This window comes from Bos grunniens, chromosome 9 (assembly GCF_055505025.1).
Source record: "Bos grunniens cultivar Pamir isolate PY7600 chromosome 9, Bosgru_T2T1.0, whole genome shotgun sequence".
Taxonomy (NCBI): Eukaryota; Metazoa; Chordata; class Mammalia; order Artiodactyla; family Bovidae; genus Bos; species Bos grunniens.
In genome coordinates this window covers 26,232,052-26,520,409 of record NC_141173.1, presented here as the reverse complement: position 1 = coordinate 26,520,409, position 288,358 = coordinate 26,232,052, and the positions used below count along the sequence as shown (strand labels likewise).

General features: G+C 40.9%; 2 protein-coding genes, 2 long non-coding RNA genes and 1 other non-coding gene across 19 annotated transcripts; 3 read left to right on the top strand and 2 right to left on the bottom strand.

The window, feature by feature from the left end:
- The first annotated feature begins 69,154 nt into the window (after positions 1 to 69,154).
- Positions 69,155 to 80,363, top strand: HEY2 (hes related family bHLH transcription factor with YRPW motif 2). Of its 2 annotated transcripts, none has more exons than XM_086316345.1 (5): positions 69,155 to 69,389; positions 71,330 to 71,408; positions 71,543 to 71,626; positions 74,155 to 74,236; positions 78,249 to 80,363. In XM_086316345.1, the coding sequence occupies exons 1-5, from the start codon at positions 69,307 to 69,309 to the stop codon at positions 78,932 to 78,934; spliced, it is 1,014 nt and encodes a 337-aa protein (XP_086172471.1). In that variant the 5' UTR covers positions 69,155 to 69,306; the 3' UTR covers positions 78,935 to 80,363. The 2 variants fall into 2 exon arrangements, with proteins under 2 accessions (XP_086172471.1, XP_086172472.1); XM_086316346.1 differs by lacking the exon at positions 69,155 to 69,389 and adding an exon at positions 69,558 to 69,724.
- A 19,933-nt stretch (positions 80,364 to 100,296) lies between these two features.
- TRNAE-CUC (transfer RNA glutamic acid (anticodon CUC)) lies at positions 100,297 to 100,368 on the bottom strand. Its single transcript has one exon. It is a non-coding gene; the product is annotated as a tRNA-Glu (tRNA).
- Positions 100,369 to 100,452: 84 nt separating this feature from the next.
- On the top strand, positions 100,453 to 103,813 carry LOC147365708 (uncharacterized). Its single transcript, XR_015132318.1, has 3 exons — positions 100,453 to 100,632; positions 102,943 to 103,040; positions 103,562 to 103,813. It is a non-coding gene; the product is annotated as an uncharacterized LOC147365708 (long non-coding RNA).
- Positions 103,814 to 110,018: 6,205 nt separating this feature from the next.
- NCOA7 (nuclear receptor coactivator 7) lies at positions 110,019 to 270,756 on the top strand. 13 transcript variants are annotated; one of them, XM_086316334.1, is made up of 16 exons: positions 110,019 to 110,544; positions 137,018 to 137,128; positions 188,466 to 188,686; positions 212,392 to 212,471; positions 216,396 to 216,503; positions 220,796 to 220,909; positions 221,454 to 221,579; positions 223,610 to 223,794; positions 227,849 to 228,849; positions 230,138 to 230,306; positions 252,882 to 253,029; positions 260,468 to 260,593; positions 262,100 to 262,252; positions 267,671 to 267,766; positions 268,186 to 268,259; positions 268,616 to 270,756. In XM_086316334.1, exons 2-16 carry the CDS (start codon positions 137,079 to 137,081, stop codon positions 268,749 to 268,751), a joined length of 2,787 nt encoding a protein of 928 aa, XP_086172460.1. In that variant the 5' UTR covers positions 110,019 to 110,544; positions 137,018 to 137,078; the 3' UTR covers positions 268,752 to 270,756. The 13 variants fall into 13 exon arrangements, with proteins under 13 accessions (XP_086172460.1, XP_086172457.1, XP_086172467.1 ...); XM_086316331.1 differs by having other exon boundaries at positions 227,816 to 228,849; XM_086316333.1 differs by lacking the exon at positions 110,019 to 110,544 and adding an exon at positions 110,664 to 111,262.
- On the bottom strand, positions 233,097 to 258,845 carry LOC147365707 (uncharacterized). Of its 2 annotated transcripts, none has more exons than XR_015132319.1 (2): positions 258,570 to 258,845; positions 233,097 to 233,595 (listed from the first exon to the last, which is right to left on the bottom strand). It is a non-coding gene; the product is annotated as an uncharacterized LOC147365707 (long non-coding RNA). The 2 variants fall into 2 exon arrangements; XR_015132320.1 differs by lacking the exon at positions 258,570 to 258,845 and adding an exon at positions 234,313 to 235,459.
- Positions 270,757 to 288,358: the final 17,602 nt, after the last annotated feature.

Sequence of the window (288,358 nt, the reverse complement as noted above, 5' to 3'; positions counted from 1 at the left end):
AGAAAAACATCTATTTCTGCTTTATTGACTATGCCAAAGCCTTTGACTGTGTGGACCACAATAAACTGTGGAAAATTCTGAAAGAGATGGGAATACCAGACCACCTGACCTGCCTTTTAAGAAATCTGTATGCAGGTCAGGAAGCAACAGTTAGAACTGGACATGGAACAACAGACTGGTTCCAAATAGGGAAATGAGTATGTCAAGGCTGTATATTGTCACCCTGCTTATTTAACTTATATGCAGAGTACATCATGAGAAACGCTGGGCTGGAGGAAGCACAAGCTGGAATCAAGATTGCCGGGAGAAATATCAATAACCTCAGATATGCAGATGACACCACACTTATGGCAGAAAGTGAAGAGGAACTAAAGAGCCTCTTGATGAAAGTGAAAGAGGAGAGTGAAAAAGTTGACTTAAAGCTCAACATTCAGAAAACTAAGATCATGGCATCTGGTCCCATCACTTCATGGCAAATGGGGAAACAGTGGAAACAGTGGCTGACTTTATTTTTTGGACTCCAAAATCACTGCGGATGGTGACTGCAGCCATGAAATTAAAAGATGCTTACTCCTTGGAAGGAAAGTTATGACCTACCTAGATGGCATATTAAAAAGCACAGAGATTGCTTTGTCAACAAAGGTCTGTCTAATCAAGGCTATGGTTTTTCCAGTAGTCATGTATGGATGTGAAAGTTGGACTATAAAGAAAGCTGAGTGCCAAAAAATTGATGCTTTTGAACTGTGGTGTTGGAAAAGACTCTTAAGAGTCCCTTGGACTGCAAGGAGATCCAACCAGTCCATCCTAAAGGAGATCAGTCCTGAGTGTTTTTTGGAAGGACTGATGTTGAAGCTGAAACTCCAATATTTTGGCCACCAAATGAGAAGAGCTGACTCATTTGATAAGCCCCTGATGCTGGGAAAGATTGAGAGCAGGAGGAGAAGTGGATGACAGAGGATAAGATGGTTGGATGGCATCACTGACTCAATGGACTTGAGTTTGGGTAAACTCTGGGAGTTGGTGATGGACAAGGAGGCCTGGCATGCTGTGGTTCATGGGGTCGCAAAGAGTCAGACACGACTGAGTGATTGAACTGAACTGAACTAATGAAGTACCTTAATTCAAGTGAGAGTATTTAGTGTAAACACTGAGACGATTTTCTGGTCTATTTTTAAGAGAAGATCAACTGACATAAGACCCAAAAGAAGAATCTTATGTGAAGTTACTTTTAAACCATAAGTTATAAAGGAAAACTTTAGTGGCAAAGAAAGTTGTTTTGAAAATTTTATCAATGAAAGATGATTTTTAATAAGTATGTGCTATTACCTATATTATACAAAAAACATGCATATCAGATAACTTTAAAGAAAATCAGAGGCACATTTTACTTCTTTTTTTAATATAAATTTATTTATTTTAATTGTAGGCTAATTACTTTACAATATTGTGTTGGTTTTGCTATACATCAACATGAATCCACCACAGGTGTACACGTGTTCCCCATCCTGAACCCCCCCCACCTCCCTCCCCGTACCATCCCTCTGGGTCATCCCAGTGCACCAGCCCCAAGCATCCTGTATCCTGCATCACACCTGGACTGGTGATTCGTTTCATATATGATATTATACATGTTTCAATGTCATTTTCCCAAATCATTCCACCCTCGCCTTCTCCCACAGAGTCCAAAAGACTGTTCTATACATCTGTGTTTCTTTTTCTGTCTTGCATGCAGGATTATCGTTACCATCTTTCTAAATTCCATATATATGAGTTAGTATACTGTACTGGTGTTTTTCTTTCTGGCTTACTTCACTCTCTATAATAGGCTCCAGTATCATCCACCTCATTAGAACTGATTCAAATGTATTCTTTATAATGGCTGAGTAATATTCCGTTGTGTGTATGTACCACAGCTTTCTTATCCATTCATCTGCTGATGGACATCTAGGTTGCTTCCACGTTCTGGCTATTTTAAACAGTGCTGTGATGAACATTGGGGTACATGTGTCTCTTTCAATTCTGGTTTCCTCGGTGTGTATGCCCAGCAGTGGGATTGCTGGGTCATAGGGCAGTTCTATTTCCAGTTTTTTAAGGAATCTCCACACTGTTCTCCATAGTGGCTGTACTAGTTTGCATTCCCACCAACAGTGTAAGAGGGTTCCCTTTTCTCCACAGCCTCTCCAGCATTTATTGCTTGTAGACTTTTGGATCACAGCCATTCTGACTGGAGTGAAATGGTACCTCAGTGTGGTTTTGATTGCATTTCTCTGATAATGAGTGATGTTGAGCATCTTTTCACGTTTGTTAGCCATCTGCATGTCTTAGGTTGGGCCAATGGGAGACCTTATTCCATCCCCTTCCACCAGGGTTGATTGTATTTCCTGGCTGTGACCATGGGTCTAGAGTTCAGTGGCAGCAGGACCAGACCCCAGCTATTTCACTTAGAAATTGTGTAACTTTCAGCACCTACTTTAACACTCTGTATCTCTTTACCTGCATAATAGGGGTAAAAAGTCCTTTCTTTGTGCATCCTGCAACTAATTTTTATTCAGAACTGACATCTGGGCCCCCATTTGGAATAACTCTCAAGTATTACTCCAGCTACAGAACTCCCAGTAGGAGGAGCCGAGGCCTTTATTGCAAAAGCATTGTAATTCAGCTTCTTCTCTGCCTAAGCCTGCTTTCCTCACCTCTCAAAGGCATTGTTGCCAAGAGCACTTCCCAACACATTTACTGTTTATAAATCTCAGAACTTGTATTAGGAGAACCCAAACTATGACACATCTCTTCCATAAACATGGAGGAAACATCTGTGTCATAGGGATTTGTGATGCTAAGTATACCTTCCAAAATACATCAAAACCAGAATAAACAACAAGAAAACCTTGGTGATCTGGTTTCTAGCTTCTTCAGCAACTTCTGCTATAGGATCTTAACAAACAACAACTTAACGAGATATGAGAGCATCTGCTATCAACTGGAAGTCCCCACTCCCAGAAGCAATTTCAGTGTTACTTGTTTCTCTAGATTTGCTTCCCTTTCCCATATCATTTATTCTTGCTTTATCTTCCAAATATACAGACCATATCTGTGGTGGGATCTTGGTATAGCCTCAAAATCGACTCACTGTCCATCTTCTACAATTACACACCTGGTTCTGGCAACACTTGTTCTGCTTTTATTTCTCCCTCAAAGCTCTGTATGCTGCATTTAATCCAATCTCATCACTGTCTGTATCCTCAACCAAAGATCAGAACCTAACACAGGGGATGGGAAGACTTCAAGGCTGATTTCAACAAGCTCAGGGACCAAGTGCCTCAGAACGCTGAGAATGCCAAAAAACTCCCAAGTGGCATATAAAACCCTCTGTTTAGAAATAGAGCCTTAAGGACTATATTTAGCCCAGGACATTATCTCCTCCCATTTTACTGTTAGTTTTCTTCTGTTCTGTCTGAAATCTGGTTCTATCAGCTATCCAAGAAAATGATGGAACTGTCTCAAAGGTATTGCTGATATCCACCTTCCCCAGTGTTTCCACGTTCCTCAAGTTCCAAGTGCTTCAGTCAATTAGGTGACAACACACGGTGACCATCCAGACACCTTCTGCCCCAGCTGCTGAGCCAGCTGTGCTTTTCCAGATGAAAAGTGTAAAGTTGAAGGAGTGCCCCCTTGACAGCACTCACCTTGGCAGAAAAAGGCCTTTTAGAAGCCCAGGTGTTGCCAACTGAACTCTCAAATTGTGGGGTCCAATAACAGTCCAGACAAACCACTAGTAGATTCAACATGTTTTTAAAAGGGTTTAGAACATACAAACTTGTAAATAAATGCCTCTGTGGTATGATCTTCATTTTTGAAGTGCCTTTTTGAACACTGGCTTCTTTTCCCTTCTGTTCTGGCCACACCAAAAGGGAGGTGTCCTGTGAACTCACTTCAGGACTGAGTCAGATCCATCCCTGAAGCAAAGTTTTGAACAATGTAGTGGTGGTTATAAATGTCTTATTGTGTATTTTTGCTCACAACTTTAAACAAAGAAATTCCAATGTTTCTAGCTTGTTTTTCTTTTTTAAAATTTAAATTAGTGTCTCTCTCAACAAAATTTCTATGAGGTCAAGATTTTTCATTATCTCCAGTAAGTAGCAAAAAAAAAAATAGAAAGAAAAACCCAACAATCTTTAGGTGAATGCAATATTAATTTTTCATGAGATATTAATATTTCATGCAATATTAATTTTCCATGAGAAACACTGGGCTGGACAAAGCACAAGCTGGAATCAAGATTGCCAGGAGAAATATCAATAACCTCAGATATGCAGATGACACCATCTTTATGGCAGAAAGTGAAAAAGAACTAAAGAGCCTCTTGATGAAAGTGAAAGAGGAGAGTGAAAAAGTTGGCTTAAAGCTCAACATTCAGAAAACTAAGATCATGGCATCCAGTCCCATCACTTCATGGCAAACAGATGGGGAACAGTGGCTGACTCTATTTTGGGGGGCTCCAAAATCACTGCAGATGGTGACCGCAGCCATGAAATTAAAAGACCCTTACTCCTTGGAAGGAAAGTTATGACCAACCTAGATAGCATATTCAAAAGCAGAGACATTACTTTGCCAACAAAGGTCCATCTAGTCAAGACTATCGTTTTTCCTGTGGTCATGTATGGATGTGAGAGTTGGACTATAAAGAAAGCTGAGCACCAAAGAATTGATGCTTTTGAACTGTGGTGTTGGAGAAGACTCTTGAGAGTCTCTTAGACTGCAAGGAGATCCAACCAGTCCATCCTAAAGGAAATCAGTCCTGAATATTCATTGGAAGGACTCATGCTGAAGCTGAAACTCTAATATTTTGGCCACCTGATGCGAAGATCTGACTCATTTGAAAAGGCCCTGATGCTGAGAAAGGTTGAAGGTGGGAAGAGAAGGGGACGACAGAGGATGAGATGGTTGGATGGCATCACTGACTCAATGGACATGAGTTTGAGTAAACTCTGGGAATTGGTTATAGACAGGGAGGCCACCATGGGGTCACAAAGAGTCGGACACAACTGAGTGACTGAACTGAACTGAATATTAATTTTTATGATGTGTACAGGTCATGACACTTCTTCAGTTAAATACTTTCTGCATCTTCACATGGATTATTTTCCTAATTTGCCAGTAATATTAAGTCATTAAGCAGAAACAGTTGCTTGAATGTAGCTTGACTAGAACTAAGGAGGCATTACTACCTGTGTTTAAATCACCTCATGGCTAAAAATCAAAACTGGCATAAGATTCATTGAGCTGAAAGAGGTTTAGCAAGATGAATTTTTATCAAGGATGATCCCTGATAAAACTGTAAACTATATCTGGCATGTAAACTATATCTGGCTCTCCTAAATGTAGATGGAACTTAACTGAAAAATGAACATTTCTGAATGTCACAAAACATTTTGCTTCCATTTTGGCCAGAAAGAAGTGTAAAACATTTCCCTGCCTCTTTTCCAAATCCTCTGTATGTAATTTATAAAGTATTAAAAATTAAATAAATAGTGTATAGTCCTGGCTCTGATAAATGTGAATTGATTGCATTTACAAGATTTACATTTCCTATTCCTGCTAATATCTTTTGATGTTACATCAATATTTTTCAATAATAAACACTGCATCATTGAATGGGATTTTGTGCCCTTAAGAAGAAATGAGAGGGAAAAAAGTTTGAAATTATCCTCCCAACCACTCCTATAATTGCATGTTTATAATTATAGGAAAATATTCTTAGAAACCAACTTGGGTAAATCTTGGGGAGTTCTATAAACCTTTCACAACTTTTTGAAATGGAAACAATAATTAATTTACAGTAAATGTTTATTTCTTCAGGCTTGTATTTAAAGTATTTCTCTGAGGGTAGAGCTATAGAAAAAAAGAAATGGGTTAAGAAAGTTTAAAATAGCTCATAGAGGTAATTTTAAAACCTTTTAAAAGTATTACTTGTAGCTAGAATTCAGTGTCATTTAATTCTTCATTTAGGGTGTAAGTTACAATAGTTGTGCCTAAGAGATGCAGTGAGTTATATCACAAAAAACAATAGAACAGGAGTCAGTAATATGTGGGCAGGACAAGGGACCTTACCATGAGCAAGTTAAGAAAGCCAGCTAAGTCCTCGGGGTCTTGATTTTCCATCATTACCAAGGTTTCCTCCTGCTCCAACATTCTGCAATTCCTTATCCACTTGACAAACTTGGCGTGCGTGTGTGCGTGCTCAGTAAACTCAAGACCCAGAGGACTTAGCTGGCTTTCATAACTTGTTCATGGCACTTGTCATGCCCCCATTTCCTGACTCCTGTTCTATTGCTTTTTCTGATATAACTCACTGCATCTCTTGGGCACCAAGAGTTTATTAAATGCCAATTTGCTTTGAAAAGATAATTTGTTACATTGCCCTTGTTTAATATAGAGCCAATACACTAGTGGTAATGAACCTGCCCGCCAAAGCAGGAAACGTCGGAGACTCAGGCTCAATCCCTCGGAGAGAAAGACTCCCTCTTGTGGGAAATGGCAACTCACTCCAGTATTCTTGTCTGGAGAATCCCATGGAAGAGGGGCCTGACAGGCTACAGTCGATGGGGTCCCAAGGAGTCAGACACGACTGAGCACTCATGCATAATGCCAAATATTACATCCTATATAACACTTCTCTTTTCACCTCATCTCCTTAGAACCCTATTCAGATAGATCAAGCATCACCAAGCCCATTTTTGGATGAGTAAATCTGAGCCACACAACAACTAAGTGACTTGTCTAGCACCAGTACAGCTAGCAACAGAATTACTTCAAGAATTCAGGTCTCCAGAGTCCAATAAAATAACCTATTTGAGCACTCTTTGCACAAATTAAAGAGTGTACCTGGCCATATTACTGCTCCTTTGTTTCTTTCCCACAAGGATATCTTGCATCAGCATTTTAGGAAGGAAATGGCAACACCACTCCAATATTCTTGTCTGGAGAATCCCAGGGATGGGGGAGCCTGGTGGGCTGCCGTCTATGGGGTTGCACAGAGTTGGACACGATTGAAGCGACTTAGCGGCAGCAGCAGCAGCAGACATATTTATACAGAATTTGAGATCAGGGCTGTGGCTTGGTCCCAACCTCTCCTCCAACATCCTGGATGACCTTGGGCTAGTGATCCACCCATGGAATAAAGATCTACACCCATAAGGATACTCTTGGCGTTAGGTTATGTTACTGCCTGGGTATGCTGTGGGAGCAAATGTCCATAGAGTCCTTGAATAAAAGCAATAAACTTTATAAATAGACTTCTACCAAAGTTTCTTTCAATAGAAAAACTGAGGTTTCCAATCATTGCTTTCTCAAAGCCATTTTTGACTCACATCTCTTGGTTACCAAGGACACAATAAGGTCATGAAGACTGTTATCATGGTTAGTTCCATGCTCCATTCCCCAAAAGGCAGAGCTGGTGCCAGATTCCTGGAGATGTGGGGAGGGGAAGAACAGGAGATGCACAAATGCTTATGGAGGCACTAAAATATTTTGTGTGCTTTTCATATGTTGAAAAGTTCAAAACAAATCACACTTTTTCTATAGCAAAAGATTTCAACAGAGAAATTCTCTAGACTCTACATTCAAGCTAAGATTTATTCCCCAGAACTTGGCTCATACTTTCAAGCCTATTTTGAGCATATTCTTTTTTGTGCCCCCTTCTTCAGCCCCAAGTGGGGAAACTGATCAAACACATTCTGTACATACCTCTGAGCCCACAGGCTCAGCCTCCCAGCTGCAGCATTAACCTCACAAATTCAGAGACCATCTCCCATTTTCAAAAGTGCAGTGGCTTTCTTGACTTGAGAAACACCCCCCAGACACACCCACTATTCTCAGCTTGCCTGACTTTTGCATCTCTGCCTCATTATCACTGACACCATGTTCCTGTCCAATCAGGCCATTAGATAAAAAACGGATTTCTCTTTAATATTCATAGAAAGAACTTTCCTTCAATACTCTTGATCTCTCTCCCCACGTCACAATTTCATCTTCATATTCAATCCTGCATTATAACAGTTGCCTTATTTCCCTGTCAAGGTCCTGACAGTGATGAGGTGTCAGGACATCATCATGTTTTAAGTTGGAAAAAAAAAATTGGCTTTATGTAGTCTGTATGTGAAGAGTTTGGCAGATGAAAATTCAGAAAAGCTGCCAATGGGGCAAATGTTTAATCTTGGAGAAAGCCCTTCACACGAATGCAGCTGACGTAGAGGAAGGGAAACCACAAAAACAACAGGGTAATAATATTGAAGACTGGTTTCCATACACCAAAAGAAAAGGAGTCTCAGAGCTGACTTCCATATCCCATCTTATAATTCATCACAGCAGGATGAAATATGCAGATGATGTTTCCTCTATGAAACTGGAAAAAGAGCACAAATTTCAAAATCAGATGAGCAAAATATAGCAAAATGTCAAAATGGCAAAATGGCTATTCTTTGCACTTTCATGGTTCTCATCCACTTAAGGTTCTCATAACACTTTGTAATAATGAGTCTACACATATTATAGCTGAGAAAAGTGAGATCCAGGCCAGTAAAGTCATTCCTTCAAACATACAGAAAAGCAAAGCCACAAATTGAGTTGCACCTCCTTTTCTCACACCTGCTATAAAAGTGACCCTTGGTAGAATGCTTTTCTCAAAAAGAAACTGGCTTTCACTCAAAAGCATTTAAAACCATTCTATCAGTCAAACAAATATACTATAAGATCATTGTAACAAGGACTCTGAATATATGTTTTAAACCAAATTTTAATTCATTTGTAATAATTTGAAAATTATTGATAGGTCTTTCCAAACTCATCTTCTAGTTTCAATGATTCAATAAATTTTCATGGCATAATCATGTCTAATTATTCTGAGAAAAAAGTTTTTATACTTCTTAATATTGAGACATAAAAATCATAAAACATAGCCCTAAATCCCTAAAACAGGGAAAGAAATATTTCAGGTAAAATGTATATCAACTTAAACAAGGTTTCGTGTATATATATCAGTTCAGTTCAGTTCAGTTCAGTCACTCGGTTGTGTCCGACTCTTTGCGACCCCATGAATCACAGCACGCCAGGCCTCCCTGTCCATCACCAACTCCCGGAGTTCACTCAAACTCACGTCCATCGAGTCAGTGATGCCATCCAGCCATCTCATCCTCTATCGTCCCCTTCTCCTCCTGCCCCCAATCCCTGCCAGCATCAGAGTCTTTTCCAATGAGTCAACTCTTCGTATGAGGTGGCCAAAGTACTGGAGTTTCAGCTTTAGCATCATTCCTTCCAAAGAAATCCCAGGGCTGATCTCCTTCAGAATGGACTGGTTGGATCTCCTTGCAGTCCAAGGGACTCTCAAGAGTCTTCTCCAACACCACAGTTCAAAAGCATCCATTCTTCGGCGCTCAGCCTTTTTCACAGTCCAACTCTCACATCCATACATGACCACAGGGAAAACCATAGCCTTGACTAGACAGACCTTTGTTGACAAAGTAATGTCTCTGCTTTTGAATATGCTATCTAGGTTGGTCATAACTTTTCTTCCAAGGAGTAAACGTCTTTTAATTTCATGGCTGCAATCACCATCTGCAGTGATTTTTGGAGCCCCAAAGAATAAAGTCTGACACTGTTTCCACTGTTTCCCCATCTATTTCCCATGAAGTGATGGGACCGGATGCCATGATCTTCGTTTTCTGAATGTTGAGCTTTAAGCCAACTTTTTCACTCTCCTCTTTCACTTTCATCAAGAGGCTTTTGAGTTCCTCTTCACTTTCTGCCATAAGGGTGGTGTTATCTGCATATCTGAGGTTATTGATATTTCTCCCAGCAATCTTGATTCCAGCTTGTGTTTCTTCCAGTCCAGCATTTCTCATGATGTACTCTGCATATAAGTTAAATAAGCAGGGTGACAATATACAGCCTTGACATACTCATTTCCCTATTTGGAACCAGTCTGTTGATCCATGTCCAGTTCTAACTGTTGCTTCCTGACCTGCATACAAATTTCTCAAGAGGCAGGTCAGGTGGTCTGGTATTCCCATCTCTTTCAGAATTGTCCACAGTTTATTGTGATCCACACGGTCAAAGGCTTTGGCATAGTCAATAAAGCAGAAATAGATGTTTTTCTGGAACTCTCTTGCTTTTTTGATGATCCGGCGGATGCTGGCAATTTGATCTCTGGTTGCTCTGCCTTTTCTAAAACCAGCTTGAACATCAGGAAGTTCACGGTTCACGTACTGCTGAAATATATATATACATATATATATATATGTTGGGAGTTTCATTTGATTTGTTCTATGTTTAAATTTTTACCTTGATAAATTGTGAGAGAACTTCTCCCATACACCCCAAGTTCCTCTCTGTTCCTTTTTTAATTAAATGTGTCATCAACCAGAATCTGAATGTTTTGAACCAACTTACCAAAAGTCAGCACCAAAGAAATGATGCTTTTGAACTGTGGTGTTGGAGAAGACTCTTGAGAGTCCCTTGGACTGCAAGGAGATCCAACCTGTTCATTCTAAAGGAGATCAGTCCTGAATGTTCATTGGAAGGACTGATGCTGAAGCTAAAACTCCAATCCTTTGGCCACCTGATGCGAAGAACTGACTCATTTGAAAAGACCTTGATGCTGGGAAAGATTGCAGGAGGGAGGAGAAGGGGATGACAGAGGATGCCATGGGTGGATGGCATCACCAACTCAAAGGACATGAGTTTAAGTAAACTCTGGGAGTTGGTAATGGACAGGGGGGCCTGGAGTGCTGCTGTCCATGGGGTCACAAAGGGTCAGATATGACTGAACTGAACTGAACCAAAAAATCATTCCCATAAAAATTGTACTGAGGTCAGAGCTTCCATGATCCAAGCCTAACTTGGAAAGAGATTTCTCCAGAGTGGCTAGATGCAGCAGAGCTGGAAGAGAATTTGGGTGACCGTCAAGCAGGGAGCCAAGAGTGTAGCCAAGAAATTGTGCCAAGCCTGTTCTGAAGAAGCAGAGCAAGATTACTGAAGAAGGGAATGTGAAGCGAGGTCAAAAGTTAAAAGGGAGAGAAGGACATGAAAGTCTAGAAGATCAGTAGGTAGACCCTCTATATGGAACAGGGAAAGTCAGTGAAGAAGAGAGAATGAGGGTAGAAATGATGAAAAGTTGCTGAAGTTCCCATTTCAGGAGAGCCAGGTGGCTCAATGTGGCACAAAAGAGCCAGTCATGTATCGCCAAATAGGTCCAAACAAATAACGCTGAAAAGAAGAAAGCCAGGTGAAGGTCAATAAATGTTCACGTGAAATTTTTTAAAACACACTGCTGATTTTCAATGCAGAATAAAGATAAAGACATTTTTTAAATAGGAAGAACTCCAAAAGAACTCACCACTAGCAGACATGCATCAAAGGAATTCCAAAGGCTGTTCTTCAGACAAGAGGAAAATGGTCCCAGATGGAAAAATAAAGATATAAGAAGGAATAAAGAGCATCCAAAAAATGGTATGTTGGTTAACCTAAATGATTATGAAAGAATATAACAATGGTAGAGTTAAGCTCAAAGCTCACAAAACATAGGATGCAGGGAACAGGATAAAATTGAAGGGATTCCAAGAAGGTGAGTGAAGGGATATCCCAGGATGATAAGCTATACTGGAAGGAGAGGGCAATTAGCTAACACTGGGACAATGTGACTCAAGATCTTCTTTTCTTCACGAGCTGAGAATGTCTGAATGATTCCAACAAAATGATTATCTGTACTTGGCTTCCTCTGACTACATGCTGAGTAAGTTACTGCTGTCCACCCGATGCCTTGCAGCCTATATCAGCTGAAGACACTCAGTTCATTCCAGGGAAGTGTTCTGCTTTGACCTGCTCTCAAGCTGCTGCTGCTGCTAAGTCGCTTCAGTCGTGTCCGACTCTGTGCGATCCCATAGATGGCAGCCCATCAGGCTCCCCTGTCCCTGGGATTCTCCAGGCAAGAACACTGGAGTGGGTTGCCATTTCCTTCTCCAATGCATGAAACTGAAAAGTGAAAGTGAAGTCGCTCAGTCGTGTCTGACTCTTCGCAACCCCATGGACTGCAGCCTACCAGGCTCCTCCATCCATGGGATTTTCCAGGCAAGAGTACTGGAGTGGGGTGCCATTGCCTTCTCCGATGCTCTCAAGAGCTGGAGGTAAACTTAGAAACTGAGCAGCAGTGATTAGCTGAGAAGCAAAAAAATAAAAAGCAACTCCCTTTACTATGATTTTCCTGCTAGACATCTAGAACCCAGCCCCCAACACAGTCCTGGTTGCTGGCCCAACTCCAGTAGGCCAGCCCAGTGTTTCCCAGTAGTCAGGCAAGACCTTCAGGCTGGGAGTTTTTACTATATGCAGCCAAGGCCTGAAATGACCTGGTTATGTTACCTCTCTGCTTTCTGGTTTACCTCTTCTATCTCTAGCTACTTGGGGCTCCTTGTTGCTCCTTGAATTTACCCAGCAAACTCCTACCCCAAAGGTTTGCTTTTTCATCTCAAGATAGTCATATAGCTCACTTTTTACTTTATTCTGATTTCAAATCAATGACTTCTAATCAGAAAGGCCTTCCCTAAATAAACATTCTGTTTAAATATTATTCCCCTGACCTGCTTTATTTTTCTTTTTAGAACTTATTAACACCAGACACATATATTTATTTGCTTATTTCTTTACTTGTATTGCCTTTTTCCCATAACTAGAATGTAAGTTCCATAAGGCCAGGAACTTTGTCAATTTTGTGAACTGTTGAACAGTGCCTGGCAACATAGTAGGAGTTCTTTTAATGTCTGTTAAACAAATGAAGGGTAACCCTTTTTTAATCACCTTCAATCTTAGCCAAATTTCCCCCGAAGTCCTAAGCTTACTGGACTTTCATGTTGTATACTCAGGTTCTTATAAATGATAACTGGAGTGGGAATTTGATGTATGATGCAGGGAACCCAAAGCAGGTGCTCTGTGACGACCTGGAGGCATGAGGTGGGGAGGGAGGGGTCACATATATGCCTATGACTAATTCATGTTAATGTACGGCAGAGGCCATCACAATGTTGTAATTATCCTCCAATTAGAATTAATTAATCTTAAAAAATGATAACTGGAAGAATGATAATATGTCAAATAAGTCACGTGGGGGGAAAAATGATAGTTCACAAAAGCAGGGGAATATAAAGATATTGGTGAACTCTGAAAAACTCAAAACTCAAATATTAGCATGAAAATGAATAAAATAGAAAACTGAAAAATCTGAATTATGTGTTTAAGACTAAAAAAAAAAGAGTATAAAATATAATTAAAGAAAATAAAAACAACTACAAGCCATGCATGAAATGTGTGACTGACTTTAGTTTAAGTCCACAGCTCTAGGAAAAGAGGCTGTTTGGCTTACAGAATAGAAAAAGACACAACTTCAGCTATGCCAGGCCAATAACTATGCTTAAGTGACTATGAAAATAAACAGTGAAAAGATATTTGAGATTTAAATCACTCTAGATTTTAATGTATTTAATTGAAATCATAGACTACTAAAAAAAAATAAAGTTAATTTTAAGAGAAAGATTCATAGATATCTTGGGAACACAAACACACACGAAAAAACACAACATATCAAAATGTATGAGATGCGATGAAAGCACTGCCAGGGTAAAATTTATAAGAGAAACTAGAAAAGACCAAATTGAACCCAGGGTGAGAAAAATGAAAGAAACATTAGCATGAAAATGAATACAATAGAGAATTGAAAAATAGAGGAAATCAACAGAACCAAAAGTTATTTGAAAAGATCAACAAGATCGATAAACCTTGAGGTAAAGTGACTGAGAAAAAAGAGAAAAGACTCAAATTACTGAATCAGGAATAAAAAGGGGGTATTATTTAGTCTTATAGAAAAAAAAAACTAAAAGGAAATACCATGAACAATTACATGCTAAAGATTAATAACTAGATGAAATGGACAAAGTCCTAATAAGACACAATCTAACTAAACTGAATCAAGAAGAAATACAAAATGTAAACAGGCCTATAGTAAATAAAGAAATTGAATTAATAGCTAAAAACTTCCCACAAAGAAAAGCCCAGAAACAAATGGCTTCACTGGTGAATTCTACCAAATTTTAAAGAAGAGAATTAACATGAATCCTTCACAAAGTCCTCCAAAAAATATAAGGAAGGAAACACTTTCTAAATTACTCTAAATTTAGACAAAGATATCACAAGAAAGAAAACTATAAAGTAATATCTCATTCACAAATACAGAGACTGGAAATTCTAACCAGGGCAATCAGACAAGAAAAAGAAATATGATGCCTTGAGATTGAAAAGGAAGAAATAAAATTGTGTGTATTTGTAGATTACACGCTCCTGTATATAGAAAATCCTAAGAAATCCACAACCTTGAGTTCAGCAAGGTTTCAAGGTATAAAATCAATACACAAAAAGCAACTGTATTTCTATACACTTTAAATAAGCAATCTAAAAATAAAATTAAGAAAACAATTTTGTTTATAATGGTGTCAAAGAATAAAATACTTAAGGAATGATCTTAACAAAAAAAAGTGTAAGAGGTACACATTGAAAAAATATAAAATATCACTGAAAAAAATTAAAGAATACCTAAATAAATAAAAAGATATTGCATGTTCATGAATTGGAAGACTTGATATTGTTAAGATAGCAATACTTCCCAAATTAATTGAATACTATCCTTATCAAAATCTCAGCTATCTTTTTAAAAATTTTATTTATTTTCATTGGAGGATAATTACTTTACAATATCTTGACATGAATCGGCCATAGGTGTACATGTTGCCCTCCATCTTGAACCCCTCCTCCCACCTCCCTTCCCACTCTGTCCCTCCAGGTTGTCACAGAACACCTCAGCTAGCTTTCTTGCAGAAGCCAACAAGCTGAACCCCAAATCTGTATGGAAATACTCATAATAGCTAAAACAATTTGAAAAAGTGTAACAAAGTTGGAGGACTCATACTTTCCAATTTCAAAGCTACCGTACTTACCACAAAGCTATAGCAATGAAGACTGCATGTTACTGGTATAAGGATAAACAGATCAAAGAAATAGAATAAAGAACCCAGAAATAAACCTAAACAATCATGAATAGTTGATTTTGACAAGAGTGCCAATCATTCATGGGGGAGAGGGGGCGGAGGGAGAAAATAAGCTTTTCAACAAACAGTGCTGAAACAGTTGGATATACGCATTCAAAAGAATGGAGTTGGACCCCTATCCCATACTATATGCAAAAATTAATTTCAAATGAGTCAAAGATCTAAATGTAAGAGCTAAACTATCAAATGCCTAGAAGAAAATATGAGACTAAATCTTCATGATCTTGAAGTAACAGTTTCCTAGATGTGACACCGGAAGTACAAGCAACTAAAGAAAAAATAGATAAATTGGAATTCATCAAAATTAAAATATTTTCATCAAAGGACACTATCAAGAAATGAAAAGGCAAACCACAAGATGGGAGAAAATATTTACAAACTATATATCCACAAAGGATCTAGTTTCCAAAATACATAAAGAACTCTTACAATAGTTAGACAATCTAATTAATAAATGAACAAAGAACATGAATAGACATTTCTTCAAAGAACATATGCAAATGACCAATAAGTTCATGAAACAATGCTCCATATCTTTAGTCATTATAGAGATACAAATCAAAACCACAAGATACCACTTCATAATCACTCAGTTCAGTTCACTCGCTCAGTCATGTCCAACTCTTTGTGACCCCATGAATCACAGCACACCAGGCCTCCCTGTCCATCACCAACTCCTGGAGTTCACTCAGACTCACGTCCATCGAGTTGGTGATGCCATCCAAGCCATCTCATCCTCTGTCGTCCCCTTCTCCTCCTGCCCCCAATCCCTCCCAGCATCAGAGTCTTTTCCAATGAGTCAACTCTTCGCATGAGGTGGCCAAAATATTGGAGTTTCAGCTTCAGCATCAGTCCCTCCAATGAACACCCAGGGCTGATCTCCTTTAGGATGGACTGGTAGGATCTCCTTGCAGTCCAAGGGACTCTCAAGAGTCTTCTCCAGCACCACAGTTCAAAAGCATCAGTTCTTCAGCACTCAGCTTTCTTCACAGTCCAATTCTCACATCCATACATGACCACAGGAAAAACCATAGCCTTGACTAGACGAACCTTTGTTGGCAAAGTAATGTCTCTGCTTTTGAATATGCTATCTAGGTTGGTCATAACTTTCCTTCCAAGGAGTAAGCATCTTTTAATTTCATGGCTGCAATCACCATCTGCAGTGATTTTGGAGCCCCCCAAAATAAAATCTGACACTGTTTCCACTGTTTCCCCATCTATCTGCCATGAAGTGATGGGACCAGATGCCGTGATCTTCATTTTCTGAATGTTGAGCTTTAAGCCAACTTTTTCACTTTCCTCTTTCACTCTCATCAAGAGGCTTTTTAGTTCCTCTTCACTTTCTGCCATAAGGGTGGTGTCATCTGCCTATCTGAGGTTATTGATATTTCTCCTTGCAATCTTGATTCCAGCTTGTGATTCTTCCAGACCAGCCTTTCTCATGATTTACCCTGCATAGAAGTTAAATAAACAGGGTGACAATATACAGCCTTGACGTACTCCTTTTCCTATTTGGAACCAGTCTGTTGATCCATGTCCAGTTCTAACTGTTGCTTCCTGACCTGCATATAGGTTTCTCAAGAGGCAGGTCAGGTGGTCTGGTATTCCCATCTCTTTCAGAATTTTCCACAGTTTATTGTGATCCACACAGTCAAAGGCTTTGGCATAGTCAATAAAGCAGAAATAGATGTTTTTCATAATCACTAGATGGTTATAATTAAAAAGACACACAATAACAAGTGTTGCTGAGGATGTGGAAAAATTGGAACATTCATATTTTGATGCTGGGAGTATAAATGGTACAGCCACTCTAGAAAATAATTCAGCAGTTCCTCAAAAAGTTAAACATAGAGTTACCATATGACCCTGCAATTCCACCCCTAGGCATATATACCCAAGAGAACTGAAAATATATGTTCACACAAAAACCTGTATGTAAACGTTCAGAACAGAATTATTTATAATAACCAAAAAGTAGAAACCACACAGATGTCCACCAACTGATGAAAGGTTAAACAAAATGTGGTCTATAATGGATTATTATTCAATCATAAAAAGGAATGAAGTACTGATACATTTCTACAACATAAATGAAACTTGAAAGAAATCAGTCACAGAAGGTCACAGATTGTATTCCATTTATATGAAATGTCCAGAACAGGCAAATCCAAAGTGACAAAAGGTCAATTAGTGGTTGCTTAGAGGAGGAGAAGTGGTTGCTTGGAGAAGGAAATGGCAACCCACTCCAGCGTTCTTGCCTGGAGAATCCCAGGGACGGGGGAGTCTGGTGGGCTGCCGTCTCTTGGGTCGCACAGAGTCGGACACGACTGAAGTGACTTAGCAGCAGCAGAGGAGAGGAGATCAGAAGTAACTGCTAGAACGGTAGGGGGTTTCTTTTGGGGATAATGAAAAAATCCTGGAATTAGCAATGATGGTTGGATAACCTTCTGAATATATTAGAAGACAATCAATTGTACTGGTTAAATACAATTTAAAAAATGAATTTCATGATATGTGATAAGTGAATTAAACCTCAAATTTAAAAAAAAAATCTGAATCTAGAGTGTAGCAATTTGTATCAAATGGACTGTATATTCTGGAGTATATCTGCTGTATTGCATGCACATAGTGAGGATAAGGTGGAAGAAGACAGAAGTTTATCACTTTAAAAAGGAACAAAATTAATAATTCCGCCCCCCCCACCTCAGGCAGAAAATTTCTTAGGCACCCATGACAAAAAGGTTAGTGACTATTTCCAGACCTGACGTAGATTCTTTGAAAAATGAAATTACCGGTGCTTAGATATGCCACTGGTGGTTTTAAGATTAAAACTGCAAGGTGATTTGATACCTAGATCACACTTTTTTATTAAGCAAGCAAAAGTCAAGGCACAGTTATGTTTAATTTTAAATCTGTACCCCTCCCCAGTCAGGCCCTTTAGCCAAAGAGGTGCTGTGACATTTTCCATTGCCCTAGTTAGCATGGTCTTCAGAGCTGAGAGAAAAAAATCATGTCACAAAAAAAAAAAAAAAAAAAAAGAGAGAGAGAGAGAGAGAAAGTTAAAAAAAGACTTTGTATTTAAAACGTCTCTACTTTTATAAAAAATTTTTTTTAATAGTTTTATGCTTTTACTATAGAGAAAATAGATACCATTTCAGGATAGCAGTTACCTCCAGAGAGGAAGAGAAGGAAAAACAATGAGACCAGAGAAGTAGATGGTGGAGGCTTCTAATTTTAACATTATGTTTTTATAAAGATACAGAGAAAGCTGCAGCATCTCTATTTAGTGACTGATATACATGCATCTGTTATTTTAATTTCTGAATTTTTCAATTCTTGAAATGTTTCAAAATTTAAAAAGTATTTTTAAATGACTTGATATTAAAACATGACATATGTATTACTGTAATATTTTCTCAACCTTAACACATTTTATACTTAATTTTATTTTTAAAAAATTTTCTGGTTGTAGTTAGTAATAGCTAAGTTCTGCTATCAGCTGGCAGAAAGTCGTTAGAAATACATTCGGTCAGTCATGAAATATTTATCCAGGACCCACATGGCACCAGGCGCCAAGTGCTATAGACGTTGCTCACAAGACAAAGTTAATAAGACACAGTCTCTGTTCTGAAAAAGCTCTCATCCTAGTGGATAATTCAGATAGACGAATGCATCATTCCAATACAATTTAGAAAGCGCTACGAGAGATATATGCGTGGGAGGCATGGATTCAGAGAAGGAAGTGGAAAAGCAAAATCCATCATATACACTCCCAATTCTCCCCAGTGAGTTAAGCACCAGATACATCAACCCTGGGTGGGGGAGAGGGTGTAGGGAGACAACAAAAAAGTGTTTATTCTACCTAACATAATTACACAGGTGGCGCAAGCTGCAAAGAATCTGCCTGCCGGTGCAGGAGACGCAAGAGGCGTGGACTCAGTCCCTCAGTTGGGAAGATTCCCCTGGAGAAGAAAGTGGCAACCCACTCAAGTATTTCTTGCCTGGAAAATTCCGTGGGCAGTGGAGCTTGGAGGGCAATAGTCCATGGGGTCACAAAGAGTCAGACACGATTGAGTACACATATGCTACACTACCAACAAAAACACAGCATAAGACACAACCCACTGAATGTGGGCTACAACTATAATTTTCCCCCCTGTAATTTTTTAAAGCTTTAATTTTATATGTTTACTTTAATCAAATGCTATTTAGCCAGCTGTAAAATTTCTGCATACTTATACCAAGGAAATGTTTGCAGCTAACATGTATTTTTCACTACATAGAAAGCATTGTAAATGGATTATTTCATTAAATCATCATAACATATCTGGGAGACAGGTGCTATCAGTATGCCCATTTTACAGATGAGAAGACTGAGCCTCAGGGAAACTAGAAAACATGTCCAAGTTTGCAGTTCCACTTATACAGAGCCCTGAACCATCTGTCCATGCTATATCAATGTTATTCACATAAGGGAGAAATCAAAGCTCTATGGACCCCACTATTACATAGAGAATATTTTCATCATGATGCTTGGAATTCCATCCAAATTTTAAAATGAAAAAAAAAAAAGCCCTTGAAATTTTTTGCCTTCTTATATCTTAGAAATAGAGTGCTTATATATTTAATCTTTAGCTCTGTAAGTGTGCAAAGGGAAACCAATCTAAAAGCATTCATTTTTTGTGATCATTGACTGGATTCGGTTCTGGTCAATTAAAATGGTCTGCCCAGGGGAATTCCCTGGTGGTGCATTGGTCAAGACTTGGGCTTTCACTGCTGTGGACTCAGATTCCACCCTGGTCAGGGAACTAAGATCACATAAGCCATGCAGTGCAGCCAAACACACATACACACACACACACCTCAGGGGTGAGTTGTTGTGATTCAGTCATGTCCAGCTCTTTGAGACACCATGAACTGCAGCCCTCCAGGTTTTCCTGTCCTTCACTATCTCTCTGAGTTTGCTCAAACTCATGTCCACTGAGTCAGTGATGCCATCCAACTATCTCATCCTCTGCTACCCGCTTCTCCTCTTGCCCTCGATGGGGGGGAGGGATGGGATGAATCGGGAAACTGGGATTGACATATATACGCTATTGATACTATGTATAGAGTACTAATAAGAACCTACTGTATAGCTCAGGGAATCCCTACTCAGTGTTCTCTGGTGACCTAAATATGAAGGAAATCCAAAAAAAAAGAAGGGATATATGTATATGTATAGCTTACTCACTGGAAAAGTCCCTTATGCTGGAAAATATTGAGGGCAGAAGAAAAAGAGGGCATCAGAGGAAGAGATGGCTGGATGGCATCACTGATGCAATGGACATGAACTTGGGCAAAACTTGGGAGATGGTGAAGGACAGGGAGACCTGGCGTGCTGCAGTCCATGGGGTCGCAAAGAGTCAGACACAACTGGGCGACTGAACAACAACATAGCTGATTCACCTTGCTGTCCTGCAGAAACTAACACAACCTTGTAAAGAAACTATCCTTCAATAAGAATTAAATTTTAAAAAATTGATCTGCACATGCTTCTCAGCAGGCTGGTAGTTGATGTTAAGAAAGAGTCCTTACTGAGACCTACAGACTGCTTTCTAAAGAAAACTCACAAGGACATCATTCCTCAGTGGTGTTTGGACTAGGGGGACACAGTGCCATTGACAAACAGCAGGGTGCTAGAAACAAACAAAAAGAAAAGGCTGCTGCTGCTGCTAAGTCACTTCAGTCGTGTCTGACTCTTGTGCAACGCCATAGACGGCAGCCCACCAGGCCCCACCGTCCCTGGGATTCTCCAGGCAAGAACACTGGAGTGGGTTGCCATTTCCTCCTCCAATGCATGAAAGTGAAAAGTGAAAGTGAAGTCGCTCAGTCGTGTCTGACTCTTAGCGACCCCATGGACTGCAGCCTACCAGGCTCCTCCCTCCATGGGATTTTCCAGGCAAGAGTACTGGAGTGGGGTGCCACTGCCTTCTCCCCGATGATCCAGCAGATATTGGCAATTTGATCTCTGGTTCCTCTGCCTTTTCTAAAACCAGCTTGAACATCTGGAAGTTCACAGTTCACGACATGGTTGAATAGCATTTTCAAAAAATTACTTACTCCAAAAGTATCTATTTCTTTGTATCCACACAGATTTTGGGCATAATCAAACTTTTTTATCTTCACTAATCTGATAGCAAAAAGAAATCTACCTCCTTGCTTTTCACTAAATAGTTATCATTTTCCTTGCTACCAAACAGAGCACAAGATCATAGGACTGTCTGATAATCCATAGACTTCTGAATGACCATATTTGCCTTCTAGAATTTTTGATGAAGACCTATGTGGGGCTTCTGCAGTAGCTCAGTAGTAAAGAACCCACCTGCCAATGCCGGAGACATTGAAGACGCAGGTTCAATCCCTGGGTCAGGAAGATCCCCTGGAGGAGGAAATGGCAACCCACTCCAGTATTCTTGCATGAAGAATCCCATGGACAGAAGAGTCTGGAGTGGCAAAGAGTCAGACATGGCTAAGCAACTAAGCCACACATGCTTTATGTGCACAGCTGCTGAGAGAAACCACTTGTTTTCAGAAATCCCTCCTCCTTCCCCTTCATGATCATACTGCTGTTATGTCTTCTGTATACCCCTAACACTTTAGATCCTACAGGAGTAGAATATATATCCACGTATCTCTTAGAGTTCATGCTTTTAGCCTCTTCTTTTAAATGTTTTTGCTCTCCCCAGTGTTCCTCTCCCACACGGATATTTAATCATGTATACAACAAACCAGCCTTACATGTGACTCTCCTAGTAATGCCATATGGTTTCTCTGAATGAGGATAGATGGAGGAATTTATGGACTTTGATCACTGCAGTATAACAAATACAATTATGGCATGGGAAATTTCCCACTAGAGTTCAAGAGAAAATGGGGTACGCCCCTCTTCTGGATGATTTGTGTGTCTGAATGAATCAGGAGGTTTCCCCCACATCCCATCCTCTTCCATATGTAATCAGGGAGATGATGTGCCCATATGCATTACTGTTGAAGGATTTCTCTCCATCCCCGTTGTCAATCAAATAATCACTCCTTTAAAACAGAGGGAATGATTTAGCAGTTCAAGTGTTGGCTTTGAAACATTTAGACTTGGTGGCATCTTTCAAAGTTTCATCAGGATTGACTTAGCCCTTCATTCTGGAAATATCACAACCACGTGGACTCCTAAGCCGTTATAGAAGAGCTCTCTCTCTAAGAAACTCCAAACCAGGAGCCCTATTTTCTCTGAGATTGTTCAATACACACAGTATCATTTTCTGAATTGCATCCTTATTGGACAAACAAACTATGATTAGACTCTGATCTTAGTTATCCCTGGTAGGTTTCAGCATTTTAAACAGTGAATGTAACCTAAATATTTAGTTTCATTCTTAACTCCCAATGCTATATGCATTTTCACACAGAGTGCTTTTATGCCATCTAGTCATTTCAACCTCTGACGCCCTCCTCTCCTTCTGCCCTCAATCTTTCCCAGCATCAGGGACTTTTCCAGTGAGTAAGCTATACGTATACATATATCCCTTTTTTGTTTCTTTGTTTGTTTTGGATTTCCTTTTTGTAGTTCCATAGTTGTTCCTGTGAATAAACATGTCACTTTGCTTAGGTAATTCACCTTTGAAGTGTTGCTTTCTGAAACTTTAGCAAAATTTAGCCTTTTTTTGATCTTTTTTTTAATAAAGGGAAGGGAGGGAAGCAAAGTTTTCAAATTCAGGACACCCCCTTAGAATTCCTGCTTTATGCATCATTTCCAATGAAATGGATTGTCAAGAAGTTGGATGCCCCCTCATCTTTGGCCTGGCCTCTTTGAGGACAGTCACTGTCATCATTGTGACCCACAGCCTCGGTCAAAGCTTTCTTTATTAGAGAATGGAAGAAGTCGCGAGAGCCCACAAAGCAATGTTATATGTAGCTGAGTGTCTGAGGGAGGCATGCAGATCAGATCAGATCAGATCAGTTGCTCAGTCGTGTCCGACTCTTTGCGACCCCATGAATCTCAGCACACCAGGCCTCCCTGTCCATCACCAACTCCTGGAGTTCACTGAGACTCACGTCCATCGAGTCAGTGATGCCATCCAGCCATCTCATCCTCTGTCATCCCCTTCTCCTCCTGCCCCCAATCCCCCACAGCATCAGAGTCTTTTCCAATGAGTCAACTCTTCGCATGAGGTGGCCAAAGTACTGGAGTTTCAGCTTTAGCATCATTCCTTCCAAAGAAATCCCAGGGCTGATCTCCTTCAGAATGGACTGGTTGGATGTCCTTGCAGTCCAAGGGACTCTCAAGAGTCTTCTCCAACACCACAGTTCAAAAGCATCCATTCTTCAGCACTCAGCCTTCTTCACAGTCCAACTCTCACATCCATACATGACCACAGGGAAAACCATAGCCTTGACTAGATGAACCTTTGTTGGCAAAGTAATGTCGAACATGACTGAAGAGACTTAGCAGCAGCAGCAGCAGCTGGATCATCGAAAAAGGAAGAGAGTTCCAGAAAAACATCTATTTCTGCTTTATTGACTATGCCAAAGCCTTTGACTGTGTGGATCACAATAAACTGTGGAAAATTCTGAAAGAGATGGGAATACCAGACCACCTGATCTGCCTCTTGAGAAATTTGTCTGCAGGTCAGGAAGCAACAGTTAGAACTGGATATGGAACAACAGACTGGTTCCAAATAGGAAAAGGAGTACATCAAGGCTGTATATTGTCACCCTGCTTATTTAACTTCTTTGCAGAGTACATCATGAGAAACGCTGGTCTGGAAGAATCACAAGCTGGAATCAAGATTGCTGGGAGAAATATCAATAACCTCAGATATGCAGATGACACCACCCTTATGGCAGAAAGTGAAGAGGAACTCAAAAGCTTCTTGATGAGAGTGAAAGAGGAGAGTGAAAAAGTTGGCTTAAAGCTCAACATTCAGAAAACGAAGATCATGGCATCTGGTCCCATCACTTCATGGCAGATACATGGGGAAACAGTGGAAACAGTATCAGACTTTATTTTTTTGGGCTCCAAAATCACTGCAGATGGTGATTTCAGCCATGACATTAAAAGCCACTTACTCCTTGGAAGGAAAGTTATGACCAACCTAGATAGCATATTCAAAAGCAGAGACATTACTTTGCCAACAAAGGTCCGTCTAGGCAAGGCTATGGTTTTTCCAATGATCATGTATGGATGTGAGAGTTGGACTGTGAAGAAAGCTGAGTGCTGAAGGACTGATGCTTTTGAACTGTGGTGTTGGAGAAGACTCTTGAGAGTCCCTTGGACTGCAAGGACATCCAACCAGTCCATCCTAAAGGAGATCAGCCCTGGGATTTCTTTGGAAGGAATGATGCTAAAGCTGAAACTCCAGTATTTTGGCCACCTCACGCAAAGAGTTGACTCATTGGAAAAGACTCTGATGCTGGGAGGGATTGGGGGCAGGAGGAGAAGGGGACGACAGAGGATGAGATGGCTGGATGGCATCACCGAGTTGATGGACATGAGTTTGAGTGAACTCCGGGAGTTAGTGATGGACAGGGAGGCCTGGCGTGTTGCGATTCATGGGGTCACTAAGAGTCAGACACGACTGAGCGACTGAACTGAACTGAACTGATTCAACCATATTCGTGAAATTTTAAAATTTGCATAAACAGTGGCCCCCACATGGTTAGGCACAAGATATAAGAATATATATACACCTATGAGCAGTCATTGTAGCATTTTTTATTCTAGCAAAACATGGAGTAAATCTGAATATGTAATAGAGGAATGACTAAATGTATTAGAATAATCCATTCAATAGAAGTATATGCAGCAAGTAAGAAAAAGGTAAATCTACCTAATTCTGTGTCCAAAAATTTTTGAAGTCATAAAATAAGAGTCATCTTGTGAAAGTGAGGAAGGTAGGAAGGAAGAAGTAAGAGAGGGAAGGTGGGAGGGAGAAAGAAAAGAAAAAATTTAAAGCATAGAGCACCTCTGATAAATGTTTGTTTATAACAAACATAGAAATAATGTAAAAAATTTCTGAAAATTTTTTAAAATTGTTTTTAGCAAAATGCCCAAGAAGTAGTATTTGAAGAGAAAAAGATTTTTGCTTTACATTTTATACCCTTCTATTCCATTTTTTTCTTTTAAATAAACATGTAAAATATAATTTTTAAAAGCTAACTTATAAAAAATCATCTATAGCCTAAATTTTTCTTTCTCCTATGAAATATTTATTGAAGTACAACTTATATACAATAACATCCATTGTTTCTAGATGAAAAATTCAATGATTTATGACAAATGTATACAGTCATAGAACCACCATCATAACTATGATGTAGAATAACTCCATCACCTTTAAATTTTGCTCTTACCGCTTTGCTACCAATCCCATAACTGGATCCCTTTCTCTTAAGGATTACTGTCCTGAGCTGCCTTTGACTGTTGTCCAAAAGCTATTGCTTCATATGTTTTCTCTGGTTCTCTAGTTGTTTAAGGTGGACTGTATATCCAGCCCTCTACTCTATAATGACCTATACAAAGATTTATAATTTTTAAATAAGAGGAATACAGATAACACCAAAACTGTCTGAGTAAATTTTACTTTTTATGAGACCTCAAAATCTTAGGTAGCCTTCTGGTTATATTTCTAACAACCAGTTATCATGCACTGTAATTCCACAGGATCATATTGAATATATATAAAACTCTGAAAGTGAAAGTTGCTCAGTCATGTCCAAGTCCTTGCGACTGCATGGACAATCCATGGAATTCTCCAGGCCAGAATACTGGAGTGGATTGTATTTCCCTTCTCCAGGGGATCCTCCCAACCCAGGGATCGAACCCAGGTCTCCTGCATTGCGAGAAGATTCTTTCGCAGCTGAGCCACAAGCGAAGCCCAAGAATACTGGAGTAGGTAGCCTATCTGTTCTCCAGCGGACCTGCCCAACCCACAAATCAAACTGGGGTCTCCTCTGGGAGAGACTATTACATGCTTCTCCACCATCTCACTGTCATCCTGGGTGAAGCCAATATCTACAACAGTTGCTGAAACTCTGTTTTCACAACACTTTAAAGTGTTGTTTATTTTCTGAGTACCTATCAGATCCATCTTCTGAGCTTCTCTGCTTTCTGCCTCCTGTTCAGATTTAACCAACAGGAGGCCTTGGCAGGATATCCAAGAGTAGAAGAAGACAGTGATCCCATCCTCACACATTCTTTTCTAACCAAGATTTTGCCAATAGTTGCATTCATCTGGTTATGGCCAGAGTTCTTAGGAACAGTACCTCTCTCATGGCTGTACCACCAGCCAAACATCACTCCTCCTAGATTTTCAGGCCTAGGGATGAAAATGGCTTGGTTTTCTGTCTCTTTTGTGTGTGTGTTAGTTGCTCAGTCAGTTCGGACTCTTTGTGACTCCATGGACAATAGCCCGCCAGTCTCCTCTGTCCATGGAATTCTCCAGGCAAGAATACTGGAGTGGGCAGCCATTCCCTTCTCCAAGGGATCTTCCTGACCCAGCAATTGAACCTGGCTCTGCTCATCGCTAAATACATCACCATCCTTTGTTGCTTGTTTTTTGTTTGTTTGTTTGTTTTACCAGCTCACACCTCTGCAAACACTCCTTTTATTAAACTGTCTCTGGTTAATCCTTAGTGGTTTATTCCCTGCTGCAGCTTCCACAACCCCAGGCCACACTATTTATGCTTCACCTTTGCCATCATAGTTTCACTGAGTTAGAAAAGGCTGTGGTCCATGTGATCAGATTGGTTAGTTTTCTGTGACTGTGGTTTTCAGTCTGTCTGCCCTCTGATGGAGAAGGATAAGAGGCTTATGGAAGCTTCCTGATGAGAGAGACTGACTGAGGGGGAAACTGGGTCTTGTTCTGATAGGTGTGGCCATGGTCAGTAAATCTTTAATCCAATTTTCTGCTGAAGGGCAGGGCTGTGTTCCCTCTCTGTTATTTGACCTGAAGCCAAACTATGGTGGAGGTAATGAAGATAATGGCGACCTCCTTCAAAAGGTCCTATGCATGTACTGCTACTCAGTGCCCCCAACCCTGCAGCAGGGCACCGCCGACTCATGCCTCTACCAGACTCCTGGATACTCACAGGCAAGTCTGGTTCAGTCTCTTGTGAGCTGCTCCTTTCTCCTGGGTCCTAGTGCTCACAAGGTTCCATTTGTGCCCTCCAAGAGTCTGTTTCCCTAGTCCTGTGTAAGTTCTGGAGGCTCTATGGTGGGATTAATGGTGACCTCCTAGGCTTATGCCATACCCAGGTCTGCTGCACCCAGAGCCCCTGCCCCCGTGGCAGTCCACTGCCGACCCGTACCTCCACAGGGGACATTCAAAAACAGTTCTGTCTTAGTCTCTGTGGGGTCTCTGGGTCCTGGTGCACACAAGGTTTGTTTGAGCCCTCTGAGCATCTCTGGCAGGAATGGGGTTTGATTGTAAATGTGAATTCTCCCCTCTAACTATCTTGCTGGGGCTTCTCCTTTGCCCTTGGATGTAGGGTGTCTCCTCATAGCTGCTCCAACACCATGCAGCTGCTGCTCCAGGCAAAGGCTAACAGAGTTTTGTCAAGAGAACATACTGGTCATAGGAAACATCTTCTTTCAAGAGAAGACTCTACATATGGACATCACCAGATGGTCAACACCGAAATCAGATTAATTATATTCTTTGCAGCCAAAGATGGAGAAGCTCAATACAGTCAGCAAAAACAAGACCAGGAGCTGACTATGGCTCAGATCATGACTCCTTATTGCCAAATTCAGATTAAAATTGAAGAAAGTAGGGAAAGCCACTAGACCATTCAGGTATGACCTAAATCAAATCCCTTATGATTATACAGTGGAAGTGAGAAATAGATTCAAGGGGTTAAATCTGATAGACAGAGTGCCTGAAGAACTATGGATGAAGGTTTGTGACATTGTACAGGAGAGAGGAATCAAGACCATCCCCAAGAAAAAGAAATGCAAAAAAGCAAAATGGCTGTCTGAGGAAGCCTTACAGATAGCTATGAAAAGAAGAGAACAGAAAGCAAGGGAGAAAAGGAAAGATGTACCCATTTGAATGCAGAGTTTCAATGAATAGCAAGGAGAGATAAGAAATCTTTCCTCAGTGATCAGTGCAAAGAAATAGAGGAAAACAATAGAATGGGAAAGACTAGAGATCTCTTCAAGAAAATTAGAAATACCAAGGGAACATTTCACGCAAAAATGGGCACAATAAAGGACAGAAATGGTATGGATTTAACAGAAGCAGAAAATATTAAGAAGAGGTGGCAAGAATACACAGAAGAAGTGTAAAAAAGATCTTCACAACCAAGATAATCACAATGGTATGATTGATCACTCACCTAGAGCCAGACATCCTGGAATGTGAAGTCAAGTGGGCTTTAAGCTAGTGGAGGTGATGGAATTCCAGTTGAGCTATCTCAAATACTAAAAGATGATGCTGTGAAAGTGCTGCACCCAATATGCCAGCAAATTTGGAAAACTCAGCAGTGGCCATAGGACTGGAAAAGGTGTTTTCATTCTGTTCCTAAAGAAAGACAATGCCAAATAATGTTCAAACTACTGCACAATTGCACTCATCTCACATGCTAGCAAAGTAGTGCTCAAAATTCTCCAAGCCAGGCTTCAGCAGTACATGAACCGTGAACTTCCAGATGTTCAAATTAGATTTAGAAAAGGCAGAGAAACCAAAGATCAAATTGCCAACATCTGCTGGATCATCGAAAAAGCAAGAGAGTTCCAGAAAGATATCTATTTCTGCTTTATTGACTATGCCAAAGCTTTTGACTGTGTGGATCACAACAAACTGTGTAAGAGATGAGAATACCAGACCACTTGACCTGCCTCTTGAGAAATCGGTAAGCAGGTCAGGAAGCAACAGTTAGAACTGGTCATGGAACAATAGACTGGTTCCAAATCGGGAAAGGAGTACATCAAGGCTGTATATTGTCACCCTGCTTATTTAACTTCTATGCAGAGTACATCATGAGAAACGCTGGGCTGGATTAATCACACACTGGAATCAAGATTGCCAGGAGAAATATCAATAACCTCAGATATGCAGATGACACCACCCTTATGGCAGAAAGCAAAGAAGAACTAAAGAGCCTCTTGATGAAAGTGAAAGAGAAGAGTGAAAAAGTTGGCTTAAAACTCAACATTCAGAAAACTAAGATCATGGCATCTGGTCCCATTGCTTCATGCCAAATAGATGGGGAAACAATGGAAACAGTGAGAGACTTTATTTTTTGGACTCCAAAATCATTGCAGATGGTGACTGCAGCCATGAAATGAAAAGACGCTTGCTCCTTGGAAGAAAAGTTATGACAAATATAGACAGGATATTAAAAAGCAGAGACTTTCCTTTGCTGACAAAGGTCCATCTAGTCAAAGCTATGGTTTTTCCAGTAGTCATGTATGGATGTGAGATTTGGACTATAAAGAAAGCTGAGTGCGGAAGAATTGATGCTTTTGAACTGTGATGTTGGAGAAGACTCTTGAGAGTCCCTTGGACTCCAAGGAGATCAAACCAGTCCATCTTAAAGGAGATCAGTCCTGAATATTCATTGAAAGGACTGATGTTGTAGCTGAAACTCCAATACTTTGGCCATTTGATGCGAAGAACTGACTCATTTGTAAAGACCCTGATGCTGGGAAAGATTGAAAGCAGGAGGAGAAGGGGACGACAGAGGATGAGATGGTTGGATGGCCATCACCAGCTCAATGAACATGAGTTTGAGTAAACTCCGGGAGTTGGCGATGGACAGGGAGGCCTGACGTGCTCCCCTCCATAGGGTCACAGAGTCAAACACAACTGAGCGACTGAACTGAACTGACCTGAAATTTGCCATCATAAACTCACTATCTCCGTCTTTGCCCACAACTTCCTGTCCTTTCGGTTCTCTGTTTCCGTGACTATCTGTCTGTTCTTTCTCCATTCCTGCTCCCGATCCCTCCCTCTCCTGCTTTTCCCCATCTTTCAGCCTCTTTCTGGATTTACTTTCTTCCCAATTCAGCCTAGACTCAGTAGTCCTTCATTTCACTCACCCTTATGTTCCCCCTCGTATAATGCCGCTGCTGCTGCTAAGTTGCTTCAGTCGTGTCCGACTCTGTGCGACCCCATAGACAGCAGCCCACCAGGCTCCTCCGTCCCTGGGATTCTCCAGGCAAGAACAGTGGAGTGGGTTGCCATTTCCTTCTCCAATGCATGAAAGCGAAAACTGAAAGTGAAGTCGTTCAGTCTTGTCCGACTCTTAGCAACCCCATGGGCTGCAGCCTACCAGGCTCCTCCACCCATGGGATTTTGCAGGAAAGAGTACTGGAGTGGGGTGCCATTATCAATGGCAACCCTCATATAATAGTTCTCTTCATTTCCAAGACTGCTGACTCCTCAGCTTAATGTTCAAGTTTCTTAAATACCATGGGTCTTTCTTTATCTACAAATCAAGAGTTGGATAACATAATCTCTAAGTAGAATAATCTAAGTAGGGCTTCCCTGGTGGTTCAGATGGTAAAGAATCCACCTGCAATGCAGGAGTCCCAGGTTTGAGCCCTGGGTCGAGAAGATCCCCTGGAGAAGGGAATGGCTACCCACTCCAATATTCTTGCCTGGAGAATGCCATGGACAGAGGAGCCTGCAGGCTACAGTCCATGGGATTACAAAGAATCAGACATGATTGAGCAAATAACAAATAGGATAATCTCTGCCCCCATCCAGGTTGCTTTTGAGGATGAAAAGGGGGAGTTATTCATTATTGCATCAGGCCACAACTGAGCACATGACCATCTATCACTATAGCCTCTTCCTGATCCAGAATATACGATTATATTACATACATTAAAACCAGAATATAGATCTCCATTTCTTCTGAAGTCATGAGCTTGACTTTAGAATACATTCTGTTTAGTGAATACAACAAAACATTTGGAAAAAATAAAGATAAGAAAAAGAAATCAAAGGCCGAGAGGTAAGGGTTGTGAAGTGTGAAGACAGTGCAAGAAGAAAAGACCTACAAAAACATGTCTCCTTTCAGATCTCAGGCTTACCAGACCATTAGCCTCAAGGAAAAGCCCTGCTTTTTTGAATAAGCAAGTGAAAGTGAGCGCACAGAATAACCTATACATTTGGGTAGAAATCGGATGCCTTCTTGCCTACTTGTCTCTTCTCTTCCATTTTCAGTTTTCTGTTTCAAACCACACAGAAGCTGATGCTCTGCCCTGTGGGCTGCCTCCCATCCCACAACACAAAGGCTCTTCCAACTGAATAGCCATGGTCGTCATGGCAGCTGGGGGTCATAAACTCCTGAGCTGTGGGTCTTGGCACAGTTCCATGCATTATCTGCATCCTGGTGCAGATTAGTCTCTTTATCTAATTAGCCTTACAAATAGCCACCTGCCCCAGAGCTTAACCATTAAAGATGCAATGTTGCTGAATAGCTCCAGACAAGGAGTGAGGATAAGAGAAAACTGAAAGCTGATCTTAGCGAGGTCCTTCTCTCCTGGCTACAGACACCTGAAGCCCTGGCCCACCCACATAGCAGAAGTTCAAACACAGGCAGAGAACAAATCTCTCCTGTGTTCTTTTCACTGCTCACCTTGAGCGTCTCTTGATCCACCAGCCTCCCAAAAACTGCCTATAGGACATGCTTGACCATTCCTGCTCAGAGGCCCAGCCGTTCCCTGCCTCAGAGCGTTCTACCTGAAGCATCCAGGCTGGTCACTATTTCTAGAACTTGACCAATTGCCCTGGCCTGATGTATCCAAACCCTGGTCTGGATACTTCAGAACTATCTCCCGATTCATCTGAAAGGCTGTATCCTTTCTCATTTGTTTAAGTGCTAAAACGTCCTTGTGCTAATGAAACATACTTCAGACACATATTATCCAGGTGTTTGTCAGGTTCATCTTTTTCCCACCCAGTAAAAACAAAATTATTTTTTTGTTATTTACTATATAGAAGTAAATATCTATAAAATAATAAATATAGAAGCAAACTTATTTGCTTCTATATTTACTATTAGAAGCAAATATCTTCCTACATTCATTCTATAAATAATAATAAATCTAAACTGCTATAAAAAAAATTGAGACCAATGCATTCTGAAAGTGTATAATGCAGTCAATCTAACATTTGCATCCTGAGCTGAATTTCAGAAATGCTATCAAGTGCTTGGGATGGACAGGGGTAGAGAGATGACAAAGGAGTCCAGCTACTCGTTTATAGTTGATGCTGTGGTGTCACATTTGAGTGTTTCTATCTATTACAAAGGAAAAGAGAATTCTAATCAGTATACTCACCATGAGCTTCTGGAATTAAAACAGACTTAAAGCTCACCCAATAGTTTCCTTTATTCTGGGAAATATTTATTCCAGATGTGCAGAGCAAGAACATGCCTCACTGTACTTTTATTGTCATGTAATGATTTCAAACTTTCTTGCTTTTTATTACTGTGCTATGTGTTTATGAGAATATATATCCAATAAAAATCTATTAAACTAGGGAATGATTATTATGCGAGCAATGGTCAATCAAATATGAAAACTATAGCAGAAGACTTACAGTAGAAAATCTTTACCAAGTCTTTTTATCTATTCTTTTGTTGATGTAAGCTATCGTTTCTTTTGTTTTACTATCAGATAAGTCACTCCAGTTTGAAATGATATCAAGCAACAGGGTTTCTTATACTTCCTGAGACATGCTATTCCAGAGCCTAGCAGATTTGACCGATATCTTGACATTCAGGTACAGACTCCTTTCTTGCAGTTTCCATTGTTGCTATTTATTAATTTATATTTCTAAATAAAATACCTTCAGGCTCTCTGAAAAGAAGTCAGTGTTTTGAATCTGTGCAAGCAAAAATGAAGCCAGGCCCATGCTCCCTTCGTGCCCACTATGACCACCCCCTAGGCCATTCCAGGAACAACCAATTTAAATAGCTATGCCCCGAACCAAAGCCAAAAGGCCATTATTTAGGTTTCTTCTGAGAAAGGGAGAAACTACACACTTAAAAATAAAGCTATCTTTGTAAAAGCTTTTCACTTCTCCAATCTTCTTAAGTAAGGGTTGCCAAGCAATCACCACTGTACTCAATACAGATTGAAATATTCTTATGTGCATTTATCTCTTTGGCCACTTCTAATCATTATCTTATTAAAGAACAGCATTCAGTACTTATGGAGGTGATGTCTTCCTGGTACATAAATGCCTATTCAAGGTCTGATTTCTCTCCAGACTTTAAACTCCATGGGGGCAGAAACAGTTCATTCCTTAATCACCATTCCATCCCTGTGAAAAGATGTTTATAACAAGAGGAAAGTGTGCCATGATCTCTTTATTATTTAGGAACTATGAAGAAGAGTGAGCTAAAATTCTTTGGCTTTTGAGAATTACAAAGTATCATTCATATTCTTAGTAACTTCTTAATAATATAAACCAATTTATCATCAATTAATGAGCAAAAGCAATGTCTAGGTTTCAAACAATGGAAAAGATATGTTTGCAGAACCTGTGACTTCAAAAATTAAAAAAAAAAAAATTCCCAAACAACCATTGTGTTGAAAGGATTCCCCATTTAAAATCTGTTGAGTTACCTGCTCAATGTTATGTGGCAGCCCAGGGGAGTTTGTGGGGAGAATGGATACATGGGGAGAATGGATACAGCAAAGGGGTGAGTCCCTTTGCTGTCCACCTGAAACCATCACAACATTGTTAATCTGTTATATTCCAATTTACAATACAAAGATTAAAAAAAATAAAATCTGTTGAGTTATTCAAAGAAAGCTATGTAAGCCTAAACTACATCTTTCAGAAACACCTGAGATAATCTGTAATTTCTCACATACATGGTTTCTGGGATCTAACTTTTGACTTATACTTCCCAACTTGACAAATTTATAATTATAATTAATGAATACCAAATCTTTTTTTTTTTCTCCAGACCATCTTGTCCTCCTCTACAAAGCCCACAAAGGAAATAGTAGAGAGGGCAGGAATGCAAAAGAGGCCTGTGGTTTGGAACTGGCCCAAGCCAAACTGAATTTTTCCTAATATACATTAAACTGTCAGTAAAGAGCTCCACGACTCAGAACTTGAACCAAGGGGAAACCCCACAGCCCTCTGAAGTCACTAGTTCTGTGAGTTGTTTTAGAGAGAGGGCACACAACCAGGGATTATTCGCATATTTTAAATGTGTCCTTCCAAGTGCCAACGGAACCTCCTCAGGAGAACACTGAAATGAGTTCCCTTTACCTAACCCAGGTTAAGTGGGATTCCTCTGAGCAGCACATCTTTGAGAGCACTTGCTGGGTCTGTGCCTTCCCAGGTGGTACTAGTGGTAAAGAATCCGCCTGCCAATGAAGGAAGACGTAAGAGATGCGGGTTTGATCCCTAGGTCGGGAAGATCCTCTAGAGGAGGAAATGGCAGTCCACTCCCGTATTCTTGCCTGGGAAGCCCCACAGATAGGTGAGCCTGGTGGACTACAGTTCATGGGGTTGCAAGGAGCTGGCACGACTGAAGCGACTTAGCACACACACAGGCATGCTGGGTCTGTAGATTCTCATATCTGCTCTGAGACTTGCAGGATAGGGCCCCACCTTCACTTTAAAAGAAGGTCTCAGGAAATTGATATCTGAGATCTGGAATTGCAGGATGGCACTCCACTCCAGTACTCTTGCCTGGAAAATCCCATGGATGGAGAAGCCTGGTAGGCTGCAGTCCATGGGGTCACTAGGAGTTGGACACGACTGAGCGACTTCACTTTCACTTTTCCCCTTCATGCATTGGAAAAGGAAATGGCAACCCACTCCACTGTTCTTGTCTGGAGAATGCCAGGGACGGGGGAGCCTGGTGGGCTGCCGTCTATGGGGTCACACAGAGTCGGACATGACTGAAGCAACTTAGCTGTAGCAGCAGCAGAACCTGAAGGTAAGCAAAGGACCCCAAGTTTTCCCGAAACATCCCCTCTCAGAGACAGCCTGGCTAGTTGTGGAGGTCCCTGGCAGAGGTGTACAGAGATGAGAGAAAGGAGAATGGAGACAAAAACAGCTTCCAGCTCAAGACTGGCCCATCTCCCCTCATTCTGGGATGACTAATTGGGAAAACAAAGGGCAAGTGAAAACCATCTCCACTCATGTGTTTGTTAAACTCTTAAAGAGTAATTCTCTGTTGACTACATTGGTTTATTTATTTATATCTTATGAATGCAAACTTAAGATGGCATCATTGACACAGATAATAAGGAACAGACAGAAACACAGAGTTAACTTTAATCATCAGAATTCTTCTTTTGCTTAAGTCGCTGTGTGAATATGAGCAACTTAACTTCCCTAGGAACCATTTCTCTGTCTTCTGAATAAGACAGACGAAGCCAAAAGTTTCTGAGATTACTTTCTGCTTTGCCCTGGTAATAAATTTTTATGAATGTTGCTCGTAATCCAAGTAGAAAACATATGCAGTAAGTAATATTGGTAACAGTAGAAGGGGGGATCATGTGGGAGGTGTGTCAGTGAGATTTGCTGCTCTTTTCCCGTCATCCCAGGGAAATCTATGGAAAAAAACAATGTTCTAATGCATAAGAATGTCTGCTGAACTAAAGTGTACAAGCTTCACAGACATGAGTTGTAGCCAAGGGGATAAAACTTAAGGATGGAGTAGAAGTGTTAAGGAATTTTCTTCTAGAAAACAGCCAGGGTAGGGGAAATAGACATTAGTAAACTCACAAGAATCAGAGAGCTAAAGTGCTTTGAAATAGGATGTGAAGGCCCAGACATATTTGAGAAGATATGTTATAATCAAAATGAAGGAAGGGAAAGGTGACTTGAGTTCATCATGATGGATTTATAGAGAAGGCTTATAGTGGTGGCCATGAATCCAATGAGGATGAGGAAGGTAGTAATAACAGCTACCATTTATTGGATCCTTACTAAGTATTAGAACTTTTTGCTAGGAAATCTATAAAGACCTTGTCTAATTTCTAGAACTCTAAAAGGTATTGTGATATTCAACATGCAGATAGATAAATGAAGGCTCAGGAAAAGTGACTTCTCCAAGAGTAAACTCTGGCCTATCCATGCTATTTTCAATACATCATTACTTTTTGCCCATGAATAGGAAAGCCCTTCATCCAGGGCTTTGAGAAATTAAGAATTATTAAGAAAAAAGTTAACCATTGATGGATCAATTGATGGAACTGTTTCTCCTTGAGCAAAGGGACTGTGTCTTCCTCACCCACTTGTTTCCTCCACTTTGCCCAGAGTCTGGCCCAGAGATGCCCTTTCAATGACAGACTTACTGCCCAGCTGCTGGGACTGGGGTCTCCTTCCAACTGTCACCTCCATCCAGAATATTTCCTTAAGATGAAATGAAAATGGCATGTCCACTTTCATATACATTGATTTGCAATCTCAACCTCTCTTTGGTCAACTGAAGGAAAATATCTTCTACAACTGAATAGCTAAACGACGTTAAGTTACTTCAAGATACTTTCCATCATTTCTTATAAAGACCTTGATCTATAGAAGATTGTCACTTACTGTTTCTCCTCTAAGGACAGCCTTAAAATCTGAAATAGTTTTGTAAAATACAATGAATTTGTTTCTATTCAGAAAATGTTACAGGTTTTACCTTAGTTTGTTTTATCCAAAGTAGTTTTTTAAAAAATATATGTATACACAAAGTAGTTGGAATTGGAAGAAGGCAAAATCACTCTAAGGACTTTGTGCACCCTCATATCTGCTTTGTTCTCCCTGTTGAAGCAGTGGCTGGTGATGCTTTTGCCATTTTTTATTTCTTTCAGCATGTGGGATCTTAGTTCTCTGGCCAGGGATCAAACCTGCATTGGAAACACAGAATTTTAACCACTGGACTGCCCGGGAAGTCCTGATGCTTTTGTCATGTTATTTATCCTTAAAATTCTGTCCAACTCTCCCTACCACAACCACACTATCACCCCCTGCCAGCTCTATCTGTTCAATATTCCTTTTCACCAATGGGCGCTTTTGCTCCCGTCTCTGATACCAGGCTTTGAAAGAAGAAAAAAAATATTTATTTCTTTAACTCTCTATTCTCATTTAAAATCTCTCCCCTCTTCCTCTTGTCCTCACCCACTCACCACATCTCCAGCTCACCTCTGACCCCTACACCTCCCCAGCCATTTCATCACTAACTTGGCCTGAGTCAGAGGAATGATTCATGGAATCATAAAACTTAGGGTGGAAGAGACCTTAAAGGTCAGCTAATTCAACCACCCAAGTAAGTGGAAAAACCAGCTCTTATTTTCATTCTTTCTCTCCTGACTTCCCAAACTCAATTGCAAACATCAGAACAATGTCTCTAGTTGTTATGGAACTTCTGCTTTGGATATCCTTTTAATGAAGGATTCCCCTCTCTCTGAGAAAGCTTAGGTAGAGGCTTGTCAGTGGTACACAATGGATTACAGATGTGGAAACCTACAATCCTCTGAATATAGAGTTCGTTACTCTCTCAAAAAAGTGTTCAAAGATGAGCATGTTTATTTCACTTACTTCATTTATTCCATGGGACAACTGCATATCGGCCCCAGAAAATATAAATAGATTACTTGATGAAAGGAGATATACAAATGGCTCATGAAAATATTAAAATATGATCAACCTAATTCATAGTAATAAATAAATAAATGTCAATTAAAATTACAATGAGATTTTATTTCTCATCTATCATATGCAAAGATATAAAACAGGCACAGTCATATATTGCTAATGGATATGTACAAAAGCTGCATGGACAGAGATTTGCAATATCTAACAAAACTATATGTGTCTACCTTATGACCCTGCAATACCACTTCTAGGAATTTACCCTGAAAATACACCTCCAAAAATATAAAAATATATTTGTAAAATATTATTCAGATTATTCATTGAAGTATTGTTTATAATGTTTAAATATTGGAAACAGCTTAAATGCCCATTTATAGGAAAGCAGTTGAATAAACAAAGAGCATCCACACAATGAAGAAGTAGGCAGCTATAAGAAAGAATGGGAGAAGGCAATGGCACCCCACTCCAGTACTGTTGCCTGGAAAATCCCATGGATGGAGGAGCCTGGTGGGCTGCAGTCCATGGGGTCGCACAGAGTCAGACATGACTGAAGCGACTTAGCAGCATAAGGAAGAATGAATAAGATCCTTATGGAAACAATACAGAGTGCCCTCCAAGATACACTGTTAAGTGAAAAAAGAAAAGCATGTCTATAGTAAATTATTTTTCTGTAAGAAAGAAGAGAAACTTAGAAAATATACATATATCTGGCCTACATGGGAAAAGAACCTAAAAAGAGTGGATATATGTATATGTATTAAAGATTCACTCTGCTGTGTATCTACCGACACATCATTGTAAATCAACTATACTCAATAAACTCTTTAGAAAAAGAAAAGATGTATATATATATATATATATATATAGGCTCTTCACAGCTAAGTCAGCATGTATACTCAGACATATAGGAAATAAATAGATCAAATGTAAAAAAAGACAGAGAGAGCTCCTATATTATTTTCATTTTCTCCAACAATGCTTATGAACCACAATTTTAAAATGGTAAACATAAACAGGTAAATATATATGAATTCAGAAAATAAAAAAAAAGAAAATATACATATATCTACTCATCTGTATGGAAACACAGGATAAACTAGAAATCAATAATACTGGTGAAAATAATAAAAGGAATGGTAGGAAATTACACCACTTTTTATATAATCCTGGAGAAAGCAATGGCACCCCACTCCAGTACTCTTGCCTGGAAAATCCCATGGGCGGAGGAGCCTGGTAGGCTGCAGTCCATGGGGTCGCTAAGAGTCGGACACGACTGAGCGACTTCACTTTCACTTTTCACTTTCATGTATTGAAATGGCAACCCATTCCAGTGTTCTTGCCTGGAGAATCCCAGGGACGGGGGAGCCTGGTGGGCTGCTGTCTATGGGGTCACACAGAGTCAGACACGACTGAAGTGACTTAGCATAGCATAGCATTATATAATCCTGACTTTTGGAATCATGTGAATGCTTCACACATTCAAGAAAACAAGATGAAGGAAAAACTAAAATGGAACACAAATAGAAACAAACAGATGAACCAAATTCGGGGACAGGGGAGAACAGTAACTTAAGAAGCTTTTAAGTGGAATAGAAGACAAAAAATGTTAACAATTATTGAAGTCCAATTAGCAAGGGTTTCTTGTTATCACTGAAATATAGGTATGGAACTATTTTCTTTATATATATACATTTTTTAAAAAATATTTAAACATTTATTTATCTGCTTTGGGTCTTAGTTGCAGCATATGGGATCTAGTTCCCTGACCAGGGATCAAACCTTGGCCCCCAGCATTGGGAGCACCAAGTCTTAGCCACTGGACCACCAGGGGAGTCCCTGAAACTGTTTTCTGTGTATTCTAGGATCTTGCAAAAAAGTAAATCTATGGTGGTCAGTGGAAGCCTGATTTCTCACTGATAATGAAAAGTTACATATGTGGAAAGAAGGAAGGTCTAAATGATCCCTGTGGCTTTCTCCAGCTCTGTCTACTGAGAGGGCCAAAAGGCAATACTTACTCTCCACTTGCAAAACAAAACTAGTCTGGGGCAGGGAAAGTACAACTTGAAACTGGAACATCTTTTTGTGGCAGAAAATAAGGAAGTGCTCAAAGAATGGTGGGAGTATACCAGAAGGACAAAGAAGTTAGCTTGAAGAACTTCCAAGGAGTCAAACTCTGAAAATCTGAGCATCAAATAATAACAGCAACTTATTATAACCCATTGAATAAAATAAAAATCCGTGAGTCTATACTGTTATTTACACATATGTACATATAAGGAGAAAGATCTTCTCACAGTAGAAAATCAACTAATAAATTTAGAAGAAATAGTGGACTTGAAAAGTCACTATCAGCAACCATCATTGAAATAATTAATTCAGGCCAGAATCATTAACGGGTGCTAAAGTAGTGTGCGTGAATTTAATGAATAGCAAGAGTGTTTGAAAGAATGTGAAAGTGTTAGTCGTTCAGTCAGATCCAACTCTTTGAGACCCCATGGACTGTAGCTCACCATACTCTTCTGTCCATGGAATTCTCCAGGCAAGAAAGTGGAGTGGGTAGCCATTCCCTTCTCCAGGGTATCTTCCCAACCCAGGGATTGAACCCAGGTCTCAAACCCAGGTCTCCTGCATTGCAGGTAGATTCTTTACTGTCTGTGCCACCAGGGAAGACCAGTAAGAGTGTTTACATGGTCTTAAGTTTCTCCTGTAAGTTTCTTCATTAACTGCAGTGAAAAAAGTAGCAACTTTTTGGTAACAAATCTGGCAGACACCTCTTAACCAAATGATCAGACATTATCATTAATGGGGCATATCCATATCACATGCCTCCTGGTATGATACCCTGGAAAGGAAACAGCATGACTACTGTGGAATGCCTGCTGAAAGTGCATACCCCAAATCTAATCATGAGAAAACATCAGCAAAAAGTGAGGAACATTCTAAAATGTAACTGGCCACACGTTTCAAAAAGGTCAGTGTCATAAAATAAAAAGCAGTATTGAAGAACTATTCCAGGAAAAAGGAGACTAAACTGTATGCAGTGTGAGACTCAGCAGGGTTTTTTGTTTGTTTGTTCTGCTGCTACTGTGTTCTTGCTAGTTTATTTTCTATAAAGGTAATTACTTGGACAATTTGAAAAATCTGTCGGTATCTTAAATAAGAGTTATGTATCAATGTTAACTTCCTGATTTTGATCATTACGCTTAGTTATGTAAAACAATGTCCCTGGGACTTCCCTGGTGGTCAGGAGGCTAAGACTCTGTGCTCCCACCACAGGAGGTGCAGGTTCGATCCCTTGTCAGGGAACTAATATCCTATAAGCCGCAATTAAGCCTCAGCGCAGCCAAATAAATATTTTTTAAAATGTCCTTGATTTTAGGATACACAAATAATTAGAGGTAAGTGACCTCATGTCTGCAACTTTCAGTTTTTATCTTTTTGAGATTCTAAGTGAAGGATATAATTGAATCCTTTGAAATCATCTTGCAACTTTTCTATAAGTTTGAAATTTACGTGAAAATAAAAATATATAAGAAGAAAACAATCATCTTCTTGAGGTTGATCCCCCCATTACTTACAGAGCACTTATCACATGCTCTCTGCTCTACTTCATTTTGTGTTGCATTCTATGGGATCCACCCAGACATCCCAGTAACAAAATTGGGCGGATGGGCAGCCTTTTGATTCTCCTAACTCTCAGATGTAAAAAGCAGACATAGCCCCATTTTTATTTAACATGTACCAAATCCATCCTCCATACACAGCAGTAGTTGTTACGGGTACATATGCTTCTCTCATTATGTCATCTACCAAAGGTGGCTGCAAGAATATGATGTGAGACATTTGGGCCAATTCCAGTCCTTTTCTATAAATCCAGTCTAAAGCAGGAACCCTTAGACACCTATATGGTCGGTCTAAAGACAACTAAGGGAGACTAAAATAGGAACATTTGTACTTTTTTAAAAGTATGTATACACTTGAAGAAGAGCTTGTCCACACTGTATTTAAGGCATTGTGAAAACGTGTATGACTCATTCATTCATTCAGAAGGCCTTCATGGAAAAACTAGTACTCACCAAGTTTTACAGGTAAGTTATACAGGTTTTAAAGCTAAAGGAAATGTTCCTCTTCTGGAACAGTATTTTCTGGAAAGAACAAGATGGTAAGTGCTAAAACTGAATTATATATTAAGAATTATGGAAACACAAAGGAGGGCATGATTAACCTCCCAACAGTTGATATTAAATCACAGAAGCAAGAGTCAAAGAAACCATAAAAGACGCCTAAGCTACCTACCTTTTCCAGATCAATATCCTAAATCTTGTCCATGGTATTCCTGACCCCTGAACATGGAAAGGGATGAGGTATCACGCCCACACCTTGAAAATGACATGGAAAGGGATGAGGTATCATACCTACACCTTGAAACTGACTCAGAGGCAGAGGAAGGGAGAAGATAAGGCACTGAAGTAGAGAGCTGACCAGAGTAGACCATCTCCTAGCCTTCTAGCTCCACCCATGAAGAGGGCCTCCATCTCATAGCTTTAAGATATACACTTGCCACAAAATAATATCCACTTGATAAAAAGATTTTTAAAATTGATCTAAACATGAATTTTAGCACATGATTTCTCACACTGATATGAATGTGTTTGTATGTACACTGCCAGATGGAATGTGCGTGCACGCTTCCAGCTCTCAATATCTGGCATCTAGGTACACAAAAAAATTGGAAGAGGCTGTGATATTAATAACAATAGTTAGTTTAGGTTAAAGGATAAATATTGATGCAATGTTTATAAGAATTAAATGCTGATACCACAACTTAAACATCCAGCAAATGGTTAGATAAATGCTACACTGAGCCATATTTTGAAGGGATATTTCTAAGAAGCTTGACTCTTATGTGTTCATCAAACAGATTGTTCGGAGTATGTTGTGAAATATACATACAATGCTATTATCATTACAATGCTAAAGAAGTATGAATTTCGATTTACAAATTCAGATATGCAGGAAGTGTCATTTTTTAAAAAATAATGAACTTATTTTCTGTTTTAGCCTTATTTTTATGTGGTCATATAAAATTAATTCCTGATATTGCAGTTGTGCTCCAGAAAGGCTTATTTAGGGTCAAAATATGGGTGAAGAGACATCTTGTCCTTGATTTTGTCCTCTATCAAGTACTGGTATCTTGGGGACTTCCCTATAGCTCAGATGGTGAAGAATCTGCCTACAATGCGGGAGACCTGGGTTCAATCCCTGGGTCAGGAAGATCTCCTGAGAGGGAAACGGCAACCCACTGCAGTATTCTTGCCTGGAGAATCCCAGGGACAGAGGAGCGTGAAGGGCTACAGTCCATGGGGTCACAAAGAGTCAGACACACTAAGTGATAACACACACACACTGGTATCCAGGGATCCATTCTTACCCTGTCCAGTCATCCATGTTAGGATCGTGCCAGTCACTTCTGCCTCCTCCCCTTCCAGAGTCTGGCTCTCCCAGCTACTTCCATGCCTTTCCCAAGGATCATTCCATTCATACTACACTGTAGGAAATTCTGAGAGAACGTCTGAGGTCCAGTGGGTCTAGACATATTCCACTGGCGTTTCCTGGGGCCTTGACACCAGCCCTGCCTGAGGGACTACCAGGACAGCAGGCACGGCCTCTCCACCTTCAGATCTGCTGAACCTGCTTGAGCCCTGCCTCTCCACCACCAAGTTCATCTGCCTTGAGAAGTCAGGGCAGAGGACCTTCTTTCCCAGGAACCCCTAAGAAAAGATGCAGCAGTACGGTTGTGTGAGATGAACACCACACAAAAGTACTTGCTTGAGTATGAGTAGGGATGAAATCTACAAAGTCAATGGCATGGGGCCAAGTTTGCTGGAAGAAGGAGGGGCTTGTGTCTTTATATGAAGGTGTTGTCAGCCACCTAAGCCACTGCCCCTGGGAAGGATCTGCTCAACAAGGTACCTTATTATAATTCATTCACCAAAATGTGGTCTTTTTCTAATTTTCAGAATGAAGCTGTATAAGCTGCTAGGGATCCTTTTTTCCTCTCTAAATCGCTCTCTTCTTCCAAGAATTGATAGCTTTTTTATCTAGTCTTGAAAGCTCTAAGGCTTCTTTGGACTTATTACATATTCTCCCAAATCTCTTTTTATTCCTTTCCTTTTTCTATTTCTACAAGGGCTCAAAATGTTGAGATTCAAAAGTTGTTGACTTCCTTTTTAAAATGCATTCAGTTGGGTCATCTTTTCCCTGAAGCAGTGAATACAAAATGTTCTAGTTTATGGAGTAGGTGAAAGGCCAGGACCACCAGGAAATACAGTGGGAAAAAAAATCCTCAGTTAATATCTCAAAATGTCATCTTACCATTGCATACACCAGTTCTGGAAGGCTTCAGTTGTCTAAACTGTGAGCAGTAATTCTCCTCAGGAGTAAAATTTGGGGATGAGAGATTTTTTTTTTTATTTTGCTATATAAATTTCTGCATTTGAATTGTTTTTATAAGAAGTTTGTATGAATTTTGCAGATTTTTTCCAAAGGCCAACTTTTTTAAAACTGGGGGAAAAAATTCCACTGTGCTTTTAGTGACAGTATGCAGAATGATAGCCTGTTTGTTCTCTCTTTTCGTAAGTTCTTTGTGCTATATACCTACTTCTCTATAGTTGAGTTAAACTATTTTCAAGTTCTGGATCATTGCATAAATGGTGACATCAGTGTAAGTTACAGAAATGGTGCTGTTAACTGATAGAAACCATTCAGATTAAAATGTACATAACTGACATAATTTAATATGATATACCTTCCAGGTAGGGCCACAAAGGGTCGCATGACTGGAATTCTGATTTTGCACTTCCTTTTGCAGATGAGAAAGGGCCAACACTTAACAGATAACATGACTAATTACCAAAAGATGGCCCATAGGTACAGAGTTGGGAGAGCCGGGACAAAGCTCCTGGCTCACTTTGGGCTACTTCTTTTCTTTAGTGAATATAGAGAGACTGGTGAGCAGAAGCGAATTTAAGTGAATAAAGTTCAAGCTTCAAATACCTAATTTGCATGGGCCCTTTCTAAGGCCCCAAGAGGGCCAAAGCATTGAGTTCACATGAGTACATGACTTTTTTAAATGTTCAAGGTAATATGTATATATTTTTTAACAGCAAGAGGTTCAGGCCACTGTCTCTTTCCACTCCAACTTTCCCTCCTATTAAGTAACACTGGATGGCCATGTGCCTTTGGAGGATATGATTAAGGGGTGGTTGATTCAGTTAGGGATACATACAGTTTCAGGACATTATCATATGCACATGGTTCACAGATACTTCTATGAAAGTCACCACTGCCGTTCTAAGAATCCTCTTACAACCCATTGTGTCACCTCTCCTGGCCTCCTGACATAGAGATACAGGACCAGAGGTGGATTCCTTCATAGCTCAGGTCTGATGGCATGTGATGGTGGATGATGAGGTTGAAATGTATGGAGCCAGAAGCTAATCTGTAGAAATTTCTTCAAAAATCAAGTGTCTAATATTTTAACAGAGGATTTGGTTCTCATTAAAATCTATTCAAAAAGAGATGTTTTCTCTTATCAGGAATACATTTTAAGAAGCATTTAAATACAATTATTTTATTTTCCTGGCTTCAAATTCACTGTGGATGGTGACTGCAGCCATGAACTTAAATGATGCTTGCTCCTTGGAAGAAAAGTTATGACTAACCTAGACCACGTAGGAAAAAGCAGAGACACCACTCTACTGACAAAGGTCCATATAGTCAAAGCTATGGTTTTTTGCAATAGTCATGAACAGATGTGAAAGTCGGACCATAAAGAAAGCTGAGCACCAAAGAATTGATGCTTTTGAACTGTGGTGCTGGAGAAGACTCTTCAGAGTTCCTTGGATTGCAAGGAGATCAAACCAGTCAAGCCTAAAGGGAAGCAAACCTGAATATTCATTGAAAGGACTGGGGCTAAAACTGAAGCTCCAATACTTTGGCCACCTGATGTGAAAAGCTGACTCATTGGAAAAGACCCTGATGCTGGGAAAGATTGAAGGTAGGAGGAGAAGGGGGCAACAAAGGATAAGATGACTGGATGGCATCACTGAGTCAATGGACATAAGTCTGAGCAAACGCTGGGAGATACTGAAGGACAGGAAAGCTTGGTGTGCTGAAGTTCATGGGATCACAAAGAGTAAGACACGACTTAGAGACTGAAAAACAACACACAATTATAAAAGGTCCATATTTCTCACAGTTTATGATAACAATGTGAGATAGAATTTATCAGAATTCTAGCTTTAAACAAATCCTTAACTATATTAAAAATAGAGAGCGGGTTTGTCAGTTCAACAGTATGACAAAATGTTTTCCCAATTTGATGACAGTTGTAAAAAATTATGACATTGCTAACAATGATGGTGCTAAAATTTTAACTCAGCAATAATTTTTTAAAATATTCAATGAGGACTAAAATATCTTTATTATCTCCCTACAGAACATAAAATTGATACTTAATCAAGAAGCAAAGAGCATGGAGAAGGAAATGGCAACCCACTCCAGTAATCTTGCCTGGGAAATCCCATGGACAGAGGAGCCTGGTGGGCAAAGAGTCAGACACGACTGAGGGAGGGGCAGGCGCTCGCTAGAGGCCCCAGAGCTTTTGATGGCAGAGCCAGCACTGTGGCTGAGGACTCCCGGCTCCCAGGCCTCTCTCACCAGATAGGAGCGTGGAAAACTAGTCTAAAATATGCCTGAGGGCTTTCCTAGCAGCTCAGTGGTAAAGAGTCGCCCCCCTGCCAAAGCAGGGGACGCGAGTTCCACCCCTGGTCTGGGAAGACCACACGTGGCACAGCAGCTGAGCCCATGCATCACAGCCACTGGGCCAGGGCTCTCGAGCCCGGGAGCCGCAGAACTGAGGTCTGTGGGCACCAGAGCCCATGCTCCGCAACAAGAGGAGCCACCGCGGTGAGAAGCCCATGCCCCGCGCCCACTGGAGAGCAGCCCCTGCTCGCCACAGCTAGAGAAAAGCCCACACCCCCCAACTGGAGAGCAGCCCCTGCTCGCCGCAGCTAGAGAAAAGCCCACGCAGCATGAAGAGCCTGCACAGCCATAAATAAAATCATTAAAAAACAAACAAACAAAAAAAAAAGCAAAGAGCATAGAGTCAAAACAGTATTTTTTAAGTGCATACAGTTAATTTAAAAATTGCTCTTTCTATAGCTAAGGAAGCAGTTACAACAGTTCCACATCAAGATGATGGCTATGGGAGGTTTCCATCCCATCCTGACTTAAAACAAGGTCCTTAAAACAAGGACCAATTATATCCTGCCCCTGGGGTCCCTAGATCAGGTATTCAGAGATTTTTTACTCCCTGACAGGCAGGGTCAACATCCCTACTTGGCCTTGAAGCAATTACAGAAGATGGACCATCACCCCTCCGCTTCCCATAAGAATATGGGAGTAAAACTGCTGAGGGGGGAATGAAACAGGAGGGAACGGGGCAGGGCAAAACCTTTGAAAGAATGAGATAAACTGAGGACACAACATGAACTCATTAGAACCAAATAAGTCTAAGATGGCGAGGAGTTGAATTCCACTAGATCTTGAACCTCAGTATAACACATCAGAGAGCTACTTGGCACACCCACAGGCACCATGACAGTTCCAAGGCTACCATCAAAGACTGAAAAAGGGGCAGTGACCCAACTGCTGGAACTCTCCACCCATTCCCCAGAATAGTTGGAATAATCCTTCCACTCATTAGCCTATGAAATTACTTCACATTTCAAGGCCTTCTGAGATGGCCTGTGGAGTGTGTTTCTCTCTACATACATCCACTTATTACTTACAGAAAAACCCAAATTTGCTGTTTCTAGATTTTTTTTTCTTTCCTTTTTGGTATTGGTGGCTTCAGAGGCTTTAATAAGTTTGGAATTTGCATGTGTTTTTAGAGATATTGGGTTGTTTATGCTTTGGAAAGCCATTAAACCCAGCTTTACCCTGACAGGGAACACAATTTTAGATTTACTTTTGATGCTTGCCTCTAGAATTTGTTAATTCCTGCCTTTTCCTGACTTCCCATCCCACTTCCCCCTACTTCTTCAATCCCTCATTCCTCATTCTTAAAGGTAGCAGGCACAGAAGTCTTCCCTAGATACCTAGTCAACATTAATGGTTCTTTTCTGCAGTTTTCACAGCAGCCAATACTTGCCTCTTCCATCATACTTATCAGAATCTGCCCCAGAATACTTTATATGTCACATATATATTGAGGACCAATTGTATACTGAGTTCTGTGCTGGGGCTTAGTACCTCCCTTGGCCTAGGTCTTGCCCAGGGCCCTGAATCTTAGAAGGCCCTCCAGCCACAACCCTCCACATGGGCTGGAGTCTGTGGGCCCAGCTGGGCATGTTCACCACAGCCCCAGTTTACTTTCCTAAACGACATACTTTGAACTCCAGAATTCTTCACTTAAATCTACACTGAATCTGCTTTTGCATGGGCCTCTTACTCATGCAAAAGCATATTCTCTGGTTCTTCCTCCAAAGAGTTGATTCGCCTTTGGTATGCTCACTCCCAACAGCTCCTCTGTTGTAATGGGAAAAGACAGGAAGAAGCTAAGAGCTTCATTTCTATCAAACCTCAGACCCTACAAATGTCAGTTATGGGCCTACTAAGACTGCAGTTGGATGTCCATGTCTTATTTTTATCCAGGAGGTTCCTAGACTTTTCTGCCTCTGTAATCTTTTAGTGTCTTTATAATTTTTTTCATGGCATAACTGGGACAAAAGAAACGTCTAATGGTTCTATTCACTCGAGTAGGAACTTCTTTGGAAAAGATAGTGTTTCATTCATTATGGCAAATTTTATTTTCCAAAAATGACCACAATCCAGTTCACATACCTTTTTAGAAACTTAGCACTCTCAGTGAGATACGAAGTCTAATATCCTTCTCCTTGAATTTGAAGGGACTGATGACACTCTTGCAATCAATGAAATGCAGCAGCAATGATACCGCATGACTTTTAAGGCTAATCATGAAAGGTGATACAGTGTCTACCTTGTTACCTTAAACTCTTGCTCTGAGCTGTCATGCAAGCAATCCAACTGCCTTGATGTGTCCATGCTGTAAGGAAGTCCAACCTATCCCACTCAAAGAGACCACACTGACAGGCCCTAAAGCCCTTTGAAGGAAAACAGAGGCTTTAACTCCTCTAGCTGTCTTTCTCTTCCAACTCCAACCACTATCTGAGTGCAACCATATGAGACACCCAATGCTGAAACAACCCATCTAAGCCCCTTCCTGAATTCCTGCCCAAAGAACCTGTGGTCATAAAAAAATGACTTCTGTTATTTTAAGCCATAAGTTTTGGAGTGATTTATTAGATGACAGTGGTGACTGGAAAACTCTTTTATTTTTAATCACCTTGACAGCATAGTAGTTTGAATATTTTGGAAAGTTAATAAATGTTCATCAAATTGCATGGAAAAATGGAATATCTCAAAGTACTAGTGATTAATCCAAATGTCAATAATGATTGATAAGGACAAAATTACACATATATATGCTGAAAATATAGAACTTAGGTTATATGTATTCTGATTTCATAGCAAATATAAGACACTAGGATTTGATTTTTTTAGACTTTTAATAAATCCCTTAAATGAGTTAATTTCCTTGCCTTTTGTTTTCATGTCCTCACAACAAAAGGTAGGAAAATAATTCTAGATACTCATTAGCAAGTTCACTATATCTTGAGGTCACTGTAGAGGTCATGTATACTGAATTATCAATTCCAGTTAATTGAGGATTTTAATTAGTCAATTCAGATTAAGCAAGGTACTACCATAATTGGTGGGTTCCACAGGCAGCCATCTGTTCCCTTTGTATTAATATTATGTCCTATAGAGTCCATCAAGGAGAAGAATTTGTCAAGTAGAAATCTTCTTAACATGAGCAAAAGGCGAATGCTTAGGAAATGAAAGGGAAGAGCTGGAGAGAAAATAGACTAAAGATAAGACACGAAAGAAAAGAAAAGAAAAAGCCTAGGAATAAAGGAAACAGTCCAATTATTTTCTACGTGAAGAGAATCAAACTGAATTTAACCTTAGACATCTGTTTCTGCCTGATATTTTTTTCCCCCACTGGAGTGGAGGGAGGTAATTAACATGCCATGTAGCTGCTTGCCTTGTATGCATTTCTCAGCATAATTCAGACTCTTATGAATCTGCCCTCTCAAAGAAATAGTTGATTATAGAAACAGAACAAAACCTCTTTGATCCCTCTTGTGATACAACTAGGTCATAAGAAGCAGAATTCCAAATGTATTCTGTTTTGGATGATTCCTCATGAAAAGTCTGGCTTGGGGAAGTTTTGAAATGAACAGTGATGGAAACCAAGGCAGAAAATAAAGCAAAAGACTTGTTGACATGAAAAAAACACCAACTCTGCAAAGGTTACCTAAATGGACTTACTGTTGACATGCCTTTTCTTTTTCTAGCCTCCTTCATAATAGGGTTTTTAACCCCTAACAGACAATGCCTAAAAGGTGCAGTGTAAATATCAGGTGCGTGTAATGATAGATGAATTGTGCCATGCGAAAATCCCATAACATCTCGGGTACTTGTTGGGGGAAAAGGACGACATTTAGGAGTTTCTCATAAACTTCAGCCTGTTTTTCTAGCGGTTTTGTTATCTAAAATACACAAAAGTATCTTTGTCTTCTAGTCAGAGGAAAATTATTGTGCCTCTCTAAAAGCACAAAGTTAAAACTATTTTGCAGAGAAACTAGTATTTTTTAACATTTCCCTGTAAAATAATATAATTAAGATAAGGCTATATATATCAATTAAGGTGGTTTTTCTCCCTTACAAAGAACAGAAAACCTCTAATAAACTAATTTAAAAACCAAAAGGGACTCACATAACAGTAAAGGTCAGAGTTAGGGCTGGCTTCAGGTGTAGCTCTGTCAGGAACATGATTCTTGTTTTTCTACAGTTTTCTTGGTTTTGCCCTTCTCCATAATGTCAAGTTCAGCCTTCCCCCATGACTCCAAAACAAGTCTCCCAGAAAGGTTGTTTCACATGCTCTCACTCACATCTCTCAGTCAGCTTGAGACTGAATTTCTGGTGCACCAATAACAGTGACCTGGGGACTGCTGCACATGCATATATAAGCCTACAGCAAGCAACAGTCAGGGGGTATTCTGATTGGTCTATACCAATTCAGGTCCAACCCCTGTACTGCAGGCAATTCAATCCCATCCAACTAAAGGCTACTACACAGTGAGGAGGGGTGGCTCTTCCAAGGAAAACCTGAGTACTGCAAGGAAGGAGAGAAAGGGGGTGGATAATTGATGTTCATTCACTACAGGTAGTTCGTACGAACTGTCACAGCAGCTCTTACATTTTCTGGGCAAATGTAATTATGGTAAAGTATAAGATTTTCACCAGAAAAAAAAAATGATCCTTCTATTCTAAATTATGTTTTTTTAAATATGCAAAACCAGTGGGTTTATCAGAAATCAAAGAATCAAATTAGCAAGGATTTCAACTATGGAAAATGATTTATGTCAGTAGCTCTGATTCATTTAGCAAATATTAAGTATTCAGGTACTGTGCTAGGTTCTAGACACCAAGGATATCTTCATGATTTTTCTACACTAATTCCACATTGCAAAAAAAATTACCTATCAAATAAACTGCAAAAGCATTAACTTGCTTTCTCATTTCAAAGATTAACCAGACACATCAGTTATAAGAAATCCTAAAAGGTAAAAAAAAATGAAAATGATACAATTTTAGATTTAGAGAATGAAGTTATGGTTACCAGCAGGGAAGGGTGGGGAGTAGGGATAGATTGGGAGTTTATGACTGGCACATACAAACTGCTATATTTAAAACAGATAACCAACAAGGACCTAGTGTAAAAAAAAATTTAAGTCCTAAATGGTAAACAATGACCAATGCTGAAACACTGAAGACAGTTGATATTTTTATCAGTCTATTCTGTATCATTGTGATACAATAGATAATATAATTTCTGTTACCCTAAAAAGCATTATTAAAGTTTAAATAAATAACATATAGGATTTCTCTTAGGCTTTTAGAAATAGTTTCTCCCCCTCCCCCAAAAATATTCATGATTAGGGGCAATAATCAAAATAAAACAAGCAAAAAGGGTAGATACTAATAAATATGCATAAACCATATATATCCTATAGTTGCGATGGTTTAGTTGATAAGTTGTGTCTAACTCTTGCGACCCCATGGACTGTAGCCCACAAGCTCCTCTGTCCATGGGATTTCCCAGGCAAGAATACTGGAGTGGATTGCTTTTCTTCCCCAGAGGATCTTCCTGATCCAGGGATCAAACCGGCATCTCAAACTCACAGCCCCTGCATTGCAAGCAGATTCTTTACCATTGAGCCACCAGGGAAGCCCATAAATCCTATACACTCTTGGTATTAACTTTTAAAGTTCAACCCTTCACTAAATCATTCTCTAGCAGGAAGTTATACTCTGACAAAGGGCTTCCAAATTTCTTATCTACCATTTACTTCCCTACAGGAGTCAGAATGAGCCACCTGGACTCAATCTGAGTTCAATCTGGAGTTGTTTCTTCATGCTATGACATGGGACAACTCAACCCCAGACCTCAGGGTGCCACTGAGTACACAGTATGCAGAATTAACCCTAAGAATTAATATCTTTAATATGTAAGTAGCTCGTGTGCTGTGCTTAGTCACTTCAGTCATGTCCGACTCTTTGCAACCCCATGGACTGTTGCCTGCCAGGCTCCTCTGTTCATTGGGATTCTCCAAGCAAGAATACTGGAGTGAGTAGCCTATCCCTTCTCCAGGGGATCTTCCCAACCCAGGAATCAAACCGGGGTCTCCTGCATGGCAGGCAGATTCTTTACCAGCTGAGCTACCAGGGAAGACCTAAATAGCTCATACCACTCACAAATTTCTCTCTCACAAAGAATAGCCTGAATTTTATGTATTACTCAAAATCCTAGCAGAAGTGTTCACAGCATCAGCCTAGCAGGCAGCTGACTTTGTATTAGCAATGAATGCTCTCTGAGCACTCACATCCCACTTTCCAAATTTCTGTTCCACCCCCACACAGCCAACCTCTGTTCAGATGATCATTTTTACTAAACACTTCACCTCCCACAAAGCAATAGTGTATAAGATTTACATAATTAATGTTTGTAAGGGACTGCTAGAGCCTGGTCTGAAAGATGCCTTTGAAGAGGAAAAGATTGTTGATGCTATGATGTCCTGGGTTTTTTATCTTTATCAAAACTGCTTCTATGAGGAAAAGCTACAGAAATGATAGATGGGACCATTTTTATTTAGCACAGTTACAGGTGGCAAAACAGTACTGTAGGACTCGGGCAAGAAGATGTCCCTAGGCGACAGCAACTGTATAAACATGTATCCTGTCAATCACTAAGAACGCAGGTCCGATACTTTATAGACTAGGGATAATGTTAATTCCATCCTGCTTACAGTATTCTTTGTACTGGAAAAGCTCAAGGCGCTTTGCAAGCACCATAATTTAGCGAAGCATAAAATGAAAGCTACACATAGGAAAGTTGAGGCATTTTGAAAAATTAAGACATTGTCTTTATTCAGCCATTAACCAAGAAGAGTTGAATTCTCAGTGCTACAAATGGTTCCCATATACAGACTATTTTTGCATGCGAAGAGTTGACTCATTGGAAAAGACTCTGATGCTGGGAGGGATTGGGGGCAGGAGGAAAAGGGGAAGACAGAGGATGAAATGGCTGGATGGCATCACCGACACGATAGACGTGAGTTTGAGTGAACTCCAGGAGTTGGTGATGGACAGGGAGGCCCGGCGTGCTGCAATTCATGGGGTCTCAAAGAGTCGGACACGACTGAGCGACTGAACTGAACTGACTAAGGAAAGGAAGGGAGAAGGAAATGGCAACCCACTCCAGTATTCTTGCCTGGAAAATTCCATGGACAGAGGAACCTGGTGGGCTACAGTCTATGCGGTCGCAAAGAGTCGGCCATGACTGAGCACATCATCACAGGGAAGGAAGGGAAAGGAGATGGATCTTCACTGAGTGTTTACAATGGACTACATGTTGCTAGGAGGTCTCACACTATTTATCTTGTTTGAGCTTTAAAACAGCTGAGTGAAGTATATTTTATAGTTGAGGAAACTAAGGCTTAAAGGAAACATTAATTTGACTGAGATAACATAGGCTACCAAGTGACAGAACCAAGAACTTAAGCCATTTATACACAATTCCAAAGCCACTGACCTTTCTACTACACACGCAACAGTGGACTAATAAACATCATCAGTCTAATAGTTTCTTCCTTCTAGAAGTTTGTCCTTACCTTTGCAAAGACCAGAAGAAACGTATCTTTTTCAAATAAATTATTCTTGAAATACCCATGAAGCTGTCCCATAGCATGCCAGCTCTCATTTCTCTTTTCCTTCCCTGAACTACGTACCAGAATACACAGTTTAGTGTTAGATTGTTAACAAGATATCTCTGTTTTAAAATAGTACCTGATTTATACCGACTCACTGCCAACCAGACACACAAACTACATCCAACACATCTACTGTCACTGGAGTCAATAATGGTCCTTACTATAGGAGGAAGGCCAACAGAAAATTGAGTTCACATTTCACACAGACATCAGCTGACAAAACAGGGATGCCTTAACATACTGTGGATGGGCAGGCAGACTTAAGGAGCTGTCAACTCAAAAATAAGCTACCCTCCTGTAGACTAAAATTTTAAAAGATATTTTGCTATGTTATTGGAATTTTTTTTTAAAAAAGCAAATCATTTAAAATCACAAATACCCTTTTCCTAAAATACACATTCCACCAAGAGGCATCTATTTTCCCAATACCTCTCTGAGATTAATTGCAAAAAAGAAATTGTCCATATTTATTGGAGAATGAAGATGTAACTAGTTAACTGTGAAGCATGAGGCAGCTTGAGGGAACTTCAAGGATCAAGGTAGAGTGCTGGCTTGGGCCAGTATGAAGGCATTCTGTACCAGTAAAGTGGGAAGACAGGCTTAATAGAACAAAAGGTAGATAGAAAGGGACATTAAAGAATGTTAAGAAGACACTAGAGGAGTTTGGGAGAGGAGTTTGACAAAATGATTCCAAAGTTCTTCCAGAAGTATAATACAAGGGACACCACCACTGAATGGATATATGCAAAGTGTTATATTACCTACACTGGAATATTATCTAGCTATAGAAAGAAATCAGGCTCTGATATGTGCTACAACACGGATGAACCTTAAAAACATGCTAAGTGAAATAAGCCAGACATAAGAGGACAAATATTTGTATTTCACTTACATAAAATCTCTAGAGAAGGGAATGGTAACCCACTCCAGTATTCTTGCCTGGAGAATTCCATGGATAGAGGAACATGGTGCGCTACAGTTATGGGATCGCAAAGAGTTAAACACGAGTGAGCAACTAACACTTTCACTTCACTTTGATATAAAATATCTAGAATGGCAAATTTATTGAGAAAGAAAGTAGATTAACAGATGATACCACTCTTATGGCAGAAAATGAAGAAGAACTAAAGAGCCTCTTGATGAAGTGAAAGAGGAGAGTGGAAAAAGTTGGCTTAAAGCTCAACATTCAGAAAACTGAGATCATGGCATCTGGTCCCATCACTTCTTGGCAAATACATGGGCAAACAGTGGAAACAGTGGCTGACTTTATTTTGGGGGCTCCAAAATCACTGCAGATGGTCACTGTAGCCATGAAATTAAAAGACACATACTCCTTAGAAGGAAAGTTATGACCAACCTAGACAGCATATTAAAAAGCAGAGACATTACTTTGCCAACAAAGGTCCGTCTAGTCAAAGCTACGGTTTTTCCAGTAGTTATGTATGGATGTGAGAGTTGGACCATAAAGAAAGCTGAGCTCCGAAGAATTGATTCTTTTGAACTGTGGTGTTGGAGAAGACTCTTGAGAGCCCCTTGGACTGCAAGAAGGCCCAACCAGTCCATCCTAAAGGAGATCAGTCTTGGGTGTTCATTGGAGGGACTGATGTTGAAGCTGAAATTCCAATACTTTGGCCACCTGATACGAAGAGCAGACTCATTTGAAAAGACCCTGATGCTGGGAAAGATTGAGGTCAGGAGAAGAAGGGGACAACAGAGGATGAGATGGCTGGATGGCATCACCAACTTGATGGACATGAGTTTGGGTAAACTCCGGGAGCTGGTGACGGACAGGGAGGCCTAGCGTGCTGTGGTCTGTGGGGTCGCAAAGAGTCAGACACAACTAAGCAACTGAACTGAACTGAGAGTCTGGGGAAAGGGGATTATAGGAAATCATTGCTTAATGGACAGAAAATTTCTGTTTGAGGTGATAAAAAGTTTTAGAAAAAGATAATGGTGGTGATATCACAATACAGTGAATATAATTAATGTCACTGAATCATACACTTCAAAATTGTTAAAATGGAAGATTTTATGTTATATATGTTGTGACACAAGAAAAAAATTTAAAAAATAAATAGCAGAGACAAATCAAGAATTAGTTCTTGCCTTGCTATTTATTAAAATGCATTGTTTTAAGATTATGATCATTAAAACAGTGAGATACTGGCACAGAAACACAGAAACAGTATCAAATAGAGAGTGTATAAGCATACCTGACTATACGTATGTATTTGGTGTGTAATGAAGGAGGAATTTAAGTCAGTGAGAGGAAAGTAATGTACAAACATAACTAATGAGCCACTTGAAGGAGGAGCTCCTCCTGTGGGCAGGAATTCTGCCTGCCTTGTACACCAATTATTGCCCAAGCAAAATCATACCTGGTGTACACTGTAGGCATGTATTATTAGTTAATGTTTGTTGAATGAATTAAAATCATTTTTATATAACAAAATATACTAAAATAAATTCTCGATTGAATACAATTTTAACTGAAAATTTTAAATGAAATTTTAATTTCATTTTAAAGACATCAAATTTCATGGAAAAAAATCAAATAGTGACAAACTTGAAAAAGTAAAATCCTCTACACATACATATCAAAAGGTGCATAAATAAGATTGAAGAGAAAATGAGAAATTTAAATAACTATTTATGTACACTTGTAATATATGAGACACACATTGTACCTTGATTTATAATTAGCACTTTTAACTCAATAATGAAAGGACAACTATCTCAAGAGAAAAAGAAAGTGTATCAAGTCATAAAAACTACTAATAGCCAAAAAGACTATGAAAAAATCTTACATCATTGATAACCAAAGAAACTAAAATTAAAATGATAGATACTATTCACCTATCAGGTTGGCAACTATCATACTCTCTAGTGTTGGTGATTCAAAGAAATGAACATTCTCACACATTGCTGGAAAGGATATAAATCGATACAACAGTTATGTAAGGTAATTTGTCAGGAAATACCAAAAGTGTTTAAAATGTGAATACCATTTGGTGACCTGATTCTATTTCTAATGATTAAAGCTAAAAATAATTTAAAACAAATACACATTTTTTACCTACAAGGCTGTTTATTTCAGGATTGTTCATAATAGAAAAAAAGGTTGTAAACATTTAAATGTTCAGAGATAATGGTTAAGTGAAGTTATGCTACATCCATAACAAAGAATTCTATACTATCAGGAAAAAAATGTTATAGACTAATGGAATGAGGGAAATTCTCATTATATTTTTAAGTTTAAAAGCAGATTATTAAATATTATGAGGCAAAATGATTCCATGTTTTGTGAAAAGGAAAAAATGCCAAAACTGAAAGAATAATTATCTAAATATCAATGGTGATTGTCTCTGATTGTCAGTTTAAATGGCAATTTAAATGTAATTATTACTAATAAAATCTACTAATTTTTCTGCAATGAATATATACTGCTACTATAATATAAAAGCAATGAAAGATGTCCTTAATTTTAATAAAGAAATAAAATAACGAAGTTGGTCCCCTGTTCTCAGAACCCATGCTGAGTGAGTGAGTGAAGTTGCTCAGTCGTGTCCGACTCTTTGCGACCCCATGGGCGGTAGCCTACCAGGCTCCGCGATCCATGGGATTTTCCAGGCAAGAATACTGGAGTGGGCTGCCATTTCCTTCTCCACAGAACCCATGCTAATCTGCTTTAAAACTTGTCTCTTTCTCTGTGTCAAGCACATTACTAAGCACTTGGCACTTTTATTTTATTTGATCCTACTCTTTTATTAGGTATCATTAACCCCGTGAATGAGGTCCTGGGTTTAGAAAAAGGAGTGTGTTCAAGGCTATGCAACCAGTGGCAGAGGCTGGAATTCCCCCCTGTTGTCTGATGCCAAGGCTTATGTTCTTAACCACAAACTTTCCTGGGTCTGTTAGGAAGTAGTTAGGCTTTTTGAAAGTAGACTCAAAAAACTAACCACCGGATATCATAGTTTCTGTAAAAAAAAAAAAAAAAGTTTGGCATTCTAAACAACACACTTACAAACTGCCTTTGGGAAACAATTTTTTTAATTTGTTTTATCTTATTTTTTAAATTTTATTGGAGTACAGTTGCTTAACAAATTGTGTCAGTTAACAAATTTTTCTTCAAGTGTGCATCACTTCTACTGAGTTGCACAATCTGTGTCTGTGTCATGTAAATTCTTCTCAGAGGTAATGTCCAGTAACAGGTAAGAACACTGGCCTAAAATAGGCTTTCCTGGGTTAAACCTGGCTTGACCGGTCCCTTAATATCCATAAAATCTTGGGCAGTTATTTAACATCACTGGGTCTGATTCCTCACCAATAAGATAAAGACAATGAAACATCTAGTTACAGGATAAGTACTAGGGATGTGATTGATATATGACATGGTAAATATAACTAATACTACTGTATATTATACATGAAAGTTGTTAAGAGAATAATTTCTAACAATCTCCATCACAAGGAAACAGATCTTTTCCTATTTCTTTAATTGTGTATCTATATGAGATAATAGAAATTCACTTATTGTGGCAATAATTCCAAAATATATGTAAGTTGAATCATTATGCTATGTACCTTAAACTATTACAGTGCTCTATGTCAATTATATCTCAATAAAACTGGAAGAAAAAATATAAATAGATAAATTTAAACCCACAAGCATGCAGGCAAACATACATACATAAAATGATAGTCTTACCTCAAGGAGTTTTGATGAGGATTAAATAAACTAATCCACATAGGACTTTGATAGCTAAATATCTGAAATAAAGCAAGCATTTGATAAATGGCAGTTATTCACATCATTAATGTATTCTCTAGCCAGTAAACTCTCCAAGGGAAAAAAAATCACATGTTAAATTGCTTGTGAATTTCCTAATGAGTACACTAGATGTTTGTTCAGTGGACTGAAGCTGAATGTGAAGTATTATCTGAAGAGAAGTCTCTGCACTTCAAGTTCTCTGCTCTGATTCAATTTCAAAGAGAATCCTACTTTGCTAACCTTTGTCCACTAATAGGAACTTTGTTTTATTCTCATCTGTAATGCAGTGACTAAAAGAAAATCACAACGTTAAGACTCTCTTGCATTTCTTAAACAAACATTATTGCTGTTTACTGATAACATATCCAATATTTAAATACAAGTTACTTTCATTTCAACAAGGCTTCTCAGGGAAGGATGGAATTTTACTAGTCTAAAAAATTGTTAATCAAAACTCAAGTTGTAACATCCTTGAATATTTGTTTCTGACATCCTCTAGAAATGTAACTACAATCGATTTCTGTCCTTCAGCAAGAAAATAGCAGGAAAGAATCTGGCTCAATCTTTCACTGAAAGTATTCAATCTGTATAAATCTAAAATAGCTAGCAACTTTCATGTGATCTGTTGCTTTGAAGTCAATGAAGCTGAAACCTCACTTTAGAAAGTTCTCTTAATCCTTGAGAGTATAACAGTGTGCTATTTTAATTATGACATGACAGACTGTAAAACAAATGTATAAATATTGATGTGCAAGTCCTGGCATAATTCTGTGAATACTCCACAAAACAGGTAGTGAACATGTTCTTTCATCTAAATCAGGACATATTAAATAAACCCAAAGAACCTAATTAAAAGCACTGAGTTTCCCAAGGACTGAGTTAACAGTCCTATCTGACATTGCTCTTTGGTGGCTGAATGACTTGCACTGAGAAACAAAGAGGAAGAATTCCATTTATGAGGACAAACCACCCTGGAGTTTTTCTTCTATTATAATGTTTTCAATTCAAATTAGTGACAACTAAACCAAGGAACAGACTTCACTGGATCAATCTAATGAATTATAGCTCTAAACATGTCACTTCTCTTAAAATCCTCCAGTGCCTCTCAAATGACTTCAGGACACCCATTTGGCATGCAAGCTCCACCATGATTTGGCTACAGCCTAATTCATTTCCCCAAACAACTCTTTCCCTTCCACCCACTTTCCTCCTTATTTCTCAAGTCAGCAGAGAATCATCCATATTCCCCTAAGAATCTAATCGCTTGCATTCTTCAGGTGTCTTGGCGATTCTGATCCCTCTCCATGAGACTGTATTTGTGACTGTAGCTATTCTGCACACCCCTCAAGGCTCTTTTCATTTTCTCACTTAATCTTATGATTGCACCAAAGGATAGATGAGAGCTTAGAAACCTCTGCTTCTCATAATGTTTAACAGCTATACAAAGACATCTCAATAAATACAATATGTAACTAAGAAGAGTGTGATTGTCACATAAATGGAAATTGAACACCAAAGTCCTTGGGCCACTTCCACCCTTCCAATGGGGTTGCTGCCTTTAATCTTATACAAAAAATCTGGCACTGCCACTGATTCGATCTCCCTTTAAAAATGAATCTTCTTTCACTTTGTGCCCATAGCATTTGGTTTTCCTTTTACTTTGGCCTTGACTGCATCCCATCTTGGTAACAGTTGTTTGTGTTTAGACGCCTGTGTTATTTCACTTGCGCTTTCCTGAGAACAGGACTGGAGGCTTATTCACCAGGTATCACCCCCACTGCTTAACAGAGAGCATCACTTGAAGTGGGTGTTCAACATTTAGTGTCCTGGAGATGAGAACAAATTATGAGACCAATTTTGAGAGGCACAGTCTGAAAAATCAGGCCATGATTAATGAGTTAGCCTTATTAGTTTCAAGTACACACACTCATAGTTCCGTCAATGATCTCTGTCTGTAATCTCTTTGGCTTTACTTTCAGATTATTTCCTCCCACACTTCTGTTTATTTAGTCCCCACTGTGATGTTCCTAATGTACTAGTTCTCAGACTACAGTTTTGAATGAAAACAAACAGTTTCTTTGTTAAAATTAAAGTATGGATAAGCTTTTCTCAATTCACATAGATACACACAAATAAGTTTATGGTTAGTATGTTTCCATTTTAAATCTTGCTCAAATCTTTATTCTCTTAACTAGAAGCTATGCATGCAAATATAGTTATTTATCAATATTTCATGGGTTCATGTAAAGAGAACATGGTTCTTCAGTTGTTCATCTGAACACCAGAAAGAATCACTCTCCCAACTGTTTAACATAACAAAACCCTTTAACATAACCTTGCACCAAGAGGCTCAACTACCAGTCTACTTTTCTAAGGATCTACATTTTTTAAATTACATAATGAAGGGCTTCACTGGCGGCTCAGTAGTAAAGAATCTGCCTGCTAATGCAGGAAACACGAGTTTGATCCTTGGCCCAGACTTCCCTGGTGGCTCAGAAGGTAAAGAATCCACCTGCAATGTTGGAGACCTGGGTTCGATCCCTGGGTTGGGGAGATCCCCTGGAGGAGGGCATGGCAACCCACTCCAGTATTCTTGCCTGGAGAATCCCCATGGACAGAGGAGCCTGGTGGGCTGCAGTCCCTGGGGTCACAAAGAGTCGGACACGACTAAGCGACTAAGCACACATGCCAGGAAGACCCCACGTGCCACAGAGCAACTAAACGTGTGTGCCACAACTACTGAGACTGCTCAAGGGCCTGGGAACCACAGCTGCTGAGGCCCTCTCATCCTGGAGCCTCTGCTCTGCAACAAGAGAAGCCACTGCCGTGAGAAGCCCACGCACTGCAACTGGAGAGCGACTCCTGCTCACAACCTAAGAAAAGCCTGTACAGCGATGACGATCCACCCCAGCCAAAAGTAAATAAATTATAAATTACATAAGGAAACACTTGAAATGTAGACAATAAAAAAAATTTAATATCTAAAATATCAACTGGAATACAGCGAATGTAATTTTTTAAAGTGCAGAAAATACACACAAAAATACATAGTTTGTAAATTTCATGTTACAAACAGTGGTTTAATTACAACATGCAACATTTTCCTGTGATGTGAGCTACTGGTCATTGCCAGATTATTACCGTAGACATTTATACATTAACAATGAAATCATGTCAATTAAAAAAAAGTTTATTTTGTGCCTTTTATATCTATATATAGAGAGAGATAATATTTACTGGAGTATAATTGGTCTACAATGTTGTGTTCATTCCTGCTGTACAATGAAATGAATCAGTTATAAGTATACACATATCCCCTCCCTCTTGAAACTTCCTCCTACCCTACCCCTCATCCCGCCCCTCTAGATCACCGCAAAGCACCAAGCTGAGCTCCCTGGTTTATACCACAGTCTCACCAGCTATCTATTTTTACAAATAGAAGACCAACTTATGGATAGAAAACAGAAAATCAATATAAACAAAGTATGTAGGAGTATATGTATCTGTCTATTTATATACAAATGGGTAGATAGAAGAATCTCTGTATAATATAGAGATACTTAGAAGAATGTGTAATATTGAGATACTTAGAAGAATCTCTGTGTAACATAGAGATACTTCTATCTATCCATTTGTATGTAGATAGATAGATAGATACACTCCCAATACATCCTTTGTGCTGGTTTTCTGTTTTCTATCCATAACTTGGTCTACTACTTTCAGACTCTATTTATGTTCCTATCAAGACTGTTATTCTAGTGAAATCCTGATAGCTGGCCTTGACAAGTGTTGCAGTGCTGTGATTCAATAAAGCCCTAGGATTCTCAGATTAAAAGTGCTATGGAAATGTACATTCCGTGCACTTTTCTTACATATTCAAGGAAGAGTACACAGCCCTTCTTTACACTGCAGTTGAGCAAGTTTGCTCTCTACTAAGCACCATGGCCTTTGCTTTCATACAGATTGCATTGTCCTGATGAATACTGCAGTTGCTCACAGAACTGTTATTTTCTTTATTCATTTCCTGGGAATAGAATGAGCTATTACTTAAAACCAAAATCTACCTCTAAAAATTTTTAGTCATATGTTACCAATACATTATAGCATTATTAAATTATTTTAAATGCTAAAGTCAGAAACGGAGAAGGCAATGGCACCCCTCTCCAGTACTCTTGCCTGGAAAATCCCATGGATGGAGGAGGCTGGTAGGCTGCAGTCCATGGGGTCACTAAGAGTCGGACACAACTGAGCGACTTCACTTTCACTTTTCACTTTCATGCACTGCAGAAGGAAATGGCAACCCACTCCACTGTTCTTGCCTGGAGGATCCCAGGGATGGGGGAGCCTGGTGGGCTGCCGTCTATGGGGTCACACAGAGTCGGACACGACTGACGTGACTTAGCAAAGTCAGAAAAAGAAGAAAAAACTTTGGTGCTGTCCCCTCAACCAATAGATGCCAAAACTTGCTATTTTCTATGTTTCTTGTAAAGTACTACTTCAATAGGCTTACAAAGCATGAAGGTCCAAAAATAGCCTGTATTTTTCCATAATAAATCTAAAATTAGCAACTTCTTATTTCAATCTATGAGGGTTTTCCCCCATAAATTCTCTATCAATTTAACAATAAACAGATAAGGGCCTAAATGTGCGCACATCTAATTAAAGTATTCTAATAAAAGCGTGAAGAAAAATATACGTGGTCTGCATTCTAGTGGGAAATGCTTTTAGTCCTAAAAGTTTCCATAGGACTTGCTATTTCAGAAATCTGTAGAATTTTATTAAGTAAAATTTTTTCTTGATTAAAAAAAGTAAAATTTTCTTTCACTTTTATCAAGTAATGCCAACCAACCAGATCCAGGAATCTTTGACATAAATTTTTCTAAAACTGAAAGAAATTTTCCTATGGAGAATCCACATTTTCGTAACTTTGTGAGGCACTGGTCCTATTAATGTCACTTTATTAAACTTGAGAGCATAGATAATGACTTATTCAGCTAGTAGGAGATAAATTATTATCTTCATTTATACATCATATGAATGTTCATGTAATAATTAATGTAGATACTTGGGGAAGAATTTTAGATAAAGAAACTAATTGTTCTCAACAAAATTAAATCTTAAAACCTGAGAACAAGGCAATCATGTAGTTGTTTTAGAATTTAGCAGTTGGATATAGTTTTCTTTGACACATAATATGCTTTCTCTTTTCTGATTATAAGAATTAGAAAACTCACTATGTTTCCCTTTCTGACTTGGCTGCCAGGAAGCTCAGGGGTGAACTAATGGCCCATTATAATAAATGCTTTCCTGCTCATATTTAGATATATTCTCATCATTTTTTTCATGATTTTTCACTTCACAATTGTTTATTTCCATTTTATTATTCTGATGTATCTAATAGACTATATATATATATATATATATATATATATATGGAAAGAAGCAAAGAATTCATTAATTTCAATTAGAAATTAATTCCAAACCATTTATTGTGTGTCCATTAGGTGTCAGGCACTGTTCTAGTCTAGAGGATGGAGATGCAGTTAGTTAAAAAATGATGTCCATGAGAGGAGTGAATATTTTTACTGTATTCATAAGAGAGAGGAAAAATTTATCAGTCAAATCAACTTCAATAAAATGAAAATTTAAAAGAATTTTCTTACAAGAAAAGCCTGCCAACCTCAAGTTAACCCTCACAAAGAGGAAGTTAATATAGTCAGTATCGTTATCTTTTGATTGTTGCTTTCAGGGATATGGAAAACTGATTATTTAATTATACAACCCTCTTTTCAAGGGTCCTAGAATAAAACCAGCCTTTATACTTAGACATGTGCTAAGTACTAATAATATCACTCATGAAATAAAAGTTTTTAAATAAATTGCCCCTTAATAAGAGATCAACTTAAACATTCTAACTCCCAAGAAAGGGGGTTTTGGGTCTTAAGACTCCCTACCTTAAAGCTTCTGATGTAACAAATAAGCAGTACCTACTGGGTCAAACCAAGGAATACAATGCACTTTGTGTGGCTAACCAGGCAAGTGCCATTGTTAACTGGTAAAGCAGTTCCCTTTCAGAGATGACTTCAAGGTTGGTGGGCCTAAATTTGCCTTTGCTTTCAGCTTTGTTTTGCTCTACCGGCTTGCAAATACATACCAGTCGCACACTGACCCTAGGGTGGCCTGCCTGCTGCTGGCCTGCTGTTGGAAAAGCTATTGAAATTTACAAGGATCTTGCCCTTGGCCTTCACTCTCAGGGTGCAGCATTCTCACACACTATAAAGTGTTGCCAGCTCACAATAACCTTGTAGTCAGAGAAGCCAGCCCAGCAAGGCTGCCTGGAGATGTGGGTCACCTGCCCCAACAATTGCAAATACACTAGCAGGCACATCTAGACGACCTGCTTGTCTTCCATTTGCAAGAGAAAGCTGTGTAAATAACTATATTTCCAAAAAGGCAAAATATTAGATTTCTCAATTTGAACTATGTACACTTAGCCTTCTCAGACTAACACAAGGGTCTTTAAACGACAGAGTTGCTTGTATTTCACTAAGAAGTTAAACTAAAACATATTTTAAAGTGTGTCATGCCTTAGTGACTTTCTAGTGAACCCAAACACTGGAGTGGCTGACACTTTTTAAGTAACTGTAAGCAGCATCTCAAAGGATTCAGAGAAGCAACAAATAAGGAAAGTACGATCACTGATCTTGAAAAATCTGAGGGCTCTAAAGAGGAAAAAAGCAGACCAAGAATAAAAAAAGATCCCAGATCTCTTCCAAAAAATGCTGCAAGAAGAATTTAGAATGCTGCAAAGTAATCACTTCATTAATTTATGCAACGACTCAAATTTTGTGGGACAAGAAATAACAGGGTCAAGGTGGCCAGGCGTATATAGGTGCAAAAACTGCAACTTTATATTAAATAGTTGAGGGAAGACTTGGGGAGGATGGGTACCACTGAGTCTGATGTTTCCAGATGTCGGCATTGGACATCTCACTCATGTCATTAAGTGAGCTAAAATCACAGAAAGACAAAAAGAGGCGAGAGGACCAATTTCGAGAAGGCAGCTGTCTCCCCTCCTCCGTTTCGTTCAGATTTGTCTTTCTGGCCTTTCTTTCCTAATGGCATTTCTTTTGTAGGGAAGTTCCTCACATCTTTCGGTCTAATTATCTCATTGTACAAATCTTTGAAAGGGAACGAACTGCGATTTGCTCTGCGCGCGGACATCTTTTTTTCTGCCGGGGTTCTTAACTAAGCCTTCAACCAACTTTCACTGAAAAGGATGTCGCTGAGGAGCGATGAGGCTTGAAATCCCGCGGTTTTCTCATTCTTTTTTCTTTCTCTTGGAAGACACCACCCCTACACCTCGGCCCGCTCCCCACCACCTCCCGACTCGCAACAATTCACCACTGTTTTTAAGTGTGTTTTAAGGCATCTCCTCTGTCTCTTCCTCTGACCCGAGAAGCTCTTTCAGTGTTAGGGCGCCTAACCAGGGGATAGGCAAATAGGATACTTAAGGGGAATAAAAGACCTAATTGAAAAATCTCGTGCTGCCTAATTACGATTAAGTATGTTGCAGATAAGTGAGCATATTATTAATTTGATCATGTGCAAAACGCCGAGGTCTTTTGCCTTAAGTATTCATGTTTATTTAACAGACGTATACAGCGCGTACCATATACCAGACACTACTCCAAATGCTTTTAAAACACGACCCTCTTTGGTTTTAAAAGTATTTCTAAGTGACATTAAATCCGCGTGTGCATTTCGAACGTCCTTGCCATAGTTTTCTTTATAACATGGGTACAGTGGTTAAGTCTTCAAAGACAAATACGGAAAAACTTGAACCAGTTGCAACTTTATTGCAAGCCAGTCATTTCCCTCTTTGCAATTTTTCGCAATTATTATAATTAAATGCAGCCGTATAGTGAGAAAGAACTTTTTTTTTTTCAATGACGATTTTGCACCCCGGGCGTTTGGAAGCGCCCGCTAATTTGATCGCGTGGCCAAGGTTAATGGCACCTGTAGGCATTCACTTTCAGAAAAATGCGCCGCCTTCGCTGAAGGTTGTGAAGGCTGAGATCGCAGGTCAGAGGCGATGTGTCTCCCAGTGGCCTGTACAGACTGGACTTGAGCACACCCGCCGGGGAGGAGCGAGTGGCCACCCGCGCACACCCGCTCATCCTAGAGGGGCTTAGAGGACCGGGAGCCGAGTGGCGTCGGGGGAGGTCGGAGCCGCAGGTACGCGAGTCCGCTCGGCTCCCTGCAGAGGGCTCGGGCAGCCGAGCGGCAGCGAAGCAAAGGCCGAGAGACCCGCACAGAACAGAAGCCTATAGCCGAGCTGGGGGGTCACCGTCCTCCGCGGCCCCGAGCTGACCCGGTCCAGCCCCATCAGGCCCCGCCCGGCCTGCTCCCCCCGCGCAACCGCCCGGAGACTCTGTTCTTTGCCGGGTGTTAAGTTTCAGAAGTCAGGATGGAACGTTTCGGGTTTCTATTCACACGGTTATTGCAGGCGCCGCGCTGGAGACCGCACAAAAGAGACGAGGGCTTGTGGGGAAGGGGTTTTGTGGTTTAACGCGGGCTTAACCTGCGGACTGCAGGTCCTTCTCGCTCCCCGCCTGCCCAGCTCCCGCCAGGGCTCGGCCTTCTCAAGTCGCGTCCCTTCCTTTTCTCCTCCCCGCCCCGCGCCGGTCTTGTGTGAAAAGAATGCAGTGTGAGAGGGACACCCTAAGCAGATCCCCAGAAAAATAAGAATCCGTCCGTGGCGCAGGCTTCTGGCGATTGATTGACGCCTCTTTCTCAGGGGCTTTTCCGCACTTAGCACAGAGCTGCCGGGACGCGATGACTGCAGTCTCGGCTTGACCCGGACCGACCCGGCGCCCGCCTCCCGGTACCGCGGCCCCCGGGCGGGCAAACCGACTCCAGCTGCCCTCGCAGATACATCCGCGTAGCCGCCGGTTCCAAAGATACTACTTCAGATCATGGAGAGAAAGAGCAGCTTGAAAACGTGTTTTGAGGGCACATTTTAAATGGTATACACCCACGCTGTCCAATGCACAAAAAACTGGACACGAATTTCATCTTTTAGAAAACAAGTTTCCAAGCCCGATTTTTGTTCTTTTCTTTCACGTAGGGATTCTAATTAGCTCTACCGCTGTGACTACCCAAACCAGAGACTGTGGAGAATTGCAATTATCTGGATCATCCAAGCCCGAAAAACTCGAACTTGAAAAAACTACTAAACCTGTATCCTAAAATACCCGCACCATTGATTTGTCCTTCCTGTCACTAGAGTAGACACAACTCCGACCCAAGGTCTACTCAGCGGGATCTATTATCTACAGCCTACAGCCCGGGTGGCCAAATGGAAAGAACTGATTCAGAGCAAATCGAAAATCGTTTGGTGGCCTGTCTCTCAGACCCTCCGACCGCCAGCGGTTTTAAGTACCTGGTCGGGGAAACTCGCGTCCTTATCTGTTCTCGGCCCAGAGGCCGCGGAAGCAGCCGTGCGAGTTGCCAGGGAGAAAAGCAACTTTGATTTAGGGTTTCCAAAAACCCCAGAGGGCAAATGTGACCGCCAGGGTCAATCAGTCAGCAGTTTTGGTCCAGACAAGGGACAGTCGAGTGGGGCGGTTCGGTTAAGCCACGGCGCCTCCCGACGTCACACACGTTCGCTCACACTCAGCCACGCGCTTGGGGTTATTCTTTAAACACAGGGCTGAAACTTCACGGGCAGACGGCGGGGTGCGGAGGAGCGCCAAAACCCGAGGTCCAGAGCCCGCCCCTCTCCGGCCCGCCCCCGCCGCGCCCGCGCCGGCGCCCGTGCCCACGTCCGCGCGCCTCCCTATCTAGGGTTAGCAACTTCGCGCTCCCGCTCACCGCGGCGCCTCCCCACCCGCGCTCAGCTCCAGGGCCGCCGAGGCGCGGCAGCGTTCCCACGCCTCAAGCCCGAGCTCCGCGGCCCGCATTGGCCAGCGCGGCCCCGCCCCTCCGCCTCAGCCAATCCCAGACCACGCTAGCCCTCGGAGAGGCGGTGCCCGGCGGAGCGGGCGGGGGCCTGCGCGCGGGTGGCGGGCGAGGGGGCCCCGCCCGCGCGGGAAGGGAGGCGTGGCCGGCGCCGGCTCTTGCGGCCGAGCTGGGCTGCGGCGTGGGAAAGAGCCGCGAGGAGCTGACCGCGCCGCCGCCGGAGCCGCGCCTGCCGGGGCCCAGGGAGGGCAGGCGGGAGGAGGAAGGCAGGGAGGGCGCTGCGTCCCGCTCGGCGTCCGTGGCTCCGGCCCGGCTGCGCCCGCGCGGTCTTCTCCGCGATGAAGCGCCCTTGCGAGGAGACGACCTCTGAGAGCGACATGGACGAGACCATCGACGTGGGGAGCGAGAACAATTACTCGGGGTGAGCGCGGGCTCGGCGGGAGCTGTCCGGAGCCCGAGGCATCGGGGAGCTTTGTGTACCAACGGCTCGTTGGAAATCCCGAGGTTTTTCGCCGCCGCCTTCTAACCTAGCAGGGGAAAGTTTTGCCTGGAATACTTTTGAGTGGTGGGCGCTCGCGGAGCGCGTGTTGGGGTGGGGCGAGGCATGTGGGTTTGCACTCGAGGGGTGGGGCGAGAAGACGGGGGACGCGGCTGGAAGTGTGCAGGGGCTGGCGAAGGAGGGTCCCCTGGCTGTCAGCGTTGGACACGCGGACTGGCATGTCCGGGCGACCCCGCGACGCACCCGCCACCGAAATTGTATTGGGGAGCACTTTCAAAATGGGCCAGGCGAAGAGGGGCGGGGAGATTGTTTTAATTTTTAAAGATGCTAAAAGATGACTTGCTTTTTGGAGAAATTAAAGCAGTTTGCGATGGCAAGGCTAAATAGTTTGAGATTTCCAGGTTGGTCGAGTGTAATTTGGTTGACTGAGGTGTGAGTGACAAGTCTTTCGGGCGTCCTCACTCTTACTGTTTGTTCCTAAGTCTAGAAAAGATCGGGGTCGTGATCACAGAAGCCAGCCCTCCACTCTGCAGTGACAGAGGGAGGTTATGGAGGCGTTTTAGTGCCAAGGCGGGTCAAATGATAATTGCTTCTAATTGGCATCCCCAGAAGCACCTTAATTATTTATCTGCAGCTGTCACTCAAGAGTAAAATTCTTTCTACCTTTAGAAAACTGGTTTTCTTTCAATATTAGTCTAATATGTACAGACCTTAGCTAGCCTGGAATCAGCAGAAGCAAAGATATTTACTTGAAATATTGTTTCCAAAGTATCATAATTATTAAAGTGTTGTGTCATCTTTAAAAAAATGAGATCTGAAAAACAAAAGATGTGTGAAAGGTGAAACCAGTTGAGAAGGGGTGGAAATGAGGGGAACAGTTAATTCAGAAATAAGATCCAGAAGTGAGAAGGTGAGGTAATAAGAACCTGGTGTGCACAACATTTCTAAAATGAAAGAACAAATAACAGGAACCTGGAGAATTTGAGAACATGAAAAAGCAGAGTATCCATGAATTATGAAGAGAAACAGATACCAACTAGAATGTATCATAAAAAATTATGTGACAGTGCGGTGATTTGATTGAACTTTTGATACAAAATATTTTTTTATTAGCAAACTCAAGATGGGTTACAACTCAGAGTTTTAAGCTTAGATTGAAGGCTGAGAGATAGTCACCTAGAGTTTTATTTTCAAAGTAAAATATTTACCTAATAGTTGATCTAATTTTAATTTTTCTGTTAGTGGCATATTTAATTTGGGGTCATTCTTTTGGAAAATTGACACAGAAAACATTGAATTTGTCTTTTTTTTCTTTCTGTATGACTAATTGGAGTTTTGAAATAGATAACTTCTGTTTATCTTAAAGACTGCATCTAGGGACAGCAGTTTGACATACGGTGACTGTATATCTGTTTGATAATACTGCTAAACATGGCCTTTATTTTACAATAGCATTGCTTTGTTTAGTGGGTCTGTCCTCAGGGAGAAGGAGGGATGCTATTAGAGATTAGCTGACTTTTAAGAAACATTTATGAGTGGAACTAGGAAGTACTAATATCTAACTTCTCACCCTGACTGCCCATAAGTATTTCATTGGGAGACCAATAAAAGTTTAGAGATGTTTTCTGCCAGTAGATTTGGCATCTGGATTACTCATTAAAAGAAAAAAATGGCATGATTCTTTTCCTGAAAAGATATGAAAGGGCTGAAAGCAAAGTTTGTTAAGAATAAGAATTAAGAATAAAATAACACTGATCTAAACTATGCTCTCTCTCTGAATTATTTCGTGGGTGCCTTCAAGCACCCAGAAGAAACAACTGTTATGTTCATACAGCACCTGACAAACTCTTCTTATCTCGTAGGCAAAGTACTAGCTCTGTGATTAGGTCGAATTCGCCAACAACAACATCTCAGATTATGGCAAGAAAAAAAAGGAGAGGGGTATGTGATTCTTTTTTTCTTTTTGTTTCCTGTAATCCTGCCTAACGTGTAGCGGTTGTATTTTTCCATTATGAATCATTTTATCATCCGTGTATTCATACATTTTTGTTGTTCTTTTGCTTTTTTGGGGATAGATAATAGAGAAAAGGCGTCGAGATCGGATAAATAACAGTTTATCTGAGTTGAGACGACTGGTGCCAACCGCTTTTGAAAAACAAGTAAGCTGCCCCCACCCCTGACCATCCCACCAAAGAGCTCAAAAAATCTAATTCTCTCATCTGGGAATGTGGGTTCTTGTTAAAGCTCATTAAAATAATGGTGTATGTGCCCTGATCTGGCACACAGCAGCTATTTCAATAAAATGCTTTGTTGTGGCAAAACTATTAAAAACATAATCCATCATGAAGTTGAAAAACATTTCCATTCTCTAGCTTATTTTCCCCTTCAGGGTAACATGTTCATGCTTTCTCTGTTCTTTCTATGAATACCAGTAGTGGTTTAAAACCGAGCTGTATGTAGTAGTCTTAAAAAAAAAAAAAAGATATCTATGTGAAATTTCATTTTTTGTCTCAAACTATTTTTAACTATTCTTTTAAGTAAGCTTTTTTATTTAAAAAAAAAAAAAAAAAACAGCCAAAGCCAAGGAAGTAACATCTCTCATTCTATTTCCTAAATAATAGTACTAACAAAATTTATTTACCAAACCACTTGGTTTCATTTTTAATCCCTGGGTTAATAGAATCATGTTTATTTTGAGGCATATTTGTGAAAGTTTGGTAAAAATCAAACTAGCCATAAATTCCCCTTTTCAGAATTCAAGTGTTTGTTTACAAAAAAGAAAAAGGAAAAAATATTTTGCACACTTGATAAAGTAGGAAGCCAAATGTTTAAATCTTCCTCTGTCATTTTGGAAAAGTTGTGGTTTTCCCTCGGCCTCCATGGTTGACGGTCAGAGTTCTAACAGCATCTTTTAAACATCATGGCATCATACGCTTGTTGAAGATGTTATACTTTCAATTAACTTCAAATAGGATATAAGACATCCATTGTTTGTTTATTCCACTTTGTTGTTTCATGAACCACAAACATTATAAAGCAAGCCCCACAAAGTCCTTGGAAATTATCCAGAAACTGCAGTTTTGTTATTAGTCACTTTCACTGAAACTCCTGTTCATCTTCATGGAAAAATTGAACATGAACAGAAGTACAAGGTGTCATGTGTTATTGATTACACATTTTTAAAAGAAAAAAGACACCCACTCTGTATGCTAAAACTGATAAGCTAAATATAATGGGCAAGTTGTAGTTTTGATTAGTACCATTTCCACAACACGCTGAAATATCAGTAATCAATGACGTTTTTTACTTTCAGTACTGAAATGTCTACAGTTATGAGGTACAGTTCGGTGATTTTTGGGGGAAGAGGGAGGGTTGTTAGATTTTTTTTTTTTTTTCCCCTTAACTGTCGACTTAAAACAAACCTTAAAAGCAGACCTCAGTAGTTTGGCAGTTAGTTACCATAAACACAGGCTTTCCCATTTGCTGAGCTTGGCGACCAACCCTGGTGAGCTGGCTGTGTCACAATATGATTAGAAGAGTGTTCTTTTGAGCAGTTTAAATAACTCTGGCACTCTCACCGTGTACTGGGTGCTGACAATTTTCACAAAACAAGTAAAGCATAGGAACCTGAAATAAACTTCAGTTTCCTTTTCAAGAAAACATACTGATTTAATTATTTCGCTCTTCCAAGAAATTAGAAGCCACCCACAGCCCTCTGAGACAGCTTGAAGTGGCATATTCCAGTTGGTTTCCAGAGGTGCCTTAAAATGGGGGAATGGGCATAAAATATATTTCCAAGACAGTTTTATCAAGAGCCGTTTTAAAGCGTTCAGATATCCTTAAGCATTTTTGATGCTTACTAGATAAAGAGGTAGATATGCTTTCTTGTTTATGATCTTGGAATTTACAGTGACACCTGCTGGTAGTTATTGGGGGAAAAAACTTTGAAAGTCTCCCTTTTTGCACTTTTGGTACTTCTTACAGCAGTAGTGTAGTATGAATTACCTTAAAGGCATCTTAGAATTCTATTTTTGAAAAATATGCTTTTGACAATAATTTTCTGAGATCCTATCTCCTTTTCCTCCAGAGTTGGATTCAACTGATCCAGACTTTTAAGTGTCAGTTGCCCTATAGTGTTAGTTGCTCAGTCGTGTCCAACTCTGTGACCCCAACAACTGTAGCTCGCCAGGCTCCTCTGTCCATGGAATTCTCCAGGGAAAAATACTGGAGTGGGTCCCATGCCCTCCTCCAGGAGATCTTCCCCACCCAGGAATCGAACCCGGGTCTCCCACATTGCAGGTGGATTCTTTACTGTCTGAGCCACCAGGGAAGACTATTATATATCGCCTAATAAAGTATATTATTAACCAGGGCAGAGATTGATGCAAAGTTTGAGAATTTTGCAGTTGTAATAGTTTGGGTGGAGTGATCTTAGTGTAATTGTTTTTGTGATTAAAAATTACTTATCATGCCTTTTATTCTTTAAGAGTTAAAATGGCAAATATCTGTCACTAGGTGTGACATAATTAGTGTCTTCATGTGAAATTTGGAAGGAGTTCAGATTTTTTTTTTCTATGAAAAGATTAAACTGAGAATTTCTTAGTGGGAGGGAAAATGAACATTCAGGATAAATTGTTCCAAATTTGTTTCCATAGGATTTATGAGACTTCATTATTTGTTTATTCAGGGATCTGCAAAGTTAGAAAAAGCTGAAATACTTCAAATGACAGTAGATCACTTAAAGATGCTGCAGGCAACTGGGGGTAAAGGTAAGTCGGTGACTTCATTCCTCCCCTCCTTTCTGCCTTTCTCTTTTCATTTTTTTCTCCTTAAGATTGTAAGGAAGTCATAGTTGAACAGCTCTTTAACAAGCTGAGATAGGAGGTCCCAGATTAAAGCCGTGGAAATCAATGCTAATGGCAGGATTGAACTCGTGGGAAAGAACTTCTGGAACAAAAGCAGCACTTGACCCTGGGCTTGTGTTTGCTTTCATAGTACTGTGGGAGTAAGGCTTCATTCACAGCAGCCTGGTCAGAGATTTGTTTGGGACTTTCAGAAGTGCATGCTGGAATTTGTACCAAAGACAAAACAAACACACAAACATCCAAACATAAACAGGAGGGTAGAGGCAATCTTTTTTATCTTCTTCTTTCCCTCCCCCACCGCCCTCCCCTCCACCCATTAAATCAAGGCTAGGACTCAGTATCATGCAGCTATTCCAAAAGAAGTGAATTTTCATTGTTTTCAGAGTCTGATTGGTCTTGGATTTAGACCACACAGAGCATTTGAAGTGCAGGTAGTGAATCTCTGTCCAGGAAACCACTGATGCAACAGTCATTCCCGCAGAGAGCAAACAGGAGCAGGTGCCCTGGCCCAGTGCCACGGAGAGATGTATTCTGTACCAGATAGTGACTTAGGGAGGAATAGTCCAGGGGTCTCGGGGACGGACCCTCACTTCATGGTATAAATGAACTTGAGATCCTGGACGCTGATTCGTTCAGATTTCATTATCGTACTTCTCACGTATCCTCAGACTTGATTTTGCCCATTGTATCTTCTTCCCCTTCAAGAAGGCCTTCCGTATTCGTCTTACCCAAGGGTGCTAGTTCATATATTTGATAACTGGCTGAGGAGAGGGTACCATAAAGACGAAGCCCTGCAGCCACACCCTAGAGGCTTCTCTCTGTTCAGCATTAGCCTTTTAGTGCAGAGCACCAGAGTTTTCCCTAGATCAGGGCAGAAGCAGGGCACTGGAGAGAAATAGCTGTTTACCAATTGGTGCCCAAGTATTTCAGTATTTAACTCCACTGAGGACCTGTAGAACATCAGCTCTGAGCATCACCATCTTTCTACCTGTGTCAGGTGGAGGGTGATCATGGTAAAGGGATGCCCTCAGCCCAGTGTGACTTACCCTCTGTTGTCCTTGGTCAAGGAACTGTCCTGCATGAATAAACATACTGAATGGGTATGGAATTGTGATTTCTTCTCATTAAAATGTAACCCTCTGCAAAGCATGCAAATATTCTTACATAATAGAGAACTGGATGAAATTGTAGATGCCAGTGATCCAGCCCAGCTTAGCCACTGCCCCTACCTTTAAACCGAGACAGAGGTGCTAAGCTACATGGGGAGGCCTGTACCAGCAGCACTGAATTCTCAAGGGTCCCCGCAGCCCCATGATTCTGTCTCTACACGAGCTCCCTCAAGATACTAGGAGACTGACTGAGTTAGAGATGCTGCAGGGGAAAGCTGTTTGATTGCTTTACCTCTCTTGGCACTGTTAGCTGTAAAGCTAAGGATTTTGATCAGTGTTTCAAATAGTTGGCATGAGCTATACTTCTAAAGAGTAATATTGTTCTTATGCCTTAGTATAAAAACGAAGTTCCATCTTGGTTGCTATTCTCGGCTACCTGAACAGTCCTAAAATCCGTCCCAAAATAGTCTGTGAACAGACATTTGTGAGCAAGTTCCACACAAGTCGCCTGACTGCCCGGTCATTAGAGAGGTCACCTCACCAGAGAATGTGTGGGCCTTGGGGGGAGGAGGGGCTGGCGGTGTGGGCGCAAGTTGTTAGACTCACAGCAACTATGGGGCCTCAGAATGTACTGGCGAAGGGCAGAGACCCTGCAGTTAGGTTGCCTGGTTTCAAATCCTGGCTCTGCTATTTTTTTTTTTCTTTTTTTTTAAGCTCTGTGACCCTGGATAAGTTACTAACCTTCTCTGAAGCCCAGTTTCTTCATCTATAAAATGAGGACAGTGAGAGTGTTTGCTTCACAATGTTGTTGTGAGTTTAGTCACTTAAAGCCCATAGTGCAGTGATGGAAAGCGGCGTGGACCCCTCTGCTATTGTTATTGGCCCAAGATCCAGTCACAGGAAACAGCTGCTCATTGTGGTTTCCCTCTGCATTCAGCGGTAGAATAGGAATTACATAATTTATATGCCTTAAGATACAACAGAGAACTCAGCCATGTTGAACAATATATAGCCAGCAAATCACCAATTTCAATTACTTTGTGCCTAGTCATGAAAATTCTTGGAAGCTCTTGGGGTTCAATTCTTTTGATCTGTTCTTTAGTCTGTTTTTCTAAGGCAGTAATTTCTAGAGAAGATTTAGAGTAACCTAAATTTCTGGATCCCTCTGGGTTTCTGGACTCTGTCTACTCTGATGATAACCTCCGTTCTCTCATGGAAGTCAGAAGTCTGCAAAGCCTTACAGAGGACCCTAAAGACACTTAATGTGAAATCTTTCTTTGGAGGCATCTTCTTCAGGAAGAACTTTACCTCCTAAATGTCAGGGGCTTTATTGCTAACTGTGCTGAAGGCCTGGGATGATAACGATTTTTGTTGCTTATCTTCCACATTTCATGATATTCTTTTATGTCAGCTTTGTGCTGTTACTATCTTAATGTATATATTTTTCCCCAAATTTCTTTTTTGGGACGTCCAAGTTTCTCTTGGAATTCTAGCTCTTGAACTTTGACTACTGTGACAACTATTTTTCCAGAGTCAAACTATAGAATAAGTTTAAATGTTAATAGATGATAAATGAAACAGGTAATACTTTGATCTACAAAAACAAAAAAGATAAAACAGTAAATGCCTTAGATGAAAATAACCTTGTTTGAATGTGATATTTGTCATTTATATATACACACATCCCCAAAGTGAGTAGACTAAATTTTAATTTGAAAATTGTTTTTAAAAAAACTTGCAAATGAGAAAAAAACTCTGAGAAGGATGTGTTTGTACTATAGGTCACTAATTCCAAGTGGTGACATTTCCCCAAATCTCTGATTATTATCAGTACCCTAAATTGGCACTGATACTAGTCAGATATTATTATTTTCTATTCTAATGTATTATCTTTGGATAAAAAGAGATTCTCATAAATGTGATGGACTTTAGCCATTTTTATGATAATAACCTTATGTGTAGGAGTACATGCATACACAAGGACATAATTAACATACATTTATTTTCTTGAATAAATGCCAGAAAAAACTTAAACTAAGACAACCAATGAAATAAATTTATATTTGAACTTCAGGAAAGCTAAGAGTTATAGTAACCTCATGGCAGCCAAAGAGCCTCATATTACCTGATAGAAAAATCCGATCTTCAAATTAGTAACCACATTTTTAAAAATCATTTTTCTTTCTTTAAATTTTTTTCATACAAAGAATGGTGTTTTCATTTTGTCGATTAAAAAAAAAACCACCATGAGTCACGAAGCATGTATGACTTTATTAAGCAGTTCTAGCACATTTCTAACAAAGTCCTCAATCTGGTTGTATGCTTTTCACATCTCTGCTACAAATGCCAAGGGAGTGAGGATGTTTCCGATAAACCCTTTAATCTCTAACTCATGTGACAGAGACAGAGAGACTGGTCCTCTGTAATACCCGTGCAAAAGTTTACTAGAGAATTTCACTGTCCCACCATACAAAAGAGACACCATTTTTTTTTTTTTTTCTGGAAGTGTTTGAAACACAGATGTTCTTAATTTTTTCCCCCCACTGTAATATTTGGTTGCAAGAACAGCTGTAGTGTATAGCACTACCAGAATTGTCACACATGTGAATTGCAAAGTATACTTTCTTAATGTCTGCAAAAATTACGGCCATAAATAGCTGGCAGCATCTTCAGAAAGGACCGCTAGTTGTACTTAAATCTCTGAAGGAGAGGGTGGAACGTAGTCGGTGGTTACTTTTCATAATGGTTATCATTCTCTCTCCCTCTCTGTCTCTTCTGGCCCGCACTGTGCTCGAACCCCTTTTTAGGCTACTTTGATGCACACGCCCTTGCCATGGACTTCATGAGCATTGGATTCCGGGAGTGCTTAACAGAAGTGGCGAGGTACCTGAGCTCCGTGGAAGGCCTGGACTCCTCCGACCCGCTGCGCGTGCGCCTGGTCTCGCATCTCAGCTCGTGCGCCTCGCAGCGGGAGGCGGCGGCCATGACCTCCTCCCTGGCCCACCACCATCACCCCCTGCATCCGCACCACTGGGCGGCGGCCTTCCACCACCTCCCTGCAGCCCTGCTCCAACCCAACGGACTCCACGCCTCGGAGTCCACGCCCTGTCGCCTTTCCACCACTTCGGAAGTGCCTCCTGCCCATGGCTCCGCCCTCCTCACCGCCACGTTTGCCCACGCGGATTCCGCCCTGCGGATGCCCTCGACGGGCAGCGTCGCCCCCTGTGTGCCGCCTCTCTCCACCTCTCTGCTGTCCCTCTCCGCCACTGTCCACGCGGCCGCGGCAGCGGCCACCGCAGCTGCGCACAGCTTCCCTCTGTCCTTTGCTGGGGCATTCCCCATGCTCCCCCCAAACGCAGCTGCCGCCGTGGCAGCTGCAACAGCCATCAGCCCGCCCTTGTCGGTATCAGCCACATCCAGCCCTCAGCAGACAGGCAGTGGAACAAACAGTAAACCTTATCGACCCTGGGGCACAGAAGTAGGAGCTTTTTAAGTTTTCACGGAATTCCTCGCAGTAGCAACTGAATGTCCTTCATTTCCGAGTCAGCTTAAAACCTCTGCAACCCTGGAAGTAGCCATAGAGATGTCTGCAGACCCACAAAGGAACAGTAAAGCTGTTTGAGACACAAATCTCACAAGTGGAAATGTGGTATCTTTTTTTTCCCTCTGTTTTGGTTTAAGGCTATTTGTAACTTGACATCAGCAACTTTTGAAAACTTCACACTTGTTTCCATTTAGAAGTTTCCTGGAAAATGTATGGACCATACCATCCAGCAGTGCATCAGGATGTCTGAATTGGGGAAGAAAAATGACCTGACTCAATTCTCTTGAAACTAGATGGGAAAAAATATTTGTGTTTCATAAGTGCCTGAGCTAGTAAAGTTTTCTTTTGAACATACAACATTGCACAAATAAAGAAGAGTGTAGAGGTTGGGTTAAGAAAGGATAAGGGACAGAAGTCCTGCATTAGGCTGCAGATACTTTAGTACAATACAAGAGAAGAGCACTCTGTTGAAACCAGCAGGTTTTTATTGGCCAAAAGGATTGCTGAAAATAATTTTCAAGTTGAAAGTCCTAGTTTTATCTTAGTTTGCTTTCTTTGTACAGACTTGCCAAGTGGTGACATTTAGCAATGCATTAGTGTAAGCAATTATTACATCAGTGCTCAGATTAACAAGCATTTCTGCCCTGTCTGCAAACCCCCAGGCATTTTCTTTCATGGCTCAAAACATGGTGCTTCTTTTTATAAACCATGCATTTATAGAGTGCACCTAGAGGCAGTTACTTACTATGTGCCCACCAGAGGCTATCTGACTCATGCCAACTTGAAAACTCTCTGGTTGTAAAAGTTTAATTTATTCTGTATCATTTGGACAATTTTTACATATTTATCTTCTTGATTTCATCCCAATAACATGTAAAATCTATTGTCACCTTTTGGAGAGAAGTTGCATTTCTGGAAGTGATGAGGCAGGGAGAGAACAATGGTAAGAGAAAAGCCACGATTTTTAAATGTCCTTTGTCAAGCTTGTGATTGCATTTGATCCCAAATCAAGATGAATGTATTCAATGGGATGTACATAAATTATTTTTGTCCATGCCTAGACTAGTGCTACATAATGTGTTTTGGTTTTGTTTTTGTTTTAACGACAAAATAATCTCTTAATACTTTGAAATTGAGCACATGAGATTTTATGTTTGAAAGACAAAGACACAGCATGTATTATTATGCACTTCATTTCTCTGCTGTGTGGAGAAAGCAATAAACATTATGAGAATGTTAAACATTATGCAAAATTATACTTTTAAATATTTGTTTTAAAAATTACTGTACCTAGTCTTCTATGCATTACTTTGTAACCTTTTTCTATGCAAAAGTCTACATATCACTAATTAAATGAAGTCCTTTTTGACCATTTTAATGTGGATGAGTTGCTTTGCAGAATGAAAGTTTACAGGAATTTCAAGAAAGGCCTTGTTTCACTAACAAATTAAGCCTTGGCTTTTCTTTTTCTAAGTCATTTGGTATAATTCACAGCCTTGAAAATAACAGGTATTTGAGTTTGTAAATCAATTAAGTATAGGTGAGTATGACACCATTTGGAGGCAAGAAGCGATTGGTTTCCTCTGCCTTTTATTTTTAGCATAGTTCTTGGAAAAGAGCAAATAGCAGAACGTCAAATAATAGTATACTGAACGTAGGGTAATGAGTTTGTGTCATACGTTTTGTAACTCAAATATTTATAGAGTGTTTTTAAAATATCACATGCTCTGTACCTACCTCAAGATTCTTTTGATGCTGTAGAAACTATGCAGGGATCCCTTCTTCAGTGAAGCCTAAAATAGATTCTCTCAGAGTTTCTGAAACTATTGGGCCAAACATAGAAGAAGATTTTTTTAATGTTCTTATTATGCTTATCAATTATGCTTAGAGTTAAAGGAAAAAGTGGGAGACCTCTTAAATAATTTTAATTTTGAAAAATCAAGCATATAGTTTATTTTTTCTTTCTGTAAGTGGGTGAAAAAAATGAGCCAAAACAGATCATCTTTGTTCCTTGTCTGTAAGCTCTGTGGTTATTTTATGTCAGTTAGCTCTGATGGGATTAGGTAACAAATAACAAAATGGGTTTAGTGGTATTTGGAGTTTGTTTCTTAGTCATGATTTGTGGATAACAGGCATAGAAATAATTTTGATTTAGGATCTAATAGTTGATTCTGTGCCTGTTGTAATGACAGCATTCAAATAACTTTTTGTAGATTGTAAACTTTTAGTGATCAGGATTTTTTTTAATTTGAATTAAATATTGAAAGTAAATCCCCTCTTCCTTCTTTCTTTCATCTTTTTCTCTTCCTGTTTCAGTTAGATATTGGTTATTATTTTTCAATTTAGTTGATTAAAATATTTGCCAGCCAGCATGTTACATAATTGCTAAGGTTGTCAGTATTCCTAAAGATAATCATCAGTAATTTCAGTTGTTTAAATTTCATTGGTTCTTGATCAATGTTTTACATCTTCAATTTTTAACATCGTATTTCATTCTATTAACTTTATCATTGAGTTTTCCCTCTCTGATTCAGTGTTCTGTGAAAGCAGTGTTCTGCATTTAAGGGTGGGAATTTTCAGCATTCACTACCAAAATAGTTAAAAAAAAATTATAGTTCAAGGGAAAAAGAACTTTTAGGGTTTGATTTATTGGTGGCTTTTAGTTGGGTAAAAGTTGGTCCCAAAGTTAAAGGATTTTTATTGGGGGGAAAAAAAAGAAAAAAAAAAAAGAACAATTTTAGAAATTTAGTTCTCCCCAGATGATGAAAGCTCTATGTGGCTAATTAGAACCCAGTTTTGTATTTCACATCAGTGAACCAGAAAGTGTTTATTGAATAGCTCCTGTGTGCCCAGCGTTGTGCTGTGTACTCTCACTTTCCAATGCTGTGTGATCTTGCAGCCTGACAGTGTTGGGTACGACTGCCACCCTAGCTATTCACAGGGACCCTCAAAAGAAACAGGTGCCCTGAAAATGAGGAAAGGGGTTTCTAGAAACTAGCTAGGGAGGCTCTTTCTCTCCTTGGGATCTTTTGCAATTACAAATACGACATTTCCTATCATATTTGGAAAAATCTAAGGGACTTTTAAAGTAATGGTTAAACATAGAGTCCAAATATTAACCAGATTGTTGGCTTATAATCCACATGTACAAATGTATCCTCAGTCTTAAAGATGCCTTTTAAATTATCTTTCTTATTTATTTAACTTGTCCCTTTTACCAATAATTAATGCAAGGTAAGAGTAATCACAAAGCAAGATGATTTTAGAATTTCATATCTCTGTAAGTCTAAGACTCCATTAATTACAAAGTACACTATTTAAGTTTTTAAGGAAAAGTACCACCACAACATAATTTTACATATCCCAATTTCCAAAGTGTGAAACTTTTAAAAAAATTGCATCTTGCATTTGAGGTGATACAATAATAATATATTCAGATGTGATTTTAAAAGTCCATGGCTAGAAATGTACATAGATTAAAACATGGGGGATTTAGCTTTCTTTAAAAATATCAGCAAGAGTCTTAGTCAAATCAAAGAATCTGGATTGACCTTGTAATGGTTTAATGATCTAAAGATAGATGTATTTTTTTAAGCTTTTCATGTTTTTATTGCCCAATGGGACTATTCCTAGTTCTGCATTTTACTGAAGAAAGGAGTTTGACTTCCCCTTGTAATTCTTTTAAGATCTAAGCAATAACCGAGGTTGTGAATATTTTAGCAACTACAACAAAGCATTACAGCACATACGACATCATAAACGGTGACTATAGCTTGTGTTCTTTGGAGTGAAGGATAAGTCTTTGAACTTGAATGAGATATCTTTAAAAGAAGAAAAGTCCCTTAGCTTCCATAGACAGTCTTGTACAAGAGGCCAGAGGCAGATAGGAAATGGCTTTTCAGGTACCAGGTGGCACTTTCTCCCCCTCTTCTAACTTTAGAAGAACAGACTGGAATGGGGTTGGTTGGTCAGGGAGTCTGGTCCTCTTTTAAGACTGACAGAATCAACAACTCGCTGTAAATCACTAGTCTAGAAACAAATATGTCGTAATACTATTAATACTGTTCCATTTTCTGTGCTAAGCTCCATGTCGAGTGCTTGACATCTGTTACCTCATTGAAGCCTGGTTAAGTGTCCTATAGAGGAGATAGTTTTATTATCGTTACATGTTAGGAATGGAGAAGAGGTTGATTTCCAAGGTCAAACCTAGCAGTTTGAGCTGTGAGTCAGCCCAGGCCTCTCTGATTCTTAAGCCCATACCTTTGACCTCTAGGCAGTAGCTTCTGGCAGAACTTTTGGACTCACTTATTCAGACTAACCAAAAGTTTCAACCTGCCTGAGATCACTTTGAGCTAAAGACAAGAGTAAATTAGCATAAAAATCACTATCATCTCTCCCATTTAGTATATGAAAGGATAAAAAATAATAACTGCACTTTATAATAATGCAACATAAAAGGAAATTATTTTGGCAGTTCCCTGGTTTTAACTTTAAACTGTCAAGCAGTTGAGAGTTAAAGTATTGAACTGCTTATCTTAATCAGTGAAGTTACCCTCTGTAAAAGCTATCAAAAAATATTCTATGATCTCAGTCAAGGTGGCTGACAAAAGTGAGGCAAAATAGTGGCTAGATAGCTGAGAGAATTGAATTTGAAAAAAAATTCCTGTCTTCCATTAGATATAAAAGTTAAGGGATTTTTTTTGAGGGGAAAATGATGGATTATTCTGAATGTTTATGCATTCCAGGTCCATCATGTCATAAAACAACACTCTTCGTTTGGCCTATGAAGACCTGCTCAGTAATCCACTCACTCTAAAAAGTCTTGTTATCAGGAAGGGCTCTTTAACTAACCTAAAATTTTCCACCTGCTGTTAAGCATGCTTTCTATAACTGTTAACAGTTTATATGTGTATAATTTTTCAAAAATCTTATATCCAGAGACATTTTTATATGCCTCTAAATTCTCAGTCTTCTGAGAACTGAATATTCTGTATCCTTGACCTCTGTTGTCATTTTATTAGTCTGTGGGAATGAAGAGATTTATGCATATGAAATGAAATATGCATGTAACAGAATGCCTCATAAGCTTTTTTTTTTTTTTTTTTTTTAAGGGACTGAAAGAGGCAAGTTAACTCTAAAGTTTCTTGCCTTAAGCTTGCATTGCAGTCATTTTGTGTTTTCATTGCAGTGAAAACAAAGTCAAATTTTCTCATGCGGAAGAAAAGCTATTTTGCAAAGAAGAATGGCTATTATTCATAATGTTTTACTTGTGTAAGTGAGATGATAAATTTTATATTTCTCACAAATTCCTAAAACAACTGAGTATTTTGAGTTAATCCCGCCTGTTCTGATTATAAGTTGTTGAGCTGAATATTATTTACCACATTATAAAACTAAAACTCTGCCTGCTTTCTATGTCTGTCATTGCTTTTTTTTTTTTAGCCTTTTTCCTTAAGTGCAGAGAACCAAAGACTTTTTTTTTCCCCAGCAAAACAACATGAACAGAGCTTCATGTAGCTGCTCGTGTAGACTTTCTCCTGGGCCAGCAAAGTCTGTTGTCTTCCCATATCCTAGCCAGTCTGTCCCAGCACAGCTGCTTTAAATAGGCTTCCCATGAGACGTGGCCACAGTCAGGAGGGTAAAACACAGAGGTACAGAGACCATATGTCACCATCGTCATAACACATTTCTCAGTCGCAGTCACCAGCCACCTTCCAAACAGGAACTAAGCCAGTCACTTTTTTGTCTCACAGGCAGCCACTATCAAATTTATTTTGTTATTTTGACATATTTCTGACAGCCGAAAGATAAGCATAGCATAGTGCAAATGGTGGAGTGTGGTAACGTCAAAACCCACATACAGCCTGGTGACCTCGGATAAGGGTACTATCATCTCATGAGGATACTATCAAGCTCATCGGGCAAGCATTGTCTCTGGTGACAACATCCTTTATCGCTACAATAAAGAGGCTTGATGGGACACTGCGTTCCCTTTCAAGGTACAGAAAAGCCCCCAAAAGATGTCCATGAGTCCACAATTGCTGAGGCATTAAGCAGGCTTAAGGCATATGTGTTACACCAAGACAGCATACCTAAACACCAAGTACTACCTGACCGTGACTGTAGGAGAACAGGTCTCAGCAATACACCCATGAATTATCTGGCTCATGCTGACCAGGTCTCACAACACAGTCTACCGACTTTGATGTGACCATCAAACCCCAAGTGTGCCCAGCAGCGGGAGCCGCAGACAGAACAACACAGGAGCAATAACTCAGTGTTTAAGTGCCTTTAGTCAGTTCCCAAGACACTGACGTCTGGCAGCCAGCTTTCTTGCTTTGGGTATCAGGAGCTTAAGACAGGAGAATAAACAAAATTCAGTACTGTTTATTTTCAAGATATGACAAGCCAGAGAAGTATAAAAGTTGCTCATTTAATGTCCCCTTTAAATGTATGCGTGCTGCCTGCTATGTTGCTTCAGTTGTGCCCAACTCTCTGTGATCCTACAGACCGCAGCCCGCCAGGCTCCTCTGTCCCTGGGATTCTCCAGGCAAGAATACTGGAGTGGGTTGCCATGCCCTCCTCCAGGAGATCTTCCTGACCCAGGGATTGAACCTGGGTCTCTTACATCTACCTGCATTGGCAGGTGGCTTCTTTACCATAGGGCCACCTGGGAAGTTTAAATGTATAGCATAGGGGTTTAATTCTGTAGGCATATCCCCTATTGATACAGGAAAGACATATTAACATATATGCTAGATGACAGTGCCACTCCACAACACTGTCCAGTTTACCATATGTTTAACTAGTTAAGTCAGGTAAGCAGTTTTAAGATGTGGTAGCTTATTAAAAATGTCGGTACTTAACTCAGATCACTTATACATAACTTGAAATCCATATTTATAAGTCTAGTCAGTTTCTCTCTATTCTACTCAACGTTGGTAAGTCATTGATAAAATCTCACCTCTTCAGTGAATAGAATACATCGTATAATGACTAAAAGGACAAGTTCTGAGGTCAGATCTTGAGATGTATTGATGGTATGACTTTGGACAAATGAGCGTATCTGTGTCAGCTTTTTCTCATCAGTAAAATAAGATTTAAAAAGCAGCATCTTGGGCTTCCCTGGCAGTCCAGTGGTTAAAACTCGGTAATTCCACTCCAGGGAGTGGCTTCAGTCCCTGGTGGGGAAGCTAAGATCCTGTATGCTGTGTGCAAAGCCCCCCGACCAAGAAAGAAACACCTATCTCACAAGGATTTTCTGAGGATTAAATGAGATAATGTTCAAAAGACCTGGCACATGGTATGCTAATCAATAAACAGTAGTCTTGCTCGTTCAAATTTAGTTTGTTGAAAGTGTCTTAAGATCCAGAATAAGTCTCAGTTGGTCCCATTCACACAACTTTATTCAAATATGTGCCCAGGTAGGCCAGCAAGACCTGTTCTCTTTACATTAAATTAGTGGCGTGTACATATTTCTTTTTGAATGTATTTAAGGTGGATAGAATTTCAGACTTAGAAGAACATAATTTAGACCAGTGCTTCATTTACTAGGTGAAAAATACAGAGACTCAGCCAAGTTAGAGAATTTTTCCCACAGTCACGTAACCCAGGTCTCCTGATTTCTAACACATGATCATAAACTAAACCTTTTCTTTCATACCTTTTATATTTTAGGTGCCAAAGGTTTTTATTCTGTTGTGGATGTGCAAAATCGGCCTATTTATTTGTTAAGAAGTACACCTTACATTTCCTGTCTTCAAAAGCAATGGTTTCTAGTTTGATTCAAAACAAATATGATGGAGTCATGTTTCTTTAAAAGAAAAATCTGAAATCTAACATAGCTGAGATTGAAATCATATTACTGTTTTTTAATGAGGGAACTTCCCTGGCAGTTCAGTGGTTAAGACTCCATGCTCCCAATGCGGGGGGCACAGGTTCGATCTCTGGTTGGGTAACTGAGATCTCACATGCTGCATGGCCTAAAAGTAAATAAATAAATAACATCCTTCACTATAGAAAAACTAATCATGCATAGGTGAGCAGAGTCGTGCCGCCATCTAGCACTTAAGGCAGAATCTGTCATACACAATGATGAAGCTGTCTCACTAGCAACTGGGCAGGGGTTTTGAGCTGCTCGCACCCTCTTTTCTGTGCCTCCCTGTTGCTCTTAGAATGAAGACAAAATCCTTAAGCTCAGGCCAGGAGACCATGTAAGATCCGACCCCCGCCCACTTTTTAAACCTCTCCTTACCTCTCTCTGGAGCAGGGCATGGCAACCCACTCCAGTATTCTTGCCTGGAGAATCCCATGGACAGAGGAGCCTGGTGAATTACGGTCCATAGAGTTGAAAAGAGTCGGACGTGACTGGCGCGACTTAGCAAACACACGCTCCCCCATCTCTGCTACTTCTAACTCACCACCCAGCCATCTGCCTTTTTTCCAGCCCTTTTCTCATTGCTCTCCCCTGCTACAAGGTCTTGTACATATTCCTTCTGCTCTGAATGTTCTTTTCTCTCCTTCTTACCTAGGTAACTTATCTTACTTTTTAAACCTTGAGAGATGGATCACTCCTCTAACATCTCCAGTTGGTTCAAAACCATATTGTGGAATGGCTTGAACCACATACTTTTCCTTGACTGAATGTATGAGTTGGCGATTTAAATTCGTTACTGTATGATTACTCCACCACTACACTGAAAGCAAACAGTAGTGACTATGTTCCCAGGTAGCACAGTGGTAAAGAAATGCAGAAGATACAAGAGATGCTGGTTCGAACCCTGGATCAGGAAGAGCTCCTGGAGAAGGGAATGGTAATCCACTCCACTATTCTTGCCTGGAAAATCCCATGGAGAGAGGAGCCTGGTGGGCTACATACAAGGAGTCGAAAAGAGTCGGACACAACTAAACAGCTGAGCACAAATATGTTTTGTTCACCATTAAGTTTCCAGGGCCTCTTTGCCCTGTGTCTGGTGCAGAAGAGAAGCTCAAAAAATACGTGTAACAGTGGATGAATGACTGAATACATAAATGCGTGACTGATGGAATGAAGAACAAGGGAATAAATGTCATATGCTAGACCTGCATTCTTGTTGCACTGAGTTTATCTGAATTGTTTTCCCCAAACTTTAATCTGATAGTGCAATATATATGCAGGTAAAATCACGCATACTTGATGAAACGAGATGAAAGACGCTAAAAGAAAAAGAACTTTATATTGCTCCTTATGAATACAATAAACTCTAGATTTTGACCAGGTCCAACATTCTCAACTGGTTCCAAATAAGAAAAGGAGTATGTCAAGGCTGTATATTGTCACCGTGCTTATTTAACTTATATGCAGAGTACATCATGAGAAATGTTGGACTGGAAGAAGCACAAGCTGGAATCAAGATTGCCGGGAGAAATATCAATAACCTCAGATATGCAGATAACACCGCCCTTAAGGCAGAAAGCGAAGAAGAACTAAAGAGCCTCTTGATGAAAATGAAAGAGGAGAGTGAAAAAGTTGGCTTTAAAGCTCAACATTCAGAAAACAAAGATCATGGCATCTGGTCCCATCACTTCGTGGCAAATACATGGGGAAACAGTGGAAACAGTGACAGACTTTATCTTCTTGGGCTCCAAAATCACTCCAGATGGTGACTGCAGCCATGAAATTAAAAGACACTTACTGCTTGGAAGGAAAGTTATGATGAACCTAGACAGCATATTAAAAAACAGAGACATTACTTTGCCAACAAAGGTCTGTCTAGTCAAGGCTATGGTTTTTCCTGTGGTCATGTATGGATGTGAGAGTTGGACTATAAAGAAAGCTGAGCACCGAAGAATTGATGCTTTTGAACTGTGGTGTTGGAGAAGACTCTTGAGAGTCCCTCCGACTGCAAGGAGATCAAACCAGTCCATCCTAAAGGAAATCAGTCCTGGGTGTTCATTGGAAGGACTGATGTTGAAGCTGAAACTCCAATACTTTGGTCAGCTGATGTGAAGAGCTGACTCATTTGAGAAGACCCTGATGCTGGGAAAGATTGAAGGTGGAAGAAGAAGGGGATGACAGAGGATGAGATGGTTGGATGGCATCACTGACTCAATGGACATGAGTTTGACTAAACTCTGGGAGTTGGTGATGGACAGGGATGCCTGGCATGCTGCAGTCCACAGGGTCGCAAAGAGTCGGACACGACTAAGCAGTTGAACTGAACATTCTCAAAGTAACTATGGGGTGTGTGTGTGTGTGTGCGCGCTAGCTGCTCAGTCATGTCCAACTTTTGTGTCCGACTCTTTTGCGACCTCATGGACTATAGCTACCAGGCTCCTCCCACAATGCAGGCAGATTCTTTACCACCTGAGCCAAGTATGGGTTCAATTCAGTTCAGTTGCTCAGTTGTATCCGACTCTTTGCGACCCCATGAACCATAGCACGCCAGGCCTCCCTGTCCACCACCCTGGAGTTCACTCAAACTCATGTCCATCAGCTCGGTGATGCCATCCAGCCATCTCATCCTCTGTCATCCCCTTCTCCTCCTGCCCCCAATGCCTCCCAGCATCAGAGTCTTTTCCAATGAGTCAACTCTTCGCATGAGGTGGCCAAAGTACTGGAGTTTCAGCTTTAGCATCATTCCTTCCAAAGAAATCCCAGGGCTGATCTCCTTCAGAATGGACTGGTTGGATCTCCTTGCAGTCCAAGGGACTCTCAAGAGTCTTCTCCAACACCACAGTTCAAAAGCATCAATTCTTCGGCGCTCAGCTTTCTTCGCAGTCCAACTCTCACATCCATACATGACCACAGGAAAAACCATAGCCTTGACTAGACAGTTACTTGGATTAAATGTGTCTGAATGAAACACATGAGTCTAGGGCGCCACCTTGTGGTTTATTTTCACATTTATAATTTTCAGTCTTCCCAGAACTTTCTGTTAATACTTGACCAAAAAAACCCATTAAAACTATAGCAGCAGAGAGGAGTGGAATTTTTGGTCAAATAAATAATTGCTTTCATATCATTATCCCAAAGACTTTATTCTAATATTATCATCCATTCCTTTTTATTTTAATTAGATATTGAACTGATAGAAAAAAAGTGTAACATATGTATGTTATAAATAACCAAATAAAAACTAATACTTGTGTACTCACCACCCAGATCAGCACTGCCAGTGCTTAGAAAGACTCCTGTGTGCCTGTGCACCTCTCATTTTATCCTTTCTCTGTTTTATCCATTAACCAGGCATACCCACTACCTTGTTTTTATGTATAGTTTACCATCCATGTACCTATCAGTGTGGCTTCCCTGATGGCCGAGATGGTAAAGAGTCTGCTGCAAAGCAGGAGACCTGGGTTCGAACCCTGGGTGGGGAAGATCTCCAGGAAAAGGAAATGGCACCCCCTCTAGTATTTCTGCCTGGGAAATCCCATGGACAGAGGAGCCTGCTGGGCTACAGGCCATGGGGTCAGGAAGAGTCGGACTCAACTGGATGACTAAGCACACATGTATATACATATCATTAAGCAATAGTTTGCATTTAGCATTTAAAACATCATATGAAATGATATCATTCTGTATTGGATTTGGGTTTGGAATTATACAGTATTTTTCTGCAATTCATCATGTTGATAAGAAAGGCTGTGACTCATTTGTTTTCACTACTCTGTAGTATTTCACTGAATGACTATACCACAATATATCTAGAGGTTGTACTCTTTTTTTTTACCTTTTTATTTTCTACTGGAGTATAGCGATTAACAATGTTGTTAATACAATAAAATTAACAATAATTAATAAAACAAATTATTAATTAACAAAATTAACAATTAACAATTGTTAATTAACAAAATTAATTAACAAAATTAATAAAATAATAAAATACAGTTTCTGTTGGAGCATAGCCGATTAACAATGTTGTGATAGTTTCAGGTATTTATGCCAAAGGAATTCAGCCATCATATACATGTATCCATTCTCCCCCAAATTCCTCTCTCATCCATGCTGCTGCATAACTAGTTCTTCTACTCTTGATGGATATTTAACTTGCTTCCAGTTTGGGTCTATTATGATGGTGCTACTGTGAACATTCTAGTATGTATCCTCTGGTGCTCACATGAAGATTTCTCCCAGGAGTTTGAATTGCTAGGTATGAGAACCTCCAAATTTACTAGATAATAAATTATTTTTCACTTATTTTATTGCACCAATTTATATTCCTACCACTAGTGTATACACATTTCAGTTCAGCGTCTTTAAAAGCGCTTAATATTGTTAGGTTTTCCTCCAGTTTTTATACTTTATGGGTATAAACTGAATCTCTTTTGTTTTAATTTGCATTTCTTGATGACACAAGAAGTCCATCCTTTTTTCAAATGTTTATTGATGACCCATGTTTCTTCTGAAAAGTGCCAGTTCTGATTTTGTGCCTCATTCTTTAATTTATCCACTCAAGAATCATTTTAATTGCTGCTATGTGCCAAGTACTGTCACTGTTTAGAGGATACAAAGATGACTATGATAATCCAAGTCTATGCCCCAACCAGTAATGCTGAAGAAGCTGAAGTTGAACAGTTCTGTGAAGACCTACAAAACCTTCTAGAACTAATACCCAAAAAAGATGTCCTCTTCGTTGTAGGGAACTGGAATGCGAAAGTAGGAAGTCAAGAGATACCTCGAATAACAGGCAAATTTGGCCTCGGAGTACAAAACGAAGCAGGGCAAAGGCTAATAGAGTTTTGCTAAGAGAATGCACTGGTCATAGCAAACACCCTCTTCCAACAACAGAGGAGAAGACTACACATGCACACTACACATATACCAGATGGTCAATACCGAAATCAGATTGATTATATTCTTTGCAACCAAAGATGGAGAAGCTCAATACAGTCAGCAAAAACAATACCAGAAGCTGACTGTGGCTCAGATCATGAAATCCTTATTGCCAAATTCAGACTTAAGTTGAATAAAGCACGGAAAACCACTAGACCATTCAGATATGACCTAAATCAAATCCCTTAACAATTATACAGTGGAAATGACAAATAGATTCAAGGCATTAGATCTGATAGAGTGCCTGAAGAACTATGGATGAAGGTTTGTGACACTGTACAAGAGGCAGTGATCAAGACCATCCCCAAGAAAAAGAAATGCAAAAAGGCAAAATGGCTGTCTGAGGAGGCCTTACAAATACTTGAGAAAAGAAGAGAAGCTAAAGGCAAAGGAGAAAAGGAAAAATATAAGCATCTGAATGCAGAGTTCCAAAGAATAGCAAGGAGAGATAAGAAAGCCTTCCTCAGTGATCAGTGCAAAAAAATAGAGGAAAACAACACTATGGGAAAGACTAGAGATCTCTTCAAGAAAATTAGAGATACCAAGGTAACATTTCATGCAAAGATGGGCTAGGTAAAGGACAGAAATGGTATGGACCTAACAGAAGCAGAAGATACTAAGAAGAGGTGGCAAGAATACACAGAAGAACTATATAAAAAAGATCTTCACAACCCAGATAACCATGGTGGTGTGATCACTCGCCTAGAGCCAGACATCCTTGAATGCAAAGTCAAGTGGGCCTTAGGAAGCATCACTATGAACAAAGCTAGTGGAGGTGATGGAATTCCAGTTGAGCTATTTCAAATCCTAAAAGATGATGCTGTGAAAGTGTTTCATTCAATATGCCAGCAAATCTGGAAAACTCAGCAGTGGCCACAGGACTGGAAAAGATCAGTTTTCATTCCGATCCCAAAAAAAGGCAATGCCAAAGAATGTTCAAACCACTGCACAATTGCACTCATCTCACATGCTAGCAAAGTAGTGCTCAAAATTCTCCAAGCCAGGCTTCATCAGTATGTGAACCATGAACTTCCAGATATTCAAGCTGGATTTAGAAAAGGCAGAGGAGCCAGAGATCAAATTGCCAACATTTGCTGGATCATGGAAAAAGCAAGAGAGTTCCAGAAAAGCGTCTATTTTTGCTTTATTGACTATGCCAAAGCCTTTGACTGTGTGGATCACAACAAATGGTGGAAAATTCTTAAAGAGATGGGAATACCAGACCACCTGACCTGCCTCTTAAGAAATTTGTATACAGGTCAGGAAGCAACAGTTAGAACTGGTCATGGAACAACAGACTGGTTCCAAATAGGAAAAGGAGTACGTCAAGGCTGTATATTGTCACCCTGCTTATTTAACTTCTATGCAGAGTACATCATGAGAAATGCTGGGCTGGAAGAAGCACAAGCTGGAATCAAGATTGCTTGGAGAAATAGTAACCTCAGAGATGCAGATGACACCACCCTTATGGCAGAAGGTGAAGAAGAACTGAAGAGCCTCTTGATGAAAGTGAAAGAGGAGAGTGAAAAAATTGGCTTTAAACTCAAAATTCAGAAAACTAAGATCATGGCATCTGGTCCCATCACTTCATGGCAAATACATGGGGAAACAATGGAAACAGTGACAGACTTTATTTTGGGGGGCTCCAAAATCACTGCAGATGGTGACTGCAGCCATGAAATTAAAAGACACTTGCTCCTTGGAAGAAAATCTATGACCAACCTAGAGAGCATATTACGAAGCAGAGACATTACTTTGTCAACAAAGGTCCATCTAGTCAAAGCTATGGTTTTTCCAGTAGTCATGTATGGATGTGAGAGTTGGACTATAAAGAAAGCTGAGTGCCGAAGTTCAAGAAGTTCAAAAAGCTGATGCTTTTGAACTGTGGTGTTGGAGAAGACTCTTGAGAGTCCCTTGGACAGCAAGGAGATCCAATCAGTCAGTTTTAAAGGAAATCAGTCCTGAATATACACTGGAAGGACTGATGCTGAAGCTGAAACTCCAGTACTTCGGCCACCTGATGCGAAGAAGCGATTCATTGGAAAAGACCCTGATGCTGCTTAAGGTGGAAGGCGGGAGGAAAAGTGGATGACAGAGGATGAGATGGTTGGATGGCATTACCTACTCAATGGACGAGAGTTTGAGTAGGCTCTGGGAGTTGTTGATGGACAGGGAAGCCTTTCGTCCTGCAGTTCATGGGGTCGCAAAGAGTCGGACACGACTGAGCAACTGAACTGAACTGATGACATAGAGCCTGTCCTCATGAAGTGCCTGACTTTCTATCACTTCATTGCCTTCAGGGATCTAACTAATTATCAAGACCAAGAAAACAACAATAATTTGAAGCACAATTCTGTGATTATCATTTTAGAAGACAAGTATGTTTTATGAACTCTGACTTCAAGGAATTTACAAAGTCATAACTTACACAGAACAATAGAAAATTATTGGAAGTACTATATATTATTGTTATATATTATAAAAATTGAGAGAATGTAATGAGCAGAAAAAATAATTGATCAAGTGTGTCCATAGTTGAAACAAATTGTTTTTGTTTTATGTAACTAATGTAAAAACATTTTTTTATATAGCCTACTCATTAAAGGAGGAAAATGGAAAAAAAAAAAGAACCATTTTTATTTAAGTCAATAATAGTGATTTACATGGAGATGTGGCAAAGATTAGTTTTAATTAAATAAAAATTAAACTGAAGAAAAAAGCACTTTCACAAATCAATATGTTTATTTAAAAATTGCAAGTATGCTGTGTTTTCTATTAAACTTATTTCTTGATAAGATTTCCCCAAGTTTTTAGGGAATTTGGTAGCTTCCAGTAAGCAGCTGCTAGAGTTGACTCTAACTAAAGTTGTAATATGTAGAGTTCAATTGTACATTTGAAAGAGAACCTTAAATACTTTCTTTTTCTTTCTATGGAACACCCCCCATGAACCACCCTATTTGTAAAGACTGCTCCAAAGAACACTCCATAGTATGACCAGAAAATTGGTTGTCACTAGAGAATCTTAAAGAATACACAACTTAGGCTGGGCAAGTCCAGGTTGGAATCCTGGTTGCCTGACATAATTGTGGACTTTAAGTTACAAACTTTCTAAATTTCCTAAACTACAAACCAAGGATTATTATGAGAATTGATTCTAATATTGTGGATAAAGTGCTTAGTTCAGCATTCAAAACCATAACTTACACATAACTTAATAGCAAATTATTAAACACACTATTGTGTTAAATATGTCATAGAAATTCATAGAAATAATTTAGAAATCATCTGAAAGAACCTAGTAGCAATAGCCATTATTCAGGATGATGCAGTTGAATTCTTTTTCTACTTTCTGCTCTCAGTGAAAATATAAAGGTGTGATTCATAAAAAACGTATTATAAGGGGTTAGGTTTTAAGTGAAGATCCTGCAACCTACTTGGCTCAACTGATCAGTTAATTCATTCATTTACCACCAACCATATGTCAGGCACTGTACTAGATGCTGTTGGAAGTCCCCCAGCCCTGCCCCCGCACCCTTGGTTACTTTCAGACATCCTTATAATTTTAGAATTTGTCAGCCTGAGCCAAGGTCCATCTTTGGGTGAATGATGATTATTTAAAGAAAGCAATTTGACAGAAATACATCTTTTGGTACACAGCAAATAACCCTTGCTATGTTTTGTGCACATTAACTAATTTCTATTCCTTTACCCTTAAGAAACCTCTTCATATGTGGAGTATTTCTGCAGACAGTCCTTCAGCTTTTCCCCACTCTTCAAAAAGCAAGAAATGGAGTAAACCATCTCTGCAAAGCAGCAACGTTGTGCTCTGTGTAGGTTGTGTGTTTTTTATTTTTTAATTGGTGGAAAATTGCTTTACAATGTTGTGTTGATTTCTGGCATATGACAGTGTGAATCAGTCATAATTATATATGTATCCCCTTCCTCCTGAGCCTCCCTTCCCTCCCTACATCCCATCCCTCAAGTTCATCACAGAGCACCAAGCATGCTCCTTGTATTAATACGGCAACTTTCCACTATTTTACACCTGGCAGTATATATATGTCGATGCTACTTTCTCAGTTCTCGCCACCCTCACTTTCCCCTGCTGTGTCCACAAGTCTTTTCTCTACTAGGTTCATCAGTATCATTTTTCCAGATCCATATATATGTGTTAATATCCGATACTTGTTTTACTCTTTCTGACTTACTTCACTCTGTATACGAGGCTTCAGGTTCATCCACCTCACTACAACTGACTGACATTTTTTCCTTTTTATGGCTGAGTAATATCCCATTGTATATAAGTACTGCATCTTCTTTATCCATTCATCTGTCACTGAACATCTAGGCTGCTTCCGTATCCTGGCTATTGTAAATATGTGATATTTTTGTGTCTAAATCACAATATCATGTATAAAAACTGACAAAAATAGCAATAAAATAGATAAAATGCAATTAAAATGATTCTAACCATAATCAAAGAAAATAAAATTCCATTAAAAAATAAACCAAGCAAGAGAAATGTGCTGTTGCTATCAGTGACTACCCTACAATCTCCAGGGTCTTTCTTCTTTGACTTCCTTGATCCTAACTTATCCTGACTCTGCTCCTTCAGAATTTCCTCTTTATTCTCCCCTAGTTAGTCCTGCAAACCTCAGCTCTTCTTTTTTGCTGCATTCAGTCTCTTGGTGTGCATCTCCATTCTTGAGTGTTCCGTTCTCACTTCAAAGCTGAGTCTCCTCTGAATCTATCATTAGTCAAAAAAATGTCAACCTACGTTCAGGACAGCTTCACTTGAAGACTTCTCTTTAGTCCAAACCCAAAGGCAACTTGACTTCCTGCTGTGCCTCGATCCGAATCAGCACCCTTTCATAGGCCATATCAAAACCTTAGTCACTTTCTCCTTTGATTCCTACTCAACTGTGTTAGACAGTCTTACTGCCCTTTCTTATCTATGCCTAGATCAGTGACTGACAGGGAGTGAAAATTTCGTAAGTGCTTGCTAAACCAATGAATGAATGGATGACAACAACTCTGTGAAGCGTGCATGGGAGCTAGTAGCAACTCCATTGTGCAGGTAAAGATCCAGAGGCTCAGAGAAGCTGAGTCACTCTCCCAAGGTAGAGTGAGTGAGTGAGTGAAGTCGCTCAGTCGTGTCCAACTCTTTGCAACCCCATGGGCTGTAGCCCACCAGGTTCCTCCGTCCATGGAATTTTCCAGACAAGAATACTTGAGTGGGTTGCCATTTCCTTTTCCAGGGGATCTTCCCAACCCAGGGATCGAACCTGGGGATCCTTCATTGGAGGCAGATGCTTTACCATCTGAGCCACCAGGGAATAATCAAGATAACTCAGCTGCTATTGACAGACAAGATTAATTCAGTCTCTGGCTCCTGAACAGGAGTGCTTTCTGTGCTTTCCTAAGACCTCTCTGTCTTCTCAGTATTTGCTCTTCTGTGACATCTAGTTGTTGATAGGTTTGCTGTCTCTTTCTAACACTAGTTCAGACCTTCAGCATGTATTGCATGTGTGTGCTAGTGGCTTCAGTCGTGTCCGACTTTTTGCGACCCTATGGACTGTAGCCCACCAGGTTCCTCTGTCCTTGGGATTCTCCAGGCAAGAATAATGGAGTGGATTGCCCTGCCCTTCTCCAAAGGATCTTCCCAACCCAGGGATCGCACTTGTGTCTCTTAGTTTCCACATTGCCAGGCAGGTTCTTTACGACTTGTGTCACCTGGAAAGCCCCATTTAAAGCTATGGCCTCCTAAATAGACTTACTTCCTGTGGTCTGGCTTCCATTGATCTATGCAGCACCCAAAAGCCATGTCTTACCACGGGTCTTTGCTTAATTTCCTTGATAATTCTCCTTGACATTTCCAACCTTTCTGCAATATCCTATTCTCTTCATTGCTACTTCCTTCTTAAATTTCTTTGATCTGCTTATAAACTCTCTTACTGCCCCTTTGGTGTTTCCTTCATAGTATTCTACTTCTTCCCATTCTCCTATAATATATTTTCACTTGGTTCATTCCTTGGTTTTCTGTCCTTTTTATAGATTCTCTTTTTGAAAGAGAGCCCACATCTTGTCAAACTTCTAAGCTAATAGCTCCAAAATCCCTTACCTTCCTAAGTGCCTTCCTGTTTTTCCAACCACCATTTAGCTGTGCTGCCTCTATTGGGATCAAAGTGGACTTATTTCTCTTCTGAGTCTGTTTCCCCACCTCAACCTCCTAATCACATTTCAGGCCACTCCAACTTTACTAACCACACAGAACACAACTTCCAGAGCCATTACTGCTTCCTCCCTATTATTCTTAAGCTTTTCTGTCCTGTCGAATACCTAGGCTTGTTGCATTCCCTTTGTGACTCTGTAGCTTGTCTTCAACCCACTCCAGTACTCTTGCCTGGAAAATCCCATGGGCGGAGGAGCCTGGTAGGCTGCAGTCCATGGGGTCGCTAAGAGTCAGGCACGACTGAGCGACTTCACTTTCACTTTTCCCTTTCATGCATTGGAGAAGGAAATGGCAACCCACTCCAGTGTTCTTGCCTGGAGAATCCCTGGGATCAGGGAACCTGGTGGGCTGCCGTCTATGGGGTCGCACAGAGTCGGACACGACTGAAGCGACATAGCAGCAGCAGCAGCAGCAGCAGCTTGTCTTCAGGTCCTCCATAATGTGGTTACACTAACCTGCCTGACCTGGACCTGCACTGTTCCCTGGCACAGGTGCCCTTCTATGGCCAGCCTGGTGCAGCCACCCTTGGTGTAGATGCCAGGCTTTGGAGCTCCTAAGGTTAAACGCTCCCTTTCTCAGGCTTTCCAGATCCTCTAGGTTATTTGGTTAACCAGTGTTCAGTTCTATTTTCATTCTTGTATCCACTTCCTTCTCCCTTTCCTCACCACGTACTTCAATTATTTGAAGTACCTTTGTTGTTGTTTAGTCACTAAGTCCTGTCCCACTCTTTTGCGACCCCATGGACTGTAGGCCGCCAGGCTCCTCTATCCATGAGATTTCCCAGGCAAGAATACTGGAGTGGGTTGCCATTTCCTTGTCCAGGCGATCTTCCCTGCCCAGGGGTGGAACCTGTGTCTTCTGCATTGGAAGCTGGATTCTTTACCACTGAGCCACACCACACAGCAAACTGTTGAGAAACGGTGCCTTTGTTGTTGTTGTTGTTAATGTCAACAATAATAACAAATATATTTGTGTCTTAAATCCTTCATGAAACACTCCTTAAACCCTTCTGCTTTTTCCAACCCCTGGGCCAAACATTTTCATCTTCCAAACCAGTCTCAGCACAGATTAAAGGTAAGTAAGACAAAGCTATGAAACTCCAGTACTTTGGCCACCTCATGTGAAGAGTTGACTCATTGGAAAAGACTCTGATGCTGGGAGGCATTGGGGGCAGGAGGAGAAGGGGATGACAGAGGCTGAGATGGCTGGATGGCATCCCTGACTCGATGGACGCGAGTTTGGGTAACCTCCGGGAGTTGGTGATGGACAGGGAGGCCTGGCCTGCTGCGATTCATGGGGTCGCAAAGAGTCGGACACGACTGAGCGACTGAACTAAACTGGACTGAAGACAAAGCCATAGGAGCTGTAATCAAGCTCTTAGTTTATTTCTATGCTACTGTGAAATTTCAGGCTTAACATGAAATGGTTTAAAAAAAAAACACAGTAGCTTAAAAAATAGCAAAGATTAGAATGATTTTGAAATTTCTAGATTAAAAAAATGTAATGTCTATATATTAATAGCACCATTTTATCTTCTTTTTGATGCCAGCGTTTCCATATTTTCTTTTGTGGAACCCCAAGAGTCTTTCTTTGTCTATATGATAAATCTATAGGGAACTGACACACTGGAGGCAAGAAATTTGTCATATTTGTGTGAATGTCTTTGAGAAAAGTTAAAATAAAACAGGTAAAATAATTAACCATAATGGTTAGGTATAAGAGTGGTAAGAGGAAATATAAAACAATTACTTGGTAATTAACCAACAACATCCCTCAAAAAAGATCTTAAAGGAGAACAGGATAAGAACAGTTCAACTATATGCAATCTACAAAACACATAATCCAAATATATGAAACGTGACTCTTAGTATGATGTATAATAGAGAGAATCCCTCCTAAAATTATTTTCCTCCTCTTCTTAGTCAAAGGAAACTCCAAATGAACAAGGCTCAATAAATTAATGTTTGTATACACATCCAAATTATCTTCCAAAGCTGGAAAATGCAATTTTATAAGTGGCTTAAGTTGTCTTTAGAGTATTTTAAAATCAGAGATCACTTTGTTGTTTGATTGCAATTATCTGTTAAAAGGTATGGTGTATTTTAAGTCTTAGGTTTAGTAATATTAAAAAAGAAACGGATTGAATTTTTATAGTGGAAAAAAAAATCGGTAACAACTATAGTAGGAGAGAAATCAGTAACTCGAAACAGCAATAACGGGGAGAAAAAAAAAAAAAAATTCAGTAACGCGACTAAAAACACATATTTCCCTGACCGGGAATCGAACCCGGGCCGCGGCGGTGAGAGCGCCGAATCCTAACCACTAGACCACCAGGGAACTTGACTTAGCTTTCACTCCTGGCGCATTTGGTTCTTTAAAAGTCTCTACGTAAACCGGACCAATGGCGGGAAAGATTGTTGACTTTAAACCCTGCCTACTTCTTTCTTGTTTCGGATTTCAGATTCTGAAACTACAGCAAACTCTCAGCGCTCTTAGGCTAGCTCCGCGACGGCTCCCAAGGCCGGAGACTCCAAATCGAATCCTCTTCGGACTGCCACGCTGCAAAAGACGTCCTGGGATTGTATTCCAATTACATGACGTGTAAATATCTATACCTGGACAATGTTAAAAGAACTGTCCAGAACCTTGTATTTGCTTTATTATTTTCGAAGTCATTTAGCTCCTCCTTCTAAATCTAATCTCTTTAGGTATATGTCTTTCTGTCTTTCCTTCTCACGCAGTTGTTAAAATCCCACTACATTTTTTACGAAATGGAACGTTTGATTGCCGCGGGCGGAGAGCGTTTCCCGGTATAGAGCTCGGTGCGACCCTGCACACGACCTTGGCACAGAGCACATGCGGGGTAAACGTGGACGATGAAGGGCTTCGTGGCCTTTTAGGACGCGACTGTTTTATTTATTGGGGGGTCAGATTAACGAAGCTAGGACGGCTGCGGATGTCTTGCTTAGTGAAGAACCCGGGCCTGTACACTCGGGTCCAAGTAAACCGTTTTGCACTGTGCTCCCATTGCCTCCTATTTTTCAAACTGTTATTATCTGGGCAGTTACTTCACTTCTTGTTATGTCGAGAAAAGGCCAGGGAATGATGCAAGTACCAAAGGAATCAAGAAACCTTCCAGCGCAGCCTCAGTTCAGAATCCCTCATGAAATAGGAGCAGAAGGCAATCGCATGTAACTCAGCTTTGAAAGTGCCAACCGTTCAGTTGGACTGATGTAACCCAAGAGACCCCGCTCCGCTGCAAGATGGAAGGAGGCTTAAGTAAAACAGATATAAATTTGTAATGAACTTGCTCGCAACATCCGGCGCCGCTGTGAATTACAGCCTTCGCCCATCACCGTAGACTTCAGAATTTGTTCTTGTTTTCAGCAATTCAGAAATGGAGTTTACATTCTTGATAAAATTTGTCAAAAATTATTTAATAATACGCAAACAGGAAGATTAAAATGACTTAATAAATAAAGATGGAAGCATCACCAGAAGAAATTTCTAAACGTAATCACTATATTTTAGATGGGACCCACACTCCTTTCCTGTATCAAGGAATTTTTCGGAAATCGGGCGCTGTAGGTGGAGCCCTTAGTCTTAATTGGGGATTTTCAGAACTTACAATGTTAAGTATCTGGTTTTGGATAAAAAGATAAAGCAGATATTACTTTTAGAATAATTTTAAGTTGTAATAGGTTTGGTGACAATCTTGTACAAAGCGGTAGAAAGAGTACAAGAAACATCATCCCTCTTTCATCTTGTAATCACTCCACGTTTTCTGTCCAGAGCTGACCATTGTTAACAGTTTCTTCTGTATCCTCCTGGAAATTGTCTGTGCTATTTTAAATTGTTTTTATTTTCTATTTCCTAGAAATATCTATTTCTTTCTCCTCAAACTTTTTATCTTGAAACATTCCAAACCTACAGAAAACTGCAAGTATAGAACAATAAACACACATATACCCCTTCATCCATCTTGTGCTAATTTAGTGGTACGCGCATCCACTGTGTGACTTGTGCACTGAAATGTGACTAGTAAGAGTTGAGGTGTTCTATAGTTGTTGAATGAATACTGGATTTTTAAGCCTTTGTATGGAAAAAAATGTAAACACTCATTAATAGTTGAGTACATTTTAAATGCTAATTGAATATATGAATTAAAATATTATTAAAACTTAAATTATTAATATTAATTTATCTTTATTTTTTGTTTTTAATGTAGCTGATGAAATATTTAAAATTATATTTATAGCTTGCATTATATTCTAATTTATAGTACTAATCTAGATTCAACAGTTGTCAATATTTTGCCCAAGAAAGCAATGGCACCCCATTCCAGTACTCTTGCCTGGAAAATCCCATGGACAGAGGAGCCTGGTAGGCTGCAGTCCATGGGGTTGCTAAGAGTCAGACATGACTGAGTGACTTCACTTTCCCTTTTCCCTTTCATGCATTGGAGAAGGAAATGGCAACCCACTCCAGTGTTCTTGCCTGGAGAATCCCAGGGACAGGGGAGCCTGGTGGGCTGCTGTCTATGGGGTCGCACAGAGCCGGACAGACTGAAGCAACTTAGCAGCAGCAGCAGCAGCAATATTTTGCCATGTTTACTTTCTGTTGGTCTTTTTTCTGAACCATTTGAGGGTAGTTGCAGACACCATGATACTTTACTTTGAAATACTACACCTAAGAACAAGCTGTACACTTATCACACTTGGGGAATTTGAATTTTATACAATATTATTTATTATACAATTCATAGTGAAATTTTCCAATTGTCTGACACCTTTTATATTTTTTTGTTTTTATCCAGGGTCCACTCAAGGATTATACATTGTATTTGTCTTGTTTCTGTAGTCTTCTTCCTTTAATCTGAAACAATTTTCCAATTTTTTTTTTTTTTTACAGCACTGAATGCTGCTGCTAAGTCACTTCAGTCATGTCCGACTCTGTGCGACCCCATAGACAGCAGCCCACCAGGGTCCCCCGTCCCTGGGATTCTCCAGGTAAGAACACTGGAGTGGGTCGCCATTTCCTTCTCCAAAGCATGAAAGTGAAAAGTGAAAGTGAAGTCACTCAGTCATGTTTGACTCTTAGCAACCCTATGGACTGCAGCCTACCAGGCTCCTCTGTCCATGGGATTTTCCAGGCAAGAGTACTGGAGTGGGGTGCCATCGACAGCAGTGAATAGTGGAGGACAATTGCTTCAGAAAGTCCTTCAGTTTAGACAAGTATTTCTTTTGTCAGACAACTACCTTAAGTGATGTGTTATTCTCAGTACGTTACATCATAATTCAAATAATGCTGATGTGTTATCTCTAATGGTAATTGTGGTAGGCAGGATAATGAACCCCACAGAGATGTCCCTGTCCTAAGCTCCAGAACACATGGATATTACTTCATGTAACAGTAGGAATTTTGCAGGTGTGATTAAATTAAGGAATTTGGGAGAGAGGGAGAGAGGAGATTATCCTGGATTTTACCTGGGTGGGCCCAGAATCATGACCAGGGGTCCTTTTAAATCCAGAAGGACATCCAGGGATGTGATCCCAAGAAGACTCAACCAGCCTTTTCTGGCTTTGAAAGTGGAGGAAGAGGCCCATGAGCTAAGGAATGCAAGGGGCCTCTAGAAGCTGAAGAAGGCAAGGGAAAGGTTCTCCCCCAGAGCTTCCGGAAAGAAAACAGCTTTGCCAACAAACACCTGGATTTTAGCCTAGTGAGACCCATGTCAGAATTCCGGACTCCAGAACTGTAAGATAATAAATTTGTGATGTTGTAAGCCAGGAAGTTTGTGGTGATTTTTTTCACAGCACCAGTAGGAAACAAACACAGTAGTAAGCTGGATCATTTGGTGAAGGTATGTGCTATATTTCTCCATTGTAAAGTTACCCTTTACACTTGTAATGAACAAATTAAAAAAAAAAAGCAAACATCACCCATGGGAGTAATACTTTGAAAATGTATGAATTTTCTCTTCCCCTGCAAAATCTCACCCAATGGCTTTAGCATCCACTGATGATCCTTGCATGAATCAGTTACTACTGTGGTGACTGCAAAGCGGTGTTATTTTATCATTCTCATGGAAAGAACTTTGCTTTCTCTCCTCCGTTATTTATACAATAACAGTTTGGACTCACATTCTTTTTTTATTTTTGTGTTTTTAGTCAATGTGTTATAATCTACTGCTGTCATTATTCACTTAATAATTAAACTGTCCTAAATATGGCCACAATGAGTCCCTTTAAGCTTTCTCCTCTATTCTTTCAACATGTTCCTGTAAATTTCTTAGCATTTATTTGCTTTCTGACATAAGGTAGTCCAGGCACACCCAATACTTTGTAAATGATTTGGAATATTAACACCTTTAATGCTTATATCTTTTTAAATTTCCTTGTTTAAATTGTTACATAAGAATGGGCATCCTCCACATACTTTTCTGTAACCTTTTTATTAATTTCTTTTGAAAGGTGTCCATTCTTTACATAGTTTTTTGATTATTTTATTAACTGAATTGTATTCCATTGTATAGATATTTTATCAAAGCAGTTTTATATCATTGGCCATGTAGATTATTTTCAATTTATTGCTGTTAAAGTACTACAGCAAATAACCTTGGCCTGACATAATTTGGCATTTATTTTTTATTGATTAATTGACCCACAAATGACTTACCTTATAGAGTGCCAATTTCTAGCTGGAAAATGTTATATATTGGAAAAAAAATCATGGTATCCTGCTCAAATTCAGTTCTAGTTATAATTTATGGATAACTCAGTTTTTCACTTTGATTTCAAACTGATTCAGCTATTCTTTTTCTGTTCATTAATTTGTTGATTTGCTGAACAAATATTTACTGACGATCTAATATATGTTAGTCACTATGTTAGGCATAGGATGCCTGATCTTGAAGTTTAGTCTGTCAGGGTTCAAGTAAACAAGCAATTACAGTTAGTAGAGTAGTGGGTAATATTGATAAAAGAAGCATTTGGCTGTACTTCAATTTAATAAGTTCATTTAATAGATCATCAATGTACCATTTATCAACATATTTTGCTGATAGGAATGTAAAATGGTACAACCACTTTGGAAAATATCTTGGCAGTTTCTTATAAAACTAAGTATGCACATAATATAATGACCCAGTCAGTTGTACCCTTAGGCACTTATACCAGAAAAGTGAAACCTTATGTTCACATAAAATCTGCACACAAGTGTTTATAGCAGCTTTATTCATAATAACCTAAAACTGGAAGCAACTGAAACATCCTTCAGTGGATGAATGGTTAAACTGTGGTACACCCACACAGTGAAATATTTATTTAAAAAAAACTATTGATACCTATATCAACTTGGATAAATCTCAAGGGAATTATGCTGAATGGGGAAAAAAAAAAGACAATACAAAAGGTTATATACTATAGATTCCATTTATATAGAATTTTTTTTGAAAGTATATAGATGGGGACAGATTAGTGATTTACAGGAATTAGATGCGGTGGGGAGGAAGATGGAGGTGATGGTAAAGGGCAGGTGTGGCACCTTTGTGGGAATGATAGACTGGTCCTATATCTTACTGTGTGTAGAAGGATCTGTACTGATGATAAAATGTATAGAAATCACACACACATACATAAACACACAGAGGCAATGAGCTCTAAAGATTAAATCAGCGCCATTTTCTGGTTTTCATAGAGTACTGTAGTTACACAAGATGTTATCTTTGGGGGATAAATAGGGGAAAACCCGGGCCTTCCCTGTACATTTTTTGCAACTTTTTATGAATCTCTAATTATTTCCTTTGAAAAACTCCCTTTTCAGCTTGAAAAAAGTGAAAGGGTTAGTTGCTTAGTCGTGGCTGACTCTTTATGACCCCATGGACTATAGCCTGCCAGGCTCCTCTCTGTCCATGGAATTCTCCAGGCAAGAATACTGGGGTGGGTGGCCATTCCATTCTCCAGGGTATCTTCCCAACGCAGGGATGGAACCCGGGTCTCCTGCATTGCAGGAAGATTCTTTAGCATCTGAGCCACCGGGGAAGTCCCCTTTTTAGCTTACCGCACTGTAAATTTGACTCAAATAAGTCCAAACAACAGTCACCACTTAACATCACTTTGAATTTAGGGCTTCATTTCAGAATTTTAAATTATATCTTAAATAATTATCTTAGCACTATGTTATTTAAACTAGTTTTTCAGAAATTAAATTGAAAAATATAATGAATTCTTATATTTGGGCTTATTCTAAATAATCAGCCATAAGTTCTGCTCGCTAACAGGCACCCAGACAGCAATTCATTGCTATATATGTCAGTATTTCTTTCTCAGTGTGCTCTGGCAGGCTCTTCCTCTTTTAAAATGACAAGAAAATTTCCCCCTCCTCTTTAGACACGATTTCTACCTCCTCTTTATAACAAGCTGAGAAAAGCCCTGAACCTAGGTGGACCCACAAAAGAAGCTGTTTGCATTCTCCTCTAAACTCAAGATAGTTATCTATAATATTCTGGACCAATGACCCCAGTTGTGAAAAAGAGCCACTGCCTTCAACACTGTTAAACAGTGAACTCTAATCTGCATCTTTAGGTCCAAGTTAACTTTCCAACAGACCTCCCAGAGGTAGTATTTCCCTCCTACGGAACTCCTGTGTCTCAACCAGCCTAAGGCAGATGTGTGAAAGCAGATATGTTTTTCTCTTTGTGCTAGAAAAAGCAGGATTGGTTTAACCACTAGAGAATGAACTGTCTTAGTGCTGGTAGATTAAATTTACTACCCAGTAAAAAAATCTCTTCTTTTCCAGAGAATACTCCCATAGAAGTTTCAGGTCTTTCTGTGGTTGTGAGCTCATTCCTTACCAGGGGGGCTTTCATTTTGACAAAGTGCTGCAGCAGTATTTGCCTCTGTTTCTGGAATTCCCGTTTCATGAGAGGTTACTAGTATTGTGGTTAGAAGCAGATGCACTGGTCATACTTCATTACAAAACTATTCTTGGATAGCTATGTAAGAAAAATACAGAACACATTTGCAGTAATGGTTGCTATTATTTGGTGATGTTCCCTTAGCTGTGGAATTCCTACTCACTCCTCTGGAAAGTCCCTTGGGAGAACACCTGATGCCTGAACTCCGGGATAGGGGTCCCATTATCCCATTCCTACCCTGAGGGGCAAAAAAGAGGTGGGCAAGCGACTCTCTTTTCTTCCTTTAAGAGCTGAAAAAAAATCTCTGCTTCTATTTGCTCCAAAGTCTCATCATACAGGGTTCTTTACCCCAGGAAAAGCGACATGACAGTTCTACCTAAATTGTTCTAGAATGGCCTCTAACCTGCAATAGAGATGGAAAAGTCTGTTTTCATATTTAATCGAGGCCCTCAAAGACATAAAATCAGTGTTGCCTTATAATTTCTCATCAACTCAGTGTCTACCAAGCACTTTCTATTACCCAAGTACAGTGAGGAGTGCTAAGGGTATAATTTAAAAAAAAAAAAAAACTCTTATAATAACGTATATTGCTGTAAAAGTACCTTTCTTGGAAGTTGTGTTCCAGAATTTAGTCTAAACATCATTCATGGATTATCTCATGTAATTCCTATTGTTTTTGCTGTTGTTTAGTTGCTAATTTGTGTCTGACTCTGGATTGCAAGGAGATCCAACCAGTCAATCTTAAAGGAAATCAGTCCTGAATATTCATTGGAAGGATTGATGCTGAAGCTGAAACTCCAATACTTTGGCCACCTGATTCGAAGAACTGACTCATTGGGAAAGACCCTGATGCTGGGAAGGATTGAAGGCGGGAGGAGAAGGGGTGACAGAGGATGGTTGGATGGTATCACTGACACAATGGACATGAGTTTGAGTAGGTTCTGAGAGATGGACAGGGACGCCTGGCGTGCTGCCATCCACGGGGTCGCAAGACTGAGTGACTGAACTAAACTTGTGACTCAGTGGACTGTAGCCTGTCAGGTTCTTTTGTCCATGGGATTTGCCAGGCAAGAATACTGGAGTGGGTTGCCATTTCCTTCTTCAGGGTGTTTTTCTGACCCAGGGACTGAACCTGCTTCTCCTGCATTGACAGGTGGATTCTTTACCACTGAGCCACCTGGGAAGCCCTTAATCCCTGTGTGTGTTGTGCTGTGCTTAGAAGCTCAGTCGTTTCCAACTCTTTGTGACTCCATAGACTGTAGCCCGCCAGGCTCATCTGCCCAGAGGGATTCTCCAGGCAAGAACACTGGAGTGGGTTGCCACGCCCTCTTCCAGCAGATCTTCCCAACCCAGAGATCAAACCCAAGTCTCCCACATTGCAGGTGGATTCTTTACCATCTGAGCCACCAGGGAAGCCCTATATCAATCCCGATATTTGTTACTGTTATCATTTGCCTTTTACAGATAACAGCAACAGAAGTTAAATTATTTACCCAAGGTAAGCATGTGATGGAGCTGAAGTCTGAAGTCAGAGCCTGAAATCTTAGAGATTACCCTGTTAAGAAGTACACATTCTACTGAGGTTTGATTTGTACTGTACTAAGATTTCCCAAATAAGTTTATATACTATATCTTTTATTTCAATTAAAATTTCACTTTCTATTTAGAGCAGTGCTGTCCAAAAGGATTTCTTGAAATAATGGAAATTTCTATTCTCTGCTGTCCAATGAGTCGTCTCTAGCCATGCATAGCTCTTTAGCACTTGAAATGTGGCTAGTGGAATGAAAAACTACATTTTAAATTTAGTTTAAATTTAAATAGGCACATGTGGCTAGTGGGAACTGTATGAGACAGCACAGATCTAGAGCATAAGGAAATGGTTTATTTCTTTGGATTTCTCTGTAAAGACAAGGCTTAGGCAAATCAGTAAACGTCAAGTAAATGAAAAAACAATAGTTAAGGGGGAATTTTCTCCCTCTTTAAACTGAAGGGCAGAAGTCTTTATTCTACCGAAACTTTCACTGTAATAAAATGTTATAATAAGCATGTGAGGTAGCCTGTAGTTCTAGAGCAGTTCATGAAGATAGTAAAGAGGATCCTTAAATTAGAAGCAATGTTTTTGAGAGGCAGAGAAACATTTTATAATTGATGGTTAGTACTTTTAAAATATGTTTGTCTAATAAAAAAAGATCGCTGTTTTTTTCTTGACAAAATCTGGGGTCCATAGAAAGAAAAACAAAAGGGGATTCTTGGTGGAAGGTTGGAAACAGTCCAGAATTGCAACTCAAGGGACATTTCCTGCACAAACTACAATCTAAAGCAGACCTCTTAACAAATGTTGTTAAGAGTAAGCAACTGCCAAACCTCACTGGGTGACTTCATTCTTTCACTTATTCATCACATATATACATATGTTAGTCAAGTTGTTCTGAATATGGGGCAAAATATCATGAATAATAATAGGTACTTTTGAAAATAAAATGGGGCTCTCGATCAAATCAGTCTCTGGATGTAACCGAGGCTTGTGGCCTGTGTTTCCTGACCCATACACAACACAGGTCCTACCCCACTGGATGTCTACGTACTCAGAAGAATTCATCTTAAAAGTTTTATCACGATTTTACCACAGCTTGTACTGCTATGGAATGTGTCTTTGCCAGTTTTTACATTAATCTTAGATTTCAAAAACATCAAAGAAGTGTGAGAGCCTCTCAGTTTCTCTGGAGGTCCCAAACCTCTTCTGATTCAATGAAATCAGCTCTTTAAATTGCAGGAGCCTTATTTTCCCTTGGAAGTCATTTACAAATAACATAATGCCTAAAGAAAAAAAAAAAGAGGAAAATTTCCAATTCCTCACATTCAAAGCAAAAAGATGTAAACCCGAGGTCCAGTTTTATACATGCTCAGTGCAGAATTGGGTAATTATTCCATATTTTGCAAGACAGTATAACGTGACCAGTTGCAACTGAAATTCCAAAGCCATCTCTGTGAAATGCTTCGCTTGTCTTTCATGAGAGGCTGTTACAGCATAAGCAGCAACAAGCCAGCGGAGGCTGCTATCTCTTGGGCCTGTGTGTTTGGCCTCTGACACACCAGTGTTATCGCACCAGCTGCAGGCTCCACCATTAAGTCTTTTCCTTACGTAAGGGTCAATTTCACGGCCAAATCCTCCTAGTCATCTTGCAGTGCTGGTCATGGGACCTTAGAAGGAACAGCTCCCCAATGGGGATGGGAAGCTCACAGGCACTGGCCCGCAGCTGATGCCAAGCTTCCCAACCCAGGCCCCCTCGGGTCTTTGCCAAGAGTCAGCCTGGAGGGCTCAATTGCTCGGTCCCCACTGCTGCAATGACAGCAATTTGGCAGCACCCCGGATGCTGTGCGGAGGATGGGAGCGGGAGGGGGGAGGACATGGGGGCCCCACTGCGAAACACAACGCCGGAAAGGACAGAAGGATGAATTTACTGTGACCAGCGGTCCCCGAGCTACAAGGAACCTCAAGGTTTTTATGCTCGAGAGACACGAACTCGAGCTCTGCTCTCAAAGCCGTATTCACACTGAGTGTAGTGGCCAGCAGTAGGGGATTACCCGCCCGGGGTGAGGTAAGAAGACCTTCTTAGGTTCCGCCGCCGGCCGGCCAGCCGCGGGAAGCGCCACGAGCTCGCTCCCGAGAGGCGTCACAAAGGGCCGCGGCCTGCAGAGGCCGCGCGCGCAGCTCTCCGGGGCGGAGCCGCCGGGCCAGGGCAGGGGCTGCGCCCGGGCCGCCGAGGCTGCCAGCAGTCGCGGGTGCCCCCAGCCTCCCAGCCCGGAGATCGCCGGGGCGGGGAGGATGCAGCAGCTGCAGCCCAAGCGACCGAGCCAAACCGCCGAGCTCCCCGGCCCCCGCCGCGGCGGAGGGGCGCCGAGCGTGGCGCGGACCGGGCGGAGCTAGAGGCGGGCGTCTGCACCGCGTCGTTCCACCCGCAGCTCCCCGCCTCCGGCCGGGCCCGGCAGCCTGTCGCGGCCGATGTCCTGACTCGCGGGCGTACCCGCAGCGTTGGCTAGGCGCCGCGCGAAGGGGAGAGGCCTGAGGAGTCCCGGTGGCACTAGCCACCGCGTCCACTAGCACGGGACGCTGGTCCCGCGGGGCGCGCGCCTGGGCGCTCCTCCCTCCTGCCCCAGCTCCGCGTCACCGCGCGGTCCTCCCCCGACCCCTCCTCCCACCCACCCCGGAGGATGCGCTCCCCCGCGCCCAGCGGCAGAGGCCACCGCTCCCAGAAATGCGAGCTCCCGACGCCCTTCTCCGGGACCCGAGGAGCCGGCGCCCCCGCCCTGTAGTAGGTAGGTGGCGAGGCGGGGACCAGCCCTTGCCGCCACCCGCGGCTGATGCTGCCGCTGCGGAGGGGCGGGGGGCCGGGGCCGGGACCCGCGAAACTTGCCTCCCGCCGGAGCTCGGTGCGGCGCTCGGAGGTGTTCTAATGGCGCTGGGCGCAGCACCCCCCCGTTAACCTGACAGCCTCCTCTTGAGCTCGGGAGGCCGAGCGGTGGCGAAGGAGAGCGTGACCCTTCCCCGTCCAGCCCCTGGGCCCGGAGGGGCCCGCGCTGCTTGCAGGGGTGGGGAGGATGGATTGGTGTGAGGGTTAGTGGGGGATGGAGAGAGGGAGCATCGCCGAATTTTCAGCAACTCAGGTGAATAAATGTCACCGTATTTTTTCGGCCTGATGAACAGATGCCTTCCTGTTTTCTCCCAGTGTGCAGCCACGCAAAGAGTTATTCTAGCGGCAGGTAGAAGTCACTCAGGATTTTGATGTATTTCGGAGCTAGCTGATTGATACGTGAAATTGACGTCTCAGATTCTTATAGTCAGTCATTTAGGGCCAGTTGGAGAAGGCCCCTTTAGAAATCAGATATTCAGGAGCTAGATGAGGCTGGGGAATTCTCGTGCTGCCTACCTGGGAGCGAGCCTTCAGCTTTCATGAAGAGATGTGTTCGGGAGCATGGCAAGTTTGATACAGGTGTAGGGAGTTTAGAATCTGCTGGAAAGATGCTAGGAGTCGGCCAGCAGAGGCAGCCTTGGGCGCAGCCTAGCTTCCAGCTGGATGTTAATAAGGTTTGTACTTTTGAGAAACTAGCTATAAATTGTTTCTTCTCTGCCAAGTGTAAATTTCGTACATCAGAACGAACGATAACCTTTTGGCAAGATTATCTCTTCACAGGCTATCATTTTTAAATTTCGTATTAAGCAGTAAAGTTTAGAGTCTGGGAAAGTGGATCATTGTACGCTCCGATTTTATTAACGTATTAAGGTTGAGAGCTCCAGGAGGACAGAGACTTCCTCTTGTTCAGTGTCCTAATCCCCTGGTCTGATGCATAATAGGTGCTCATGGGTTATTTGTTGAAATGAGCTGTGCTTCAGGCTTCATCTAAAGACAGTTTAGGTTTAAAACATATTTGTTTACCCTATGGTGGTTGAAGCTTAACTGTATTTTTAAAATTACTTCTTTGCATAAATAGTCAAAATCAGTTATCTCAACATTTAAGTTGAATTTTGACACTGGGACTTCCCCGGTGGCTCAGATAGTAAAGCGTCTGCCTGCAACGTGGGAGACCTGGGTTCGATCCCTGGGTTGGGAAGATCTCCTGGAGAAGGAAATGGCAACCCACTCCAGTATTCTTGCCTGGAAAATCCCATGGATGGAGGAACCTGGTAGGCTACGGTCCATGGGGTCGCAAAGAGTCGGACATGACTGAGCAACATTTACTTTTACTTTGACATTTTTAGGACCATATGTTTTCCTTCTTTAATGTGTTGTTAAATAAGGTAATTCTCCCCAAATGCTAATATAAGTTAATTTCATTTTTAAGCTTGCACATTTTTTCTAATGGGTAATCAGACCTATTTTAATTAAACTCTAAAACACAATTAAAAAGTGCAACTTGTGTAAAGTAAATTTCAGGTTACTCCAGGAATAACAGTGATTTGGTTAATAAGTGACATATTAACTTATTTTAGGGTTGAGTTGTTGTGGTTGACCTAATTATAATGTATTTATTACAGGTAAAGGTGAAAATAAAACATTTAGAAGAGTCTGTGATTCCTAAATGATTCAAAATACATGATATAGATACACATTTTCAACAGTATGGGTTTCCCTCAGTATATAAACATATCAGTTTTCAAGTTTGAGAACCAAAGTGGTTGTGAAATCGAGGGTTTGGAAGGTTTGTTTCCTTTCTCCTTTTTAATTTTATGTTATCTTGAAATCATCAAGGATAACTGCATTACATTTCATTTGCTTTATTTTTGCACTATGGTATTTCCAGTTTTGTTTTTGTTTTTCCATTATGTAAGTTTTATGAGTCAGTATTAACCTTTTTTCACTTTGTTTAACAAAATTATCTGGGAATGATCCAGTCACTTATTATCTTTCCTTTTCCGTCCTTTCCTTTTTTATCATTTTAATACTCTTCACCATCCTTATTACATATTACCCCCAAAACTTATTTCCACAAAAGTTATTACATTGCTCCTCCAGCCTACTTGGGCTCTTGTTAGATGGTGAGGAAATAACACTTTTATGTAAAAGGTGGCGAGACTGGGCGAACCAACAGTAGGAGAGAGCTTATGAAAAATACGTTATGATTTATTTGAACAGAGCAAAAATTCTCTCATGACATAAAGATAGCTACATTTTATGCATGTTAAATTTGTAGTCAAGGATATTGAGCAGTTAATTTATATCATTCTTCTTTGCTCATTCTAAACTTCTTAAAAGAACCCTCCCCTGCAGTTACATTAAACTCTCTTTGTTGCAGATAGCTTGATTGTGCTGGCACTCCTGGCCTTGGAATCAGTTTCTAATGTCAGAATGAAAGAGGCATTTTTCTCTCTGAGACCTGCATCCCAGTGCACAGCGCCTCTGCAACTGAATGACTCACTACCTGGGTCCTGACCACTGAGTCCCCTAGCTCCTTGCCTCCACATGCACCACTGGAATTCAATCCTAAGACCTGGATTTATTCTATCTTATTTTTCTATATCTTTCCTAAGGTTTTATTACCAAAACCCCTGTCCCTTCCTTGCTAAATGTCGCTTGTGTGCGTGCATCCTAAGTAGCTTCAGTTGTGTCCACCTCTTTGCAACCCCATGGACTGTAGCCGTCCAGGCTCCTCTGTCCATGGGATTCTCCAGGCAAGAATACTGGAGTGGGTTGCTATGCCCTCCTTCAGATCTTCACAACCCAGAGATGGAACCCACATCTCCTTTGCCACCTGCATTGGCAAATGGGTTCTTTACCAGTAGCGACTGCTGGGAAGCCCACTAAATGTCCTTACTGTCCTTCTTTTTAAATCCCAGTGCATAATTTTGTTATTGTTTACATCCGGTAACATCCACTCAATTCACCTATATTAGAACGAGCATTGTTATGGTTGCAGAAAAAGCAGAGAAAAGAAAATTTATATAATCTTGAGTTTCAAATGTGGGGAACTAGTGGATGAAGAATAATTGTTGTATTCTAATCTCCCTTTAATGGTGGTATAGAGTGCTGGGGACTATGACTTGTCTGCTCATAAATTTGATCAGAAGCTTATATGAGAGAAATGTGTATATAGAGAGCTGGCTGAACAAAGGCTGTGATGTCCACCCATTCCCCTCCAGTCCTAGATGTTAGGCCAGGTGTGTAGCCAGATCTTCAGAAACTGTGTACTTTGTTGACTTTGTTTTGCATTCTTTGCACCCCTCCCCCCAAATCGTGCTCACAAGGAAGCGCTCTATTAATAAAGACAGTCACAAGAAACCTACTGTTAAGTTACTTAAGAGATGGGGTTATTAAGATCATAGTTCATTTTACAGCTCCTATTTGAAGGCTCATGCAAGAAATTCCATTCAACTCTAAATGCCAAAGAAAAGCTTTATCTCCCATGAATAATTATTGAGTGTCTTTTTTTCTTTTCATCATGCAGAACTAGAATTAGATAATCGATTAAGTTTCCCTTTCTGCTTTGCAACTAGGAAACGCAGAGTCAAATTTGCAACTTAATTTTAATAACCCTGTAAAAACCTATGAGCTAATATTGATGATCTAACTCTCCCTTTGGTCTTGAGTTTCTGTTCTACCTTTTTTTCTTATTCTGATTTTTTTACCTAATAGAGTTTCCCGTTTTATTGAATTTATTATTTTAAGCTGACTCACAACATCTTTTGTAGAACAAGTCAAAATATAAAACATAAAATCAATGAATGGAAACATTTGCAGAATTGATCTTTGGACACAGTATGTTTTGATTAATAAGTTTAATAGGTACCATTAACTATGCTTTGAACAAGTATCGCAAGTTTAGTGTATTTGAGCTTTATGGCCAAATGGGAAACAAATGGGAAATAAAAACTTATTTAGTTTTGCAAAGCTAAGATCCACTTATTTTTTAACTATTAAATTTATGTCTGCTATTGGCTAATTTAAAATTGGTCAAACCATTCACTTTAAGTCAGTTATTTCTGGAGTACCTGCTTTATATGCTGTTATCAGGCTGAATAGGAGATTCATCCTATTTAATTAAAAAAAAAAAAGCTAATATAGGCTAAAGGGTTAGCCTATATTAGCTTAACACTCACCACACTGGACCTCACATCTGATCTCCTTCACATCAGTAATTTATTTGATTCATCTTTGTTTTTAGTAAACTATTGTATTTAGTTTGTATTTAGTAAAAAACTTTGTATTTAGTAAACTATGATTTACTAATCATAGAGATTCTTTGAGCTCTTATCTTAAAATTGAGAAGATTGAGGTCCCTGAGTTAATTGATCAGACTTTCTTCATTCGAGTATTTTGACAACTACATGTTAAGTTGGTTGAATGTAACCAGGGAAGTAGTTGTTTATTTACATCTGTATGGTGTCCACTTCAGTTTCATACATTTATCACCGCCGTCAACAGAGAGACTGGCCCTTCTCAAAGGACAATCATGGGTGCAGTCCAGGAGCCTTTGAGGTAAAAATAATCTGAATTCAGAAGTGCAACTTGAAACACTGAGAGGGGGTTTGGAGAGAAAAAATCAAATTTTTAAATAGAGGCATCTCATTATGATAAGCTCCATGTCTTTTTAAAAAACGTTTTATTTTTATAGTAGGCATTACCTTCGTGTGATTCAAAAGGTACAAATGGGTAAACAGTGGGAAGGATGCCCTCTCCTTTTTCTTGGTTACCCGCCTCCCTTGTCCACTGGCAACCAGTGTTATCAGTTAATTGAGAATCCTCCCGGAGACACTCTGTGCATACATTGATACAAGCGAACGTGAATATTCAGCCTGCTTGTTTTGTCTCCTAATCATTTCTCTGATTCCCTTCTCTCCATTCCCACTGCTCTTGTTTTGCTCCTGAGGTGCTTTGGACTGTTGCCTGCACTTCACTTTCGCCTACATTTCAGCCTTGTACACATCGCTTTTCGTTCTACTAAAGGATCCCAGTCTGTACAGAAAGGAGTCCAGCATGACTCAGCCTGGTCTTGTGGCCCCTGAGGAATTCATCTCTTGTCCCCTGCCCCGCCTGTCACGCATTTGGCACACAGTTTTTCTTAACTTATCTCCCCATCCCCAATCAGGGATACTTAAAAAAAAATATCTGATGAAAGCTCGTGGTCTCACCAGACACTGAACACACTGCTTTGCCTCTGTGTCCTTGTTTACAGACCCCGAGTTCAGAATCTCTATTTTGGTAACACAGAACTGTCTGTCACTTCCTGCGCATGCATTGCATATGATTTTTCTTCTCCAGGCCATTTCCTCTGCGTGGAACCCTTGTCCTACTATTTTCATTAGCAGGCCACACTCAGTTCTGGTGTCATCTCTACGGATCATTCTTGGTACGGACCATTCTTGGTTGAGATTCCAGAAACTCATGGAGCCTTCTATATATAGTGTAGCAAGTAGGCGTCCATACTGGGAACAGGCATTTCTCATCAATAGCACAGCTGCCTTGCTAGTAGAAAAATAATTGTGATTTTGGATAACATGCTCTGATGGGTCCAAAAAAAAAAAATTGAAGGTTGAAGCTTTATTTAACTAGTCATCTCTCCTCTACTACTCATTGCCCAACGTTCAGTAAAATACATGTCCATATGATTTATTTTCTTTAGCATCCCTACCTTACTTTACTAATTTTCAAACTTTGTGTTAACACTCATTTAAAAAAAAAACCTCCATATTTATTATGTCCCTGAGAGAGAGAGTGTGTGTGTGCATGTGTGTGCGTGTATGTGTGTGTATGTGTGTGCGTGCATGTATGTGTGTGCATGTGTGTGTGTGTGTGTGTGTATTGCCTCTGCCTCTGTAGCTGGTACATAAAGGAGTGAAACTCTCCATGTATGGGGCTACCCTTAAAAAATTTAAAGTGTTAACCATCAGTCCTGATAGATGACATGAACCATCTGGAGACAGTAGCTCATCCTAAGAAGTGACTCCTAAGTATGCAAATGTGGTATTTTTCTTTCCAAGCCAGGTAATCAGAGAGTGTCCTAGGTGCTCAATTTTATTGCAGAGTGCCTGGCATGAGGTAAATTGTTAACTGATTAACAGAGGGTTTAGTGGGTAAGAATTTAATAGCTTTGGTTCCCCACTGTTCCGGTAGAATCCTCTGACTAGTGGATGATTCTGTTCACCAACCACGCTAGCCATGTAGAAGATAGGAAAAATTTGTGAGACTGCTCTGTAGGTGTGAGATCCCTGTAGAGCTTTCATTTTCCTTCTGTAATTCTGACCTCACTAAGCAAACATCCCTGGTGGCTCAGATGGTAAAGAATCTGCCTGCAGTGCAGGGGACCCCAGTTCGATCCCTAGGTCAGGAATGATCCCCTGGAGAAGAGAATGGCATCCCACTCCAGTATTCTTGCCTGGAGAATTCCATAGACAGAGAAGCCTGGCGGGTACAGTCCATGGGGTTGCAAAGAATCAGACATGACTGAGCAACTTACACACACTTATAAGCAAACATCAGGTTTACTGAGTTGTGTTCCCAGATATGTTGATACGAGAAATTGAGTGTCTCGAGTACCATTAATGACTGTGCCAGCCTTTGGATAAGTACAGCCCCTGCTGTGTGGAATAAAGCACAGTTTTAGGCTGTTAGTGTGTTGGGAGAGCCTGCTCAGTCCTTATGGCCCCAGGTGTTTACAGCTGAGCCTTCAGCCCTGGGTCCCGGTGATTCCCCTGAGGTACTTGTCTATCTATAGGCTCCCACTGAAACAGCTAGTTAGCAACCCTCTGGTATCTTTTAAAATAGTTTCAATTGAACACACTTTACTAAGCATTCTAGGAAGGAATCATTTGAGTCCATTTGGGCTGCTATAACAAAATTCCATAGACTGGATGGCGTATAAGCAGCAGAAATTTATTACTCAGTTCTGGAGGCTGGAAGTTGGGAGATCAGAGTGCCAACATGATCAGGTTCTAGTGAGAGCCCTCTTGGAGTTGTAGACTCAGGGCCTTCTTGTTTGTGTCCTCACATGGTGGAAGGGGATCCCTCATGACCTAGTCACCTCCTCAGTGCCCTCCCTCATACCATCACCTAGAGCATTAGGTTTTCAGTGTATGAATTTGGGGGTGGGGATGGGGGACATAAACCAACTACATAGTGGGAATAGAAAGCTCACAAAACAGGAACTACAAATGGCCAAAACATGAAAAAATATTCACCTTCATTGCATCAAAGAAATGCAGATTGTAATTAGATTGTAGAAGTCCGTAACAATGATGAGGTTGGGTCATTTCCCTTTCCACAGGTAAGAGGTTAGATGGGGGTATTATGCCTTTGATGGAGAGCAGTTCAGCTCATAGGCTCCCTTGGCCCCTGTGATTCTGTTCTGTTGCTGTTACTCGCTAAGTCGTGTCCGACTCTGCGACCCTATGGACCTTAGCCCACCAGGCTCCTCTGTTCATGGGATTTTCCAGGCAAGAATACTGGAATGGATTGCCATGATTCTGTTCTGAGTACATCCTTAAAAAAATCAGAGATGAAGCTTAGTTTCAATGATAAGCACATTGTCTCTGGGAGGCAAGTGGTATGGTAGATGGGTTAAGAGTGAGGATGCTGGAGCCAGTTTCCTGGCTTAAAGTTCTTTTTCACTATTTATCAGGTAGGTGAACTTAGGCAAGTTAATTTCTCTTTGATTTTCTCATCTGTGAAATGAAGATAATAATAGCATCCACCTCTCACATTGTATTGAGAATTAGCTAATAAGTTAATATATATAAAGTACTTGAAATTCTGTCACAGAATAAGCAACTATATAAGTATTAGTTCATTAGCAAGGTTGATATTGTAAAAATTGGAGTTTTTTTAAGAGACAGTATACCAAACTGTCAGAGAAGGTAGTGGCACCCCATTCCAGTGCTCTTGCCTGGAGAATCCCAGGGATGGGGGAGCCTGGTGGGCTGCCGTCTGTGGGGTCGCACAGAGTCGGACACGACTGAAGTGACTTAGCATAGCATACCAAACTGTATATACAAAAAGACCCTAATTTGCTTCATAAATGCAGTTGCATAGCAGAAAAGACGGAAGTGACAAAACATTCAGACTTTTGTCCCCAGTAATGGTATATAGCATTTCCATTTACACATTTTATTTGTGAAATATTTCACATTTATTTATCATAAGTATTATAATGATATTGCTAGAAATAATTGAAATTAATATATCATAGGACTTATATTCTTGAGTTTTCTTTATAAAATGCATATTCATTTTGACATATTTTACTTTCTCTTCCTCTTTTCAAAGCTGCTAATATTTCACTTCCTCCACATGTTCACCCACATGCCATCTGCTTGATATTTTCTTGCATTTAGCTTGCTTGCTTGTTTTATGTATAGATCAGCCTCAAGGCTAGTTCTTCAAGAATAAGTAGACCTAGTGAAATGATTTATGAGATATTCATGGTGGTGGCTTTCTCATGGAAACTTAAGCCAGAGAATGCTTAGGCAGTGATGGCATTGTATCCTGGCATTATATCATCTCCACATTTTGGGCACCCAGCCTTATCTCCCTAGCCCCACCTGCATACATTCAGCAAGTTAGTAGGATCAGAAGGCTTCTCAGTAACCCTGACAACCATGTAATTCTTGCCTTCAGGCTTTTGACTGCCAGCTGTATCTGAATTTCCTCATACATTTCTTTCTTGAAAGCCAGTATTCTGTACCAGGTTGATACTTAATTCCATCAACACTTTCTAGGACATCTACTCTACCCCTAATTTCATTTTCTTTCTGCGCTTAATGATTTGTACTACAAATTAAATACAGATTTGCTTTATAGCTTATAGCTCACCCCAGTGACTTAGCAGTAAAGAACCTGCTTGCAATGCAGGAGACCTAGGTTTGATTCCTGGCTCTGGAAGATCCCCTGGAGAAGAGAATTGCTTCCCACTCCAGTATTCTTCGGAAAAGGCGATGGCACCCCACTCCAGTACTCTTGCCTGGAAAATCCCATGGACGGAGGAGCCTGGTAGGCTGCAGTCCATGGGGTCGCTAGAAGTCGGGCATGACTGAGCGACTTCACTTTCACTTTTCCCTTTCAGGCATTGGAGAAGGAAATGGCAACCCACTCCAGTGTTCTTGCCTGGAGAATCCCAGGGACGGGGGAGCCTGGTGGGCTGCTGTCTATGGGGTCACACAGAGTCGGACACAACTGAAGTGACTTAGCAGCAGCAGCAGCCAGTATTCTTGCCTGGAGAATTCCATGGACAGAGGAGCCTGGTAGGCTACAGCCCATGGGGTCGCAAAGAGTCGGACATGACTGAGCGGTTAATACTTCCACATTTATCAGCTTACCGTAGAACTAAGCTATAAAGCAAAGTGAAAGTGCTAGAGGAACTTGGTGGGCTACTTTCCATGGGATCACAAAGAGTTGAACACGACTGAGCAACTAACACTTTCAGATTCTTTACTGTCTGAACCACAAGGAAAGCCCTGAGGGCTACAAGGAAACCCCTAAGCTGATAAGGGGTTGTGTTTTATAATACTCCATGCCCTTCAGGTTTCTAGCAAAATGTTGTCCACATGCACACAGATGGAACACAAGAAGACTGGTTTTTGTTGTGTTGATAACATTCTTAGGCGATGACTTAATGAGATTTCTGTTCCATCTTCATTTTGCCCATCTTTCTAGTTCTTGCTCATGTGTGTAAAATACCACACACTCCCTACCTTTTGAGAGCTTACGGTCTGACTGAAAATGTGGGTAAGAGGTGCCATTCATTAGAAAATGGTACAGGATAGCATAAGTGTGTGTAAGAAAGCTAGCAGCATGAGTTTGTTAGACTAAAATCGCTGAAGTACGGTAAGAGCGCCATAATACATGGTGATGCTACATTCTCCGAAGATTTCAAAGCTCCTTTTTTGTTAAGGATTTTCCTTGATAATTAGGTGAGTTCTTAGTCCACTACTCAATAAAGTGTACTTGAATTACCTCCTGGGTACAAATGTTAACTGTGTGAGCTTTCTCCTCTAATATTCAAAATAATATTTACCAATGCTCTCAACTGCATGTGCAGATTTCCTTTAAAGTATAAGAGAAAGTAGCAGAATAGACATGATGGGGAAGTCATATTTTTGATGCAGTATCCTTTTGGAATAGTTATAGTATGTAAGATTTAAGACAAGTGAATTGGTTTCCTAGGGCTGCTCTGCTGCTGCTGCTGCTAAGTCACTTCAGTCATGTCCGACTCTGCTCGACCCCATAGATGGCAGCCCACCAGGCTCCCCCGTCCCTGGGATTCTCCAGGCAAGAACACTGGAGTGGGTCGCCGTTTCCTTCTCCAATGCCTGAAAGTGAAAAGAGAAAGTGAAGTTGCTCAGTCGTGTCCGACTCTTAGTGACCCATGGACTACAGCCTACTAGGCTCCTCCGTCCATGGGATTTTCCAGGCAAGAGTACTGGAGTGGGTTGCCATTACCTTCTCCAGGGCTGCTCTAACAAGTACCAAAAACTGGGTAGCCTAAAACAACAGGAATTCATTGTTTCACAATTCTGGAAGGTAGAACTCTAAAATCAGGGTGTTGTCAGGGCTGCGATCTCTCTGAAACCTGTAAAGGGATCCTTTCTTGCTGCTTCTGGCTTCTGGTGATTCGCTGGCTGCCTTTAGCATTCCTTGGCTTATCGCTGCCTAACTCTAACCTCTGCTCTGTTTTCATGTGGTGGTCTCCTTGTGTGTCTTGATCTTCATATGGCTATCTTCTTATACAGATGCCAGTCATTAGAGGCCCGGAGTACTCCGATAAGATCTCATCTCAACTGAAAGTATCTGCAATGACCTCTTTCCAAATAAGGTCATATCCTGGAATACAGTGGATACAACTTCACTGTATTTGGGGGGATTGTGGAGTGTGCAGTGATGCAGTTCAACCCCTAATGATAAATAATATCAAATTCCATGGACAGAGGAGCCTGAGGCGGGGGGAAGGCTGTAGTCCCTGGGGTCACAAAGAGTCAGACATGATACACTCACTTTTGGACTTCCCTGGTAGCTCAGGTGGTAAAGAATCTGCCTGCAGTGTGGGAGACCCTGGTTCGATCCCTGAGTTGGGAAGATCCCCTTGAGAAGAAAATGGCTACCCACTCCAGTGTTCTTGCCTGGAGAATCCCATGGACAGAGGAGCCTGGGGGGCTACAGTCCATGGGGTTGCAAAGAGTTGGACGTGACTGAGCGACTAACACACACAGATAGATGAATGTACCAAGATGTACATAAGTCTCGCTTGGTGTTAAGTGATGTCTTCTTATAGTTAAACTTGCATAGCCATGCACATGGGTTATGGGATAAATGAGAAATGGAAGGAAGGGATGCTTTCTTGGCTGTTTTTGTTAATTGACTGCTTTTGTCTCGGCTTTGGTATTCCTGACCTTGGTAGAATTATGCGTATGGATAGTAATACGTACTACGTGGCTTTGATCTTCTTGGTAAAAATCCACAAAGTAATTTGTGGATCAGGATACTTCTAAAGGTGTGTTGATTTTGTTTTTGTTGTGATACTATACTGCATGTGAAAGTGTTAGTCACTCAGTTGTGTCCTACTCTTTGTGACCCCACGGACTGTAGCCCAATAGGCTCCTCTGTCCGTGGGATTCTCCAGGCAAGAATACTGGAGTGGGTAGCCATTCCCTTCTCCAGGGGATCCTCCTGACCCAGGGACTGAACCCAGGTCTCCTGCATTGCACGCAGATTGTTTACCACCTGAGCCACCAAGGAAGCCGGATAACTACTACCTAACACCATCCAACGGAGAAGGCAATGGCACCCCACTCCAGTACTCTTGCCTGGAAAATCCCATGGACAGAGGAGCCTGGTAGGCTGCAGTCCATGGGGTCACTAAGGATCGGACACGACTCAGCGACTTCACTTTTTCACTTTTCACTTTCATGCATTGGAGAAGGAAATGGCAACCCACTCCAGTGTTCCTCCCTGGAGAGTCCCAGGGACGGGGAAGACTGGTGAGCTGCAGTCTATGGGGTCGCACAGAGTTGGACATGACTGAAGTGACTTAGCAGCAGCAACACCATCCAAAGCTTAGTGTCTTAGAACCACAAATGTTTATTTCACATTCGTGAGTCCACAGGTTGGCAACCGTTGACTGGGTCCAGAAGGGCTGGGCTGGGCTTCAAAGCTGAGGCAGGAATTCAGGTCTGTTCCATAGGTCTTCATCCTGGGACCCGTGTGGAAGAAGGAAAAGCCACTACCCGGGACGTACTTTTCTGATAGAGAGCAGAAACTTGCAGGCCTCTTAGAGCCTTATGTTGAAATGGGTACACTGTTTGTCCTCAGTCTGTTGATTAAGCCAAGCCACATGGCCAACTGGCTTAGAGCAGCATGCTCTGTATGCTAGTGCAGAGCACCACTCAGTGGCATCGTGGAGGGTGTGTGTCTGTAATTCTGTTACAAGGAAGGAATACATACTCGAGGACAACAATCCAGTCTGGCCAAATGGCCGAAGAGCCCTTTTTCTTTGGAATTCTTCAAGAATTTTTATATCAAACAACTGAATAAACCTTTAAAGGAAAGCATACTTAAACTATAGACTTGGTTTCTTAACCAGATCTCTTGGAAAATTAGTATTGACTACTATATTCCCTGGTGGCTCAGAGGTTAAAGGGTCTGCCTGCACTGTGGGAGACCTGGGTTCAATCCCCAGGTTGGGAAGATACCCTGGAGAAGGAAAGGGCAACCCACTCCAGTATTCTTGCCTGGAGAATCCATCCCATGGACAGAGGAGCCTGGTAGGCTACAGTCCATGGGGTCACAAAGAGTTGGACACGACTGAGCGGCTTCACTTCATTATATGCATAAATCTTTTCTTGAAGAAGAGGTCACAGTACCTCCCAATGGTGGTCTGACTTTGGGTTGGGCAGATTTCCTGCCCTGAAGACACTTTTCATCCTGCCTTCTTCCTGAAGGGACGTTTGTGTTTTTACCACATTTTGTACTATGCTAACCAAAGCAGTACAGGCTTCTCTCCATCTTTGTCCCATGTATCTGAGAGGAAGGTGGAATTTCGGTCTTCTTGAGCATGCTCTGAGAGAGCACTTTTTCATTAAGGATGCAGCTCTTTCTGGATTACACACATGACTGTCCATTGTGTAGCACTGTTGAACTACCACCATGAATGTTATTTTGGTCATGTCTCACTTTACACACCTCCCTGGGAACACTGGCCCCTGTGACCTGGCCCTTTTCTTTTGGTTGCTACTTCTCTGTGTGAAACAAATTTTATTTGGCACGGCTTTTTAATCATACCCCTTTTTTTCTGATTATTTTATTTATGTCAGTTTTATTTCCTTGTTAAAAATGTTAAAGTTTTCTTAGTGTATTGAGTCCTCTTTATATGCATAGGTTTCAGATATATAGTCCAGTGGTAGGCATAAAACAGGTTCTTTATAAATGCTTACTCATTGAAGAGATGGCTTGTCAGTATGTGACAAGGTACAATTTTGGAGTAAGTGTAAATTGTTTACTGCGACTTGTACATTTATGTTGTATGTTTCAGTTCAGTTCCGTCGCTCAGTCATGTCCAACTCTTTGTGACCCCATGAATCACAGCACGCCAGGCCTCCCTGTCCATCACCAACTCCCAGAGTTCACTCAGACTCAGGTCCATCGAGTCAGTGATGTCATCCAGCCATCTCATCCTCTGTCGTCCCCTTCTCCTCCTGCCCCCAATTCCTCCCAGCGTCAGAGTCTTTGCTTACTTGTATGTAAATATACTGAAAGCATATTAAAAAGTGATAAATCAATTATTTTTTATTTGGCATTTTCACATGTATGAGTGCATGCCAGTGTATTTTGAAGATGGTATTCAATTGCCAATACCGTCCACATGAAAACAAAGAGGCATGTGGCTTTCCTTAGTGGAATGGCAATTAACCTGGTAAAGTGAGCATTATGTCTCTTGATTGTCTCAAAAGACACTCAGATTTAATTCTTGAAAACTAGTGCTTACAGCCTATATGTTCTTTGTAAAGGCATTCCATTTATTACATCTTCCATCTGTCAAATTTTATTGGTTTTGTTTGCATCAGTTAATCCTGATTCAGATTCATCTAACAGATAGCTCCCACCTGATAATATTAATAATAATAATAAGAAGAAGAAGAAATAGAAGTAGTAACCACTGCCCATGCTTATTCCTGTCCTAAAATTCAAGGAGTTGGGGCATGATGCAAGATCAGGACCCTTGCAGTAGTGATGGCATTTGCTGTGAGCAAACGTAGTGATGCAGTGAATGATATTGGTGCTTACTCTTTGGGGAATAGGCAGGCCTACTCTTTGGGGAGTAGGCTTGAATTCTATACTAGTAGATAGAGACTCCAGAAGACTCTGGATTTTTTTTTTTTTTCTTTTCTTTTTTAAAAATTCCTTTTGGGCCAGGGCTAGAAAGATAACTACAAAAAAAAAAAAAAAAAAAAAGCAAATAGGCCAGAGATCCTAGGATTTTAGTAGTGGGTCTGTCTAATATTAAAATGAATGCCAGAAGTAATTGAAGACAAATTTTTCTTCCTGTGTCATTTTTTAAAAAATAATATTTATTTATTTATTTGGCTGTGTCGGGCCTTAGTTGGACATACAGAATCCTTTGTTGCAGAGCATGGACTCTCTAATCGTGGCACCCAGGCTGAGTTGACTCTCTAGTTGGGACACGCAGGCTGAGTTGCTCTGCAGCGTGTGGGATCCCACTTCTCTGGCCAGGGGTGGAACCCACATCCTCTGCGTTGCAAGGCAGGTTCTTGACCACCAGGGAAGCCCCTCGCCTATGTGTTTGTTGCTGCCGTTTGGAGCCTGCCACCTTGGGACTCACCTTAGAGATGATCTGAAGTGATCTTTCAGTGCTGGAGCAACAATAGGGGGTGTCCCTGGAAATCACCTCGTGACATCGCAGGCATCAGGTTTTTTTTTCAACTTTTGTGGGTTTTGGACACTCATATGCCTGGAGCAGACACCCAATAAATAGTGACTGATGGTGAGAAAGAGGAAGTTTTCTGGTTGAGACATGAAACCAGCAGAGCAGACTCTGTTCTGTTTTCATTGTCTCCAATAACTTTTTACATGACTTTCTGTATATTTTGCCCATTTAATTTGTGTTTGTGTACAGATAGAAAACTGTTTAAGACTAAATAGTTGTATCTTTTTAAGTATTAATGAGAAAATGCATGCAATATATTAAAGACCTCTGGTAGAAGTTTTATAAAATCATAACTTTTAGTTCTAAAAAGAATCATCAGTCTTAGTCCCTAGGGGAAGAAAAAATGGACTTTTGTAACTTAAAATCCATAAGGAAATTTTTTTAAAAGATCAAAATTCCATTTTTAAATCCTGATGCTGTGTGTTCACTAATTTCAGTGGAGAAATAACTGGATTGGCAGACAATTACTTTTCATAACAACAGAAACAAAGACTATGCCAACGGCTAAGGGATATATTTCCGGCGTAGTGAGTTATATCATTACTTCAGTCCTTAATATTTAAGAGGTGTTTCACTTAATTTAATGAAGTAAGGGACTGTGCATTCCAGTTAGCTTTTTAAAAGCAGTAAATGTTTATTAAGTGGGTGAACGTGTTTAGTGCAGTGCTTTATTAATGAATAGCAATGCCTAACTTGAACGTGGTTCAGAATCAATGTCCTAAAGGACGAAGGACAAGAACGCTGGTGTTCACCCTCTTCTTCTTTTTAATGGTGGGTAGAACCAACTGCCAGGAAGAACCAGGCAACTGATGTGAAAATTCTGTGTAGTGTTACAGCCTCGAGCTAGAGATCCATTATGAATGGTTCTGAGTTTAGTGTCAGACAAAGCTGATCATTCTGGCTCCAACTCTTATGGCTGTTTGACCTGGAATAAACATTTTAACCTTTCTGAACTTCAGATTCTTTATCTAAAAAGGATTGAGAAAATGAACTCTCATAGAGTCATAAAGATTAAACTGTGTGTATGATAGCATTGAACAAAAAAATCTGGTGCATATGGTTAATGTTTGGTAAATGTTTTGACTGTTGCTGCCTGCTCTCATCTCTACATTCTCCTAGGCTGCCTGGCTTGAGTTAATTCATGATCTAACATGTTTGTTTAGGGGCAAATTTGAATCTAACTCTGCAGGCGCTGATGAAGATAGGTGTAATTTTCATGAACACAGGAACATTTGGGCTTGTTGAAATCTCAGTTGGAGGGAATTTTCTGTTCCATGGGATGCTAGACTCGATAAACACCTCTTGGACATGTTTCATTTCTATACCAACCCTTTCACAGATAAGGAAACTGGAAGCTAGAGAAATCGGGTAACTTGCTCAAGGCCCTATACCTTGGAAATGCTGGAGTCTGGATTCCAATGGGGTCTGTCCAGCTTCAAAGGTGCCTGCCTGCTAAGTCGCTTTAGTCGTGTCTGACTCTTTGCTGTCCTTATGGTCAGTAACCTGTCACACTCCTCTTTCATGAGATTTTCTAAGCAAGAATGCTAGAGTGGGTTGCCATGCCCTCCTCCAGGGGATCTTCCTGACCTAGAGATCCAACCTGCATCACGTAGGTCTCCTGCATCAACAGAGGGTTCTCTACCACTCGTGCCACCTGGGAAGCCCCTTTAAAGGTGCTGTGCTGCCTTCACATGAGTCAGAGGGCTTAGTCAGGTAAAGCACAGAGAACCTTGAAGACAGAACTACTCAGGTGTGTGAAGTTTGTAAAATCTCGGCTTTGAAGGAATTTTTGACATGAAAAATTTTTGATAAAAACGTAATTAAAAATATTAGTCTATCCATGTGTTGGCTTCTGCCATACATCAGCATGAATCAGCCATAGACATACATATGCCCCCTCCCTCTATGAAATTATTTCTGATCTCATTTCACCTATAGCTAAACTTGTGGTGGTATAAGCATCTGAGCATTTGTTGTGTCTTCTAATGAACTTCTGCTTGAGAATTTACTTTATGATTATAAATTATTCACTTATGACTTACCTGTTATAAGGTACTTGTCTTTTGGCATTATATTGATTTTTGAAACCTGGGAATATAGATATTGAACTACCTGTGATCAGTTGCTTTCCTTTAAGGCATTACATCACCTTCATAAAATTGTGTTAAATGGGTTATATTGTTTATCAACTTCATCTCAGCATTATACAAAGGGCATGTTATAAAATACTTATATACAATTGACCATTGGAAACTGTGAGAGTAGGGGTGGTGACCCTCCAGGTAGTTTAAAAAAAATGTGTGTAACTTTCAGTGGGCCCTTTGTACATGCCATTCTTTCGTATTTTCAGATCATGTGATACTATAGTATATTTACTGAAAAAATCTGAATGTAGGTGGACTCACGAAGTTCAAACCCCTGTTGTTCAAAGGTCAGCTGTATTTATTAGGTGAGGGGTGTTGAAGTTTGGTAGAATTGAAATGTACCAGTCCACAGCCACCCCCTAAAGTGGTCCAGCTTGTGCTGTCGTCTCTGGAGATTAGGAAGCTGCTCTCTCTGGAGGCAGCTCTTTGCATCAAGCCCTTATGTTGAGCCAAGACATCTCTCTCTCAATACCCAGTGCCTGGTTCTAGGTAGACCCTTGAGGGTCTGTTGGTACAAGCCTAAATCCTCTACTAGATAAGATCCTTGAGATATTTGAAAGTAACTGTCCTTTCCTCTAGGGCTTCCCAGGTGGCTCAGTGGTAAAGAACCCACCTGCCAATGCAGGAGATGCAGGAGACTCTGGTTCAATCTCTGGGTCAGGAAGATCCCCTGAAGAGGAAATGGCAACCTGCTCCAATATTCTTGCCTGGAAAATTCCTTTCCTGACAACTTCTCTTTCATATCCTTTCCTCTCAACTCTTTCCATGCTAAACCCGACCAGCTCCTTTGACTAATATTCTTAAAATTTGGTGGCTCAGATGGTCAAGAATCTGCCTGCAATGAGGGAGACCTGGGTTCTATCCCTGGGTTGGGAAAATCCCCTGGAGAAGGGCATGGCAACCCACTCCAGTATTCTTGCCTAGAGAATCCCCATGGACAGAGGAGCCTGGTGGGCTACAGTCCATGGGGTCACAAAGAGTCGGACATAACTGAGCAAGTAAGCCCACAGCACAGCTTAAAGTTTAGTTTTAGGTTATTTAATCATTCTATTTGTTCCAGTTTCCTTCTATTTCTCCTGTATGAGGAGATCCAGAGCTAAATGCAATAGTCATGATATATTATAACCCTCAAAAAGGGTAGGACAGACCATCATAGTCTTTTTCATTCTGGGTTGACTGCATTGGTTTTTTATTTCTATTTTTTGGCCTAGGTGGGTGGGGGGAGGTGTTGTGAAGCACTGGAACCACACCACTGGGTATGTGAATCTTACTGTCACCCCAAACATGATATATGCCTGTCCTATTCATTTGTGCTAACGCTAGGTTCTACCTCTCCCAGATGTAGAACCCTGAGTTGATCTACAGACAGCTGACATCTGTCTGAATTGAAATGCTGTTATCCAAGATGTTATTTATCTCTTCAAAAGTCTATTAAGCACATATTTTCATTCACATCATTGGTAAATGTATTAATGAGGACAAGGCTTAAGAAAGAACACTGCATTAAGCTGTTAACATTCTCCCTTTAGGTTGAAGTTGGAAGTCTGCTCCCAGCTCCAGATAGAGGCCAGTCGGGTGGTGAGCACATACCGCTTGGTATAGTGACTCAGTGCTTTCTGTAATCAGTCCAATCCTGGGGGCATTCATTCACGTCTAGGCCACATCATCCATCTTATTCATAAGCAGATCAAGAGAAACTTACCAAGTGCCTTACAAGTACAGTTACACTATGTTTGCCTCATTTCCTTGTTGCACTAGAATAGTAACTGTGTACAAGAGGGAACTTAGGTCGGTACAGTTTGGCTATGCCCCGTCCTTGAACTTCCTTCTCTCTACCAGCCCTACATGCCCACCGTACCAGACCACCAGGCCTCCTTGAGTACCACGCATTCCCTGCCAATGGCTTGTACATCCTCATTCGGCCTAATGAGACCAACCGCTTCTGCATTCATCATCAAACTCTCTGTTCCTCCCTCACAGTCTGGCTCTGGCATCATCTATGGCATTTCCCAGACTCCCCTTCCCTCCCTGGCAGAGTAGTTGCTTCCCCTCTGTGCTTCGTGGTTCCTTGTACCACCAATATCAGACTGCTTGCCATTTGCCTTACCACCTGATGGATGTCAGTTGCCTGTTTCACTTGAGCTGGCTGGCCTGTGAATGCTGTCCTCTTTGTGTCTCCCTGGGAGATGCTTCAGAAAGGGATCTGCTTGCTTGTTGTTGTTGTTCTGCTGAACGGTTGATTTTCTGTGAACATCGTGGATCTCAGGGTTCACTGCCTCCTCTTGTAAGTCCTTCCCAAGCTGCCTTTAATTATCACGTCTAAAGTTTTGCTGGGGATTCGAATGATGTTTTGTTGAATACTTTTTTGATAACTTTTGTTGAAAATTAAAATCTATTTGCATCTTGTTAAGCTTTTGGCCTTTGCCACATATTTAGCAATTCCTGACCCTGCTAGTGATGCTTTAGAAATCTTATTTGCACATTCTCCTCCTAGAGGGAACTTAAAAAGTGACTGTCAAGCCCAGAGGTGGATCTTTCTTTAGAGTATCAAGGAGATTTGATGAAATCTCTGTACTTATTTTGGGTAAGAGAGCACTGATAACCACACTTGTTTAATTCTTTTCACGTCTAATTTCAGTTCCCTTGACAAAAAACAATGGAATAGGAGTTGATGAGGTCTCCATTTTGCCATCCATTGGCTTTGTCCCATTCAAGTGGCAGACCTCTAGCCTGTCCTTGATCATCACCTTGATTCAAGTATAACTCTGTAGTTCTTTGTTGCTATTAAGTTCTGTTTTATTTCTATGATACACATTTGTTTATCTGGGAACATCATCCCCTAGATGTTTCCCTTCCACGTTTGCAGCATGCTTTTGTTCTATTTCTGTGTATTTCTTCCCAGATTTCTTTTTAGAGTATTCAAGTTTCTGACCTTTGTTTAACACCTATATTTCTGAATACCCTTTCTGTGTTTAGATGACAGTAGAGCTTTGAGAAAGATTGAATTCCTGTCATATTTCAGCATAAGTATAAGTATTTTCTAGGAGGAAATGTTTGTAGAAAGGTACATTTTGGCCTGTTCCTTATGTGGCCAAGGCTTACAGGGTGGTGTTGTCATTATTTCATTTGTATAATAGGAAACATGTTGTTGGGAAAACAGCTGATGGACATTATGTGTGCTCTGGTGTTTTCCTAGTCTCCACTGGTCATACCTGAATGAGCAAGGAGCTGCAGTGTGTTCGATGGGAAGCCAGAAAGCCACGCTGGGCTGTGTGGGTCCACACTGGTTCAATGGAGTTAGGGAGTCTGATAGCTCTGTCCTTAAGTTCCTTCTAAGTGGCATCACATTAGAGGGGAGCATCAAACATTTGTTGGTGATACAGAAAATACTTTGTCTTTAACACAGCTCTTACGGGGTAAGGGTTTTGTATATGCCATTTTAAAAAAATAATGAACTAAATTTAAATTGACTATACTGATTTAAGATCACAAAAAGAAATATTTAGGTGGAAAATACATCTTGTACTCCCTCATAGCATTCTTCTTGGTCTGTAATGCACCCTGAATGCAGGAGACTCTTGTAATTCAGTGTTTGGATGAGTCTAGGGTTTATTGATGTGAGGAGAAAGTCAACATTAAATGGAAGAGGGGCTTTTAAGAAGCCCATTATAGCCACTTATAATGGAGAATGTAGTTCCCATTAAAGATTGATTTAAGGAGCTCTGGTTCTTCAGTGAAGCATGAAGGCTGCCGGGTGGTGCTCTGTGCAAATCATTTTTATAGCATCCTTTGCTGATCTCTTCCTGGTTAATCTGTTGGTGTGTCCAGACCTGAAAGGGCTGCATCCGTCTGGTTTAAGAAATATATCAGTTCCCAGAAATTTAAAAGAAACCAAAGATTTGGATATTTTTTTTTATCTGTTGAATAGAAAATGGAAAAAGAACTCCATTAGTTCTAAACAGACACAGCAGCACCAGATGTCAGTTCTTGGATCATTTAATCTTTTTTTTTTTTTTCCTTGTGTTTATTTTTGTCAATATTTTTCCACTAGAACCAAATATTAGTTTCTGGCTCAGCTTGCAATATAAAAATTTTCCAATTAGGTGGTTATGACTTCATCTTTATTCATGAGGGGAAATCTAATAAATAGAGATCATCACATATGATGGCATGCAGAAGCGAAACTTTAAAATAAACCACCTGACCCAGGGCAGGGCAGAGAGCCAGGGTTCTAATTCTTTCTGGAGTATCCCCATTTCCAAATAATAATTACATGTATATATATATATATATATATGCCAAACCAAGCAGGGATTGAACCCATGCCCCCTGCAGTGGAGGCACAGAATCTTAACCACTGGACCGCCAGGGAAGTCCCCAAATAACTGTTACTTTGGGAGGAATCCTTGGATTGATATCTGTCTACCATGTCATTAATCTTATCCCCAGGACTGGATTAATTCCTTGCTTAGCTTTTATGTGGTTTTTCTGCCTAGTTCTGTATTCAGTATTTAGGGAAGTGTAAGCAGAGTATCAACCCACTCCAGTGTTCTTGCCTGGAGAATCCCAGGGACGGGGGAGCCTGGTGGGCTGCCGTCTATGGGGTCGCACAGAGTCGGACACGACTGAAGTGACTTAGCAGCAGCAGCAGCAGCAAGCAGAGTATGAAACATGATGGTTTTCGACTAAAGGGAACCTAGGTTGTTTGGGGCTGAGGAGGCTAAGTGAAGTGGCATTGTCACGTGGTGTAGAATGAAGTGCCTCGCAGTAAGTGATAAGTGACACGTGAAGTACACTTATAAGGCAGAGAGAGAAGGGCACACAAGTGGTCGGGGAAGCACGGCTGAATCTCGTGTTGGATCCGGTCAGAGGAAGACGAAGTGTAGCAAGACTACCTCAAGGCTGGAGAACAGTAAGGATGAAGGTACAGAGCTGGTAAGGAGCCCCGCGGGCTCAGGCCACTTGTGAAATGGAGGTGATGAGAGTTGGACACTTGGCTACTGTCTTTTTCCTCTTTGTTTTCCTCCTCAAATTTTCTAATGAGTACTGTCCTAGTTCGTGAAGGCATGGCTTCCACCCCCACCACTCCACTTTGTTGTTGCTCAGTCTCTTCAGTCGTGTCTGACTCTGTGACCCCATGGACTGCAGCGTGCCAGGCTTCCCTGTCCATCACCATCTCCAGGAGTTTGCTCAAACTCAGGTCCATCGAGTTGGTGATGCCATCCAACCATCTCATTCTCTGTCGCCCTCTTCCTCCTGTCATCAATCTCTCCCAGCATCAGGGTCTTTTCCATTGAGGCCGTCCTGTTGGGGGTCTCACTGACCTGCTGCCCCTCCGCTGTGTCAGGTACGTTGGTCTTAACCTGAAGGAGCGTACGCCAAGGCATTAGATGCTGCTGATTCCAGACCACTTTTCCTAATTCATCTCCAAAGCTTTCTGGCCTCACAGGTTATCAAAAGGCATGGAAGGTACACCAAACTGGATCTAAATCTCTGTTCCACCAAGGCTGGGAGGGTTGAACTAGGGAAATTAGCATCTCTCAGCCTCAGTTTAATGGAAATAAGGATGCCTAACTCATAATGTGGTGTAGGGATGAAAAGAGAGAACATGTGGAAAAGGTTGAAGTGGTGACTTATGGAAAGGAAACGTGGTTTTCTTTCCCTGCCCTGGCCACTCTGCCCTTTCATGTCCAGACTTCATGCTCGGCCGTTCTCTCGTTCTGAAATCCTTTAGCTTTTCCCTTTTTACCTGTTGAAATCCTCTGCCTCCTGAAAGGGGTACTTTGTTACCTCAGAGTTGAACTTTGTGTCTTCTGGATTCTTGGTGTTCTTCTGGACAGCTCTAAGTTACTAACTATCCATTCTAGTCACGGGCACACATTTATTTCTTACTGGTTGGCAAATCCCTTGAGGGCAGCCCTGCGTCAGGGATTCAGAGATAAAGTAGTCAGAGTGGAGCCCGTGTCCTTCACTGTTGCCATACGGGGCCTTGTGCATAGTTGTCGTATGTGCAGGGTGTTATCATCATGTTGTTTTTTCTTTTCCTCAAGTGCAACCATATGCTGTTAATTTCTCAATCTTTTTTCTCTAGCCCTCTCTGCACTCCTGTGCTTTATGAAATCTAACATCTGGTGAATGTCTCCAGCTAACAGTCCCGTGGGTACTCAAAGGCAGTGTGCCCGAAACTGATCTTTCATCTGTTTCTGCTTCTGCGCCCCGCCAAGTGCCTGCCCTTTTCCTGTAGATCGTATCTTATCTGTGGTATCACAGTCTATCCAGCCCCTGAGGCAGAAACTTGGAAGGCGTTCATCATTCCTTCCTGTCCCATGTTGTCTTCATGGAGTGCGTCACCAAATTTGGACTCATTTGCCTCCTTAATATGTCTTGAACTCATGCCTCCTCTTTCTGTGTAAGTACTGTTGGCCTAAGTGTGGGCCCTCTCTCAACTAGTTAGACTGTGATATCTTCTTTAAAAAAATCATGTATTATTATCATCTTTAGAATTTATTTATGGCTGTGCTGGGTCTTCATTGCTGTGTGTGGGCTTTCTCTAGTTGAAGCAAGCAGGGGCTACTCTTCATGGCTGCGTGCGGGCTTCTTACTGAGGTGGCTACTCTTGTTGCAAAGCATAGGTTCTAGGGTGCTCAGGCTTCAACAGTCGTGACGCACGGGCTTAGTTGCCCTATAGCAAGTGGAATCTACCCAGACCAGGGATCAATCCTGTGTCCCCTGCCTTGGCAGGCAGATTCTTAACCACTGGACTGCTAGGGAAGTCCACTGTGATATCTTCGAGCAGAGTCTGTTCACCCTCTTGTCAGCCCTCTGAAGTCCATCCTCTGTAACCTGTGGGTATTACACGCCCTCCCTCCCTGTGGCGATGTCTGTCAGGAGGGCGGCTGTGGGGTCAGCCTGAGCCCTTCGTGACATGGTGCTGGCAGAGGTGCCGGGAAGGGGAGGCAGCACAGGGTGGGCAGCGAGGATAAAGTTCCAACTCTTCGCATGACACGAAAGGTCTTCACGACCCTGATCCTGTCCATGTCTTCATCCTCAGCTCCCACCACTCTCCTGCTTCACATTTGATCCTGGAGCAGCAGAGAGAGACTGTGTCTCCACGTCCCTTTTGTTCAGCCAGACCTGCTTGCCGTGTTCTTTAACTAGGAACCCATGCTCATCCTTCAGATCTTGGTGTGTGTGGGGCCTGCTGTAGGGTGGAAGGCTCAGTGTTCTTCCTCTAGGCTCTGTGCTTTCTCCACAGCTGTGTGTATCCCACAGAGCTGAAACCCTAAGTGTCTCCCTTGCAAGACAGTGAACACCATTAGGGCAAGTCTCATGTCTTAGGCGACTTCCCTGGTGGCTCAGACGGTAAAGAATCTGCCTGCAGTGCAGGAGACCTGGGTTCGATTCCTGGGTCAAGAAGACTCCCCTGGAGAAGGAAATGGCAAACCACTCCAGTATTCTTGTCTGAAGAATCCCATGGATGGAGGAACCTGGTGGGCTACAGTCCATGGGGTCGCAAAGAATTGGACACAACTGAGTGAGTTTCACTCATTCATTTGACTCATTTATCACAGTACCTTCCCTGCAATAGGGATTGCGAAATAAATTATTTATGGAGTTGATATAAATTAGTAAATAATTTTGATTGATGAAATTTTTTTTTTTACTTTGAGACTCATTCGGGGTGAAAAGGCAAGATTTTAGGAAAGGCGAATGCTATGCAGAAAATTTAGATTAGTGTACCAGGCAGTAAGTAGACTTTAGGAATTTTTCAGCAGGGGGATGGCATAATGAGAGTGGTATTTAAGGAAGACTGATCTGGAGGCAACCTCTTATTATAGGTTTTAACCAGGTTACTCCTGCGAAGCAGAGGTGAGAGTTGCATGGGTGAGACAGTGAGGTAGAGGCAACCATATAAAACCTTTCTGAGGGATAGCTTCCCGAGGCTTTGTGCTTTCATTTCCACATTCACTCGAGTGAGATGTATTGATACTTGCTGGCATGTTTCCAAAATAGAACACTGATGTTATTTTTACTTTTAAAGGAAGAACATTCTTGTAAAACACCCAAGTGATCCGTTTTTTTTTCATCATTGTGGATGAGACATAGTCATCATTAATGGCTTGAAAATAGTGATTATGAATTCAAAGATTTTTAAAAAAAATTAGCTTCTGCATAGCCAGCCTAAAATCTTCCAAAGTCAGCAATTTTTGCTTTAGCACACTTTGAAATAATTGTTAATTATGAGAAAAATACTTCAATTTATTTTTTCAGCTACTTTTCATTTTGTTTTAACACCTCCATTCTAATTATAGTGTCCTGCCCCCCACTTCCTGCAGGGGCACTTGTATTTCATATATGACTCATGTGACTGTACTCACTGGTTAAAGTTTAGCTTCCATTTGTTGGGGCCATGTAGCTCTATTTTGCTTCTTTCTTCATATTGGCCATTAATGAACTTCTTAATTTACAGTCACTCTGTTTTGTTTGTTTTTTTTTTAACCAGGGTTATGACTCATTGATTAAAAAGGAATTTTGCAAATACTTTGCACTTTTGATCGAATATTATGGATACCAAGGAAGAGAAGAAGGAACGGAAACAAAGTTATTTTGCTCGGTAAGCATTTGTTTGGCAAATTTATACCAGTATTGAAAAATGTTTGAGGGGACTTTGTCCTTAAGTATTAAGGACATTTGGCTTTTTTTTTTTTTTATGACTGTTTCTAAAGAGAGCACGTAACCAGGAACAATTAGATGGACTTTGTTTCATCTTTTTCTTATTTTTACTAGAGAAATAACATATGGTTCTTCTCTTTCTATCTTTGACAATTCTCTCAGGCCAGTGCTGCTCAGAGAGTCTAGCCGTCTGTATGCATCGCGTTGCAGACTGCTCAGAATCCTGTGTTTAGCAAGCTGCATTGAATTTTAAATCCTAAGTACTTAGTTCCTATTGCTCTTTAGCTTCATTGGTTGAGCTATAACTAAAAACCTATGTCATATTTAAAGTTTATTACCTTGTGGGGTGTTTATTACTAAAAAGTATGTTTGTAGGTAAATGGAATGGATGAAATTATATCATTGTAGTCCCTGTCATTTTTAAAGCTTGAACTCATCCAGCGTATACACATATGTTGGTATCTGAATGGAAACAATCTGCTGTATGATTGGTCACTATTGATAGATTGAGACATCTGTGTGGCAGCCAGTCACTGTTCATAATAACATGAAGGGTACACTAGAACGTTCATAAACCATTCTGATGGTTGGACTGTTTTCAAGCTCAGAGTGAGAACATGGCTTTAAAATGATGATTATAATCTCCTAAACTGAAATATTTCTTAACCAATTCAGCTTCATCACATCCCCAACTCCAGCGTGCTTGTTGAAGATGCATTTCCTGTTTTCCAAACAAATGTCTTGGAAACTGAAAGCCAAACTTTTTGTTGATATTTTTATGTCTGGATAGATTGTTAATGGGAAAATGAAGGGAATGAGCATTTACAGAACTACTCTGTGCCAAGTACTTTACTTACTGTTTTATGTAGCTTCACAATAGAAGTATGAAATAGGTTTTACCCCCATTTATTAATGAGGTAACTCAGAAAATAAGTATTTTGTCCATTTCATGTAGTGTTAGAGTCAGTATTCAAATATAGGTTTATATTCAAGGGACATATTTCAGTTAGTAATACTAAACCATGAATAAGAATTTTCGGAAAGCAAGAATTAACCTACCAATTTTAGTGAATTGTTTTCCACTGTTAGGACCCCAGAGAGTATCAGGGTTATTTAGGGAAGAAAGAACCATAGAAAGATAGGACACTTAGAATAAACACAACAATATAGTGATTTTTTAAATGTTTGAGATAATTTTAGATTCACATGTAGCTCTAAAAAATAATAGAATGATATCTTATACCCTTCATTCAGTTTCCCGCCGTACATGACTATTGTATGATAAATGTCACAACTAGGAAATTGACATTGATACAATCTTCTAACCTTATTCAGATTTCACAAAGGTTTACAAGCATTCATTTGTGTATGGGTGCGTGTGCATGTTTTAGTCCTGTTCGGTTTTATTACATGTAGATTTGTGCGGCCACCATCACAATCAAGATACAGAACAGTTCCGTCAAGAAGATTTCGTGTGCTACCCTTTGGAAGCCATATTCACCTTCTTCCTTCTGCCCATCACTCCTGACAACCACTGCTGTTCTCCATCTCTATAATTTGTCATTTCAAAAATATTATCTGAATGGACTCATACAGTAGCTAACCTTCTGAGATTGTTTTCTTTTCACACAGTTCAATCCCCTTGATATCTTAGTCTATTTGTACTGCTGTAACAAAATACCACAGACTGAATGGCTTATAAACAGCAAAAATTGTTTCTCACAGTTCGGGAGGCTGGAAGTCCAAGATCAGGGAGCCATCATGTCTGTCTTCTCACTGTGATTTCCATGTGGTAAGAGGCAAGGAGCTTTCTCAGGCTTCTTGTATAAGGACACCAGTTCATGAGAGTTCTGCCGTCATGACCTGGTCACATCCAGAAGGCCTTTATCCCCTAATAAATACCATCACATTGGGCATTAGGTTTCAACATATGAATTTTGGGGATACACAAACATTCAGATCACAGCACTTGAGATCTGCCCAAGATGTTGCTTGTATTATGTAATAATTGTATTATGTAAAAATTATGTAATAATTTTTCCTTTTTATTGCTGAGTAGTATTGGGGTTGTTTCTAGTTTGGAACTATTACAAATAAAGCTAGGATCATTTGTGTAAAAAAAATTCTTTTTGTGAGTATCAGTTTTAATGTATTTGAAATGAATGCTCAGTGGAGTGGCTGAGTCAAATGATAAGTACATTTAATTTTATAAGAAATTATCATACTCCTTTTTCAGAGTGGCTATACCATTTTCCATTCCTTCCTATCTGCAGTGTATAAATGATCCAGTTTCTTGGCATCCTCATCAGCATTTGGTATTCTCACTCTTTTTTTATTTGAACCATTCTGAGAGGTATATAGTGATAGCTCATTGTGATTTTAATTTGTGTTTCTTTAATGACTAATGAGATACAATGTCTTTTCATGTGTTTTTTAGCCGTCTGTCCATCTTCAGCACAATGTCTTTTCCTCTCTTTTGTCTATATTCTAACTGGATTGTTTTCTTATTGTTTAGTGCTTCGAGTTCTTTATACTTTCTAGATACTAGTCCTTTGATAAATAGTTTGCCAGTATTTTCTTTCAGTGTGTGGCTTTTCCTTTCAGCTTCTTAACAGAGCCTTTTGCAAAGCAGAAGTTGTCAATTTTAACTTTAATGATTCAATTTACTAGGTTTTCCTTTTATGGATTGTGCTTTTGGCATTAAGTCTAACAAGTCTTTGCTCAGTCCTGGGTCCTGAAGATTTTCTTTCATTTTTTTTCCAAACATTTTATAGTATTATGTTTCATACTTAAGTTGGCTATCCATCTTGAGTTAATTTTTATGTAAGATGTTACTTTAGGTCAAGATTCTTTTTTTCCTTTTGCCTAGGGATGCTGTAAATAGTGATTCCACAAGCTGTAGCGCCTTCTCAGGCTGCATGCAAACTGATATCAACAGTAAAGGTGGCTGTGGTTCATGAACAACCTGCTCAGGGTCAACAGTGTGTTGTTCCTAAGATGCAGGGGGAGGGGAGCCCCTTAAACTGAGAATTTCTGGAAGAACAGCCTAGTATTTTTCAACTCAGAAATGCAAAAGTTAATTGTCACTCTTGTCTTGACCTCTTGTGGAGAGTATTCTAACAGTGGAAAAGAAAAACATTCAAAAATGGGGTGTGATCCTAGAGGCATAGAAATAACAGAACAAGGCCAACAGTCAGTGGTACTATTAAATAGTAAATCACTGTGATGAGTTATTAGGAAATGAAAGAGGGAACAGTTTAAACTGTTTCAACCTGCATTTTAGCTATTATGATGCTGTTGTAGTCCTAAATGGCCAAGCTTTAAAAGCAAACAGCAAATAAACAAGCAGAACCCTGAAAACTTTATTATCAGAAAAGAGGCAGCCAGAATCAGAAATCTTTTCAACTGCCTCTGACAAACCGTAGAATTCCGCAAAGTGAAATTACCAACAGGATCTGCTTGAAAGCAAGTTTCTGACCACCTAAGGCAGTTTGCTCCAGCGTATGTATTTACAGGTGCTCCAAGCAAGATCTCTAGGGACGATCAGAAAGTCAGGCCAAGGGTACAGCCGCAGTGATGTGACCACACCACTTTACACAAACGTCTACTAGTGAAAGTGAAGTCGCTCAGTCATGTCCGATTCTTAGCGACCCCGTGGACTGTAGCCTACCAGGTTCCTCCACCCTTGGGGTTTTCCAGGCAAAGAGTGCTGGGGTGGGTTGCCTGGAGTGCCTTCTCCACTGCTAGTGTGCAGAGGAGAGCAAAAGCAAGATCTGCCCTGATTTCTGCCTGCTACCACAATATGTATCAGAAGTCCTAAAACTTGCTTTTAAACTCTTGTCCCCATCCCTTTACCCTTCTGAGTAATTAAATAGTCTCTGTTTTTTGGTACACTATTTTACCTTGTGATTTCATAAACATTGTTTGATTGTATTTAGTCAGTAATCCTTTACCCACCCCCTTTGTTTATGGTTCTCTTTCTTTCTGAAATTAACATCAAAGCAAAGTTAAATTTAAAAGACCCCATTTTAATAGTTTAGGGTTGAAACTAGTTACTTGAGGATCACCCAATCCTTCCTTTTCTTTATCTTGAAATATGCTGCATAGCTCTAAATGGAGGAGAAAGCAATGGCACCCCACTCCAGTACTCTTGCCTGGAAATTCCCATGGATGGAGGAGCCTGGTAGGCTGCAGTCCATGGGGTCGCTAAGAGTCGGACACGACTGAGCGACTTCACTTTCACTTTTCACTTTCATGCATTGGAGAAGGAAATGGCAACCCACTCCAGTATTCTTGCCTGGAGAATCCCAGTGACAGAGGAGCCTGGTGGGCTGCCGTCTATGAGGTCGCATAGAGTCGGACATGACTGAAGCGACTTAGCAGCAGCAGCAGCTCTAAATGGAAGCATGAATCAGCATCACTACTCGATAAATGTGTTCTGGATGAGCCCCAAGGAGCTTTCAGAATCTCCCGGCTCTGGTGCACTTGGTTTCTCAGCCTCTTCAGTATTTTGTTCTAATTTTTTATTCATGATCACATGATTCATGAGACATTTTCCCACACTTTTGCAAATAATTTGTATATACACAAGTCATATATTATATATGTGAGTATTCTGTGATGGTCAATAAGTCTTGAAATCAAACGAAAAACTGCATTATTAAAGGAAATTATACTTTCTGTACTATCTCCAGGGTGATCATTATTCCTTATGGACTCTGCTCCCTCTTTCTTCCTCTCATGGTTAGAAGGCAGGTATTTTGTATTTTTTTTTTCCCAATCATGCCACAGAGCTCCCTTCTTTCACACTCATTTTGACATTATTTGGCCCTTGCAGAATTTAGTGTCCTTTCAGTGACTTTTGTGTAGGCTCCTTTTGTGCTCTTTGTGTATGTGGTTCATCCCCAGATATGATTTGACTGCTGTGGAAATTTAGACTCAAAGGGTTTGAATAGCTTCAGTGAGATTACATAGCAGGCAGGTGAGGCAGTGTTTGAGCCTGATTTTGTCCTTAACCGGGCTGCCCAGGGCTGTGTGGCAGCTTGGTGGCAGAATGGCACCCACAGAACACAGGTACCTGACCTGCTGCCACTCACATTATGGGCTGAGTAGATTTCTGTGGGCAGTCCTGGCAGCTTAACATTAATTTATGCCACTGTAAATTAATATGCAGAAATACATTGTGGATTCTAAAAATCTGCATTATAAGTGAACTTTTTGAAAAACAACTTGTTTATAACTTGAAGACATCCCATAATCCATGTCTTATTTATTTTCTGCTGTGTGCTCAGTCACTCAGTCAAGTCCAACTCTGGCGACCCCATGAACTGTAGCCCACCAGGCTCCTATGTTCATGGGATTAATCCAGGGAAGAATACTGGAGTGGGTTGCCATGCCCTCCTCTAGGGGATCTTCCAAACCCAGGGATTGAACCTGTGTCTCTTGTGTCTCCTGCATTGTCAGGTGGGATCAAGCACCACCTGGGATCTACTTTATCCATCTGTATAATACAGTTAATGTCAGAGTATTAACCCACCAAGGCAATATGGAACATACAGTCTGTATACCCAACCTGTGAAAGCCAGGTGTGTGCATTACAGTGATCCCGTTTATACCCTAGGATTGCACCGTGTCTAAAAAAAGTAGTTGAGCATAATAGGAATGAATGCAGTGCTACATTTGGACAGACGATCTCAGCTTGCCTTCCTGGTCAAGTTCAGAGTCTAAGATTCAGTGGAAGGCGTCACCTGGGTGGGTCTGGCTGGGTGACCTGCAGCACTGCTGACGACCCAGGGAGTGCTCCCTGCTCCCACAGAAGCACTCTTTGAACCTTAGGAAAGAGCCGTCTCTCTGTGGTACAGCCGGACTAAGAATGCGTATACCACATGGGTGGGGTGGGGTGACGCGAACTCTTGCCCTTCCTTTAATTAACAGTCTCTAGGTTGTTTTTTCCTGCTGGCCATTAGAGAAGAACCTTAGTATGTCCCAGATTTGAGGGACAACCTTATTATTACCAGGTGTTGGATTCAGATATTATCATATTGCAGGCCTTACTTGAGCTAGGGTATGAAAAGCGAACAGATCCACTTTAAGTGCTTGGTATGTGTTAACTCTAAACCTTCTGAATATTTGGTTACTGTCTTTTCAGTTTTACAGTGCCTACTGATTCTAATAGAAGTTAATACTAATAGCATTGTGGTGCTTTATAAAGTGCTTTCAGGTGCGTTCCTCACTTCACTCTTACCATGATTGTATGAGTAGATAGAAATGCAGATGATGAAGCAATCATTTGAAGGTTAAATAACTTGCCTCCAATCACTGAGCCTTTAAATGGATGGTCTGGACCCTGTATCCCAGTCTGCTTCATCTGTATCTCTGATTGTTTTTCTTCATTCTGTGTTGTTTCAGTTTAAATTGCATTAAGTGTTCATTTTTACATTGTCTGAGAGGGGATTAGAACATATTAGAACATACTGTGATAAGTAGGAAAAGTTGTATATAGATTTGAAAGTAGGATATCCTCTTTGACTTCACTGGAAACTGTATCTGATTTCAGATTCTAAGAACCATCCTAGAGGGCTGCTGGGGACACATGCTGTAGTGATCCATAGCCCTACGCAAGAACACTCCCGTGTGTGATGTTCTTAGCTCCTATTTGTGTTTATGTGTTTACAGTCTTTCTCCCCCTAGATGGACCATCTGGAGGGAAGGGACTCAGCAGTAGTTCCTTCTTCCTTCCTTATGCCTTCTTAAATATTGGTTGACATATGTTGTTCAGTTGCTCAGTTGTGTCCAGCTCTGCAACCCCATGGACTGCAACACTCCAGGTCTCCCTGTCCTTTGCCATCTCCCCGAGCTTGCTCAAACTCATGTCCATTGAGTCAGTGACATGTTAAGTATTTTTTGACCCATCAACAGACTGAGAATATTCATTTAAAACAGCTTCTTTAATGTAGGATACAAATGGTTTGTGTGTCTTAATTTTTTATCACCTTACATTTTTCAGTATTCAGAATTTTACTAACCTTAAAAAATTAAGAATCCTTCCAAATCATTTCCTGTGAAAAAGCTGCATCTGCCTTATTTGAAAATATTCCTAATTACCAGTTAAATTCTTGTGTGAGCTGTAGTGTTGTTTAAGGCTCATGTTTCCTACTTTCTTGATTTGAATTCAGAGCAAGTGGCTCTTAAGGGAATATTTACATATTGCTTGTCATTCATTACTGGGAAAAACAGCCATGGTTGAGTTTGATCTGCTAATGCTTTCAGGAAATCATTAACTTTTTTTTTCAAAGATTAAAAAAAAGGCATATAAACATTTAGCTAGTAGCAGACTCGAGCTTTTGCTTCATTTTAAAGAACAGGCAGAATGACTTGATTTAATTGAAGAATACTGCTTTTCAAGCTGTAGGTTACCAACCTGTTGGGCATCATGAAATCAGTTTAGTAGATAGGAACCAGCATTGTTTTAATGGAATGGAATAGAAAAGATCAGTTAGGACTGAGCTAGACTGAATAGAAAATAATCAGTGTGTGTTGTATGTAGTTATAATAAATATTATTTCATGAAAATCTTGTTTTAAATATTTATAAGGATGTTTATATTGAATCTCAATATAAATATTTTTTTTTATTGTGTACAATATTGAACAATGACTCATTGATTTAGAAAATTCTTCAGTGGTTGGTATACTGGCAGTGAAGTTATTTTTCCTCCCCGAAAAACAAATTTCTTTGATCTAACACACATTAAGCGATTATTCAAAGACAGCTGTACATAAAATGCTTGTGATGATATAAATGTGCTTTCCCACTGCAGTGTAATGGTTCTAACCAATTTGGGCTTCCCTGGTGGCTCAGCTGGTAAAGAATCTGCCTGTAATGCGGGAGACCTGGGTTCTGTCCTTGGGTTGGGAGGATCTCCTGGAGAAGGGAACGGCTACCCACTCCAGTATACTGGCCTGGAGAACTCCATAGACTATTCCATGAGGTCGCAAAGAGTCGGACATGACTGAGCGACTTTCCCTTTCACTGTCACTTTCAAAGAGAGCTGTACATAAAATGCTTGTGATGATATAAATGTGCTTTCCCGCAGTGCAGTGTAATGGGTCTAACCAATTTTAAGGATAAGTGACAAGCTTGTCCCTGTTTAACCTGAAATTCCCTTGCTGTCCCAGGGATTGTCCCAGATTCTGGAGTGAGACCCAAGGAAACTGAAATTCAGCAAAACTACCTGATGAAACTAAGCTTATGCAGCTTCTGCTCTGGGGCCTCCTGTGGGTTATTTCCTCTCTGTAAGACTACTAGCTGTGGGGTTGTATAGTTTTCTTTTCTCTTAAATGAGAGTAATAATAGTAGTTACCTATTTTTTAAGATTGTTGAGAGGATTGACTGAATTAAAATACATGAAGTCTTTGGAATAAGCTCTATTGAAAAATAAGCACAAATGAATTTTAATATAAATCTATACTGCCTAAGTAAGGAATACATGAATAAATGAAAGATTGAGAAAGAGAAAGAATAAATATAATATATAGGCATGAATTTTGTGTACATTTCAGGGAGTTTATCTATCCCTTGAAACTTGTCCAGGCTCTAGTCATGGGTCTCAGTGAAAGACCCAAGACAGGACTCCAAGATACAGAAAGACCAAAGCACGTGAAAAGTAAATGATTTAAGCTGCCCCCCTTCTTGCCTGTTGGTGCTGACAGTCAAGAAAGACTTCAGCTGAACTGACTCCTGGGTTTGGACTTAAACTTGTCACTACTGGCTCCAGAGACTTTTGTCACATGCATTTGAAACCTTTCCTTGCTGTTGGTCTGGGAATTGGTGCAGGACAGGGAAGCCTGGTGTGCTGCAGTCCATGGGGTCGCAAAGAGTCGGACATGACTGAGTGACTGAACAACAACAAGTTGTTGTTGGTATGACAACTCTTCCACAAGAGAAAATTGAGTTCTGAACTAGAAAATGCTTTGTGCTCGCAGCTCAGGAAGTTCACCACTTTTGCTTGTAATCCAGCTGTCATTGATTTTGGTAGAAGTTTTCCTTTCTTTCCCCCCTCAAATTCCTGTCTGCAAATTTCTACAGTCTTCACCCCCTCTAACTCATAAGTCAGATGCTGATTGCATACCCTCCCACACACCCTCCCAGGTTAGTCTCTCTGAGGCCCACTTCAGATATGTCACTTCCCAATCCCCAGTCTTCTCTTGAATTTGAGGTTCTGAACAAAATGGCTCATTCCTATCTTTCTGTCTGAATCTCTTATTTTGATTTTCTGTACATTTCTTACTCTTTGCCTCCTCAGGCCTCTGCTTTCATTGTGCAAAGAACTGCTCTTTATGATCCACTTTTTATTTACAGTGACGTCAAACCCATCACTCTGGCAACCCCATCTTTAATTATCTCCTTGAGGCCTTTCCTGTTTCATCTAATCCTTCACCACCACCCACACACATAACTAGATGTGCCCTCCCTTGCTCCTTGACCCAAGGCATTGCTAGGCTTCTTAATCCCTTCTCTTGGGGCCCTGAACACCATTCGTCTTTGGATACACCCAGTAGCACTCTCATCTTCTCTGCCTTATTTGCTTGTGTTATTTATTGTCAGTTCTTTTTCATTTTTGTATTCCTCACAGGGTGTAGGTTCATGTCCTACTCCTAACAGTCATTCACTGTGAATGATGACCAACATGTACTACAGAACAGAGACTGATTTGTGTACTCATCTAGTCTCATAATTGCTCTGTTAGTATCGTAATTACAGTCAAAGATGCTGAACTGTATCACAGATGTTATGTAATTGACCCAGGGTCACCTAATGATGAGATAGCAGATCTGGGACACAGCCCAGGTATGCCTGACCTCATAGACTATGTTCTTAATTATTACATTGCATTCTTCATTAAACTACGTTGAATTGAGTTTTATAGAACCTTATCAGTTACCCATATAAAGATAAGTAGGACTCACTGATCTAAATGATACAGTAATTAATTAAAACTGATGTTTTCTGCTTTCCACTGTAAAGGAATTACTAGGAACTTTGGAACGAGCTAGGAAATCTCTGTGCTTTCAAGGAAACTTTGCAAGTCCCTACATACCGATGAAAAAGTCAGCAATCTCCTGAACTTCCTCTATATTTGGGGCGTATAGCAAGGATTCCCCTATGATTTCTCTTGATTCAGAGTTGGCAGCCCTCACAGGTGAAAGTCTCCCAGCTTGGTTACTTTTGTTGTAGAGGCAGTGACCTGGTGCTTGTGCCACAGGACGTGTACGTGTTCATACATTTTTTTCAAAAACTTTTAAAATTAATTACTTTATTTCTCTTTTGGCTGTGCTGGGTCTCCGTTGCTGGGTGGGCTTTCTCTAGTTGTAGTGAGCAGAGGCTTCTCTCCAGTTGCAGTGGCTTCCCTCGTTGCAGACCTTGGGCTCTAGGGCACATGAGCTTAACAGCTGGGGCTCCTGGGCTCCAGAGCACAGGCTCAGAAGTTGTGGCTCATGGGCTTAGTTGCTTTGCAGCAGGTGGGATCTTCCCGGACCAGGGATCATCAACCCTTGTCTCCTGCATTAGCAGGCAGATTCTTTACCACTGAGCCAGCAGGAATGCCCCTGTTCATGCATTTTTACTTCCCTCTCCCTTCATGTACCATTTTAAATAAAGTTTGCATGAGCAAAATGGTTAATGTCCCATTTTTTTTTCTGTACCCATTTTTGTGTTATACCAGCGAACATGAGCTGGGCCTGCCTACTTGTTTTAGCTTTTTGCTTCTCACATGTAAATGAAAACAGTATTGAAAAGGATAATGGGCCAGATTTAAAGAGACTGAGCAAGACATAAGGTGGCCTATGGTTTGCAAATGTGACTCGGCACCAAATAAAGCAGACAGATGAGTCAGCACCATGGAGCCTGAATCAGAGTGTCCCAGGGATGAGAAAGGAAGATGCTAGTTGAATTGGGGAACCTCCTGGATCTCTTCCCAAAGCAAGACCTGGTCTAGCACCTGCTGAGGCAGAAGGTGGTGGCAAGCATGAAGGAGGGCTTTTCTTAATGGTTCTGTTACTAGACCCGTGCAGTTGATTTCACTTGAACCGTGTAAAGGTGACTTTGAGGTGGGTATATCATGTACTAAAATGAGAAATGTAGCTTTCTAGTTTTGAAATAGGGTTTCTTTAGGTATGAACTGAGAGTGTGATGTACATATAGAGGAACCAGAAAACGAGGCTATGGATTGCATCAAAATTTAAAAGTAGTATTTATCAATGTACTTATGGAATACTTGACAAACTAGATAGCCAAAATATGAACCTGGGAACGTAGGAAACAGTTAATTAGAGGCCAGTTATTCATGCTTAAAATATTCTTTGCTATACTTAGAAAAACAACCATGAACCCTAATTCTATTTCTAAATCACTCTACGGCATTTAAATACAGTTTATACACACGTGTCCAAGAGCACATCTGTTGTATAAAGAGGACTAGTTTCAAAATGGATTGATCCTGCTTTTGAATAGGTGGCATGATTTGAATCCAATTTCTGTCGTGGATGCTTTAAGTTGTTAATCTTTCCATTAATTTTTCCTGTGCATGTGAGAATGTTACTGTTGATTCTGACAACCTTGGTGCGTGTTCTTCACCATTTGAAGAGGTTTTGGTTTAGAAGTTGTGTAATGTATAATTTAAAGCAGGTGAATTTTGATATTTCAGGTTAATTTTGTTAGCACAGCAGAAAGCTGAACAGTAATTTGGTTATTTCATTTTCAGAAGGTAATTGAAGCAGATGCTGGTGAGGTCATTGGGGAATGAGCCATCTCCATTTCAATGGCTCCATCATTTTTTTTAAGTGGGAGGTATTTCCGTTTACTTTGCTAAATCAACTGCTTTCACTAGATAATGAGAGAAATTTAATTTCTTTTAACCATAAATCTGAGCTTCTATAATCAGGATTTCAAGATATTTTTCTTTTATAAGAGTAGATGTGTTTTAAATGGAAAAGTGTGCAATATGTACACATTAGGTATATGAAAACATAATTTTTCTGAGAGTATATGGATTTTTAAAATAAAAGAATTAGTTATAAACATACATATTTACCTTTAAGTGCAATTTGCACTGTCTTAACAGGTCATTGAAAACTTAAAATTATAAAGCTGGTTGAGTTATAAACCTAATCTATGTAATCTTCTTCCTGTTTATTTTTAACACATAGGAAAATCTTTGTCTACTTTGAATTTGGTTTCCATATTATCTGAGTAGTTCTTTCACCTAATCAAAAGTAGACTTTATTTGTTGTTGCTGTTGTTCTGTCGCTCAGTCGTGTTCAACTCTTTGCAACCCCATGGACTGCAGCATGCCAGGCTTTTCTGTCCTTCACTATCTCCCGGAGTTTGCTCAAACTCATGTCCATTGAGTCAGTGATGCCATCCAACCATCTCCTCCTCTGTTGCTCCCATTTCTTCCTGCCCTCAATCTTTCCCAGCATCAGGGTCTTTTCCAGTGAGTCAGCTCTTTGTATCAGGTGGCCAAAGTATTGGAGCTTCAGCTTTAGCATGAGTCCTTCCAATGAATATTCAGGGTTGATTTTGTGTAGGATTGACTGGTTTGATCTCCTTGCTGTCCAGGGGATTCTCAAGAGTCTTCTCCAGCACCACAGTTCAAAAGCATCAATTTCTTGGTGCTCAGCCTTCCTTACAATCCAACTGTTAACATTCATACATGACTACTGGAAAAACCATAGCTTTGACTAAACGGATCTTTGTTGGCAACGTAATGTCTCTGATTTTTAATATACAATCTAGATTTGTCATAGTTTTTCTTCCAAGGAGCAAATGTCTTTTAAATTTGTGGCCATCCACAGAGATTTTGGAGTTCAAGAAAATAAAATTTGTCACTGTTTCCTTTTTCCCCATCTATTTGTCATAAAGTGATGGGAACCGATGCCATGATCTTAGTTTTTTGAATGTTAAGTTTTAAGCCAGGTTTTTCACTCTCCTCTTTCACCCTCATCAAGAGGCTCTTTAGTTCCTCTTCACCTTCTGCCATAAGGGTGGTGTCATCTGCGTATCTGAGGTTATTGATATTTCTCCCCGCAGTCTGAACTCCAGCTTGTGCTTCATCCAGCCTGGCATTTCTCATGATGTGCTCTGCATATAAATTAGATAATCAGGGTGATAGTATACAGCCTTGACATACTCCTCTCCCAATTTTGAACCAAGTCGTTGTTCCATGTCCAGTTCTAACTGTTGCTTCTTATCCTGCGTATAGGCTTCTTAGGAAGCAGGTAAGGTGGTCTGATATTCTCATCTCTTTAAGAATTTTCCATTGTTTGTTATGATCCACACAGTCGAAGGCTTTAGCATAGTCCACGAAGCAGGAGCAGATTGTTTCTGGAATTCCCTTGCTTTTTATGTAATCCCTCAGATGTTGGCAATTTAATCTCTGATTCCTCTGCCTTTTCTAAACCCAGCTTGTACATCTGGAAGTTCTTGGTTCACATACTGCTGAGGCCTAGCTTGAAGGATTTTGAACATAATCTTGCTAACATGTGAAATGAGTGCAGTGAGTTCAAACAGTAGTTTGAATATTATTTGGCATTGCCTTTCTTTGAGATTGGAATGAAAACTGACATTTTCCAATCCTGTGGCCACTGCTGAGTTTTCCAAATGTGCTGGCATATTGAGTGCAGCACTTTCACAGCATCATCTTTTAGGATTTGAAATAGGTCAGCTGGATTTCCATCATGTCCACTGGCTTTGTTAGAAATGTGTATTCTCGCCACTGCTTCTTAATCTCTTCTGCTTCTGTCAGATTCAGGGCATTAGTTCTGGTAGACAAGTACCTGAAGAACTGTGGATAGAAGTTCATAACATTGTACGCAAGGTGGAGACCAAAATTATCCCCTAGAAAAGGAAATGCAAGAAGGCAAAGTGGTTGTCTGAGGCGGACTTACAAATAGGTGAAAAAAGAAGAGAAGCAAAAGGCAAAAGAGAAAGGAAAAGATATACCCAACTGAATGCAGAGTTCCAGAGAATAGGAAGGAGAGATAAGAAAGCCTTCTTACATGAACAATGCAAAGAAATAGAGGAAAACAACAGAGTGAGAAAGACTAGAGGTCTCTTTAAGAAAATTAGAGATACCAAGAGAACATCGCCTGCAAAGATGGGCACAACTTGGATAATAGCTGGTAAATTTATTTTTCCTGCATTCAGAAATCTAATGAGTGTCTCCATGGCTTTCTTTTTTTAAAAAATAATTTTATTCATTTATTTAGTTAGTTTCATTCTTTCTCGGTACACAGCTTTTCTCTAGTTTCCATGCACAGGCTTTTAATTGCAGTGGCTTCTCCTGCTGTTGGAGCCTGGGGCTCTAGGCAAGCAGCTTCAATAGTTGGGGTATGGTGGACTCAGTAGCTGTGGCTCCTGGGGCCTAGAGCACAGGCTCAACAGTTTTGGCCCAGAGGCTTAATTCCTCCAAGCATGTGGGATCCTGCTGGACCAGGACTAGAACCCATGTCTCCTGCATCGCCAGGCAGATTCTTTACCACTGAACCACCAGGGAAGCCCCTCCATGACTTTCTTTTAGTGCACAATTTCATAACAACTGAATAGGTTTGAGATGTAGAAGCACCAGGTTATATAGTAACTTGGTAATGTTCTGGAGACTTGAAAGAAGTGATTGAGAGTTATCTTGATATCTCATTTTCTTCCTCCATTCCTCCTCTTGACACAGGCACCATTACTAACTTCAGAAACATAAAATCTTTTAGTTGAAATACAGAGGTCATCTGGGCTACCACACCATGGCTGAAAACTCCACTCCACCCAACAAATTGGCCTTTTCCAGCCTGGATTTGAGCTTTCCCAGTCACAGGCATGTCCCAGGGACTCCTAAGGATGTTTCTTGCTTAAAAAGCTCTTGTTAGTTGACAGTTGCTTTTAAGTTTTTAGTTAAAATGTATTTCCTTTCAGATGGTAGAGGAAACGCTTTCAGTTTTTCACCACTGAGATGAATATTTGCTGTGGGTTTGTCATGTGTGTGCGTGTGCTCAGTTGCGTCTGACTCTTCGTGACCCCACGGACCATAGCCTGCGGGAATTTCCTAGGCAAGAATGCTGGAGTGGCTTGCCATTTTCCTCTTCCAGGGCATCTTTCCGACCCTGGGATCAAATCCATGTCTCCAGCACTGGTAGGTGGATTCTACCACTGAGCCACCTGGGAAGGCCAGGTAAGACTGAGTGCTCACTCAGTTGCTCAGTCGTGTCCGACTCTTTGTGGCCCCATGGACTGTAGCCCGCCAGGCTCCTCCGTCCATGGGATTTCCCAGGCAAGATTACTGGAGGGAGTTACCATTTCCTTCTGCAGGGGGTCTTCCTGACCTGGGTTGTCATATATGGCCTTTATTATGTTGAGGTAGGTTCCTTCTATGCCTACTTTCTGGAGACTTTTTATCATAAATGGGTATTGAATTTTGTTGAAATCTTCCTCTGCATCTGTTAAGGTGATCATATGGTTTTTATCTTTCAGTTTGTTAATATGGTATATCACATTTATTGATTTGCATATATTGAAGAATCCTTGCTTCCCTGGGATAAAGCCCACTTGATCATGGTGTATGATCCTTTTAATGTGTTGTTGGGTTCTGTTTGCTAGAATTTTGTTGAGGATTTTTGCATCTATGTTCATCAGTGACATTGGCCTGTAATTTTCTTTTTTTGGTGGCATCTTTGGTTTTGATGTCAGGGTGATGGTGGCCTCATAGAATGAGTTCAAGGGTTTTCTTTTGTCTGCAATTTTCTGGAAGAGTTTGAGCAGGATAGGTGGTACCTCTTCTCTGAACTTTTGGTAGAATTCACCTGTGAGGTCATCTAGCCCTGGGTTTTGTTTGTTGAAAAAAATTTTTTTTTTATCACAGCTTCAATTTATGTGCCTGTGATTAGTCTGTTCATGTCTTCTATCTTTTCCTGGTTCTATTTTGGAAGGATATAGTTTTCTAAGAATTTGTCCATTTCTTCGAGGTTGTCCATTTTACGGCATATAGTTGCTCATAGTAGTTTCTTATGATCCTTTGTATTTCTGCATTGTCTGTTGTAACTTCTTTTTCATTTCTCATTTTATTGATTTGAGGCCTCCTTCTCTCTTTTTTTTTGATGAGTATGGCTAAGGGCTTGTCAATTTTGTTTATTTTCTCAAAGAACCAGCTTTTATTTTATTGACCTTTGCTATTGTCTCCTTCATTTCTTTTTCATTTATTTCTGCTCTGATTTTTATAATTTATTTCCTCCTGCTAACTTTAACTTATTTTACTCTTTGCCAGTTACTTAGGATCCACACAAAATAAATCAAATCCCTCTTTCATATATTATCATTGTATGTATTTGAAGATAATGTTGTATTCTCTCTGAACCCTCTCTTTTTCAGGCTGACTATCCCAAGTTTCTAAATATCCTCACTTAAAATAGTTTTCAGATTCTTCACTATCTTGGTGTGGTTTTGATTAATGTATTTGGAGAAACATTACTTGTTATACTTCTGTTAATACAGTGGTATACTTCATTAGTTTATTGACAGTCATTCACACGAAGGGAAAAGAGTGTTTTCCTTGTGAATTAGAATTTTAATTGTATCTTGTTTCCCATCCATTATTCCAATTTTACAGAAAGTTTGAAGCCTGATTTTTAACATCAAACACATTTGCTGTCCATTCTAGCTTGGGCCAAATTATACAGGCTGAACACCAGGCTTGCTATGTCCTTATCCACATAGTTGATAAAAGTGCTGAATTGGAGAGCTGTATGCATTATGGCATGTTTGTGCTATTTGTGGTTAAATAATTATCTTTAAGTCTTTCAACTTGCTGTGACTCAATTTTCTCTCAGTTCACTTAACCAAAATCTCTAGCTCAGCTCTTTCCATCCTACTTTCATTAATAAGAAGGTAGCCACAGACATTTTCAAGAGCCTAAGTGAAAACTTGTTATACTGCCTCCTGTGACACAAGCATCAATATGCCAAATCTAGCAGCCTATTAAAGAGAGAATTATTTTAGTTCGTATTCATTCATTTTAGCATACCCATGGTGTCTCCCAGTAGCCAATAATTCATCTTTAAGTAATCCCAAATGATTTGTCTAATATCTGTCAGTTTATTTTTCTGGGAGTTGGTATCAAGCTGCTTTTAGTGTGTCATTTCTAGAATCTGTTTTGTTCCTTTTTTTAAACCAGGATCTTTTTTTTTTTCTTCTAATCTTTCTCCATGATTCTTCCATGATTACTAGTAATAGTTGTACCACTCAAGGAGTTACTGCTTATAGGGCTAGAGACTTCGTCCTGGGTTTTGTTTTTTCCTTAGCCATGGGTGCGCTATGCTTTTTAGTTTTATACTTTGTCTGATAGAGCTGCACTTTAGGATTGAACTAGATCTACTTTCTCTCTCTTATAACTTCATTCAGGGTGCCATAGGCAGTGGGCTTATTACTTCTTGTCTCTTCATTCTCTCAACATCCCTGAAATTTTCCTGTTACTTTTTCCTTTGCATTGTTTACAAACTTCTGTTAACTCTGATCTTCGGCTGTCCATCGTTGTCCTTACGGGTTTCTGTCATTTGCTTTTGGCTTTTGTTTGAGTGTCATTATGTGCCTTTCTGCATCCTTTATTTATGTCCATTGAAAACATGGGTTCATCAGGAAGCATTTGTTTCTGGAGATGCTTTTTGCTTTGCTTCTTCAACAGGCTCATCCGTGGTAGAGTTGGCAGAATTTGTTTTGAAAGAGCATATGCCTCTTGAGCCATTTCCCTTTTAGACTCTGGCCTTGAAGTCACACTCATCTGTCCTTTCCCTCAGCAGACATTTGTAGGAATGCACAATCTAGTGTAATAACAGGATACTTGTAAAGTAGTAACAATGGAATAATACTGGAAGCAATGTGCCTGTCAAGTGCTCTGAGCGTGAGGCAGAAGAAGTGACTGCTCAAAAGAGCCAGGGTATCATCATCAGAGAGGTGACGTGGGGCTGTCCTCCGATACCAGAAGGAGAGAGTGAAGGTGGAAACCCTGTGCGGATGCATGGTCACGTGACTGTGCCTGGGATTGCATGTGCCTGGGACACTGGGAGAGATTTCCTTAGATGAGTTGCGTCAGTATCTAACTGTATACTTCAATATCTTCCTTTTGAGTTACAGTCACAATCTTCAGCTGAAAGGTAAGGAGAAAACATTGCTGAAGATCCAAATTCACAAGATTCCTCCCCAGAACTTCCAAGTCACTCGAAAATTGTTTCAGGATTTTTCCCATTGTAGATGAGTCCCTTGACCGTGTGTCTGGGCAAGTTCCTCCTGACTGATGGTTTTAATAAGTGTTAGCAGGATCTCTGCCACTTTGTCCTAACTAACCCAGCCTGGTCAATTTTTGGTTGCTTCCAAGTGCTTTACTCTTTGTTTTTTAACTATTATAGCAATCAGTAAAGCAAGCACTGAATTAATTTATTACTTGCTAGATAAGAAATCATTCACTAATACATTGGTAATGCTAATGAAGGATTGAAGTTTGCCTTCTGAAGAAGAATAAGCCCACAAGCCATTGGTTTTAACAAGTCCCCTTTGTCATTGGTCAGTTAAGAGGCTTCATTTATGGTCCGTGAGGGTCTAGTGTGCCAAAGCTGCTCACAAGTTGAGTTTTTAATTTTTTTAATATTTAAAATTTTATTGGCAAGTAGTTGGTTTACAGTGTGGTGCTAGTTTCTGCTGTACAGCCAAGTGACTCAGCTATACATGTATATATTCTTTTTCATAAGTTTTTTCCCATTATGGTTTATTACACGATATTGAATATAGCTCCCTGGGCTATACAGTAGGACCTTGTTGCTTATCCCTTCTGTGTATACTGGTTTGCATCTGCTGATTCCAGACTCCCAGTCCTTCCTCCTACCACGTACCCTCTGGGCAACCACAAGTCTGCTCTCTGTGTCTGTGAATCTGTTTCTGTTTCTTAGATATGTTCATTTGTGTCTTATTTTAGATTCCACACGTAAGTGGTACTATCGTATGGCGTTTGTTACTCTCTTTCTGATTAGAAGTTGAGTTTTTAAAACCAGCTGTGGCCGATGGACTGCTCAAAATTCACAACCAGTTATAGTGAAACAATGCACTAAGTTTATCTGCTGGGAAAGTGCTGCTACGAGTGGGAAGTTCTTTGGCAGGACTCCTGAAGGACAGCTAGGATCTCAGCAGCTTCTCTTATTTTCCCATAGTCAGGCTGGTCCGGCTCACGCACCAGCCTGATGTCATCACCCTGTGTCTCCCACGTGGCACAGTCTCTGAGCCTGCTCCCCAACTCCCCGCCCCGCTGCATGTTCTGCCCACCAAAATTCTCTTACTAGTTTTGCTTCTGTCTGGAGCCACTGAATAACTTTCTTTCTCACATCTCATATAAATGATTTTCCAACTTCTAGAAATTAATGAAGCAAATTAATTTTTTCAAGATAAAATTTTGCTCCCATCTTTGTTACTATAGAGTGAATTGGTTGGTCCTAGAAATTCATTGACTTGTTAATAATGTGAGGTCGTAAATTTAAGTGAGTCTCATAGTTTGACCTCATTGTGGAGAAAGTGCTAAATTAAGCAAAATGCAGAAACCAGGAAAGACAAGTGTGATCACATGCAGACACATAAAAAATTTTGTTGTGTAGGCAGACAGCTAAAACTTTTGAAAGGAATAAGGGGGGCAGGTCTTTTGTGTGAGGATGGAGGCAGGAGCTGCTCGGGGGGGCTTCAGTACCCTCCCCCATGCCGCTGCCATCAGCACGCCCCCGTGCCACCCGAATAAACCTGCAGTCCTGATAGAAGGAGTCTGCCTGCTTAGCAGGTGCAACTTTAAGGTAGCTCCACTTTTGTGCAACTTTTCACCAAAGTGAAAAGTGGAAGTGTTAGTCGCTCTGTTGTGTCCGACTCTTTCCGACCCCATGGGCTGTAGCCTGCCAGGCTCCTCTGTCCATGAGGTTCTCCAAGTAAGAATACTGGAGTGGGTTGCCATTCCCTTCTCCAGAGTATCTTCCCGACCGAGGGATTAAAACTGGGTCTCCTGCATTGCAGGCAGATTCTTTACCATCTGAGCCATCAGAGAAGCCCAAGACAACTCCCCAAGTCTTCCTTAACTCCTCCAAAATTGAATTCTGCTCCTCAGTCCTTCTTGTAGAGAAACTATAAAGTTATTGCTAGCTTCAGTAAGGCCTCTTTCCCTCTCTTTCTTCCTTCCTTTTTGGTGATTCCACAAAGTTGCTTCCTCTGAGAAATAAAAATGGCCCTTTAACAAAAAACTGGCAAGTTAAGCTGTGACGTTTTCATTGTTTTTTAAAAATCATAATGCATACAAATATATTTGGTAAGCAGATTATCGAGAAACCATAGAGAATCTTTGAAAATAAGAATAGACTCAGCGACTTCACTTTCACTTTTCACTTTCATGCATTGGAGAAGGAAATGGCAACCCACTCCAGTGTTCTTGCCTGGAGAATCCCAGGACAGGGCAGCCTGGTGGGCTGCCGTCTATGGGGTCGCACAGAGTCGGACACGACTGAAGTGACTTAGCAGTAGCAGCAAGAGAGTATAAAAGGAACGTGGGTGGTTTATTTTTGGTTTTTAATAAGCAAAAACTATTTGGCTTTAACTGTGGAAAGCAAGCACTCAGAAAACACATAGCTCCGTGTCTGAAACCAGTAGATGCAACTAAAGTGACTTAAAAATACAAATAATACTTATGAAATATGTGTGAACATAGGACAGTCCTCTGCAGCTGTAAGAAAATTCTAAGAAACTTCAAAAAATATACAATGAAGATTTTTTGGTTTTCTGAGTAATCAATCTCCATGTGATTTTTAAAAATTTTTATTCATTTATTTATTTAGGCTGTACTAGGTATTCATGGAGAAGGTAATGGCACCCCACTCCAGTACTCTTGCCTGGAAAATCCCATGGACAGAGGAGCCTGGTAGGCTGCAGTCCATGGGGTCGAGAAGAGTCGGACACGACTAAGTGACTTCACCTTCACTTTTCACTTTCATGTGTTGGAGAAGGAAGTGGCAACCCACTCCACTGTTCTTGCCTGGAGAATCCCAGGGACGGGGGAGCCTGGTGGGCTGCCGTCTATGGGGTCGCACAGAGTCGGACACGACTTAAGCGACTTAGCAGCAGCAGGTCTTCATTGCTGTGCGTGGGCTTTTCTCTTGTTGCGGTGCGCAGGGGCTACTTGTGGTTTGCAGGCTTCTTGTTGAGGTGGCTTCTCTTGTTGTGGAGCACGGGCTGTAGGCACGCGGGCTTCAGTAGTGTGGCACATGGGCTTAGTTGCTTTGCAACATGTGAAATCTTTTTGGACCAGGAATCGAACCCATGTCCCCTGCATTGGCAGGTAGATTCTTAACCACTGGACCACCAGGGAAGGCCCTCAATATGATTTAAATTTGCTATTTACCTTGCTTTTGTATTTTTTATAGGCAGTTAGGGCCAAAAAACACCTCAGAAACAACTTAAGCTAATTTCTTGGTAGAGATGAGCTCCTGAGTCTTGAGAGGTTGTTATTTAACCAGAGTCAGTTAGTGACTAGTTAGGGAATTTCCATTCATTCATTCCACAAATGTATGTTTTGATTCTGTTGTGTATCCTGGATACTGTGCAAAGAAAGCACACATCTCACAATCTTTTGGAGGAGTCAGCTATTAAACAACTAATTGCAGTAATCATTACTGAGTTACACTATTGCTAAGTTCTGCAAAGTAAAAGTAGATGGCAACATGGAGTCTGTGGTAGGGAGACCTAACCAAATCTGAGCATTAGGGAAGGCTTTCTTGAGGAAGTGATGTTTGGTCTCTTGAGGGATGATAGAGATGGGGTAGCGAAAGAGTGATGGGATTCATTCTTGATGGAGGGAGAGCTTGTATAAAGACGGAAGGTACAATGAGTAGGAAATAGCAGTAGTGGAATGTGGAGATTGAAATGGAGCAGGATCCAGGGTATCCAGTTTTCCATGTCAACAACTTAGTGAATAGTGGTACCTCCAGTAAGATAGGAAACACCTCCAGGAAACCAGGATCTGGGGAGACAAGCTGTCAGGTTCAGTTTTGCTCGTCTTGAGTTTGCTATACTATGAGAAGAGTGCATAGAGTTATGGAGTAGGTGATGGGATCCACAGAGAAGAAGCTCGGAGCAGAATTCTGAGCTGGAGGTTTAAAGCTGAGAGTTAGCATTTGGGGGATAAAAATGGAAGCCATGGGCAGTGGGTCTTCTGAGAAGAGTGTGAGGAGGCAAGTCCCTAAGCTGATCTCTTCTTGATCTTCTCCATCACAGACTAAGCAAGACCACCCATTAGTTTAAGCCAAAAATCTGGGAGTCCATTTTAACCTTCTTTCTGTGCTCAGATGGTAAAGAATCTGTCTGCAATGCAGGAGGCCTGGGTTCTATCCCTGGGTCGGGAAGATCCCCTGGAGAAGGGAATGGCTACCCACTCTAGTGTTCTTGCCTGAAGAATCCCCATAGACAGAGGAGCCTGGTGGGCTACAGTCCATGGGGTCACAAAGAGTCAGACATGACTGATCAACTAACACTTTCACTGTCTTTCAGCAAAACTGGTGGACTTCACCTCTAGAACATGATCTGAATCTGTCCACTTCATCTCCTAATTCCCACTACCTGTCTTCTGGATTGCTGCTGTAGCCTTTGACTAGCCTCCTAACTTCCACTCTTGCCCTGGACAACCCATTCTTTACATAGAAGCCAGAAAAACCCTTTTAAAACACACATCAGGTCATCTCATTCTCTGTGTTAAATCTTCTGGTGGCTTTTCATAGCCCTTGACATAAACTAAAACTCTAAACTCCTTACTCTGGTACCAAGCCTGCATGTCTCAGCCTCTGACCTCTCTGATCTCATTTATCAGTGTTCATCTGGGCATCTGCTCTCTGTTGCCTGCGACCTTCTTCCTGAATACACACACAGGGGGATAGAGATGAAGAGGCCCCTCCAGACCAGGAGGGGAGGTGTCAAGAAGGCTGGAAAACATCTGGTTAGTAGTGTTGGTTACAGCTGAAGGGTCAAACGAGACCAGAATTAGAAATTGCCTACTGAGGCCTCACAAACCTTGGCCCCTGCTGGTTGCATCATCAGTGCTGGGCCCTGTGCGGAGCATTTCCTGAAGCCAGCTGCTCTGTGACTGCACTGTCCCTCGGAGGAGTGTGTAATCCCGTGCCACTAAGAAACTTGGTGTCCTAACTGGTCAAGGTCACTGAACACTGAAGCATTATTCTTGGTGGAACAAAGGAGTAAGTAAGAAAGACCTCTGTTTTTACCAATTGCAGAGGCTCACCCTTTTTTCATGATTCAAAACAACAGTGATACCAATAAGAAATTCAAATAGGATAAAAGAGTGTAGCACACATGATTTTTGAAGTCCTCTGACCTTCTTTTTTCTCCTTCTCCTCTGCAATTTATTCCCCAAAGGTAACTTGGAGAACAGAATTATACCTATCTTTTCAGAAATATCCATGCATATATAATCATGTTTTCTCTTAATACTATGTATAGACATCTTTCCATGATGCCTCCATTTTTTTGTACGTAATACTTTTTTAAAATTAATTCTATGTATAGACATCTTTCTATGATGCCTCCTTTTTTTTTGGCTATTACAATGTTGCATTGAATTGCATTGTATACATATCTCTGTGTTTTTGTGCAACTATTTCTGTAGAAGCAACTCCTAGCAGTGATCAAAGCCTATATACAGTTAAAATTTTGATAATGACTCCAAATTGCCCTCCAGAAAGTTTGTCTGAGTTTGCACTCCCATAAGCAGTATTTTTCATAGGATATTACCATTCTTCTATGAAACGCATGCTTTTTAAAAGTGGTTACTTGGAAATGTCTTGGTCTGTTACGTTTCTCCCTCTTCCTTCCCGTCTTTTTTTCTTTCTCTCCTTCCTTTCTTTTTCCCCTGCCTCCTTTTCCATCCATCCAGTCATCAGTATGTGCTAAGAGGCTCTTCCACAGCGGACAGTGTGCTGTGACAGCCCTAAATGGCCTAGCGTCTCCTCGAGGAGATGAAAACAGATTCCATGCCTGCCTGCCTAGGCCCCAGAGGAGATTCTGCAGGTACTCAGCTGTGTTTGTTTGAGAGCAATGAGCATAATAGAAACTCATAAATATCTTGTGTGAAGAGAAATGGAAGGGACTGGAGGTATTTAGCTGGAAGAAGAAAAAAAAACTTGGTGTGAGACTGGGTGTCTTCTCTGTCTCATATTTTGAAAGGCCTGCCACAAGGAGCGGGAATCTGAGTTCTCTGTGGTACAAAAAGAAGTCAAACCAAGGCAGGGGAACTTCAGAGGCAGGTTCTGATGATCAGTCTCATGAAGAACTTTGTAAATGCCTTTGATTTACTTGCAAGACCTTCTTGTTCAGTTAGTGTTCTTTTTCATGCAAGTGGGAAAAAAAATCTCCAAGAGTAAACAGGACACAAAGAATGGAGGACTTCTGGATTCAGCCACCACCTCTCTCAACTGTTTCCTCTTCACTCTCAGACCCCACAGGGAGCTGTCGGGGCGGCTGTAGACCCTCATTATGTGGTGATGAGCAGACTGCCTCAGCTCCAGCCTCACGTCCTCCTGGGTGGGAAAGAGCTCATCTAGTGGTTCAACTCAAGAGTTGCCCTGACTGGACTGCAGTGAAAACTCCCTTCTGGAAAAAAATCAGATAAAAACCAAACAACTCGGGAAAGGCGGCTGGGAAGGAGCATATGGTAACCAGTGGTCTGCTCTCCTTGGCCCGTCTTGCTGGACAGGAAGAGCAGGTTCTGCTGCTCTGGGAGCGGGTCAGTTCCCTGCACAGCCTGAGGGCAGCCCCAGTTCTGTCCAGAGCCGCTTGTCCAACGGGCGGAGGGGGAAGAGTCTTCTGGGAATCGGACTTCTCTAGCAGCTGTCTTCTGATGGCAGAGATTCGGGGACCAAGCACTTCCTTTGGGAGTTGAGCAATTACAAGTCCATTTTGTTTGACAAATCAAAGATTTTTTCTTTTTTTCCTGGCAATACAATTCCATTAAAACATTTAGCAGGCTTTCATTATGTTTTCATTGGCCAAGTACCAAGACTGAAAACCAGAACCATAGACTTGGTGGAGCCATGGTCTTTGGATGAAGATAGAATTTGGCTTGGGAATTTTGGGTTTCTCAGGGGCATCCCTTGTGGCTCAGCTGGTAAAGAATCCGCCTGCAGTGTGGGAGACCTGGGTTCGATCCCTGGGTTGGGAAGATGCCCTGGAAAAGGGAAAGGCTACCCAATCCAGTATTCTAGCCTGGAGAATTCCATGGACCGTATAGTCCATGGGGTCACAAAGATTTGGACATGACTGAATGACTTTCACTTCACAGCTGTGAGCTGGTCCTCAGCCCATTTCCTTACCCTTGAGGACGGCAGAGGATGAGATGGTTAGATGGCATTGCTGACTCAATGGACATGAATCTGAGCTAACTCCAGGAGATAGTGGAGGACAAGGAGGCCTGATGTGTTGCAGTCCACGGGGTCACAAAGAGTCGGACACGACTGAGTGACTGAACAACAAGAGCAACAACTGAGTCTCCGCTTCAGGGCAGTGAAAATCAGTGACCTGAGTTGGAGAGGCACTGTTGATTTCCTTCTTAGGAGCCCTGGACTGTATTTCTGCTGCATCTGTACAATGGGGCCATCATCATGTGTGTCTAGCAGAGGGAATAAGTTGGAGGTATTTGGGAAGGACTTCTCACAAATACTCATCTGGGAACAGCCGAGTCCCCTGCCTTCCTTGTAGCAGCTTTAGATTGGGGCAGATACTTGGCTTTCCCACCTTTGCAAGAGTCCAGGTCACCCTACTCTTAGTGGCTTTCCAGGTGGCACTAGTGGTAAAGAAGCCGCCTGCCAGTGCAGGAGACTAAGACACACGAGTTCGATCCCTGAGTAGAAAGATCCCTTGGAGAAGGGCGTGACCACCCACTCCAGTATTCTTGCCTGGAGAATCCCATGGACAGAGAACCCTGACAGGCTATGGTCCATAGGGTCGCAAAGAGTCAGACACGACTGAAGTGACTTAGCACACATACACTCTAAGTGACTGAAATCACAAACAAAGATTTTCTCTTAATGGAACTGTATTTTTATCTAGCTCTAATTTTAGCAGATCAGTTACAACCTAAACTTGTTTCTTTTTGTAAGGCTAGATAAGTGGACAGTTTAGACCAGAATCCTGAAAATTCTCTCAAGTCCCTTCCTAATGCAGTCCTTATAGACACATGATCTAGTTTTAGGATATTGCAGGCATCCGTTTTATTGTCACATGACACAGATGGCCAACTTCCCAGCTGCTGTCCAACATCAACTCAGCCAGTCCACATTTTGGGGTCATTCATGTGTATTCACATAATAGTCTGAACTCTCTTTTGGGGGTGGTGATGTCAAATAAACATACAACCAGCTTAGGGGAAAAAAAGTGAGGCTTCCTTGGTGGCTCAGATGATAAAGAATCTGCCTGCAATGCAGGAGACCCAGGTTCGATCCCTGGGTCTGGAAGATCCCCTGGAGAAGGGAATGGCAACCCACTCCATTACTCTTGCCTGGAGAATCCCATGGACAGAGGAGACTTGTGGGCTATAGCCCACGGGTTCTCAAAGAATCGGACACGACTGAGCGACTAACACATCCACTTTCATTTTTATAAGTTAAAAAGTCCTGGGATACATTTTAGATTTGACTTAAAGAATACCTTGACTTGAGACCCAAATAATGTTATCCTGACTCCGTTTCTGTGTAGATAAGCTCTTCCATTCTTTTGACTTCCTTCCCAGGTTTTACTCGATAAACCCTGAGAGTACAGGATCTCCTCTGTGTAACAGTAGGCAGGGTGAGTGTGTTACCAGTGAGTCCTGGGATTCACTCTGATTGGAGCAGCTTAGGTCACGTGCTCTTTCTTGGCTGCTGTGTAGATGGCGTCTCAGTAGTCTGATTGGCCTGGGTGGGATTCAGTTGACCTTTTACCAACATAGGAGTTATGGGCGCCAACCTTCCGTGTAGTCAAAAACTCTATATAACAGAGTTGGCTCTCTACATTTGCATTTCCTCTGTATTCATGGTTCTGCATCCATGGATTCACCCCCTCTCACATCATGTAGGACATAGTACTATCTGTTGAAGAAACCTCCATGTAAGTTGACCGGTAGAGTCCAAATTTAAATTGTTCAATTGTATTGAACCGTATTTTTTGTCCTTGGAGCTGGGGTGGAACCTTCCCCAGATATAGTATTAAAAGTAGGGGGAGGGTATGTTTATTGAAAATTGGTCCTTGATGGCAAAACAAGGAGGAAAAGATTATAGGGGAGGTCAACAAAAGTCTACTATAATTATCTATAGTGTGTCAGATACTGAACTAGGTGCTGGAGTTGAAGTTTTAAAACGAAGAATAATACATGTTGAATCTTGGTGAATTTCTAGGCATTTGAGTGTATTGAAGGAGTCTGTAAATATAATAATTAATCCCATCATTGGATAATTCAATGAGCTTTCCTATCTGAAGTATTATGATTTGTGCTTCTTGGAAAACAAAATAGAAAAGATAATTTTTTTATTGGCTTAGATAGTTATTTTATCATTTTAAATTATTACTCTTTTACTATTTTAGAATTTTTAATATTGTGACAGCTTTCTGTAGAATTCTGAAACTCAGTTTAGTGTTTTCTTTAGTATCACAAGTCCCCTAAAACAATATCTGAATATAGAAGAATAATATATATTGATGAAAACACCTTATTTTTTATGTGTATAATAGTTTTACCAAGGATATAATAATTGATAAATACTGAAAGTTTTTGCCCATGTTCTTGTAAAATTGTAATCTGTAGTACATGGGTTAAATATTGGGCCTTGCTTTTTGCTGGTTGGGGCGTCTTTACTCTAATCCATGTAAATAGCAGTGAAACTTTGACTTTCATTTGAACTGTAGCTAGTATACCCCCTGCTGAGAGTCTCAGTGAGAGTTAAAAAACATATTTATCTTCCATCATCTTATGAAATATTGTTATCATGATATTTTGATTTTGTTCAGAAGCCTTCTTTCAATCTCAGCCAAAATAAAGTCCAGTTGAGTTTTCCTATGGCTTTACACAGGAACATACAAATCCACAGGAAATTTGATTGATTATTATTCCAATGTTATAAACATGTAAAAGAGTTCTATAATATGTATGAAAATTTAGAATTTCTCAGATCAGAATATTTAAAACTATATAAACAAAGGCAAATATATATGTGAAATTACTTGCCTTTTATCAACTACTATTAAAAAATCAAAAAGAAAATGTAATAAAATCAAAGTGAAAGTTTCTTGGTAAAGACTGCCCTTGGAGAGAGGATGGTTTGATTACTCAGTTAATGGCATATAATGAATTTTGTTTCTCCTCCCTGTACCAAGTGACGTATTAGGTATGAAGCAGAGTCAATGTTGATAAAGTCCACTTGTCTTTCTCTGGGGGAATGGGCAAAGTGTTCAGGTGATGAGGGAGTTGTTAGGTCTCAGTGTCGCTGTCCCCAACTGAGCACCTTACAGTCTTTTAAATTAGTACCTTGATGTTGAGCGGAGTTTAATTTCTGTCGTATGAATATCAAGCAACTTCACTTGTGGTATTAGTCCCTTCTAGTGTACGTGACATGATGGGACTCAAGGATTTTAACAATTTGTGGAATTTGACATAGGTAACTTACAATCAACCTGCTTTATTATTGCAGCCCTTAATTCTTATCTATTCATTCATTCATTCACACCCTACCTTGTTCCACAAAATTTCAGATATCTTATAAAAACTACATTTATGAATCCCATCTATATGGGCAGACTTGTTTTGGTCCAGTCCCAGCATTAAGTCACATTCAAAGGAATAAGTATGACAGTGAAAATAATTAAAAATAATTCAAGTATTTACTTCACCTCTCAGAAAACATCCAAGAGGGAAGTAAATGCATTATATAGAATAGAACTTTTAAAAAATCCTCTTTCCCATCTCTCTGCACATAGCTGTCAGTTATCCTCCCAAAGTTTCTCTGACTTCTTGAAACACAATGCTTAGTCATCCAGGGATGCCCGACTCTTTGCCACCCCACAGACTGCAGCATGCCAGGCCTCCTTGTCTCTCACTATCTCCCAGAGTTTGCCCAAGTTCATGTACATTGCATCAATGATGCCCTCCAGCCATCTCATCCTCTGATACCCTCTTCTCCTTCTGCCCTCAATCTTTGCTGGCATCAGGGCCTTTTCCAAGGAGTCAGTTCTTTGCATCAGGTGGCCAAAGGATTGGAGCTTCAGCTTCAGCATCAGTCCTTCCAAAGAGTATTCAGGGTTGATTTCCTTTAAGATGAACTGGTTTGATCTCCTTGCTGCCCAAGGGACTCTCAGGAGTCTTTTCCAGCACCACAATTCAAAGGCATCAATTCTTTGACACTCAGCCTTCTTCACAATCCAACTCTCAAAACTATATGTGATCAGTGGGAAGACCATAGCCTTGACTGTATGAACCTTAGTTGGCAGAGTGATGTCTCTGCTTTTGAAGACACTGTTTAGGTTTGTCGTAGCTTTCCTGCCAAGAAACAATCGTCTTCTGAATTCATGGCTGCAGTCACCACGGGCCTCTGCAAATCCAGGCAGTCCTATCGTTCCCCTTGTTTCTTAGGTGTCTTTTCTTCTGTTTCTTCTCTCTGTATGCTCGTCTGTACAGACGAGCTGTATGTTCATCTCCATTTCTCTCCTTCCTCTAATTTATTTCTCACATTTGTGTCAATAAACCCAGAACCAAAGAAAGGGGGCGGGGGGAACTGAGACTCAAACCCAGAGTTCCCTTTAGGAGGTACCACAGGAGTGAGGTTGCAGTTATCCACATATTAGTATATTTTCTCTTTGTCACCCTTATAAAAAAAATTGCAAAATACTAATTAAAAACTAAAAGTCCAGGGCAGGGAACATATAAGTTGAGAAGAAAAATAGAATACTAAGCAGCACGATATTAGTTGTGTAGTTGACTGGGAACTACAGTTGACCTTTGAGCAAACATCCATTTTAATTGCTCTGTCCCCTTATATGCAGATTTTTAAAAACTAAATGTACCATCAGCTCTTTGAATCTGCAGATTCTGCACCCCTGGATTCACCCAATTGTGGATCTAAAAGTTAATACAGGATCCCAGGTTGGTTGAATCCACAGATGCGGAACTAGACAATATGGAGGGCCAAATGTGGGATTTGCACATCCATGAATTTTGGTATCTGGCTGCAGATCCTAAACCACTCCCCCAAGGATTCTGATGGAGGAGTACTTGATAGTTGGTGATATAAAGGGACTCCTTTCCATGTTGTTGTTCAATCACTGAGTCGTGTCTGACTCTGTGACCTCATGGACTGTAGCATGCCTGGCCTCCTTGTCCCTCACTATCTCCCAGAGTTTGCCAAGTTCATGTCCATTGACTCTGTGAGGCCATCCAACCATCTCATCCTCCCTTCCATAGTTCTCCCTAATCATCAGTGGAGCACATACCAGTTCCCCAGATGACAAAGCCCTTAGTTCTAAAATTATATACGATTTACAACCTAGATAAAAGGAACACTAAAAAAAAAAAGTAGGGGTAGTGCCTTTAACGTCCACAATAGCAGTTTATTCCAGTGACTATGAGTGAAAATAGAGGATTTGATGCCAAAACATGACTCAAAGACTCTGTAGTAGGCCGACACAATGTAGCCTGAGACTGCAGCTTCCTGATGATCTGAATTGACCTAAGAATAAAACCTTATGCTCTCTGTAGCAAAACATGCAAGCAGTGACTTTAGGGACCACAGTGGTGGTATAAATGAGTGGGTGCCAAGTGGTAGCTGCCAGCCTTGGGCCTGGGGTCACTGTACAGATGGACGGGACTGGTGACCACACAGCACGGCCGCTCTCACGGAGGATAGCTGCTCATTCCCTATGCCATCCTGTTTTGTCATTTGGGGCTCTGGTCCAGTGCCACTGTGTCATCTAATGCGTCAAGGTGAGCCTGAAACCCAGTTTACTTTTTGACCTCAGCTTGTGGGATCTTAGTTCCCCAACCAGAAATCGAACCCACCTCTTCTGCATTGGAGGCACAGAGTGTTAACTGCTGGACTGCCAGGAAGTCCCCTGAATTCTGGATTTTAATGTGAAATATCCCCATTTTAAATGCTCAGACATTAAGTCATTTGGGCTTTCCTGGTGGCTCAGTTGGTAAAGAATCTGCCTACAATGCAGGAGACCCAGGTTTGATCCCTGAGTGGGGAAGATCCCCCAGAGAAGGAAATGGCAATCCACTCCAGGATTCTTGCCTGGAAAATTCCATGTACAGAGGAGCCTGAAGAACTACAATCCATGGAGTCTCAGAGGCAGACATGACTTAACAAGTAAACCACCACCTGGGCTAAGCAGAACTTGCCAGCATGCCTTCAGTCATCCAACTCTCATCATAGGAAAGTGTAGCCTTCCTGTTTTTCGTGCAGATCTTTATCAGTCTCAGCACCATCGTCTCTGCTGTGCTCAAAGTTGGTTTTCTGGCAAAGTCTAGAATCTGATATTCTCAGATTCTCCAATACCAGCTGGGTGTCCAGCCATTCAGTTCAGTTCTGGTCCTAACACCTCTCTGAGTCAGTGTCAGACTCCACAAGTTTAAGGGCTCAGTTTCTCATGACTGCCCTCACTCCAGATGCTACTTGTTAAGTTCCACATCCCTAGTCAACCCATATATAAAACCAACTTGGCTATGTGTTTGGTTCCCATGATCCTCTGCTCAGGTCTGAATTCACCAGGATGACTCACAGGACTCAGGGGAATACTTTACTTATATTTGCCAGTTTATTATAAAGGATGCAACTTAGAAACAGCCCAATGGAAGAGAAGTGTCAGGCAGAGTACGCAGGTGCGGGTAAATAGAGCATCTATGTGCTCTCTGGGTTCTGTTCTCTCCCAGAACATTGATGTGTTCACCAACCCAGAAGCTCTCTGAACTCCCTCATCTAAGGGCTTTTTATGGAGATTTCACTGGGTAGGCTGCCCTGGTGGCTGAGATGGTAAAAATCTGCCTGCAATGTGGCAGACCGGGTTCAATCCCTGAGTTGGGGAGATCCCCAGGAGAAGGAAATGGCAACTCACTCGTGTATTCTTGCTTGGAGAAATCCACAGACAGAGGAGCCTGATGGGCTACAGTCCACGGGGTCACAAAGAGTCAAACACGACTGAGGGATGAACATACACACACAGGCATGATTAATTGAATTATTGGCCATTGGTGATTGAACTTTCATCTCCTGCCCCTCTCCTCTTTCTGTCTTTTCTCAAGGTCTGGGGGTGGGGCTGAAAGTTCCAAGCTTGTAGTCACGTTGTGGTGTTTCTGGTGACCAGACCCTATCTTGAAGGTATCTGGCCTGCTCCACACACACCAGGAGCCACCTCATTAGCATACAGAGGTACTCGCATCACTCAGGAGACTGCCAAATGTTCTGGGAATTCTGAGCCAGATAGGAAAAAGATCAAATATTATGTTTTTATTAAACCACAGGTGTTCTTTTTGGTTGGTTAAGAGCAGACTAGTATACAGTAAGACCCCTGCACGTGAACCTTCAAGTTGCAAACTCTCAAAGATGTGAATCAAGTCAAGCATAAGTGAAATTGCAGCTTGCCCTCCGTGTCTTACTGTTGATGATCCTTCAGCTCTACCGTCTCCCACTGCCTCTCGCTCCTCCCGTCGGTAACTCTTCTCTCCTGTTCACTGGGTGCCAGCCCCTGTATGCCAGCTGTTGTACTATGCTACTGTACTTTTCAAGGTACTGTATTGTAAGATTAAAAAAGTTTTCTTAGCTTTCTGTGTTTGTTTTTTGGTGTTATTTGTGTGAAAAGTATTATAAGCCTATTATAGTATAGTACTATATAGCTGATTGTGTTGGTTCAGTACCTCGGCTAACTAACATCGTTGGACTGACGAGTGCACTCTCAGAACATAGCTCATTCATGTGTAGGGGACTTATTATACTCGAGAGATGACCACCGGTGAGGTTTTTCTTTCTTTTTTTTTTTTTGAATACCCAGATGGAGACTGCCATATGGTTGGAAGATCATCACCGTAGAGATGGGCTCTCAGATAAATAAAAGCAAGGCCAGGATTTTTCTTGAAAAATCTGTGTTTGGTTCACCCTGACACACAAATGAATTACCCCAGAGTTCTACACTAATTTTAGAAGGGAAATATTTCAAAGTAGATATTACTAGTCTCCCATTCCCGAAATCCTAGTTTTGAGCAATGTCACTTCCCAAGGACACAGACAGTATATATTCATTGGAAAAAATACATCTACATACTGGATGGTAAAACAACTAAATTGTGGGTATCTGTGAAACTAATTTTTTAAAACATATGCCTGATATAAGGTTATTCTTTCTGAAAGAATCCAGTTCCATAATGGTAGGAGGAGTTGTGATGCCATGTTTAATTTATGACATTGAAATAACATTATCAGAACAGGATATGTGTGTGTCTAAAGTTGCTTAAAAGCAGTTAAAGGTTATTAGAATATATTTTAAAAGTTGGAAGGAAGAGAGAAGTTGAGTTAGAGCATATTATAATTTCATGCCACTCATAATTGTTTTCTGTCAGCAGACCATTTCTGCTGATCATAAATGTTGTGTTTCACTCACTAGGCCTTTAGGAGAACATTACTGTATGTACTGAACTTGATTTTTTTCAGGATTGTATTTTTTTCAGCCTTATTTTTCCTCCATTTTTCTCTAGAGACTTAGATCTGAGAATAAGATCCCTGGCATCTTTATATTTCTGCTTGAAAATTTTCGAAGTAGCTATGCTTTAGTTGCTTGTTTTGCTTAAATGGCTTTAATAAATCAAAATTTTCTATTTCTTTAGAAGAACTGTATCTCTGAAATATTTTGTTGTTATGCTGAAATATATACATCATTGAAATATATATCCCAGTGCTTTTTTTTTTGCAAATGTCGCTGGAAAATCTGAGCATATGATTCATTTTGAGTAAAAGATATTTAAAAAAAATATTTAACCGACTTAAAAAAGATTTCTGAGTATGCTACAGGGCTCTCGTAAAAGAAAAAAATATTTGGAGGATTTTGTGGCTTTGGTCATAAACAGTGACTGATTTCAGTGACAGTTAAAGAAATCAGATATTAAAGTGAGATGAACTCTTTAGAAATCCCTCCTGTTAAAATTTTTCCTTACGATACCTACACTTCCAAGAAGCTATTTTGGAGTCACTGAACATAAAATGAGAGCTTATGTCTGTAGTATTTTCATTGCTCCTTTAGATTTCAGGATAGTTCTGAGTAAAATTTTGAGGTGTTTTCTTGAGAAATACATGCTGTCAGTCACTGCCAGGAGTGAACTTTAACATAGACAATACAGTGTGTGGATGCAGCAACGATTTAGATACAGGAAACTAAGACGCTGCAGTGATATGCTGCTCGTTTTACAATTATTTATGAAACAAAAGCTAATTTATCCAGTGTGGCAGACTAAATAATGACCCCCCGCCCCTGCCAAAGACTGTTGTTGTTCAGTTGCTGAGTCATGTCCAACTCTTTGCAACCCCATGGACTGCAGCACACCAGGCCTCCATGTCCTTCACTGTCTCCTGGAGTTTGCTCAGAGTCGTATCCATCAAGCCGGTGATGCCATCCTACCGTTGCTTCATCTGTTGCCCTCTTCTCCTCCTGCCTTCAATCTTTCCCAGCATCAGGGTATTTTTCAATGAGTTGGCTCTTTGCATCAGGTGGCCAAAGTATTGGTGCTTCAGCATCAGTCCTTCCAATTAATATTCAGGGTTGATTTCCTTTGGGGCTTCCCTGGTGCTCAGGCTGGTTTGATCTTCTTGTTGTTCAAAGATGTGTGTTAGCTGCTCGGTCATGTCCAGCTCTTTGCAATTCCAAGGGCTGTAGCCTTTCAGGCTCCTCTGTCCATAGGATTTTCCAGGCCATAATACCAGAGTGGGTTTCCTTCTCCAGGGGATCTTCCCAACTCAGGGATCAAACCCATGTCTCCTGTGTTTCCTGCACTGCAGGCAGATTCTTTACCCACTGAGCCATTGGGAAAGCCTGTTCAGAGATACCTAGGTTCTAATCCCTGGACCTGGGAATGTTAACCTTCTCAGGCTTAAAGACCTCGAAGATAAGATTAAGACTCTGGAGATGGGAAGACTATCCTGGATTATCTGGGTGGGCTTCTGAACGCAGTCTCAGTGTTCCCATAAGGAGGAGGAGAGTTGACTACAGAGGGAGATTTGACTGCAGAGAAGAATGTGGTGTGACAGTGAAACCATATACCGCACTGTTGGCTTTGAAGATGGAAGAAAGCAGCTCTTGCTGCTGGAAAAGGCAAGGGAAGAGAGTCTGCAGGGAGTGTGTGACTGATTTTGGACTTCTGACCTCCGGAACTGTAAGAGAATGTGTTTGTGTTGTTTTAAGCTACCAAGTTTGTAGTCATTTGTGACAGCAGCCATAGGAAGCTAATACAGCTAATTAGTTGATGGTATTAAGTTAAATAAACTATCAATACATACATAATACCACTGTAAACCAAAAGGGAGTTTACAAGCTACTAAGTAATTAGTCATTTCTTAGCATTTGTATTTGCAGATTTTGGTTAACTTCTGCATTGCTATATTTATCAGCTTATTCTTTTTTTTTTTTTTTCAGTTTCCAAATGGTTATTTTATCAGATTGTTTATAAACATTAAATTTATCCTTGTTTGCAATCCAAAATAGTTACCTGAAGTTTGCTGTTTGTATGTGTTTTGTTTTTAGTCTGTTTTCTGAACTCTTTGGCACAATTTTCTGGGGGCGTTCAGACTACCACAATACACGTCAGGAGGGAACTTTTCTTTTGTGCTGCCAATTCTGAGTATTTAAATTTTGGTTTGTTTGGGTTGTGGCTTTCTTAGCTTATTCTTAATTGACAAGCAGTAAAAATTCCTAACACTTAAATGTTATATTTATAGGACTTGGCTGATTACTCTTAGCAGAATGCAGTTCACTTATCTCCCAGAGCAAGTTCCTGTTTCTGCTTCCCTTTCTTCAGTTTATAGCTGAGGTGTATATTACTATTGTCGGTGCTATTGATTCCCCTGGAACTTTTTCAGGCTGTGACTCAGCATCCTGATTTTTCGAAAAGGGAACCAGACTCCCACACGGGCAATCTATAGATGCAACAAAAGCCTGTCTTGTTTTATAAATACAAGGCACACATTCTACACACTAGGCATCCATTTTGTGGCAGTACCATTATCATCCTGGTACTGGGAGGAAGCATGGAAGTTTCTCTGAAACATCCATTATGAACCCACCCCAAGGCTTCTCTGAAAGTCTGACAGTTTTTTACATCCACTCCTGGCACCTGCACTTTGATTACCAGAGTCCCCTCAGATCTGCTGATTCCACACTGTTATAGAACAAAGAAATCCTACAAAAGGGAAAATTTTGTGATGTGTCCCTTATTGGCATTCTGTTTAGCAGTCTTTATTGGATGCACTTGTTTCTTGAGGCCAAGGGAAATTCTGTTGTGGTATTCATCTGTGTGGGCATATTGCTGGTTATTAAACCCAAAGCCAAAGGATTTCTTTTTCTAACTGTAGGTTCTTTGGAGCTAGAGTATTTCCATTTGAGCTTGATGAATTCTCTTGGGGGAGAGGGATATTTCAAGATCAAAATTAAACTAAATGAATAAATGAATGCACATTTCAAAGGTGGCACTTCAATCAGGTACCCATAGATTTCCTCCCCCCACCGACCCCCCCCAGGGATTACTGGAACTTTTTGGTTTTATTTGATCATAATTCCAAGACAGGATTTTTCATTGGTGTTTGTTTTGTTTTTCAATGATTCTCACCCCCCCCCCCGCCACACACACACACTTTAAGTTTGATTTTCTTTGGCATTTATCCCAGTTGGTAATTTGCAGTGTAAACAGGAAGCTGACCTTCCATTTGTGAAATCACAAAGTGAAATGGAATACCAGAAATGATGTTCTCCTAGAAATAATAAATAGCTTTCTAGCTTTGTGCTGTTGTCTAAATTCATAGCACAGTATTAACTAAAATTAATATTTACGTATAGTGAGAAGAATAATGTCTAGACCTAGGTATCTTCTTGGTTGTATTATATTACTTTATATGTTACCTTATTTTCTTGGATTCTTAGAAATCCTCAAGTAGAGACAACAGCAGTGGCATAAGCAAGTACTGGGTTGGCCAAAAAGTTCATTTGGGTTTTTCCAAATTTGGTCAATTTGGGTTTTACATCTGGGAAAAACCCAGATGAACTTTTTGGCCAACCGAATAGTAACATCTGGTCATTGAGCTCTTACTGGGAACCAGACACAGGTTGTGTTTAATAATACAAGTAAGCTTTCCTTGAACTACTTAGTTTAACCATCAAAAAAAAAAAAAAAAACCCTATCTGAGGCCATTATTTCCCTTGCATGGACAAGGAACCTGAAGTTGAGATTTAGAGGAGCCTGGCAGACTGCAGTTCACAGGGTTGCAAAGAGTTGGACACGACTGAGGGACTAAACAGCAATAACAACTGAGGATGCATACCTAATAAAGGATAATGAGTATTCAAACACATGTTTCTAGCCCACAGACAGAGCTTATTCCATGGCAACAGCCCATTCCTTGAGTCTGGAGATGGCAAAAGTCACGTTTAGGCAGCCAGGGAAAAAACAGCCAAGACTCTGAAGGTCAGAACAGTACAAGAACAAAGGTTCAGTGGAACAGCCAAGAACAAGATCTAAGAGAAGGTTCCCTGAGGGCCACAGAGCAGCTCTGCCTTGATAAAGAAGGGGATTGGGGCTGCAGTGCAGTAATTCACTGTGATAGCTGGACTCAGAAGGAATGAACCTCTGAACAAGATGTAGTGAAATTTTGTCCTAGTTGCAGATGTTTCATTTTTTTTAATTAAAAAGTTGGCTCATAATTACAAAGTAATATATCCTTCCTGTATAAAAAAAAAAAAAATCAGCACCAAATTATGTAAGTGTGAAGGGACATGAATTTGAGCAGACTCAGGGAGGTAGTGAAGGACAGGGAAGCCTGGCGTGCTGCCGTCCATGAGGTCGCAAAGAGTCGGACACAACTGAGTGACTGAACAACAAAAGTCAGAGCTGTCCCTCTTTTCCTTCCTCGTTGACCCACCATTTTCCCATATCTATATATCTAAATCTCATATATATATATATATAACTAAATGGAATAGTTGTTGGTCTTGGAGGGTTTTCTTCTATTTTTTTTGTTTTATTTCACAAAAATAAGGTCATACTATCACTTTGCCAACAAAGGTCCATCTAGTCAAGGCTATGGTTTTTCCGGTGGTCATGTATGGATGTGAGACTTGGACTGTGAAGAAAGCTGAGCGCCGACGAATTGATGCTTTTGAACTGTGGTGTTGGAGAAGACTCTTGAGAGTCCCTTGGACTGCAAGGAGATCCAACCAGTCCATCCTAAAGGAGATCAGTCCTGGGTGTTCACTGGAAGGACTGATGTTGAAGCTGAAACTCCAATACTTTGGCCACCTGACGCTAAGAACTGACTCAGTGGAAAAGACCCTGTTGCTGGGAAAGATTGAAGGTGGTAGGAGAAGGGGACCACAGAGGATGAGATGGTTGGATGGCATCACCAACTCAATGGACATGAGTCTGTGTAAACTCTGGGAGTTCATGATGGACAGGGAGGCCTGGTGTACTGCAGTCCATGGGGTTGTAGAGTTAGACATGGCTGTGACTGAACTGAACTGATCATACTGTTCTATGACTTTTTAAAGGCAATAATAACACATCTATATCTTTTATGTTCATACTCTTACTTCCCTGTGGAAGGAATTTTGAGGAGAAATACTTGTATTAAAGAAGGCTGTATTGCAGGATGGGCGAAATGGGTGAAGGTTGTCAAAAAGGTACACACTTCCAGTTATAAAGTGAGTTCTGTGGATATAATGTATAGCCTGGTAACTATAGTTAATAGTACTCTATTGTATATCTGCAAGTTACTAAGAGAGTAGATCTTAAAAGTTGTTATCACACTAAAAAATTTGTAGCTATGCATGCTGATAGATGTTAACTAGACATTATAGTTGTCATTTCACTATATATATATCTACTGAGTCATTATGTTGTACACCTGAAACTTATATGTCAATTATATCCCAATTAAAAAAATACACAGGGTTGTTCCTTGTGGTTTGGGAGGTCACAACTGGGACCTGTCCTGCTTGAATGCTTCCCGTGGCAGGGAGTTCCCTTCTTTGTGACGCAGCCGGTTCCATTATTAGATTGCTCTGTTAGACCTTTACCCTGACCGAATGTTTATTTCTCTGTGACTTCCTATAGCTCATTAATATGTTCTCTGGAGTTCCACAGACCAAATCTTATCCCCTCTTCACCTGTAACTAGATGAAATGAGACACCAAAGGGTTTGCTTAAGAAAAGTTAAAAAATGAAAGAAAAAGTAAAAAAAGTAAAAGAAAAAAATTATACTGCTTCTGTGGCTGGTCAATTTTCTCATTTTCTACTTTTCTTCATGGAGCTATTAGCTCCAAACTGTAGAACAGAGCCTCTTTGCCTTTAAAAATTTTTTAGTTTTATTTTTGTTATTGTTTTTAAACATCCTTTGTATACAAAAGGTGTTCTTTCTTGACCTCTGGATTTTTCCAGGGCTGAAGGCGCTGTAGTGGAAGGAAGATGTCATCGGATATGAGGGAGCACAAGGAAGTGCAGACTCTTAGGAAGGTTTAGTTTGGATTTAAGAGAAGATTTTTTTTTTAACCTCAAAAATTGTGTTAGCACATTTCCTAAATCTCAGCCAACTGTTAGAGCCAGACAGACCTTGAAAATCTTGTCAACCTCTTGCTTTTGTTTACCTTAGAAGTCCTAGAGCGTTTATCTTATTTCCAAAGAGGGTCATGACTGATTATGAGATAGCCAAGCCCAGAACCTAACTCCTTCCTTCCCGTGAGCACGTTTCTCCATTGTAGCCTACTAGATTGCCAGACCATTCTTCCCCAAGTAGTTCCGAGAATTTCCAAAGTCCAGTGGATTTGAAAGTCGCAGTATATATACATTTGCCATAGAATACTTTCAGGAGAGATCTTGGAGGCTCTATGGCCTTGTGAATTCCTGTTCCACAACTTAACGAAGCCCTGTGACCTTGCAAAGTGGCCCTAATTTTTCTCAGCTGTCCTTTTCTTATCTGTAACATGGAGCTAAGACTGCCTTCCTCGCTGGAGGATAGGATGATATTTATGAGGATATTTATGAGGATTTATGATATTTTTATGAGGAGAGGGTGATATTTGGAAAGTTTGTAGCACAGTGCCTGATTCATTAGTCACCTCAGTAGTGCTTGCTGTTAGGAAAAAAGTTCTTTCAAACTTTTCATGATAATCTTTTTTAAAAAGTAAATTCAGGTTTTAAAATCTTATAATATATATGAGTTAAATTATTGTAGGAAGGAGACTTCAAAGACTAAATATTAAAAATTTTATTGACTAGCTATTGTACGTAAAATATAAAAAAGAGAAGTTTATTTTTTTTTTTACTTTCTTTCCCCACAACTTTTACCTTTCTTTTGCTAGAAAGTCACCAAATTTTTTGTTGTACCCTTAGACGACAGAGGATGAGATGGTTGGATGGCCTCACCAACTCAATGGACATGGGTTTGGGTGGACTCTGGGAGTTGGTGATGGACAGGGAGGCCTGGTGTGCTGCAGTCCATTGGGTCACAGAGTTGGACACGACTGAGGAACTGAACTGAACTGTAGATCTTGTATTGTATGCATATACTCAATAAGCTTTAAATATGAAAACATTTCTATCTTCACTCTTTGTCTCTTGCGAATAGGGTTTTTTGTTTTTTCCGTACCTATGGCTTGCATGATCTTAGTTCCTTGACCAGGGATTAAACCTTCAGTGAAAGGGCAGAGTCCTAACCACTGGATCGCCAGGGAATTCCCATGTTCAGGTTTTAAAATATGGCTCTTATAACTCAAGAACTGAATTTAAATTTTTTTATTTAAATTTTTACTATATTTTGTCTATGACGCTTTTTATAGAAACACATGGACCTCAAATTGTGGAATTAAGTAAGAGTCATAGAGAACCACTAATTTAAAATTAATGAAAGAAGTCTATTTAATATATTTTTAATTATATATGGCTAATATATTTTCTTTTTCAGTATCTAGATAAAGAGAGGGGGCTTTCCTGGTAGCTCACAGTAAAGAATCTGCTTGCAATGCAGGCGATCTGGGTTCGATTCCTGGGTTGATACTATCTCCTGTAGAAGGGAGTGGCAACCAATTCCAGTATTCTTGCCTGGAGAATTCCATGGACAGAGGAGCCTAGTGGGCTACAGTCCACGGGGTCACAAACAATTGGACATGATTGAAGCAACTTAGGATAACATAATATCAAATAAACATTTTTGTATTAGATTTAATAAAAAAGAGTTTAAATATCAATGCTGTATGTACAATAGCCCTCAACTTTTAGAAATAGTAATTTGGTGATAAAAGGCTCTTTGATGATTTTTCACATTTATTTCTCATATTCCTCTAAGTTGGGCTGTATTACAGAAAAGAAACTGAAGAATTGAGCAAGTTAGTAATTTACCAATAGATCAAGACATGAGAGTTTATTTTTGAGAACACATTGCTAATCAAAGCTGTGAAATAGCATATTTGTAGGAGAGCAACTCTCAGACAAATCAAAACATGACCTCATTTATCCACTTATTGATTCAAGAAGTATTTATTGACGAGCTAATGTTTAATGCATAGACCCTTGGAATATGGCATTTAATAAAACCTGGACAAACCCCTGCCCTCATGAAGCTTTCACTCTATTGCAAATGAAAGCCTCCTCTCTCCATTTGGTGCTCCTCTCCAAAGGAGCATTTTTGTTGCATTCCCCTGGAAGTCAGCAAACAACACAGGAGACCTCTTGCAGAGACAAAGAAAGGAACTTGCTCTAGGTCCTTGACATTGATGGCTGCCAGTGCTCTGAACGTATTTCCTTTAGTAAAGGAAAAAATGTCGGAGGGAACGGTTTTTACTGAGCTACTAAAAATGCTTTCTTTCACAGTATCACTTTATTTCTTTAGCTCTGGGTTAGGATATGAGCAGGGAAAAAATGAGGTGTGCATATGTCTTACAGATGCACACAATTTTAATGTAAAAAGAGCCAAAAGACTCCAAAAAAGTCCTTCAATATTCCTTTTTCAAAAAGATTGTAGTTAATTTACAATGTTGTATTAGTTTCATGTGTACAACAAAGTGATTCAGTTATAGTAGTTAGTTCAGTCTCAGTCCTGTCTGACTCTTTGAGACCCCATGAATCTCAGCACTCCAGGCCTCCCTGTCCATCACCAACACTTGGAGTTCTCTCAAACTCACGTCCATCGAGTCAGTGATGCCATCCAGCCATCTCATCCTCTGTTGTCCCCTTCTCCTCCTGCCCTCAATCCCTCCCAGCATCAAGGTCTTTTCCAATGAGTCAACTCTTTACGTGAGGTGGCCAAAGTATTGGAGTTTCAGCCTTAGCATCAGTCCTTCCAATGAACACCCAGGGCTGATCTCCTTTAGGATGGACTGGTTGGATCTCCTTGCAGTCCAAGGGACTTGCAGGAGTCTTCTCCAACACCACAGTTCAAAGGCATCAATTCTTCTGCGCTCAGCTTTCTTCACAGTCCAACTCTCACATCCATACGTGACCACCGGAAAAGCCATAGCCTTGACTAGACGGACCTTTGTTGGCAAAGTAATGTCTCTGCTTTTTAATATGCTGTCTAGGTGGGTCATAACTTTCCTTCCAAGAAGTAAGCGTCTTTTAATCTCATGGCTGCAGTCACCATCTGCAGTGATTTTGGAGCCCCCCCAAATAAAGTCTGACACTGTTTCCACTGTTTCCCCATCTATTTGCCATGAAGTGATGGGACCAGATGCCATGATCTTCGTTTTCTGAATGTTGAACTTTAAGCCAACTTTTTCACTCTCCTCTTTCACTTTCATCAAGAGGCTTTTTAGTTCCTCTTCACTTTCTGCTGTAAGGGTGGTGTCATCTGCATATCTGAGGTTATTGATATTTCTCCCAACAATCTTGATTCCAGCTTGTGCTTCGTCCAGCCCAGCGTTTCTCATGATGTACTCTGCATAGAAGTTAAATAAGCAGGGTGACAATATACAGCCTTGACGTACTCCTTTTCCTATTTGGAACCAGTCTGTTGTTCCATGTCCAGTTCTAACTGTTGCTTCCTCACCTGCATACAGATTTCTCAAGAGGCAGGTCAGGTGGTCTGGTATTCCCATCTCTTTCAGAATTTTCCACAGTTTACTGTGATCCACATAGTCAAAGGCTTTGGCATAGTCAAGAAAGCAGAAGTAGATGTTTTTTTGGAATTCTCTTGCTTTTTCAATGATCCAGTGGATGTTGGCGATTTGATCTCTGGTTCCTCTGCCTTTTCTAAACCCAGCTTGAACATCTGGAAGTTCCTGGTTCACTTATTGCTGAAGCCTGGCTTGGAGAGTTTTGAGTACTACTTTACTAGCGTGTGAGATGAGTGCAATTGTGAGGTAGTTTGAGCATTCTTTGGCATTGCCTTTCTTTGGGATTGGAGTGAAAACTGACCGTTTCCAGTCCTGTGGCCACTGCTGAGTTTTCCAAATTTGCTGGCATATTGAGTGCAGCACTTTTACAGCATCATCTTTCCAGATTTGAAATAGCTCAACTGGAATTCCATCACCTCCACTAGCTTTGTTCATAGTCATGCTTTCTAAGGCCCACTTGACTTCACATTCCAGAATGTCTGACTCTAGATGAGTGATCACACCATCGTGATTATCTGGACTGTGAAGATCTTTTTTGTACAGTTCTTCTGTGTATTCTTGCCACCTCTTCTTAATATCTTCCACTTCTGTTATGTCCATACCATTTCTGTCCTTTATTGAGCCCATCTTTGCGTGAAATGTTCCCTTGGTATCTCTAATTTTCTTGAAGAGATCTCTAGTCTTTCCCATTCTGTTGTTTCCCTCTATTTCTTTGCATTGATCTGTGAGGAAGGCTTTCTTATCTCTCCTTGCTATTGTTTGGAATTCTGCATTCAGATGGGAATATCTTTCCTTTTCTCCTTTGCTTTTCGTTTCTCTTCTTTTCACAGCTATTTGTAAGGCCTCCTCAGAGAGCCATTTTGCTTTTTTGCATTTCTTGGGGATGGTCTTGATCCCTGTCTCCTGTACAGTGTCACAAACCTCTGTCCATAGTTTTCAGGCACTCTATCTATCAGATCTAGTCCCTTAAATCTATTTCTCACTTCCACTGTATAATCATAAGGGATTTGATTTAGGTCATACCTGAATGGTCTAGTGGTTTTCCCTATTTTCTTCAATTTCAGTCTGAATTTGGCAATAAGGCATTCATGATCTGAGCCACAGTCAGCTCCTGGTCTTGTTTTTGTTGACTGTATAGAGCTTCTCCATCTTTGGCTGCAAAGAATATAATCAGTCTGTTTTCGGTGTTGACCATCTGGTGATGTCCATGTGTAGAGTCTTCTCTTGTGTTGTTGGAAGAGGGTGTTTGCTATGACCAGTGCGTTCTCTTGGCAAAACTCTATTAGCCTTTGCCCTGCTTCACTCCATACTACAAAGCCAAATTTGCCTGTTATTCCAGGTGTTTCTTGACTTCCTACTTTTGCATTCCAGTCCCCTATAATGAAAAGGACATCTTTTTTGGGTGTTAGTTCTAAAAGGTCTTGTAGGTCTTCATAGAACCGTTCAGCTTCAGCTTCTTCAGCCTTACTGGTTGGGGCATAGACTTGAATTACCGTCATATTGAATGGTTTGCTTTGGAAACGAACAGAGATCATTCTGTCGTTTTTGAGATTGCATGCAAGTACTGCATTTTGGACTCTTTTGTTGACCATGATGGCTACTCCATTTCTTCTGAGGGATTCCTGCCCACAGTAGTAGATATAATGGTCATCTGAGTTAAATTCACCCATTCCAGTCCATTGTAGTTCACTGATTCCTAGAATGTCGACGTTCACTCTTGCCATCTCCTGTTTGACCACTTCCAATTTGCCTTGATTCATGGACCTGACATTCCAGGTTCCTATGCAATATTGCTCTTTACAGCATTGGACCTTGCTTCTATCACCAGTCACCTCCACAACTGCGTATTGTTTTTGCTTTGGCTCCTTCCCTTTATTCTTTCTGGAGTTATTTCTCCACTGATCTCCAGTAGCATATTGGGCCCCTACCAACCTGGGGAGTTCCTCTTTCAGTATCCTTTCATTTTGCCTTTTCATACTGTTCTTGGGGTTCTCAAGGTAAGAATACTGAAGTGGTTTGCCATTTCCTTCTAATGAGAAGGGAATGGATTTAGTTATATATACAAATAAATAATTTTTCAGATTCTTTTCCACTTTAGATTATTATAAGATATTGAATATACTTCCCTGTGCTATACAGTAGGCCCTTGTTTATCTATTTTCTATACAGTCCTTTAATACTCCTTTATAGGAAGGTACCTATAAGAAGCTCAGAACCCTGACGGTAAGCCACAGCGCCTCACTCCTCTGCCCTTGGGGAAAGTCTGACTTAGTGTAATTGCCCCTAGTTTCCTTTTCTCCCCCAAGCAATGATTGCTTCTCAGTGTTAGCATTTCATCTTAGAGTTCTTTGTTTTTACTTTGCTGCATTTTAAAAATTTACTAGTATGAAATGCATTATGTTCATAGTAAAACAGAGAATAAATTATATTGTAAAAAAAACAGTCAGAGAGATAATACAAGCCTAAAATCATTCTGTGGGAGCTGAGACCAAGAGGAGGAGGTGAACTGGAGAAGGAGAGATTCAGGAAACAGAATTGACCGGGCTGGGTTGCAGCAGTGACAGGAGATGTAGGAATAAACACTCGTTTTATGTCATTGTGGCCTTTTATTTATTTATTTTTTTAAGACAAATAGAGCATTACAAGAGGTTTTTTGGTTTTTAGGGTTTTTTTCCCCACATTCACAGCCATTAGATGTTAACCATGTTTCATTATTTTCAATCAGCTATCTGTTTAAGATAATTTGCCAGATAATTTTTTTAGTCCACCATGTAAATGTTTACATTTAGGGTCATTGAAAAAGCCTTGGTGAAATAAAGGGAGTTTATTTTCTTGTAGAACTTTTTGTTTCCAGTTTACCTTAATTTAGTGAGAACAGAACCCTTCTGTGGGAATGTCTTGCAGTGATGTTGATTTGAAGAACAAAAGGAAAGGCCTCAAAGATAAAAAGTCATGAAAAGGAATGTTTGAAGAGCATTAACTATACCACATTTATCAGATTGGCAATTATTCCCCCTTCAGTTCAGTTCAGTTCAGTGCCTCAGTCGTGTCTGACTCTTTGTGACCCCATAGACTGCAGCTCACCAGGCCTCCCTGTCTGTCGCCAACTCCCGGAGGAGAGTCACAAACTCTCCATGTCACAAACTCATGTCCGTTGAGTCGGTGATGCCATCCAACCATCTCATCCTCTGTCGTCCCCTTCTCCAGCCTTCAGTCTTTCCAAGCATCAGGGTCCTTTCCAATGAGTCAGTTCTTTGCATTAGGTGGCCAAAGTATTGGAGTTTCAGCTTCAGTCCTTCCAATGAACACCGAGGGCTGATCTCCTTCAGAATGGATTGGTTGGATCTCCTTGCAGTCCAAGGGACTCTCAAGAGTCTTCTCCAACACCACAGTTCAAAAGCTTCAATTCTTCAGTGCTCAGCTTTCTTTATAGTCCAACTCTCACATCCATACATGACTACTGGAAAAAACATAGCTTTGACTAGACGGACCTTTGTTGACAAAGTAATGTCTCTGCTTTTTAATATGCTGTCTAGGTTGGTCATAACTTTCCTTCCAAGGAGTAAGCGTCTTTTAATTTCATGGCTGCAGTCACCATCTGCAGTGATTTTGGAGCCCCCCAAAATAAAGTCTGACACTGTTTCCACTGTTTCCCCATGTATTTGCCATGAAGTGATGGGACCAGATGCCATGATCTTAGTTTTCTGAACGTTGAGTGTTAAGCCAACTTTTTCACTCTTCTCTTTCACTTTCATCAAGAAGCTCTTTAGTTCTTTTTCGCTTTCTGCCATAAGTGTGGTGTCATCTGCATATCTGAGGTTATTGATATTTCTCCCAGCAATCTTGATTCCAGCTTGTGCTTCGTCCAGCCCAGGCATTTCTCATGATGTACTCTGCGTATAAGTTAAATAAGCAGGGTAACTATATACAGCCTTGATGTACTCCTTTCCTGATTTGGAACCAGTCTGTTCCATGTCCAGTTCTAACTGTTGCTTCCTCACCTGCATACAGATTTCTCAAGAGGCAGGTCAGGTGGTCTGGTATTCCTGTCTCTTGAAGAATTTTCCACAGTTTGTGATGATCCACACAGTCAAAGGCTTTGGCATAGTCAATAAAGCAGAAGTAGATGTTTTTCTGGAACACTATTGCTTTTTCGATGATCCAGAGAATGTGAGCAATTTGATCTCTGGTTCCTCTTCCTTTTCTAAAACCAGCTTGAACATCTGGAAGTTCACAGTTCACATATTGTTGAAGCCTGGCTTTGAGAATTTTGAGCACTGCTTTACTAGCGTGTGAGATGAGTGCAATTGTGAGCATTCTTTGGCATTGCCTTTCTTTGGGACTGGAGTGAAAACTGACTGTTTCCAGTCCTGTGGCCACTGCTGAGTTTTCCAAATTTGCTGGCATATTGAGTGCAGCACTTTTACAGCATCATCTTTTAGGATTTGAAAGAGCTCAACTGGAATTCCATCACCTCCACTAGCTTTGTTTGTAGTGATGCTTTCTAAGGCCCACTTGACTTCACATTCCAGGATGTCTGGCTCTAGATGAGTGATCACACCATCGTGATTATCTGGATTGTGAAGATCTTTTTTGTATAGTTCTTCTGTTTATTCTTGCCACCATTCTTGTTTATTTTTCTTAATATCTTCTGCTTCTGTTAGGTCCATACCATTTCTGTCCTTTATTGTGCCCATCTTTGCGTGAAATGTTCCCTTGGTATCTCTAATTTTCTTGAAGAGATCTCTAGTCTTTCCCATTCTGTTGTTTTCCTCTATTTCTTTTCACTGATCGCTGAGGAAGGCTTTCTTATCTCTCCTTGCTGCTCTTTGGAATTCTGCATTCAAATGGGAATATCTTTCCTTTTCTCCTTTGCCTTTTGCTTCTCTTCTTGTCATAGCTATTTGTAAGGCCTTCTCAGACAACGATTTTGCCTTTCTTTTTATTCCCCCTTAGGTAAATGTTAAAAATGTATTTCCATGCTTTGAAGAAGGATTTTACAGTGGGCTTCCAGAACTCATAGTATGATTTCCAGTTACAAGGTCAGAATGCTCCAGTCGTATTTATAACCTCCAGATAAACAAGTTCGCCTAGTTCTCTAGTCAGAACAAAAGATGTAACTGATTGTAAAATCACCAAAGTGTTAAATTGTACTCTGTCTTCTGTTATGCAAGTTTGGTATTGCTATTATGTAGCTTTTTTTTTTTTTTGAACTATCAATATGTTTGTCTCTATGGCTTGGCAGTAAAGGTCTGTGTGGAAAAGGGGGGAAAGTGAATGAAACAATGTATCCCATTTTGTTATTTCCACCTGTGAAAAACAGTCTCTAATGAGATGTCCCCAAACAGTGCTGCTGTTCATCAAAACATGTGCCCTAGATCTGAGTGAGTTTAATTATAATGGGAACAGTGAAATGAGGACATTTAGATCAACTTACAGTGGCAAAATTCAGAAGATTAAGCAGCAGCAACTATCTCAGGCTGCAAAGAACTAATTTTGGAAATCTCTTTTCTCTCCTCCCCGGAAGGAATCATTTTAGGAATTGGGCAGTAACATTCATCTCAGGCATGTTTTTGTTAAACCAATATATCAGAAGAAGATTAGCATGTCCTTCTGGATACAGAGATCAGCTGCCTGCATAGACCTCCCTAAGTAAAGAACTGATCTCTGTGTGATACCTAGGTTGTGCATGCGTGCTCAGTCATGTCCAGCTCTTTGTGACCCCTTTGAACTGTAACCCACCAGGCTCCTCTGTCCATGGGAGTCTCCAGGCAAGAATACTGGAGTGAATTGCCCTTTCCTTCTCCAGGGGATCTTCCCCACCCAGGGACGGAACCTTCATCTCCTGCATTGGCAGGTGGATTCTGTTACCACTGACCCATCAGGGAAGCCACCACTGCGTATTAATTTCAACCTCATACAGAAATCTTGATCAAGAAATTGTTTTATTAGGAGTATTATCTGACTTACCTTTGCAAAGAGCTACATACTGTTTTACCTGAAAAAAAGCAGTTTAAGATGTGAGGGTACAAAATAAAAATATGTTTATTGGGTATAATTCCTTTTTTATGAGTTTCCAATTTTGTTTAGATTGTATTCTTGTTTTGTTTGTTTTTTAACAAGTAAACCTAAAGAGATAGCTAAACTCAGAGATGGGGAGTATATCCATCTATGATTTTTTTTTTATAGCTGTGCTTTCTTTTATGCCATATACTTATTTATTAGCCAGTGAAAATCTAAGAACTTGCCTGCTCAGTGTTCAATGAATGACAGCCTAGTTGAAATATTTGTTAGAACATGAGACTGTTATCTCAAAAGCTAAGTGTGTTGTATACCATGCCATACTTAGTTCTCATGTCATCATATGATTGTGTTTGGGTATATTCTACTGTTTGTGTGTGTTCTGTTGTTGACACATATTATTTCAACTGATCCTGATAAAATATTGCATTAGATAGCCAAGCCTCAGTGACTTTAACTGTTAAATTGATTTGGCCAACATTACAGAGCAAAGCAGCATAAAATCAAACTTTGTCCCTTTCTGATCCTAGTTATTGCCTTTTCTTCCCAAAACATTTCCTCATCCATTGACCAGCATCAACTTGTGTAGATGCTCAAGGGAGTAAAGGAAGTAGACGTGTGTGTGAAAAAGCTGACTGCGCCTCGACAGAAGAGGGGAAAAGGGTCCTAATTTTAAAAATGTTTATATATGACCAGCCTGTCTCACACAGCAGAGGCCAAGGCCCTTACTCTTTACATTCTGGGAGGTAAAAACATTCTTAAGAAGGACTAGTGATCCCACTCCAGTACTCTTGCCTGGAAAATCCCATGGACGGAGGAGCCTGGTGGGCTGCAGTCCATGGGGTCGCGAAGAGTCGGACCTGACTGAGCGACTTCACTTTCACTTTTCACTCTCATGCATGGAGGAGGAAATGGCAACCCACTCCAGTGTTCTTGCCTGGAGAGTCCCAGGGACGGGGGAGCCTGGTGGGCTGCCGTCTCTGGGGTCGTACAGAGTCAGACACGACTAAAGTGACTTAGCAGCAGCAGCAGCAGTGAGTACAGAATGACATGTTAGTAAATCAGAATGATAGGTCAACTGGAAAATATTTTGAGTTACTGGATTTCAGTGAATTATGGTAAACCTTTTACACGTCTTTGAGGAGTGAAAAGTTGAAAATGTCAAATAAGTTAATGTTATCAGTCAGCTTTTAATTATACTAAATTGATATTGTCATTATGGCATTGTCTATCCCAAGAAGTTCAGCTCTTTCTTACTACTATCTTACTACTATACTAGGTATAAAGGAAAAGAATTACTCAAATCTGAACCAGCTCACCTTGACAAACCTTTATATTCAGTGTGTGAGTCAATTATAAAGGATTTGTTTTTTATAAATATGCTTGCTCATCAGGCTAAAGGTACCCTTGAGACCAGAAACAGTTAAAAAAGCAACACACTAAAAATGGCATGATAGTAAAGTAGCTGTACATTTTGATAAAAAACATACCCAATGTCTTATAGCCTGTAGAAGAATCTTATATTTCCTCAGGTCTAAAGCATTTCCAAGTGATGTTTTTGAGATATAAATATTGAGGACATAAAACAGAGGAAAGGCCACAGATCTCCATAAAAGAGTTTTGAAGTGATTAAAAAAGAAAAAATAACAGGAAAGTATAATTAACAATAATATATAAAAATAAACAAAAATGAAAAAAACCCAATAATATAAAGTGTTTTCAGTATCAGTTAATTAGTTTCTCAAAGCCCAATAGCATGAAATTAATATAATTTCTCTTAGCAAATTATTTTTCTAATGTTTTTCCTATTTTTTCCTTCTCACCCTTAGATTGAAAAAGAAAAAGCAAGCCAAACAAAATGCAGAGACAGCCTCAGCTATGGCTGCAAGGACTCATTCTGGAAAAGAAGATGCCAGTAAAGTCATTTTAGAGCAAGACAAGTGCAACATTGCTGTGGAAGAGGAGTACATTACTGATGAGAAAAAGAAGAGAAAAAGTAATCAGTTAAAGGAGATCAGGCGTACAGAACTAAAGAGATATTATAGTATTGGTGAGTATTGGTGGCAACTCTGCAGTATTTTCATTTTAAAACTGTAGTAATTTTTTAAAAGATGATAATTTGTTACTGGTTATAGTATATCATATGATAGTATGATATACTCGATTATATATAACAGTGTAGTGTTAGTTGTTCAGTCGTGTCTAACTCTTTGCAACCCCATGGATTGTAGCCCGCCAGGCTCCTCTGTCCATGGCATTCTCCAGACAAGAATACTGGAGTGGGTTGCTGTTCCCTTCCCCAGGGTGTCTTCCCAACCCAGGGATCAAACCTGGGTCTCCTGCATTGCAGGCAGGTTCTTTGCCATCTGAGCTACCAGGGAAGCCCATATAATATTATAATATGCTATATAATAATAATGAGAGCAAGAGGTGGAACTTGAGGACTTTAATATTTGTTACTCTTGCACATGCGTGCTCAGTCATGTCTGACTCTTTGTAACCCATGGACTGCAGCCCACCAAGCTCCTCTGTCCATGGGATTTCCCAGGCAAATATACTGGCGTGAGTTGCCATTTCCTTCACTAAGGGATCTTCCCGACTCAGGGATCTCACCTACATCTTCTGAGGCTCCTGCATTGAGCCAGGTGGGAAGCCCGATACAATAGTAACAGTTTATTGAGCAGCTTCTATGTGCTGCCAGGCCTTGTTTTATTGATAAAATCTTATATAAAGAGAAGTACAGTTAAACAAGATTGATGTGTCTTATTTAATCTTATCTTCCAGCATCTAACACAGTGCCTAGCACATAGTGTCTGCTCATAACTATTTATTAAATAATGGTCACGTACCCTGTATGAGAAGTATTTTTCTTAATGTTTATAGACATATCTGTAGAAGTCTTGGTAGAAATGCCTGCACAGTTTGGTATCAGCTAGGCAGTAGGAAATGGAGGAGACATGGCCTGGCATCCTTAGATTAAAAAAACAAAAGACCACGACGATGATGACTTGGAAGATGTAGTTAAGAGGCCTCTTAAGATGAATCCAGTGTCATACAGCATCTGAAGATGATCGTTGCATCTGCATTCGTGTTAGCACCAGTGACTTGTCTAGCGTGATGGAGGTCATACTCCTGTTTCGCTTTACCACCCTTCTCATGCCTCCTGATCCTGTCACAGGCAGGATCTGAAGTATGTTCAGAGGTCTCTTGCATTGCAGGCAGATTCTTTGCCATCTAAGCCATCAGGGAAACCCCCTAAAGAAAGTGAACCAGGAAATGAAACTTGATGTGACACAGATTACGGTCTACTGAAGATTGCAAGGCTCAGAACACTAAGGAAGTCTCTAAGAATGAACTGCAGTTCAGTATATGAAACCTGGGCTGGTAGCAGGCACTTGGTCCACAGGGCCCCAGACTTGGTCCCAGTTAATGCCAGTTACCGGGGGACAGATCTGGTCTGTGGGTTTAATATAACGTTCTACTAGTTCTCATCAAAGATACAGGTGGGCTGCCATTGGGATGTTATAAGTGAGGTTTTGCTGACATTGCTCCTACAAAGGCACAGGCTTCCTGCTACAGATACCTGCCTGCTTTTAATCTGAAGCCATCCAGCATTTTATAAAAAGCTGTAACTGTAAACGCTTTGAAAAAGACTTCTGTGTGATTAATAAACTCCCTCTTAAAATTTTCAGTGTTGAGTATTATCTCAAAAAGAGAAACAGGGGTAAGCAAAACGGCTGCTCACATCTTTTACAGTGCACACATTGGACATTTGAAAATGTGTGGTTTTTACAGTCACACAGTTTAAAACACTCTCTTCTCATCCTATGTTAAATGCTGGTGCTTACAAAGTATTTTAAAATCAAGACATTTTGCTCTGTAGAGTTTCCCTGAAGGAAGCTGACAGAGTCCTTTCCATTGAGATTTCTCTTTTCATGATGCTCTACTAACTTCAGCTGATGCATTAGGCCAGCTTTTTAACGTGCTGCACTCTGTGGTGTGTGTAGCACTTTGAAACAATACCGTTCACTCTGTTGTTATTCAGCTGTTGTGTCCAACTCTTTGTTACCCCATTAACTGCAGCATACCAGGCTTCCCTGTCCATCACCAACTCATGGAGTTTACTCAAACTCATGTCCATTGAGTCAGTGATGCCATCCAACCATCGCATCCTCTGTTGCCCCCTTCTCCTCCTGCTCTCAATCTTTCCCAGCTTCAGGGTCTTTTCAAGTGAGTTGGCTATTCGCATCAGGTGGCCAAAGTATTGCAGCTTCAGCTTCAGCATCAGTCCTTCTATTGAATATTCAGGGTTGATTTCCTTTGGGATTGACTGGTTTGATCTCCTTGCAGTCAAAGGGCCTCTCAAGAGTCTTCTCCAACACCACAGATCGAAAGCATCAATTCTTTGGTACTCAGCCGTTTTTATATAAGTCCCACTCTCACATCCATACACGACCACTTGAAAAACCATAGCTTTGACTAGATAGACCTTTGTCAGCAAAGTGATGTCTCTGCTTTTTAATACTGTCTAGATTTGTCATAACTTTTCTTCCAAGAAGCAAGCATCTTTAAATTTGGGGGCTGCAGTCACTGTCTGCAGTGATTTTGGAGCCCAAGAAAATAAAGTCTGTCACTGTTTCCTTATTTATTTGCCATGAAGTGATGGGACCAGATGCCATGATCTTAGTTTTTTGAATGTTGAGTTTTAGGCCAACGTTTTCACTTTGACCTTCATTAGGAGACTCTTTAGTACTATTCACTCTATTCTTTACTTAATTTAAAAAAAATTTATTTATATTTTAATTGAAGGATAATTACTTTACAGAATTTTGTTGTTTTCTGTCAAACATAAACATGAATCAGCTATAGGTCTGCATACTTAATTCTTATTAGACTTCACCAGCCGCCACAGCCATCATTTCTTCCAGGAGCCCCACTCTTTCCCTGGACAGGTTAAATTTCCCTTCTGTATTATCATCATGGGTTTACTTACCTTCTTTCCTGTTTGTAGATTGGTGTGGATTAGACCCTGTATTAGCTTTGTTAGTATCTGCTTCCCAAGTGCTCTTTAAATGTGCATTGAGTGGATGAATTATACACATATGAATGAATACTGTGATTGTTTGGACTTTCATGAAAATTCTGGAAGGATATAGGCAACAAAAAAATAGTTTACTCAGAATTATCCTGTGATTTTATTTGGTGACAATAACTAAAGAGATGCCATTATAACTTTTCATCTTCTTTCGAGAATGGCACTAATAACTGGTTTGGAGGTTTCAGGCATTTCCTTAGGAGAACCCAGTGCTTACAGAACACCACTAGGTCGGCCATTGAGTCCCAGGGTTCCTTGTCTTTTCCACATCTTACTCTGCCTGTGTTGGCAGGTTTGCTTGATCTCACGGGGTGGAGTTGGCATATTCCCTGTATTTCCACCCAGAAATGTTGTCTTGTACCACTAGGTGGAGCTTAGACTCAAGTCAAAAGTAATTCCGGTTTAAGTTCTTTTGATGGCACCAGTCTGAGGAGGAGCGATGCTAAAATGGGAGGATCTTGTAAGCCAGATTTGTTGTTGTTGTTGTTTAGGCGCTAAGTTGTGTCCACCTCTTTGTGACCCCATGGACTGTGACCCGCCAACCTCCTCTGTCCATGAGATTTCCCAGGTAAAGAATACTGGAGGGGGTTGCCATTTCCTTCTCCAGGGGATCTTCCCAACCCGGAGATCGAATCTGCATCTCCTGCAGTGGCAGGCAGATTCTTTACCACTGAACCACCACGAAAGCCCTAGCCACATTAAGGATTTGGATTTTATCCTGTATCTGTGGAAGCCGTTGAGGGAACTCTGTAACTCTCTGTTCTAAGAGGATAAATCTAAGGACAGTGGGTGGAAGTGAGCCTGAAGGCAGGTTGGAGACCGGGGCAGAGGAGAAACAGAACCCTAGGGAGAGAATTTGCTCCTAGAAACAGCATTATTTGGTACAGTGTGTGAAGGAGAAAAGGGACAGAGTCAAGAATTGGCAAACTTGAAAACTCAAGAAGGAAAATAGTGAATATGTGTTTGGAGCTATTTTAGAGGTACCAAGTAGATTTGTTTAGAGGGGTCTGAATTTCAGGTGAAAGGCCTGGAAATTGCTACTTCAAGGTGTAAGGTGAATACATATAAGCCGGTGCCAGCCGGCAAAGTTGATCAGGTCCCAAGAACGTGCATGGCGGGGCTGAGAAAGGAAACTATGGCAAAAGAATTCTACAACAAAGATGGGGTCGAGAGGTTCAGACACGTCTCCACAAAGGGAAGCGGTCTGACACCAACTTTATTCAGCATCTTATATTTATACAGAAAAGTGTGAGAAAGACAAGACAGTTGACATTTTTTCTTGGTTGACCTATACATCTTACAAACAGTCACAAGAAATCTTGAGAGCATGGGAATGGCACCCTGTTATTATTTCTTACACCGGATAACATTTCCCTGTGTGTGAGAAGTTTGTCCAGAACTCCAGGTGTCTGCAGTAAATAAGCGCCTAATCTCTGGGGTGGCGGGACAGAGAGCTATGTTTGCAAGCAAACCCTCAAGGACTGAGGCAGCTCCCAGAGCTTGTGTCCTTCGGACAAAGGACCCCATTCTCATGGGCAGCTCCCCGCACATATAAAAGACACAATCCAGGGAAAACAGAAAGTCGAAACAAAAAGTTAATGGATGACAAATGATAATGAGTTTATAGAAAAACAGACTAGGAGGATCTGTAACGGTAGGCTGATTTTTGTTTTCTCTGGGTACAGAAATTACAAAAGAGTTTTGTTTTCTTCATTTTTTTCTGCATCACACAGTTTAAAGTTATTTTTAATACCAATCAGAAAATTATAGCGAACTGAATAATATAACAGAGCAAACCCAAGGGCTTTAGAAAAAGAAGATTAGACAAATCTAAAGTTCTATTATCAATATAAAATAATTACTTCCTGTTGGCATCTGTTTCCACATCTATAATATTACCTACTTGATTTAAGGAAGCATATTTTGACAAAATAATATTTTTAGCTCTTTAGATTTATCTGTGCCGCATGTAAGCCTTGGATAGCAATTCCTCACTCCTACCACTTAGAAGAACACGAGAGCTAAGATGCTGATAGAAGATGTTATGGAAAGGCTGAATCACGAGAATTGCCTGTAACAAAATGATAACCACCTCCAAAAATGCTTTGTTTTTGAGGAGGGGAAATGGGAGTAATTTCCTTGAGGCAGAGATGGCATCAGATAAATGGAGATCTAGCACCTGCTGTAGCGGGCACATGGGAAGCATCCCAACAAAAGCTTCTGACATAAGTGAGCTCAGTTCTTCTGTGCCTGCCCCGGTATTTGCTGATAGAGCTCCTTACTCAGTTATTCTGTGTACTTATATAAACCCTTAAGGAATTGTTTGATCACAGTATATTTTTTACAGTTTTATATTTTAATAATATGTTAATATATTTTTCAAAATTTGCTCTTATAGTTAAATTTGACACAAGTAGTAGTAATGTTTACATATGTTTCAAAAGATGTTTGGTCCATATCACAGTATCAAAATATATTGAGTGGCATGAATTAAATATATCTCAAAATTCTCTTATATTAAAGGAATACATTATTCCTTTACATTAGAAGAGTATACATCTTTGCTTCTATGGAAGTGAAGATAGGAATGGGAATTTTATAAATGTGGATACTGTCTCAGTGGGAAGTTCTTCAAACGGAAACATAGATATAGAGATGTAAGACCTAAAAGAGAAAAGTTTTATAAATATGGGAGGCAAGACTAAATTGGAATAAAATAAATCACTGTGTTTTTGTAGTATGTTTATGTAAAAGATTAGTAAGAATCCTGAATGGTAAAGTAGATATTTTAAGAGAATTAGGAGGTGATTTTGACAAACAGAAAACACTTAGGTATGAGTATGGTTAGTTTTGTGGTTATAGCAATAAAGATTTATTTAGAGAAAACCTCTGCAGTATAAAGAATGGATTTAGCTTTTCAACAATAAATCTGTAAAGTCTAAAGCATTTCAAATTGTAACTTTCCTTCCTGAGTTCAAAAGAAACTTAACAAGAGTAAAAGAAATGAACTTCTCCACTTTTCCTTTGTTAAACATTTTTGGGGTTTGCCACGCAATACAAGTAACCAACTACTGAATTATTTCTCACGATGGCAACCCTAAGACTTTTCCTCATACAGATTATTTTGCCTTGGGGTATTTTTTAACCACACATGTGAAGATTTCCCATCTGTCATTTATTATTGTTTCATTTTGCAAGTTCAGAAAGCCAAAGCTGTGCTATTTTGACAAGTTAATTCCTACACGTAAAATTAGGTCAAACCACAGACCTACAATAGCATTATTCTTCTGTTCAAAAATAATGTTCATTCTAGTACTTCAGAGTTCAAATTAAAGGGTTAAAATGGACTTTGATGTGAAAGGAAGATATCAAGACCCTAATTCATAATTTTTAAAAATCAAGCAGGATACTCGAGGGACTAGGGTATAACATAAATTGAAATGATTAAGGTGGAAATAATTGGTCCTGTGCTTCTTGGGGCCATTAAGGAAATCGAACTAATGTTTAAAGTGAAGTCTTCTCATGAAAGCCTAGGTGGTGAACAGGTCCAATCTGATGAGTGCCCCGGAAAAGTGCTTTCATGAGCGAAACTTACAGTTTAGTTCAGTTCAGTCGCTCAGTCATGTCCAACTCTTTGTGACCCCAAAGCACGCCAGGCCTCCCTGTCCATCACCAACTCCTGGAGTTTACCCAAACTCATGTCTATCGAGTCAGTGATGCCATCCAGCCATCTCATCCTCTGTCATCCCCTTCTCCTCCTGCCCTCAATCTTTCCCAACATCAGGGTCTTTTCTAATGAGTCAGCTCTTTGCATCAGGTGGCCAAAGTATTGGAGTTTCAGCTTCAACATCAGTCCTTCCAATGAACACTCAGGACTGATCTCCTTTAGGATTGACTAGTTGGATCTCCTTGCAGTCCAAGGGACTCTTGAGTCAAGAGTCTTCTCCAACACCACAATTCAAAAGCATCAATTCTTCAGCGCTCAGCTTTCTTCACAGTCCAACTTTCACAATCCAACTCTCACATCCATACGTGACCACTGGAAAAACCATAGCCTCGACTAAACGGACCTTTGTTAGCAAAGTAATGTCTCTGCTTTTTAATATGCTATCTAGGTTGGTCATAACTTTCCTTCCAAGGAGTAAGCGTCTTTTAATTTCATGGCTGCAGTCACCATCTGCAGTGATTTTAGAGCCCCCAAAAATAAAGTCAGCCACTGTTTCCCCATCTATTTGCCGTGAAATGATGGGACCAGATGCCATGATCTTCATTTTCTGAATGTTGAGCTTTAAGCCAACTGTTTCACTCTCCTCTTTCACTTTCATCAAGAGGCTCTTTAATTCTTCACTTTCTGCCATAAGGGTCAAAGTGTCCTGCATATCTGAGGTTATTGATATTTCTCCCGGCAGTCTTAATTCCAGCTTGTGCATCTCCCAGCCCAGCGTTCCTCATGATGTACTCTGCATAGAAGTTAAATAAGCAGGGTGACAATATACAGCCTTGACGTACTCCTTTTCCTATTTGGAACCAGTCTGTTGTTCCATGTCTAGTTCTAACTGTTGTTTCCTGACCTGCATACAGATTTCTCAAGAGGCAGCTCAGGTGGGCTGGTATTCCCATCTCTTTCAGAATTTTCCACAGTTTATTGTGATCCACACAGTCAAAGGCTTTGGCATACTCAATAATGCAAAAGTAGATGTTTTTCTGGAACTCTCTTGATTTTTCCATGATCCAGTGGATGTTGGCAATTTGATCTCTGGTTCCTCTGCCTTTTCTAAAATCAGCTTGAACATCTGGAAGTTCAAGGTTCACGTATTGCTGAAGCCTGGCTTGGAGAGTTTTGAGCATTACTGTACTAGCGTGTGAGTTGAGTGCAATTGTGAGGTACTTTGAGCATTCTTTGGCATTGCCTTTCTTTGGGATTGGAATGAAAATACCTTTTCCAGTCCTGTGGCCACTGCTGAGTTTTCCAAATATGTTGACATATTGAGTGCAGCACTTTCACAGCATCCTCTTTTAGGATTTGAAATAGCTCAACTGGAATTCCATCACCTCCACTAGCTTTGTTTGTAGTGATGCTTTCTAAGGCCCACTTGACTTCACATTCCAAGATGTCTGGCTCTAGGTGAGTGATCACACGATCGTGATTATCTGGGTCGTGAAGATTTTTTTGTATAGTTCTTCTGTGTATTCTTGCCACCTCTTCAAAATATCTTCTGCTTCTGTTAGGTCCATACCATTTCTGTCCTTTATTGTGCCCGTCTTTGCATGAAATGTTCCCTTGGTATCTCTAATTTTCTTGAAGAGATCTCTAGTGTTTCCTATTCTATTGTTTTCCTCTATTTCTTGGCAGAAGAGCTCGTTATATTTAAGCAGAAATACTGGGAAAACTGAACTTAAACTGTTGCCAATGTTTGCAGGTTATGGATTAATGGTATAAATCAATAGGTGAAAAAATAAAAACCTTAACAAAATGTTCCCTTCAAAGGAGCAAAGAGGAGAGGCACAGACTTCTCCACAGCAGCGAACAGCAGAGGAATTAAACTTCTTCAGAATTGTGAAGTGAAAGTTGTTTTCCAGATTCAAAGATAACAACATCCTCAGACATACTAAGGTCTCAGGAAACAGACCTTTTGTGTCATTCCTTTCTTAAAATAAAGTTACTGAGCGGGAGTGATGTTCTTTTCTGAGACACATGTCGAAATGTAGTCCTCAAGAATGAAAAAGTCATTGTATAAAAGAATTGTTGGTGGTCAGTATTGTAACTAATTAAACATAAAATTTAAAAATACATAATAATCATTGTAAATGTGGCTTTAAATATGACTATAAAAAAGCATCACCCTTCTTTTTTCTAGCTTTATTGAGATATCATTGACATAAAATTGTGTAGGTTAATGTATACAGTATGTTGATATATGGATATATTGCAAAATGATTACCACCCTGGAATTAGCTAATGCCTTCATTTGGTCACATAATTACCATCTCTTTTGTGTGGTGGGAACATCTAAGATCCACTCTCTTAGAAACTTTTAAGTATAAGGTACAGTATTATTAACTGTGATCACCACGCTGTTCACTAGATCCTCAGAACCTATTTGTCTTATCATATCCCTGGAAGTTTGTACCCTGATCAGCATCTCCCTGTTTTCCCCCGCCCTACCAGTTCCTGCTAATCTGGCTGAGTTTTGCTCAAGGGAAACTCCTTCCTTTTCCTCTCACAACTCCAGCCCTCCCACTAACACAGTGTATTGTAACCCGTTCTGGTCACTGAGCAGAGCAGCTGTGTCTGACAGAACCTGTACTCTGAGTTCAAGTTGAGAGTCTAGTCCTTTTATGATCATGGTGCTCTGCATCATGCAAATCTTGTTTCCTGCTCAGTCAATTGTGTGATACCCACTTTGTGTTACGAGAAATCTCACTGTTGGTGGAACACTCAAATGTGGTTTGGGCTGAGAGAAGGACAGCAGTTCAGACTCAACAGGGTTAGTGATTTTTCAGTTGGAGTGATTTTGAAAAACCAAATTAGAACTGACCTGAGGAGTTTGCAAAGGAAAAATACTGACAGGAGGAATGTGATTGGGTCTTTTTTGGAAGGCAGTCTGGTCACTTTTATCAGGAGTTTTACTTTGGCACACTCTTTGACCCAACAATTCTTTTTGCAGAAGCTTACCCTAAGGAAATGATTGTGCGTGTCGATAGATTTGACCATAGAGACTATCACTGCATTGTTTAAAATAGTGGGAAAATTAAGATAACATTAATAACTTAACATGGAATACTATGTGTCATTTTTTAATGATGAAAACCGGTTGATGATGTGGGAAATTTTCACAGAATACTGTTACAGTGGAAAGGGAGGTTGGCAATAGGGTATAGACTATGATTCCATTTTTGTTTAAAAGAAGGAGAGCTGCTGAAAGAAAGTACATTTACCATAAATCAGATGTTTCTCTCTGAACCAGGGTAAAATGGGTTCTTTTGTTCCACTGTATTTTCAAATGACCACAGATAGTTTTGATTTATATAGAATTGTTTTTCACATTTCCTAAAATTTCTCCTAAGGCTGAAATGTACTCAGTTAAGGCCTTGATCTATTTATACAAAAGGGAAAAAGACATTTTGAGAAAATTTTTTTTCAGAGGGTGGGAAGGTGAGGAGAAGCAGCATCAGACATAAGGGAGAGTAGAAAGAATGTTTTGGGTGAGTGTCTCCTGTGGGCTAGATGCTTTAATTTCATTATTTAATTTTCTAATCATCATGATCTACTGCAGGCAGTAGTAGCCTGTATTGTAAATGAGAAAATCTAGAAGCTGAAAAACTTTCAGAAGGTCCCACTGCAGCTCTGCGTGAAGCCGGGTTCAAGCCCAGCTCTGTGATACTGAAGCCCCAGTGAAGCCTCCCTCATCTTTCTTGCTTTCCCCCCAATCTACTGTGAGAGAAAAATAAGGCAAGAGTTAAATAACATTTTCATGTCTTCTCCCCTGCCCTAAGAACATTGTTCTATCTTAGTGAGGAATAAAAAGGTGACTATGCATGGAATTTCCTTTTTCCTTGAGCTGTAATGAATGTGATGATAAGGTTGAAAGTTCTCACTTAATTACCTGACCCAGTCACATATGTAGTTACATTCAGAACACTCAGTGACTTTACAACTAAATCAAATGCGGAGAGAAATAACTGGTTCTTCGGAGTCAGAGTGAGACTAGTTCGCTTATTCCACAGCATTGTGTCGGTGGTATAGTGGTGAATCTTCATTCATTCTGCATACGGGTGAGGGCGTGATCAGAGCGGAGGGTGGTACTGGGCTCTGAAGTAGAGGGTTCTGTGAGAGACAACTCCTCCTCTGCCCTTCTTCCAGCCTAGGTTTTACTTCAGCGTGACTCATTTTAATCGAGGACTGTAGTGCTTGTGATGTGCTTGAAGGAAGGTAAATAACACCTACTGAAGACATTTCCCTTTGTGTCAACAGAGGATGAAACATGGTGTTCACACTGAGTACAGAGTTCCTCCTCAAGTTCCCAGACTCTCCAGGCTCTTTATGGCATGGCTATCTAAAACTTTATTAATGGTTTATGATCAGTTATTCCAGAAATTACCCTTAGAATGCTAAACAACAATACTGAATGTTTTAATTGCACTCTTGACTGAGGCAGGCTAGTGATATGGAAAGTGTGTATCATCAATAGAGAAAATATGATATCTTTAAGCAAAGACAAGTCCTATGTTTTCTTCAAGAATATTTATGACTTGACATTTTACTGTTAAATCTTTGATCCATCATCTGCTTTGACCTCAGAGCGATATGGTTTTATCTCCAAACGTTAGCTAGTGCTCACCATTATCATTTAATCATAGTCCGTAAGGTTTCCTGAGTCCTTTCTTTGCACTTTGTGGAGTGCTTTACTGGATTGAATTGCCTTATCTAATCCTTACAGTAACTCTCTGGGAGAGTCCATTTGGCATTCCCATTTTACACCCTGAGAAACCGCCGTAAGTCACTTGTCCAAGGTCACGCAGTGAGTCAGGGACAGACAAGGATTCATTCTGTGTGCCTGATGCCAGAGCTTCCACTATAACACGAAGGTAGACATTTATGTGAAAACGAAGCCTTTTCTTACTGGTTTTAAAGTGTCACGCAAGTGTATGTTCCTCGGTTCTTTGTCTCGTCACAACAAAGATTTGGAGCAACGGACATTAAAGCCCTCGGCGCGTCACAGCTCTCGGGTCTTGGACAAATTGTGCTACAGCTCTTAGGCAAATCAGTGTTACAGCTCTATTTTATTTAGAAAATAGCAGGAGAATCCAAGACTTGAAGAGAAGAGAGTGGAGGAGTGCATGGGGAGGGAGGGAGAGAGAGAGAGAGAGCACATGCATGCGGAAGAGAGAGTCCGTGAGAAAGCGCTTTGGCTCCTCCTTTTATATGTTTTTTTCCTCCACCTGGGCCTGCCCTATGCAAATTGGGCTTAGCCAGGGGTGCTATTTGTTCTGTTTGTTCTGCCTGAAGTCTTCACTCTGGTCCTCGGACCTTCCTTGTCTTTTAGCCACCGCCATTTTTGACTCCTTTTCCTTATTCTACTTGCCTAACAAAAGGTACCTTTATTTTACATGAAATTCTTTCAATACCAGGCTTCCCTTGTAGCTCAGATGGTAAAGAATGTGCCTGCAGTGAAGGAGACCCAGGTTCAATCCATGGGTTGGGAAGATCCTATGGAGAAGGAAATGGCACCCCATTCCAGTATTCTTGCCTGGGAAATCCCATGGACCGAGGAGCCTGGCAAGCTGAGGTCCATGGGATCTCAAAGAATTGGACACGACTAAGTGACTTAATATACACACTTTCAATACAGCTCTGACATTTGGTTGTTTCACTACAACCAAATGTCACTCCTCCTGCCCCCAATCCCTCCCAGCATCAGAGTCTTTTCCAATGAGTCAACTCTTCTCATGAGGTGGCCAAAGTACTGGAGTTTCAGCTTTAGCATCATTCCTTCCAAAGAAATCCCAGGGCTTATCTCCTGCAGAATGGACTGGTTGGATCTCCTTGCAGTCCAAGGGAGTCTCAAGAGTCTTCTCCAACACCACAGTTCAAAAGCATCAATTCTTCGGTGCTCAGCCTTCTTCACAGTCCAACTCTCACATCCATACATGACCACAGGAAAAACCATAGCCTTGACTAGACGAACCTTTGTTGGCAAAGTAATGTCTCTGCTTTTGAATATGCTATCTAGGTTGGTCATAATTTTCCTTCCAAGGAGTAAGCGTCTTTTAATTTCATGGCTGCAGTCACCATCTGCAGTGATTTTGGAGCCCAGAAAAATAAAGTCTGACACTGTTTCCCCATCTATTTCTCATTAAGTAATGGGACCGGATGCCATGATCTTCGTTTTCTGAATGTTGAGCTTTAAGCCAACTTTTTCACTCTCCTCTTTCACTCTCATCAAGAGGCTTTTCAGTTCCTCTTCACTTTCTGCCATAAGGGTGGTGTCATCTGCATATCTGAGGTTATTGATATTTCTCCCAGCAATCTTAATTCCAGCTTGTGTTTCTTCCAGTCCAGCATTTCTCATGATGTACTCTGCATATAAAGTAAATAAACAGGGTGACAATATACAGCCTTGACGTACTCCTTTTCCTATTTGGAACCAGTCTGTTGTTCCATGTCCCTACCCTCATTTCTCTTTCAAAAATAATTTTGGATAATCTTCTGTATTATGCTTCTAGTCTTATATATTTATGCCTAGTTGTCAATATTTCCCTTCTAAGAAATTTTGTTTTAAATTTTTACCTAAATTGCATATAATTTAAAAGTTAATTTGAAGAGAAAGATATTTATAAGAATGATATTTTCTATTAGGAACATTATATGTACTGCCCTTTATTCAAGCTTTTGTTTATATACTTCAGAGAACCTTTAAAACTTTCTTTCTATGTCTCTTGTCATTGTCTGGCTATATTTATTCCTAGATATTTTCTAGTTTGATACCAGTATATCTGGGACTTTTCCAAATAGTTTCTATTACAAATGTAAAAGACTGTTACATCTGGTCACCTTACTGAACAATTTTACAATTTCTGAATTTTTAAAAATTTATTTAGGCCGTGCCAGGTCTTAGTTGCATGTGGGCTTTTCTCTAGTTACAGCGAGTGGGAGCCACTCTCAGTTGCGGTGAGTGGGCTTCTCATTGCAGTAACTTCTCATTGCAGAGCGAGGGCTCAGTAGTTGTGGTTCCCAGACTCTAGAGCACAGTGGTTGTGGTTCCCAGGCTCTAGGAGAAGGCAATGGAACCCCACTCCAGTACTCTTGCCTGGAAAATCCCATGGACGGAGGAGCCTGGTGGGCTGCAGTCCATGGGGTCGCTAGGAGTTGGACACGACTGAGCGACTTCACTCTCACTTTTCACTTTCATGCATTGGAGAAGGCAATGGCAACCCACTCCAGTGTTCTTGCCTGGAGAATCCCAGGGACAGGGGAGCCTGGTGGGCTGCCGTCTATGGGGTCTCACAGAGTCGGACACGACTGAAGGGACTGAGCAGCAGCAGCAGCAGCAGCAGCAGCAGAGAGCAGTGGTCGCGGTTCCCAGGCTCTAGAGCGCAGTAGTTGTGGCGCACAGGCCTAGTTGCTCTGCAGCCTGTGGGATATTCCTGGATCAGGGATCGGGCCCATGTCCTCTGCATTAGCAGGTGGATTCTTTACCACTGAGCCACCAGTGGATGTTTTTATGATGTTGGCTCTATAGGTAGATAACTTATCTGCTAATAATCAAATTTTCACTTTTTTCTTTTCAGTGTTTAAAACTTTTTTATGTGTTGCTTTGAATGGGGATTCCAGGAAAAAAAAATTTGAGTATAAACCGATAGTAGGAGTTCCTGTATGTATTTTGGTTAGTGTTTTACTTTTTATATTTGCTTTCGATTTCTGCTACAAGAATGCTTCTCAGTTTACTCAGGTATGACTCAGGAGGGTTTAGAATAGGGCTTCTGGTGCTTAATTTCTAGAGACCATTGGGAAACCAGCGGGTGCCTGGTGTTCATTCTGCACAGGTGTTACCTTTCAGGGTTCTGAAAGGGGACCTCCAGTAAAGGGCAGGGATTCCCTCTTCTCGGATTTCCAGGCTGTCTTCTTATATTTGAAGTGTTTCTGTTTTCATCTCCACTACAAAGTTTATTCTATGCCCGTCGATGCTTGTGGTTTAGCCTTGCATGACATTATGTTAGCCTCTTTGTTGTAATTTAGTGGGCTGGAAGATTCTCTGCCCAGAAGCATAAAAGCTATGCTGGAAGTGCTCTCAGGCACTTATCTTCACAGAACAACAGGAAAAAGAAGAGTGGATGGAGTTTGTACAGTGCCAGTGGGTGTCTCTCCCACTGCAAGCCCTGGAGTCCTCTGTAAGGCTGGGGTGGGGGCCTCACCCGTGTGTTAGTTTAGGCTGCATTTAGGTAATTAACAAGCCACTGCAGTCCTGAATGATGTCATGAAGTCATTCCCTTTTCATTCTTATCGGGAAATTGCTTTTGGTGTATATAACCTTTAGGGTTTCATTGCTTTTTCAGAAGCCTATTTCTAATGAATGTCACAGAATAAACATTCTTCATCATGTTAAGGGAGTTTGCTCCTATTCTTAATTTTCTAACAGTTGGATTTTTTAAAATGTTGTATTTTTTAAAAAATATAATAATGGCTATTTAATTTCATCAGATGGTTTTTTTGGCATGTACCGAAGTGATCAGATAAAGCTTTTCTCCTTTAAACAATTTATAATCATCTATCGCATTAATGCTATATCATTCTCATATTTCTGTATTCAAACTTTAACATTATTAATGTTACTGTTGTTGTTCAGTCACCAAGTCGTGTCTGACTCTTCAAGACCCCATGGACTGCAGCACACCAGGCTTCCCTGTCCTACACTATCTGCCAGAGTTTGCCTAAGTTCATGCCCATTGAGTCAGTGATGCTATCCAACCATCTCATCCTCTGTTGCCCTCTTCTCCTTCTGTCTTCAGTTTTTCCCAGCATCAGGGTCTTTCCCAATGAGTCAGCTCTTTGCATCAGGTGGCCAAAGTATGGGAGCTTCAGCTTCAGTGTCAGTTCTTCCAGTGAGTATTCAGGGTTGATTTCCTTGAAGATTGACTGGTTTAGTCTCCTTGCTGTCCAAGGTAGCATTTGTTAAACACTATGCCACGCTCTGAGATAAACTGTGCCCATTATCTCATTTAATCTTTTGAGCAACATTGTGAGACGTCCATTTTACAGATAAGGAAATGGAGGTACAAAGATTTTAAGTGACTTGTTCAACATTGCACAGCTATGAGGGTTGATTGGTGAAGCCACCTCATTTTGACTCCAAAACCAAATTGCAATCAGAAAAAATGTGCTGCGATTCATGGGGTCACAAAGAGTCGGACACGACTGAGCGACTGAACTGAACATAAGGGAAATGGTACATGACCTGACTGATTAGTATCAAAGTGTGCCATCTCTTTCTAGTCTGGGGCTGTGTCTGTCATTGGAAACAGCTTTTCCTGTTTACGTATCAGGATGCCCTTTTCTTAGAAAGCTCTAGAGAGACACTGGAGAAGGAAATGGCAACCCACTCCAGTATTGTTGGCCTGGAGAATCTCATGGACAGAGGAGCCTGGCAGGCTACAGTCCATGGGTTTGCAAGAGTCAGACACAACTGAGCAGCTAAACTACCATGAGACAGGCATCAACAATTACTGCCGCACTGATCCCCCTCTTTTGGATGTCATGGAAACCATCCTTCCTCTTTGGACAAGTGTGTAGTGATTTCTGTGCCGTCAGCCTCACGTCCCCCATTCAGATGGTCTTGTGATAAGGATGCAAGGAAGGAAGAGAACTGATCAAGAGGAGTACGGGAAGAAGGGACACACAGTAAGTGGAAGGCCAGAGCAAATTTGATCCTGATAAAATTTGAAAACCTGGTAATTTTCAACATTCTATTTGTGCTTGTTCAGACACAATTGAAGCGACTTAGCAGCAGCAGAAGCAGATAGTTAATAAGAGGAAAAACAAAGCTACATACTGTCTTTTCTGTCCTTCATCTATCTATGTAGAGCTTATGGAACCAAGAGCCAGGGAATTCACCAGTGTCTCTTGTTTCGGTTTTCAAGGACAGTAATGGATAATGTTCACTGTCCTGACTTCACTTAGTCTCCAGTGGTCTGTGCCTGGAACCACATGCCCATGTTTCAAGGTCATGGATAGTATCTCATTTTTGCTGGATTTTTTTCAAAACCAAAACACATAACCAGAGCTGCATTCCTTAAGTCCCTCTACCCTTTCTCCCTCCCCCAACCCCAGCACACTCACGTACCTGGGTTACTACTTGAATCATCAAAAATTCCCTTTTGGGATCTGAACTTCTTTTGTCTTTTCCCGTAAGTCTGTTCTCCATCTCTGGTAGGCAGAATAATGTCCCTTACCCCTTCACAGAAGGTGTCCGTGTCTTAATTCCTGAAACCTGTTAGGTTACACACAGAGGTGAATTCAAGTTGTGGATGGAATTCAGGTTGCTAATCAGCTGACCTGAAGGAGGAGAGCATCCTGGGTTATCTAGGTGTGCCCAGTGTGGACACCAGAGTGCTGAAGAGTGAGAGGAGGCTGGCAGGAGAAACTGGAGAAATGGCAGTGTGAGAGCACTCGGCTTGATGTTGCTGGCTCTGCCGACTGAGGGAGGGACCTTGAAGCCAGGAAGGCAGGCTTCTTCCGAGATGAACAAGCAAGGAGCCAGTCTTCCCCTTAAGCCTCTAGAAAAGAGCTGCCCGCCAACACCCTGAATTTTGCCCAGCGAGACCCCACGTCAGACTTGAAATGTATAGAGCTATAAGATTATAAGTTGGTGTCTGTTTAAAATTCGGACCCACTTGATTTGTGGTAATGTCTTACAGTAGTGGCAAATACATCGTGTCATTCTCCTAACACGGGTGGCCATGACGGAGGGGGTTTGTTTATTCCTTCCATAGTCTGTCACCTTGGTGTTGAGACCCGGCCCTCAGGGAAACCCTTGCTGCTTCTTCCTGTTGCTTCTTTCAGTATTTATATCTTTGAAACCTCATCTTTGCTGCAATAACTCTTCCAAATTTCACAGCCCCTTACGCCCCAGTCCTGTCTTCAAACTTTCAGCAGCTGACCTTTTCCCTACTTTACTGAAAGGGTCAGCACATCTGTCCTGAGATCCCTTCCCTATTCACCGCAGGACCTCTGCGACCTCCCAGTTACTCGTTTCCAGGTTTCCATCTCGATCCTCAGGGTAACATTTGGCAGTGTCGGTACAACCCTCCTTTAACTTGGTTTCTGTGCTTTTGTGACATAACACTCATTTTCCTTTCTTCTCAACCTTTCCCACCCCCTCCATCAGCCACATTTCTTTTTACCTCCCCCGCCCCCAACCCCCACCAAATCTCAGGCTTCTGTAGGTTCTGTTCTCAAGCCTCAGATATTCTCTTAAAATGTATCCCCTTGGCCATGATAAGTTTCCTTTACATCCAGCCTTCCTGCCTTTCCAGGCCCTGGACTTTCTCCTGAACATCAACTTCTGTTAGCCCCAAAGCATGGAGAGAGAAAGGAGTCTTTCAACAAACATTATCTAGGATGTCCTCAGATGCCGGAGCCAGTAGCCATGTGTTCCAGACACCCCTGGCCTTCCTGTGGGCAGAGAAGGGATGAGGAGGCAGGACCTGTGGCCAGGGCATCAGGTCAACACTGATTCCTCCATTGCCCATTTCAACCCTTCTAGGACTTATGAGGAAACAAGACAGTTTAGGCAAAAGGACCTGTATTTCATTCTTCCAGGGTTTTGTTCAGTACACTTATTGGACTGGGAAAAACTGTCTCTGGAAACTTTTCAGAGGTGGGGCAAACAGGAAATACAGTTGCTTTCCTCTGAATGGCTTCTGAGGACCACTTGGCCAATGTTCTCCTCTGGCAGTAGATACTTCTAAATGATTTGCTTTTGTAAGCAGGGGGAGGATTTGAATTTGGGCAGGTGTAACAGATCTGAGGAAGAAGGAGAAGGGAGCGGCAGAGGATGTGATGCTTGGATGGCATTACCGACTCAATGGGCATGGATCTGAGCAACCTCTGGGAGAGGGTGAAGGATAGGGTAGCCTGGCATGCTGCAGGCCACGGGGTTGCTAAAAGTCAGACATGAGTTAGCGACTGAACAACAGAAAGGTCTAAGGAGGCCTGAAGCTCGAAACAGAGATGTCAGGTATCATTAGGAAATAACTGCATCCTTGCGGATGGCCCTGAGTCCTCATCTGAAATGCTAGCAGCAGAGCCCCTCCTGAAACCCGGCAGAGAAGTTCTCTCCGCAGGCAGTCCAGGGCTCTGCCCCAATCTCCCCAGTGCTTCGTGGACCATGTGCTGCAGAACTTGTGGAGGTAATGTATCCAAGACTTCACTTACTGAGAGGAACAGCTAGCCATCTTGAAAACTTACTGCAAAAAAATATTTAAGAAGCAGTATGACTGTGTGGATCACAACAAACTGTGGAAAATTCTTAAAGAGATGGGAGTATCAGACCACCTGACCTGCCTCTTGAGAAATCTGTATGGAGGTCAGGAAGCAAAAGTTAGGATTGGACATGGAACAACACACTGGTTCCAAATTGGGAAAGGAGTACATCATGGCTGTATATTATCACCCTGCTTATTTAACTTATACGCAGAGTACATCATGAGAAACGCTGGGCTGGAGGAAGCACAAGCTGGAATCAAGATTGCTGGGAGAAATATCAGTAACCTCAGATATGCAGATGGCACCATGCTTATGGAAGAAAGCGAAGAAGAACTGAAGAGCCTCTTGATGAAAGTGAAAGAGGAGAGTGAAACAGTTGGCTTAAAGCTCAACATTCAGAAACCTAAGATCTTGGCATCTGGTCCCATCACTTCATGGCAAATAGGGAAACAGTGGAAACAGTGGCTGACTTTATATTTTTTTTTAGTTCCAAAATCACTGCAGATGGTGACTGCAGCCATGAAATTAAAAGACGTTTGCTCCTTAGAAGAAAAGTTGTGACCAACCTAGATAGCATATTAAAAAGCAGAGCCATTATTTTGCCAACAAAGGTCCGTGTAGTCAAGACTATGGTTTTTCCAGTGGTCATGTATGGATGTGAGAGTTGGACTATAAAGAAAGCTGAGCGCCCAAGAATTAGTGCTTTTGTACTGTGGTGCTGGAGAAGACTCTTGAGAGTCCCTTGAACTGCAAAGAGATACAACCAGTCCATCCTAAAGGAAATCAGTCCTGAATATTCATTGGAAGGACTGATGCTGAAGCTGAAACTCCAATACTTTGGCCACCTGATGCGAAGAACTGACTCATTTGAAAAGACTCTCATGCTGGGAAAGATTGAAGGTGGGAGAAAAGGACGACAGAGGATGAGATGGTTGGATGGCATCACCGACTCAACGGACATGAGTTTGAGTAAACTCCTGGGGTTGGTGATGGACAGGGAGGCCTGGGGTACTGCAGTCCCTGAGATCGCAAAGAATTGGACACTAATGAGGGACTGAACTGAACTGATGAATCCTTACCTTGGGCTATAATCATATGAAGACAGATTGGGTCCTTAGAACGTGTCAATTACTTCTCAGCTTTCTGTATTCAGTCAACTGTAAAACCTAATGTTTGGTTTGTGGCTTTGGTTCAGATGATGTTCCTGGTGTGATGTTCTATCAGTGAAAACATTGCCCATATTCAAACTCATCAGGCCCATTGATTTGTATTGGTAAATTGGTAAATACCCATGTGTAATGGGTATCACACTAAGGCACACACCTCAAATATTTCAAAATCTTAGACTCTGGAGGAAATGTTGTTATTTTTTTTTTCCTTCTAAGTATATTATTACCGTGTTTGCTGTTTTTCTGGCCTATCCACCTGTGTGGAAGAAAAGTAATTTTTGTACTAAATCAGTTGTACATAGTCAAGTTTATCTTGAAAAGTTCAGCCAGCACCTGGTTTTCTTTGGCAGCTGAATAATATGAAAACTCATGATTTGCTGGCATACAACAGGACCCGCACTGGGACCAGAGATGACTGTGTACAGCCTGTGGAAGGGCATGAGCTGAAGCTGCCACAGATGGAAAGAAGCAGCAGATTAGGCTCTAGAAATAGGAAGCACCTACAGAAGGATATGAAGAGACTGTGCTGAAAGCAGGAGGACCTAAAGGGACAGCTGTTTATGGTGGCAAAGAAAAGGGCAGGAATGTGGGGCAGAGAGTGGAACTAAGATATTAAAAGGAATGAACACCATGCAGATGATGAGTGTTTTAAAATACTCTCCTTGATTTTTTACTAGACTGTATGGAACCTCCAGATTCTCCTCCTACAGAATCTGGAGATCTGAAGCCAGTAGAGTCTCATCTTACTGAAATAATTTAGATGTGATTGATCACCTAAAGGAAGAGAAACCTTTTTTTTTTTTTTAATAATCTAGAAGATTTTGGGGCTTCCCTGGTGGCTCAGACAGTAAAGAATATGCCTGTAGTGCAGGAGACCTGCGTTTGATCCCTGGGTTGGGAAGATCCCCCAGAGGAGGGCATGGCAAGCCACTGCCATATTCTTGCCTGGAGAATTCCATGGACAGAGGAGCCTAGCAGGCTACAGTCCATGGGGTCACAAAGAGTCAGACACAACTGAGTGAATAAGCTTATAATAGATTTTCAGAGTGTCTCTGGTTCTACAAAGGACTAGAAAAGGACTCTAATAGCAATCTATTTTTTTTCTCTTGGTTTTTAGTTTTAAATAATATAAAGGAATTTCTTAAAAGGCAGAGAAATCCCATGTACATTGACTATTTCACATTCCTGTGTTCCCTTCCATCCTCATCCAGCTTATCCGTGTTTGTTAGGTAGTTGAAATGATACTGGTGGTCTGCACGTGGGTATGGGGGGCTGTAGGGTTTCAGATGGAGAGGTCCTCATCTCCCCCTCCTGTTTCTCTCCCCCTCCACTTCATTCTACGGTGTTCAATCTGTGTGGGCTTTTGTTTGGGGGTAGCCTTAAAAAGGGAGAAGGCAATGGCACCCCACTCCAGTACTCTTGCCTGGAAAATCCCATGGATGGAGGAGCCTGGTGGGCTGCAGTCCATGGGGTCGCTAAGAGACGGACACGACTGAGCGACTTCACTTTCATGCATTGGAGAAGGAAATGGCAGCCCACTCCAGTGTTCTTGCCTGGAGAATCCCATGGATGGAGAAGCCTGGTAGGCTGCAGTCCATGGGGTTGCACAGAGTCGGACACGACTGAAGCGACTTAGCAGCAGCAGCAGCCTTAAAAAATGTGGCTAGCTGTCAGAAGGCTCTTTGAAGAGATCAGAACTGTAATTCATGGATTCCCTCAGCCATCCCAGAAGAAGTCAGAATTAGAGATGGAATTTCTTGGAAAGATCTGTAAATGAGCCTTTTGTCTAATAGACAGGAGACCCTCCAAGTTCTTGAATGTTATACCAGCAGGAACATTGCCACCTTGGACTGAGGGGAACGGAAAGAAGATAAAATGAAATAAGACTGATCGACTCCTCAAATTCTATAAACAGAGAACTGAAAGAAGATGAAATAAGACTGATCAACTCCCCAAATTCTATAGGCAAGGAACAGGTTGATAAAACTGTTCAACCGCAGGGACTTCGCTGGTGGTCCAGTGGCTAAGACTCCACGCTCCCAATGCTGGGGACCCAGGTCAGGGAACTAGATCCCACATGTCACAACTAAGACCAGGTACAGCCACACAAATAAATAGAAGTATATTTTTTAAAAATGTGTATAGTTTTGTGTGCAGCTGTTTTTAGTATACATAATGGTACCACTCTGTACATACCATTCTGTTTCTCTCTAAACATGTTTTGGTGTATGCTTCTGGTGTGTTATGCCCTGGGATTCTAGGCAGTACTTAGATATGTTTTGCTTACCCTCCTGCTCCCCACTGCCACAGATAACTCTGTTCTATGCACCCTCCAGCAGGTCACTCACTTTCTGATATCTCCTGGGAGAAGATATGTATCTGTGGGTCAATTTGCTGAGTCGTACTGGTGGCTCAGTGGTAATGAATCCACCTGCCAATGCAGGAGATGTGGGTTTGATCCCTGGGTCAGGAAGATCCCCTGGAGAAGGAAATGGCAACCCACTCCAGTATTCTCGCCTGGAAAATCCCATGGACAGAGGAACCCAGCGGGCTCCAGTCTGTGGGGTAACAAAGAGTCAGACACGACTTAATGACTAAACAACAGCAGCAGGCTGTATATAATTTGCTGGAATGGCTGTACCAGTTTACATTCCTTGTAGCAGCTTGCATCTTTCCCAACCCTAGAATTATCCAGCTTTCTGATTTTTGCCATGCTAATAGCTTTAAATGATAGCTCACTTAATTTGCATTTTTCTGATCTCATACAAGTTAGAGCATCTTTTCATAGTTAGTTCAATCTTGTGCTTTTTGTCACTTAAATGTATATCCACTGATATATGTCTCTCTGGTTTTCAGTGTCCAGATTGTTTATATTAAGAGATATTTTGTCATAGCAACTAGGTTGAATCATTTGTAGCTGCCAAACTACTAGGTTGACTGGTTTTGGCCTCTAAAAGCAGCTTGATCTGTGGTCCAGATTAATGTGTTGTTGAACACAGAGGTCTTTCCAAGTTTTCACTATGATAAATGATACTGCAGTAACCATATGCTGTGCCTAGCATTTTCCTTGTTTTGAATTTTTCCTTAGGATAAGTAAGGGAAAAATTACTGAGTTGTGGACATTTTAATGGCTGTTGTTACATATTGACAAATCACTTTCTAAAAGGGCTGTGCTGATTTACATTGCATATCACTTGTATCACCATACTAGTTAACTTCCTCATTATACAGTGTCGCGTAAACAAAGACTTGGTTAACTGTAAGGTGCAACCTCATTGTTGTTTGTCCTATTTAACTGCAGTTAGCATTAATCATTTATTCAAGTATACATTGATGACCAATCTGTTTTTATGAGTTTGGTCTATTTGTGCCTTCAGCCCATTTTTCTTTTAGTGTCTTTTTATTTTTTCAAAGTCATTTTGAGAATGGGTTTTAATATACTGTAAATAACCCTATCCTCAATTCCTGAAAATGAAATCATTCACTTATATCATTTTATTCCTCAGATGACAATCCAAACAAAACACATGATAAAAAAGAGAAGAAGATGGTGGTTCAGAAGCCCCATGGTACTATGGAATACACTGTAAGTATAAACAGGTAGTACTGTTTGTTAATACCACTAGATTTACATAATGTTTCTCCCTGACACATCCCGCCCCTTAGCTGCCTTCCTCTCCTGTAGCCATTAAATAGCAAAGCTTCTTAAGACCTCAGTCATTTCTCCTTTGTGTAATTTTTCCCTGAATAAACCTATTACTTGAATTACCTTTGATATGCCTGCTGCTGCTGCTGCTAAGTCACTTCAGTCGTGTCCAACTCTGTGCGACCCCATAGACAGCAGCTCACCAGGCTCCCCCTTCCCTGGGATTCTCCAGGCAAGAACACTGGAGTGGGTTGCCATTTCCTGCTCCAATGCATGAAAGTGAAAAGTGAAAGTGAAGTCGCTCAGTCGTGTCCGACCCTTAGCATGGTCTGCAGCCTACCAGGCTCCTGGGATTTTCCAGGCAAGAGTACTGGAGTGGGGTGCCATTGCCTTCTCCTTTGATAGACCAATGATGAGTAATTTTAGGTCTCCTTCTTAGACATGCTTTCTGACTTCCCAAACCATACGTTCAGTTGTCTACTCAACAGAGTCACTTAGACCTTCAGGCTTGGCCTGTTTTCAAGAAGCAGTGACTCCATCATCCATACATTTCTACAAACCAGAACCCCAGCCTGAACATCATCTTCCTATCACTCTCCACGTTCATTCTTCCTTTCTGTGACCATCCTGCAACTCGAGGGCAGATCCCTTCATTTGACCGTCTCATAGAAATGTGTTCTTTTGCATAATCTTTATCAGTTTAACAGTGTTGATCCACTAGTGTAATTGTCGGGTTTCAATGTCTGTCTTGTGCCTTAATTCATATACCCACGGAGACAGACCAGATTCCGTTTGGTTGCCATTCTAATTCTTGCAGGGTATTAGACCTCCATATGGTTGAATCAGCAGACGAATGATGCAGTGCATGTGTCCATGACTGCACCTCCCCATTATGTACTCATCTCTCCCATCACACCATGAGTTTCTGGAGGCCGGCAGCTGTGCATGCTTATCCCAGGCCTGGCACCAAGTGGGCACTGTTATAGATCTGTTTTTATTACTTTGAACTGGCATTGCTGAGGAGTGATCTCTGATTTCTAGAAAGAAATTAACTGCTGTTGCCCCTGCCCCTGTGTTTTCCTCGTGTGTATTTATTTTCTACTCATTATGTGTGTGCAATGCCTGGCTCTCTATATAAGGCAAGGAGCAAGGCCTGTCCCTCCCTGGCATTTCTTCTAGAATGATGAATCTTCTCCAAGCTTCTGTAGCATCACATTTGACAGGTTGTTGCTGAACCATGGAAAGATGCCGGGAATCTTGGCCTCCAGAGAAGAAGAATTCAATCTGGGGCCAGAGACAAGGTTTAATAAAACTTTAAGTTTTACTAAAGTATAAAGGAGATAGAGAAAGCTTCTGACATAGACATCAGAAGGAGACAGAAAGAATACCCCCCTGCTAGTCTTTAGCTGGATGTTATATAGCTACTGCTGCTGTTGCTGCTGCTAAGTCGCTTCAGTCGTGTCCGACTCTGTGCGACCCCATAGACGGCAGCCCATATAAACAGGCAATCGAATTAGTAATGCAGATCTGTCCACCTGATTGATTTATGTTATGGAGATTAGTTGGCCAGTTATTTTGTATACTTCTCATTATTAAAAACTTTGTGTTTAGAGAACCATGACCAGAGCCACTTACACAATTGCTTGCATTGTTCCAGTGCTGTGGATGTCAAGCGTTCTGTTTAGTTTCAAACATTTAATGATATAAGTATCCCTCCCAGGTTCTGTAAGTTGGCTCTGTATATATGTTTTATCCTTATGCAATACCTGCAGATTGCTAAAATTTTCCTCCTTCCTGGAAGCCCCTATACATAGTATCCTCAAGTTTTTGTGTAAAAATGTGAAGCCAGTTTATTGATCACTTGTCATATGTATCTCCATTTGGATGAAGAAACCGAGGAACAGAGAAGTTAAGCAAGTGACTCAAGGTCACACAGCTGGCAAGTGGCAGATTTGGAATTCAGGTCCAACAGTTTGACTCAGTCTGTCTATATTATCAATCTGTGTCTTCTACTGACTCTAAACCTTGAAAAACCAGGGATTTGAATATATTATGTAAATATGTACTACTTGAAAAAATATTTTAAAACTTTTTTGTTAACCTTTAGTACTGATGATTTTGCTCAGGGTAAGGTAGGGGCATCTGTTAAGTTTTCAGTAACTTTAAAAAAATTATGTATGATATCATGTATGAAACGAGATGCCAGTCCAGGTTCGATGCATGATACTGGATGCTTGGGGCTAGTGCACTGGGATGACCCAGAGGGATGGTATGGGGAGGGAGGAGGGAGGAGGGTTCAGGATGGGGAACACATGTATACCTGTGGTGGATTCATTTTGATATTTGGCAAAACTAATACAATTATGTAAAGTTAAAAAAAAATTATGTATTTCTATCTTGTTCTAGAAATGTTTGAGGTAGTTTTAGTGTAATCTGTAACTATGAACTTGGTTATAGTTCTGGGACAGTTATAGAACTGGGACAAGTGCATGTAGTCGGTGGGCTTTTGATAGGAGGGCAGTGAGTGGTAAGTGGAACTCTACATCTGTCTCATTTCACTTGCTTACAAACTCCTTCAGCCACCTCAAATCTCCGCCTGTCATTCAAGGCCCGCCTGGCGGAGCCCGTTGTGCTAACAGAGGTAGCCCCCAGTGTTGACCAGGACTGTAGTTGGGAGCATCTCAGTGACAGTTGTCAGAGGGACGTCCTGCTAACAAGTTCCATCCAGTGACCCTGGACAAGGAGGCTGTCCTCGGATACCGACCTGACCAGAGGCGGCAGACTTCTTTTTGGGTGGAGCTTTTCCACTGAGCTTTCACACCTTTTCTTTTTAAATAATTTTATTTATTTATAGCTGTGCTGGGTCTTCGTTGACACTGGGGCTTTCTCTAGTTGTGGCAGGCGGAGGGCTACTCTCTAGTTGGCGGTGTCAGGGCTTCTCACCGCAGTGGCTTCTCTTGTGAAACACAGGCTCGGGGGCGTCTGGCTTTCAGTAATTGCAGGGCGTGGGTTCCGTAGTTGCGACTCCCAGACTCTAGGTCATAGGCTCCATTGTGGCACGAGGGCTTAGTTGCTCCACAGAATGTGGGGTCTTCCCAGATCAGGGATCAAACCTGTGTCTCCTCCATTGGCAGGTGGGTTCTTTACCATAGAGCCACCAGGGAAGTCCAGTTTCACATCTGCTTACAGCCCTTTTTATTCCTATTCCCCCTCTATTAGAGAAGGACAGAGATATGAACAGCTGAGACATATCCCAAATTTTATAGATTTAAAGAATAGCACTAATTTGGCTGACTGTGGGAAATTGTCATGTTAATGTCAGTGAACAATTTTTGGTAGCTGATCTGAGTCCTTTTAGATTTCCATGCCTTTCACTGTATTCACTCATCAAATATTTAAATGCCTTCTAAGTGTCAGGCACTGTGGGGAAAATGGTATTTTAACAGGCCACAATCCAGGAGCCTGAAGTACAGTAAAGAGACAGGCAAATCGACAGAAAAATGCAAAGAGAGAAACTGGCTCCATTTCCCCTATGAGTAGTATTATGTGTAATATTTCTTTTCTTCTTAGCTTTATATTATACTTCATAGACCCTCTACTCCACACACCTAAGTTGTGCCAGAGTAAGTTTAGAAATCTATTAGTGGACAGTGAAATTTGCAAATAAGGGAACCCAGAAATGAATAATACTTAGACTTTTTTGTTAAGAGTTGAGAATGTATTTGCTTTTTTCATAATATATTTGGATGTATGTGTGACTTTTTTATGGACTCATATCAAAAATAGATTAATGTGACTATCAAGAGAAAGGTTTTGTCTGTCTTTTGCTTTGTGTATTGAATCTTGTTTGTTTGATTATTCTAGGCTGGAAGCCAGGACACCCTAAACTCCATAGCACTGAAATTTAACATCACTCCCAATAAATTAGTGGAACTGAATAAGCTTTTCACGCATACTATTGTTCCAGGCCAGGTAATGATTTTCTTATTGAATTTTCCTTTAGAAACGTTTTACTTGTAGAAATTTATTTTCGCCGCCATTTTTAATGACTTGCTCTTAGTGTCTCAGGACTGTCATCATTGTTATTGTGTCTTGGTTCAGTCTCTTAGATCCGAGACTTCTGAAAGCATCCTGATGCTTATGAACTGTTCAGAGATAAATGCTTTGCAAATGATTAACACAGTTGACTTAACTGTCCTTTGTGTTAATAGATGTTTCCATCAAGAAAAGTTAAATTAATGTAACTTTTTTCCCTGTAGAATTTCATACAGATATTCTTCAAATGTTTAATTTAGAATTGCAAGTGTCAGTTTAGTCCACTCATGGGGTATATAATAGCCATCGTTTTATTTTAAATTAGGCAAAATTTTTGTCATTTTGTCCTTCATGTGATACCATGACAAAAGTAATCAATCTGGCCAAAGGTGGAGACATTCAGCAGGATTAAGAAAAGGCCACAGACACATGAAAAGACTCTCATCATTGCTAATTGTTAAAGAAATGCAAATAAAACTACAATGATGTATTACTTCACACTGGTCAGAATGGTAGCCATCAAAAAATTTACAAATAAATAAATTGTAGTGACATTGAGTTCTTTCATGGTGGATGCTGCTACGTCTAAGAATAACTTCACTCAGGCAATGGTAGTATTCTTTGCATTTATTTCAAGGGCAGCAAACAAAGCCACCAGGCTATAAATTGGCCAGTTTGTACTATCATGCTTTTGGTATTTATGTCCTTGTCATAAATGAGAGAAATTAGTATACTGCCAGTACCAGGTAATTGAGGGCAAATATAAATTAAAATTTTTCAAAAATTAATACATTTTTATCTCTTCAAAATTAATAGATTTTAGTCATTTTTATTGGGTTTCTTATAGTCTGGGATATTGCTGAATAATCTGTTAACTGACCCGTAGCAGAGAACCTACGCATATCTTTACTAATTCAAGCTGTAGCCACTGGAACTTACTAAGATAATTTAGGGTGATTCTTTATTCTTTTACTAAGTCCATGAACAAAATAGTTTATTGGTACTGGATTAAGGTCCACTACTAATAGGGGATATAGGAACTGTCTTAATATGCCCTGTTGTTGTCATTCAGTTGCTCAATCATGTCCAACTCTGTGACCCCATGGACTGTAGCACGCCAGGCTCCTCTGTCCTCTGCTATCTCCTGGAGTTTGCTCAAATTCATGTCTATTGAGTTGGTGATGCTATCTAATCATCTCATCTAACCATTTTAATATGCATCCTTAAGGATAATAATACAAAAATAGGTGCCCCAAAGGTTCATTTCCTTTGACCCTTTAATAGCTATTAAACTTGGGCAAGTCACTTCCTTTTTGACCTTGGTTTCATCTCTGAAATGAGGGGTTGGGCTACATTTACTCAGATGGTCCTTCTTGCCTTTACTATGCTGTGTAGCCCTCATATAGCTAAACATTTATGTGCTGTTGGTTGTCCCAAGATCTGGCTGTGCCATGATTTTTCTGGCAAAGATGAGGAATTAAGAAGAATGATCCAGACTCACTTCCACGTTGAAGGAGGACGTATAGTGACTGGGCTTGTCCAAGTTGACGCTGTCACTTCTATCTACAGTACAATGGGCTATTTAAGCATAGGAATGATCTCTTTGATTTGACATTTAGAATGTCAGGCAATAGAATCTCAACCTATGTTGCCTAACACTTGTCAAGAGCTCAGGTGCAAAAAGAAAATATTAATGGAGAATTGACATCTGTTTGGAAGAAATCTGTTTCTGTCCTAGCCCAGAAACATACAATAAATAAGAGCTGTATACTAAGACCATGTAATCTTAGCCTTCTGTAAATTACTTTCACAAAACTCTAACCTTTTGACAGTTGCCACCGACCCATTTTGACATTGTTACAAAGAACAGTCCTTCAAAATGGTTATTGCATTTACTGTCAATGTGTCATTAGGACAAAGAGTTCACTGTGAGACACTTTTTTTTTTTTTTTTAATGAGGGTTCATGGGAGACTACTTGCACTAGTAAGAAACCGGTTTGTTTTTATTTTATGGACAGTGAATTCTGTTGATTCATGATGTCTATATCTTTCCATTGGTTATTTGGAAACTTATACCAAATCTAATGGCCCACTTCTTAATGAATGTTTGGTAATTTCGGAGCTCATATTTTCAGTATTATCAGTCCTCATCTTATTTCTCTTTGACGATGTTTTTTCCACCTTATCTTAAGGTGTGTTTTGTTCTTGGCTCACTTTTTTTCTGGACTGAAGAGAGATTTAAAATAACTAAAGTTAAAATTTGTCTATGACAAACCTAGACAGTGTGCTGGAAAGCAGAGATATTACTCTGCCGACAAAGATTCATATAGTCAAAGCTATGGTCTTCCCTGTGGTCACATATGATTGCGAGAGCTGGACCATAAAGAAGGCAGAAGCCAAATTGATGCCTTGAAATTGTGGTGCTGTTGAAGACTCCTGAGAGTCCCTTGGGCCGCAAAGAGATCAAACCAGTCAACCTTAAGGGAAATCAACCCTGAATACTTGTTGGAAGGACTGATGCTGAAGCTCCAGTCTGATGTGAACAGCCAACTCATTGGAAAAGTCCCTGATGCTGGAAAAGATTGAGGGCAGAAGGAGAAGAGGGCGTCAGAGGTGAGATGGCTGGATGGCATCACTGATGCAGTGGACATGAACTTGGGCAAGCTTCAGGACATGGTGAAGCACAGGGAGTTCTGGCATGCTGCAGTCCACGGGGTTGCAAAGAGTTGGACATGACTGGGCTACTGAACAACAATGTTAAAATAGAGATATGCAAAAGAATGATTTGAGTGAGCCCAGACTCTTGCATCTTCCCGTACAAGAAAAGTGCTAAATTCCTTAACTTGGGATATCTGGTTTTCTTTAGCAATAATCTATTGATGTTCAAACTACCTGCCCTTTTTTGTAAAACTCCTGTATAACCTGGCTCCTCCCCTTGCTTCCTCAGAGCAGTTCTCTCAGGGTTACTTGAGATGCTGTCTCCTGGGCTTAAGTCCTAAAAATTCCCACTGAATAAAACATAACTCCCAGAAATAAATAAGTAAATAAAATAGAGATATGACTAGAATATGGGGCAGAGTGTTCAGTAACAATATTGAACAGTTGTTACATGATTAGCTGTGAATTATGGTAGCTCAGATGGTAAAGAATCTGCCTGCAATGCAGGAGACCCTGGTTCCGTCCCTGGGTTAGGAAGATCCCCTGGAGAAGGGAATGGCAACCCACTCTAGTATTCTCACTTGGAGAATCCCATGGACACACCATGGGGTCGAAAAGAGTTGGACATGACTGAATGACTAACACTTTCACTTTCACAGGTTTTGTAGCATTAGAGGTCATTTTAAAATAGTATTTGATATAATGCAAGAATGTAGCATGTGTTGTTAAAAGAGTGTTGAATAACAGAATCATAATAGCATTTCGGGGACCAGAATATCTTGCAGAAGAAAGCAGTTTAGTGCAGTATGGGCTCAGTGGCTCAGTTGTGTCTGATTCTTTGTGGCTCCATCGACTGTGGCCCGCCAGGCTCCTCTGTCCATGGAATTCTCCAGGCAAGAATACTGGAGTGGGATGCCATTTCCTCTTCCAGGGGATCTTCCTGACTCAAGGATCGAACCTGCATCTTTTGTGTCTCCTGCATTGACAGGTGGATTCTTTACCACCAGCAGCACCAAGTTAGGGGATTTTTAGATATCCCAAACAGTGATGGAAGAGAAGGTACTGAGATTATTGATGCTGCTGTGTATAGGTTTTTCATATAAGGACTTAATGCATTCGCACTCAGGGCCTGCTTGGAGTCAGGAAGCCTGGATATGTCCGGTTTCTTCCTGACACGGGTGCTACATTTAGAAGTATGCCATGCTACTCTCGCCTCTATTCCCTTGTACTATCGTACTCTGCCCTGGAAGGCTCTTCCCTCCCTGTCCAAATCCCCCGGTCCACGGCTTCACTTGGACCCGCCTGCTTCACGTAGCCTATGCAGAATATTCCCTCACCTTTCTCTCTTCTGTGAGCGCCTGCAGTATGTTCAACACCCTTTGCACTGCACACATTCCTCTCTCTGAATATTATTGCATAGATTAGTCTGGGAGACCCCGAGTAAGTCAGAAGTTCAGTGCAAGCCAATGAGATCTTCGTCCCACACCCAGCGTGATACTGTGTGGAGAGAAACTGCTCTGAGCGCTGCCCTGGTTCTTGGGACTCACCCAGCCTTTCTTTCCCATTCTCAGGTTCTCTTTGTGCCAGATGCCAACTTTCCCTCGAGTACCTTAAGGTTATCATCATCCAGCCCTGGTGCTACTGTCTCTCCTTCATCATCAGATGCAGAATACGATAAACTGCCTGTATGTATTTCACTCTTGCACTGAAGTGCATATTTATCAGCACTGGTTTTTGAATAATTATAGAAAATAACTCACGTTATTTTTCTCAGGAGTTCATCTGAAACTCCCCTCCCTCACTGAAGAGGTGGGGTTAAAATAATTTGTCATTAGTTGAGAAAAGAAACCGGTTCACATTTAAGGTCTCAAAGGCAGAAATGCATGTCTTGTTTATGTAGAAGTTAAACTCTCAGTGAGGCCGGTAGTTTATTTGTATCACTTTTACTCCTTTTTCTACAGAATTTGAATGAGTTCAATATGAATTCTTTCATTTAAGATATTTTCTAAAAATGTGATGGGGCATTTTTATAGGTTCATATATATATGCTTTAAAAATCTTAGTTTGACTTGGGTGATTATTTTTGAAGGATGGAAGACATTTACCTTTTATAAATACTCAAGTTTAATAAAAACAGGTTGCTTATAGGAAACTTAAATAACTGAATTCATATAAATAAATAATATTTTTTTAAGTGTTTCTATTTGTGGAAATTTTTGCTTTCTAAAGGATGCTGACTTAGCAAGAAAGGCCTTAAAACCCATCGAGAGAGTCTTATCATCCACTTCGGAAGAGGATGAGCCAGGAGTGGTAAAATTTTTGAAAATGAATTGCCGGTACTTCACTGATGGAAAGGTATATGGTTATGCAGTTTGGTTTTTTTTCCCCTTAGAATCTGTGGAAAACTAAACCAGTTCCAAATTACCAAAGGTAGACTACTTAAAAATATCTTACCTGAAGTTTCAGCTGCAAGATTTCACAACTGTGTATTTGTTTTTTCCACTTGGATGCCTGGCATTTTACTTATTAAGGGAATAGTAACCATTGAGTGGACATGTGATTCTTTGCAATCTTGGGTTTATCACTTATATTTTAGTTCTTAGCCCGTAAAGTTTTAGGGAGACAGTATAGAATGTGTTTTACCAGCAAATGCTAGAGTCAGAGTCGCTGAACTTAAATTACAGCTCTTTGCCACTAGCTCTGAGACCGTGGGCAAAATACTTACACTTCCTAAGTTTCCATTTTCCTCATATGAAGTAAGAATAAAGTCGTGTCTGACTCTGTGCGACCCCATAGACGGCAACCCACCAGGCTCCTCCGTCCCTGGGATTCTCCAGGCAAGAACGCTGGAGTGGGTTGCCATTTCCTTCTCCAATGCATGAAAGTGAAAAGTGAAAGTGAAGTCGCTCAGTTGTGTCTGACTCTTAGCGACCCCATGGACTGCAGACTACCAGGTTCCTCCGTCCATGGGATTTTCCAGGCAAGAGTACTGGAGTGGGGTGCCATTGCCTTCTCCAACTAAAAGATAATTCATGATAACCAACTGGGACGTACCGTGTAGCACATGAAACTCTAGAGCTCAGTGTTATGTGGCAGCCTGGATGGGAGGTTTGGGGGAGAATGAATACATGCATGTGTGTGGCTGAGTCCCTTTGCTCTTCACCTGAAACTATCACAACATTATTTGTTGATTGGTTATACCCAATGCAAAATAAAACATTTCAAAAATTAATTAAAAACAAAAAAAGATGATTCATTTAAGGAGCTTAGCACTTGACTTGGAAAATGCTAAGTTATCAACTTGTTTGCCACTAGAGATGCTAGTATGAAAATGTCTGTTATATAATTTTTTTAGTTTTTTGCTTGTTGGTGTTTTGTATAAAAAACAAACCTACTTTTAGTGAGCCTCTGAAGAAGGGGTAATGTTGATATAAAGTGAATTCCTTGCTCATAGGAATGCTAGGTTCCAGTGGTAGAAAAAACTTTTGCAACCAAGAATAAGTAATGTCTGAAAGGCAAAACTTTTTGCTAAGGTGATCACTAAACTCATTAAGAGTATCAAAATAAATAATTTACCTAAAGGGAGTCGTTTGTATCCTACTGTGCCTGGTAGACAATATCCCCATGGTCAACATGGTCTACCATGTAAACCGACAACGTTTCAGACAAGTTCCCACCATGCTACTGTTTTTTTGCTTTCTTTTTTTTTCTTTTAGGCCACACCACATGGCTTGTGGGATCTTAGTTCCCCAAGCACGAATTGAACCCAGGCCCTCAGCAGCTAAAGTACTAGGTCCTAACCACTGGAACGCCAGGGAATTCCCAACTGTTCTTTGCTTTCAGTTTCCATAGTTTGAATATATTCACTTCTGTTTGTAAAAATTTCATATTCCTATTTGCTGAATGTGGGCTTTCTGAGCATCTTAGATCAAAATGTTAGGGGTGTTCTTTGACACTGAGACTGAGATAGCTACCCCCAGAGAACAGTACCATGCACTTGCTGCAGACGTGAATACATGCTGAGTGAATTGTAAAGTCCACAGTTCTCAATCAGGAAACCACCTGGGACAGCCCCTCTCATTTTACCAACAGGGAACTAGGGGATCTGAGACATACATATGAAACCCAAGATCCCTGTACTATTGAGCAGCCATGCTCGAACCAGGCTCAGCTGATGGCCACAGCGAGGTGTGTCTGTTTCTCTGACTCAGCACTCCGTACCCAACGATGCAATTTCTTCAGCCTGTTTTTCCAGTAGAAAGGTTGCAATTGTCCTGTAAGATACCGGGGTTCACGAAGTCAGTGGGATGGCAACATGAGTTCACTAAAGCTGCTATGCTGATTGCATCTCGCCCGTAGCGACTCTGTTCTGTCTTTTTCCTCAGGGTGTGGTCGGAGGCGTCATGATTGTCACTCCTAACAACATCATGTTCGACCCTCACAAGTCCGATCCCCTGGTCATTGAAAATGGGTGTGAGGAATACGGCCTCATCTGCCCCATGGAAGAGGTTGTTTCCATCGCCCTCTACAATGATATCTCCCACATGAAGATCAAAGATGCCTTGCCATCGTAAGACACCTTTCTTTGTTTACCAGCCAAGGGAGTATTGGGAGAATTAAATGCAGTTAAAAAGTGAGGGCATTGGTGGGAGAGACTGTGTAGAGGTGAGTGTGAAGGTAGAATGTTTGTGTATTAAATTTTTAAAAAATAGAAAAAAGAGAAAATGGAAATGATAAAGTCAATAATAAGGAAGAGTAGAACATTCACAAATGAGAAAATTTAAAAAACCAGCATGTAAGAATGCTGTTTCTTTGGCTTATTTTCCTGAATGCATGTTCTTAATTTATGGAAGAATAAGTGAAGTTTCTCTGAAAGAATTTGTCTGACTATCAAGAGTTAATCAGGATTTTCTATTCGGTTTAATTGGTAAGCAGAGTTATAGTCTTCTTCCGCTTGTGTCTTGCCTTAATCCTTTGTGGAGAGAGATTTGCGTGGACGGTGCAGAGGCAGTGCCCTGTAGCCAGACTGCCGTAAGTGTTGTGAAAGAGAATAGTAGTAGTTTATTTTGTCTCTGAAGTGTAGGTGGATATTGCTTTAGTTCTGATTACTTTTGTCTTCTAAAACTGAGTTTTTTGATTGAAAAAAAAGAAGCTCCCCATGAAGAAACAGCTTAAGAAAACTCAGAATCGATTCACTTGTAGAGCTAATCTGATTCCCTGTCATTTTGTCAGTGTGCCTAATTCTGTATACTGTGTATGTGTTAGCAGTATAAACATCTTTAGAAGGTCTCAGTGATAGGAAGCAAGAGACAGAGCAGTGGGTTCAACAGTGGAAAGGGAAACGAGCCGCTTGGACTCATAAAAAGAATGAAAGGAAACTAGGGAACTAACCCAGAAACAGAGTCCCTAGGGCTCTATGCCAGCAGGCTCCCCTGGGCTTCTGCAGTCCTTAGCATCTGATTTGCTAGACCCTGCAGTGGCCTAGCCACTGAACGAACCATGGAAGCATGGCCACTGGGGTCTCTCTGAGTCCTGGCAGAAGTGTCTAAGTGGGAGGTTTTAGGAGGCAGTACAGCAGGCCAGGCAGTTGTGCATGACAGTGCCTGGGTTTTCTGCCACTCTGTGGCTCCACGACCTTCCTGAGTAACTCAATCTTGAGCCTCAGTTTTCTCATCTGTAAAATGGAATTAATAGTATTTTTTAGCCTGCAGAGCTGTTACAAGAACTAAAAGGGTTGATATACCAAAACTCTTAGAAAACAGCCTGGTGCCTATGTATAGGTTGTTTATTTGAACCTTCCGTGCATGTCTGAAACTCTTCATTATTCTGTGGGAATCTTCTATTCGTGCAGATTGAGGGTTCTAATACATCTTAGTGTATGCCTCTTGTGTGGCTGGGATATGTTGACGAGTGGGTCACAGCCACTGTCTCGCCATCTGCTGGGTACAACAGGCAGACAAGAGTGGTACCTGAGCAGCACTGTAGACATAGACGTGAACACAGCATTCCATGAGAACCATGTGAGGGAGTGTCCAGCCATCTTGGAATCTTTCAATGAGGAAGAGGAAAGGGAGTGAAAGAGTTAGTTTTGAAAAGAAAGAATGAACATGGTGATGAGAGGAAAGAAGACAAGCACAGGTAAAGAAACAGTTAAGTTTGGAAGTGGATGGCCAGGCAGTTAGGGGCATTTCCTGCCCAGGGATGGCTTCTAATGGAGCAATTCTATTGCACATCTTCAGGGAAGGATGTTAAGTGTTCCTTTAGTAATAGGGAAGATATACCCTTACAGAAAGATTTCTCTCAAGGTGAGATTGTGTTTCATGGTCCAAGGCTAATGCTGAAGCTGGGGCGAGAGGGAGGAGTTGAGAATTGGCTCCTAGTGTGCTGAAATTATTTTGGAGTTGTATAGCGATTGTTCCTGTGGATGCAGGGATCTAAAGACGTTTTTAGTCTAATGAAGAATATGTGCACCAATGAGCAAAATAGAATGAGGTAGTAGAATCAGTGCCAAATGAATTTGATACTGACCTCAGAATTCCATCAACTGTTGAAAAGTTTAAATTTCATTATTTAAAGTTGTATGTTAAAACAAGAAGTGCAGATTATCTGGTTGCCACGTGAAAATAGTTATTATTTATTTTTATTATTACAAAATTTTTTTATTGGAAGATAATAAAAGTGTGTGTGTGTAAAACCTCTCGATCTTCACCTTCAGGCCTTATATACTTTGTGCAAGACATTTTGTAGCTCCAGCTGCCATGGAGACTAGGAAGGGAACAACTGAAGGGATTATTGGTCATCATTAGGCCCCTGGTTGAGTCTAGAAAACATTAATCAACAGCAGAGCCAGTTGACATCACTGTTTACGTTGCCTCAGAAGAGCTTGGCAGCTGCAATACAAAAAAAAAAAAAAAAGGCAAAACAAACAAAACAGATGGCTAAATTAATCCTGGCTTGGATTAGGTAGAACAAGAAGGGAGGGGTAGATGAGAAGGTAATAGAGAAGGCTGATTAGAGTGCAGTTGTATGCTTTCTTTGTGGAGGTCAAGCTAGCCAGGGAAGTAAGAGATGAGGAAGAGACTTAAGTGTTCATTGGAAGATGATTTTGCTTATCAATTTGCTTATTAAGTATGTGAAAAGCTGGGCTTCTTTGTTACAGAACTGACTTTGGTCTTTAATATGCCAAATTATATTTGGGGTCTGAAAATGGAAATTATGCTACATTATACTTGAGTCTAGGATTGAAGCATCTGTAACATCTCTTGAGATGCTCAGGGTGAGCAGAACGTTTTTGTGTCTGCAGGCTTCTTCCAAACAGAGATACTGTCACAATTGTCTTTTAGCATATATGGTGTGTAGGGGCTCAGAAAATGATTATTGAATTGAAATGAATTATGAATTAGAGGCCTCTTAAAGCATTTGTCAGAGCCTAACAGTTACATAGGCTTTTATTTTATATTGGAAAAAAACCTGGATGCTCCATGCAAGTGATTTATTCAGTAACTTTGGGGAGACAGGCTTGTAACTTGAACTTCCTAGGACTTTACTGAGTATTGTCATAATTATTGCAAAGCCAGGATAATAAAGTATTACCTGAATATGATCTAGCCTTTTTAGAAAATTTATTTCTGAAATCCAAACATGTTATTTTTTAAAAGGGTTTTATATTTGTGCTCTAATCCATATCGACAGTAAGGTAAGTAAACTATGGAGAACTTTGGAGAACATGTTTAATCAATATTTTTTGTATAATTTAACTCTGGGTAATAAAGCATCTGTCACTAAGGAAAAATACTTGACCCTGTCCCAGGAAACTATGTTTCAGCTGATAAAACAGCTGCTTATTGCCATAAAGTAAAATGATAGTGTAATAAAATGAAAGAGATAAGAAATGTAAACCAATTGTTGTAAGAGCTCATTTGACTTATTTTCATAAAATTTTAAACTGTAAAATGGAGCTGGTGCTATATACCTGCAGTAATAGGGGAAATAATCCTCTTGTATCTCCTTTAGGAGTAGAAGGATGTCTCTTTTTGAAAGTGTTGGATTTTAAACCAGGAAACCAAAATTATGGTTCCATGTCAGTTACTTTATGAAGCAGTTAAATGAGTAGCCACTTGGTCAATGAGCCATTCAGAAGTAATGTAGTTGGTTTATGTACTATTTTATGAAAAAAGGAAAAGCCTTGAATATCTAAGGAATTTTAGACATAGTACTAAAACATTCACTCTCCTTTGTCTTTCATGAAAATCAGAAACTTTATTTCATCATTAAAAATCTGGTGGGTGACATCTCCATGTTCATAAATGACCTCAAATACCATTCATTTGCTTCTAATAGGATATGCAAGCAACTCTCATGGTTCTTTATTTTGCCACTTTTTATGGTTGATTTTATTTTTCATTTTGAAGTCAATCTCTTGATTTTATTTCCTTGCTTTAAAGTCCTTTAAACATAAATTTAAGTTGTGGTATATTTATGTTTTGGTTTTTTGGTTGGATTTTGTTTTAGTTTTTTTTTTGCCTTTCATCCTTTTGCTTTGGGTTTTGTTTTTAACATTCCATGTGCACCCACCATTTTTCCCCCTGCAGTGACCTACCTCAGGATCTTTGTCCTCTGTACAGGCCTGGAGAATGGGAAGACCTGGCTTCAGAAAAGGATATCAACCCATTCAGTAAGTTCAAATCTCTCAACAAAGAAAAACGGCAGCAGATCGGAGAGAGAACCATCACTTCAGATTCCACACCGACAGGACCTTCAGAGAAGTCGACGGAATACATAGAAACGAAGCCCTCAGACAGCTCTGTGTCCGACAGGGTAAAGAAACTGGAATCCTCTGCAGAGGCAATCCAGCAATCTACCCCAGTAGCTAACGTCAGCAAGGAGCCTTCTGACACTGCGTTTGAATCTATAGCCAAAGAAAATTCTCTTTTAGGGGAAGATGATGACTTCGTTGACTTGGAAGAGCTTTCTTCTCAAACTAAAGGTGGAATGGACAAAAGAGACACCTCAAAGGAGTGCCTTTCTCTTGACCCAGAGGAACTAAGGAAGACTAAATCACGAGTAAGCAGTTCTACTACGGAAATTCAGTCAGCCCTGAACTTTTCGGGAACAGAGTGTGATGCTGAACTGAAGGGAGCCCTAGACTTAAAAACCTGTGAGAAACAAGATATAATGCCAGAGGTGGACAAGCAGTCTGGGTCCCCAGAAAGCCAGGTGGAAAACACGCTGAACATACATGAAGATCTAGATAAAGTCAAACTCATTGAATATTACCTTAATAAGAACAAAGAAGGGTCACAGTTACCTGATAACGTGCAGAAGGCAGAGCTAAGTGATGGCAAAAGTACTGAGCCAGTGGGCATAGACATTACCCTTAGTAGTTCTCTTCCCCAGACAGGTGATCCCCCGACTGAGGGCAAGGAAGAGCCAGATAAAACCTGGGCGAAAGAGAGAGCACCCCTTCCATTGCAACTGAGCTCCTCTACAGAAGAAAGTATGAATAAAGAGTATCCAGACTCCTCTTTGGAATCTACTCGGGACAACAGCTGCCAAGGTGCACAAATGGATAATAAATCTGAAATTCAGTTATGGCTATTAAAGAAAATTCAGGTACCCATTGAAGGTAAGCCATTTTTAATTTCTTTCTATTCTGTTCTATAGGCATATCTTGTTTTATTGTGCCTCACAGAAACTGCATTTTTTTTTTACAAATTGAAGACCTGTGGCAACCCCGCATCAAACAAGACCATTGGCGCCCTGTTTCCAACAGTATTTGTCTACTTTATGTCTCTGTTTCACATTTTGGTCATTCTTGCAATATTTCAGACTTTTTCATTATTATATTTGTGGTGATCTGTGATCAGTGATCTTAGATATTACCCCTGAAGGTTCAGATGGTGGTTAACAGTTTTTTTAGCAATAAAGGATTCTCTAATTACATTGTACTCTTTTTTTAAGATATAATGCTATTGCACACTTAATAGACTACAATATAATATAAACAACTTTTATAGGCACTGGGAAACCAAAAAAAAATTGTGTTACTCACTTGATTGTGATATTTGCTTTATCTTGATAGTCTGGGACCAAACCCACAATGTCTTCAAGGTATGCCTGTATAGTTGCCTTTCTAAAATTTGCACATGCAATAGCAAAAGTAGTACAGTTATTTGAGAACAATGTTTCCTCAATGGAGCCTATCTTTATTGGTACACAGAAGGGTTTGAACTGCACAGGTCCACTTGTGTACAGATTTTTTTCCCAATAAATTTGAAATACAATATTGCACCATCAATAGTTGGTTGAATCTATGGAGGAGGGATATGGAGAGACAGCTCTAAAGTTATACATGTGTTTTTAACTGCAGAAGTGTCAGCATCTCTAAACCCTGTGTTATTCAAGGGTCAATAGTAATTGGGAAGAATCAGCAATATATGATATCTATTTTGAACATTGAACTATGACACAGAATTCTATAATGAAAGTAGTGTGCTTTTTTTTTTTTAATCTTTCAAGGGACTTTTCCGTTTTCACTTTGGTTTTTGAAGGTATTTCAGTTTTAAACTGAATGGCATTGTGGTATGATGTGGTCCTCAGTACCATTCATTGATATGTATTCTTTCGGGTTGTCACAAATCTCTGCTCTTTGCTGTGGTGTTGGTTTTTATCCTTATTCCTAGTTTGTAGCATCTCATGTGATGCAGACCAACGTGAAACATCCAGACCTTTGCTTAAGAAGGTCTGAAAGATTTAGTTAGTCCTAACCTAACATGATCATGTTATATGATATTTATGCCATATGTTTTGACTTTCCACCACTAAGAGGGGACTGGAAGTTCTTTGTAAGTTGAAATATTTCAGTATCACCCATATTATTAATAATGGAGATTTTTTTTTCATGTGTGATTCAGATATACTTCCTTCAAAAGAAGAGAAAAGCAAAACTCCACCCATGTTTCTGTGCATTAAAGTGGGAAAACCGATGAGGAAATCCTTTGCCACTCACACAACAGCCATGGTCCAGCAGTATGGCAAACGAAGAAAGCAACCGGAGTACTGGTTTGCGGTTCCTCGGGAGAGGTGCGTGTGGGCTAGAACAGGAAATCTGTTGGTCAAGTAGACTCTAATTGCATCTCAATTTTTAATTTAGTCTTGAAATTCTTGATTTTATTCTTGAATAAGAGATTTCTCTTCATGGTACATCTTAGAATTTCTAAAAGGATGTTATTTCAGTAGCTTTCAGCTAAAGGGTGCTTTCAATATAGCAAATTTGAAGTCATCTTCGGTCCTATGTGCAGAACCACTTTCAAAACTTTCTACCCAGCTGAATTTTAAATGAAGGAAGATTGAGGTATTTTCAGGTGCCAGTAAGTGGAAGTGCTATTCTGTTGGGAATAAAGGAATCTGATGGAGCAGAGCTAAACCCCAAGTGCTGCACAAAGGCATGATTTTAATTTTAAAGTGCCTGTTATTCTTGGTGGGGGATTAAAGATTGCTTTCCCCTTATGAAATGTGACTGAAACCATCTGGGTGTGCTTGGGGGGCTACATAGACCTCTAAAGATATTTGTATTTTTTAATTGCCAAAGAAGTTTTATTGGTGATGTGACAGTCTAGGACAGCAGGGACAGTGGCATGGCATTCTTCAGCAGTGCGTCACTGAGCAGTACATCTTTATAACAGAAATATTTAGGAAATGTTATTTTTTAGAAAAGAAATTTTCTTTTGTATGTGATAGAATAAAAATTTCTTCTCAGAGGCCTTGAAACTAGTCTTCAAAATTGTTAAACACACACGTTTTTCCTTTTCCTAACTAGTCATCAAGGCATGCTTTTTGGTTAACATACCTGCCAAGAATAAATACTCAGTGAGCTTCCTTAAGCATGAATGTTTATTTATTTAAATGAACTTGTTCCCAGATGTCTCAATATTGAAGAAGTAATTTCATTTTACTTTATTTTTTTGGCCATGCCACTCAGCTTGTGGAAACTTAGTTCCCAACCAGGGATTGAACCCAGTCCACGGCTGTGAAGGAGCCAAGTCTTAACCACTGGACCTCCAGGGAATTCCCAAGCATGATTTCTTAATAAAGCAAAATTAAAATCCAAACATAAGTACAACTTCTGGCTGATTAGTGCCCAGAATGGTAATTCTCCTGAAGAGTTGCCTGATCTTAATAAATCATAGTTTAATGTGAAGCTAATTAATAGAATTTTAATCAAGGAATTTGCTAATATTTTTTCTGTTTGGGATACAAACTCATGTTAACATAGATGTTAAACATAATTTGTTTTATGTTTACAAGGTGTACTCACTCCTCTCCCTGTGCTTACAACCCCAACACTGACTCCTTCAAAGTTTACAGATACTGAGGAGATACAAAGAAAATGTGTGTCTTTTACATTTCTTCTTCTTGAAATATTTACAAATAATTTCTGAAGCCCTGTGAAAATCGGAGTTCTAGAATCATATGTCATAGATATATAATATCTTAGAGGTTTAGGCCAATTCCTGATTTAATTGGTGGAGATAACAAAGTACTGACTCTTTCAGCAATATTTAAGTTATGTGGATTCCTGGTCTATTGGGAAACCTACCTATATCATTTTCTCTCTGGAAAAATGTATTGTTTATAATATAATGAATTTAGGTTTTTTCAGTTTTATTATCTTTGAGATGTATGTGTACCAACGAATCTTACAGAGTGATTTATTTGCAGTCTCACACATCTAGTTATTTTACTGTCATTCTTTAAGCCAGAATAAGTCTGTAATGCTGAAACAGCACTTCTCTTTGACTTCGCACACAAGTAATTGTGAGCTTTTTTAAAGTAGGTCACTTGTTGAATTCCATTACATTGTATTTTTTAGTGTGTCTGTATTTTTTTTTTTTTTTTTTTTTGGTCTTTGGCTAGCAAATAACCTGACATACTTGTCTTTCTTACGCTAATCATTAATTGACCAAATATTTTTCTGGGAAATATTATATCTCACTATGTTAATGATGTTTTTTGTGTAGATGTTGGGAATTTTTTTTTTTTCAGTTCTTTACGTATTTCCGTCTCTACCTACCCTAAGGGAAGCCACATTTTAGTTTAAGATTGGGAAATGGAATAGAATGGAGAGCCCCAAAATAAACCCACACTTTTATGGTCAGTTAATCTACAACAAAGCAGGCAAGAATATAGGGCAAAGACGGTCTCTTCAGTAAATGGTGATGGGAAAACTGAATCACTTTCTTACACCACATAGAAAAGTAAAATAGGTTAAAGGTGTAAATGCAAGACTTGAAACTCCTTCAAGAAAACATAGGCAGTATGCTCTTTGACATCAGTCTCAGCAATATGTTTTTGGATACATCTTCTTAGGTGAGATCAACAGGAGCAAAAATAAACAAAGAGGACTGCATCAAGCTTAAAAGGTGTTCGCACAGTGAAGGAAGCCATAGAAAACTGAAACAGCAGCCTACTGAAAGGGAGAAGATATTTGCAGATTATATGCCTGAGAAGGAGTTAATGTCCAAAATACGTAAAGAACTCAAATATGTAAAGAACTCATACAACTTAGTATCAAAAAAATTCAATTAAAAAGCAGGTGGAGGATCTGAGTAGACATCTTTCCAAAGAAGACATACAGGTGGCCAACAGGCCTGTGAAAAGATGCTCAAATCACTAATCATCAGGGAAATGCAAATCAAAATCTTGATACCTCACACCTGTCAGAATGGTTGTCCTCAAAAAGACAAGAGTTGGCGAGGATGTAGAAAAAGGGAAACCTCATGCACTATTGGTGGGAGTGCAAATTGGTACAACCACTGTGGTAAACAGTGTGGAGGTTCTGCAAAACATTTAAAAAGGAACTACCACACAGTCTAGCAATTTCACCTCTGGGTATTTATTTGAAGAAAACAAAAGTCAAAAAGAAAGACGCACCCCCATGTTGTTGTGTTGCTGTTCAGTCGCTCAGTCATGTCCAACTCTTTGCGACCTCATGGACTGCAGCACACCAGGCTTCCCTGGCCATCACCAGCTCCCAGAACTTGCTCAAACTCATGTCCATTGAGTTGGTAATGCCATCCAACCATCTCATCCTCTGTCGTCACCTGCTCTTCCTGCCTTCTGTCTTTCCCAGCATCAGTCTTTTCCCATGAGTAGGCTCTTCACATCAGATGGCCAAAGCATTGGAGCTTCAGCTTCAGCATCAGTCCTTCCAATGAATATTTAGGGTTGATTTCCTATAGGATGGACTGGTTAGATCTCCTTGCAGTCCAAGGGACTCTCAAGAGTCTTCTTCAACACCACAGTTCAGAAGCATCAATTCTTTAGTGCTCAGCCTTCTTTATGGTCCAGCTCTTACATCCATACATGACTACTGGAAAAACCATAGCTTTGATTAGACAGACTTATGTCGGCAAGGTAATGTCTCTGCTTTTTAATACACTGTCTAGATTTGTCCTAGCTTTTCTTCCAAAGAGCAAGCGTCTTTTAATTTCATGGCTGTAGTCACCATCCATAGTGATTTTGGAACCCAAGAAAATAAAGTCTGTCACTGTTTCCTGAGTGGGGAGAGAGTAGCCATTCCTGATTCTCATGGATCCAGCAGATGGAAAGTAGTCTGGAGCACTGACTGGCATACTAGGACTGCCCAGCCCATTCCAGGGCTGCTCTCATCTGGGGCAAAGGTGCCAGTGCTGGAAATAGGGAGAGCATACCCTTAGAGGAACTGAGCCAGCTCATACCTGCTCCAGCACCTTGTGGCCTGACACTGCACCCAACGAGACAGCTTCAGCCACTAGGCACCAGGGAAACCCCAGCTCACACCTGGTTCTGGCTGTGTCTCCTCCATCACCAGCTCCACCTCCCACCAAAGTGAGAGCTGCCTGGACACCTGGGGAAAAACATGACCTGTGCTAACTTCATATCCTGCTCTCCCACCAGAGCCACAGGCAGACTGTATCAGAACGCTCCTACACAAGGGTAGCCCTTCAAGACCTGGATAGGTAACCGTTTAACCCTAATTTCATAGAAAGTGAAAGTGAAGTCGCTCAGTCGTGTCCGACTCTTTGTGACCCCATGGACCGTAGCCTACCAGGTTTTCTCGTCCGTGGGATTTTCCAGGCAAGAGTACTGGAGTTAGTTGCCATTGCCTTCTCCAGGAGATCTTCCTGACCCAGGGATTGAACGCAGGTCTCCCACATTGTAGGCAGACGCTTTACCGTCTGAGCCGCCAGGGAAGCTCAGAGACAATTGTTTCAAACAAAAGAACAAGAAAACTTCCTGAAAAAACAACTTAATGAAACAAAGATAAATAATTTACCAGATAAAGAGTTCAAAACATTAAGAATAAGAATGCTAACTGAACTAGGGAAGAGAATAGATGAACAGAATGAGAATTTTAATAAGGAACTTGAAAACAAAAGCCAGTCAGAACTGAAGACAGTAACTGAAATAGAAAACACTCTAGAAGGAATGAACGGCACATACGGTGATACAGAACACATGAGCAATCTGGAAGATTAGAATAATGAAAATCACCCAATCAGAACAGCAAAAAGAAAAAAAATGAACAATTTAAGGGACCTTTGGGACAACATCAGGCATACTAACATCCTCTTTATATGGGTCCCAGAAGGAGAAGACAGAGGAAAGGGTTAAAAATGTATTTGATAAAATTATGACTGAAAACTTTCCAGACCCGAAGGAGAGAAACATATATCCAGGTACAGGAAGCAGAAGAGTCTCAAAGGAGTCTCAAATAAACCCAAGGAGATCCACCCCAACACACCATAATTAAAATGGCAAAACTTAGAGAATTCTAAAGGCAACAAGAGGAAAAGTCATGTACGAGGGAATCCCCATAAGGCTATCAAATGAATTCTCTGCAGAAACTTTGCAAGCCAGAAGAGAGTGACAGTTAAATTTGAAGTGCTAGAAGAAAAAAACCTATGCAACCAAGAGTGTTCTACCTAACAAGACTGTCATTCAGAATAGGAGAGATAAAGAACTTCTCAGAGAAGCAAAAACTAAAAGAGTTCATAAACATTATACCAACTCTTTAAAAGCAATGAAAAAGGGTCTTCTCTAAGTGGAAAAGAGTAGGCTCCAAACTCCAAGAACACATGTATACCTGTGGCGGATTCATTTCAATATATGGCAAAACCAATAAAATATTGTAAAGTTAAAAAATAAAATTAAATTAAAAAAAAAAGTTACTAGAATTAAAAAAAAAAAAAAAAGAATTTATAGGAAAGGAAAAAGCCCGCTAGAAAAGGCAAGTATATAGTAAAGGCTGTGGATCAACCACTTACATAAGCCAGTATGAAGATTAAAAGAGAAAAAAAATTGAAAAATCTTAACTGTAACTATAGCTAACAGTTAAGGGAAAAACAAGAGAAGATGTAAAGATGTAAAATATGACATCAAAACACAAAATGCCAGGGAGGTGGTGGTAAAGATGCAAATCTTTTAGAATGTGTTGAAACTTAATGACTATCTAGAGGCTTAATATAGATTGTATTCCAAACATTTGGATACCTTTCTATATAAAAAATACATTTGTCTTTTTTCCTCTACTGAGATTATTTCCTTTCTTAGAAAGAACCAATAATTCCTATTCAAGTTAAAAATGTTATCTTTTTTTCAATTATTCTTGCCTGGAAAATCCCATGGACGGAGGAGCCTGGTAGGCTGCAGTCTATGGGGTCACACAGAGTCGGACACGACTGAGCAACTTCGCTTTCACTTTTCACTTTCATGCATTGGAGAAGGAAATGGCAACCCACTCCAGTGTTCTTGCCTGGAGAATCCCAGGGACGGGGGAGCCTAGTGGGCTGCTGTCTCTGGGGTCACACAGAGTCGGACACGACTGAAGTGACTTAGCAGCAGCAGCAACCTCTGAAATATTTCATAATAATTGATTTCATATTATTTAGCTTTTAAAATCAGTAAGATGGAAACAGCAGGAATTATGTAGAATTGGCCAAATCGTGTATAAATGTTTAATTCATTAATCCAGGATGAAGTAACTGGTAATTGTGATTTGTGTAATAAGTAGGCTAATAAGAGAGGGAAAGGGAGAAAGGGAGAGCCCATGGGTATTTTTCAGTCAGTTCAGTCACTCAGTCATGTCCGACTCTTTGTGACCGTGTGGACCGCAGCACGCCAGGCTTCCCTGTCCATCACCAACTCCCAGAGCTCACTCAAACTCATGTCCATTGAGTCAGTGATGCCATTCAACCATCTCATCCTCTGTCATCCCCTTCTCCTCCTGCCTTCAATCTTTCCCAGCATCAGAGACTTTTCAGATGAGTCAGTTCTTCACATCAGGTGGCCAAGGTATTGGAGTTTCAGCATCAGTCCACTATACTTATTTTATCTACACTAACACTGTGTACAATTAAGTGCAACCTTCTTTGTTTTCCCTGCCTCCATGACAGGAGACGCAGGAGACTCGTGTTCGATCCCTGAGTCGGGAAGATTGCCTGAAGGAGGGCATGACAGCCCACTCCAGTATTATTGCTGAGAAAATTCCATGGACAGAGGAGCCTAGTGGGCTATGGTTCATGGGATCACAAAGAGTTGGACATGACTGAAGCGACCAAGCACATATGCATACTTTATATAGTATTTAGAAGAATATAAAAAAGCAAAAGAAAAAAAAAGCTCATAATTTTGTTACACAAAGCTAACCACAGTTTATCTTACTTTTTGTAGCCTTTCAACCTTTTTTCTATGCGTGCATTAATGTAGTAAGTCTATATGTACACAAATATACAATATACATATACACACTATTTTGTAAACTGCTTTTACTTCTCTGCCATTAAATATCCTATCTGCATTTAGTAAGCATGCATTACTTTTGTTAATGAGAGATAAAATTTTAAAAATTGATTCTTCTATTAAACTCACTTTACAGTGGGAAGATAATCCAAGTCCTAAGGACCCTCATGAAGACTAATAAAAATGCTCTTAACATTTTCCTTAGAGAAAACAGAGTGAATTAAAGGAATCACAGACTGACCTAGTTTTACACCTTGAAATCTTGAACCATAGTTAATGCTACATTTTCTGATCAAAAGTCATCTTTTGCTTGCTTTTAAGGGTATCAGAGCTAAACTGAAATCTTTAATAATGGTCAGTGCCCTAAGGCCATAGTTCTCAATAGTCTTTACTATACTTTTTAGAACAATCTAGGCTCTACTTAGCCAAACCAGGTATATTTCAGAATACAAACCTGGTGATTTTTATATCATACTGTAGTCTTATAATAATGTTTTAAGATAAGCATATCACTAATAAAAAATTCAAAAAGAGCTCCAAAATAATTCCTGAAGGAATTATCTTTCTCTCTTTGTATTAACACAAGTTCTAACTTTGGGGAACCTACTGAAAAAAAGTAAGCTATATGATAATTAGGTTGCTTATGTAAATATTCTCACTTTATTTTTTTAATACTTCCAAATGTTTTGAAGTGGTCTTGCTTCCTCTCATTCTGTTCCTGGTCATTTTACTTTTTGTTTCACCCACTTAAAGTTCTAGCAATTCATCATCATTTTCCAGAAGCACCTTGGTAGGCAACCATCCTTCAGGAACTTCACTAACCAGCTTTGGCATGTGCCTTAAGTTAATCAGTGACTCTACAGTCGAGCCTAAGCATGTAGAGAAAGAACGCCCCTTTTAAAGTGAGTGCTCTACTCCGGTGGCTGTGTTTTCTGGTGGAAGAGTGAGAGCCAGCACTTTGGAGAGTAGTTTGTTGCCTGTTTCCACTGCAGGATAATTAGTCCCGGCCAATGGGTGCCGCACATAGTGTTTGGGAGTAAGTATGCAGAAACAGTAATTACTGCACCTACATATTTGCAGGGGCCAGATGGAGGGATGCGGGAGGGACTCTCAGGGGCCCATGTTAATTATCTGCTCTGTGAATCAGCTGCTGAGTGACTTGGTCCCTCCAACCCAATGCTGCTATGTGGGAATGTGAGCCTGGTGTTGCTAAATTTTCTCATCTCTTTCAGAAGAAATTGAATTATGGATGATATGTGGCAAATCCCCACAATTTTGCAGCATTAGCCGTATAAAGTAGTGAGCAGTGCAAAAAGCACTTCCCTACTGCTGAGTCCAAGTGACAGGCTGCCGACTAAAGGCCTCCAGCATTGATATTAATATAAACCTTCAGTTTTTACTTATTTGTGAGTGATCTGTATTGTAACTATTTTGTTTTGATGAATGAGTCTCAAAAGGACATTCCTATTATTTTTGGTGAACTAGAACAAAGAAGCTTGTTTAGTTGGTGCTTTGTAAATAAAGTTTTCTTCTGTAGATACACAAAGACCCTTTAAGAATGGACATTACATCAGGGCATTACTAACCATTGATTTCATTTGAAGTTATAGAATGTTGAATCCAGAAGGGACCTTACCAGCAAGTAAAATGACCACTTTCATATAAGGGCTGAGAGGGTAACAGGCAGAAAGGCCAGGGGTCTCCAAATGGAGGAAATAGGCTGCAAGTGTCTCTTAAAATTCTGTGTTGCCATGACAACACCAGGTTCCCCTGAACTTAACTTTTCTCAAACTTTGAGCTAACCAATGCGTTTTTCTTATGGAAATGTTTTTCTTAAGCTATGTTAATGAAACTATGTATTTGCTTTGGAATTTGCCTTTCTTCAAAATGGTTCCACCTAAGACTAACTTTTTTTCCTTTTCTCGAATTTTGGGCTGATAATAGCTCAGCAGACCAGTATTCATATCAATTGTTTTATGACTGGGGGCTGACACACTTCATGCCATCAGATCTCAAAAATGCATATTATGGGAGAGGGGCCTAGTGAAACTCCTCAGCCTTGAGGTGTCTCTCTTATCTGATTAATAGCTTTCTAACAGACATAAAACATCTGGCTAAAGACTAGCAGAGGGGCACTCTCCGTCCCCCTTCTGATGTCTATGTCAGAAGCTTTCTCTGTCTTTTTCATACTTTTATTAAACTGCTACACAAAAGCTCTTGAGTGATCAAGCCTGGTTCCTGGTCCCGAAGCGAAATCTTCTTTGGAGATCAAGAATCTGACACCGTTCACTCTAAGCTGTCAGGACCTTAGGTCAGGCCATTGAGGATGAGTTTTAAAATTAAGTGATAGTTTTCTAGTAATAACTTCTGTGGTCAAGAGTGCTTTGCCTTAGCAACTGGTTTAATAAATATTTGTTAATCAGCAAAAAAAAAAAAAAAAGAGTGCTTTGCCTTAAAAACAAATGAAAGCATTCTATTTTTTAATGACCAGTCTACTGTAGAGCTCACACAGCTATTCTATTAATAAATAGCAAAAAAAAAAAATTGTGATTGTATTTAAATCAGGAAAAGTTAAACATTTCTTTAATGATTTAAATAAAATGCTTGTGTAAGAAGAGAGCAAGATATTAAAAACAAACAGGAAGAGTGCTTTGCCTTATTGGGTTTCTGTGGCTATATTCAGAGTGGAAAAGTCTGGGAAGGTTTTAGGCTGAAGTGTATAGACTATCTTTAATTTACCATTAATACAGGTGAACAGTGGGACTACCTATGTACTCCATACTCTCTGAGTAACATTCTTCCTTCTTCCCTTTCTTGTAGTATTATTTCCTATTCTCTGCACCCTAATGTACTCTAAAGTATATCTTTAATGTAATAACCATTAAATTGTTTAATGATTCCTGCTTAGTTTTTGGAGAAGGCAATGGCACCCCACTCCAGTACTCTTGCCTGGAATATCCCATGGACAGAGGAGCGTGGTAGGCTGCAGTCCATGGGGTCGAGAAGAGTTAAACACGACTGAGCGACTTCCCTTTCACTTTTCACTTTCTTGCATTGGAGAAGGAAATGGCAACCCACTCCAGTGTTCTTGCCTGGAGAATCCCAGGGACGGGGGAGCCTGGTGGGCTGCTGTCTATGGGGTCGCACAGAGTCGGACACGACTGAAGCGACTTAGCAGCAGCAGCAGCAGCAGCAGCAGCTTAGTTTTTAAATTAAGTGCGTGGTTTGCGGGTTTATCTTGCTGTGTGTTGCCCCAGTTTCTTTTCGTACCAGTCAAGTGACCTTTGATAAGATGAGAGTGCCTAACTGCTACTGGGTCATTTTGGTCAGGTTTGTTGGTCTATGTGGTAGCACGATTTTAGAGAATCACGTATAGGGGACTTTCTAAAAGATCTGTTTAAGAGTAGAATGAACCTATGCATTTAACACTCCATACACCGGAATGAGGAGCTAGGTTTCCTTACCTTCATTTTAAGAGCTCAGAGAGGGATTTCCCTGGTGGTCCAGTGGCTAAAACTCCTCACTCCCAATGCAGGGGGCCCAGGTTCGATCCCTACTCATGGAACTAGATCCTGTGTGCTGCCACTAAGACCCAGTGCAGCCAAATAAATAAATAGATTAATAATAATAAAATGAAAGTACAGAGAGATTAAGGAACTTTCCCAAAGCCTCCAGCTGATAACAAGTAGAAGTAACTTGGGAGGTCAGGTCTTTAACTTAGAAATGGTGCTTTTGTCCTTTACCTCACAATTATGTTAAAAAAAAAAAAAAGCAACAGTAAATAAAATCCCACCATAACTAGTAGTCTTGTTTGATAGCATAAACGATAATCATACCTAAAACCTTTACACCTAAACTATGAATAGTTGGAATAATGTTTTGCTCCAAGCATCATCTCTGATTTGTCCTCACGTTTTGTATCCCTCAACCCTACAGCTTGGTCAGTGGTGGGCTTTTATGAAATAGCAAAACCAGAACAGCAAGACGGACATAAAGGAAACAGTGCAACATGTGGGTTGAGACCATGAACTGACCTGAGGTTAATGCCAGGTCTGCCCCTAACATACTGCTGTGGGCAAGTTAGTTAACCTGTGTAAGCATCTGTTTCTTCCAGCACTAATGAGGAGCGCTAATTACAGTGGCTACCCACTGAAGTTATCGTGAGAAATAACTGCGCTTGTCTGTCCTCTAAATGAAAGTCAGTTGTTGCTGCTCTGCGGCTTCCTTTCCTATAGTTGGCTGTACTTTGTTGCCTCTAAGGTAAGCCTGCTGCCTTCTAAGAACCTTTATCATTCCCCTTCTTTGAATTTCTTTGTCAGAGATGACAACTCTATCTGCTAAATGCAGATTTGTAACTTGAATATGGTGTCATCTTTGGGGTGAATCTCTAAAGGAGCCTTGAGGCTTATGACGAAATCTCAGTTCAGTTCAGTCACTCAGTCGTGTCCAACTCTTTGTGACCCCATGGACCGCAGCACACCAGGCCTCCCTGTCCATTACCAACTCCCGAAGTTTACTCAAACTCACATCCATTGAGTTGGTGATGCCATTCAACCATCTCATCCTCTGTCGTCCCCTTCTCCTGCCTTCAATCCTTCCCAGCATCAGGGTCTTCTTCACATCAGGTGGCTAAAGTATTAGAGTTTCAGCCTCAGCATCAGTCCTTCCAATGAATGTTCAGGACTGATTTCCTTTAGGATGGACTGACTGGATTTCCTAGCTGTCCAATGGACTCTAGAGTCTTCTCCAGCACCACAGTTCAAAAGCATCAATTCTGTGGCACTCAGCTTTCTTTAGAGTCCAATGCTCACATCCATACATGACTACTGGAAAAACCATAGCCTAGACTAGATGGACCTTTGATGGCAAAGTAATGTCTCTGTTTTTTAATATGATGTCTAGGTTGGTCATAACTTTTCTCCCAAGGAGTAAGTGTCTTTTCATTTCATGGCTTCAGTCACCATCTGCACCCAAAATCACTGCAGATGACGAAATATGATTAAGCCCAAGTTTGGAGTTAGACAGGAAACCTGAACACATCTCAAGTGCCGGGTTTTGGTATCACCAGTGGCTGGATGGGTGGGAACTATTCTTGTGCCTGGAGGAGTGTGAATGGCAAGCTTCCCACTACATCCACCACTTCGCCTGGACTCTGGCTTTGATCGCCTCTTGGCTGGATTGCTATTGCCGCCTTCTCCACAAAGTCTTTGTTTCTAGTCAGTCGTATCTCTTCCTGACCTTCCCTCCTTGGCTCCACAGCACTCTGTCTAAACTGCAGATCTGGCTGGGCCACTTCCCTGCTGGAGCCCTGAGTATTGCCTAGTGATGCTTCTCAAACTTCAGTCATTCACTTCCTTTCCAAATACCCCCATATCTGCAAACCATCTGTACTACTATTTCCTTAAGAGTTGTCTTCAAAGGATTTAGATCAACTCTTTTTTTTTTTTTTTTTTAAACTTAGGCTTTTCCTGAGCAGTAATATCTGTGAAATTTAGGAGCTAATAATATGCTAATTGTGTTGACTCCCAATACACTTGAAATAAATACATAACTATGGAAATAGGTTCCTCTGGGCATCCTCTGAAGTCACTGGAGCTGCCCCTGATACACTTTGGAGAATGGTAGCCCCGGAATAAGGTCAGAGCATATTATCTTGTGCCCAGGATTTGCTGTGACCCGGTGACCCAGCTCCTCTGCCTTTTTCTCCTCCCCTCTCCTGTCAGTCCATTAACAAAGGATAAAACTTTATCTTTTTTCCCACCTGTCAGGAATTCTTCCCCTCCCTGATGAGTTTTTATCCTACGTGGACATCCCAGCCCTGATGCCCACTGGCTTCTGCCATTGTATTGTTGGAACTGTGTTAGGCTTTTTTGTTGGCTTTTCTCAACCTGATTGCTCGAGGGCAGGGGCTGAATCACCCTGGGCAGGCACTGTGTCTCAGTAGCCTGTCCCGATTACAGAATCTGCGTCAAGAAGCCACAGGGACGTGATTGCATTGTCTCTCCTTCCCTCTGCCATGTCCAGTGTGACCTCCTTCCAGCATCACCCTGCCCTCACGGATGCCAGGTCTTTTTGCGCACGTCCCTTCCAGTGGAATACTTCTTCCCTTCCTCCTGTAACTGACTGGTCCTTCAAAACTCAGCTGGACCTGGACCCCTCGGAGGCCTTCCCTGACCCCAGCGTGAAATGATTCTCCACCAGGCTTACCTTTGTGGTCACTCTTCTTAAAATAATAATAACAAGAAAGAAAGAGGCTCAACAGATTGAGCGTGGAGGCCAGAGTGGGATGTTGGAGCAGAGAGATACAAGAGCATGTGGCTGCAGCAAAGAGCCCATTAGGGAGACTGACATAAAACAAAGCTCTCTGGCAGCCCTAAGGAATTTGAAATTATCCTAAAACCTCCAGGGAGAGAGCGGAAGGATTGTGCACAGCTGGGTCAAGTGCTCAGATTTGTATTTTATCACCTCGCTTCTACTTCTCTTCCTCTTCCTCCTGGCTTCGTTCCAGGACTTCTCTTACTGCTTCTTCCTTACATACCAGGTTTTTCCAGGACCCAGTACCTGTCCTGTGAGTTCCCTGCTCACAGGTGTTACCACCCTTATTGCTTCATGACCGCATGGTAGCCAGCAGGGCGGTAATTACTGGTAATGCAGGAATTGTGTTGGCTTGGCCAGAGGCCGTAGATAGTGTTCTGAGGTAACTGAGGCTGAAGCTTGGTGACTCACGGAGACCACAGGGTGAGTCACTGCGCTTCAGAAATAAAATAAAAGCCATCAGCGGGCTGTCAGTGGTCAAGACAAATGATGCATGAGATACTGTTGAGTTTCTTCACAGTAGGTCAAGTTTGAGGAAGTCAGTTTCACTAAAGTAGTGAGGGAGGGAACAGGATGTAAAAACCCTGCCTCCATCCACACAGTTTCTGAGGCAGGTTTCTTCTGTTCTGCGCTAAGTCGTTTTAGTCGTGTCTGACTCCTTGCCACCCTATGGACTGTAGCCGCCAGGCTCCTCTGTCCATGGGATTCTCCAGGCAAGAATACTGGAGTGGGTTGCCATGCCCCCCTCCAGGGGATCTTTCTGACCCAGGAATCGAACCCTTGTCTCTTATGTCTCCTTCATTGGCAGGCAGGTTCTTTACCACTAGCGCCACCTGGGATAAAGGGCACATACTAGAAGGTTAATAGAATCAGGAATAAAAAGGAATTGCGAAAAAAATGTTTAACCCAAATGTTAACAATATAACCTGAAGGGAAGATGAGGTATGGGAAGGAACCCTTAGAGAGAAACAAAATCTTGAGGCTTATTTTTTTGTTTGTTTGTTTGGGGTTTTTTGACCACAAAGCAATGCATGTGGGATCTGAGTTCCCTGACTAGGGATCGAACTCATACCCTTTGCATTGGGAGCTCGGAGCCTTAACCACTGGACCACCAGGGAGGTCCCAGAGGCTTATATATGTATTTTTAAGAATGGGCAAGTGCAAGTAAATTTGTGGATTAAGATGAAGGAGATAAAACAGTGGAGAAGTGAGATGGGAATAATGGAGGGAGACCGCTCAGCGGTGGGACTGTCTGAATTTCTGAGGAGGGTTAAAATGGGAGAGCAGTTACTTCTTCTGAAGAGAAAGCTTACTAAGAGGGGCCAGAGGGGAGCACCTTATTAGAATGGTACAACAGAGAGTCCTCTGTTCTGAGAGGCAGGGTGGGTAGAAGAGAGACTGAATCTGGACTGAGAGCTGAATCTGGAATAGCTGCTGAATGGAGGAGCCACAGCAGAGGGGCGCTGGAGGGGAGTAGAGAGCCCCACAAAGGCGGGTTTCCTCTGGCACATGTTGGGTGCTCTTGACTTGTAGTGGACCCATTAAGCTCCAATAAGCAAATTCAGCAACATCCATCATCCCACTAGAGGAGTTAGTAAGATGATTGTTTCTGTGAATAGGCGTTTGGAAGGGTAGGCATAACAGGAGGATGAAAGCTGTGTGCCCTTAGGAGGCCCTGGTGGGGGTGAGGTGCAAAGACTGGCCTGAAAGTGTGTGAATTCCTGAGGGGCTGATGCTGGGGAAAGGTGAGGGGTGAGGGTCAAGGTGAGAGCAGAACTGACGGGGTCGTGGTCGTGAGGAACACGTGGGCGAGGGGAGGGCAGAGGGACAAGGAGGGGGGTTTCAGAACTTCAGGCCTGTTTCCAGAGGGCAGGATTCGGTTCTGGGAACTAACCACCAGGAAAATCCAGTTAAGCTGGCCAAAAAGAACTGTTCCAGGAATTAGGTTATAGAAACTTAAATAAACTCAGGGCCACTCTAATCTAGAAGGAGAAAAAAAGATGAAGTCACATCCTCTTCTCTTTGGCCTCCAAGGAGCAAAGAATGAAGCAATCAAACTGGCTCCAAATGCGATTTAATTTTCTCTTGTAGAATGGGCCTTTTTAACTGTTCACCCCTGCTTTCCCCTCAGAGGCTTAGTGTGAAAAACTCTCCTCATGAGACAATGAGGAGGTTTTACGTGTGGAAGGCTATGGTTGAGGGACGCTGGGGTATGCTAGGGTCCTGGGCATCTGAGAGAAGAGACTCCAGCACTTCCCAGCAGGTTGCCTGTTGCACAACCTACTTTGGAGGTTTCCTGTATCCCCTGAGGCTTCTCGAGGCTGGGGAGACTCTTGGCTGCAGGCAGAGAGCCTGCCACCTGAGAGAGGCGGGAGGCTGTCCAGGGCTGTTGCACACCCGTCGCAGCCATTCCTAGCGGTGTGGCTGAGCAGAGTAGGCTGCCCTGATGTTCCCCAGGCCTGGAGCTGAGTGCTGTGTGCAGTGCGTGGAAGTGTGGAGGAGGAGGTATGGGGGGTGTGCCCCCATGTGACCTAAGGGCCACTCAGGGCATCTCACACCTACTTAAGCTTCGTTCATAAAACCCCAAACCAAGGAAGTACCGACCCATTCTATGAGACCCTTGACTGGACAGTTGCAAAAGTGCACCATCCCCCTTGGGGCTCAGCATTCATGAAAGAGAAGGCAGTCAGCTTACACTGGCTGGAACATTTCCAGTGATGGGGTATTCAGGCACATCATTCAGTCTTTGGAGCCTCAGTTTTCTTATCTTTAAACTGGGCCTAATAACACTTGACTCAGAGCTGTTGTGTAATGTGAGGTCCTCAAGGCGGGGAATTTAGGTAGCTGATACATTTCATCAGCATTGCTTAAAACATAAGGTCGCTTCTGTGTTTAACAGTAAAATTTTTCTGACACTGACCTTCTTTTCTGTGGTATTTTGAGAAAGCCTGTCCTCTCTGTTCTAGATACTTCCTTTTGTGGTAAGTTCAGCAAGCCCAGGGGTTGTCCAGTTTAAAGGGATGGCCCTGGCTGCTCTTGACTTGGCTACAAAATAGGCCACTCTGTCAACCAACGATCCCAGAGGCTTGATGCACCTCTCAGGAAATCCAGCCATCCCTAGAGAAGAGAATGGAATAAACCTCTCTTCCTTGGTCACCGCAGATTCTTGCCCCAGGTTGACATAGTTCTTCTAAAGAGAAAAGTGCATGGTGGCAAGAATACTTTGTGCCAGAACTCACCTTTCCCTCCCCAGCCTTCACTTGTTATAGCTCCTAGAGATCTTATAGTAAAGGAGAGGTAAGCCTGGTGTGCTGCAGTTCATGGGGTTTCACTCAGGTGACTGAGTGAACAACAACAAAGAGAACTCACACACACATATATGGTATGACATGTGTAGCCATTTCTTTCCATCGTATGCCCACTGTGGCAAGTGGGTTGACCTAAGTTTTTCCATAAGCAACACAACATGCCCAAATTAATCTGCTCCTGAAATAACCATGGCGTGCATATGGATCCCAGGTCATCAGTCTAGATCAGACTGTTCCCCCCACCCCCTTGAAGAGTTTCTCTTCCAGCAGGAAGGGGTAGGAGAGGGGATATTATCCTTTTCTGAGAGCTTACCTCTATTAGGACCAGCTTAATTCAACAGAGATGCTCTGATAATGTTGAACTTTGAAAAAGAAGGTATTAGGCATGAGATTCCTCCTTCTTAGGAAATCATTTGGCCCTCATATGGATCTTCCGTCCTACTCACCTGCCCAGTGGGTTATAGGAATAAGCTGTGGTCATCAAACAGGGACTGTTCAACTCTACCCTCCTCTAAAATAATATGTCCTACTCACCTTGAATCTGTATAATAAAAAAAATTGCTCAAATGGTTTCCCAAGCAATTTATTGTCTTGGTCACCAAAAAGGGAAGTGACTGGCAATTGCTGAGATAGGAACTCACCTTAAAATCTTCACTGACCTGCAGTTGTCACAATTTATATTTTCTTGTAAGATAAATAAAATTATATTACATTTTCTTATAATAAAAATAAAATCTTCAGTTCGAATCTCTGCCTCATCCCTCATTCCCTTGCAGTCTTACACAGGGACATATGCCAGCATGAGCCTCTAGCATTTCTTAGGAGGCTTCTTCAGTGTTTATACTTGTACAATGCCTTCTCCTTTGAGAGTAACCTGTTAGAGGATAAATAAATGAGCAGTCCTTCATGGATAGTTAGTTCAAAAAGTGATGAAGAAAATGTGTCTTGTGTCATAACCAGGACGTTAACTGGGAACCAATGCAAGAGATCAATGTAGGGTACATATGGGGAAAACTTTACAATGTGATTCAAAGAACCCTGATTGTCACCTCAGGAGATCTGGTCCTGGCTGTGATGCTGATAGTAGACTTCAACGCCCTCATTCCCATTCCATTTAATCCATTCAGCTGGATTAAATGATACCTTATATCTCCAACCGTAATATTCCAGAAGATAGCTCCTCCAGGGCTGGGTCACTGGCGCATAGTGGGTGCACAGGGAGTATTGTTTAAGGAAGCCATGCCCTGCAGCCAGGGACCACCAGGAACACCCCTGAAGTTGAATGAGCTGACTTGACTTACTGTATTGAAGTAGAATGCATGGGACTTAGGGCCATTTTAGGGCCCTTTCTAGTTAAAGGGTGCTAGAAAGGGGTCACAGGATGTATGTTAGGTGATTCGAAGGAGAACTTTAAGTCGGACGTTACACTGGATTAGAAGCGGAAATCCCATATTGAGGGAGGGAAAGCTAGAGAGGCTAATGCCATAATTGGTGAAGTAGCACAATCATTTATATTAGCCAGATTAGAGGGATGTTTGGTCATTTTTGTGGTTGGACACTGTTTGTGTTCAGATATAAGACCTCAGCAGTCTCATCTCTGTCATGATTCATCGTGGTCATAGAGTGTCTTTGCCTGATGTTAATGTCCTGTGGAATTGTTTATGTTCAACGGGAGATTACCAAAGCCGAGTTGGGAGTGCTAGGCCAGCTTCTCTACCACTGGGACCTGGCCGATAGGAGCAGACCAGCTCCCATGTATCAGGAACTGCTTTCTTCTTTCTCACAAATAAGCTAACCCACGTTTATTTAGGAAGCCATTTTATCTGAGGTGGGTAAGCATGTAATAAATGTGTCCTTTTACAAAAGTTAGAGTGAAGCACATTTGCTTCTCAACTTTTTTTCTAAAGTACACTTAAGATGGACTAAATTTTAAGTGTTAGAAAACTCAGGAAGAGTTAGAATTGTATACTTATCAACCTTTCCAGGGTCATGATTTATTGTACTGTTTCTAAGTTAACTTTTAATAGGAAGTGTCATATTATGTGATAAAAATAGTTTGGAGATTCAAAAGAGCAAACATATTGTTGGTGGGAGGGCAAAAAACGATGCCATAAGTGAATTGTTCCTTCGATAACACAGTCTCACTTCTGAGAATACATCCTATGGCTCTATCTGTAACACATGCAAAAATGACGTTCCAAGTTACTCATAGCATAGTTTATGACAGCACTGTCTTGAAAACAAGCCAGGTGACCAGGTTAGAGAGGATGGTTACATAAACTAGGGTAAATCCACACAGTCAAGTACTGTGTAATTATAAAGGAAAGAATGAGGAAGCCATCTCTCTACTGCTGTGCAAGGATATCCAGGCTCTACTGTTAAGCAAAAAAAAAGCTAGAGAATAGTACTGTTTTTCATAGAAACAAAAGAGGAAAAGAATTTATATTCATGTTTATTTCTAGCTATAAAAATAGTTATAAATATCAAACCAGTCAGTCCTAAAGGAAATTAACCCTGAATAGTCGTTGGAAGGATTGATGCTGAAGCCCCAGTTCTGTGGCCACCTGATGTGAAGAACTGACTCACTGGAAAAGATCCTGATGCTGGGAAAGATTGAAGGCAGAAAAAGAAGAGGGTGACAGAGGATAAGATGGTTAGATGGCATCACCAGCTCGATGGACATGAGTTTGAGCAAATTCTAGGAGGTAGTGAAGGACAGGAAGGTCTGGTGTGCTGCAGTCCATGGGGTCGCAAAGAATCAGACACGACTTAGCGACTGAACAACGATGAACAACATACAAACACCACCACAGCAACACACAAGGAGATAATAAAGTGGTCACCTAAAGTGGGGAAAGGTGGACCCAGAAGGTGATGGACAGGGATATGAGTAAGATGGAAAGTTCTCGTTATTTGCTTTTTTTAAAATGTAATTTTAATTTTAAAATTATAAAAATGTACTATCAAGTCCAAAAAGTTAAGGAAAGATATATATAATGTATCTTTCTTCTACCTCATTCCATTCCCCAGAGATAACCATTAACCTCAGTTTCTTACATGGCTTTTCAGAGTTGTCCACTGTCTTAGTCAAGGATCTCAAGAGAAACAGAACTGAGAGGATGTGTGTGTGTGTGTGTAGGTGTATATAAATGTCTGTATATTTATGTATATAAATGTATATTTTATGTATATAAATGTCGAATACACACATATACAGAGAGAGATTTCCTTTAAAGAATTGGCTTACATGGCTATGGGGGCTGCCAAGTTCAAAATGTGCAAGGTAGGCTGGCAGGCTAGAGGAACAGGGAGGGGTTGATATTGTAGTCCCAAACCTGAAGGGCATCTAGAGACAATTCCTTCTCTCTCTGGGGACTTTAGTCTTTTTCTCTTAAGGCCTTTGACTGATTGGATGAGGCCTACCTACATTATGGAAAGTAATCTGCTTTATTGAAAGGCTGCTTACTTGTTAATCACATCTTTAAAAAGAAATATCTTCACAGCAACATCTAGACTCGTGTTTGACCAAAGATTGGCCATGGCCTAGCCAAGTTGACATATAAAATTAACTATGACAGCCATGTACAGTTATAACATATATCTATATTTCTTTCTTTTTTTTTTTTTTTTAGAAAAAAATAGAAATGGTTAGCATATCGTAGCACACTGATATACACCTTGTCTTGGGTGCCAACTTCCCTTGTTTTGAAGGAGTAGAATTCTCAAAGGAACTATACCTTTAAAATATATGAAAATTAGAATTTTATATTATGAAAGAAAAGACATAATTATTATAAAAGGGAAAAAACAGCTTAGAAAAACATTTGGTAGTGGTTAATGTTTACATTATATAAAGGCTCCCATATATTGAAAAGAAAAACAATGACTCCACAATCACAGAGCCAATTCATAGAAGGCAGCCAGGAAGCAAACATTTGAAAAATGTTCAACCCACTACCACTCAAAGAAATACAGAATCAGTGGGGTAAAACTTAAAATATATATTAAATACATTTAGAAAAAAAAGGATAAGCAAGATTGTTACCTTAGATGCAAACTGCAATGCTCCTGTCAGAGTAGTCAGGCTTTCAAGAGCAGTTTGTTAAGATGGATCACAAGCTATAAAACCATGCCCTTTGGCCTAATAATCCCTCTTCTGGGAACTAATCTTGAGATAATTCAAAAGATGACAAAAGGCATGGATCATGAGGATATTCGTTGCAATGTTATTTGTACAATCCAGGAAAAAGAATTGGAAACAAGCTAAACATCCCAAGGACATAGGGATTTGGGTAATTATGGTTTATTACTTCTGAGAAATGCAGCCATTACAAGTCCGTACAAAGATTAGCAGCAATGGCAAATATGCACTATTTAATGTTACATATAACAATTATGTCTTAGCCCTGATAACAATGGAAAGAAAACCTTGTACATATGATCAAGAACAGGTTAGGACTATAGAAACCTAAAGGCAGTTGGATCCACGGGAATGTTAGAATTATGGTGACATTTTTGTTGTGTGTTTTAATCCTATTAATATTTCTCAGTTGTTGTTGTTGAGTTGCTCAGTTGTGTCTGACTCTTTTGTGTGTGACTGTAGCTCACTAAGCTCCTCTATCCATGAGATTCTCCAGGCAAGAATATTGGAGCCAGTTGCAATTTTCTTCTCTAGGGGATCTTCCTGACCCAGGGATCAAACCTGAGTCTCTTGCAGTGGCCGGGCATTCTTACCACTGAGCCATCAGGGAACCCTTCAGTGTGTTGCTATAACAGAATATGATAGACTGGGTGGCTTTTAAAGAAGAGGTCTATTCGTGGCAGTTCCAGAGTCTCAGAAGTCCACGATCAAAGTGCTGGCAGATTCAGTGTCTGGTGAGGGCTTGCTCTGGTTCCATAGATGGCTGTCTTTGCACTGCGTTCTCATGTGGCACAGGGGGCTGGCCAGCACTGTGGGGTCTTTTAATCCCAGTCATGAGGGCTCTGCCTCATAACCTACTGCTGCTGCTGCTGCTAAGTCACTTCAGTCGTGTCCGACTCTGTGAGACCCCGTAGACGGCAGCCCACCAGGCTCCCCCGTCCCTGGGATTCTCCAGGCAAGAACACTGGAGTGGGTTGCCATTTCCTTCTCCAATGCATGAATGTGAAAAGTGAAAGTGAAGTCGCTCAGTCCTGTCCGACTGTTAGCGACCCCATGGACTGCAGCCTACCAGGCTCCTCCATCCATGGGATTTTCCAGGCAAGAGTACTGGAGTGGGTTGCCATTGCCTTCTCTGCCTCATAACCTAAGCACCTCTGAAAGGTCCTACATCCAAATACCATCACTTTGGGGATTAGATATCAACATATGAATTTTAGGGGAACACAAATATTCAGTCTACAGCAAGAGTGTTACAATATTTTTACAGTTAGAACTTTTCTAAACTTAGCAATGAGTTAGCACTGTGCCAAACAGGAGACTCAAATTGAAATTATCATTTTGTAATCATTAAAGACTTTAAGAATCATTTGATCCTATCTATTTTTTACACCTCCACTGTGATGGTTGCAGGTCAGAGAGCTTTTGACTCTTTCACATGGGTGAGGGGTGGGGGATATTTTAGGTGCTAAGACTGAGAGCTCCCGGTCTTTTCTTGGGAACTAGCCACCTGTCTGCTGATTAAGTCTGGAGAGATGATTCAGATGTTAAATATGTATAAGAGAACAGAGATATTGAAGGCAAGACTGCATTCCTAGTATTGGTTAATTTAAATCTGTTTCTAATGTTAAAATGATAGCTAGTATTATCCCTGATATTTTCTAGTTATCAAAGATATTTTATTAAAATTATGATATAATAATGTTTCAGTCTACATAAAGAGCCATTGGAATATTGCTTTGTTCCCATCTAAAGTTTCAGGTCAATTTTTCCCCTGTGAACAGAGAAATCCAATAAATGAGGATCCAATGAAGAAAACAAAATTTTGGTGTAAATATTTCATTGTGTTTTGTACCTTTAAGTGTCATTTCTTGATCTTTTCCTCAGATTGAAAGACATTTTTCTCAATGTCTGTGGACTTTTGCTTGCATTTATTGACTTATTTTCCAAATTTGGAATGCACAAGTAGAGATTGTCTTCAACATGGGAGATTTCCCAAGTAGCAACACGGACTTGCTAAGCAGGAAAAAGATAGTTGTACGTGCCCAAGTTCCTACTAATGCCTGCCAGGAAAGTAGATTTGGTGTTAACCCCTATGGCAAACGTGTTTTTCAGGGTGGATCACTTGTATACGTTCTTTGTCCAATGGTCTCCTGACGTCTATGGGAAAGATGCCAAAGAGCAAGGCTTTGTGGTGGTGGAGAAAGAAGAACTGAATATGATTGACAACTTCTTCAGTGAGCCAACCACCAAGAGCTGGGAGGTGAGACTCAAGAGGGTTAGACTGTCGTCCTTAAAGTACAAGGCACGAACAAAATGTTCTTGTGTCCAAAATCCAAGCACTTTTTGGCTGGCAAGAAGTTAAGATTTCCTGTGCACCTTTGAAATCCTATGAGGAAAAACCTTATTCCTCTGTTTGAAACTAGTTTTGTGTATCAGAAAGACACTATCACCACACCTACCAGCCAGTCATTTCACTTCCTTTTTTTGAAACTGATGCAGGGTCCCCATTACGTACATGATGAAAGTCAATCTTCTTAATTTGGCCTGAAAAACCATTCATAATTTATTTTTTGAGCACTTAGCAAGCCCTTCTCATGTTAGGAGCACAATGGATGGGCTAAGTAGAATTTACCATCAAGGAGTATGGATAATCATTACAATAGTGAAGTGAAGTGAAAGTTGCTTAGTCGTGTCCGACTCTTTGCAACCCCATGGACTGTATAGTCCATGGAATTCTCTGGGCCAGAATACTGAAGTGGGTAGCCTATCCCTCCTCCAGCGGATCTTCTCGACCCAGGAATCAAACCAGGGTCTCCTGCATTGCAGGCGGATTCTTTACCATCTGAGCTATGAGGGAAGCCCTGATAGCTCAGTTGGTAAAAAATCATTACAATATAGTGAGGTAATTGCCATTATAGGCGAGGTGCCACAGGCTATGGAAGCATGTACCCAGGCACCTGAATGGAGCTAGGGGATCAAAGGAAGTGACCCAGGAGAAGTAATCTGAGCTGAGATCAGAAGTGGGGGGACAGGCAGCTGGGGTGGAAGTGGGACACAGAACATGTTCTGGCCAGAGAGAAAAGCCTGCTGTGCAGAGGAATGACCTGAGGGAGAAATAGAGAGTGTGGGGCTTTTGATGAACTAATAGAGAGTTCAGGGTGGCTGGTTCACAGAGTGCAAAGCTGAGGGAGTGGCAAGAAATGAAGCTGGAGATAATGAAATGGCAGATCACAGAGGACCTATGAACTGCTTGTTAAGAGTTTGGTTATTTTCCTAAGGGTAGTAGAAAGGCACTGAGCTGTTTTGAGCCTGGAGAAGTAAATACAGACACGCATTTTGGAGAGCCTGCTCTTGCCGGCAGATGTTCAGTTGATTGGAATTGGACAACACTTGAAGACACACTAGGAAGCTCTTGCAGTAGTCACTGTTGAGAGCGAGCAGTTGCTGAAAGAATGACAGTGACGACAGAGGAAACTTAGCGCTTTTGAAAGATAGGAGGAGAAAGAGGATTTTGTGAGCAATTAATTACATGTGGAAAGTAAGAAAGATGTCGAGATTGATCTCTTTAGATTTTTAGGTTTTTAGAATGGAAACTGGAAGGATCGAGGTATCAGCCCTTCATTGTGATAAAGAGCATAGCAAGAAGATTAGGTTTAGTAAAAAATGCTCTGTGTTCTGATCCCAGGGATCAGTCAACAGGAAAGAACTAAGGTTTGTGTTTTGGATCTAAAACCAAGGAGGTAGTCGGTGACTTCAGCAAAAAAGCAGATTCATTGAAGTGGCAGCTTCAAAATGTAGCTTCTAACATTCAGTGAATGTATCCGGGGTGAGTGAATGGAGCTAGTGGATGTGGGCTCAAATTTGGTTTTGGAGAATAAAAATGAGATGGCAAGCTCGGAGAGAATGTGAGGGTGGGAGGTTTTCCTTCTCGTGAGAGAGACTTTAACCTTTCGGAAGAGGTCAGCAGGAACAGTGGAGTAGAGGGTTCAGGAGATAAAATAAGAGAGGGCGTAAGCCAGGGACTAGATCCCTGAGAACTGGCAGGGAATGTAGGGGTGGGGATAGGATTGGCCTTAGGTGTTCAGGCAGCAGAAAAGAATAGGATGTGTGTGAATAGAATGCAGATTCAGTGGAGGTATTATATAAGTTGTGGTATTGCTCATTTGATGATTTCTTGGTAACCGCAGAAGGGGGCATCTCCTAGAAGTGAAGAAGGGAGGACTTGGAGGAATACGGAGAAGGTCTGAGTAGGAGCTATAGAAACTAGGAATAATGCCAGCTGACGAGCTGCAGGAGGATGGCTGCCTGCTACTGAAGGCCCCGGTGGGGTCTGGCATCAGGCTGCGGTGGGGGGTGGCGGGTGGTGAGGTTTCTTCAGCAACATTCTCATCAAGCAGCTGTCAGATCTTCCGAGACTGGAGCTCTGTGAGACGGGGATGATGAAGGGTGACCAGGCCGGCCCCTTGGGTCTAACTCCTCTGACGTGCCTGGTCCTTCCATGTGTGTGGCTCACTCGGCCCTTTCTCATTTACTCACTCCCAGCCCCTACGTGCACACACACACAGCTTGCTGCGGCAGGCTCCTGTCTTCCTTCAAAGGCCCAGCTCATCGGTCAGTGCTGCGAGGCTTTCAGTTGACTGCTCCTCCTGTGCTCCCTCAGCCCACTGCTCCTAGCTCTGTGGTCTGTGGCCCCGCACTTGGCTTGTGTGCATGTTTGCCTTCACATTGTTCATTCTTGTTTGAAACCATTGATTAAAAATAGGGCTTCCCAGGTGGCACTAGTGGTAAAGAACCCGCCTGCCAGTGCTGGAGATGTAAGAGACTCAAGTTCGATTCCTTGGTGGGGAAGATGCCCTGGAGGAGGGCATGGCAACCCACCCCAGTATTCTTGCCTGGAGAATCCCAGGGATAGAGGAGCCTGGCGGGCTACAATTCATGTGGTCACAAAGAGTCAGACACGACTGAAGTAACTTTAGCACAGCACAGCACAAGCCTATTAGACTCTCCTTTCCTTGGCTTTTCTTATCATTTCTGTTTTGTTTTGTTTCATTTCTATCTCTTGCCAGTCTTTCTGAGTACACTTTTAAAAAAAATATTTATTTATGTTTAGCTGCATCAGGTCTTAGCTGTGGCACACGAGCTCAGTAGTTTAGAGCTCAGTAGTTGTGGCTCATGGGCTTAGTTGCCCTGGGGTAAGTGGGATCCTAGCTCCCCAACCAGGAATCAAACCCATGTCTCCTGCATTGGAAGGCAGATTCTTAACCACTAGGCCACCAGGGAAGTCCCCCAAATATACTTTGCTTATTCCTTTTCTCATGGTGTTCCCCAAGGATTTATCTCTGACTCTTTTTTCTTCTCATCTATTACATCTTCCTTGGATGAGCTCATCAGCTTTTGAGATTTATGCTGTGGATTCCCACATGTCTGCTTCACATGCTTCCTTCTTTGCAAGCTGCCGCTCTTAAGCACATAGATGCCCCACAGGCACCACTGGGTCTCCACGAGGCAGAGATGGTGTGACACTGGCATTCTGGCTAACATATCAGGGAATATCAATTCCTGTCCTCCTCACCTAACCATCTGTGCCCAAGAGGCCCCCATGAGATATGTGCACAGAGGAAGCAGAGCTAGGAAAGGTGTATTTTCTTGTAGAGGCTATGGTCTCTTGCCCCAGTGTGGAGGCCTAGAGAGAGGGTTTCAATTGCTTTGGGAATTCAATCCTTTCCTGACTAGGTCTGGATAGCTTGAACTGAAGCAGCCCTCGTTTAGGCCTATTCTCTTTCCACTAATCCCAACCTTGAATCTCAGCTCCTGACAACTCCAGTGGGAGAAGTGGCCATGCCCACCAGCACACAGAGGAAAAGGCACTAAGGAGGCATGTGGAGAGAGAAAAGTCTGCTTCGCGCGCTAGAGTCTAGTGGGCTTGAGTGAGCCTCTCAGACTGAGCCACTGAGCAGGATAAAAGAGAGAGCACATCCCTCTAGAAGGTGTGCCTCTAGACCTGTGGTGGAAGAGGAAGAAAAGAAGAAGGGACGGAGGAGGAGGAAGAAACGGGGTGGGCTCTTCCAAGACCCTAGTGCTCTTGTTAACACTTGGGGCACATGGAAAGAAGAGACACCTGGAGACAGAGGTGACTGGACTGTTATCCCGGTTTCTTGCCACGTGGACAAGAAAGTCCAAAACTAAGATGAGGAGAAGAATGCTGTCTAGGCTCCTTCCCGTGCAGGAGCAGACTTGGCTTACTAGCATTACCTTAAAGCCCGGCCCCTGGCATCCCATTGTTTCTCCTCTGTGGGTGGGGAAGAGGAACCTTCACTCCCCTAACAGGTGTCTGATCCTCAGCATGTCCATAAAGTCCCGTCATCTTCCCCCAAATGTGCTTGTCCTCATGCCTTCCCATCTTAATTAGTGGTGCCCCAAGTCAGAAACCTAATTATCATCCCAGATTCTTCTCTTTCATCCTCAGTCATCTCTAGTTAGAATTTGTTGATTCTGATCTTATGGGGGGTGGGGCCCACCGCCCTAGTCAGCTGTCTGCACCCTTTCAAGGGCACCTCCAGCCACCCCAACCACTAGTCCACCCTCCATAACAAGCTCTTTAAATAAGCATTATTTCCTAATTTTATAAAATACCTGCTTATTATATTAAATTTGAAAGCTATAAAAAAGTACAATGCAGAACATATTTAAAATAATATCTAACCACACAACACTTTTGTACATTTTTTAAACTCTTTCTATCACAGAGTGTTTTCTCGGGGTTAAGGGTAGGGAGAGTGAGTCTTTTTATTTTTGCAAAATGAGATCATTTTTATGTATAGTTTGGTATCTGGCTTTTCTTACCTGACATCTTGTGAGAATTGTATCATATTTAAGGATTTTGAAGCCTCGTTTTAATGGTTACATATTTTAAACCTCAATCAAAATTTCACAATTCCACCACTTGTAGAAATCGTGTTCATTCAAGTTTTTCACAAGGATGAGATGATGTGTAACTCTGACTCTTTTCCTAATTTCCTGAAAGTGAAATTACTTAGCATAAGGGCATTACTTTTTTAAGTCTCCTAATTTTGTATACAATGACAGTTTGCCAGACATGTGAGGAATACCCTTCTCACTGTGCTTCTGCTAACAGAAAGCCTTATTAACTGTTATTCCTTTCTCAAAACTTCTGCTAATTTGAAAAGCGGACAAATGATATATTGTAATTGCTTGTGTCATGCCTTGCAAAGCAGCTGGCACTTGGGGTCATATAGAAAGCACTCAGCAAATGTTAGCTGTCACGAAGCACCAGGCACTGAAGGGCATGACAGCTCACTGGCGCAGAGTCCAAGTGCTTCTGCCCTAGATTATGTCCAGACTCTTGCACTGAGAATACGTTCTGGCCAACCTGAGACTGGTCACCAAATATCCTCCACAGCCTCATGCCCCCTGGGATGATCTATGCAGTGGCACTCAATCCCCCAGGGGTACCAAAAAGCCATTTTTGACCTGGAAAACTCACAGAAAGATCCTTGAAAATTGATCCAATAGTGATCTGCATTTCTCTCCAAGCCCTAGAAATCTCATCTGGGCAGTAGAGGAAGACTCATCATGCTTATTTGTCATTAAGATTAATATTTTGAAAGGTTAAAAGGTAAATATTACTTTGCCAACTCTTTTGAAAAACTGAATCTAAAGTAACATTTTTCTCAGCTTCATATAAATCAGATGTTCTTCCTTTTTTGACGTCTCTCATACCCAACAAACATGACAGGGTCTTGAAGTGAAACGCCATTGTTCTCAGTGTAATGAACCTACCTCCAGTAAAGCCTCCTTTTCATCTTTCCTTTGAGATTCAAACTGATGTCAGCGAGCGCACTCAAAGTTTTAAAATGGAGATTTCCCTTCAGAGAGGTGCAGGAAAAAAAAAAAAACTGAGAAGGCAGGGCTAGAAAAAGCTAGCTCAGGCAGCCAGAGGACAGTTGGGAAGAAAAGTACAAGATGAAGAAGGGGGGGAAAAAAACGCACAACAATGAGGTTTTGTTGTGCTCTTAGGAAACCACCACCGTTTCAAAGGTGAAAGTGTCATTTTACAGCCTCACAGCTATGCCTAACAGGAAGTGTGTGTTTGCTCGAAATCCTAATTTGGGTGTGTTCCTGTAGAAATATTGAACGCTCTGCTAAGGGAAACAGAAACTCAGTCATGCAGGAAACTAGATACTGCATAAGGAGTCGTAGCTCCCCGTGGCTGTAACAGTGCTGTGGAGGCAGACAGGCAAAAAACCTGTTCCTCCTCAGAGAGCAAACAGGCGGTTCCCACCCCTTCACGATGCGAGTCCGAAGACTGCCTCCAGACATTCAGATTTTCTATTGTGCCAGACCGGACCAAGAGCCTTTTGTGAAGGTATGTTGGCGTCCTGATAGCTTATCAGGTGGCCGCGGACCCTCTGCGCTCTGCCACTCATATGTTTTGAAACGCTTTCTAATTAGAAAGGATCAGGCTGCTCTCTCAGCCAGAGCAGATCTTTTATTCACTTTGGAGAGAGACACCAGTGTGGTTTGCCCTTTCCCTTTGGAGTCAAAATTCCACACTTTATTTTTTCATTCTGCAGCCCCATTTTGTACTTGTGCTAAATGCAGAGGTCCCCCCAAACATGTGCTTTACCTAACACATTTATTTATTTATTTATTTTTAAATTTTATTTTATTTTTAAACTTTACCTACACATTTAAAATGCTGAATTTGTGATTCTTTGACAGTGTGTTCTTTAAGTAAATGCCCCTTAGAAAATGATAAAAATTTAAGGGCCAATAAATCAGGCTCAGGTGACAGCATTCTGGAAACTGAGTAGTCACTATCTGGCAACTTTTCACTAAGGTAACGTAAGTGCTTTTTCTCTATAATGCAAAAATCATTCCATTGTACTCAGGTATTTTAGTATATTAGTTACCTTCTCTCTATACCCTTCAATTTCAAAATAATTTGGTGACTTATCCAGATTTTCAGAGAAGCAAAAAGATTCAAACCTGGTACTTAACAAGTGTATTTACGATGAAATAAATGGTGTGTGCCAACATCGTGCTTCTGTTCTCAGCTTTGAAGGAAATACTGCTTTGATGGCTTCTGAACTGTCCATAAAGAATCGTAACATAATCTAGACTAAAGCTTGATGCCTCTTTGTTTTGTTATTTTCCATAGATGTTTATCATTCACTGTTGCTATGATTGCTTGTTGGTTGCTATGTGCCTGGCCTTGAGAGGAAATGTTAGGAGTCTTGATTAAAAAGCTATCCTTAATCTTCCCAATTTCCCTATTTATAGAAGACTTACTCGTAGTATGATCTCTAATTACCCCCTTAATAATTCAAATTTAGATGCAGGCTACTGGAGAATCATTCAGGGCATTTCAAGGGTATGAATCACTTGTGAAAGTATACATAATTCTTACCTGATGGCTGAGAGTAACGAAACTGGAAAACTTGTGACTTAATTTGTTCATATTAAGTGTTGCAGCCACACTGCATTAAATTCTGCATTTTCTTTGAAATCAAGATTATAATTAGCCGTTCCCCCCAGGAGTCTTGGCTCAATGTATGTCCTGCTGCTAAACCTACCGGTTACAGGCAATCGTGTACCTGAGGTCCTTTTTGTTAATAGCAGGTGAAGGAAAAGCCAGAATATCATTTTTCTTGGTTTACCTGGCTTCTCTGTTTCAGATCATCACGGTCGAGGAGGCAAAACGCAGGAAGAGCACGTGCAGCTACTACGAAGATGAGGACGAGGCCGCCCTGCCGACCCTGCAGCCCCACAGCGCACTTCTGGAGAACATGCACATCGAGCAGGTGGGTTCTCCCTGGGGATGATGGTAGGGGCCTTTCAGACCTTGAAACCATTTGCTCTTCTCACTTGGGGTGGAGAGTGAGTCCAGTTTTAAAGGAAAACCCCAGCAGCCTGACCAAGGCCCCCTGTTTCAGAAAGACAGTGTCCCTGCCACCCTCTTGGGAGAAGGAGGACTTGGCCAGACACCTTACATCCATTTCCCGAGACCTGAGCAAAAAACCATTTCTTGTCTTCAGAATAATGTTTAAAGTGTCCTATTATAGTCCTAACATATTTTAAAAGGATCATTTATCTCAGAGTTCCAATGGTTTTAATTGATCAGGCTCAGTAAACGTCACATAGCAAGTAGACTTAACTTGCTTTATGAAAACCATCTATTACTACTAGGAAAAACTTCCCTTTCTCTTAGTTTTGTTTGTTTGGTTTAGTTTCTATTTCCTGAGCATCTCTTAATTCCATTTTCATGAAATTCTATGTGTTTGAGGTTGAACTTTAGGAAGGGACCTCTTCTACTTCCCCCATCAATCTTCTTAGAAACTGAAATTCAGAGACCTTAAAGAATCACCAAGTTCAAGTCCCTCAATTTATAAAAGCGTCTGTGATGGCCCGTAAAGCTGAATGACTTGACCAAGCAGTTACAGAGACAGAGTTCATGCTGATTCTAGAACTATGCCAAGCATTCTGAGGACTTCAACAATTTACATAGCCTCCATTGTTTGTATTTTTTAAAAGATATGCATTATTGATATTTATGACAGCTACTGTGCTAAGTCACTTCAGTCGTGTGCAACCCTATGGACTGTGACCCTCCAGGCTTCTCTGTCCCTGGGATTCTCTAGGCGAGAATACTGGAGTGGGTTGCCATGCCCTCATCTAGGGGATCTTCCCAACCCAGGGATCAAACCTGCATCTCTTACGTCTTCTGCATTGCCAAGTGGGTTCTTTACCACTAGCACCGCTTGGGAAGCCCCATGACAGCCAAAATCAAGGTAAATATTAAAGTTAGTGAAAAATACAAGTGCAAGGAGGACAAACTGTCTGATTACTGGCATAAAATACCCATGCTTTCTTGTGCTCAGTTTGGTGAGACTCTTCAGTTGTCAGTAACAGCTCTGAGCCTTGGCGAGTTTAGAAAGATCAGCTGGTAAAATACTCAGTGAAAGAAATGTTGAAGTGTACAGAAGACAGCACGAGTCTAATTCATACCTCTTAATCAAGCTTGGTGCTCTATCTTCAAATGTACAGTGGCACAGTAACCCTTCAGTATCATCCCTGAGAGGGAATACATGCTCTGGGGAGCATCCCTGCCAAGGTAAACAATGTCAGGCAATGATGGTTTTGCCTTCTCAGTTTATAGTGGCAAGTATTTGCTCGAGTAAATGGGAACAATGTGGAAAGTCATGTGATTTTTGAGTTTGAGCCACAGGCATCTGTTTGGTGCTACAAGTTCATGCGTGATGATTTTCAGGCAGCCTGTAATATTTACATCTCCATCCTTGGATTCACAGCTGGCCCGACGCCTTCCAGCAAGGGTGCAGGGCTATCCATGGAGACTCGCGTACAGCACGCTAGAGCATGGGACCAGCTTGAAAACTCTCTACCGGAAGTCAGCAGCACTAGACAGTCCTGTACTATTGGTCATCAAAGATATGGATAATCAGGTGAGGCTTGTTCCTCTTATAGAGAAACATTTTTTCAATGAAGTTTCTCAAACCTATGCGACAGGAGAGAGACGGATACAATGAACTCGATCAGCCAGACCGCGCAGTTAGCAGGATTTTGCCACAGACACTTGGTTCTTTTCTTTCCTGAAGAATTGAAGTAAATCCCCAATTATTATGTTGTTTTACTCCTACTTACTTCAGAGTGCATCTCTAAAAAAGAAAATGGAGCATGTCTCCAAGTACAGTCACATCATTTTTCCCTGTTCTCATCATAGAGTAGGAAGCTACAGGGATATCCTGCAAGCTAAAACTGGAGACGGTGGAAGAATTCAAGTTCAGATTTGGAGATGGCTGTGGAAAGAAGTTTCAGTGCCATCCCAGAACTCTTTTCAGGTGGCTGAGGTCGTGCCCACCAACCTTGTATGCGTAGCTCCTGAGATGGAGAGCCGCTTAGGCACATGATGTGTTGTGCCTTATGGGCCCAGTTGTTACGAAACAGGAGAAAATGCCCTGGGCCATTGCTTATTACACTTTCATCTCTCTCACTTTCATCTCTGTTTCATCCCTCTTGGTCTTGGAGGCCCTGATGAAATCTGTTAATAGATATTACTCCCATCTACCCTACACTAATAATTCTTGGCTCAGTCAGCTGGGAGTTTGGGTGGAATCTGTCCAGGTTTCTTTTCTATACCATCTAGGCCGACTTCTGCATTACGAAAGGAAGAAATCTTTCAAGTCTGCTTTTTCATCTTTCAAGACCATTTCAATTTGGTCTGTATTATAGCAAGAAGAAATTTCTTTGCTCTTTTAAGATGTAGATATCATTATTCTCTATTTCTGGCATTTGGAAGCTGAGTTTACTTGACAACCATTTATTTATGCATCCATTCAGAAAATGCATGAGTGTCTGTTAGGTGTGGGGCACTATTAAACATTGAGGAGCTTGCTGAGAAGCCATATAATTAGGATCAGTTTAGGGGAAATAGATTTTTGCTGCCATAATCTGTCTTGGGAAAAATGAGTGATGGTGGTGCTAAAGGCACTGTCTGTCTCGACTGTGATTTTTCCTGTGAGTAGGTTACAGTATAATTATAGATTAAGAGTTGTGGGGAATGGTTTAGCTATTATCACTGTTACTACTGTTATTTACAGATTGAGAACACTTTATTTAATCATAGTCCAAGCTGAATAGTAGAGAGAGGCAAGGTAAAAAAAATTTAAATAACAACAACAAAGATTTAAAATGGAATTTACTTGGAGATTTAGTGAAATGTTTTCAAAGTTAGGTGCTACGTTTTAGATGAGATGGGGCTAGATAGTGTTAGACCATACACAAACCTGCACTGTACGTATAGATTAGTTCTCCTGTTAAGTTACTAATAGATAGCAAACTTGTTGGGAAATCTGTTGGCCTCACAGAGCAGGTTTTGGTGATGCATGGTTTTACTCAGCTTCCTATCAGAAGGTATGTAAAGGAGGCCTGCCTATTCCTGAAGATTACACTATTTGTCTCTGAGGTGTTATCTTACTGAAGGCATTTGTGTTATTTGAAGGCAACTGGACACTAACTCTGCTTTCCCCATTGCATCTACCCCCAAGGCAAGGATGCAGCTCCACTGTGTTTGGGAACATGATCGTACAACATCTGTACATTTATCTGGAAATGAACCATATACAATTCTAATATAAAAGCATTATATATGCAGACTGGCAGGCATGAGGAGTTCTACAGAACCAATCCCCAGTGAAACAGCCATTACTGATGGGAATTATAAAAACAATAATCACTTAGTCTCTGGATATTGTCCTAAGGGCATACGGCAAGTGAAAATTCAGTTAAAGAATATCTGGTAAATCTCGGCAATAACAGTGAGATTCTGTGGCACTTGTTGCCGACCCCCCTTCCCCCCGACCCCAGTCACTGTTCAGACACAGGCTTTGTTCTGGGCATGCTTGGACAAGAAGATGAGGATCCATCAACCCAAGCTCCCAGGCAGGTCCTCAGAATTTCTTATCCCCTACCCACCAGCCATGAAATTAAAAGACGCTTACTCCTTGGAAGGAAAGTTATGACCAACCTAGATAGCATATTCAAAAGCAGAGACATTACTTTGCCAACGAAGGTTCGTCTAGTCAAGGCTATGCTTTTTCCTCTGGTCATGTATGGATGTGAGAGTTGGACTGTGAAGAAGGCTGAGCGCCGAAGAATTGATGCTTTTGAACTGTGGTGTTGGAGAAGACTCTTGAGAGTCCCTTGGACTGCAAGGAGATCCAACTAGTCCGTTCTGAAGGAGATCAGCCCTGGGATTTCTTTGGAAGGAATGATGCTAAAGCTGAAACTCCAGTACTTTGGCCACCTCATGCAAAGAGTTGACTCATTGGAAAAGACTCTGATGCTGGGAGGGATTGGGGGCAGGAGGAGAAGGGGACGACAGAGAATGAGATGGCTGGATGGCATCACTGACTCGATGGACGTGAGTCTGAGTGAACTCCGGGAGTTGGTGATGGACAGGGAGGCCTGGCGTGCTGCGATTCATGGGGTCGCAAAGAGTTGGACACGACTGAGCAACTGAACTGAACTGAACCCACCATTCAGCTTCAGAGGCTGAATTGCAGGCAAGGGCGGCCTGGAGGTAGGGGGCGCTCTTCCCCTTACCGGCCCCTTCTCCGAGGACGGTTGGTCTACCTTCAACGCAGCAGGCTGAGAATACAGGGGTCTCTACTGCCCTTGCTTCAGCACAGAGCAGAAGTTACACGTAAGAGAAGGGAGCCAAGACCAGTCACTACTGCCCCTGCCCAGCACTCTGCTCATAAAACAGGATTGTGCCTTTGAGAAAAGCGAACCACTATCCACCTCCCAGCTCCAAAGCCGAGTCCCTAGCTCCCAGCTCCAGGTGAATGGGCAAACCATAAAACATACAGTTCATATAACCCTGTATACGAGACAGCAAAAGAGACACTGATGTATAGAACAGTCTTTTGGACTCTGTGGGAGAGGGAGAGGGTGGGATGATTTGGGAGAATGGCATTGAAACATGTATAATATCATATATGAAACGAGTCGCCAGTCCAGGTTCGATGCAGGATACTGGATGCTTGGGGCTGATGCACTGGGACGACCCAGAGGGATGGTACGGGGAGGGAGGAGGGAGGAGAGTTCAGGATGGGGAACACAAGTATACCTGTGGTGGATTCATGTTGATATATGGCAAAACCAATACAATATTGTAGAGTTGAAAAAGAAAAAAAACAAAACATACAGTTCAGAAGCTTTCCTCAAAAGACCTGACATTATTTAGAAAAACGTGGGGGAAGTTTAAGCTAAAGGGAAGTCTAGAAAACAATAAAAATTTGGTGGTAAACAATTAAGAGGAGGCTAGGAGAAGGCAATGGCACCCCACTCCAGTGCTCTTGCCTGGAAAATCCCATGGACGGAGGAGCCTGGTAGGCTGCAGTCCGTGAGGTTGTGCAGAGTCGGACATGACTGAGCAACTTCACTTTGACTTTTCATTTTCATGCATTCGAGAAGGAAATGGCAGCCAACTCCAGTATTCTTGCCTGGAGAATCCCGGGGATGGGGGAGCCTGGTGGGCTGCCTTTTTTGGGGTCGCTCAGAGTCAGACACGACTGAAGTGACTTAGCAGCAGCAGCAGCAGCAGCAGCAGCTCCATGAAGGAAGCAGACTAAGCTATAGACCTTCTAGAGAGAACCAGGGCGAGAGACAGCTGAGGAGAGCCTTCCTGGAGTCAGGATAAATTACATAGACTGGCCAAGGAAACTACTGTGGCAAAGGGGCCTAAATATAATTGAGTGAGAATTACCATGGAGTAATTTATACCACAAGGCACTATGGAAAATAATAGAGCAATCATCAAGTAACAGAGTCTGATTTATACTAACTTATTCCAGTGAGGTATAGAAATGTTACTCCTATATTGTTCTATTACATCTTTCCACTTTCTATAGTAATTTTGGGTATAACATTGATATATATTACAAAGTCAATAATAAAGTGTTATTTATATAGTTGTGTAATTTTTATCTACTAAGAAAGCTGAGAGAAGGAGAGCAATTATGCGTTTATAGGTTTTGTCATATTAACCTTCCTTTTACCACTTCTGGCTATCTTCCTCCCCCTCCCTGGATTCCTTTGTTCTATTATTATCAAATATATTAAATTTTTAGATGCTGTAGACCCAACAATACAATTATGTACATATTATATAACTTATTTCTAAATAAACTAATATAAAAAATAAAATGAATGTTGTCTTACATAACCATAATGCTGTATATCCAAAAAATTAACAGTCATTTCTTAGTATCATCCTATCTCCAGTGCTTAAACAAATTTCTATGATTGCTAAGAAAATTTGTTACTGATTTTTCTTTGTTCTTAGCAGCTCTATGGAGAGATTTTGGTATGAGGAACAGGGGTTAGAAAGTTTTGAGACTTCTACTCTGCCTAATTTTTAGTATTTCAAGGAGCTAGGAACTGAAGCAGAGATTCCATGATGATAATCATCAGATTTAAATTATTTTGAAAAATTATAAGACATTTTCCAGATAGACTCCATCTGAAGCTTTGTTTCTCAAGTGGAATTTGGAGAAGATATATCAGAATCACCTAGGGACTGTTTCAGAATATGTATGCTCGTTTTTACCAGTCTTCACCCCTCCAAGTACTGGTTGGGACCTGAGGAGGATAAGAGGCTGAAGCAGTGGGATGGTCATTCTGAAAACACTGCTCCTTCCAACCCCAACAAGAAAAAATAGACAAAATCATTGATTCAGATACATCTAAACCACCTTGAAAGCCCATAGTATTATGGAATTGTTACTTTTTTCTTTAAAATCATTTTGAATTGAGTATTGGATCAGTCACGTCAAGGATGCAGTTCTGTTAAGCATATTGAAAACTCATTTTTATGAATTAAGGGAGAGGAAAATTTATTTTCTCTGGGGAAATATCTGACCATGATTCTACTTATAAAACACGTCAGAGACAGGCTCTCACTCTCTCAACCACTCATTTCTGTGAGCAAGATGTATGTTGTAGTTGTTTAATGTTCCAGAATGTGATGAGAGAGAGATTTTTTTCTCTACAGTGAAGTGAGAGAGACTTTTTTCTCTACAGTGGACTTTGGAAGTCTTTTTAAACTGAAGCAATTGCTGACCTTTGACCGATAAGTTCTCTGAGCCCCTTGGGTACTAATAAGAACCAGGGACATTTTATTTGTTGATTCGTGGTCTTTTTTACTTAGAAACTCTGACTTAGTAATGCTCTTCATAATAATCTTGCTGAAAGAGATATAATGAGACCTCAGAATAGGATTATGCTAAAATATTTCAGAAGGGCTTTCTTTGAGAGGTTTGTGTTCGAAAGCTGCTAACATTTCTGTTTTCTTTTGACAGATCTTTGGAGCATATGCGACTCATCCTTTCAAGTTCAGTGATCACTATTATGGCACAGGCGAAACTTTTCTCTACACATTTAGCCCCCATTTCAAGGTACCTAGATGGAAGGAATACTGACGGCCTAGTGTCGTGGTGTCAGGGGGGTGGCTGGGGCTAGATGTCGGGGGCTGTGGTTGGAGCGGTAGACGGTCCCATCCCATAACCTCACTTGGCCTCACTCTAGCCTGCTCAGCACTTCATGACCACAGCACAGAAACCCGCTTGGTTCCCTTCCTGGGCCTTGGGAACTTTTGCATGAACTTCTGAGATCCAGGGTGGAATTGCAGGTCAGAACCAACATGTGTGCGAGAGATCTTTCCTGCCTTGTAACCCCTTCGGAGAGCTCATCCTGGTGTGGGAAAGGTCTAGCTAGAAGTCGGGAGCTTCCTCAGCCTGTGGGTGGTCCCCTCCCTCTTTGCTAATTCTCCAGATTGAAATGTCTGATCTCTCTTTGTCTTGTGTTTCTACCTAAGGTCTTTAAGTGGAGTGGAGAAAACTCATACTTTATCAATGGAGACATAAGTTCTTTGGAACTTGGTGGTGGAGGGTAAGGTTTTTGTTGTTATTAATTTACTATTTAACCAGAGTGGGTCTGTTTTAATCCAGGTAACTGAAACTTTGGTGTCAGCTGATTGTAGTTAGTCCATGTGTAGTTAGTCGATTATTTAGGACAGTGTGGTCTAACACATGACACTAAGAATCGAAGATAAAATGACTTATTTATGTGTCCAAATGAGGGACCACCTGAAAGACAGGTCATTTAAATGAAATACAGGAAATGTTTTATAAGCAGTTTAGGGTTTTGACTATAGCATAAAAGAAAGAAGTTGGGACAAGGGAGGATGGAAAGCGTCTACATAAAATTGAGATGTTTTCACCATTTTGCTTTTTTAACCTTTTTAGGGGACGATTTGGCTTATGGTTAGATGCCGACTTATACCATGGACGAAGCAACTCCTGCAGCACTTTTAATAATGATATTCTTTCCAAAAAGGAAGACTTCATAGTTCAAGACCTCGAGGTATGGACATTCGAGTGAAATTTAGACTGCCTTAAAATAGAACATTTAAAAAGACTGGGTTCGGTCAGCCCTGCTAAAGCTAGCTGGAAGACGAAGCCCCAGCTCAGACTGCCTCATCCCATCATAGTGCTTTCTTTCTGCCATCATCTCAGAGCGCAATTACATTGCAGAGAGATTCTGAAAGGTACATGTGGAAGGCAGACGATGAAGAAAGAATTTGAAGTTCGGATCGTTGAAAGACTTTATACTCTCACTTTCTTCAAACCCATAGAGTGAGGAGTCAGAATATTTATAGATGTGAGTTGAATGCAATTTTTATTTTTGGTAACTGTGAAAAAGAAAATACTGTAGAAGTATATACATTCCTTGTATATTTATCAACATAATTTTCATTACCAAAATGTACAGCATACTATTGTTTGCCATTGAAAAGTTTAGTCTCATTTAGAAAAATTGAAAGTGCACAGCACTTAAAGGGAATATATGATTTTTTAAAACTGTTTTATTTATTATTTCTAGTATATTATTTGAAATGTGTTGGCAATTTTTTTCTTTTAATGTGTCAAATCTTGAAGTAAAGAAATGTATACATTTTGTGCTGTTTTGGCAACAAATCCATTTGATTTATATAGTTTTATATTACATTTTTTTTGCCCTGATTGTTTAGGGTGATCTGTATATGTATGTGCTGCTTAATGTCCATATATATACACACACATATATATATACACAAACACAATTCTGAATTTTTAAAAACTCATAATCAATGTTTATTGATTTGACTGTTGTAGGCCATCTTTCCATTTTGTCATTGAAAAGGTACATTTTTAGTTATTTACCCTGAACATAATTGTGTAAAGAAGAATAAGCCATTTCTCACAGTCATAAATTGATATTTACAGTAATGTATACTTATATGATCCTGGATTTAGAACCCTGCTGTTGAAAAGAAATGTTTTGCTTCTTATAAAATCTCTTGTGTTAGTAACAGAAATTGTATTTTTATTGGATTTTTTGCATAATTTTCCCCAAGTTTTTACATTAACAGGCCTCTGTTTTAAATGAGACTGAATGTTTTAATTTCTGTATATTTTATATCAAATGAAAAGTGTCCATTATCCCAATTGTCTTGGTTTCTACACTCTTTTATTTGAAAAAAATTAAATGCAAAGAAATGCATTTATACCACAATTGGAATAAAAAGTAAAAAGCAGTTTTTAAATATCAACTCACTTTCATATCATTAAACACTCTTTTATGAAAGTTAATAATAAAACCTTGTTAAAATTTTAACAAATATTATTGATTGTCAAACTTTTACAAAAGCCAAAGACTGCTAATGGAAAAAAATGTCAAGTAATAGCCAAAGCTGAGAAAGTTATCTGTCATCAATTACATTTCCAGTGATCTTTGAAAGGAAAAATTAATAGAAAGTAGTAGTTGATAGACCTGCATTTTAAACATGTAAACAGTGCTTAGAATGTTGGCTTTAAGCTGGCAGAATACTTCCTCTAGCTTATTCTCTTACTTTAGACTATTTATAAAAGAGAACAAACAAATTGCTATGTGGCCTCCTGTCAGATCAACAATTATTTTACTCCACTCACATCCCATACAAGTTTCTTTGAATGCTATAAAATCTTAAATCTGTAGCCTGGGTGTACTTTCACCCAAGTTCTATTGCAAACTCGTCATTAACAACTTATCAGCAGTTGAACCTTATTAATCTGCTTGTTATATAATGTGCCTGTGTGAGATTCCAGGAATGTCTCAGTATGATCACGTTTACCATTTATGCCATTTGCAACCATATGCTATTAACAAAATGGTCATTTTGCATATAGTTCACTCTTACCTAGTTTAGTCCATGATATTATACTTGTGAGAGCATATTCAGATGCTGTGTTCTCTATTTAAAACAGTATTGTCCAATCAGACATGCGTGGCCCTTCATTTATGGATACTGAGTGTATGTAATGCAGTGCTAGCCCAATATTTTCAATAAAGGAATTCATGCATTCAATGTGATTTTCTTTCCTGAGGATTCATTCAGCAAGTATTTATTGCATGCTAAAGCGCTCACTTGCGTGAGAGGATGGTGAAATAACCAAGACTAAATAAGTAAGGTTGAGTGCTCATGTTTTTATTGCTACCTTGGAAATTCCCTCTTTGTTCCCCGTACCCACACTCCTATTCAGTTCATGAAAGCTGCTCCTGTTACACTTACTAGAGACAACTCCTGGCTCTGTTGCTAGTTTCTCTGTTCTTAATACTAGTTGTTCTTTGAATAGTGACTTTCTTTTTAATATCTCTCTCTTGACCTACTTCCTAACTTCCATGAGAGACACCTGACCCTCTGATCAATTTTCTTTAACATCCTGTCTCCTAGCCCCTGAAGATGAAGACTTCAGACAGTGTTCTTTCCTTCCCAGTTCCTCAGTTCATGAGGCTACATCAAAAGACGTAGATGGGAGAGGGCAGCCAAATGTCTCACCACTGTTGAAAGTGACTTAGATACACCCTCATGTGACAAACCACCAGGGAAATCCTGAACTCTTGTGAGAGGTATTATCAGCCTTCATTTGATTTCCCTTTCCTTAAATCCTTTTAAAGTTTGAGAGGCATATGAAACAGGACTAATAAAAGAAATACTTTCCTTTTGAGGAAGGCATTAAGAATCTCTTAAACCAGAAAAGAAAGCTGAGGTTCACCTTCTTAAGATGCCTAACCTATTTTTAGCATTATAATCAGATGAAGAAAGGTAAGGCGGTCAGAAACCAAAGGAAGTTCCAGAAACTAAATAGCCATACTCGGCCTTTGTGCAAGTATCAAAAGTACCTTTGTGCACTGCCTCCTGCCCAGTCCGGTCACACACTCCTCATTCAGGGTAAGCCCTAACCTTTTAACATCCTCCTACCTACTTGCCTATGACCCGTGTCCACAGTGATCTGTCAACAGAACGTTATCTTTACTGAAAAAAATTGGGCTTTACAGTTCACACCCAAATCTAAAATCATACTGCCTCCACCCTTCTATCAAACCTTCAGATATCTAGTGGTTCAGAATAAAAACTAGATAGAATCTCCCTGGTGTGGCCAATCAAGCATCCAAATGATGTTTTTTGATAGACTATTTTTTGAGACCTATTTATTTTCTAGATCAGTGCTGTTCAACAGAACATTCTACTCCAATCGAACTGTTCCCTGAATTTCCATTGTCCTTTATGGTAGCCACTAGCTACCACACTACTGTTAAACACTTGAAATGTGACTTGGATGACTGAGGAGCTGAATTTTTTAAATTTTTTATTAATTTCATTTAATTAATCTTAAAATATTTAAATCTAGCCACATATGGTTAGTGGCTGCCATGTTGAACAGCACAGCTCAGGATCAAGATTTGGCAAAACCAGATCATATGTTATCAGCAATGAACTCAACCTGTTACTCCATCACCAGAAGGGAACCTTTAGTTCTAAGTACTTTGATCTGTCCCGGCCATTATGGATCTTCACAAAACTGCTGCTGCTGCTGCTAAGTCGCTTCAGTCGTGTCCGACTCTGTGCGACCTCATAGACAGCAGCCCACCAAGTTCCCCCGTCCCTGGGATTCTCCAGGCAAGAACACTGGAGTGGGTTGCCATTTCCTTCTCCAATGCATGAAAGTGAAAAGTGAAAGTGAAGTCGCTCAGTCGTGTCCGACTCTTAACGACCCCATGGACTGCAGCCTACCAGGCTCCTCCATCCATGGGATTTTCCAGGCAAGAGTACTGGAGTGGGGTGCCATTGCCTTCACAAAACTAGGTACCACCTAAAGGAATAGTGTGTTTCATTGTTTAGGTGGTCTGCTAATAAAATAATCAGAAGGTTCACTTACCTGAGAGTCTTTTCACACTGAAAACCTAGATCTCTATAGGATAAATGATGCTCATCTTTGAGGAAAAAATAATTTTAAAAAACCTCTCCCAGTGCCCAGACCTTGTCTTAAATAAATTTCCTCCTTGGCCATCTGTATGTGTTTTGCTCCTATCCTGGGTATTCTTGTGCCCATGGCAGTCCCATAGGATGACATATCCCTCACCAGGCACCCATCCACAATGCACAATGAACCACAGGAAGGAAAAAACATTTATTTCTTACACAAAGTTGTGCATCCAGCTTCAGAATCCTCAAGGAACAATGAATCACCCAAAATGCCTCAAACAGTTCTGCTCAACGACTGGTCTTCCTTATTGAACTGGCCGACTGGGATGCCCAATGGCTGCACGCACACCCAGAGAACCTGCTGCCTGTGGAGAAAGCTTTCAAAATCAACCTGTTAGAATGAAGGACAATCAAAAAGCATAAGAAAAGGGATGATTAGATCATCTTAGTGTACTATTTACCCATCAACAAGAACCCATCATTTCATCAACCAATCCACTTTTAGGGTTACAAAAAGTAGCCTTGATAGAGCTTAATACAACTCTGAGATTATACGGAAGAAAATGATAAACAAGAAACACCTACAAGCAACATTCACATTCAACAAACTTGGATGATAAGGCAGGCCTTTTCATGTCTCTCCAGCTAAAAAAATCCTCTTTACCTTGACATATATTGAAAACATTGGAATTCAGCCGATCAATTCAGCCTTTAATCTCCACAGCAGTCCTTCTTGGTTCAGCAGTCTCTACCGGCTATGGATCAGCCACATTTTACCTAACAGCTGACTGAGATCAACCCTTTCATCTTTGAAGATGCCAATTAACAGTAAGAATATTTCTACAAAGATACGCTGTGTTGAGGTATTGTGTTGACCTTGAGAGCTGCTAAAAGGTCCTGTTATTACTCCATGCCCAGCAGGGCTTAGTCTTGTTTACAGTGTTTGTTTCCCTCTTAGATCCTACAAAGGGTCAGAAATGTGGGTAGGTTGCACCTGGGGTGTCCCAAGGAGAGCTGGGGGCTATGCATGGCATAAGTTCCTTTCAGCAGATCATACGACCAGATTACCTGGCAAGAACTCAAAGCTTCTAAAGACTTCCAAAGGCAACAAAAGCATGGATTAAGGCATGGCTTCTCTAGAGCCAGACAGTCTGGGTTTGAATCTTAGTTCTAGAGCTTACTAGCACCGTGACCCTGGTTAAGTAATTTAACCTCTGTGTGCCTCATCTTCCTGATCCCCACTATGGGGATAATAACAACCCCCTCATGATTGTATCATGATGAGAGCACTTAAAATAGGGTCTGACATAAAGCAAGCACAGCTAAGGGTTAGATAAGTAAATGAAGAAATGCTTCCCTAGAATGGAGGAATCAGCTAATGGCATGAGAGTTGCACAGGAAAGTTCATTCTAAGGCAACAACATATTTAGTGATGAAAACTACTTTCAGACATTGCAATGGTTCCCGTTTGCTATTTAGAATTTTTAAGCTGAGGTTTTGTTTCTTTCTTTAATTATAAAAGTAAAACATATTCTTGGTAAAGTTTTCAAACAGTATAGAGAGAATTCAGTGAAAAGCAAACATTTCCTTCCTATATCCCCAGAAGTAACCACCACAGAAATGCCTTGTGTTTCCTTCTGGAGCATGTCTATGCATATATCTTTTTTTGTATCTTCTTTTTTTTAAACAGAACCATACTATGCACACTGTTCTTTGTCTTTTTAATTTAACAATATACTGTGAACAGCATTTTTTAATCAATATATGTAGACTTACCTCATTATTCATTGCATGGGTCTGTCATTGTTTAAACAGCTATTCACTAATGAACTTTTTTTTGGCTCTTACAAATAATTCTTAGTGAACATCCATACATATAGAACTTTGTGTGATATGAATTTGTGTATCTGTAAGATCATTTTTGCTTCTCAGGTGCGTCAGTGGTAAAGGATTCACCTGCCAATGCAGGAGACATGGTTTCAATCCCTGAGTCTGGAAGATCCCCTGGAGAAGAAAATGGCAACCCACTGCAGTATTCTTGCCTGGAAAACCCCATGGACAGAGGCACCTGGTGGGCTACAGTCCATGGGGTCACACATATTGCCCAGATTTGTGTCTTTTTTCCTAAATAAGCTAAGTCTTTTATCCATTTTTCTACTGAGTTATTCACCATCTTATGTATTTGTAAGATTTCTTTAGTATATTCACAACACTAGCCCTTTGTCATATACATAAATGACAAAACATAGCAAATATTTTTGCTCAGTTTATACTTTTGAAATGCATGCATTTTTAATACATAAGAAGTTAATTACAATTTCTTTATAATCATATTCATCATTCATTTCTGATATAATTCTGGACCACAGTTTTTTAGATTAAGTCAAATTTATTTACCATGATTTTCACTCATTTAAACATCTCCCCAAAGAATGTACTGACCCATCCTTAGTTTAAAATGCATCCTCTTGCTTATTCTATGATTAATTATACCTCCTTCCATATTTCAGAATATTTATAAATAACCTCCTCCAAGATCAATTTCACTTTGTGCTGGCCTGTAATCATCCTGTTAAAACATGTCAACATTTTCAGGAACCGTCTTGGGGTACAAGATCTGAATATCCATCTAAAGTACCATCCTCCAGCTAGAGCCAAGCAAGACGATGGACAACTTCTGTCTAAATCTCCAAACTCTGTCACAGTGCCTTATGGAGAAACAAATGATGTATTAACAGTAATAATATGAAGAGGAGAATGAAGAGGACAGGTAACATTTATTTATCATGAATCTCAACCTCCTTTTATATGCATTTATCATATTTGATTCTCAAATTGAATATAGTATAATCATAGTATATATATACATAACATAGTATATATAAATATAGTATCAGATCAGATCAGTCGCTCAGTCGTGTCCGACTCTTTGCGACCCCATGAATCGCAGCACGCCAGGCCTCCCTGTCCATCACCAACTCCCTGAGTTCACTCAGACTCACGTCCATTGAGTCAGTGATGCCATCCAGCCATCTCATCCTCTGTCATCCCCCTCTCCTCCTGCCCCCAATCCCTCCCAGCATCAGAGTCTTTTCCAATGAGTCAACTCTTTGCATGAGGTGGCCAAAGTACTGGAGTTTCAACTTTAGCATCATTCCTTCCAAAGAAATCCCAGGGCTTATCTCCTTCAGGATGGACTGGTTGGATCTCCTTGCAGTCCAAGGGACTCTCAAGAGTCTTCTCCAACACCCCAGTTCAAAAGCATCAATTCTTCGGCACTCTATAGTATATATAGTATTATCTGTTTCAGAGATGAGTAAACTGATTCTTCAGGAGGTTACATAACTTGCCAGAAATCACAGAGTTCATCAGAGTTAAAGCCAGGATACATTTAGTTATAACTGACCCCAGAGCTAAGCTCTTAACCACAAGAGTATGCTGACATTTCGTCCAGTCTCTACATCTCCACCACAAGGTTACCCACACTCTGCTTAACTATCTCAGGCACCAAGATAACACAGTTTTTCACTCTGGAAAGACAGCTCCTTAGTGGCTGGGAGGCTGTCCGTAGCTAACAAGGTCTTATGCATCCCTATAGTCCCAGTGCTTCTCCGGGTACCATGCTTGGCAGGGTGCATGGCACCTAGGAAGCATTCGATAAATGCCTGTCAAGGTTGACTGAACAAAGTGTGTAACTAAAGTAAATGAACACCAGAGAATTTGAATTTGCCCAATGTTGTACAGCTAAGTAATAGAACTTGAGATTAAAATACAGGTTTTGGATTCCTGGCTCTCCTCCCCTTCCTGCTATATAGTGCTTAGTCACAGGTTTACAAGCATCATTCTTAAGATTGTGTTGCAAGAAGAAATGACCTTCCTCTAGCTGCTCAAGTTCTGTCCTTTGGGTCTTAGGAGTGTCACGTAAAGTCTGGGGTGAAGGGCAGGGTGGTGTGTGAATGCTTTCTGGGAATAAAATTCCTCCATTTTCAGACCTCTTAGTTACTGGCATTCTGAAAAGTGTAGACTAAAGGGAAGTTCAAGGCTTCAGGGCTTTAGGGTGTTGACAGTGAGTCACAGTCTGCTTCCAAGTGAGAAATCTAGAAAATAGTTCAGAAGACCATTTAAGTAAAGATCCAACTATCCAGTGAGTTTGCACTTTGGTGATAGGGTTAGGGGAAGGGCGCAAAGGCATATGATAAACTGGGTCCTTCACTCCTGACTCAAGGTGTTGATTTTGGAAGAAAGATTAGTCAGGAAAAAAAAAAAAAAAAAATCAAGAACATTTTATGTGGAGCATTTCTCATAAAATAATAACCTAGGAAAGTCGGACATGACTGAGCGACTTCACTTTCACTTTTCACTTTCATGCATTGGAGAAGGAAATGGCAACCCACTCCAGTGTTCTTGCCTGGAGAATCCCAGGGACAGAGGAGCCTGGTGGGCTGCCGTCTATGGGGTTGCACAGAGTTGGACACAACTGAAGTGACTTAGCAGCAGCAGCAGCAGGAAAGTACATGGTATGGTAAGCATGAAGTAAATGTTAGCTGGATCCTGGAACCTTCCCCTTGTCAGCAAGTTTTTTAAACTCTCTGTGCCTTCAGTTCCTCACTTGTCAAATGAGAGCAATGTTGGAAGAATTAAGTGGATTGATAAATGTAAAATGTCATTATACTATTTACTTGTTAGAGATGTGGTTTTTTCTTTTCCTTTCATCATTGTTTCTAAGATCCCGCCATGTTGTTATTGCTTTTATATTTCATTTCTGTGTGTGTTTAATATTCTTTGGTGTGAATGTACCACTGTATCACTACTTAATCCATTCTATCAGTGGTTAGAGTTGCTGGCAGTTTTGTCTGGTTCTGAAAATTGTCCTGAGGCCCACAAGAGAGAGGTTCATGGGGGTGGAATGGCTAGTCTATGGAGTAAGTATTTGGCTTTACAACGTAATCTCTTAATGTTTCACAAAGTGACTGTACCATTTATATGCCTATTAGCATATTCTGTCCAACACCTGACATGGTTAAATTTCTTAGTTTTCCAGTTTCAGGAATGTGCAATGTTATTTCATTGTAGTTCCAACTTGCATTTTCCTGACTATTAATGAAGATATGCATCTTTTAACATATTCCTTAGCCATTTATGTTTTCTCCTTTGTGAGATGTCTATTCATGTCAATGCCTGTTTCTTCTAGTCTGTCTTCTGGGAAGTAGTCACCTGAAATCCTTGCTGTTATTGCCCTAAGAATAAAAGAAATTAGCCAGTCTGTTAATCCCATCTACCTTAGATGAGGAGGACAAATAGTTAACATGGTGATATCAGAGGTCCTTGGGCTTCCCAGGTGGTAAAGGATCCGCCTGTCAGGGAAGGAGAGGTGGTTTGATCCCTGGGTCAGGAATATGCCCTGGAGGAGGAAATGGCAACCCATTCCAATATTCTTGCCTGGGAAATCCTATGAACAGAGGAGCCTGGTGGGCTACAATTCATGGGGACGCAAAGAGTCAGACATGACTGAGCGATTGAGCACCAACACATATCTCAGAGGTTCTCAGGCCCTACAAGGGTATTTTCTCAAGTATCTCCTTTCAGTGGGCAGTATCTAGGGAGAGGGGTGAAAAAGGGGGATGTTTGTTGATTTGTGTTTTGCTTTGCAGATTTGGGCATATATTGGCACTTATTAATTTGATTATGTGATTCTTTTAAGAAGCAGCATCAAGCAGTTTATTTGTAATAACAGTAAAGATTTTTGAGCACTTATGTGTGAGGCATAATACTGTTCTAAGCACTTCACGTACATTATCTCAATTAATCTTCATAATAACTTGTGATGGTCCTAAGTACTCTATTATATTTCCCAACTGAGAAACTGAAAGCCCTGAAAAATTAATGATTCATCTAAGATGGAATCACTACTAAATGGTAGAAATTGAGGAAGTCTGACTCCCCAGCTCTTGCCTTTAACCACTGAGATAACCACAGGCAATAGCAAGTTAGTTGGCAGTACAGCAAAAATAGAGGGAGGGCATGGTGGGTGCCCAGAAGCAATTCTGGGAAATGATGGGCTTTGGGAGTTTATGCTGGGAAGGGAGAGAAGTGAAGGTGGGAATCCAACAGAAAGCACTGAAGAAAGATCAAGAACAGAAGTCACTAAGAAGTCAGGAGAGAGTGAAAGTTGCTAGGACGGGTGCTTTCAGAGTTGTGAAGAGTCACTAACGTTTAGGTTTTTCAGAGCGTCTGGAAGATGTCAGGTTGGGATTTTGCCACAGGAATGAGTTGTGTTAAAGAGGAATGGAAGCAAACGCAGTCCCTTTACGTGACTGAGAAGCTATGAATCACGGATGCTGGGGCTGTCTGAGATAACAGGGGACTGTGGCAGCATTTGTGGGCCAGGTGCCGAAGCTCTCTGTTTATCTGAGGGAGTGACCGAGAAGCTGGTGTGTGATGTGGTTGTGCTTCGTGCTACAACATGATACTCAGAAGGGCACACAGGGTGGGGAGGTGCATACAGGTAGGGATGGGATCACCTGGACTGGCAGTCAGAAGCTGGAGAATGCCAACATTGCTTCCAGGTTGCTTCAGCATGCTGGAAGTGGGGCAGAAAAAGCAGGGCGTTTTTGTTTGTCAGGGCTCAAGGGGAGTGATGTCCTTAGGGGAATGGCAGGTTTCAATCAAGGCAAGAAGGTGAAGGTATGGTTCTGTGAGGAAGTTGTGGATATAGATTAGGGTGCTTACAAAGAAATTGTGGCTTTTAGAGTGGAAAAAGATTCAAAGAGGCCAGAGGTGGAAAAAAGGGGGAAAGGAAGCATAAGACAGTTTGGGTATGAGTAAAGACAAAAAAAAATTTAATGAGCAAAAGAATGAATGGCAAAGATGAGATTAATTGGCCTTGAGATTATGAAAAAATGCAGGTGTGATTTGACAAGAACATTGACGTTAACTTCAAGATGATGGGAGTGTGCTGATTTACGTGGTAGCTGTTTTCTGTTGATTTGAGGAAGAAACGAAGTACCTCTGGTTCTGGTTCTACTAAAAGGTCTGCAAGATGGGCCCCTCTATTATCTACCACCTAAGTGATCCTGAGTAGGCTGATTCATCTTCCTCTGTCCCATTTTCTCCATTTGCACAATAGAAGTAATAATATCATCTTCTCTGATTTGTCAAGAGAATCAAATTAATTTACATATGTGAAACAAGTGAAAAAGTGGAAGTGTTAGTTGCTCAGCAGCGTCCAACTCTTTGAGACCCCAGTGGACTGTAGACCACCACACTCCTCTGTCCATGGAATTCTCCAGGCAAGAATACTGAAGTGGGTAGCCATTCCCTTCTCCAGGGGATCTTCCCAACCCAGGGATTGAACCCAAGTCTCCTGTGTTGCAGGTGTGAAAGTGTCTTAGAAAGCTGCAAAGTGCCAGACAAAGGTAAGGGAGTACTATTATGGTGTTAGTCACATCAAACTTTGCTTATTCTGCATTCTCTATCAGAAATGCAAAGTCTAACTGTAATGTGGTTTCTGATAAAAGTAGAAGTTACTTTCAGTGCTTTGAAGACATGGCTTTCAGGAAAGGATTATGGCAAAAAGCAGAAGTGTCTGTGTTATATTCTGTAGACAAGTAAACAAAATATCAGGGAAATAGAAGGAATGGGAAAGTTGCTATAAGGAGATGGGATTTTTTTTTCTTTTGTTATCCTATCCATTATAAACAATTTACCAAGTTTCCACTTCAGAACAGCAGGTCAGGACTTCCCTTAAAGTCCTTCAGCAGAGCTCAAACAGTCACAAGTTAGGATCCTGGGCCATGTGCCAGTGTTTGCTCAAAGAGAGCTCTAAATAAGGCAGTTTAATAATCAGAAACTGGAAAGTTCTCTCCTTTCCCACACACAAGCACTTCTTCCTCCCCTTTTTTGCCTGTTAGACATTTCATGCACTCCAACAGTTGGAGGCCAGCATCATGCAGTACTTAGCACCAAGCAGTGGCCACTTTAGCCTTAAGTATTTCCTTTTATGGGCATACCAGGCAGCTCAGTGGTAAAGAATCTGCCTGCCAATGCAGGAGATACGGGTTCAATCCCTGGGTCAGGAAGATCCCATGGAGAAGGAAATGGCAACTCACTCCAGTATTCTTGCCTACAAAATCCCATGGACAGAGGAGCTGGACGGGCTACAGTCCATGGGGTCGCAGAGTCGGATATGACTTTGCACCAACACATACACTTACTTTTACACTGGTTTTCTTAGGGAGAGGGAAATATACCCATGCTTATATTTTATCTCCAGAATAATCTAAAATTCTTGAGACTGGTGAAGCAGTAAAAAGTTATTCCTATTTACTCAATATAAGCCATAGAAGGTGTTTGTATTAATATTCAGGAAATTTCTAGTTAGGATGTGGAAAAGGGGTGTCTACTGTTGAGATGATATTTTATGAGATTAAGACAAACTCACCAACACACTTTCTGTATCCTCACTGTAAAATGGACTCAGCACTGCATTGTATCAGACATATGGCTATAGTAGCTCCATTGTCTGTCTCTGCCGGAAACACCAAAAAAACTGCCCTTAAAGTGCCTTGCGATTTTTGATATCATGGTTGAACAACTTAAAAAGTGTATGCAATGAGATTATTTATGAAACAGAATGATGAAATGAAGTTTATCTGGAATCCTGAATTTTAAGTCTGTCAGAATGTTTTCCTTATGACAAAAATACTATATTTTCATTGTCGAAGATGTAAAATATATAGCTAAACCATCAAGTCATAATTTATCCATCCAGAGGTCACAGTGCAAATATATTTGGTATATATTCTTTCAGGCAGCTTTCTTATAAATTCATAAGTATATTTGATAAACATGGACTCATACTAGGTGAATCATCTTGTAACCTACTGAACACATGTCTGTGTCAAAGGACTATGGTTTAAGAGCACATGTTCCCATTAGACTGCTTGGATTTGGGTCTCAGCTCTGTCACTGACTAATGTGATGACATTAGGCTGCAGGAGATCACCAAGGGAGTGAGTACAGTTAAGGGAAGACTTACATGTTAAATATGTACAGCTTTTTATGTGTGAGAGGGAGGGAATGAGAGAGAGAAGGAGGGAGGTAGAGAGAGAAAAAAGCCTAGGACCAAAGCCCATTAGTGATGAGAGAGGTCTGGAAGAAGAGGAAGCAGCCAAGGAGACTTGAGAAGAAACAACCAACCCAGAAGGAGGAAAGCTGAGAGAGTGCCGTGTCCTGGAAACAAGAGAAGAAGTTCATTAAGAGGAAGATAATAATCAACTTTTGCTGAAAAGATGACCACTGAACCATTAGATTTGGTGACATGGAGGTCATTGGTCCTCTCGGCAGAATAGTTTGGATGGGATGATGGCCGTGAAAGCCTGATGGGAGACAGTGTGAGAGGAGGGGCGGGGAGGGATTGGGAGGAGCATGGTCAACTCTTGAGGGGGAGTTTGGTTGCAAAGGAGAGCAGAGAAAGGGATCAGTAAGTGATGGGGAAAGCATGGACAAATGAAGGCTTGTTTTATTGTGATATGATGTTCAAAGTGAAAGTGAAGTCGCTCAGTCGTGTCCGATTCTTTGCGGCCCCATGGACTGTAGTCTTCCACACTCCTCCGTCCATGGGATTTTCCAGGCAAGGCTACTGGAGTGGGTTGCCATTTCCTTCTCCAATGATGTTCAAAGTTGGCTTTTAATAAATGTTTGCTACTGACAACAGTAATGTGACTTACTCCATATTGTATATTATTTTTTATATCAGTTATTTTTTATTAAATTCTAGTTAATTTTACAATGTATTAGTTTCAGATATACAGCAAAGTATTTCAGATATATATATCTCAGAGAGAGAAAAACTTAGCCCATGTCTTCACAGATGGCAAGTTGCACAGCTGTCTAATTCCAGAGCCTGCTCTGAAGCAGGGCTGCTATTGCCCCATATGGTGCCCTTTCGAAATTAGAAAAGAGCACTCCGTTCTGCAAATAAAATTTAAAGTTCGTTTACTGTCACACAACTCAAATTGCTGTTTCCAGGGCAGCTATCCAGAATACCAGCTGGTATCAGCCCTGCCTGTGCACACACAGTGCCTGTATTTTTGCCTGCTCCCACACCAAGACACATACGCTAGAAAATTTTCAAATACTTTGTTCTGCTCCTCCCACTTCTATGGCAGGGAACTATATCAAGTCCAAGGTTTGGAAACGGAAAGCAACTTTTTGAAAATATCAGGTAAGTGAGCGAAGCAATTGTAGGTATCACTAGGGATATAATCAGGACAGCTGCCACTCCACCTATGTTCACACCAACACTGTTCACAACAGCCAAGGCATGGAAATTACCTAAACGTTCATCTATAAATGCATGAATAAAGAAGACATGGTACATATAGACAGTGGAATACTACTCAGCCGTGAAAAGAATGAAATAATGCCATTTGCAGCAATGTGGATACAACTAGAGATCATCACACTAAGTGAAGTAGTTCAGAGAGAGAAAGACAAATACCATATATCACAAAACAGAAACAGACTTACAGATACAGAGAACGCACCTGTGGTTGCCAAGCCAGGGCATTCAGGATTGGGAGTTCAGGATTAGCAGGTGCAAACTATTATATATTGAATGGATAAACAAGGCCCTACTGTAGAGGACAGGAAACTATATACAATATTCTGTGAAAAAGTATAATGAGAAAGAATATGAAAAAGAATGTGTATATGTGTGTATGTGTGTATATATGTGTGTGTGTATATATATGTAACTGAATCACTGTGCAGTACAACAGAAATTAACACAACATTGTAAATCAACTGTACTTCAATAATGTAAATATAAAAAAATGTTTCATTTCAGGAAGATTCATAGAAAGGGTTTTCTGACAAATACAGGTTTCTGATAACTTTCATATCATTCTACTGAACTAGGTAAACTTGATAGCTCTAGAAAACTGTTAATTACATAGGACTGAGTAAACTGATGGGTATGGTTATAATTCTTCTGTTCTGTCTGAGATATTATATATTCTTATATATGTTCACCATATATAAGAAAACCGTTCCCTTAAAGCTAATTATGATTTACAGCAGCTTGGTAAATTACAATGCTAAGTAGAATTGAAGCATTTATATTTTCTCTCTACCTGATTCCTCCAGAAACTGGAAACTCAGAGTTTCCCAGGAACTTTATCCAGTAAATAAGGAAGCCCACCTCCAAACAAATGCAAGAATTTCAAGGTCATTTGGGGGAAAAGCCACAGAAAGGGAGAAATTTCTTCAAATCTGCAAGGCAAAATCTGTGATAAACCCTTGGCATGGCTTTCCTGGGTCCTGGGAGGTCTTTTAAAAGTTTAGTCTGAGACCTCCTTATGAAAAGTCCAGCATAGCCAATTTAAAAGAACCTATATGATCAATTATACTTACGTAAGTAATCTCTATTCACTGCCTAAAACTCACCTCCCAGACAGCCCCTTCCTGTAGTTTGAGTTATTAAAAAGACATTCTAAGTTTTTTTTCCTGAAGCTTATTGCTGTAATCTATGCTTAAATAAAGATCAAATGCTCCATGACCTGTGACCAGGCTCTATTAAAAAATTGAGACTTATTCTGTTAACTGTATGGTTGCCCCAATACTTAGCAAAGAGGAATGTTAACTGCTAGAAATTCTCTTTAAAATCATAAAGATTTAATTCTGGCTTTCTAGAAACAGTGCAGTTCCCAAGCCAGGTAGCAGTAATCCACTGAAGGATGGATCTTTTGTGAGCTACAGGAACAGCAAAGCTGATCAAACTGCAAAACAGGCAGCTTGACCACAAGAACCTGATCAAGTTATGGCCCTAGTGATTGGCCCTCCTGAACTTCCTAGATTTTCCCAGTATTCCCCATAGGAAGAAGAAAATGCTGAGAAATGAGGCTATAAGAAAGGAAGCACAGGCTGGCCTGAAGGCTCACAAGGCTCTAATCCCTAAGGTTCAACAACGGAAACTCGCTAAGAGCTTGCCTGATGCCAGCCACTGGGGCAGGGATGCCCTATGGGGCTTCATGCAAAAGGCTCTTCCAGGAAAGGGGCTCCAAAGAACAGTAAAACAAGTAACCCCTGCCTACGATTTGTGTGCCTGTAATAACCCACAAACCCATCCAATCCACCCTTTGCTACTCAGGCCAGTTCAACCTCAAGGGACACACACAGGGAAGACTGGCTGGCAGTTAGATTTTACCCAAATGCCCCCGTGGTGAGGCTGTATCTTCTTGTGTATTTGTTGATATTTTCACAGGATGGGTTGAAGCCTTCCCCACTCTACCTGAGAAGGCTACTGAAATCTAAGTCCTTTATAAAAGAAATAATTCCTTGGTTTGAACTTCCCCTCCAGGGCAATAGCAGGCCCCCTTTTATAGCCAAAATCACACAGGGGCTCACAAGGGCCCTAGGGATTGATTACAAGCTACATACTTCTTGGCCTCCATACTTGAAGACCTCCAGTCTTTAGGGAAGATGGAGAAAATGAACCATACTTTAAAGAAAACCTTAGCAAAGCTCTGCCAAGAAACTCATGACACTTGCTTCTTCTTGCAGTCCTCGGGGTCCATGTAGCCCCCAGGAGTGGTCTGAGGCTTAGCTCAGAAATGGCCAGTGGGAGGCCTTTCCTTACTATTGACATTGTAATAGATGTGGAAGTGAGCTGGACACTGTGGTATATTACTAATCTAGGACAAGTTCATAAGGCAATCTATGACTATGCCCACAAGGCACTGCCAGCCCCGACTAAAAACACACTGCAAGGGGCAGTTCCTTCACAAATAAACCCTGGGAACCAGGCTCTTCTTAAAACCTGGAAAGAGCGGTTCCCCTGAAGACCAACTATTTACCAAAATGGAAAGGCTATAGTGAAGTAATTTTAGCCATCCTGACTGCTGTCAAACTGCAAGGGATATCTATTTGGGTACATTTGTCTAGACTAAAGCTATTACCTCCAAAACCCCCACAAGTCATTAGAGAAGAGCAACACATCTGTGAGCCAGTGGAAACCCTGAGAAGCCTATTGCGAGCACAGGCATGATCCGCAGGTAAGTAAAACGGTGTGTGAGTTGGACTCCTATTTGCTATTGTGCTGTTGCTTGCATCCTACTGGTTTGCTCGGCCACCCTCGCCAGAGAATTAACTCCCTTGTCCATGCTGGTTTAAGGGAAAATTCTCCACCCCAAAAATGCTCTGTTATTGACTCTGTGTGCCCTACTAGTCCTTGTAACCAGGGAAAAATAGTGAGAACGCTCACTTATCAACATTTCCAAAATCATGCCCAAAAGAGAACATTTAAAATAATGTGGGATATACCATCAACACTCACCACCCCAGCTGGATACTGGCCCTCCTCTTGCATTTCCCCTGATCCTTCCGGTTCCAGTATTGATTAACCAACTAAATTGGGGACAATTGCCACCCCTTCCCTCTCTGCTAGTCACACTTGCACTTTCCAGGGGGCTATTACAATGCCTTAACCTGAATCCCCTATACAACTACCCAAGGCATGGGGCACGCTATGTTAAACTGCACAAATGGTACTTGTTTTGTATGCCTGCCCCCACCCCCCCGCAATCGGAGACAGAATTACAGCAGATATTCTGCCTCTTATGTAGGGAGAAACTGTACTTACAACCTCCCCCACCTGTGTCCTGTTTCAAACTATGGCTCCGTCTTCCTAAACAACATGGAAGGGGAGTGTGAATGGTTGAAAGAAACATCTCATCCACCTCGTCAATCCAATTCAACCCGCCTGTGGGACACTGAGCAAATAATGAGCTGGACTACAATTGTTAACTCTGACGAAACCAACCAGATCACACTCAAGCATTTCATGAAGACCTTTATAACATGATATAATCTAAATTACCAACATAAAGATTTGTGGTCTCCTAGTTGCATAGGTACTAGCGACAGCTATGTCCTTAAGGACTATCAGCTCTGAACAACCGTAAGACATTCAGGTCTGCCCCCTTTAAGGGTTTGTTTTCCTCTGCTAAGTCACTTCAGTCGTGTCCGACTCTGTGTGACCCCATAGATGGCAGCCCACCAGGCTCCCCCGTCCCTGGGATTCTCCAGGCAAGAATACTGGAGTGGGTTGCCATTTCCCCCTCCAATGCATGAAAGTGAAAAGTGAAAGTGAAGTAGCTCAGTCGTGTCCAACCCTCAGCGACCCAATGGATTGCAGCCTACCAGGCTCCTCCATCCATGGGATTTTCCAGGCAGGAGTACTGGAGTGGGGTGCCATTGCCTTCTCCGCTTGTTTTCCTCTGAAGACACCCAAAACATCATGTTATGGAGTTATGCCAGGCCATGCCCTTTTCCAAGGCCTTCATACTATGGCCTGTAAATGCACTGATGATGTCCACTTTGTGTGAGAGTGTCCTGTATGGTTTATAGGGATAAGAGGGATATTATCTATAATAGGACCAGGCTGGCTCACTCCTGAATCTGGAGAGCAAAAGGAATGATCTTAGCACAGGGCAGGGCTAGCCATAGGACAGGCAGCTCTACATGGAGGTTTAACTTATCATGAAGTAACACTGAGAAATTTCACCTGACTGTGGTTATGTGATGGAACTGATAGAACAAGCCTTAATGGGACCTAAGACCTTTCTTGTCTCTTCTTGTCTCTTTGGCTAATATAGTTCTTCATAATTGCCTGGCTTTTTGTTACTTTCTGGCAGAACAAGGCAGAGTGTGTTTGGTAACTAATACTTCCTGCTGTGCCCAGATCAATGCAACAGGACAGGTGGATGTTAATATTAAAGAAATACTCACCTGCAGAAAGGCTTCACAATTTTGGCAAGAGCAACACAATCTGTCTGGTCAACAGTTACAGGAGCCCTACTCCCAAAGTTAACTTGGTTCCTTCCATTTCTAGGCTCCTTAGTGGCCATTATTGCTCTTTTTGGCCCTTGTCTGGTTAATCTTTTGGTTAACTTTGTATCTTATAGGCTCCAGCAGTTTCAAGTAAGGCTCATTATGGCTCAAGGGTTTCAATCCATTCCAGCAGAGGGTGGCCCAGGTCCCTACATGTCCTTGAAACAGTCAGCAAGGGACTTCTACACAATGGCACCCCGCTCCAGTACTTTTGCCTAGAAAATCCCATGGATGGAGGAGCCTGGTAGGCTGCAGTCCATGGGGTGGCTAGAGTCGGACACGACTGAGTGACTTCACTTTCACTTTTCACTTTCATGCATTGGAGAAGGAAATGGCAACCCACTCCAGTGGTCTTGCCTGGAGAATCCCAGGGACGGGAAGCCTGGTGGGCTGCCGTCTATGGGGTCGCACAGAGTCAGACACTACTGAAGCGACTTAGCAGCAGCAGCAGCAGTGTAAGCTAGGGTCTGAGACCCCTGTCCAGCAGGAAGATGCTTCAGAAGAGGAAAACTTCAGCCCCTTAACCCTTAAAAACAAGGGGTGTGAAAGCTCACAGGGCGGGAATGAGAGAGACTGAGGACTTGGGACCCTTTGCTACAGTGTTTGCATGTGGACAAATGTCTCCTTGAGCAACAGAATATAAAGAAACTAAAGGACTAAAAATAACTGCTTGCAAGTTTTGAGCAAGCTCCAGGGAGTTGGTGATGGACTGGGAAGCCTGGCATGCTGCAGTCCATGGGGTCACAAAGAGTTGGACAGGACTGAGGGACTGAATTGAACTGAAGTAAAGCCTGAACAAATTATAAACAAG

Excerpts from the sequence above, each read along its gene's own strand:
- HEY2 (XM_086316346.1), top strand. The coding sequence starts at position 69,573 with ATGTGGGTTTGCACTCGAGGGGTGGGGCGAGAAGACGGGGGACGCGGC. Across the intron at positions 69,725-71,329 it reads ACGCACCCGCCACCGAAATT|GCAAAGTACTAGCTCTGTGA; the intron begins GTATTGGGGAGC and ends CTTATCTCGTAG. Across the intron at positions 74,237-78,248 it reads GCAGGCAACTGGGGGTAAAG|GCTACTTTGATGCACACGCC; the intron begins GTAAGTCGGTGA and ends ACCCCTTTTTAG.
- NCOA7 (XM_086316331.1), top strand. The coding sequence starts at position 137,079 with ATGGATACCAAGGAAGAGAAGAAGGAACGGAAACAAAGTTATTTTGCT. Across the intron at positions 253,030-260,467 it reads CAACCACCAAGAGCTGGGAG|ATCATCACGGTCGAGGAGGC; the intron begins GTGAGACTCAAG and ends TCTCTGTTTCAG. Across the intron at positions 262,253-267,670 it reads TCAAAGATATGGATAATCAG|ATCTTTGGAGCATATGCGAC; the intron begins GTGAGGCTTGTT and ends TTCTTTTGACAG.